Source organism: Equus asinus, chromosome X (assembly GCF_041296235.1).
Source record: "Equus asinus isolate D_3611 breed Donkey chromosome X, EquAss-T2T_v2, whole genome shotgun sequence".
NCBI lineage: Eukaryota > Metazoa > Chordata > Mammalia > Perissodactyla > Equidae > Equus > Equus asinus.
Window position 1 is genome coordinate 17,261,327 of NC_091820.1, and position 288,358 is coordinate 17,549,684.

At 40.2% G+C, this 288,358-nt stretch overlaps 2 protein-coding genes across 4 annotated transcripts; both read left to right on the forward strand.

Annotated features, from left to right (window-relative positions):
* Window positions 1-24,149: 24,149 nt before the first annotated feature.
* PHEX (phosphate regulating endopeptidase X-linked) lies at window positions 24,150-227,154 on the forward strand. 3 transcript variants are annotated; one of them, XM_044764063.2, is made up of 22 exons: window positions 24,150-24,852; window positions 30,657-30,725; window positions 37,059-37,220; window positions 62,467-62,553; window positions 63,604-63,830; window positions 78,039-78,107; window positions 80,677-80,793; window positions 88,156-88,239; window positions 89,391-89,536; window positions 98,522-98,615; window positions 100,746-100,874; window positions 120,633-120,734; window positions 157,130-157,207; window positions 174,591-174,694; window positions 183,650-183,708; window positions 202,461-202,515; window positions 206,481-206,548; window positions 208,750-208,880; window positions 215,087-215,152; window positions 216,207-216,311; window positions 220,417-220,493; window positions 223,779-227,153. In XM_044764063.2, exons 1-22 carry the CDS (start codon window positions 24,735-24,737, stop codon window positions 223,879-223,881), a joined length of 2,250 nt encoding a protein of 749 aa, XP_044619998.1. In that variant the 5' UTR covers window positions 24,150-24,734; the 3' UTR covers window positions 223,882-227,153. The 3 variants fall into 3 exon arrangements, with proteins under 3 accessions (XP_044619998.1, XP_070358743.1, XP_070358742.1); XM_070502642.1 differs by lacking the exon at window positions 80,677-80,793 and having other exon boundaries at window positions 223,779-227,154; XM_070502641.1 differs by lacking the exon at window positions 30,657-30,725 and having other exon boundaries at window positions 223,779-227,154.
* Window positions 227,155-243,026: 15,872 nt separating this feature from the next.
* On the forward strand, window positions 243,027-244,478 carry LOC106825200 (E3 ubiquitin-protein ligase Hakai). Its single transcript, XM_044763045.2, is given in 3 exon segments — window positions 243,027-243,312; window positions 243,315-243,433; window positions 243,435-244,478. Coding segments are annotated over 3 exon segments (1,449 nt in total).
* The last annotated feature ends 43,880 nt before the right edge of the window (window positions 244,479-288,358 follow it).

The following is a 288,358-nucleotide window of genomic DNA, read 5'->3' on the forward strand; positions in this document are numbered from 1 at the left end:
CTCGCCTAAGGAAGTGCGTGTAACTAACTGCTTTAGTGTGTGTGGGTCACAGTCCACGTTAAAGGTCAGGTTATGTTGACTTGTATCCTTAGACATCACCGAGTTATTCTGTTGTTTTTATAAAAGGTTTATGCTTTATCAATGGAGTGAGTTCATTTGTGGTGAATTTGTAGTAAGCAAAGCATTAAAGGTGAAATAGTGTCTATTTTGAGATAGTGTCAACCCAGAACCTTCTTCCTCCCAAGATAGGCTCATGGTACCTAACACATATTCTTTAAAAATGAGTATGTGCCTACTCCTTCTCTTCCTTTTTACTGGATTGGCATGGGAGGAGAAACAATAATATTAGAATTAAAGGAGTTAGAATCATGTTGGAACTAGATTGGCCATCAGTAAATATTTTTCCTGTGCATAGAGGTTAAGAACGGCATTGGTAGATGTTAAGAATCCTACCTGCCCTTCAAACTTCTATTATGCTTTGCAAAGACTGTGTAAGGTTAAAAATGGTACTATTACTGTTAGAACACCATTTGGAGTTAATAGAATTGGATTTTTTCCATTTTAGAAAAGAAACCAAGTATATCTGGTGTCTAGATATGGCGTTACTAAGATGTGGGCATACCTTGATAGTTGAAGACTAGCTTGAGGCCGAGGTTAAAATCCACTGATGAATCTGATGACACACAAGTCCTGCCAAGAGCTGAGAGTTAGAAATGAGGTGGATCAGGTTGTGCCAGACCATGGAAGATGCATTCAGGAGAGAGTAAGGGATGTGGTATGGGAGGAAGAAAGGAATGGAAGTATTTTTATTTTGGGTGATAATGGTAAATTCTGACCCTGCTCATTTCTTTGCGTTGGAGAAAGGATAATGTTTGATTGTTTTTGAACATCTTTGTAATTGTTGTAAATGCATGCCAGCTGAACTCTGATAACTAAAAACAACCTCTACTTTGGCTGCATTTTCAGGAAATGTTATAAGATCTAAGCACTGTTACTTTAATGGCTGTAGTCTTATAGTCTTTTATAGTCTGAAATAGAATATACTGTCGTATCATATAGCCACTTTAAAGACAAGACAAATACGGCTGCGGTTTAAATTCTATTCAATGCATCAGCAGATATCAAGAATTGGTTTATTAAAGGAAATGCTGCTTTCTCCTGAAAATGATTGAATATTTTAAAAACTTGATTAATGGTGCTCTGATTGGGCTGGAGGAAGGCTGGGTTGATAGTGTTTTTAGTGGGCTAGAGCAGGGCTGATGTCAAAATAAAAATGTGCTGCTCCTACTTCCTGTGCAGTTGAAATGGTTCCCTCCTTGCTTTTGTTCACTATTGCTGACTTGAGAGTCTGCATTTGTCTCAATAAAATGATAAATTTCATTCTGTTCCCATGACTCCTGGGAGGGGGGAAGGAAGTGTGTGATGTTATATATCATTGGCCTCTATTCGAGTCTCTAGAGCGGTGCTACTCCAAGTGGGGTCCTTCAACCAGCTCTTTCTTTTCTAAGCACTTTCTGTACTTCAGCTGACCTTTTTTTGTTCCTAGCAAGACACACAGGAAGCGCTGTGTCGATGGCCGCAGTAGCATGTGCTCCTTACCCAGTCTTGGAACAGATTTCCAGTAGTACTGTTCTGGGGGCCAGTTGGGCAGCATGATTTGATATGAGCTGCTATGTGGCATTGAAGAAACACTTAACCTCCTTCTATCACCCTGTTGAATGCCTTTTTATACCAAATAATCTTTGCATTGCTGTGCTTTGGGTTAATAAACCACCTTCATTTATACTGTCTTGCTCAATCTTAAAATAGCTTCGTGAATTCGATGTTAACATCACTGAGTAGACTAGCAGTCAGAGTTTGAGATGTGACTGGGGTTCCCGTGGCTAGCAACAATTGGAGTCTAGGTTCCAGCATTCTGAATTTGCTATCTGAAAGCCTACGTCAGGGGTCTTAACCTTTTTTGTACCTTGGACGACTCCGGCAGCCTGGTGAAACCTGTGAGCCCCTCCCTCCTCAAACGTGTCTTTTAGTACATAGAGTAGATAACGAACATAAGGAAACAGGTTACCTTGTTTTTCAAAAATTTATGAATTAATATTTGCGCTTTAATAACTTGTCATGTAACTGGATCTAGTGGTGGGTCAAATACCGTAATTTTGAAGTAATAATGAGTATATAAGATCTGCAACAACTGGTATGTGGTAAAGCTTCTGATTGGTTGACAGGTACTGCCAGTATTAACATGCTTTGTCACCTGTGGTTGCACTTAAAGGATATCCTAAATTTCTGTTGGAAGTTAATGAAAATAAACATAGAAATGTTTTCCCATTCCAGTTTAGGGACACAGAATTCTGTCCATAGACCCCAGGTTAAGAACTCCTGACCTACAGTTTTTGCTTCCATTGTTTCATTGTATTTAGGTAGTGGGGAAGGGTAGCTGGGTCCCTTCACCCTGTTGTCGGAACCCCAAATCAATCCTGGCAGGTCACTTCTCCTTGGCCAGAACTATTTAAAATCTCAATTACCTGGTGCCATCATTCCACTGATTTCTGCTTTACTCATTATTTCAAAAATGAAAAATAAACTGTGGGCAAGAAATAGCTCAGTGCTTTTGGAAAGCTAGTTGAATACACTTGGATGTGATTTCCCTGGGAAATCAGTGATAAATGTGACTGGACAGGTATGCTTATCTCCTGTCCCAGGGGTCCAGGAGACGCCCTGACCAGCTCATTAATGCAGATGGCGTCTCTGGGCGACAACCAGCCACGTGGTGGTCATTTCAGTGAGTAATTCCTTTATGATGAAGCATTAGGGAACAGGACCCTCCCTCTACAACTTTGCACAGGAATGTCACAGAATAAATGAGTCGGGCTCTCCTGGGTAAAGCCAGCTAAAGAAGCCAGGGGTATTTTGACAGAAGCCCTCCAATATCCTTAGGGAGGACTAGGGGGCTGCCCCACCCCAGGACAGTAGAAACAGGCAGGGGCAGGTCTCTTGAGATATGGCCTTGACCCTGGAATTAACTTAGAGATCATGCCTCGATCCACCTTTTAAGAAGCCCTTTTTTCTTAGTTCTAAAATAGTCTTACCTAAGGATTGTGTTGGTAACTTAGGTTCTCACTAAGTGATTCTGACAGCTCAGCTCATTGCAGAGGGACAGAAATGCCCCTTGGACTATATTCTGTGTCCTCTACTGTCTAGACAACTCTGCCTTTGCCTGCTTTTCAGTTGTCTCAGTTGAATTTGATTCCTGAAATACCCCTGTCCTTCCACTGCTAGGGGGGAGCTTCTGCCCACGTATCCTGTGCGTTCGTTGCGTGATCCTTTCATACTCGTGTTTCTGTTTTTTCTCCTCAGTCTTGTTAGTCTTCATCCCATATCTATTGTCCATATACATTTAAATGTTTAATGTCTGAAGAGACAGTGTGTCCTGGTGGGAAAGAATACACCTGAGTGGTTTCTGACTGCCGCAGAAGAGCTGGAGATTTTCAACTGAAGTGTGGTGGGGGCACCGGAAGCAGGACCTTCAGCCACAGTCCAGTTGACAGATGGCTAGAACGTGAGCTCTGAAGGCTGCTGCCAGGCCCCTTTTGGTCACGTTTGTCTAGTGCCTTGCGCATGTAGTAGGCACTTAGGAAGTTGAAGCGCACTGTAAAAGGATATAATACTTAGAATATAATGCCTAGAATTGTATCTTCCAAGTGGAACATGGAGGAAACAGGCTGGTGTGAAGACATTAAACAGGATTGGGCATGTTCGAGAAGAAAAGCAGTCTGATGATAAAGGGAGAAGTTGCTGCATCTTCACGCTTAGAAGGAACAAGAATGTCCACCCTGCCCTAGCAAGGATGTAGTCCCAATATGGGTGAAAGCGCTGTGTTGGTGAAGGGGGTCCTTTCACCAGGTTTTGCATCTTTTGGGTTTCTTTTTGGTGGCCCGAAGGGCAGAAGAGGAGCAGAAACTCGGGAAGATGTACAGCATTCAGACCAGAAAACCAGAATGATGTGTGGGATCTGCGGCCATTTTGGTGTCAGCCATTTCTGTGAGTGAGTCTTCTCTTCTTCTTTCCTGTTTGTTTGGCTCCACTGTCAGTGATACCACTCTTGAATGTCTCTGCCCTTGGTGACTCCCCATCCATTGGTGGAATTCTTGCACCAGGCCTCCACTTTGGTCCAGGCCAGCCTGCAGAGGACTATGGCTCTGTCTGGTGCAGCCTGTGGAGGCCAGGCAGCAAGGCCACAAGACCGCTCCTGGCCACTTGTGCTTAGTTTGAGCCTGGCCTTGGCTCCCACTGGATAAATCCAGAAGGGTTCCCGCACTAAAATAATTAAGCCTAGTAATGAATTATAAACCATTGAAAAACTTGGAAGTCATGAAGGTGTATGGAAAACAAATATACAAATAAATGGGGGACACAAGAATACAGATAGATAAGGCACATATCATAGACTGCTGAGTGCCCGCTGGCTAAGGGGAAGGGAGGGCAGGAGTTGAAAAATTAGCGTTTTGTAGTCACCACAGTGAAAACTGAACCAGGCAAGAAAGCATTCACTGATGCAAAATCTTGGGGGAAATTTTGACAAGGAACATATTTCTATGGCTTTAAAGTCTCTCTCCCAGACTGCTTATGAGTTGTGTATCACTTTCCTATTGCTGCTTGAACAAATTACTGCAAATTTAGTTCCTTTAAATGAATTTATCATCTTACAGTTCTGGAGATCAGAAGTCTGAAATGACTCTTGTTACAGGGCTGGCTCCTTCTGGAGGCTCTGGGGAGAGAATCACTTTCCAGCCTTTTCTAGCTTCTAGAGGCCATCTGCATTCTTTGGCTTCTGGCCCCTTCCTCCAGTCTCAAAGCCAGCCTCAAATCTCTCTGCTTCTGTTGTCACATTGCCTTCTCTTCTGACTCCTTCTCTGTCCCTGTTGTAAGACCCCCTTGGGATTACAGTGGGCCCACCTGGATGATCCACGATAATCTCCCCAATTCAAGATCCTTAACCACAGCTGCAAAGTCCCTTTTGCAATATAGAGTAACATTCATATAAGGTAACATGTTAAGTTCTGGGCTTAGGATGTGAACATCCATAGGGGCCATTATTCAGCCTACCACACACTGCTAGAGATAAGAACTCGACAGTGGAGAAATTGAACACCTTGACTAGGTGATCAAAATCAACAAGGAGCAGGTGGACATGACGTGCCTCCAGTACTCCATCACCACTTATGCTGTATTTGGCTAAGAATGCATTGCCTGAATCTAATCATGGTGAAATATGAGACCCAACATGAGAAATCTTCCATTAAAAAGGTCTGTATTCCTTAAAAGTATTAATGTCAGGAAAAAAAGGCTGTGAAAAGGTTTCCAGATTATAGGAGGCTAAAGAGACATGGCAACGAAATGCGATACGTGACCCACCACTGGATCCCGTATTGCAGGAAAGATGCTGGAAAGGGCATTATTGTGCCAAAGGACAAATTGGAATACGAACGGTAGTTTCCATACAAGTATTGTATCAATATTAAATTTACTGAAGTTCTTACTACAACTTGTCTCTAAGTTTGAAATTATTTCCAAGTAAAACGTTAAACATTAAGGGAAAAAATAAAGGGAGGGATGCACTTGGCACAACTTGTCTCCCGCCTGCCTGAGGGACGACAGATTTTTGGACACAGAATCAAAAACCTAAGAGGAATAAGGCTCGAGCGACCTGTGTAGCACCCAAATAAGCATGTGCTGCTTTTAAGATCCAGCACAGGAGACAGTAAAATGTGATGTTCGTGAGGCAACAGAAGTTGTAGTGGCTGAATTACGTCTTTGAGCCTTTCTGACTCTGCTACATAAAGGAGAAACCGTACGTGTGAGGGCTCCTGCAGGAGATTGTGAAGGCCAGGGAGTGGGGCTCTGCCCGTGATGTCTGCTGCGGTAGAAATAAAGGGAGATGCCAGCAAGGGTAAGAGGATGCTGCGGCACTTGGCTCTCTGTCGGCACTGGGGTTCCTGTGCATCCTGCTGGCTTAGAGACAAAAGGCCTCAGGGAAAGATCTTGCTTCAAAGACCCCAGCGTTTCTTTGCTGTTAGATGTTTGTTCCCCAGCGTCTGCTAAGACACTGCAGGGCAGGAAGGATTTGATTTTTTTTTCTTTCCCTGATGTATGTGGTAGAAGAGAGGAATGGAGAGCAAGAGTGGGTCTGAAGCCTTCCTTTTGCTTAAGGCAAAGAGCCTCGTATTGTAATATTTTAAATTTGAAAATAGGACCATATTAAAAAACTATTCAATTAGTTTGACAAGAAAACTGGCTGAGGACTTTAAAAGGTTCAGCTGGAACATTAGTCCTGCTATTTGGAAACAGGAATAGAAAAACTAGGGCAGTGCTTCTCAAAGTTGAGTGCGCAGAAGGATCGCCTGAGGATCTCCTTAAGACAGTCCACTGCAGTAGGTTTGGGGAAGGGCCCAGGAGTCCGCATTTCTCACAGTCTAATCAGCTGATGGTGATGCTGCCCGTCTGTGGACCACGCTTTGAGTAGTACTGAGCTAGCATGCTGCTAAGTGGAAAATCAGATGGGTGGCATTGCAGAAAAATGCAGAAAGAAGCTGTTGCATGTACCACTGCCAAATTGAAATGATTTAAATATCAACTTATTGTTACAAGCAGCCTCGAAAGCAATAGATGTTGCCATAGTAATTGCTAAAATGAGTTCCTGTTTGATTTCCAAGGGTTAGAAATGTTCTCATGGATTTTGTTAAAAAGGCAATTAGATAAACCATTAATCTGGGGTTCGATTTTAAGCTCCCAGTACTCCCCAAAAGGCGTTTATACCCCCAGCATTTGAAAAATTACAAAACTGGCAGTAGATGGAGGCCAATTAGCGGAGACTTTAAAGGAGTGAACAGTGCAGAAATTTTCAGGTCCTCCCCGCAATTCTGGAAGGATATGGAGACCCCCGTTCAGGGCACAGACACTGCCCTGACAGTCAGAAGGTTCTAAACGCAAGGATAAGGGATTATACTTTTTATTCAACTAAACATGCAATTTACTGAAGCCTGGATTGTGCTTTGATTTCATGGGTTTAGGTGAGTTTGTTTGTTTCTGTGGAGAGTAAAACCAGAACAAATTTCAATTCGTGATTGGGTCTTTCACAGGTTTATTCAAAATACAAAGAATAATAAAAGGAAGGATTAGAGATGACATGATTCAGCTCTGAATTGTACTAGAATGGCTTTCAGCACTTATTGGCCACTTTTGCAGCAGCCTCTGTGTAGGGGGTCATAAAAGACAATGTTTGGGATACATTCAGGGCAATATGTAGAGGAAAGAACACATGGGCAGCCTCTTAAGCAGCAAAGAAAAATAGGCATAAAACACCAGCCCAAAGCAACAAGGCGCTATGAGGCCTGCTGGAAATAGAAGCTCAAAGGAGTAAGTGTGGACTTATTAAGGTGAAGGCTATAAAGAAAGCACACGTGTTTTAGTTAAGGGATGGGTACGGATGGAGGTGATTTACTACAAGTGCTTTATAAAACACCAAACATTTAGAAGAAGACAGCAAAACTTAACACTATTTATCCCTGCTACAGCGATATAAACAGAAACTCTCAGATTTTTCATTAACCCAAAAGCCATCAGGTCCTTCTGGTCTTATTTCCCCCTTCAGAAAGACATCTGAGATGGTGTTATGGTTGAATTGTGTCCACCTAAAAGATTGAAGTCCTAACCCTCAGTACCTGCGAATGTGACAATATTTGGAAATAAGGTCTTTGCAGGTGATCAAGCTAAGATGAGGGCATTAGGTAGGCCCTTATCTGATATGACTGCTATCCTTAGAAAAGGGGAAATTTGGATCCAGGAATACTTACGATGTGAAGGTGGAGAGAACGCCATTCTACAAGTCAAGGAATGCCTGAGGAGAAAGGCATGGAATCAATTCTCCCTCACTGCCTTTGAAAGGAACCAACCCTGCTGACAACATGATTTCAGACTTCTAGCCTCCAAAACTGTGAGACAATAAATTTCTGTTGTTTAAACCACCCAGTTTGTGGTTCTTTGTTACATTAGCCCCAGGAAACTAATATAGATCATCTTCAAAATAATTAGATGACAGATGGAAGAGAGTTTATGTATTAGTCAGCTATTACTGCAATACTACTGCATAACAAGCAAACCTGAAATTTCAACAGCTTATAGCAACAAGTGTCACTTTCTCTCTCAAACTTCTGTGGGTTGGCTGGGTTCTGCTGGGCTTTGCTCTAAAGCTGTGTGTTGGATCTAGGTCTGCTCCACATATCTCTCATCCTCCTTGGACCAGTGGCTGGCTGAGACAAGTTTTCATGTTGAAAGACAGGAGTGTGGGAGGGCAAGAACAATGATGCAGGCACATTTCCAGCCTCTGTGCCATGTCTGTCACGATCCCATTGGCCAAAGCACAATGCACAGCCAAGCCCAAGGCTGAGAGGCAAGGAAGCACACTCTGTCAACCACAAAGCCATGGCCAGAATATGGTTGACAGGGGAGTGAAGAACTGAGAACGATAATTCAATCTACAACATTTGACTTAAGAATTTAATGTAAAATCCAAAGAGTGCTTAATACCCCCTGCTCAGAATTCATGGTGTTTGAGGAACTAGGAAAATATCTTACTCAGAGATATCAGCACAGATTGTCCACCTTGACTCTGACAAATGTGTGAAGACTGAATCTAATAGCCTTATATTGACTGAGTGAAGCAGTCAACAGCTGACCTTTTATTAGCAAAGAGATGGTACATCTTTGAAGGAAATAACCAAAAGCAGTAATAGGTACCTCATACGTAAAATAGTGCTGTGACTTGCACAAACATCCTTCTTTGGTATGAGATGCCAAAGTTTGTGGCTTCCTCGAAGGAACATTGTTCTGGAAACAGGAAAGGTGCCATTTGGTGAACATAATTCTCTTGGTAATTAGGGAGCCTGAAACACAAGACTGAATTGTATTCAATCCTTGGTCAAGACTTCTCCAGTCCCTGCTTTTAGTAGTAGGCTCAAGACTGGCTTGAGAAACCATCCTAAATTTTCAGATATAAAAGTCAGTAGTGCTTCATGCATACTCAGTGATGTTACCATTTACTCATCACATTTGGGACAAGCAATATCAACTCCTGCAAATGCTAATTACTCATGGGATGCAGGATGTAAAAGTGGTTTTGAGCTTAGGCTCTGGACCCAGACCACTGGCTTCAAATCCTGGTTCTGCCACTTCATGGCTCTGAGACATTGGCCCTCTCTGCATCTGTAAAATAGGGATAATACCGGCACCTGTGTCTCAGTCCGTTCAGACTGCTGTAACAGAATACCATAGACCAGGTGGCTTACAAACAACAGAAATTTATTTCTCATAGTTCTGGAGGCTGGAAAGTCCAAGATCAAGGCACTGGCAGATTCTGTGTCTGGTAAGAGCCAGCTTCCTGGTTCATAGCAGCCATCCTCTCGCTGAGTCCACTTGGTGGAAGGGTCAAGAGAACTCTCTGTGGTCTCTTTTATAAGGACACTAATCCTGGTCATGAGGGCTTTACCCTCATGGCCTAGTCACCTCTCAAGGGCCCCAACTTATAATACCATCACATTAGGGGTTAGGATTTCAACATATAAACTTGCGGTGGGGGCACACAAACATTCAATCTATAGAAAGCTGCCTCGGGATTGTGGTGAGGATCAAATGAAAGAATCCATCCTTAGATTGGTGCCGGGCACAGAGTAAGTGCTCAGATGTTAGCTTTTATTATTTACCAGCAAGTATCAGGCTTCAAAAATGAGTTATACAAAATCAGAATTTATACCAGTGCAGCCAAACTGCCTACTGTGCTGAGCCACTGATGCCTTTCAAAGAAATCAGGTGGTGGAATCTTAAAGAATATTAAGTGGCGTGCCCTCTTCAGTCTTTTCATTCACCAAGAGCAATTATACAGAATTGGTTTTATTTAGTTTTTAAAAACCTGCTACTTTAATTCTCCCAAATGCTCAATTTTTTTTCCTCCAATTTCTCCACACATCTTCAAGATAACTGGCTATGTTAAATGAGAGTTAAATGGGGGCAGTAAAGAGGTTAGCTATTTTTTACGTATCCCGGAAGGACTCATGTAAGGTGGGATTGGGGCATCTTCCATTTGGGTGTTAAAATTGGTTAAGGTTAGATATCCATGTTCTGTAAGCTCTGGGAGAGCAGGGACTGGGCCCTATTGGGCTTTGCATCCCCGGAGTTCAGCAGGCGCACAGTTAGTACCCAATAAAAAGAGAATGAAAATAGAAATGATGAAAGAGATACTATGAAATGTAAATCATCAAAAAGGTAACATATCTGGTAGTTTGGGTATGGAAGACCCAGTAACATACAAAGGACTTAGCAGATGATTCAACATAACGATAAGAATAGTGACTAATTTATGTTTCAACTCGGCACTGACATATGGAGAAAGAAATGAATAACCCAAAAGAGATGATCAGCTTCTCTTTCATGAAACAAATGCATTTAACCAGGCCCAAACCCACAGGCCTTCAGACGTTGGAAGACTAATGTCAGCATCTTCATGGAAGAATCAGAATGCTACAACAATGTTACTAGGAAAAAAGCATTGGAGAAGTGGGCAAATATGCACCTTGCTGTGGGTTTTTGTTATGCACCAAAGAGCTCCTTTAAAAATATCACTCCTTTAACACATTACTGCACGTGAAGGGCTAATAAACAAAGCCATCAGAAGTTAGAAAGGTACTTGGCACAATTTATCAGAGGTGACCCACAACTGTATCCTTTTCCTGTCTGCTACCCACCACTGCTTGGCTCCTGGACTTTAAATTAGCAATTCCTTTAGAAATGGTATCTCCTTGTAGACTCGTTTAAAAAAAAAAAAACAGCTTTCTAGTACCTTCCCACATCTTTGCTTCTCCAGGCTTCAACTTTATTAGATGTTGCCAATTTGCTTTCCAAAGTGGGGTACCAATTTACACACTTATGATCAGGGCATGAGAGTTGAAGTTGTTCGATTGCTCACACTTGGCATTGTCAGACTTCTAAATTTTGCCCGTCTGGAGTGTGAAATGGTAATTTCTTGTGGTTTAAATTTTCGTTTACCTGATTACTAATGAGGTTGGGCACATTTTATAAGTTAATTGTCCAGCCAATGTTCCTTCTAGGAGAAATGACTGTCTTCTGTCCATTTGGCTGTTGAGCTTTTATTTTCTTATTTAGCTGTTGTGTTCATATCTTCAGCACAATAATCCTGTGTTGCTTATATTGTTACAAGTATCTACTCTCAGTCTGCCCTTGTAAAATCTTTTTAAGATGCACTTTGTTTTAATTATATTTTATAATCATCAGAAGACTAGCTTTGGCTGTGCTTTGTTTTTCATTTATTAACAGTATTTTTGATGCACATGAGGTTTTTATTTTAATGTAGTCAGATTTGTCAGTCTGTTTCCTTTATGGTTTGTGTTTTCTGTCTTGTTTTAGAAAACTTTTCTTTGACTTTCTCTTATAGATATACTTTTTTCAGTGTTTTAAACTTTCACTTTTCATAATTAGGTCTTCCATTTATCTGGCATTCCCTTTTTTGGTAGGTTGTGAGGAAAGGTTCTTTTTGTTTGGTTTTTGTTTTTGTTTTTGGTATGCTATGAGTTGTGAGGGCATTTTTTTCCATTATGATCACCACTTGTCCCAATATCCTTGATTAAATTGTCCATTCATTCCCCAATGATTTGAAATGCACTTATTGCCCTACATTAAGTTATTCATTTATTCATGGGCCTGTTTCTGGGTCCAACAGCTTTTTTGGACTTTGAGAAAGTGATAGTTGATGGGACCATGCCAAAAATATATTTTAAAAAAGATATACAGATGGCTACAGAATGCCAATGGATTATATTTTATTCTAGAATATTACAAAAAGGAAAAAGATTTTGATCACAGTCTGGATGAAATTATATTTTCTGATGGACCACTATATAATTTATTTTTAAACATTTAAACATTTAAATTAACAGCTAAGTTAGGTGGGATCAGTTATCATGGGCTAACAGCTGCTTTGTAACAAATCGTTGAAGATGCTGTGAATCAAATATTTTATCAAATGTGGTAGTTATAGTGAAGATTAAGTTTGTGGACAGAGCACTTCAGCATGTGAAATCCACCCCAAAGAAAGCTGTTTCTTGGGAACGATTCAAATACTATTTAAGCCAGGTCCCACGTACCACCTTAAAAAAGAAACATTACTTGTTTTAATGACCACAAAATTGTGCTCAGCTAAGCAATGAAATCCACATAGTTATGTCTTTATTCATAGTTTATAACCTGTCTATTCCCCAAAGTGATCAGAGGCAGCTGACAGTGGTAAAACACATTTACAAGAGGAGCACTGAAAGTAGAAGAGAAGAAAGGCATTAGCTGCCATGTCGTGTTGATCACTTCTTCCAACCCCATTCAGAATGATTCCCCTCTACGTATTTCCAGGATCTGATGTCTTTTCAATTTCACCTCTAAAAAATAACCTTGGATTAAGTGCGATATTGTATAGTTTCTCAAAGCACAGCCAAAGCTAGTCTCCTGACGATTGTAAAATGTGATTAAAACAAAGTACATCTTCAAAAAGATTTCACAAGGGCATGCCTTGTCAGTCTTGTCTTTGCCACTAAGGTCTGGGTATTCTCTGTATATCATTCCCTGCCCGGTGGGATTTCAATGGAATCATCCAGGATCTTACATCTAGACTTTCTAATTCTTAGATTCTAAACTTTATAGTGGTAATGCACTGGGGTAATTCACTTCCCTGGGAAACTGATTCTGATATTCTTTATGCCAGAATAACTCTCAATACTATGTAGTTCATGAGGGCAACAAGGTGGTAATTTATTTATTCAATGACATTATGGGTAGTTCCATGTGTCAGGCCCTGGTGGGGGTACCAAGCAAACCAAGATGACTGAAGGCCCTCAAAAACGTCCCCCAGTCTACCTGGGGAGACTAACTCACAGACATAAAATAGTGGGCTGGTGTCTCATGATCCTGCATAGACATTTGAAACAAGGCAAGTAACAATCTAAAATGGCCAAAAAGGGACAGAGGAAGGCGGGAGGGAGTGTTTTTCAGCACTTGAACGGAAACTCTGATGGTTAGGTAGAAGATACAGTGAAGGGATAGCTGTATATTTTCCAGGTTTCTTTTCTTTTCTTTTTTTATTCATCATCGTTTCAGATAGAAATGTTTAAGGGAAACAGCAGGGAAGGGCTGCCAGGAACATAGCAATTTGGTTTACCAAGATCATTATATTTAGTACTTTAATGTCTGGCTTTTGAGGTGGGGGTGAGGGGTGTTGAATTTAAGAAAAAGTAAACAGTTGTTCTTAATTATACCATACCATGGGACTTGGTGTGCTAGCTTCAAACAAAAATAATCCAGCCTTTTCACCATTACAGGAACATCAGTGATTAAACAGAATCGATCGTCTGAGTGGTTATGATTGGGAGTTATTATAGTTAAATAACGCTAAGCCTTTGAGATGAGCAGTAAACTCCAAGTGGAATTTACAGCTAATAATATCAGTGAGGCAGTCTACTGTGTAATGTAGTATGTATCACCTCCTTAGGAAGACAAATGATCTTTCCTGTTTGTAGAATGTATTATATTTTTGAAATTCACATATCACCTGATGCATTTTATATAATACTAACGCAATAAAACATTTCTGGAATTCGACACGTTGAAAAACGTTGTCTCCTTAAGCAAATAAACTTACATTAATTACTTTATTTAAGAATGCCTAACTGAGGTCTTTTCCTTTTGCTTTAGCTCTCAAGGCCCTCAGTTGCAGTAGGTAGCTCATCCCCAACACCAGAGATCTATATTTCTCTTCTTTCAAAAAAATTCTTGTAATTTAAATCTATTTGGGTAGATTGGATGCGAAGGGATTTAAATGGTAAGCTGTGTGATGAAGGCTACAGTTTTGCCCTTAGAACCGGGCCCGAGGGGCCCTGCGCTGGGTCCTGGTTTCAAGTGGGCTTCACTCTGGCTCTCCTCCAGCTGTGCCCCTCACCCCTGGGTGAGGGCTCTGCAGTGCCAACAAGATGTGCTTGCATCCTTTTCTGGAACACAGTTTGTATCCCCAAGACCTGAAATTTCCTGTCCAAACTTCTCAGAGCCCACTTCCAGTGCCCATAGGTCACGTTCTCAGTTTATTATCCCATCATCCTGATGGAAGACTCTGCCCGGGCTCTGGGGGTGGTCAAGGTACTGCTGGTGGTGAGGGCGTGAACAAAGAAAAGGGGGTGGGCTGAGGGCCCTGTGCCAAGATGCATGGAACTTCACAGTCTGAGAATTCTGAATTGGAGCCTGATCTTCCAGGTGGATAAGAGGTATATTTACAAGTTAGGAGGACAGGATGTACTTAACAGTTTGTAGCCTGATTTACAGCTTTAAATGGTGAGTGGATGGACTTGTGTTTGCCCTCAGATCCTCCAGTGTAGGAATGAGCTTGAGAAACTGTATTGTAATTTTTAAAAAATGTAGTCAGTGAGTACTCATTAAGCTATGTTTGGAAGAATAATGACAAATATTATCTTGTGTCAAACAAGCTCTTTTTAGAGCCAAAAACTTTCAGATGCATTACAGAGCTGAAAATAACCAGTTGAAATTTGAAAAGCTTATCTTAGTTCCCTTCCTCCATTTGCAGGAGATGCCCTATTTAATGTGCATCCATCCTTTTTTGCTTTTCCACTGAGTATTCTATTGGCAGAAAGTTCTAGAGAACAGGAATATGTCTTCATTTGATAAAAACCAGGCTCAGTGCGCCCAGAAAGCACTTGACATTAAGGAATCCAGTGGTGAGTTATTACGGCAGAGGAGGCATGAACAAGACTCCTCACCCACTATCCTGAAAGAAATTATTTCCCTCTTATCCTCGGTGATTTCTAGTAACTTCAGAGAAAGGGTCCATTATTCCTCCTGTCTATTTCTTTCCCTTCATCGTGGCTGCAGAATCACATTCTGGACCTAGCCTTTTCAGGCCGACTTCTGTCATCTCATTGGGATTCCAGTTGCATTCATCCTGCAATGTTAAGTGCCTTCTGTGTCAGGTCCCAGGGGTATAAAGATGTCCAGATCATGATCCTAGCCCTCAGGTGACTTGAAGACAGGAGGAAGCAGACAGGTGTGTGTTCACATCTGACTGTTTTTACTACCAATAGGAATATGACTCACTAGGATTTAAGGGGGGCCAGGGTCTGCAGTGACCAGCAAGAGAAGGGACCAGAGAAGAGGGGACATTGTTATGGGTTTAAGTTGCATTTCCTTAATGACTGATGGAGTTGAGCCCCTTTTTGTATGTTATTGGTCCCTTGGATAACCTCATTTTGAAGTGTCTCTTCAAGTCTTTGGTCCACTTTTTCCATTGGGTGATCTGTCTTTTCTTATTGCTTTGTACCTGTTCTGTCTACATTCTAGATATGAAGGACAGGCACAATTTTGACATACCTTCCAGGCGGAGGAAAAAACATCGGCAATGCCTTGGGCAGAGTTAATTTGTGCATCTTGGGTTGGGGAAGAGGGGGAGTTGGTGTGACTTTAAGATCATGAATGAGGAAAAGAGCTTGAAGTAAGCAATCCCAAAAGTCCTATGCACCCCAATGTTTATTGCAGCACTGTTTACAATAGCCAAGACGTGGAAGCAACCTAAGTGTCCAGCAACAGACGAATGGATAAAGAAGATGTGGTACATATATACAATGGAATACTACTCAGCTGAAAAACAGAACAAAATCATTCCATTTGCAATAACATGGATGGACCTTGAGGGAATTATGTTCAGTGAAATAAGCCAGCGAGAGAAGAATAATCTGTGTATGACTCCACTCATATGAGGAATTTAAATTTATGGACTAAGAACAGTTTAGTGGATACCAGGGGAAAGGTGGGGTGGGGGGTGGGCACAAAGGGTGAAGTGGTGCACCTACAACATGACTGACAAACATTACTGTACAACTGAAATTTCACAAGATTGTAACCTATCATTAACTCAATAAAAAAAAAAGATACCATTTCACTGCAAAAAAGAAAAAGATCATGGATGAGGAAAGGAGTCAGGCTGATGTTCTGCAGGTAAGCAAATGTATGGCTACGTTGATTCTTAAAATATTGAAATAATTCCATACTTCTTGGAAAGTAGCTGCTACCCTGAACCCTCAATGCCTCCCACCACATTGGCCCTTTCTGTTTTCTTCCCCTTCCCTCCTCTCTCCTTCCTTTCTCTTTCCCTTCCTTTCTTTTCCATTCCATTCTTTCTTCCTCCCTTCTCCCTTCCCTCCTCCAACAAACCAGCACTGAATACCTCCTATAGGCATAGACAGCCCTGAATGAGAATTAAAAACAAAAAACAGGAAGCATCTATGGGTATATCTATGGGTGACAAAACATGAAATACTAAGAAGCACAGCAATAATAATGCCTAACATTTTTTCAGGCACCATTTTAAGTACTTCATCTTATAATAACTATAAAACAGAGACTATTATTATCTCCATTTGTCAGATGGCAAAACTGAGACCCTGAGAGATTAGGCAATTTTCCCAAGGTCATCCAGAAGTAAGTAGCAGTGAGTGCTAGGAATCCAACCCAGGGAGTTTGTTCGTGGATGCCACGCACTTCACCACTGTCATCACTACACTGTACTGCCTGGCAGCATGGAAACGTGCAGCAACTGGAATGGTGCCACTATGAGTTACAGGAGAAGGAGAGAGAAGGGAACTGTAGCTGTCAGTGTTCGGTCAGGAAAGCAGAAACCACTCTAGGTATTTCAAAGAGAGTGTATTTGACGCAGGGGATTGATTCCAAAGGTATTGGAACCAGTTGGCAGAAAGAGCAAAGAGGGGACGATGCTACCCGGAGTTCAGTAACTACAGAAAGCTGATACTGCTACCGCTACAAGAGGAGGAAAGGTTTTGACTCCAGTCCGCAGCACACTCTCCCCTGCGGTGGCTGCTGCTAAGTGAGACTCCAGGAGCCACAGTCTGACTGATGCTCCTGGAGTCTGCAGTCACCAGCAGCCATATGCCTCTGCTGCTGTCACTTCACCCCTGCTTTTGCAGGAGCCCACAGTTGCCTCCTGGAGCTACAGATAAAACCAGGAGCAGTAAACAAAGACTAAAGCAGGCTAATGCCTCCATTGACAGAATCTAAGAGGAACTCAGCTTCAAGGGAGCCTGGAAAATGTGGCTTTCAGGCTTCACATTGAACATGCTAGAAGGTCAGAGTGGGGCTGACAGCCAAAGCATATCCTACAGGTTCAGTATTGCACAAGGAGTTGTGGATACAGGGAAGAAAAAAAAGCTTATTTCATTGAATCTAAGATACTATTCATTGTACCACAAAACTATGTACCATTAAGAAAGAAAAATGGTGTCAAATTGTGCCACACCACCAGTTGTGAGGTACATCCTACTTCTAGAGACAATAAAGCTTGAAAGAAAAGTCCCTCTTAAAATTGATACCATATGGTAAATGCCTGCCCTCAACTTAGCTGTCGTCTAATGGGGTGAATTTCTATGGAGATTGTTGTCATAGAATCTAAGTGATATGACAGGTCACCCTGTGCCCTTGAGAAGAAGAGGGCTCTAGGAGGACTTTGCTGAGGAGGCCAAATCTGAGCTGAGTCTTAAAAGATGAATCTCAGTTTCCTGAGGAAATGGCTTTCCAGGCAAAGGAGAAATCTTTTCTAAGGGCACGAAGGCTGGGTAAAGTTTGGTGTGTTTGGGGACTTCAAGAGATTTAGAATGACTGGTGTGTAGGGTGTAAACTGAGGAGACGTCCAAAACAAGCCTCGGGTTCAGTCATGCAGGACCTCTGTGTGAAGCGTTTTGACGTTTTCCTAAAAGCTGACAGCAGCCACTGAAGGGTTTTAAGCACCATCAAGAATCCATGTGAAATTTGACTCAGGACTGCAATCAGTTGGTTCACACCAGTGTGGCTGCAGTTGTTCAGTGTTGAAACGCCTCCTTACTTAGCTGTGGATAGCCGCAGCTCCAGGCCGCCCTGCAGCCTCATCCACCCCAGTCCCTCTCCTGGACCCTCCAGATGCAGCATCTAAGAGCTAGTGCCTGTGTTGAGCAGTTAGCTAAGCTGCTCTGTGGTACTGCTGCCTCAGCATCCATTTGGTTTGGCCAAGCAGCCATGGGGGGCCTTAAACTGACACTCACCCCTCATACAGGTGCATGCCCTAGATAACAGCCCGCAGGGATGCAAGCAAATGTGAGTTTCTGATATGACTCCCCCAACAGCCTTGTGACCAACAGTCTCCCGGCCTCCCAAGGGCCTTCCCCTGTTCGTCCCTTTGATAAGACCCCTGGGGAGCTTACCAAAGCTCCACTCTCGTTGGTTTGAATTGACCAATCTGGCTTTAGCCCAGGAACCCAAAGTACTCCACCCGCAGACCCTAATAAAGGCCTGTGCCCCACATCCTGCCTCTCTCTCTGCCCTCTGCCTTGACCTCCCCATGCGGCCCCTCGAGGGGTGCTGTGTATTTCCTCCAGCACCTGTGAGTAAGAACCTTCTCTATTTTAATTTCTCTCGTGGTCTTTTGTTGAACCATGGCTCACCATTTGGCACCATGTGCTCCACTTAACAAATGTTAATTTAACAAAGTCATAACAGCATGGCACAGCAGTGGCCACTGAAACTGGCTCCAGCCCCCTGGTCAGTGCCACGCCATACTGGTTATCCAATATTTTGAATGTCATCCCTGGTTTCACTGCATAAGTTTAATGTTTAGTTTTGTTAGTTCTTCAGTTCACCTTACTACATCATAAAGAGATCCAATGGTTTGTCTACCAGTGGTTCTCAAAATGCGGTCCTCAGACCAGCAGGATTAGCATCACGTGGGAGCTTGTTAGAAATGCAAATTTCAGACCGTCTTGGACCTACTGAATCAGACACCTGAGGAATAGAGCCCGGCAATCTGTGTTTCAACCAGCCCTCCAGGAGATTCTGGTGCCCGACCACTGAAATTTGAGAATCACTTCTCTACACCTCTTGCCTTCATAAACATCTGAGTAAGCCATCCTTGAGCAGTTGGCTGGAATTAACAAAGGCATACAACTTCTGTAGGTTAGTAGTCTAACTGAGGGTCAGGGGGGTCTGCTCAGTCTGAGGATGTAGCATGTAAGCACTGGTTGGATGAATAGTTATTACATTTTAAAAAGTGTTATGCAGTGGAATGCTTTGGAAAAAGTCTTATGGGTCTTGGAGCTGTGTTAATCATGTTATTTTCTATATTTCGTGATTCTTTGACATCTTTGTGGCCTTGTGGATCCAGGGAGGGACTGCCCTTCCGAGGGTTAGCTAATTCCTGGAGATAGCAGATGACTTCCCTTCCAGCATGCCTTTGAAATACAAACCAACTAATCGCACGAGTCCATACCCCAACCCTCTCCTCTTATCACGCTCCTCAGTCCAGAAACTACTCCCTGCCCTAAATCACCCCAGGCCTGGTACGGGACAACTAGAGACCACTCCCATAGACCAGAACCTGCCGAAATTATTCTAACTATAACCACCAATCCTAAGCCTGCTCAGCTGCCTACTCTGCCTTGCCCATTTATTCATACCTCAAAACCCACAATTAAGGCTTTGGCCCATGCTTTCCCCTCACACCTTCTGCCACCTGATTGACCCTGGTGTTTCTGCACGTGGCCCTGTGCAGCATGCCCCTTCCTCTTGAAAACTGTGAGTAATAAACTCTTCTTTCAAAGGCTGTCTCTGTGTCTGTCATCTTACCATCCCTCATTAAAACAAATCCCGGTTACATTTCAAAACGGGAACCAGATAGATTTGAGTTCCAACTGGGCTCTGTCATTTACCCATCATGTGACCTTGGGACTATTACTTCTCCTCTGCCAGCTTCAGTGTCCTTATCAATAAAACACAGCAAAAGATTCCTTATCATAGGACTGCTTTAGGGACTGATAATAATGCATATAAAGTGAGTGCAGCTGAAGAAATAGTAGCTGTATGGCCAAGGAGGTTCGAATATCAAGGAATAAAACCCCACTTTAGTCTCAGAAACAAACAAGTAGAATACAAGGATAGATAGCCTTTCAAATGTATGCGTCCTTCCTAATGTCCAATTACCAGCAGCCACAAATCAGGAGATAGTTTGTGTGTTGCTATTTTTGTTCCCCAATGGAAAAACTTTTCCCCCACATTAACCGATGGCTGCTGTTCCTGTTAAGGAAATAAAACCTGACAATTAGTCTTTTCAACAAGAGAATTAGAGGAAGCACAGTTTATCGCTTTTCCTCCTGCTCGGTTATTTTGACACGCTATACCTACCTTCACTAATTACCTGAGGTAGATAAGCAAATTTATCAAGTAACATGGCAGAGAGAAAAGAGGTTGGAATTTGAAACCCCTCAGACCTTAAGACAAATACCTGCTGTGGGACCTTGGGCAAATCACTTAATAGCTCCAGACTTCAGTTTCCTCATCCGTGAAAGGAGATAGAACACCTAACTAAGGAAGATGTTTGAAAAGATCAGATATAATGTAAGTAATGAGTCTCATTAGCGGAAGGCCTGGGACTTGAACCCTCCCTAGTCCGAAGGACTTGCCAACAAATAACAAAGGCCCGCCACAGCCCCCAGCTCTGAGTTTTCAGCGTGTAGCTCTCCTCTCCCTCTCCTCCGCTCCCTCCCTCCTCCTTCCAGTGGATGGATGAACGCATTTTTCAGGATTTGAATCATTTCCTTCTTTCTGACTGAAATTGTGGCCCACATGGGATTTTACTGCCTGAAACAGAGGACCCCACGCATCCAAATAATGACCAGATGCACTCACGTCTAGCAGAAAGACTTGGCTTCAGTCGTTATCCCTGCCACTGAAGTTGGGCTGAGGTTGCAGGATTCAGTTCTCTCTGGATAAATGTTCTTACCTGTGACTCCCACAGGGAGAGCCCTAAATGCCCAGGCAAGTCCTATCTCAGGGTCGGCTTTGGCCCACCCCAAAGCCTTCCTTTTTTCCCTCAAGCTGTCCTTTCTTGCAGGTCCTCCTGCTGGAAGTCTTCCCAACAAATCTAGGCTCAGGGATTTCTATTTCTCTGGATGCTTACCGCCCTCAGGGCCAGGCCTGCGTGCTTTAGTGTTCCCTAAATTGCCAAGGGTTTTGCATATTCACCTGCCCAAGGCCAGTTTACCAGTCCGGAATCTCTGGCATGGCTTCTTCATCTTCCCTCACAGGGCCTTGCACAGGGCCAGGCATCTGAGAAATGCTCAAGAAACTTCTGTTGATTCACTGATTTTGGTTAAGGCTCAAGATAGCCCTGGAGGGTCTTAACTGAAACAATTGGGTGGGTGCAGACCAGACTATTAACAGACCTACCTGCATAGTGACTTTTCAGTTCACCAATTTTCACAGCACTTGAGAAATGATACAATTTTTTTAGACAACTCCCCCAACCTTTTTTATCCCAGAATAATGAATTTTCACCACAAAACACACGAAATAATATGCTGTAGTTTCAATATTACAGTTTCAGGCAAAGACACATTGACCGGTTTCCCTGACACAATAGTTTGTATTCAGGGAACATCGAATGGAATGGAATGATTTCGAGAAGCAGGTGAAGTGTGGATGAACGTTTTCCTTTGTTTATGTCTGCCATGGAGATGGGGTGAAGAGGCAGCATCTTCGACTACTCTTTAGTTCAGGGGTCAGTAAACTTTCTCTCTAAAGGGCCACAAAGTAAGTATTCCAAGCTTCAGAGGCCATAACGTCAGTGTTGAAAAACTACTCAACTCTGACGTTGTAGCATGAAAGCAACCATATACAATACGTAAACAAATGGCCGTGACTTTGTCCCAGTAAAACTTTATTTACAAAAACAGATGGTGGGCCAGATTTGGTCCACGTGCCCTAGTTTGCAGACCCTTGCTTTTATCTTTTGTGAGCACTCATTATTTCTCTGGGCTTTGAACATCTTTATTTTGCCCTAAAGGGTTTTTTTCTGTGCTACAACTTTAAGTGCAGTTTGAGTGCAAGATAATCATCATCTCCCAAAAGGTTGAAAAATTAAGGCAGAAAATAGCACAGAATGAAGAATGCACCTTATAATGAATGATTCACTTGCACCCTTTCCTTTGCCAATTTCCACCATTCTTAAGTCTTCTTTTATTCCTTTGATGAGTAAAATAAACCTTCATTACATTACACAAAGTATTTATTTTCCACATCTTGAAAGCAGCTTATTACTTTTATAGACTTGTTTTCATTGTTCAATTAATATATTTTTCTATCTGCATTTGCATATCTTAAGTGGGGTGGAATGCATCATAATTACCTATTACAATTAATGGAAATTTTCTTTTTGGTTAATGGCTTTTCACTTAGCAGTTGAGTGTTCAGAAATGAATTCATGTCACTAAGTGATGGATAGTTGCACTTCAGAGAAAGCCCCAATTGCCCTCACCTCTGGGGAAATTGCCAGGCCAAGGAGAGTGAAGGCTACTCTGGGTGGCAACCCATGGCCACCACTGCATGTCAATCTGGACCCGGAAGGGTGTGAGGAGATTTGGAGAAGGAAGGAAAGAGGGAAGATGTGGGTCCTGGTGTTGTGCTGGAGTGGATGTGCTCTCCCCCGTGCACAGGGAGCTTTGTCAAGCTGCAGACGCAGCGGGATACGGCAGTGACCTCCCTCGCTATCTTTCCAGTTCCTGATTTTCCTGTGCCACTTGAGGCCAGTCCTTAGTTCTCAGTGTTCTCATTTGCAAAACAGAGATGAAAATACTTTTGCTATCAAGTATATAGGTTTACCACGAGGTTAAAATGGGCTATGAAAGTGCTATGCGCATGTAAAGTATCATTATCACTTGAGGATTGGGAAGGAATTAAGAGGCTGAAAAACCCCCAGACACCAGTGTCTGAGGTTCCTGAAGCTTCTTTTTAAGAGCAAATGGCTAGTGCTAACTTGGATGATTTTTGTTGCTCTTATTTCTCCCTTCACTGTTATGTGCAAGAAACTGTAGATGCTGGGGCTGCTGCATCGAACTTGATGGACGTGATTCCTGGATTCATGGTGCTCACAGTCTAAGAGATATTATGGAGTCAAGTCCAAAACCCCTTGGGAGAATCCCATCCTAGGAGCCAAAGTCCTGTTAGGATGTGTTATGGAATAGCAACAACAACAAAATAGCATCAACAGCCATTGAGCACATAATATCTACCATGATGTCATAATTGGACAAACGCTTATGCTTTTGTGACTCTGGGGCAACATGAAATGAACAGAAAGTAAGGTAGGATATGTTACGGAATAAATCTAAAACCTTAGGAGAATCCCATGCTAAGGGTCTAAGTCCTGACCAAGACCAGCCAGATAGGACCGTGAACATGTGGCCATGTTATCCTGGGCTCATCAGCATCTGCTGAGCTCTGCGTGACTCCCAGGGCCATGGGCACAAGTTTTGCACGAGAAAAGTGCTCCACTGATTTCTAGATGTAGCTGAATCCTCCACCCTCACTTCCACTGTGCTATGACCTCCAGTCATACAAAAACAGGTAGGTAGTACTTGTGCTGCCAATTAATGACATCTATATTATTGGATAATAAAATTTTAATCATTTCAATAGATTGGAATATCAGTTGCCCTTCCCTATGAAGAAAGCAGATTTTCATAATTTAAATCGTTAGCATAATCAAAGAAATCAAAGACCCAGTCATTACTCTGTCTTTCCAGTGAAGCCAGTTGCCTTTGAATTCATCCTGGGGAATCTGCTGGAATGGGTGCTAAACCATACTAACCAACAGCTGCCTTGGTGGGACTCGGAGGACACAATACACAGGTGCATGTACTTTTGATGTGTATTTTCATCAAAACATGCAGGGAAAAATATCATATGTTTTGTGGGTGCTAATAAGCTTAATTTGAACACTTACCCATCTTTTGTACAATTCTTAGCACCACAGAGGGGAAGTGCTTTTTGTTCTTCCTTAAAAAAAGTTCCAGTCCAAACCATCAGCCTCTGTAGGTTGTCTTAATTGCTACTTTGCACTGCACTGGACTATGACTCTGATTTTTGGCACATGCTGTCATACACAAAGTTCCTAAAATAAAATGCTCCAGGATATCCCAGGAACTCTTAGAAGGCTTTAAAAAGGAACCTGCACACTGAAAGAATATCTTCGATGAGGACAATTCAAGCAAGCAGAATAATGATTGCAAAAGAATTACATGATTCATTGAGATCTTAAAGTGGGTCTGGAGAATCCTTGCCACCTAACTTATCATGGTTTGGGGGAGCTTGACGAGAATCCAGTTTTGATAAAGACAATTATTTTTTCCTCCCCAAGTGACTATACATTTAAATAGCTAAAACATCTGTTCAGCAACATAGTAAAACATGTACACTCGGAACGCCTGAGAGAAGAGCCTGCCAAACAATCGGTTGAGAGGGACTTTGCTGGGGGGAGAGCACCAAGATAAAGCAACCACTGTTTGTTTTGTCTGGTCAGGGGGAAAGCCAAGGCAACCAATATTTTGGGTTTCTTTTATTTCATTTGTGAAGAACTATTTGAGAAAGGGTGGCGAGGGCAGATTTCCTGACGGGAATTTTTTTAAGCTGTCCATGAGTAGAAGAGCAAGAGAAACCTTGGATGTCAACGCCTAACAGACTCTTGAGACCAACCACCAAACCACGAAAAGCGACTTTCTTCTTGCGTGGCCTCTTCGTCCTTCCTGATGGAGGCAGAAGCAGGGAGCAGCATGGAGACTGGGAAGACGGCCAACAGAGGCACTCGAATAGCCCTGATCGTGTCCATCGGTGGCACCCTGGCGCTGGGCACGATCCTCTTTCTGGGTAAGTGGGGCCCTGGAGGCCAGGGGCTGGGTGACTGCAGTGAAGTTTCCTTCTGCTTTATTCTGGCAACCTCGTCAGGATGCAGGTGGAAGGCTGTTCGCTTGTGTTAGTAGATGGTGTATCCTTAGTTTCTATTAAATATGCAAATAGAAAGAAGCCTTTTCTTTAGGAGGCTAAATAAATAAATACACCCAAGTACCAAACGCATTAGTCTAGAATACGAAATGGGTGTAAAGTGGCTTCGAGTGGCTGGAGGATTCGGTTGCACTGGGCACACATTATTTTATGCATTATATTTAGCAAAATGAGTGTTTATGAATTCATAGTCAGATACTTTCATTTATTTTGTGAGGAAAGACTTTACATTGTGATCAAAACCACGCTGGAATTTCTTTCCATTTGATTTTTGTCAATGTTTGCCTGAATGAATCATGAAATTTAACTCACAAAATACAAATGAGTCTTTAAAACTGCACCTTTAATGGTATTCTTCAACTCCTTTCTAATCCAGTGACTCTGGTGGGATAAAATTTTAATTCTGCCTTTCTATTAGATTTAAAAATTAATATGAAGGAAAACAGAGGTTTTCCTCCCAAGATTTGAAAGGTATTGTGATCTAATTATTTTAATGACTCTTGGTAAGAATGATGTACCCAGAGAATACATATGCTAATAAAAGCTTATTCCTATAAAAACGAATAAAATTTCTTGGAGAGGGGAGAGGGATGTTCTAAGGTTTTAGGCGTTCTGAGCCCTTCACTATTACCCTTTGTATTTTTCTCTTAGAGTCCACACTATTTCATTAGCTTGAAAGCGATGTCGGACCAAGCCCTGTACTTAGGAGATTCTAGGTGCAGTTTGAAATGGAGCAAGCTTGGAAACATTCCTGGGCATATACAGGATGCGGGAGGCCATGTTTATCTTGGCAGGGGAAAACCAGTAATTAAACTTGAAAAGGGTTAGGGTTGTGTGGTTGAAAACTCTGCTAAAACGAGCAAACCATCTTTCCATGTTTTCTGTGGCTGACGATTTAGGAAATAAGATAGGTTTGTTGCTTTCTGCGACAGCTAAACCTCCTACTCCTGCAGCTGAATTTGTGGCTCTTGAAAACTGTTGTGAGATTTCTTGGTACTTGGGGTTTAGGCAAGTGTCCTATCCTGAAATTCAAAACTAGAGAAAAGACAATGTGGGCATGCCGAGGGACCACATACTATGTGAGAAGTGACTACAAAATTAGACTATTTGTGTCTTGCAAACACTCCCAAACTTAAAAATCCAAATGATTATTGTTTAGGCAAAAATATGGACTCCTTTAAATGATGTTACTGCTGCTGGAAACTTTTTTGACATTCCACTGTTCTTATTACATTCTGAGACTGTAACACATTCGTTGGAATATTCTTGATGGTAGCAAATCTTTGTTCTTTGAGAGAACATGATTCTTTGGGATCAGCTCTAAAGTTTTTAGAGCACAGTAAAATTCATCAAGCCAGGCAATGCTGTTATGAGTAAGGAGGCCTTACCCATATAAAATAGAAAAATAGAAAAAATAAATTTCTAGTGTGCCTAATAACCTCGCCGTGAATCTTTAAGAGGAGCTCTAAGGATATTAGAGAATAAGGATGTGGTCGCTCTACACCTTTGCTACTCAAAGTGTGGTTCGTGAACCAGCAGCATCAGCATCATTTGGGAGCCCGAGCTCCATCCCAGACCTACTGATTGAGAATCTACATTTTCTCAAGATCCTCAGGTGATTCATTTGCAAATTAAAGTTTGAGAAGCATTGCTTCACCTTCTTCCTTTTGCATGTATACATTCAGAGATATTTGCTTTAAAATAAACGCACACTCTCAAATTGAAAAATAAATTGTAGGGGCTGGCCTTGTGGTGAAGCAGTTAAGGCTGGTGTGCTCCCCTTCAGAGGCCTGAGGTTTGCCGGTTTGGATCCCTGGCATGGACCTACCCACCCCTTATCAGGCCATGCTGTGGCAGGTGTCCCACATATAGAAAATAGAGTAAGGTGGGCACAGATGTTGGCTTAGGGCCAATCTTCCTCAGCAAAAAAAAAAAAAAAAAAAAAAAAAATTGTCAAATGTCTCTGCACTATTTCAGACTCCCTCCCTTCCCCCTACCCTTTTTCACTGCCTTAGTCCCCCAGGCTCTGCCACCCATCTCCACCCTGCACCTAGCAAAGTCCTTGTCTGAAAATCTGGGACTTGCCAGGCAGTGCTCTTTATGACAATATTCTGGTTAATGTCCTCTTCTCCTCAAGGTGTTTCTGGGTTGACTTTGTGGTATATTTTTCTGCCTGTCCACGTTCAGTCACATGTCTGCAATTTCTAGCATTCTTCTTTACCTCTTCTTTGTATTTTAGGCTCTGGGGTAATCTCTTTTCTAAACCTTAGTCCCGCTACAGTAAGAGTGATTGCCATTGGCCTTGGGGTGGTCTCAGAGGACCTAGAGCGCTAGGGTTTAAGACATCAGGTAGAACTGTATGCCTAAGCTAGTTTATTTTAAAGTGTCCTTTCTTTTCTTCCTCCTTCCCCCCACCCTTCTTCTCCACAATGTGTTTCTCAAAAGCAGTGGTTGGCAAACATTTTCTGTAAAGGGCCAGACAGTAAATATTTTCAGCTTTCTGGGCCATTCTGTCTATGTTATAGCTACTCGACTCTGTTGTAGCACAAAAGCAACCATGAACAATACATTCACAAATGGGCATGGCTGTATTCTGATACAATTTGATTTCTGGACATTGAAATTTGAATTTCGGATCATTTTCATGAAATGTTATTCCTTTTTTTTTTTTTTGAGGAAGATTAGCCCTGAGCTAACTGCTGCCAATCCTGCTCTTTTTGGTGAGGAAAACTGGCCCTGAGCTAACATCTGTGCCCATCTTCCTCTACTTTATATGTAGGATGCCTACCACAGCATGGCTTGCCAAGCGGTGTCATGTCTGCACCCGGGATCCAAACTGGCGAACCCCAGGCCGCAGAAGCGGAACGTGCACACTTAACTGCTGCGCCACCGGGCCGGCCCCAAATGTTATTCTTACTATGGTTTTTTTTCCCAACCATTAAAAGATGTAAAAACCATTCTTAGGGGCTGGCCCCGTGGCCGAGTGGTTAAGTTCGCGCGCTCCGCTGCAGGCGGCCCAGGGTTTCGTTGGTTCGAATCCTGGGCGCGGACATGGCACTGCTCATCAAACCACGCTGAGGCAGCGTCCGACATGCCACAACTAGAAGGACCCACAATGAAGAATATACAACTATGTACTGGGGAGCTTTGGGGAGAAAAAGAAAAAAAATAAAATCTTAAAAAAAAACCCATTCTTAGCTTGTTGGCTGTACAGAAACAGGTGGTGGACTGGACTTAGCCTGTGGGCTGTAGTATGCTGACCCTCAATTTATGGTCATTCTCATGTTCTCCATCTGTGGATGACTACTGCAATCTGAGGTCATTTCTGCTGGTTATATAGAAATCTAAAATGAGAAACCAAACTGCTTTAAGTTTTTTTAAAAGCTCCTAACCAGTAATAAGTAACATTTTCACTTTTTATATTAAAATTATTTTCATTGTTGTCTCTGTTTCATTTACTTACACCTTCACATTACCTGGGCTTGCTGACCCTTAATCATTTGCAGGATCTTAAGGTAACCTCCATGGATATACTGCTTTTCCTTGAGGGGTTGGGTCTGTCTGTGTCCCAATTAATTTAATTTAAACCTTCACTTTACCTATCATCAGGTAAAGATATTTGATTTTCGTTCTGCTTCCTTAGATGTTTTGAGTCAAGAACTATTTTCCATGAAAGGAATGTCTTAAATTTTTTTTATTGAGATATAATTGACATATAACTTTCAGGTGTACAATGTAATGATTCAATATTTTATATATTGTGAAATGATCACCACAACAAGTCTAGTCAACATCCATCACCACACATAGTTACATTCTGTTTTCGTGCACTGGGAACTTTTAAGATCTACCCTCTTATCAACTTTCAAATATGTAATACAGTATTATTAATTATAGTCACCATGCTGTATATTACACCCTCATGACCTATTTATTTTATAACTGGAAGTTTGTACCATGAAAGGAGTAAGTCTTTAACTATTTCATTATCTTTTTTCTAAAATAAAATAAGGCTAGTATCACAAAGGTATTGTCCAGAATCATAAAATATTATTATTTACAACAAATTTTATTTTTCCATTACAAAAAATAACACTTGCTCATTAAAGGACATTTGGTAAACATACAGAAGTAGACTGAAGGGAAAATTCCCCCATGGTTCCACCACTCAGGCATATTGAAATATTCCATACTAATCTTTATGTGGCTCATGTATATTTTTACCTTTCTTTTTGCTTTTTAAAGAAATCAAAACACACCTTTTGCTAAGATACTTTTCTTAAAAATAGGACTGAGATGTTTCATAGGCAGTTTTCTTGAATCTATAATATAACACAAGTAAAAAGGCTGTTTGGAGGATGGCAGTAGAGAAAAGAACAAAGAAAAAGCAGGCTCCTCTTAGAATGCGGGCTAATAAATAATACAAATTGCCACACTGGCAAGTGATGTACAGGGTTTCCATCTCGAGCAGAAATAAAGGTACCGCCATGCTTTCTGATCCTGCAGCTCGGTTGAGGATGCACAAAGGCCTTGGCCCCTTCGCCCCGGCCCATCTCCCCACCACCACATCTCCAAATGATTCCTTATTTCCGCTCACAGAGTACAGCAATCATGAATTCCCCACAACTTCCTCGGCTACCACAAATATCTCTGAAATCTAAACTCACATCTGCTAATGCCCAGGTGCTACCTGGAGTTTACAAATAGGGCACCTGTCTGTATTCCTGCAGAAATCCATTTAGATAATGTTGCAGCCAGATGGGGGAAATTAAGCCATTGGTAAAAAGCTGCTTCCACCTTGCAAGGTTTTTGTTTTGTTTTGTTTTGTTTTGGTGGAAGTAGTTGGAAGCTTGGTCCACAAAGCTGCATCTGTCAGGTAGCTAAGCCGGGCCTGGTGGGAGGAGGGGGTGTGGGGTGTGGGGTGTGGGGTGTGGGGCACAGGGCAGGCAGATCATGACTCCCTTGCTAGATAACTGAGTTATATACAGTATATTTTTACCCCCTCCCCACCTTTTTGGGCCATATCTGTATAGATGGTTTAGATAAGAGACAGAATTTTAAATGCCCCACATGCTAGCTTTCTCCTTCCACTCTGGATTTGCTCAAAATGACATAGTTTATAAGTTTCAATTTTCCCATCTCTAAAACAAGACTGTAGTTGTAAACAAAAAGAGTGAAATTACGAGACTTAAACCACAGATAATCAGAGATGGGGAAGAGACTTGAGCGATCATCTAGCCCAGCGGTTCTCAAACTTGAGGGCGCATCAGAATCCCCTGGAGGGCTTGTTCAAACGCAGATGGCTTGGCCCCACCCTAGGTTTTCTGATTCAGTGGGTCTGTGGTGGGGCTCAGCAATTTGCATTTCTAATAAGCTCTCAGGTGATGCTGCTGCCTCAGGACCCCACTCTGAGAAGTACTGGTCTAGTTGTGCCCACTCATCTTATGTTCAAGAGAACCGAGTTTCAGAGCAAGTAAGAGTCTCACCAAGGACACTTAGTGACCAGAGTTCGGTTCTGTGATTTGGAGCCAACCAGAGTTTTGAATTCTGCGTCAATCCTGAAAAGAATGAACTGCTATCAAATGTCTTGCATATGCCCCTGACGGTGGGTTACCTGACGGCAGTCTGCTACCAGCCAGTCATTTTTTCATTTTGGTCTGTTTTTTCAGTGAGTCAAGGTTTCTTAAGTCTCCAAGCTAAACAGGAGTACTGCCTCAAGCCAGAATGCATCGAAGCTGGTAAGTCAGTTTTCCATCCTGTGTCAAGTCATAACTATGGTACCTTGGGGAGTGGAAGAGAAAACAGGTAGTATTTTTAGTATTCTGTTTGCTTGAGGTTTACCAAGTACCAAATGTAATTTTGATGAAATTTTAAGTTTACTTTCAAGTCTTGGTGTGAAGTCGTGGAGCATAGGTTTCCTGTCTTCTTGTTCCTTGCAAAAAACAGCTGTGTGGTATTCCAAATCATTATAAGGAAATCTGAAAGGGGCTTGGAAGGCTGAGTGGCCTCTCTTAAGACTGAAGAGTGACACCATTGGCCTTCCCATGGCCTCAGCGGGATATAGATTCCTATTTATCTTAACAGTTTTTCTGTATCTTCTGGTCAGTTGGTCTGACCTGTCTGCGTCTAAGGAGGGACCCTCTGTAAATCCATGCTTCCATTGTCACCTGAAATCCCTTTGGGTTCTTCTATGCCACGTTACAAGTCATTTTTCTTGAGGTGACCAGGTCGTGTATCAGTGGGTACCCCAAAGTGAAGATGAGTGCTTAAGGTTGCCTCAGTTTTGCCACAGCTCTTAGATTCCCTCCATAAACCAGGGTCAGGGCCTAGATTTGCAGGACCTAGATTCCAGCCTCCACCCCCATTCTTTAAGTGGACAGGGACCCTAGTGTGTTTTCCAAAGGGGAAGTCATAGGAAAAGTTAAGCACACGGCCCTTTCGCTTTCCTCTTGGCCTTAAGAGATTAACGAATTAATTCACCAAATATTTACTGCACAACAGGCACCGAGTTAGGTTTTGGGAATACAGCAGTGAAGCAGAATGATCAGCTAAGGGAAAGACAACTAATAAGCACACAGGCAATCAATGCACACACAAAATATCAGCTGGTGGTACACGTTATACAGAAAATTAAAATATTAAAATGGAATAATGTGATAGCAAGTGATACGATGGCTAGATCGATTGAGGAAATGATGTTGAAGTAACCCTGAATGATGGGAAGGGATGTGCTGTGTGAACATGGAGGAAAGGGCTTTCCAGGTGTGGGGAACAGCTGAGGCAAAGTTCCCGTAGAGGAAAGGGCTTGGCCGACTTGAGGAATGGGAAGAGTTTGCTGGGTGAGGGGTGGAGTGCAGGTGATGAGCATCAGTGAGGAACCAAGGTGCCAGGGAGTTGGGGTTTTCCTAAGTGTGCTCAAAAGCCTCTGGAGGGTTTTAAGAAAGAGAGGGACACGATCTTATTAGCATTTAAAAAGACCTCTGTGGAGAGCTAGACTCAGGGGAGCCTTTCTGGGTGGAGAAGAGACCATAGAGAGCAGGAATGGGAAGGTCACTCAGGCAGGAGGTTATTTTGGTCCAGGTGAGAGGTGATGGATGGTGTCTTGAATTCAAGAGACGGAAAGGGAGACTAGACGGTTTGGGAGCTAGAGGGCTTGCCAAAGGCTTGGCTGTGGGCTGGGACAAATGCAGAGAACCAAGGTGGATGCTTAGATTTTTGGTGGTGGTTGGGTGGTGGCATTTATTGAGATGGGAAAGACTTGGGTGAAAAGAGCTTTTAAACTTGGAGGCCTTATACAGAAGTAATGGGTTAGATAATCATGTTATTAGAGGTCTTTTTTTGTCCCATTCTTAAGTGGTCTTTATGTTTTTTTAACCAGGCAATGTTTTAAGTGACTTACGCGTGCTATCTCATAAAATCTACCTAAGAACCCCATGAAGTCAGTGCTATCACCAGGCCCAATTACAGAAGGGGAAATGTAGGCTTCTGGAAGTGAAATAACTTGCCTGGGGTCACATCCTGAGTTAGCAGCAGGGCTGGGCTTCAAGTTCATGTGTGGCTCCTCTCCAACTGGGCCACGAGACCATGCCAGGTAACTCTGACCCTGGTCCCGTCTTGCCCTTTTTCCCTAACGCTAGACCTGCTAGAGTCTAGCGACTAGACAACCATTTCAGCTTCTTGATCTCATTCTGGTGAGGGTGAGAAAGATTTGGAAGTTCCCAGGCCCTTTGTTGTTCCCAGCTTGAGCGGGTGACCTAGGGGTTTCTCCGGTGGGGAGAGGATGACCTGGAGTTGGGTGGGGCACCAGGTGGGACGATCAGAGGACAGGTTGCAGACTTTGTCACCTTGTGCTTTTGCTGTGGTAGGGTTCTTCCAGGTGCATGAAATTGAAATTTTTGAACTCAAATTTTCAATTTGGGTTTAGTCAACTTTTTGTATAGAGGGTCACTTTGTGAGTTTTGTCTCTATTACGAATCATAATAACGCAAGAGTAAAACTTACAGAATGACATTTGATAATGTCGCCTCCTGCCAGCTAATGTGCTTTGCCTTGCTGTCCCGTTTTTAATTTTCACGTTGGTGAATTGCTAATATTGAAAAAATAATTTTGCTGTTTCTGTAGTGAAAGGCTCAGCAAGAATACAGTCCTCTTTAGTGTAACATGACCCTCACTACGATCAGGGAGCTACACAGCAGCCGTTAAGTACAAAAGACACAATTACAGCCAAGGGACCGTCTTGAACAGGAAGACGAAGGCGCGTGCGTGGGGCGGCGCGTGCGTGGGGCAGCCTTTGCTTTCTGGACGTTTTTTGAACAAGTGCCAGCCCTTTCTAAGGTGCGTCTGGTGCATGACTCTCCTTTCTTCCTCTTCTCTATTTCCTTTTATCCTTATCCCTCTTTCGAAATGAGAGGTAGGAAAAGAATACAAAGAAAACAAGGAAAAGGCATGCTATTGGTAGTGGATAAGGGCAGAAAGGCTGACTTGAGTTTGAAGCATGATCTGGCCGCTTAAAAGGCCCGTGATCCTGGGCTAAATACATAACCATCTGAAGCCTGAGTTTCACCATCTGTAAAATGGGAATAACAGTTTTTACTTATTATGCTTGTTGTGAGAATAGAAGAAAATAACGATGGCAGTAGTAGCACTAATCCAGATCCACAGTACCCGCTCCTTAGCCCCAAACGCAGAGAGCATCTTAACTCTGTTGGCAAGCCTGGACCCGGCCTACATTCCTGTGGTAGCAAAACTGGTGCATAACTCATGTGAGGCTGTTTTAGATTTTGTTTATCCCACTTATGAGAACATGCACATATTCTCTATAGTATTAGTAATGTGCTTGCTTCAGGAGTGCCACTCTAGATGTTGCTGGAGGTATTATATAATCCGTGGTATATGCACTGTTACTTTTCTAAAATCTGAAAAATCCGTGAGCTCTGAAATATATCTGGCCTCAAGAGTTTCAGATAAGTGTTTGTGGAACTGTAACAGCCAAAATTTATATGTATGGTTGCCATATTTAGCTATATATCTACTTTGAGGATGCTCAGTTAAATTGCAGCAACTGCTGTTTTTTTGGTGTATGTTGCATGCAGTATTTGGTGTATACTTAGAGCAGTAGTCGTTTATCTGAAATTCAAATTTCACTAGGTATCGTGTATTTTATCTGGCAACCATATCTATTTGGCAATGTCTGACGCTGTTCTAAGCATTTTACGTGTATTTACTCATTTAATTCTCATGAAGATCCTATGAGGTGATATTATTATCCCCATTTTACATGTGAGGAAACTAAGACACAGAGAGGTCAAGTAACCTGCCTGAGGTTGCATAGCTGTTCCATGGTGTTGCTGGCATTCAAACTCAGGTGGTCTGGCTCCAGAGTCTGTGATGATGCTATACTGCCTGAAAAGGGCTTAGCATAGTTCCTGTCACAGAGCAAATGCTCAATATTAATGATCTTATTATTACCACCACCGCCCTCTCCTTTGAGCCCTGATTAAACTGAAAAACTCAGGCTGGTAATGTGGGGTGGTGCCTCCACCTCTACTACATAAACTCTGGCTGGAGATGGCATGACCATTTTACGTTATATGCAGTGACTTGAGAGAACACACAGCCTGGCCTTTCACAGGTTTCCTTCATCATCATATTTCTTTTATTAAAACAAGATTCTTTGGGTTTTCACCGTGGAGCTGAGTAGGGGGAAAGGAGTTTTGGTGTCTTGACAACCATGGTCCCTTGTAATTTGAAGTCACAGTTCCCCTGCAGAAAGCGCGCCCATGTGCCCAGCTGTGAATCGTGAATGATGGATTGGGAGCCTGAAGCTAGAATTTTCCCACTCAGCAGGCTCAGCTCCAAATTCAGTGTGAGTGAAGTATTCCCCCATTTTACATCAGGGCTGAGGTCAGAGCTGATCTTGCAGTTTTCTAGGTACCTGTAAGAATACGGAGGAGATGGATACATTTGAGGGTTGGGGGCAGGGAGAGGTTTGGGAAGGCGGCCAGGAAACAATGTGCTTATGTGAATAAAAACGTGTGTGAGGGCTCCGCTGTGTGACTGTAAATATTGTGTGGGACTGAAACTTGTCTGATCCATGTCCCTGAGGTGTCACATGGCAGATTCATTCTGTGGTTGCACAGCCAGAATAACTATAAATACAAACTGAGATGAAGGTTTCGTGTTTCCTAGCATATTTGCATATTAAATATTAATGATAAAATAGCAGTAAGTAAAAATGTAATTGGAGACAACTGAATTTATTCTGAAAGATGAAAATAGTAAGCTAATTTTAAATTTATCAAACTTTTAAGCCAATTTTTTGCTTTGATTTTTTTTTAATGGGGGAAGAGGTTTGAAAATGGTGGGGATTTTGAAGTCTTATAGAAACTAGGATGTTTGTATATTATTCATTGAGGACAGAAAGCTGTTTGAAATTTTCATGGAAAGTCTAGGCTAGAGGAATATCTAGCCTTATTTTAAACCTGAAGAACCACACATATAACCAAACAGTAATATGCATATCTAAATTTATGCAGATTATACTTTTTTTGGCAATTCGTTCATATTTAGCTGAAAACTCATTTGAGTTTTCATTACTTCAAACAGAAATGTATTCTGGCATTCATTAAAGTGTGAAACTTACCCAAAATATCATCTTTCCAACGTCATTAAAAATATTGACTGCCTTTTTTTTTAGTCAATTGGTGCGTATCTTTGCTAGAGTGGTAGCCAGCAATTGTATGACAGTTGGAAGAGAGTTGGAGTTCAATATTAGGAATTTTGGAACCTTCTCATTTTGTAATGAAAGATTTTTTTTAAAGCTCATGGATATGTATTTAAGTATGCACAAATTTCCTACCTATTGATTATCTTCCATATGTAATTGTGTGTGGGCTTGTGAAAGAGGAAAAAACAGTAGATAAGTCCATTGTGTCTTTCTGTTAACTTATACAAATACTCCGTTCTGCTCCTAGACCTGGGCAAGAGGGGCTCCTGCCCTGGGCCCTGCATTTGGAATGCCTCACTGTGCCCTCCTCTGGCTATGCCTCTCTTCTAGTTAAGGAGTCTTTGGCGCCATGTCGTCAGTCCTCTCCTACAACCTAGAATTCCCTGCTAGATGGCCCAAGCCTCCTTTTAGGGCCCTTGTGGGTGCCTTTCAGGGATTTCTACCTCTGAGAGTTTTACTGAATACCAAGGGGCTCAAGAATTCATACCTGGCCTTCCAGGTCTTTATGAAGGTATATTGTAAATATGTCTTTTAAATATTTAGATTATGGCACGTGGGCCTCTGTTTCAGTTAGCCTTTGCTGTGTGGAACAAACTGCGCCAAACCTTAGAGGCCTGAAACGGGAGTGATTAATGGTTCTCGTGCTTCCGTGGGTTAGGTGGGGATTCTTCTGCTGATACTGCCTAGGCTCATTCATATAGCTGCATTCAGCTGGAGGGTCGCCTGGCCTGGAAGGTCCATGATGGCCTCAGTCACATGTCTGGGAGTTGCTACTGGCTTGGTTCTTCTCCGTGTGGCCTTACTTCCTCTAGGAGGCTTCTTCAAAGGGCAGACTCAGGGCTCCTTTCAAAGGGAGTTACCATGGAAGGTGCAAGGCCTCCTAAGGCCTAGCTTTGCAACTCACAAGAAATCACTCTGCCATGTTCTGTTGATCAAAGCGAGTCACAAGGCCAGCCCAGACTCAAGGCAGGAAAAATAGATCCTACCGCTTGATGGGAAGAGTGGCAGAGTCACCTTGCAGAAGTGCGAGAGGGATAGAAGGAAATGTCACACATATCTTTGCAAACAATTTACCAGACACTCCGTTTGTATTCCTGTCCCATGCCCCACAGATGTTAGGGGCAGTCCTGCAAAAAACAATAACAACAATACTACCAAACTTTTATCCACTCCCTCTGAATGCAATAATTTAGTAAAGTGAAGTTGATTCAGGGAGTCATTTGAGGGGAAATGTAAAAGCCAAGGCTTGGGAAGTGATTGATATGAAATCGTTGTTTAATTTGGAAGAGAACAGTACACAATGTTCAGTGCTTGTCATTAATCCTATGACTTTCTTTTTAAATAGCTGCTGCCATCTTGAGTAAAGTAAATCTGTCTGTGGATCCTTGTGATAATTTCTTCCGGTTCGCCTGTGATGGCTGGATAGACAGCAATCCAATTCCTGAAGATATGCCAAGCTATGGGGTTTATCCTTGGCTGAGACATAATGTTGACCTCAAGTTGAAGGGTAAGTTTCTGCTGGGGTTTGGTGATGCCCTTTACAGAGAGCAATATTTGACAAGAAAAACATAGTTTTGGATTTGAAGCATGACTGCTCCCTTTTTAACTGTACTAAATTCATTTTCAAGATTTTTTTTTAAATGGAAGATTGAAAGGAAAGTTGTGGAATTCGTCTCCCAGATCTCATTGCATGCCTAGCATAGGTTGTTATCTTCACATTTGATAATAGTAAGTTCTGCTGAAGCGTAAATAGCATTTGATTGAGGTTGGGAGCAAAGGAATAGTTAATGGAAATTATGTTAATATACTTATTTGTCTCTTGTGTTTGGAGCAAACTTTGTCACTTGCTCATTGTGTCCTGGATTTTCATGATTTACAAAATGTACTTAACACCTCATTGTCTTTTGACATCGCTTTTGAGAACTCTGGATGACCTTGTGTTTGTCATATTGTTCCTGTTAACTTCGAAGTTGGCTCCGGGGAGACTGTCTTTTTCTCCCACGTCCTCTCTAGCAACGACAAGCTCACACACACGTACTCGCATGTGCCTGCACAAACACTTCAGAAGTTGAGAATGTCTTTGACTAGGGGATCTTCTGTTTGCATTGGATCTAATTTTTATGCTGAGCTATTGGAGAAAGCCACTTCAGGAGGGAAGTGGGGAAGTTTCAAGGACAGATAAGGTGGTCATTGTTGAGAGGAGGCAAAAATAGTATGCGTTTTTTTCCTCTTTTTGATAACTTATGCCATATAACTCGTGTTCAGTAACACCTACAAAGAATTTCTGAGAAGTTAAAAGAATCATTTTTCTTTCTTCCCCATCTCCCCAAGATTTTAAGTACATGGAAATTAAACATATATCAATTCACATACACATTATAACAACTGAAACTATTGGCAAAATAATTAGATACCTATTGTCAATTGTAAGGAAAAATGTGCTTGAATTTCACAGTTGGATATGAATCATATGGACTTATATTTTCTACCAGGAGGCCCAAACTTAGTCTTCATAAATTATAAATGAGAATTTTTGAAAATGTCAGAGTTTTCCCCCTAACTCAACAGGTGAGATTCCCATACTAGAGAACCATAAATAAGAACTTCAGGAATGAATTTACTAATACTTATTTCCCTGTACCATATTAACCCATGCTGGTCCGTCACCTACCGCTCTTGCCTATTTCCTGTTTCCTTTCTCTGGCTTCTTTTCTTCCTAGACATAGAGATGTGTGCACACGCACACACACAGAATCATGCATGCAGAAATATCACTGAAGGATAAGAAAAAGACAAGATTTCCAGATAAATGCTCCTTTTATATTAGTTATAGCCAAAAGATTTCTATCTTCAGGGTATGAAGCAGTTACAATAATTTAAAGAACCTTCTGGGGGTGTCTTAATGTAAAAATCAGTATTGATGTACTTTGAGAAGGATGCTGTATATTGGCTCCTCCAAAATTCATAGAAATAAGAGTAAATTGTTCAGAGCAGCATGAGGGTTTTTGTTTGCTTGCTTTTAAAAAATGAAAAATTTTATTTCCAAGCTCAATGGGGAAAATAAAAAAAGAGCAGAAACAACATGCAAAAAGTAAGAAGAAAGTCACCCATAAATCCACCCTTAGGAATAACTACTAATAAAGCAATTGGGTATATCTTTCCAGGTGTTTCCCCAAGCGTGGGCACACACGTATAGCCTCATACACACACCTATATATTTAAAAAATTAGCTGATATCATGCATGCTACTCTGTCCCCTGCTTTAAAAACTGATGTATTGCTCATAGACTTGGATTATGTCAGTAGTTATCTTTTCCTATTATAAATAACACTATAATAAATATCCATGTGTATACATCTTTATGTTTTTCTCTAAATGTATCCGTAGGATAAATTCCCAAAAATGGAATTGTTATGTTGAAAGAGTATTCACAGTTTAATTTTTGATGCGTATGGCAGAATCACCCTTTAGAAAATTATTTCTAGGTCTTTATATATTTTCTTGCTGTTTTAAATGGTTACTTTTCTCCATCAACTGTTTTTTGTGGTATAAAGTAGGTCAGTAAACTATGGCCTGTGGGTCAATTCCAGCCCACTGCCTGTTTTTGCAATAAAGTTTTATTGCAAGACAGCCACATTCATCCATTTATGCATTATCAATGGTTACTTTTGTGCTACAATGACAGAGTTGAATAGTTGCTACAGAGACCATTTAGCCTGCAAAGCCTAAAGTATTTACTTTCTGACCGTTATGGAAAAAGTTTGCCAATCGTGATGCCTGGTGTAAAGCTTTGATATAGCTATATTGGATCTGATTAGAACTATCTTATTAATAACCTTTTGGTGGCTTCTTTGGGGTTTTTTTAGGTAGGTAATCATAAAATTAAGAAGGAATTACAATTTTTTGTCTCTCCTCTCCTTTTGCTATATTTGCTAGAGCCTCCAGAACAAGTGTTGAATAATAGCAATGATAACGGGTGTAATTTTTCTCTTCCTAGCTTGGGTGGTAAAGCCTCAAGTATTCCCCGCCTACCCAGTATATTTTTTTCCTTTGTTTCTAATAGGTATTCTTTATTGTTTTCTGTTATTCTTAGTTTGCAAAAAGGCATTGTTCAGGGAAAATGTCTCTTCACTTTTTATTGAGACTCACATGGAGTATCTCAACTTCTGTAGATTTTCTCATGCTGAACTAACCTCATAATCCTGAAATAAATTCTACCTATGAATGGTTTATTATTTTCTTTAAGGAAATCTATAGAATTGAATAAACTAGTATTTTGTTTTGTACATTTGTGTCTATATTCATGATTCATATTGGTCCATGGACTTTTGTGTGCTAAGTTTGTCAGTTCTGTTATCAAGATTGTGCTGGCCTTGTGAAACAAAATTGGAGGCTTCCCACATATTTCTGTGCTCTGGGAAAGACACGACCAGTGAAATCCCAAGTTATTCTGTGATAAGCACTGTAAAGGATGAACCCAAAAATTGATCCTGGGGCTCTTGCTTCGAGTACCAAGAAGGAGAGCACAAGAAGGAGAGAGATGGTGGAGTAGGGTCTCTTTTAAATTATTAGCATCTTGTACCATATGTTTGTGTTTGAAATATAAAAATATGTATTCTTTAGAGTTTTTAATTTTGAGGTAATTCAGACTTACAGAAAAGTTAAAACAATAGCACGAGGAGCTCCCGTATACCCTTTACCCACATTCCCTGATTGTTACCATTTTGCTACATTTGCTTTATCATAGTATTCTTTCATTCTGTCTATAGATGTATAGATATTCTCATTCTCTGTCTATATCTGTACATTTACACATATAAATAATGAGAAGATATATCTATACATGTATAGATGGATAGATATTGATATACAGATAGCTTTGTGGATATTTTTCTGAACTCTAAGTATGTTGCAGACCATTAGATATTCTTGAAATGTGTAAGTAGAGCTTTTCAAATATCAGATGTGCTGACAATCTTATTTTTTTAATCACTGGATCTTTAAATTCTGTCTGTATCTTTTTATATATTCTATATCTATCTATACATCTATGTATCTCTCGGTCTATCTACCCATCCCTCCAGCCATCCAGGTAATACCAGGTCATTGTAGACCAACTATAAATGAATAACGAGAAGAAACACTTCAAGAAGAAGAACTTCAGATCCCACCACCCAGTGATAACTTTTAAATGCTAATATATATAAAATTATATGTATATCTCAAAAGGGATCATATATTCCATTTTTATAATCTTCCCTGTTTACTTGACATGTTAACATCTTTTCATGTCAGTAAAAATAGATCTATGCCGTCATTTGCCATGACTGCTTTGTATGGATATACTACAATTGATGTAATCAATTCCTGTGTTGCCATTTAGATTGTTTCCAGATTTTTTACTCATTGTAAGCTACTCAGAGCATGAGTTTTGAAGCCACAGCTGGATTCGAATCCTGGTTCCTTTTCATTTCTCCTCTGTGTCACTTTTGGCCAATTACTCATCTCACCTAGCTCAGTTTTCTTAGCTTTCAAATGGAGATAAGAATACCCATTTCATCGAGTTTGTGAGGACTAAAGGAGATGACCTGTATAAATTACCCAGTCTGGTTCCTGGCATTCAGCAGGCCTTCAATAAATATTTGTCCTTTGCTCCTCTATTTCGTCTCAAAGAAAGTTCTAAGGCTCATGAAGTAATGTCTATCAAATGCTTTAAGTTTTATTCTGGTCTGGTCTTTTGTAAATATCATGTGCTTCCAAAAATATTGAATACTGTCTAGATATTTTTCCTCGCCCTTGATAAGAAGAGAGAACATCCAAAAATAAAACCCAATACTACCAATCAAAAGAATACCATTTTCTTATGGCTGATAGAGAACACACAGATACGGCTGTCCAATTTGTGAAGTAAAATGGATTTGACAGACCTGGCTGATGAAAAATTACCCTCTATTGAAGTCAGCAACCTGGCCTCGTAAATTTTTTCTTTAAATGGCATATAAGACTCAGATTTCTACTTGGAAAAGAAAATTATTTCTTGTTCTCTCTAAGAAGCAGGATTTTTTTTCAAAAGGCTGAATGTAGTCATGTGTTTGAATGTCTTAAAATTTCCTTCCTACAAAACCTCCCAAATTTGTCTTCATGTGACCGTGAAGATGACACAGCATGCGTTGCTTATGAACGACCAGATGAAAATTTTGCAAATGAGCACTTATGAAACATGAGGCAATGAGTGAGATAGAACACTTGTGTCAAACAGAAGACAGATGACTCAAGCTAGGGCCAGCTCATCTCTAGTATGGAATAGCAGTCTTTGCCAGTATTTTCTAAAGAAATGCAGTATATTATTATGTTCAAGCACAGACATCCCCAGAAGAACAATAAGATGAAGTAGGATCCATGCATTAATGAGCAGAGGAAGATGATCGTGATTCATAGATCGGTTATTTATTTGTAAATACCTGCTGGCTGAGAATCAAATGGTTGTCATAATTAAATAATCCCCTCCATAATCTTGTTTTTCCTACAGATGATCCTAGCCAAATCATCTTTTGCAGATAATAGAAAGCTGAAAACTTCAGTTCAGCTCCTGTGAAGTCATTTGATAATTGGGAAGTTCAGATTATTGAAGACATAGTGAATTGTGTCATTTTCCTCATGCCATGCACATAGTATAAAGATGTACCAAAGTGAGCCTTGACATCAAGTTCTTTGAAACAAATGATGTCAGACTGGAAAAAAACAAAACGAGAATGTGGTGGTTAAATGCTAAGGAGCAACCAGCTTTTGTGGTGGGCTTTTTATTCCTGGTGAAAACTCAGCCCCTGGAAGTCTCAGTGAGTCTGCTGTATAAACTGGGTGCACCCACTCCGAGCAGATTCCTATTTTTCTGATCATGCTGGCTCTTTTTCAAGTGACCACACAGGAAGCAACAAATGGCTCAATTTTACATATGTCATCATCAGTCCTGCCTGTACAGAGGGTGCTGTGTGAAGATTTGGGCCTGTATGGAATACTTTTAGAATGTGAAGTGAAATGATTTTACCCTAAAGGTTTTTTTGTTGTTCACATTTTTCCTAATCTCAGTACACCATTTGAGCAGGGATAGGGGTGTGGGTGCGTGGAGTGTGAGGAAGGGGAAAGAAGTCGTCCAACTTAAAAAGTTTAGCAATTTGTTGTTAGGAGACACTCACTTCAGATATAGAAATGAATTTCTTCCTGAAGGCATTGTGAAAAACGTGCACGTAGCTCTCAGAGATGTTCTCTTTCTAAACAGCTGAAGGAAGTAGAGGCCATGAGAATGGCTACCATGTGTAAAAGCTTGTGTTCTGGTAGTTCTGACAGTCAGCATGCTAGGTTTTCTTCTTGTGTGTTCCTTTCCACCCCCACTGCATGTCCTTGTCTTCCTTTTTGACTCTTACCTACTCCAAGCCTTCGATTTTTTCCCCCATGGCTTTATTGTAGCTCTTCTGTCAAAGTGATTAATATTAAAATAAGTTGAGTATGCTTGATAAAAACCACATCTATTCATTACATTCGTTCTGAGTTGTATGCTCCTTAATTTGGGGGAAATACACTTGCTTCAAATAGATTGACATGCATAGCATTTTGACTATTATTAATCTGTGAACTCAAGACTATTTACTGAGCATTTACTTTTTTCCTGGCACCAATTGCTTTCAGTCACAAGTAGCAGAAACCCCAACTCAAATTGGCTTAAACAATAAAGAAAATTTGCTGGGTTCACATAACCAAAATGTCTAGTAGTAATGTGAACTTCAGGTAAGGGTTGATCCAGCAGCTGAACCATGTTATTAAGGATCACATTTCTTTCTTTCTCTCTACTCTGACATCTACTGTCTCGTTCTTCTAAGTTTGTTTGGTCATAAGATTGTTGCCAACAGCAACCAGAATTGACACTTCCTCATTCACACCCAGCAAGAGGCATTGTGTTAGACACAGGAAAATACAGAAGTGGAGAGGCTAATAAGGCTGCCCTGTGGCCGAGTGGTTAAGTTCATGTGCTCTGCTTCGGCAGACCAGGGTTTCACCAGTTCAGATCCTGGGCGCGGACCTAGCTCAGCTCATCAAGCCATACTGTGACGGCATCCCACATAGCAGAACCAGAAGGACCTACAACTAGAAGATACAACTGTGTACTGGGGGTCTTTGGGTAGAAGAAGAAAGAAAACAAAAAGAAAAGAAGGTTGGAAATAGATGTTAGCTCAGCTGCCAATCTTTAAAAAAAAAAAAAGGCCCCCCCAAGACTACTCATGTGGAAATTAAAAATCTGCACATCTCAAAATGTTTCAATAGATGTTGTAATCCAGGCTCTGGAGCTGCACTGTTCAATCTGGTAGCCACTAGCCGCGTGTGGCTCTTGAGCACTTGAAATATGGCTAGCTGGAATTGAGATGTGCTGTAAGTGTAAGATACACACCAAATTTCAGACTTCATTCAAAAAATATGTAAAATATCTAATAGATGATTTATTTCATCAATTACATATTGAAATGATAATATTTTCAGACATTGGGTTAAATAAAATATATTATTAAACATAATTTCACCTGTTTTGTTTTACTTTATTAAATGTATCTACAAGAAAACTAACAATTGCTTATGTGGCTCAGATAATATTTCTACAGACAGTGCTGCTCTGGAGCCCTGAAGAGGCCATTAGAAAGGTGAGCTATCTGGGAATACATTTAAGTTTATTTCAGTGATAGATTTCAGTGATAGAGAAGGGTCAAAGAACACTGGTATTAAAAATAGTTTTCTATTCCCATCTCCAGTCCCTCTCTATCCTGTTACCCTATTAGTGTCCTTTGTGGCACTTATAGCCATCTAAAATTATCTTGTTTGTGTACTTGCTTACTTGCCTCCCTGTCCCCAGCAGATGGTAAATTCCCTGAGAGCCAGAATCTTGTTCATTTTGGGCTTCACTGTGACTCAGCACCCGGCATAGTGCCTGGCACATAGCTGATGCTCAGTAAATAGTTGTTGAAGAAAGGAGAGAAAGATTGTGCCCACTGTGAGTGGCTGGATGCAGTGGTGGGGTGACTGGCTGGCTGAATGGGGAGGGGTGGCTTTCTCTTCTCTTTTCTCCCCCTCTTCCTATGCCTGGGCCTTTGCATGTTGTCCCAGAAGAGCCCTGAGATGCAACTAGAGCTTGCCCCTTAGGGGAGGGGAAGAGTAATTGTCAGTTCTCCATTTGTGTTGCAGGCCTCAGGAAGGCAGGACCAGGGGAGTGGGCAGTGAGACAGGTTAGAGCCCTTCCCAGGGCTCCAAGACTCCCTGGCAGTATGATCTGTGTAAATTACGACAAGGAAGATAAGAACTCACAGGATGGTGTTCAAGTTTGGGCTCTGAAAAGAGATTGGGACTCTGCCACCTCCTGGCTATGTGACCGCAGGCAAACCACTTGACTCTGAGCTTCAGTTTCTCATCTGGGGATACTGTTGGATGAATTTAATGAGATGTGTCGAAAGTCTTCCGCACAGGGTTCAATAAATGGCATCTGGTATTACTGTTAATTTCATGAGAATTAAACTAACATTTTAAAAACACTTGGCACGTAGTAGATGCTTAACAAATGTTAGTTTCCTACCCAAATAAAAATTACAACTTTAACTGATAAGAAAATTTAACAGCATTATTAAAGTAAAATACTGTGATCTAGTTTTCCCCCAAAGTCCCAACATGCCTGTAAATAAGGTAGCTAATCCTGAAAGAGGTAAGCGTTGGGGTGAAAATGATAGATGAGGATATTCGTGTGTATTTCCAACATTTATTGCCATATTTTGGTCATGACCCCAGACCCGGGAAGGTCTTGATAACCTAATTGGTTAGACAGCACATTCATTGGGGAACATGAGTTTTTTTTTTTTTTTTTATTAATGTTATGATAGATTACAACCTTGTGAGATTTCAGTTGTACATTTTTGTTAGTCATGTTGTGGGTACACCACTTCCCCCTCCGTACCCTCCCCCCACCCCCCCTTTTCTCTGGTAACCACCGATCAGATCTCCTTATCAATATACTAATTTCCACCTATGAGTGGAGTCATATAGAGTTCGTCTTTCTCTGACTGACTTATTTCGCTTAACATAATGCCCTCGAGGTCCATCCACGTTGTTGTGAATGGGCCAATTTCGTCTTTTTTTATGGCTGAGTAGTATTCCATTGTGTATATATACCACATCTTCTTTATCCAATCATCAGTTTCTGGGCATGTAGGCTGGTTCCACGTCTTGGCTATTGTAAATAATGCTGCGATGAACATAGGGGTGCAACGGACTCTTGAGATATCTGATATCAGGTTCTTAGGATAGATACCCAGTAATGGGATGGCTGGGTCATAGGGTATTTCTATTTTTAACTTTTTGAGAAATCTCCATACTGTTTTCCATAGTGGCTGTACCAGTTTGCATTCCCACCAACAGTGTATGAGGGTTCCTCTTTCTCCACAACCTCTCCAACATTTGTCGTTCTTGGTTTTGGATGTTTTTGCCAATCTAACGGGTGTAAGGTGATATCTTAGTGTAGTTTTGATTTGCATTTCCCTGATGATTAGCGATGATGCACATCTTTTCATGTGTCTATTGGCCATATTCATATCTTCTTTTGAGAAATGTCTGTTCATGTCCTCTGCCCATTTTTTGATCGGGTTGTTTGTTTTTTTGTTGTTAAGCAGTGTGAGTTCTTTGTATATTATGGAGATTAACCCTTTGTCGGATAAGTGGCTTGTAAATATTTTTTCCCAATTAGTGAGCTGTTTTTTTGTTTCAATTCTGTTTTCCCTTGCCTTGAAGAAGCTCTTTAGTCTGATGAAGTCCCATTTGTTTATTCTTTCTATTGTTTCCCTCAACTGAGGAGTTACAGTGTCCGAAAAGATTCTTTTGAAACTGATGTCAAAGAGTGTACTGCCTATATTCTCTTCCAAAAGACTTATTGTCTCAGGCCTAATCTTTAGGTCTTTGATCCATTTTGAGTTTATTTTGGTGTGTGGTGAAAAAGAATGGTCAATTTTCAATCTTTTGCATGTGGCTGTCCAGTTTTCCCAGCACCATTTGTTGAAGAGACTTTCTTTTCTCCATTGTAGGCCCTCTGCTCCTTTGTCGAAGATTAGCTGTCCATAGATGTGTGGTTTTATCTCTGGGCTTTCAATTCTGTTCCATTGATCTGTGGACCTGTTTTTGTACCAGTACCATGCTGTTTTGATCACTGTAGCTTTGTAGTATGTTTTGAAATCGGGGATTGTGATTCCACCGGCTTTGTTTTTCTTGCTCAGGATTGCTTTAGCAATTCGCGGTCTTTTGTTCCCCCATATGAATTTTAGGATTGTTTGTTCAATTTCTGTGAAGAATGTTCTTGGGATTCTGATTGGGATAGCATTGAATCTGTATATTGCTTTAGGTAGTATGGACATTTTAACTATGTTTATTCTTCCAATCCATGTGCAAGGAATGTTTTTCCATCTCTTTATGTCATCGCCTATTTCTTTCAAGAAAGTCTTGTAGTTTTCATTGTATAGATCCTTCACTTCCTTGGTTAAGTTTATCCCAAGGTATTTTATTCTTTTCGTTGCGATTGTGAATGGGATAGAGTTCTTGAGTTCTTTTTCTGTTAGTTTATTGTTAGTGTATAGAAATGCTACTGATTTATGCACGTTAATTTTATACCCGGCTACTTTGCTGTAGTTGTTGATTATTTCTAATAGTTTTTCTGTGGATTCTTTGGGGTTTTCTATGTATAAGATCATGTCGCCTGCAAACAACGAGAGTTTTACTTCTTCGTTACCTATTTGGATTCCTTTTATTTCTTTTTCCTGCCGAATTGCTCTGGCCAGCACCTCCAGTACTATGTTGAATAGGAGTGGTGAAAGTGGGCACCCTTGTCTTGTTCCTGTCCTCAGAGGGATGGCTTTCAGCTTTTGTCCATTGAGTATGATGTTGGCTGTGGGTCTATCATATATGGCCTTTATTATGTTGAGGTACTTTCTTTCTATACCCATTTTACTGAGGGTTTTTATCATAAATGGGTGTTGGATCTTGTTGAATGCTTTCTCTGCATCTATTGAGATGATCATGTGGTTTTTGTTTTTCATTTTGTTGATGTAGTGTATCACGTTGATTGACTTGCGGATGTTGAACCATCCCTGTGTCCCTGGTATAAATCCCACTTGATCATGGTGTATAATCTTTTTGATGTATTGCTGTAATCGGTTTGCCAAAATTTTGTTGAGGATTTTTGCATCTATGTTCATCAGTGATATCGGCCTATAGTTCTCCTTCTTTGTGTTGTCCTTGTCAGGTTTGGGGATCAGAGTGATGTTGGCTTCATAGAATGTGTTAGGGAGTTCTCCATCTTTCTCAATTTTCTGGAACAGTTTGAGGAGAATAGGTATTTGGGGAACATGAGTTTTAAATCACTCTTGCAGGGAGAGAGAGAGGAGGAAAGGGGAATTGGTGAAAATAAGGGAAAAATGTCATCTTCGGCCGCTCTTGATCCTGTAGATGTCATTGCTTTGTTTGTTTATACGAATTTCCCTTCTCTCTTTTCTTTCCCTCGTCCCTAGGGGATCCTTAACTCGGGGCCACAGCCCCTCAAAAGGGCTGTGGATAGAATTCAGGGACTTGAATGGGAAAATAAGCACTTTTACTTTCACTAACCTCTGACAGAACTCTAGCATTTTCTTTAGTTATGAACCTAGGCAACAAACTCTGATGTTATTAGCCATGACTTTATTACCAGTGGGAATCATCGTTATTTTTCTATCTTGATACAGATGTTGCAGGCATCTTGAAATATTATCTACGTACATCACCACATCAAAATCATGGTAGTGGCTAGACCCCACGCTAGATCTTATTATTTAATGAGTTAATGAAGTAACACACATGATGTCAAACAATAAAACAACTGTTTTGTTAACTGTGTTTCAGAATCACTGATTTCTGTTGTAAACGTATGTTTCTTAAGCACGCATAAACGTTATTTTGAGAATGATCTGTAGGTTTAAGAGCCTGCCCATGGGATGAATGGCACAGAAACGATTAAGAACCCCTGTCTCTGTAAAGATTGCTGGGACAGGCCTCAAGAAGGTGTAGTTTTATTTAACTCCAGCCTTTCGGAGCATCCTAATTCAGGTGTTTTGAGTAGAGTTGGCTATTACATGGCCGCATGGGACCTCGCATACCCAAATCTTTGAATGTCCGCTGTCTAGAATCCCTGGGTAATGAGCACGTTACTGACAGTGAATATGTGTTTATAAGGATGTTAGATGAAACCCGAGATTTGTGTTTGGAGATTTGTGCCAATGCCAAGCCTTGAACTGATTAAGTGCAGGCTTTGTGGGATTACCTATGGCACGGAATAAATATATTTATAGATGAAATTACTGAGTGTTACTACCTGCCTATTATGAAAGCAGAGAGTTAAAGGTCAATGCCCAACTAGAGATGATACAGCTTTTGTTGTGGTGTAGTTAGAAATATTTACAAACAGTGCAAATGATTGAAAATAGTAATATACAAAGTAGAGTCTTTATTCATAAATACATATTATGCGATGTATGAAGGAGCTCGCTTGCCATCTGATCTTGAAGACAGGGACTCTTGGTTGGACTTGGAAGGGTCAGGGTAGAGAGGGACTGTAAATATGGAGGTGCTGTGAATGAAGTTCTAAGGAGAAGACCAAATTAGTATAACCTGGCTTTGTTGGAAGGAAGGCATGAACGGGGCTGTTGGTGAGAGATGACAGGAGCGAGATGGGCGGATGAAGGATGTCGGAATCCATTTGTGAGATTTTTGACTCACAGGAGGGAATGCTGAGGTTTCTGAGAAGTGGAGCAACAGCCTGGAAATGCTGTGCATGGGAATATTGACTGAAAAAAGGAGTGGAAAAGCAGATGAGGGGGCATTTTTGTAGTGTAAATATTGCAACACGTTATGAAAAGTTGCCTGCAAGTTAGCTTGAATGTTGTAGGAAGAAAGAAACATTTTACTTTAGAAAATTGTCAACTAAATTTAGTTTCTTTTGACTAAATATAAGTTCTTTGGCATGACTAATGACGCAGGATATGTGCATCCTGAGAAAGACATATATACACCCACAGTGACACTCCTCAACCTGCCCACACCCAGGCCCTGTTTTGCAAGGTTGGTGTGTATAAGTGTAGTTTGCTTTGCAGTTGTTTGGAAGGGTCGCATATTTTTGAAAAGCCACTTCCTGAAAGACATGACTGTTTGGGCAGGGAAGAAAAATCCTAGCTGGCTTGCGTGGTAACGGTTTGGAGGCGTACCCGCGTGAGCTTCAGTGGTAACGATTCCTGAAATTCCTCCAAGTCCCCACGTGTTCCTGCTGTTGCTTGCCAGAAGCCGGAATAATAACGGAGCTGAGAATATGGGATTTTTGCAGGAACTTCTAAGGGTCATCCAGATTTCACAGCAGAAGCAGATGACTCAGATTTCCTGGGCCTTGAAACCTTCGTCTTAGAGAAATGGGTCAGTCACTTACCTTTACTGTACTCCTAATTGGTCAATGGCAAAACTCAGGCACTAGAAAAATTAAAAAGCTGGTTGTACACAAAAGTGCTTGGGTAAACTGAGTTGTTAATTTCACCCTTGCGTTTCCAAACTCCCTGATGAGATGGCTTCAGCTGCTCAGTCACCTTCAATTTTGAGAACCTTTCGATTAGGACTTGAAGGTATGGATGGGTCCAGCATCTTTACAATGTTGCAACATCCCCATTTCTATCCCAACTTACTCCGAATGGGAGTTATTTCTACTCATTACTGTGAAGTGAGCCTTTAACAGATTTCAGAAAAAATTCGTGTGAGTACATCACACAGAGAAGGGCCTAACAGGCCAGGCATTATAGAGGTGACCTTATTTAATAATACCCTTAGTTACCATTTGTTGAACTCTCTAAAACTGAACTCCCAACAAGCCTATAAGATTTATCCTCATTTTACAAATGGGGGAACAAAGGCACCGAGCAGTACAATAGCCAGTCCAAGATCACACAGTGAATAGGTGATGGAACTAGGATTAGGATTTAGATGGTTTGATCCTTAGTGCTTGGTAAAAGCCCTGAAAACTAGGAAGGTGGTGTTATCCCATTTTACAGTTGTGAAAGCTGAGGTTTAGAGAGGTTAAGTAACTCACCCATATTCACACAGCTAGTAATCTATAAATGTCTCCATTTATAGATTTATAAATTTATTTATAAATTACTCAAGGGTCATGTCCAAACTAAGCAAGTAGAGAACTGTAGCCAGTGTCCATTGGAGAGGGTTCTGTGAGTTTTCTGAAATGAGAACCATTCAAAATAACCACTCTGGCAGTATGCTTTGCTAGTTGACATTAAAGAATGCCAGGCAATGCCCTAAGTAATTTATTAATTTCTCTCAATTTATATTTCCCAACATTTTGGCCAAGTTCTGGAAGAAAGTGAGAAAAAAAGTGAGATTTCTTTTTTCCCCCTTGATCTACACGCTGTTCTGGATACATACCAGTGCAGGTAAATTAAGATGTAAAATTCTGTTATTTTAGTTGAGGTCAAAGGTGTTGGTGTCAGTCTGGAACTTAGGAGCTGTGGAGAAGAGGAAGTTGGGGTTTGAAAGCTGTAGGTCGTTGCCAGAATGAAACATGTCTAGTGGGGATGCATGGGAAGTGCTGGGTGAGGAAAGGAGGCAATTGTGGCTCTGGCTGAGGTCTAAAGGCTGCACAGCCCATGGTGTGGCAGGATGCCCGTGAAGCTGCTCTCACCAGAGGCCTCACGCCTGCCTTCCCACTTGGCCAAACTTGTATTTTTGCCCCTGAGACCTGGATGTGAAACCTAATATTCAGGAGTTAAAATGTCTCAACTCACTGGAGGTTCACTTGTCCTTAAAGTACTTTTGAAGTCATTTGGAATAATTTTCATATTTCTTTTATTTAAATCCAAACACAGCTTTAATATTCCAGACACATTTGTTATTTCCCAGAATGAAAAATACTGGGTCTTCTGTAGTGGTAACACTATAGTTATATGCAACTTTTTGGGTTATATTTATTTGACTTAAAATTAAGCAAGAGAACACAGAAACACCGCTGAGTCTTCCATAGCCTTAACTAAATTAGTGCCATATTTCATCAAATCAAAAATACTGTCAACTGTAAGATGCACTGTTGTTTCATGTATGCTAAGACTAAGCTGTTACACAATGCTTTCTTATCACTTGATATTTTTATGTTTGTTGAAAGAGTTCTTTTAGACTTAGACATTAATTTTTATCATATGTTACTCCTTGGCATTAATTAAAAAAGGAAATCGCAAGCAGAAGGAGTGGTTGTTCCTAAAACTTCTTTGCAGTCTTTTTGATTTCAAATCATCAGTGCTTTTGTTTTCTCACAAAACATTGTCCTCTTTCCATCAACAACAGCAGTGATTCAGCATTTCTCTAAAAAAGTGCTCCCATTGTCTCAGGGATTTTCCTCCAAGATTGCCTTTTTGGATATGCAGGAAGTTTTCATTTCGTTGCCAAATCGTAGTGAAATCTCTCTGAAGACATTGTAAGTGACAGTTTACTAGCCATGCAACCAACTCATTTGAAGGGCCGACTGTAAGAACTGCTAGATCAAGTTCACGCATGGGCAGGCAAAGGCAACTACATCGTGACTGTGCCTGGCTGACAGTTTTAAGATGGATTCCAATTTCAGAGATGTTAACATGTGAAAAAAATGGGCTTCTTAGAATTGATGAAATATGATATATAAATTGTATTTCCAATAATGCAGGCTCCCCCACTGCTTGTCACAATCTGCCTTGTTTCTGTGCTTTCAACAATTTCAGCGGCATTTGCGGGCTGTTCCCTCCTCAGCAGACCTAGGCTTGCAACACTTCCCCGATTCCTTCTTTCACTCCAATTTGCAGCTACAAAACTTTAATGCCATTCTTCCCAACCTTTAAGCATCTGGGAATGTTGTTAAAATGCAGATTCTGATTCAGTAGATCTGAGAAGGGACCTGAGAGTCTATGTTTCTGGCAAGTTTTCAGGTGGTGCCCACACTGCTCTTCTGGGGACCACACAATGAGTAGCCCGGCTTTACTGCATCTAAGGACACGGTATGTCACTGAAGAAATTCAGCACCTGACCAGGATGCATGGGCAGCTTAGTTTTTCCTCCATTCATGTTGTCGCTTTGATGAAAACCTATATATTGCAAGTGTCATTGTACTAGGTAAATACAAAGATTTCTTAGAATAAAAAGAAAACAAGAAGGGAGAATTATTTCTTCCCCTTAATTTGTTTTCTGAAAGATGTGTTCATTTTGTTTTCCCTTGCCTTCCTCCTCAAAAAAACTTGGGCAGCTTGAATTTATTAGGAAATCTGCATGTAATTGCAGATTAATAACCTACCCATTAATACCACATTAGTTCATTGTGATTAATAGCATCTATGTGAATGCTTAATGAATTAGTAATGACGGACTATTTGCTTGAAAGTGTCAAGAGAACATTCCATGTAAAAAGGCACTACCCATAACAGGAAAATTAATTATTTGCTGGTTGGATAATAGCTTGTCACAAACAAGATATGTTTGTTTGGAAAGCCTCATTGGTGTTGATATTTGCGCAGTGAGAGATACTTTTTAAAACATGCATAAACCTTTTAATTTAAAAAATGAGAATAGAATTTTATTTTCATCAACAGTTAAGATAGGTGTTGGAACTGATACTTATGAGAGAGGAAAACACTCGCAAATATGTGTTAGTATACTTACAAGTTTGCCTGTGTCACTAGCCAGAGATGTCCTATAGTGGCTGTTTAGATTAAGCTCTAAATTCGACTGCTTCTGCTACCTGCTGTCTATTCTGAATTCATACCTTCACTTGCCCAAGCATTTCTTGTTACTAATTTTATTCCTTTAGTAAATCATTTGTTATTTCTATGGTTCCTCACTCTTAATTCTGTGATGTCGGCCATCATTGTTTATTTCTGTCTTTGCCCTACATCTGAGGAAGCGAAGGTCAAGGAAATTATGTGACTTGCCCAAACCAATCCAGCCGTATAATTTGTCCCCCACAGATTATGGGTCTAACGTTTCAGATGTCTCCAATTTTAACCCAGGCAGAAAGAGCTGCATGAGAGAGGCCCTTTCTAGCTGGTGCCTTTGAGGAAACCCAAGAGCCCAGTGCGATTGGAGCTCAGAGTTGGAATGGAAAAGGGAAAAAAGACAAAACAGAAGAGAAAGGAGGGGCCAGAGCGTGCAGACCTTGTAGGCCATATAAAGATTTTAGCCTCTGTCCTTGGGCAATGGGAAGCCATTTGTAACTGTCATGTCAAGGGGCATGATGAGTGATGCATTTTGCCAGAGCACACTGGCTGTGTGTGGAGAATGGCTCAGAGGAGGGTGTTGATGTATGGAGACCAGTTCAGAAGGCCACATCATGCTGATCTGTCTTCTAGCTTGGGATGCAGAGGAAGATAGAGTTTGTCTTGCTTGTTACAGAAAACCTCAAGCATTATTGGGTATCCTTTTCTCTCTTTTTCTCCTCAGGTTCGATGAAGGGTCATTGTCTCTTCTCTGTAGCTCCTGGTTTCTTTGAACTTGGGAAGGTACTTTACCAAGGACCCCTAATCACCCTGCAGTATCCAGTAGGGAAGCTGCAGCAGCAGCCAATGGGTACGGGAGTTGGCTCTCGTCCCACCGTCCTTTTGCCCCTTTGTGTCTCTGCTTGTGCCAAAGGTGCTACTGCTTCCCCTGTTTGGGAGGAGAGGGTTCGGGTTAGAGAAGGAAAGTGAGCCCAGCTCCTAACCCCTCACTGTCAGAAACCCAATTTTAGAGGGACAGCCTCCATGGGACCACACACTGTGTTTTGAACAGCCAGGAATAGAACCTCTGCTGCTCTCACCTCCTCATGGAAGGTGGGAGTGAAAACAGGGGTTAGTTGGGAAGTGGCTTTTTAAACCTATGTTTACAGTGTTTTGATGTCGCTGTCGTAGATGAGGGGAGGAATCGTGAAGTCTGGAGCTCAGATTTTTTAGGATTTCGGGGATGCAGTATTTATCCCACTCTTCCTCCCTGTAGGCTGTGGTATAAACTGGAGTTGAAAATAGCTGCCTTGTGTTGTTTTTCACTTTGGAAGTCTTCCGGCATAGCGCTGGTTTGTTTTTCTCTTGAACCAGTGAATGGACCCTCACCTCAAACCCTTATTGCATTTCACCTTGAAGAAAGAAACTTCTTAAAGCTGGATTTTGCAGAACTGAGGAATTAACTTAGATGGAAATGGGCAAATGCAAGGAGAGTGTTTCCAGAACAAAACAGAGTAGTGCTCTCCTTGAAGAATGTTGACATTGAATTAAAATGGAGCTGCAGAGTGAGGAAATCAGCAAAGAAAGGACAGAAGCTCCTTATTTGACTTTGGGTAGGGTGGGGAAGGTGGGGGGGGGTGGAATGTGGGCTGATGATGTGTCCTGGGATCACAGACATCAAGAAGGACTGGTGATAATTGTCGGCTATACCTCAGTAAAGTTGGGGGAAAAGAAGGAGGGCAGGTGAATGCTGTTGGTTTAAAGTAGTGGTTCTCCAAGTGTGTTCCTTCAACCCACAGCATTAGCATTACCTGGGAATTTGTTAGAAATGCAAATTCCTGGGCCCCACCCAAGTCCTTCTGAATCAGACACTCTGGCGGAAGGACATAACACTTTTTAACAAGCCCTTCCTATGATACTGATACACGCTCAAGTTTGTTTAGACATGCCCTACTTTGGACTAGGGCATGATGTGAAGTCAAAACTTAGGGACCAGTTAACTTTGTTCTGCTCTAACCTCACCAGGCCTCCCACCTCTGGCTAGGTGTCTCAGGAGTGTGTGTCCCTGGTCACACATAGGGTGACAAGGCAAAGGGGGTAGATGGCTCAGCACAGAGTCATTCCACCACTGCAAAAACAAGTCTCAGTGTAACCAGGGAAGGCCTTTCTTCCAGTTATGATTGAGAGATCTGTCAAGAAAGTCCACGAGGGCATTGCTGCCTCTAGCTTAGCCTCTTGGGGGCCTTGTTCTCACACAGGAAAGCAGCTTGCGGAATTTTACCTGGGGGTCAAATGAGCAAGAGTCAGAGACCTGGGTCCAAATCCAAGCTCAATTCTTATAGCTGAGTTTCCTTGGACAAATTCTTAGAGTTTTCTCCCCTGTAGAATGAGGTTAATGATACATGCCTCTTAGTGTTGGTGGGGGATTAATTGAGGTCGTGTATAATACACCTGACACAGGGCAGGTGCTTAATACATGAATGCTGTCACCATTGTGTCCTTGGATGTCTCAGGACTGCTCAGGAAAGACCACTGCAGGGGGTATGTAACTGTACATGGCCTTTTCCTTGTAATGTCAAGATAGTAGAAATGGGAGGCAGGAGAAAAATGTAATTAGAGTTTTTACTGTAGGAAAAAACCCTGAAGATGGATTTTAATGACTTTAAGTTCAGCATAGGCCTTATATTGAATTATCTGCTAAGATACAAATTATCTAAATAGGAAAGCTACTTTTTATGAGTTAAAATATCATATTGGCAGATTCATTGTAATGCTATGCTATCAAAGAGTAATGTTAAAATTTAATTCAAATTATTTTGAAGTGTAACCCTGATAAGTGTAATCCTTATAAATTCACTTATAAGTGAACATAACGTAAGAGTTACCTTCTATTAGACTTTTGTAGTGTCTGGCAGTTTTACAAAATGGATTTCATTGTGGACAAAGAGGTCTTTTGTGTTAAAAGGGGGTATTTTTATGTTATTTGGTAACCCATGATTTAGGTTGATGAGTTAGAGGTTTTTAATGCCCCTAAAATAATCTCTGCCCTTTTTTCTTAAGCTGATGCCAACCAACAATTATCATTTATAAGATGGTCATAAAATATGAACAGAGAAAAGAATTCTGACAGTTTCTCTCCCTGTATTTAGGTGGGAGTTTTCCAGAAGAATGAGAAATGTTGGCTCTTATTGTCTTTTCAGTATGTCAAACAGCCTCAGTTAATCCCATGCTTGACCGGCTGTGCGGCTGAGGCACTGCAGAGTTGAATGTCGCACAATTTGTGTGAAAACGTGAGGGTTATGGGATCCACAGACCATGACTTAGTTCACTTGAATTTTATTTTTTAATGAGAATAACAACGGGCTTTGCAAGCTGATTTAGAGTCTTCAGTTCTAACTGCATAAGAGTTTAATACCCATGGAGTGGGAGTTAGAAAAATGAAATTTCTCAGTATGGTAAATAAACTGAGGAGCCTGGAAACCAAATTGAAGTCTGTAGCCTGGAAAATCAACAAGGACTAAAAATAGTAAGATTAGAGACGACGTTCAGCCATGGACCATCGAAGGTGATTTTTAAGTACCATCGAAGGAGAAACCAGGCCATGATATGATAGGTTTGAAAAATATACAACTAGAGAACATTTTGTTCATTACATAGGTGTGGAAGGGCATACCTTTCCTTAAAATGTAGATTTGGTTTTCCAAAGTTTTGATATTTTGTGCTTTTTCTCTCATTAGAATTAAGAGGACACGCCCCTTAATTTCTAAGGGAGAAATGTTGGCATAATGTACGTGAAACTGAGATTCACCTTGATGGCATTTGATGTGGCGCCTTTAGAATGCGGTTGCCGTTTCCATGAAGCACATCAGGCAGACAGCTCCGGCATTCCTCCTTGCTCTCTTAGCAAGTAGCTAGAGGAGTCCCTTTAGAACAGGCACATAGAAGGATTGCAGGGTGTAGGGAGAAAGAACACAAAGGACTATTTTTTAAAAAATGAATTTAAAAAAAATTTGTAGTTGTGAAAAACACATAACAAAATTTCCATCTTAACTATTTCTAAGTATACAGTCAGTAGTGTTAAGTATATTCACATTGTTGTGCAACCAATCTCTATGACTTTTTCATCTTGCAAAACTGAAACTCTATACCCATTAAAGGAATGTGTTTTGAAAGAATTCCTATGCTCTCGAGTGAGCCATCTCCTTCAAATGACGTCAGCTTAACACCAAGGTTCTTGGTAGGTATTTGCTCACAGGCCTAAAATTTTGTGCATTTGCAGTTTTGAAAACAGTATTAGTTGGGAAGATCCTAAATATTGCAGGAACTTCAGTTGGCTGGCCTGAACTGCATGTGACTGTTGTGAGCTCTTGACTTATCAGCGGACTGCCGAGTCCTCAGGAGTCTTGTCCTTCTTCCTTCGGAATTCCCTCTTCCTGTTCCAGAGCTCTCAGTAAAGGCCCTGTCTGAGCAGAAGTGAATTGAGTGAGTAGAATCGAGAGTTCTGTCTAGCTTCTGAGCTTAAAGGAAGTCGAATGTCAACTTAGTATTTCTCCCCCAGTATAGAAGAGCAGAGAAGTGGAAGTGGATGATTAAGCTGAGACCATTGGTAAAATAAAACTTAGGTATCTTAAAAACCAGTGTTCATGAAAACAAATGAAGTCTTGGATTTAATTATATAGGAACTGGAATGTGAGAAATGGAGGTTATGAATGTTAGCATAATCAGGGCATTGCTGATTATAAAAAGATATTATAAAAGAAGTCAGTCCAACTGCTTACAGTTCCTTTTTAGTTAGATGAAAAAAACTCTCGCAGACTTTCTTTGTCAGAAATTCTACTCAACAAATGTGCACTGTGCACCAGCCACGCCAGGCGCTAGGCCCTGGGTGTTCAGAGATGAATGTGGTCAGCCCCTGCCCCAAAGAGTACTCGATCTAATGGAGAGTAGCCATCGTTAATGCCAATTTTATGCACTAAAAGTATTTTTTGGTCATAACATTTGAGGCCCAATGACCAAAAATACCTTCCTTATTAAAATTCTCATGTGATTCATCCCTATGAGGCCAGGCTTGTGTTACAAAGGCATAGCTGTCCACACCACAGGCAAAAATAAATTCTACATGGACTGTAGATCTAAATGTGAAACAATAAAGATTCCAGAGGAAAACGTAAGAGTCTGTCTTCATGACTTCAGGGCAGGCAAAGGTGTGCTGAATAGGATACGAAATATGCTAGCCATAGACTGAAAAATGTGGGCAAATTGGGCTACATTAGAATAAAGAATTTTGGTTTATTGCATATCATTAAGAAAATGGAGTCTATGGAATGGGAGAAGATTTTGCAATACAAATATTCAACAAAAGACTTGTGTGTAGAATATATAGAGAACTTCTGCAAATCAGTGAGAAAAAGGTAGATTACCCCATAGAAATATTGGAAACACACTTGAGTAAGTGCTTCACAGAAGAGGATGTTGGTTGTCTTGATTGGAGGTAGTCACTGGAAAGGAGCACTAGGGGCTTCTGGGGTTCTGGTCATAATGTTGGTTTTGTGGGTGTGTTTACATTGTGAAAATCCTTCAAATTATGAATGGTGTACTTTTCTGCATGTGTGTAATAATTTCATTGAAAAAGTTTACATAAAAAAGGAAAATGCCTTCTTGTCCAGGATAAGGAATATGAGCAAAATATTTTCAGAAGTTAACACTGACTGCAAAATATCTCTCATCATGGAGCATTGCCTCTGCTATGGAAGCAGAGGAAATGTTGAGAGCATGGGGCTTTGCAGGGTGACTAGGGCAGGTCCAATTTATGAAATAGACCTACACGCAGAGTGGCAATGTCTTGGGTTAGCATAAGGCGTTTGGCTACCAATATCCTGAGAAAGGATGAGGAAAAAAACATTTATGGAGGAAGCACTAGAAACAAGCTTGAGGGGGGCCGGCCCGGTGGCACAGTGGTTAAGTTTGCACGTTCCACTTCGGCGGCCCGGGGTTCACCAGTTCGGATCTCGGCTATGGACATGGCACCACTTGGCAAGCCATACTATGGTAGGTGTCCCACATATAAAATAGAGGAAGATGGGCACGGATGTTAGCTCAGGGCCAGTCTTCCTCAGCAAAAAGAGGAGGATTGGCGGCAGATGTTAGCTCAGGGCTAATCTTCCTCAAAAAAAAAAAAAAACAAGCTTGATTACCTTACAATTTTGTGTATGGCTGACTCAGCCTGTAATCCTGTTTAAGAACCATTGGTGGATCATTTATCATGTCTCCGGGCATTGAGGTAGGGACTTTCTGTGCATTAAAACGTTTGACCCTCACCACAACCCTGTGAGGTAGGCGCTATTATTATCCAGATTTACAGATGAAGAAACTAAGGCATAGAGAGAACTTCAAGTTACAGCTAGAAAGTAGCAGCAAGCTGCAATTGGAACCCACATCTTTGTGAATGAAAGCCCACCCCCTTGATGTGTCTATTGTGTTGCCTTTTTGTTTTGGTAAAACCAATTTTATTTGAGCATAATAAGAAGAAAAAATACTTGTATAATGTATATGATGTTCAAATTTGATGATTAGAAGCAGTTAGAAACCAATTTTAAAGTCTGAGGTTTGTTGCACTACAGGTTTTTATGAACTGGAGTTTTCCCTTTCTCTTGTAAGATGGTTGGGAATACCTGGATTGGGGTGGGGGGATTGAGCAATCTTCCAAGAGACAACACAAATTCTGATGGGAATGCCCTTGTATGGGTGACCCATGAGCCCTTCTCAGTGCTTGAGGGACATTTTAATAACCTGAGTAATTGCCTTTGATAGGCAGGCTTTGTTTTCTGCTCATTAATGACTCTCCAGTCTAGATTTTATTCCTGTAACCACTAATTCAAATACAGAGGTACATAAAATGGATGCTGCCAACTGATTGCCACATCGCTGTCTGCATATCAATGCTCTCCTGCCTGCTTGAGTATGGAGAGGAGGAGAGGAGAAGGGAAAGGGAATGACAAGGAACTGGTCATAGCTGAATTTGTTTTAAAAGCCAAATTCTGGTACAGAAACCGGGATTTTAACATACACAAATTATTGATATTTGTGCATGGTTAGGGTTTTGGGATTGCCTTTCTTAGCATGTCCTCTTTTTCCCTTCTCATGGTATACAGAGTGCCTTGGGTGTACACTCAGGTACATATTTAGTACTTCAGTTGTTTGGCTTGTTTTTCATCTACCGGACCTTCATGTTTGCAGCCTGTGGAGTGTTTATAGCATTGGAATAACATCACATTGCTAAATGAAATTTGGATTATTTATTTCCAAATGTGTCTCCCAGACAGTCTAATGACTGTGGAAGCAATATGGTGGGAAGGCACATGATCTGATTTGAATAGAAATATATGTGGGTATGGTTTTAGAGTGTTCTGTTTATTAAACAAAAACAATCTCTCTTCATTATCCTTGGGGCTAGGTATCCTGCTTTTATTGTGATGATAATACACGAGAAAGAAACACCAAACAAGTTAAAATAATTGAAAATGCCCACATCCAACTCAGCTTAATTTATTTTACTTGAATCTCTCCAGTTATATGGACTTGTTTGATGTACAGGTGCTTATAAAAAACTAGACAGGAGCTCTGGGTTGCATTTTTTTAAAATGTAGAACTTCTAGTTTAGAAGTAGATTCCTCTTCAGGGACTATGTAATTATTTATTATTTTAAAGATTTTATTTTTTTTCCTTTTTCTCCCCAAAGCCCCCTAGTACATAGTTGTATATTCTTCGTTGTGGGTCCTTCTAGTTGTGGCATGTGGGACGCTGCCTCAGCATGGTTTGATGAGCAGTGCCATGTCCGCGCCCAGGATTCGAACCAACGAAACACTGGGCCGCCTGCAGCGGAGCGCGCGAACTTAACCACTCGGCCACGGGGCCAGCCCCTAATTATTTATTATTTTGATTGGCACTCTACATCGTGTCTTGAAGCTATTGAGAGTACTGTAGGAGCATCTGTTGTACTGTCACTTGGAGGCTGCTAGGTTGTTTCAGAAATAAATGTGAAATGCCTCAACGGCAGCAGTTTGACATAACCTGTTGTAGGCAGTGCCATGGTGCTACATAGGGCTTCTTCATCTTGGCTTCTTGTTGGTAAATTGAAACTCTCAAGTACATCCAGGATGTTCTCTTTTGGGGAGAACTTGAGTCTTGGCCTGTCTCATTTACTGAAATAGTGACAACTGTTGTTTTCCACCTTCAGACAACAGCATCAGTGATTTTATAAATCAAAAATCATTTTCCAGGTGGGCTTATGTCTATGCTGGCAGCCATTTTATACATGTGGCCTCATTTAAATGGCCAGGACTTCGCATGTGTAAATGGGCAAGTTTTCAGGCAATTTGGATAGGCTTTCCAATCTTGCCTCCCCATTTCCTGTCTAAACAACTTCTTCCATGTCCACAGCATGTTTATGCAACATTGAATAAAACTTCTAATGGGAAATTTCTTCCAGGTGACCTCCCTGAGAGGCTGGGCTGTGAAGAAATCTTAAGAAACCCGACCCTGATGAAATTGCCTCTGTTGAGAATATTACTTGGTGCAGAAACAAGGAACAGAATCCAGTTATTTTTGGTTCTTGAATAAATGAATTCTGTTTCTTTTTGTGTAGGTGTCAGAAAACATTAACCCCTGCAGAAGGTCCGGTCTCAGTTGGAAATTGAACTTTTGATTTCTGTGAATTAGGAGAACCTTGGAGAAGAGAATGTTAATTTTTTTTTTATTTGAACCTCAAGAAACTTGGTTCTTGCTGTCTGCGGTTCTGCTGTCTGCATATCTTTTATAGATGTGTCTTTTCCAGGGTTGTCTGTCTTTACACTTTATTTTCTGGAGGCCAGAGCTGTGATTATCAAATGACCTCCAACTCAGCACCATGAGTGGGTGGATACTAATGACTCCTTTCTTAATGTTCCTAGCACTTTTGGAGAAATCAATCAGCAGAAGGCGAGATACTGAAGCCATACAGAAAGCCAAAATCCTTTATTCATCTTGCATGAATGAGAGTGAGTAATAAAATATTTACCTCTGTTATTCTTTAGAGTTCTCATAATGTTTAAAGATATTGTTTAAGGGAAAAAGAGAACTACTAAGAATTAATGTTTAAAGGTGTTGTTCAAGGAAAGGAACAATTTTCCAAGACTGGATTTTGATTAGCCCTGTCTTAATGTTCTGTTGCTGGCTTGATGGAGAAAATTAGAAAATAATCTTATTTCTATGACTTGGATTCTTTGGGTATCAGTTACTCCATGAGAAACTTCGGTAGGGTCAGAAGGGCAAACCCCACTGTATGTGGTGCAGAAACCAAAATCCAGAGGCCAGGTCTGGTCTGAGAAGGAACCTGGGAGGGAGGGCACTTGGGAATGTTGCTGTGTCCCATAGAACCTACTGGGACCTAGAGAATTCCAGATTTCTGGGTGGGCTAAGCTCCTTCTGCTTCTCTGTCAGCCTAACAGATATCTTTGTTGGGTGCCTTTGGCCTGTCTCAGCGTCTTGGGTCTGATTGGAATTAAAGAGACACTTGCCATTTTACCTGATCTGTTTTCTCAGGGCAATTGCAGGAAGAAGCCAGTGCCTTTGGGAAGCGTGTTAACTTGTGTAGGGTTTGGGGCATTGTTTGGTGAGCTAGAAGAGGGCAGTAAAGGACGGTGAAAGAGTCTGAAGCATTAATTCACTTTTATTGTGGAGTGATTGGTTTTATTGAGCAGTTTCCTTTAGTTAGGATTGTTCCTTAGTCTCCCAGAATATTACCAGTCTAATGTCGCTCATTGGCTGGAGTTGATGTTGGTGAGCCCATCTTTTATTGTGGGGAATATCTATCAGATTCCCTAGTCAGCTCTCCTGGCAAGAACTTCAGGTTTAGACAGTCACATTGAAGTGTGAGTCATAGGTCATTCTGTCTCTGTGGTTATGCTCAATCCACTCCACCTTTCCCTAACAGCTGAATGTTAAGTTGGGGCCTTGTGGGAATTTTCTTTTGAGAACATACACTTGCATTCTAGTTTGGTGATCCGGTTTACAATTCTAACTCTCCCTTCATATTTGCTCCCTTTCAGAAGCAATTGAAAAAGCAGATGCTAAGCCGTTGCTACACATCCTGCGGCATTCACCTTTTCGCTGGCCTGTGCTCGAATCTAATATTGGTCCTGAAGGGGTTTGGTCAGAGAGAAAGTTCAGCCTTCTGCAGACACTTGCAACCTTTCGTGGTCAATACAGCAATTCTGTGTTCATCCGTTTGTATGTGTCCCCTGATGACAAGGCATCCAATGAACACATCTTGAAGGTATAGTGAGGAATTGTTCATCCTGTTTGTTCAGTCCAAGGTTAGCCTGTTGGCTGAAGTGAAAGAGACGCATACTACCTAAATAAAATAATAAGGTAAAATTCTCTTAAATATTAGAATCTGGAATACTACCCCCTCCTAGATTTGCAGAATGTAAATCCATTAACAAACCAGTTTTGTCAGCCTTTCAGGAAGCTGGCGAGTGAATTTCAAGTGATCTGTGATCTGGCCCTCACGTATCTAGTCAGAGCATGTGTGGCACCCCTAAATTCCAGTGGGAGAGAGTTGCAAAGACTTTCTGAGCTCTGCTCTTCTCACCTCATTTCCCTGACAAAGGAGACAAAACATGTCATTATTTCTTGTTCCCCTTTCACTAATATCTTGCATACATGCCTAAAATTTCATTGTCAGGTTCAGTCTGAATCTCTCTTCCTTCCTTTCAAAAGATAAAGCAAAACCTGTTCTGTTCTAAGTGCTTGGTTGCATTTTCTGTTGGGAGAATAAGCATCTCTTCATAAAGGAATAGGCCTTGCAGACATACCCTGAGGTAGATTATTACATTGGTAAAATCAAGAGACTGTCAGAGAACTACCAATAGTGAAAGATTCATCAATGAAACAGCTTGGCAAGAATTCAAATAACATTTCTCAAATTGTTTTGTGTTTTGATCCTGCTGGGTTTTTTTTGCTTCCACAGTTACTCTAATAATGAAAGTTTTATTGAACCACTGATTTTTTACCCCAATTCTGTCCTTTGTTGGACCAGAAAATATTAATTATATATTGATATTCAAATCGTAGAAGTATAGAATCTTTAGAGTGTATTACCCTCTCCTGATATTAGTCAACTTTTTCAAATCTACACCCTGGAGTTTATTTTTTGATTACACCAAAGGACTAGCACATTTTTTTCTGTAAAGGACCAGATAGTAAATATTTTAAGCTGTGTGGGCCATATGGTCTCTGTCTCAATTACTCAACTCTGCTGTTGTACCTGGGAAAGTAGCTGTAGCTAGTCTGTATACAACTGGGTGTGACTGTGTGGCAGGCTGGCCCACAGGCTGTAGTTTGCCCATTTCTAGTTTAGGCAATTGGAATTCTCAATAAAAAAATCTTCAGTCCCTGAAAGAATTCCCATCTACTAAAGAGGAAATTCTTAGTTCCAGAGACAGCTGTATTTCCATGTTTTTGAGTGATGGAATAACAACATGGCACTGAGGTGTATTCTGATGCTGTCAGGATAAGACATGCTATGCAAGGCACAATGATGGTGATGGTCAGATTGACCTTTGTCTCGTGTTAGTAGATTACTCACTTTAAAAAACTAACAAGGTAGAGTGATGTCAGCATCATGGTGGAGTGAGCTCTTCCCTTAGTCTCTCCCTCATAAGATACAATGAAAAGGACATTCATAAACCAATAGAAGACATTCACACAACACAGTAGGTGTCTGAGAGATCCATGCAACCATACGTCTGAAGGTAGAGGTGCTCGACCCCTCAGGAGGCAGTGGGAGGCTGTAAGGGGATATCCTCTCCCTCCCCTAGTGGCAGCACCCTAGGGCATGAAACTGTGTGCATTGGCCAGCGTGCAACTCTGAGAGGAGAGGAAGGAAGGGGAAGCCCTCCGTGGGAATGCCTTCACCCTTGGAGGTGCCTCCCAGCCAATGGAAATGCTCCACACTGAGGAAGCTAAGGAATCACAGGGGTGTCTTCACTGAGCCGAGCATCCTAGGAGGGCAGACAATGAAAGCAGAGCAGGAGCACCCAGGATTGTGCACCCCTTACCCCCAGCCTGGCACACCAGCTCAGCCAGTTGGCCAGAGCAGGGGACCCCTGGCAGAATGCCTGTGCACCTATCTATGTGTGTAAAGCAGTAGTGTGGCCAGTGGGCAAGCACAGATGGGCCCTGTCAGCACAGCTTCCAAAGTATAGGCACAGCTGCCAGGTATTGTGGCAGGTTCAGAATACACAGCTCCTGCCTCCCCCCCCCCAAGTGGCAGCAGGTGGAATCTGTGACCAGACACTACCAGTATGTGACAGCACAAATCTGCCCCCATCAAATAGAATGAAGAGGTATATTAACACTCCAGACCAGAGAGAAAATGACAAGTAACCAGAAATAAATCCTAAAGGCGCAGAAATTTACCATCCAAATGACAGAGAATTCAAAATAGCTATCATAAAAAGACTCAGTCAGTTACAAGAAAACTCAGAAAGACAGTTCAATGAAATCAGGAGTAAAATTAATGAACAGAGGGAATTCTTCACAAAAGAGATTAAAACTATAAAGAAAGGGGCTGGACTGGTGGCACAGCTGTTAAGTTTGCATGTTCCGCTTCTTGGCAGCCTGGGGTTCACCAGTTCAGAGACTGGGTGCGGACATGGCACTGCTTGGCAAAAGCCATGCTGTGGTAGGTGTCCCACGTATAGAGTAGAGGAAGATGGGCATGGATGTTAGCTCAGGGCCAGTCTTCCTCAGCAAAAAAGAGGAGGATTGGCAGTAGTTAGCTCAGGGCTAATCTTCTTCTTCTTCTTCTTCAAAAAAAAAAACTATAAAGAAAAACCAACCAGAAGTGTTGGAGATGAAAAACACAATGAATGAGATAAAGAAAAATCTGGATTCCTTAAATAACAGAGCTGATGTTATGGAGGACCGAATTAGCAATTTAGAGGACAGAAATATAGAACTGTTTCAGATGCAGGAGGAGAGAGAACTAAGACTAAAAAGAAATGATGAAATTCTCCGAGAAATATCTGACTCAATTAGGAGATGCAACATAAGGATTATAGGTATTCTAGAGGGGGAAAGGAGCAGAGAGCTTGTTCAACGAAATAATAGCTGAGAACTTCCTGAACTTGGGGAAAGAGCTGGGATTACAAGTAAATGAAGCTAATTGAACTCCTAATTACATCATTGTAAAAAGACCTTTTCCAAGGCATATATTAGTAAAGCTGGCAAAAGTCAATGACAAAAGATATTAAGGGCAGCAAGGCAGAAAAAAATAACCTACAGAGGAATCCCTATTCAGGCTTTCAGTGGATTTCTCAGCAGAAACTTTACATGCTAGGAGAGAGTGGAATGATATATTCAAATTCTGAAAGACAAAAACTTTCAGCCAAGAATACTCTATCCAGCACAAATATCCTTCAAATATGATAGAGAAATAAAAACTTTCCCAGATAAACAAAAGCTGAGGGATTTCATTGCCACTAGACCTCCCCTATAAGAAATGATAAAGGGGGCCCTCAAACCTGAAAAAAAAAGTGAAAGGGGTTTACAAAGCCTTGAGCAAGGAGATAGCTGCAATTTTCTGATTTTTTCTATCTATCAGAACAGATTAGCAAACACTTACTTATAACATTAAAGATAAAGGGAAGGAAAACATCAAAAATAACTATAATCACTTCATTTTAACCACAGACTCACAACATGAAACAGAATAAGTTGTGACAAGAATAACTTAGACAGGGAAGAGGCAAAGGATGGAAGCTGCTTAGACTAAGGAAAGAAGAGGCTTTCAGAAAATGGACTGTCTCATCTATGAGATCTTTTGTACAAACCTCATGGTAGCCACTAAACAAAAAATCAGAACAGAGACACAAATGATGAATAAAGAGAAAACTGAGAAAACCATCATAGAGGACCACCAAACTGAATTTGCAGCTGGAAATACACAGGACAAGAAACAAGGGAAATACAGAACAAGTGGAAAACAAATGATAAAATGGCAATGTTAAGCTTTCGTATATCAACAATCACTCTAAATTTAAGTAGATTGAATTCTCCAATCAAAATACACAGAGTGGCTGGCTGGATTAAAAAACAAGACCCAACAATATGCTGCCTCCAGGAAACACATCTCAGCTCTAAAGACAAACACAGGCTCAGAGTGAAGGGATGGAAGACGATACTGCAAGCTAATGGCAAACAAAAGAAAGCAGTTGTTGCCATACTCATATCAGACGAAGTAGACTTCAAGATAAAAAAGCCAATGAGAGACAAAGAGAGGTGGTATATAATAATAAAAGTCACACTCCATTGAGAGGACATAACACTTATATATGCACCTAACACAAATACAAAGGAGCACCAAAGTACATAAAGCAACTATTAACAGACCTAAAAGGAGACATTAACAGCAACACAATAATAGTAGGGGACTTCAACACCCCACTTACATCAAGCTAGATCATCCAGACAGAAAATCAGCAAGGAAATAGGGGAATTAAATGAAAAACTAGACCAAATGGACTTAATAGATATATAACACTTCATCCAAAAACAGCAGAATACACATTCTTCTCAAGTGCACATGGAACATTCTTAAAGATAGACCATGTGTTTGGAAAGAAGGCAAGCCTAAATAAATTTAAGAAGATTAAAATCATGTCATATCTTTTCCTACCACAATGCCATGAAACTAAAAATCACCTACAAGAAAAAAGCTGGGAAAGTGACAAATATGTGGAGACTAAACAGCATGCTACTGAACAACCAATGGATCACTGAAAAAAAGGAGAAATCAAAAAACATCTGGAGACAAATGAAAATGAAAATACACCATACCAACTCATACAGGATGCAGCAAAAGCGGTCCTAAGTGGGAAATTCATAGCAATACAGGCCCACCTTAACAAACAAGAAAAGTCTCAAATAAGCAATCAGAACTAGAAAAAGAAGAACAAAGCCAGAAGTCAGCAGAAGGAGGGAAATAATAGAGCAGAAATAAATGAAATTGAAAACAAAAAATCAGTAGAAAGGATCAGTGAAACTAAGAGCTGTTTCTGTGGGAAGAGAAAATTGACAAACCCTTAGTCAGACTCACTAAGAAAAAAAGAAGGCTCAAATAAAATTAAAAATTAAAGAGGAGAAATTACAACAGATACCACAGAAATACAAAAGATTATAAGGGAATACTATGAAAAACTATATGCCAACAAATTGGACAATCTAGAAGAAATGGATAAATTCTTAGACTCATACAACCTCCCCAAAGTGAATCAAAAAGAAATAGAGAATCTGGATAGACCAATCACAAGTAAAGAGATTAAAATAGTAATCAAAAACCTCCCCAAAAATAAAAGTCCAGAACCAGATGGCTTCTCTGGACAATTCTACCAAATATTCAAAGAAGATTTAATACCTGTCCTTCTCAAACTATTCCAAAAGATTGAAGAAGATAGAACACTTCCTAACACATTCTATGAGGCCAACATTGCCCTTATCCCAAAGCCAGGCAAGGACAACACAAAGAAGGAAAATTACAGGCCAGTATCACTGATGAACATAGATGCAAAAATCCTCCAACGAAATACTGGCAAACCAAATACAGCAATACCTTGAAAGGATCATACACCAGGATCAAGTGGGATTTATACCAGGGATGCAGGGATGGTTCAACATCCACAAATCAATCAATGCGATATATCACATTAACAAAATAAGGAATAAAAACCATATGATCATCTCAATAGATGCAGAGAAAGCATTTGACAAGATCCAGCATCCATTTATGATAAAAAGTCAGTAAAATGAGTATATGAGGAAAGTACCTCAATGTAATAAAGGCCATATATGACAAACCCACAGCCAACATCATATTCAACAGGGAAAAACTGAAAGCCATCCCTCTGAGAGCAGGAACAAGATAAGGGTACCCACTCTCACCACTCTCATTCAACATAGTACTGGAGGTTTTGGCCAGAGCAATTAGGCAAGAAAAAGAACTAGTAGGTATCCAAATTGGCAAGGAAGAAGTGAAATTCTCGCTGTTTGCAGACAACATGATCTTACATAGAGAAAACCCTGAAGAATTTGTCAGAAAACTATTAGAAATAATCAACAACTACAGCAAAGTTGCAGGGTACAAAATCAACTTACAAAAATCAGTTGCATTTCTGTACTCTAATAATGAACTAATGGAGAACTCAAGAATACAATCCCATTTACAATTGCAACAAAAAGAATAAAATATCTAGGAATAAATTTAACCAAAGAGGTGAAAGACCTATATAATGAAAACTGTAAGGCATTATTGAGAGAAATCGATGATGACATAAAGAAGTGGAATGATATTCCATGCACGTGGAAGAATAAACATGGTTAAAATGTCGATACTACCTAAAGTAATCTACATATGCAGCGCAATCCCAATCAGAATCCCAATGACATTCTTCATGGAAATAGAAGAAAAAAATCCTAAAATTCATATGGGGCAACCAAAGACCCTGCATAGCTGAAGCAACCCTGAGAAAAAAGAACAAAGCTGGAGACATCACAATCCCTGATTTCAAAATATACTGCAAAGCTATAGTAATCAAAACAGCATGGTACTGCTACAAAAACACACACACAGATCAATGGAACAGAATTGAAAGCCCAGAAATAAAACCACACATCTACAGACAGTTAATCTTCAACACAGGAGCTAAGAACATGCAATGGAGAAAGGAAAATCTCTTCAATAAATGGTGTTGGGAAAACTGGACAGCCACATTCAAAAGAATGAAGGTAGATTATTATCTTTCACCATACACAAAAATTAACTCAAGGTGGATTAAAGACTTGAAGATAAGATGTGAAACCATAAAACTCCTAGAATAAAATATAGGCAGTACACTCTTTGGCATTGGTCGTAGATGCATCTTTTCCAATACCATGTCTACTCGTGCAAGGGAAACAAAAGAAAAAATAAACAAGTGGGACTTCATCAGACTAAAGAGCTTCTGCAAGGTAAAGGAAACCAGGAAGACAACAAAAAGATAACCCACCAACTGGGAGAAAATATTTGCAAATCATATATCTGACAAGGGGTTACTCTCCAAAATATATAAAGAACTCATACAACTCAACAATAAGAAACCAAACAAAAAAGCCAATCAAGAAATGGGCAGAGGATATGAACAGATATTTTTCCAAAGTAGATACGCAGACGGCCAACAGGCACATGAAGAGATGTTCAACATCACTAATCATTAGGGAAATGCAAATCAAAACTACAATGAGATATCACTTTACACCCATTAGAATGGCTATAATCACCAAGAAAAAAAACAGCAAATGTTGGAGAGGATGTGGAGAAAAGCTAACCTTCCTACACTGCTGGTGGGAATGCAAACTGGTGCAGCCACCATGGAAAACAGTATGGGGAGTTCTCAAAAAATTAAAAATCAAAATACCATACAACCCAGCTATTCCACTACTGGGTATTTATCCAGAGAACTTGAAATCAAAAACAGACTTATGCACCCTATGTTCACTGCAACATTATTCACAGTAGCCAAGGCATGGAAGCAACCCAAGTGCCCAACCACTGATGAATGGATAAAGAAGATATATGATACGTGTACACACACACACACCCACCCACCCACCCACCCACCCACCCACCCACCCACACACACACACCCGAAATACTACTCATCCATAAAGAAAGACAAAATCATTCCATTTGCAACAACATGGATGCACCTTGAGGGTATTATGTTAAGCGAAATAAGCCAGACAGAGAAAGACAAACACTGTATGATTTCACTCGTGTGGAAGATAAAACATGGACAAAGAGAACAGATTAGTGGTTGCCAGAGAGAAGGGGTTTGGGGGATGGGCATAAAGGGTAAAGGGGCACATATATATGGTGACTGACAAGTAATAATGTACAACTGAAATTGCACAACGTTATAAACTTATGACCTCAATAAAGTAAAAATAAAAGAAAAAGCCTAACAAAGCAGGTTTTAAGACTATATTCTTAATTCCAGAACTATTGTGACATCGTTCCAAACGCCTTAAGTGCTGTTTTGAAGTAGGCTGGAGACTGTCTTTCAAACTTAAGTTTATGCACTCTATTGGGTGGTAGATCTTGATTCACATGCAGATAAGTAATTGCAAATGTTAACTATTTAATTTTTCACCAATTCTGGACCTAGTCCAAGAATTGAATTTGTTTCTTTAAACATTTTATTATGGAAAATAATACACACAAAAGTAAAAAAGAATGGTAAAACAAACTCCCATGTACTCATCACCCCCACTTGAACAACCAGAAGCTTTTGGCTGTTCTTGTTTCATCTAAACCCCTCCTTTTTTGGGGGAGGCTGGAACATTTTATAGCAAATACAAAATATAATATCGTCGTGCTGGTAAATACTTTAGTGTTTATCTAATGGAAAGGACTACTATCACAACCAAAAAAGTAATCATAATTCCATAATTAACATCTGATATCCAGTTAGTTTTCAGTTTTCCTGATTGTCTCAAACATGTCCTTTTAAAAAATTAAACAGTTGGTCTTTGATTTGGGTTCCAAATAGGAATCACACGCGTATTTGATTGATGTCTATTTTAATCTAGAACATTCTGGATTTGATTGATTTCAGGGGAACCTAATAGCTGGTGGGGGAAAATTCTTGTTTATAGGACAATCACATCTTCAAAATGCAGGAGAAATAATGGAATTAAAAAGTTACCATGTTTAAAATCCCTAATGAAATAAAGGATGAAGGCAACTATCATCAATAGCTACTAAAACCGTTAGGTGAATGGTTGTTGGGGAAATTAATGATAGAGAGATCCAACTGACATCAAAGGAACCCAGATATCAACAGTAGCATTGCTAAAAGTGGGACAACCAGATTTTGTGTGCCTCCTGATATCATGCAGGGGGAAGCATACACCATCACCAGTGATGTCTTGCCAAAAGAAAAGAAAAGAAATGAAGTTGGATCTAATCAAGCCTCTAGTTTTTTTTTTTTGACTATTTTTTTTTTAGGAAGATGAGCCCTGAGCTAACTACTGCCAATCCTCATCTTTTTGCTGAGGAAGGCTGGCCCTGAGCTAACATCCATGCCCATCTTCCTCTACTTTATATGTGGGACGCCTGCCACAGCATGGCTTTTGCTAAGCGGTGCCATGTTCACACCCGGGATCCGACCCGGCGAACCCCTGGCTGCTGAGAAGCGGAACGTGCGAACTTAACCGCTGCGCCACCAGGCTGGCCTCCTCTAGTATTTTTTTTTTAATTTAATTTTTATTGAGTTAATGATAGGCTACAATCTTGTGACATTTCAGTTGTACGTTATTGTTTGCCAGTCGTGTTGTAGGTGCACCCCTTCACCCTTTGTGCCCGCCCCCCACCCCACCTTTCCCATGGTAGCCACTAATCTGTTCTCTTTGTCTACATTTTTAAATTCCTCATATGAGTGGAGTCTTTCTCTATCTTGCTTATTTCACTTAACATAATTCCCTCAAGGTCCATCCATATTGTTGCAAATGGGACCATTTTGTTCTTTTTTACAAGCCTCTAGTTTTAATACCACCTTACAGGAAACATGAGGAAGAGGAACATGGTAAATATTTTTTAACAGCTTGCCTTGTACACTTAATTTTCGGTTAAACTGATTCTAGAAACACTGAACTATCAATAATAGAATACTCTTTAAATATAAGGAGGCACTCATGTACTTACTACTGCTCTCCTTTGCCAGGATGGCAGCTTGTTCCAAACTGATGTGTTTGAGCATGGCTTGGCATTTGAGTGCAGCACATGTTTGCTTTAGTTATGTCCCTGTTTGTACCATTTTATATGGGTGAATATTCACACACTTGAATTAACAAAATAGGGCTACAGTCTTTCTAATCATGACACAGTTACGAGAAGTTCAAGCGTGTGTCTAGATGTGGTAGGAGAAGTGTTCTTCTGAGATCTGCATAAAACCCAATGAACCTGACAACAAAAATTAATGTATTGGTGGCTGCCAATGTTGTAGGATTTGTGAGTGTTGTTTTTATTAAAAATAGTTAAAACTATAAAAAATCTAGTTGACTATTTGGAGCCCCTAAAGCACCTTTTAGGTTTCTGGAACGTAATTTGAAAACCAGCGGCAGAGTTGAAAGAAGAGTAGGCTTTAGTGTTAAAGAGATTGAGGTTCGTGGTTTGGCTTTGTGATTTACTCACTGAATATCTGTGTGCAAATTGCTTCACCTCTCTGAGTCTCCTTTTCCCCATGTGTAATGAAAGGTGAATTAGAATTTACTTTTCACTGTCGCTGTGAGGTTTAAATGAGATGAATTTGGTGATGGATTACAGGAAAGGTACTGGTACGCAGTAGTGTATGACAAAAGGTGCCCTTCTTTTAAAGCATGGCCAGGCAACTGGTCAGAACCATTTGGAGACTGTTTCTCTTCAATTTTTGTACCCAACATACCTCTCAGATCTCAAATTCAGATGTGTGAGAAATAGGCATTTTCTTTAGTCAATCTCATCTCTGACTGAGCTCCTACCCCACCTTTTAGGGGGAAACTGAACCAGTCTAGGCACTTCCCCACCTCCTGGTTGCCCCATTCCTCAGCTTTCTCCTAGCATCTGGGAGACCTTCCGATCATCAGTTATCTGTTTCTGAAAAGAAACCCGCTATTCCAGTCCATGTGGCCCCTTCAAGTGTGCTTCTCTGGGCTCCCCACTCCTCAGATCTTGCCACTTTCTAGGGGCATTGACTGGTCCCTCTGCTCATCAGAAACTTTGACTTCTTTGGCTGCCTAGGAGATCCTCTTTTTTCTCTGGGAGAAGTCTCTCTTACCCTAAACTCTCTTTCCTCAGTGTACATAGACGTCCTTTTCCATCACATTCTGTTTTCCTCAATGTTCTTACCTTGTCTAGTCCCTAGGACTCTTTCTGGGAAGGCACAGCACGGTGGGCATACCCTTGAGTGGGCAGGTGGCGCCTCTGGGTAAAGAAAAAGGTGCCTTTCCAATGGACAGATGTATCCCCATGCCAAGAACATGCTGTTCAGCAAGCAGGGGTTGCTCAGACCCACACAATGGTCCTCTGTAAAGCTCCCCTGTGGGGAGATGGCACAAGATCTGCCATAGGCTTAAATGGGAGAAAGGAAATAAAAATAAAAGAAACCACAGAAGCTAATCCCCAAAAACGTTATCATGATACATGCGTTTGGGTTTATTTTATATAACAAGATAAGAATGAGGGTTTAAGAGGCAATAAAAGACTTGAGTATATATGATCCTGAAAGAGTGTTTGGAAGGCTGGAGTTGTCTCAGTATGTATTACTGAAACTGACTTAAAGTCATCATCACTCCGTGACCTGCATTTGTCTGACTCTTAGCAAAATCCATAAGGATGACAAGGACAGACTCTCTTGGAAATGAAGTTTTTCTGATTTCTTTGTTTTTTACTTTTCCTACATCATAATGTGTCAGATGTTTTTTTTTTGTATTACTGCTTTGTTTCCTAACCTGAGGTTTATTGCAGTTGGAGAAAAAAAATTCTTATTTCAGTTCAGTGTATAGGATTTCCTAAACACATATTTTATTTTCTACTTGCAATATTCAGATCAGTTATAAATGCAAGGATTAAAAAACCTCAAATAACACAGTGTCCTGATGTTGGCCTCTTGAGAAATTCTTTTGCCTCAAGAGTTTGTATGTTTCTAATGAGATTTAATTGACTGACCTTATTCCATCTGTTTGGTGTATTTAAAATGTTCCCTAGAAACCATAACAATCTGAAGGTTTAAAAAAGGTCTGGTAACTTCACTGGAATCATCTAAACTTTTACAATAAGTGGATTTAACTTCATTTCATCAGAGAGAAGCTTTGGCTTTCTTGATATTGTCTACACAGTTTCCTTTCCTATGAGACTGAAGCTCAAAAGATGCTCCAAGTGGTCCAAATCTAATTGAAAGCCAAAGCATCTTAATCATAATATTGTGTTTCATGATCCAGGCTTACTTAATTTTTGGAAGGAACGGTGGTAGATTGGGAATTGCAGTACGATGAAGCCAGGCTGCTTGTGACTTAGTTGTTTTGGGCTGATTAGAGAAGATGATTGAACATAGTAATTTGAGGATTTTAGCAATACACATAGACAGGATGAATGTTATGAAAACATCTTTTTCCCCTTTGAAACAAGAGCCATATTTTTCCTTAAATTTTTCATAACATCACTAACTCTTAACTTGGCCTTTGTAGAATTTGTTCTGTATGAAGGGGATTTTCATGGAAAACTATGATCCTATACAGGTTTTATGTATTAAAAAAATAAAATATTTGGAATTATAGTAATGAAGAAGAAACTAGAGGAGATAGATTAAAACAATCTAAAGTCATATAGACTAATGATACGGGCACGTAGGATCCAGTTTTTATTCAGTTGCTACTAATTTTTGATTTATTTAGATCTTGTATCTTGTTAATTTGACTTAACATTTTTATGTGTGAATCAGATTTAAATGAGAAAATCTGTTGGGATTAGTTTTATTCAGTCTTTAGGAAGTTGCTGTTATTCAAGAAAGAACAGCTATAGATTTAGAGAAGGTTCTGGAACTTTAAAAAAATTCATTTATTTTAAATTTATATACAGTTCGCTTTTTGTGATGCATGTGTCTAGAAGTTTTGAAAAATGCATGGAGTCATTTAATCACCGCCATAATCAAGAAACAGAATAGTTCCATCGCCCCCCAAAAATTACCTCGTGTTGCCCCTTCGTAGTCAACCACTTTCTCCATCCCCAAACCGTGTTCTCTTTTTGTTTTGCCCTTTTCGAAATGGGATTAAAATTTTCCTGTGTTGTTGCATGTATCAGTAGTTCATTCCTTTTTATGGCTGAGTAGTATTCCATTGTGTATCACAGTTTGTTTATCCATTTACCAGTGGAAGAACATTTGGATTGTTTCTAGTTTTGGGCAAATATGAATAAAAGTTGCATGCAGGTTTTTGTGTGAGCAGAAGTCTTCATTTCTCTTGGGTAAATAGCTAGGAGCAGGATTGCTGGGTCATATGTAAGTGGGTAAGAAACTGTCAGACTCGTTTCCAGAGTGGTTCTGCTGTTTTTCATTCCCATCAGCAATGTATGAGTGATCTAGCTTTTCCACATTCTTGTCAGCACTTGGTGTTATCAGGGTTTTTTTTTTGCCACTCCAGTAGATGTGTAGTGGTGTTTTATTGTGGGTTTAATTTACATTTTCCTAATGGCTAGTGATGTTGAGCATCTTTTCATGCACTTATTTTCCATCTTCAGATCTTCTCCGGTGAAGTGTCTGTTCAGATTTTTTGTCCACTTTTAAATTGGGTTGTTTTCTTATTGAATTTTGAGGGCTCTTTATATGTTCTGCATACAAGTCCTTTGTCATATATGAGATTTTCAAATATTTTCTTGCTCTCTGTAGTTTGTTTTTTCATTCTTCTAACAGTTTCTTTCAGAGAGCAAAAGTTTTATTGATGGAATCCAATTTATTTTTTCTTTTATGAATTGTGATTTTGGTGTTATGTCTAAGAACCAAACTTTCGTCTAGCCCCAAGTCACAAAGATTTTCCTCTATGTTTTCTTCTAGAAGTTTTATAATTTTAGGTTTTACATTTAGGTCTATGATCCATTTTGAATTAATTTTTACATAAGGTGTGAGGTATGGGTGGAGGTTAATTTTTTTGTATATGGGTGTCCAGTTGTTCTAGCATGTTCTTTGAAAAGACTGTTTTCTTCCCTTTGATTGCCTTTAAGGTGTTGAAAGTTTTAATTCAAGAAATTATGCTATACTTTTCCATAATAATAATTCTAGTTATTTAGTTGTCTGATTATTATTTGTATTTTTATCACCTATCCTAAACTTTCCAGAGTTCTAAAATTTTCAAAGATTTCTCAAAACAAAATTATCATTTAATTCCTTTCAAATAAAAAAATCAGTGCAACACAGTATTTTAGGGGTAGGGAGGTGGAAAACCTGATTTATCAACTCCATCCAGATTGGCATTTTGCACAATACTGCAATGAGAAGAATACTGGATCTGGTGACAGGAGACAATGATTCTCCTCGGAGCTCTGCCCAACCGTGTTACCTTGCGAAAGTCACAACCCTTCTCTGGCTTTTGTTTCTCCACCCATCAAATAAAGGGGAAAACCAGATCTTCTCTAAGACCTTTTCCAACTCACATAGCTTTGACGCTATTCAGTATTGATAGAACTTCAAAAGGGTTAGAAACCATAAATCAGGGAAGCAGTTGAGGGTCTGATACTTTATAATATCTATCATTGATGAAGGGCCTATTTACATGTAGCTCTGAATGCACTGAATTGTTTTTGTAATGGTGACACAAGCTCAAAATATGGCTGGGATGCAGATCTCATGACTCTTGTTAATATGGTACATAAGAATTTGCAGTGCAAGCAGAATGCTTTCTGTTTTTGTTTCAACAGCTGGACCAAGCAACGCTCTCCTTAGCCGTGAGGGAAGACTACCTTGATAATAGCACAGAAGCCAAATCAGTAAGTTTTACTCATATTCAAGTCTGTGCCTTGCTGGGCTGTTGTTGGGTTCATAAGTTGTTCTAAAATCCCGACTCTTTACTGGAAATGAGCAGTGTGGCTATTTGATGATCATATTCCCAATGCAGGAAGCAAAGGCCTTTTATTCAGGCAGCTAGATGGCACTCGCTCTCTTCTGGAAGTCTGGGCATCAAGGCTGTATAAGTCCCTGTGCTCAGTGCCCTCATGATTGAGCTGGGGAGACAGCACACCCAAATGAGGTAACTGAGAAATGAGCTTGCAGCCATTCCTCAAAAGTGCAGAGAGCTGACTACGCATTGTGGAAGTAAAGTTTGGGGAGGAATACCCAGTCCACCAATGGTTCTCAAATCGTACTGCTTAAGAATCACCTGGGACGCTTCTATTAAATGTTGATTCTGGGGTAGCAGCCCTGGAGAGTCTGATTTGGTAGACTTGAAGTGGGGCCCAGGAATTTGATTTCTTAAACAGGTGTCCCAAGTTAATGTAAGGTTAAAGAGAACCAGAGGGGATCAATCAGGTTAGATTTCTTGGGTTGGCTTGGAAACCTAGTAGGTTCCTGGAGATTGGATTAGAGCTGGTTCATTTTTGACACTTTCAATTCATTTTGGAAACTTTATTGAACTTCCAAAGGAGTCTCAGACCCAGTGGACCCTCGACCAGGGAGCTCTCTGGTTCCTAGCCCAGCCTGAGAACGCAGGAACTTAGACTAGGAGGTGCTGGCTCACAATGGAAGCCCTTGTTCCTTTGCTGATACTAAACCCTGTATTTAGAAGGCTCTGGAGGGCAGGACGCTAGCCAAGGTCCGAGGCAACTTTCTGGCTCAGGACTCTCATCAAAGAAGCTTGGCAAGTTTTCCTTTTTGAAGGTAGACAGAATGAACTTTGGCCAATCTGGGAGGACCTCTGTTTCTGCTGGGGTCACTACCCTATTAGCAGTCAGGCTTGAAATCTCCTCCCTATAACCAATCAGTCAAATCCTGTGGAGTCTGCCTTCAGAATATCTTTCACCTGGTCCTTCCTTTCTATCCTTATTGCCCTAGGTCAGATCCTTGTTAACTCTCAACTTGACTACAGCAAGCAGCCTTTTAACTGTTACCTCTCCTCTTCATTCCGTTACCTCCTTAGCACCTTTTGACAAGTTCTCTTCTCAAAGCACAGCTCCCAGCATGCTTTTGCTTACAAGTTAGGGTCTAAATTCCTTAGAGGGAGTTCAAGGCCTCATGACCTGATCCCAAACCACCTTTGCTGTCTCATCTACTTTTATTCTACCTCCCAACAAAGGCAGCTTGTGCACCTCCCAGAAGGACTCCTCACTGCTCTTGAACGTATCTCCTTCAAATGTAATGTCCCCAATTTCTCCAGGCTGGAATTCTTCTCCAGCTCTTGAGTTTCCAAGCACTTAGCAGTTTTATTAAGGAACTTATTTTGGTCTTTCTAATGTTACAGTTAGTAATTACATGTTTATCTCCCTTACTGGATCACACACTGAGAACCAGACTCAAGCATTATTTTAATTTTTCATCTGTACCCCTCCATATGCACAGAATGCCTAGCAAGACATCTTGCATATGTATTGGTAGAATAAATATTTTTAAAATTGAACTTGGAATTGCAAAGCATTATTTCTAATTAAGACTATTTACAAACCTTGCTTACTGATTCAACAGATATTTATTTAAGGGCCCACTATATGCCAAGCATTGTATAGGTCTTGAGGTCATAATCATAGTAAGAACAGCTTACAGAACCAAGGTGTACATTAGGAGATCTTATTCCCATAGCATAACTATGAGATAATTTAATACCTGGTGTAGTGAGTTCTCACAAATGTATCTGAAAGGAGAGGTGACCCCCAATGAGATTCCTCAATTCAAACAAAGTAAGGTCCCCCCTCTAGTGACATATGAATGGCCTGAAAATATGTTTATGAACATGCAAGGAGGAAATTTTATGTTTACTGTTTGCTCGGTGTCTCTTCATCATTCCTCTCTTCTCTCCCTTCTTTTTTTTCCTGAGCCTAGTGAGGAGAACTTTGTAAAAACCATACAACACTGAAAAGACATAGGGCTGCAATTGCTGATCTTTTATTTCTTAGTGTGAAAGTGGGTAAATTGAGCTGGAAGAGAGTAAATCACGGTTCCCAGCAGTCTTCATGGATCATAGTTCCTGATTTTAGCAACAGTTCTTTCCTGTTATTTTATTAAAGTCTCACTTGCCTGGAAAGAGGAGTCTGACCTTTAACTTTCTATCCTGAACTTATTTGGAGACGTTTCCTGTATCCATAATGTCCAGAAAACAACTTCTCTTGATCCTTGGTGGCTAGACATCTCTGTCTCTCATGGGAGAACAGTACTCAAGTAGCCATCACTCTTCTTTCTCCCAAAGTAGTTGATGGGAGGTTGGTATTGCATAATGCCTGTATCATACTTTGAGTACAGAGTGGAAATTAAGGGCATTTATTTCTACCTGCTGTTTCTGCTCTTCCATGTTACTGAAACATACTTCCTTATAGCTGTTGTCATGGTCACTTGCTTCTTTATCTCTTACAGTATCGAGATGCCCTTTACAAGTTCATGGTGGATACTGCTGTGCTTTTGGGAGCTAATAGCTCCCGAGCAGAGCATGACATGAAGTCAGTGCTTAGATTGGAAATTAAGATAGCTGAGGTAAGTCTTAATCTAAAATCTCTTTCTTTTCTTTTCCTTATTTTAAAGGCAGTATATGCTGAATGAAAATATATATAAAAATAGCATTCTGTGGGACTGTCCTTTTGTCCAGGTAGAACTAATAGCATCCCCTCTGAGCAGTAACAGGAAGAAGAACCATGACAGAAAGAAGAGCTCTTCACTCCTTCTACTTCCCTAGTTGGAGCCCATTCAGCGTTCATATGCTGCTCAGCTGTGGCCAAAGAACAGTGGCAGAGAGACTTTCTGATTATGTTTTCCTGGAGAAACTTCTGTGTGACTCTAATAGAAGAGTAGATATTTAATAAATCCTTATCAATTTGGCTTGAATGGAGGGTTTTTAAAATTTTTTTTATTGAGTTCATAATAGTTTACATAATTGTGAAATTTCAGTTGTACGTTATTTCTTGACTGTCACCACATAAGTGCTCCCCTTCACCCCTTGTGCCCCAGCCCAACCCCTCTTCCACTGGTAACCACTGAACTGTTTTCCTTGTCCTAGTACTTGGTTATATTCCACATATGAGTGAAATCATCTGGTGTTTGTCTTTCTCAGTCTGGCTTATTTTGTTTAGCATAATTCCCTCCAGGCTCTTCCATGTTACTGCAAATGAGATGAATTTGTCTTTTTTTCTGGCTGAGTAGTATTCCATTGTATATATAGATAGCACATCTTCTTTATCCAATCATCGGTCGATGGGCACTTGGATTGTTTCCATGTCTTGGCTATTGTGAATGATGCTGCAATGAACATAGGGGAGCATATGTTACTTTGGATTGTTGATTTCAAATTGTTTGGGTAGATACCCAGTAGCGGGATAGCTGGGTCATATGGTGGTTCTATTTTTATTTTTTTGAGGAATCTCCATACTGTTTTCCATAGTGGTTGCACCAGTTTGCATTCCCACCAGCAGTGTGTGAGGGTTCCCTTCTCTCCACACCCTCTCCAACATTTGTTATTTTTAGTCTTAGTGATTATAGCTATTTTAACAGGCATAAGGTGCTATCTTAGTGTAGTTTTGATTTGCATTTCCCTGATGATGAGTGATACTGAACATCTTTTCATGTGTTTATTGGCCATCGGTACATCTTCTCTGGAAAAATGTCTGTTCATCTCCTCTGCCCACTTTTTGTTCTGGTTGTTTGCTTTCTTATTGTTCAGTTTTGTGAATTCCTTATATATTATGGAGATTAAGCCCTTGTCAGATACATGACTTACAAATATTTTCTCCCAGTTGGTGGGTTGTCTCTTTGTTTTGATCCTAGTTTCTTTTGCATTGCAGAAGCTCTTTAGTCTGATGAATTCCCACTCATTTTTCTTTTGTTTCCCTTGTCTGAGAGGACATGGTATTTGAAAAGATCCTTTTTAGTTCGATGTCAAAGAGTGTACTACCAATACTATCTTCCAGGAGTTTTATAGTTTCAGGACGTATCTTCAAGTCTTTGATCCATTTTGAGTTTATTTTTGTGTATGGTGTGAGATAGTGGTCTACCTTCATTCTTTTGAATGTGGCTGTCCAGTTTTCCCAAAACCATTTATTGAAGAGACTATCTTTTCTCCATTGTATGTTCTTAGCTCCTTTGTCGAAGATTAGCTGTCCGTAGATGTGTGGTTTTATTTCTTGGCTTTCAGTTCTGTTCCATTGATCTGTGTGTCTGTTTTTGTACCAGTACCATGCTGTTTTGGTCACTATGGCTTTGTAGTACATTTTGAAGTCAGGGATTGTGATGCCTCCAGCTTTGTTCTTCTCAGGATTGCCTTAGCAATTCAGGTCTTTGATTGCCCCATATGAATTTTAGTTTTCTTTGCTCTATTTCCGTGAAGAATGTCATTGGGATTCTGATTGTGATTGTGTTGAATCTGTAGATTGCTTTGGGTAGTATGGACATTTTAACTGTGTTTATTCTTCCAATCCATGAGCAAGGAATCTCTTTCCATCTCTTTAAGTCATTATCAATTTCTCTCAGTAATGTCTTATAGTTTTCATTGTATAAGTCCTTCACCTCCTTGGTTAAATTTATTCCTAGGTACTTTATTCTTTTTTTTTTTATTGAGTTAATGATAGGTTACAATCTTGTGAAATTTCAGTTGTACATTAATGTTTGTCCCTCGTGTTGTAGATGCACCACTTCACCCTTTGTGCCCACCCCCCACCCCACCTTTCCCCTGGTATCCACTAAACTGTTCTTAGTCCATAATTTTAAATTCCTCATATGAGTGGAGTCATACACAGATTATCCTTCTCTCGCTGGCTTATTTCACTGAACATAATTCCCTCAAGGTCCATCCATGTTATTGCAAATGGAATGATTTTGTTCTGTTTTACAGCTGAGTAGTATTCCATTGTATATATGTACCACATCTTCTTTATCCATTCGTCTGTTGATGGGCACTTAGGTTGCTTCCATGTCTTGGCTATTGTAAATAATGCTGCAATGAACATTGGGGTGCATAGGACTTTTGGGATTGCTGACTTCAAGCTCTTTGGATAAATACCCAGTAGTGGGATGGCTGGATCATATGGTAGTTCTATTTTTAATTTTTTGAGGAATCTCCATACTGTTTTCCATAGTGGCTGCACCAGTTTGCATTCCCACCAGCAGTGTATGAGGGTTCCTTTTTCTCCACAACCTCTCCAACATTTGTTACTATTAGTTTTAGATATTTTTATCATTCTAATGGGTGTAAGGTGGTGTCTTAGTGTAGTTTTGATTTGCATTTCCCTGATGATCAGCGATGATGAGCATCTTTTCATGTGGCTATTGGCCATCCGTATATCTTCTTTGGAGAAATGTCTGTTCATGTCTCCAGCCCATTTTTTGATTGGGTTGTTGGATGTTTTGTTGTTGAGTTGTGAGAGTTCTTTATATATTATGGATATTCAGCCTTTGTCAGATATATGACTTGCAAATATTTTTTCCCAGTTAGTGGGTTGTTTTTTTTTGTTTCAATCCTGTTTTCATTTGCCTTAAAGAAGCTCTTTAGTCTGATGAAGTCCCATTTGTTTATTCTTTCTATTGTTTCCCTTCTCTGAGAAGGCATGGTGTCCGAAAAGATCCTTTTAATACTGATGTCAAAGAGTGTACTGCCTACGTTTTCTTCCAGAAGCCTTATGGTTTCAGGTCTCACCTTTAGGTCTTTAATCCAATTTGAGTTTATTTTGGTGAATGGTGAAAAAGAATGGTCAATTTTCATTCTTCTACATGTGGCTTTCCAGTTTTCCCAGCACCATTTGTTGAAAAGACTTTCTTTTCTCCATTGTATGCCCTCAGCTCCTTTGTCAAAGATAAGCTGTCCATAGATGTGTGGTTTTATTTCTGGGCTTTCAATTCTGTTCCATTGATCTGTGCACCTGTTTTTGTACCAGGGTACTTTATTCTTTTAGTTGCGATTGCAAATGGAATTATATTTTTGAGTTCTCTTTTTGTAAGTTCATTGTTGGAGTATAGAAAAGCAATTGATTTTTGTAAATTGACTCTGTACCCTGAAATTTTACTGTAGTTGTTAATTATTTCTATTAGTTTTCCAATGGATTCTTTGGTCTTTTCTATATATAAGATCATGTCGTCTGCAAACAGTGAGAGTTTCACTTCTTCACTCCCTGTTTGGATTCCTTTTATTCCTTTCTCTTGCCTAATTGCTCTGGCCAAAACCTCCAGTACTATGTTGAATAAGAGTGGTGATAGTGGGCATCCTTGTCTTGTTTCTGTTCTCAGGGCGGTGGCATTCAGTTTTTGCCCATTGAGTATGATGTTAGCCGTGGGTTTGTCATATAAGGCCTTTATTACGTTGAGGTAATTTGCTTCTATCCCCATTTTGTTAAGAGTTTTTGTCATAAATGGCTGTTGGATCTTGTCAAATGCTTTCTTTGCATCTATTGAGATGATCATGTGGTTTTTATTCCTCAGTTTGTTGATGTGGTGTATCACGTTGATTGATTTGCGGATGTTGAACCATCCCTGTGTCCCTGGTATGAATCCCACTTGATCGTGATGTATAATCCTTTTGATTTATTGCTGAATTTGAGTTGCCAAAATTTTGTTGAGGATTTTTGCATCTGTGTTCATCAGTGATATTGGCCTGTAGTTCCCCTTTTTTGTGCTGTCCTTGTCAGGCTTTGGTATCAGAGTGATGTTGGCTTCGGAGAATGGGTTAGGAAGTGTTCCATCCTCCCTAATTTTTTGGAATAGCTTGAAAAGGATAGGTATTAAATTCTCCCTGAAAGTTTGGTAGAATTCCCCAGGGAAGCCATCTGGTCCTGGGGTTTTATTCTTTGGGATACTTTTGATTGCTGTTTCAATCTCTTTCCTTGTGATTGGTCTATTCAGATTGTTTCTTCTTGACTCAGCTTTGGGAATATGTAAGAGTCTAAGAATTTATCCATTTCCTCTAGGTTATCCATCTTGTTGGCATATAGTTTTTCATAGTATTCTCTTATAATCCATTGTATTCCTGCGGAGTCTGTTGTTATTTCTCCTCTTTCATTTCTGATTTTGTTTATTTGAGCTTTTTCTCTTTTTTTCTTTGTAGGTCTGGCTAGGGGTTTGTCAATTTTATTTATCTTCTCAAAGAACCAGCTCTTTGTTTCATTGATCCTTTCTACTGCCTTTTTTGTTGCAATAGCATTTATTTCTCTGATTTTTATTATATCTCTCCTTCTGCTGACTTTGGGCTTTGTTCTTCTTTTTCTAATTCAGTTAGGTGTAATTTGGGATTTTTTATTTATTTGGGATTTTTCTTGTTTGTTAAGGTGTGCCTGTATTGCAATGAGTTTCCCTCTTAATACAGCTTTTGCTGCATCCCATATGAGTTGGTATGGCATGTTATCACTTTCATTTGTCTTCAGATTTTTTTTTATTTCAAGTGGAAGGTTATTTTTAATCTAGTCTGCTCTTTACACCATTCCCACTCAGGGTCACCCTGACCTAAGATTGGGGCTTAGAGAAGTCTGGCCAGCCATACTGGATATACAGTTTGATGTAGAAAGTGTATAGGGCATGCTGCTAAGCATTTTTAGCTGCCTTTTTGGTGCTGCTTTGTATCTAACCCTGTTTTTCATTATTTTCTTGCCCCACTTTAACAAATGTCATTGTGTCATATACTATCTTCTATGTAAGCCACCTTAAATTCTTTCAGGTTCATGGTGGAGACAAAAAGATATAAGAACAAACTTGAAGGAGAATAATGAGAAATCCTAAATGGTTAGCTTTGTCCATAGAATAACTTTTTTTCCAGAAGAACCAAAGTGTAAAATCCCTACACATTCCCAGGGCCAGAGGGTACAAATGTAGTGAGATCTTCTTGTTGGGGATACCTTGTGGTGAAAAAAAAGATACTTTTGTCAAGAAATTCTTGCATATGGGTTGGTAGTCTTTTGTAACATGTTGGTAAAAATCCTGGACTGCTTGCAAATCCAAGTGTTGTTTGGTTTGTGTTTGGTAAGGTTGTGGTGGAGTGTTGAGGTATGGAGTTGGGGCAGTGGCTAAGTGTCAGGAGGAATTAGTCTCTCTCAGCTGCAGTGATATACATGTGTACCTCTCTCCAAACTCCTTCTTGCGGCATGGAAAGGTCATTCCTGTCTGTGACCTTTGAAGACTGATTGAAGACTGCCGTAGATGTTCTGGAGTCAAAGACTGTGGCTCTCAGTCATGTCTAGAGGCTGTCTTGATTCCCTTCCCAGGCAAATAGGAGACCCAGAGCTCTAATTTGGACTGAAGCTCTGATACTCTGGGGAAGGTCTTGCCCTGAGCCAGGAATTTGGACCAAAAAGGGAACTAAAAACAGCTGGGCTGAGGCAAGACTGGGAATTGTCAAGAGGCTAAATGAAATGACAAATACATGGAACAGAGGGGAGTAGCTGGCAGAGTGCTGAAAACAGCTCAGAAGCCAAAGGGCTCCAACTTGGGGCTGTGAGCCTGAGTAGAGGGAGGAGGAGTGTGGACATTCTCTGAGGCAAGGATTCAAATAGAGCCAGGAAGCTGTTTGTAAGATACGTGAAGTCTCTCCTGTGGCAGGTGAGGAGGGAGAAGCTAAGGACACCAGAGCATTTAGAAAAGAAGGCGCAGATGTCTGCCACTCAGCCCTCTGTGACTTTGCCTTGAAAAATTCATAGTGCGTGGATTTTTGGCCAGCTGGTGATGCTTATCTCCATCTCTTACACCCCAGGTCACTGGGGACATTCAAAATTAGCAGGACACATAGTCCTAGGGAAACTTCTAAAGCTTCCCTGGGGAGGCAGGATAGCCTAGTTGAACACAAATAAGTTGTAAATACAGCCATGCAAGTTGCATTTAACTGATCCCAGCTGGAGAGATTTGTACACAAGGGGAGGTCTTGTTGATGGAGTGGCCCTTGTGATTGGAGCCAAGTGGAGTTTAATTGGAAAGGCTTGACAGAGAAAATGAATCTAAGCAAAGTCTTGAATCATAGTTTGAACCATGGGAGTGATGGTGGATGGGGGTGCAAGGGTAGGAGAGTCCTGTGGGAGGTGGAAGGTGACAAGTTTAATGCGAGGGAATCAGATGATGGAGGGTCTTAAGGCAAAATCATGGTGAGGTTCAGGGGTGGGTATGGGGAGCTACTGCTTGTCCATGGAAGTGATTAAGATAGTCCGTTAGGAAGATGATCATTGCTGCTCTTCTTAGATTAGATTAAACATGGCAGATGCTAGAAGCTTCGATTTGGTGTTGGAAAAATGGCCAAGAGCATGTGTATTGGTAATAGAAAGAGTGTGAATAGTCAGGGCTGGAGATGCAGGCTTGGAAATGTGTGTCTAGGTGCTAACTGAACCCACACTCCCCAGCAGTGGGGCCAGAGAGAATCTCAAGGCCAGAGAAACCAGAGGGAAGAGGGGAAGTAAGGGAATAAGCTGTTGACAGAATGATCATGGGTGATAGTGCTTTCCAGGTAGTTTAGTGCTTTTCACTGAAAATGTGCTCATGGGGATGAAGGAGTGGTTTGTGGTTCATGAAACACTGAGGTCATGATCTGGACACCACAGGTAAGGTGGGATGTTTGTCTCAATTGTTCAGCCTCAATTTGGCTGTCAAAACTGGGTCTGTAATAGATTTTGTCCATCCACATCATAGGTGAGGAAGGGACTCTGGGTAATTATTTTTGTGCTGAGGACAATGTTTCATACTGAACAAGATAGAAAAGTTTCTTTTTATTTTCTTAATGTTAATCTTGCCTAAAGTGATGTCTTTTTTTCTCTCTCCTGAGTTTGGCACCACACCAAAATCTTGAAAAACTGATACAATGCAGATGTTTTGGCATAATTAGAAAGTAGTTATGCAGTAAGAAATGGTTCATTTGAAAAAATAACCAAGATATCTTTCCAACAGATAATGATTCCACATGAAAACCGAACCAGTGAGGCCATGTACAACAAAATGAACATTTCCCAACTGAGTGCTATGATTCCCCAGGTCAGTGAAAACAATCCAGGAAATTTTATTTGAGCTGGTTATTTTACAAACAGTCGCATTTCATCTGTGTGTAAATTTTTGCCTTCTAAAACCTACTATCAATCTTTTTGGTTATCATAATCTTTGTCAGTCATCACATAGAACATCTCTTGTCTGTGCACCAGGTGCTTTTTGTTATATGGAACAAAAAAACCTTTCTAAGAGTGGCTTAAAAACTTGAAGCCCATCTCCTTGCGCAGCAAAAGTCTAGACATAGGTGGCTGTTAGCTGTTGGCTTAGTTGTTTAACAATGTTGTCAAAGACTCAAGTTCTTTTTTTTCTACTCCATTCTCTTTAGTGTGTTGGCTTTTTGACCTCATGTTTGATAACTCAGGGTTGCAGGGTGGCTACCACAGCTCCACGTATCACATTTGTCATCAGGGCAGGAAGAAGGGGGAAAAGTCAGTGATGGCCATGTCTAACTCTTTTACTGGGAAAAACCAAAGCCTTTCCAGAATATCCCTAGATGTCTTCCCTTTATTTCTTATTGACTAGATTAGGGCATGTGTCCATGCCTACCTACAGGGGAGGCTGGGCAAGTGAGTAACTGGTTTTCCATAGTGGAGGCAGGCAAGGGAGGAAAGAAAAGAAAAATATTAGAAATGACTTTTGGGATAGCCAATTAAAAATGCCAAGATAGTGATGTCCTGAAGAGGAGACACATGTTACTTTTTGTTGCTTCTTGTTTCCCTCTGTGTAAGAAAGCCTGTGCCAGAAGGAAGACCTATAATGCACTGGGGCATCTGTGTCTGTGTGGACATGAGAGTGAATGAGTATGGGAGTGAGGGAGAGTCCAGGGAGGAAAGGGGGAGGTGAGAGGAGTGTAGGAGGGAGGGAGAGTGCTGGAGGGGCCAGGGGAGCGAGTGGGCATGTTACCGTGTGAGTGTATATGTTGTCCATATGCAGACAGTACGGAACACCTGTTCCATTTATGATTCAGGCAGTAAGTCTGGGTAGCAGGAATCAGCTGTTTATTTTCTAGATTTGAACAGTTGTATCTTTACTTATTTTGTCTCAAATCCTAGGCAATGGATTATGTTGAACAAACTCTATTTGCCTTTCTCCTTGCTTGCTGCCTAACAGAGGTCCTCTCCCTGTTTTTCTCTCCTCAGTTTGACTGGCTGGGCTACATCAAGAAGGTCATTGATGCCAGACTCTACCCTGAACTGAAAGATATTGACCCCTCAGAGAATGTGGTGGTTCGCGTTCCGCAGTACTTTAAGGATTTATTTAGGATATTAGGCTCTGAGAGGAAGAAGTAAGAGCTTTCTTGTGCATTTTACCATGACTTTTATTTTTCTTTTTAAATTATAAGGCCTTCCCTCTCACATTCTTTGAAAACTGTTTTTTTGTTAAGATTTTATTTTTCCTTTTTCTCCCCAAAGCCCCCCGGTACATAGTTATATATTCTTCGTTGTGGGTCCTTCTAGTTGTGGCATGAGGGACACTGCCTCAGCATGGTTTGATGAGCAGTGCCATGTCCGCGCCCAGGATTTGAACCAACGAAACACTGGGCCGCCTGCAGCAGAGTGCGCGAACGTAACCGTTACACTCGGCCACGGGGCCAGCCCCTGAAAACTGTTTTTAAAGAAAGTAACATCAAGTGAGCTAGTCCCATGGCATAGTGGTTAAGTTTGGCATGTTCCACTTTGGTGGCCTGGGTTTTCGGGTTTGGATGGACCTACATGACTCATCAGCTGTGCAGTGGCAGCGACCTACATATAAAGTGGAGGAAGGTTGGCACAGATGTTAGGTCAGGGCTAATCTTCCTCAGCCAAAAAAAAAAAAAGTAAAAGAAAGTTGTATCAAGAGTCTTAGGGAAAATTATGCTGCCTTTTGTGCCAAATTGGCCAAAACCATCCTCTGGTATAATTTACTTGCTGTGATGACAACAGATACACAATGTTTTTGCCCCTTCTTTCTGGTCTTTCTCCATACTTTTCTCTCTGGAAGCCTAACTTTATTAGTTTTTGGAACTAGTTATATAATGATGTTATTTTCTAAGATTTCTCTATGAACATCTTTTTTTCCCCCAGTTCATTCTTGGTCTTTTGCTGCTTTTTTCCCCTCAATTCTTTTTAGCCATTAAGTCACTTTGTGGCAATAAAATGAAGTATCTATATTGAAAAGATGTAAGACCACTGTGAAAGCTGTAGAAAAAAAGCACTGATGAAACAACTTCAGGAACTGTCAGGGTTTCCTATTTTAAAGAAAGTTTTAGAGTTTGTTGCTTTGCTACTTTAGCACTGTAAATCAGGAAATCCTAAAAATGCCCGGGAAAGAGAATTTTACATCTTCATAAAGCCATTCAGATTTGACTACAGAAGATGAAGCACAGAAAGGTCAATTAGTTTACAAAGACAATTTACTAGGCTAATTGCCAGGCTATGATTAAAAATCCTATTTTTTTATTTGCACTTAGACAAAGCTTTGTTGCCAGGAGTTATGGAAAAAAGGCACTGCAAAAGTCCTAGGAATAAAATTTAGCATCCGTCCTCACCTACAGAAACACTTAGACCCCTTTGAAGAGCTGCTGTTCTTTTAAAGAGGATATCATCTTATAGTAAAAGCGATACGTGTTCATTGAGGAAAGCATACAGAAAAGGAAGAGAAGAGACAATACTAAATTCACTTAAAATTCTACTGTTTAGAGATAAGCAGTGATTCTTGGAAGATTTTCTAAGTGAAAGTGGGATCTAGAGGTAGGTAAGTGTATACGTGGGGTAGAACCTTGCTATTCAAAGTGTGCTCTGTGGACCAGTAATGCCAGCAGCATCACCTTGGGCCCTTGGTAAAAATACAGATTCCAAGGCCCCTCCTCCAAAGAGCCCAATACAGTAGATCTGGGGTGGGACCCAGGAATCTGTGTTTTAACAAGCACCCCAGGAATGTCTTATAATTAGCTTTTATGGGGACTCCCTGCATTCGAAGACTTATTCATATGTACTTCCTAGCTCTGAAATACTGTAAAAATATGACCCAAATGATTTTCTTCTCCTGTGCCATTGAGTTACTCAGCACATTTTAATCTTTGGTGGTAATTTCTGTTGAAAGGTGGAGTTTGCCATGCTATCTATGCATTCTTCAGTGCCTGAATTGGTTTCTTCTGGTGTCTGTGTAACCTTCAGTTGTAAATTGGTGGGTACTTTTGGAAATGGTGTTGATTTTATTTCCCAAAAAGCATAATTTACAACCAGGGGATAGATTGGGCCTTGGTTTACTATATTAGAAAAATCATCTCTGTGGTGATTATACTATAGAGCTGCAGGACCTGTCATAACCAGAAGGGAACAAGAAAGACTGGGATCGGAGGGAGAGTTTAATCTGGTTCTTGTCAAAATGAGAACTTGGACAAATGTAAACATAGTGAACAATAGTGGGAGGAAATATAGATAGAAAAATTACCCACAGACATTATGTACATATGCAACTTCATTTTTAAATAAAGACAAAAACCAAATCTCTTTCATGTAGTTTACTCCTCAACAACCCATTCATCAAAAACAACTTGTATTTTGTGTGTTCTTATGAGATTTCAAGGCACTGTGTACATCTTGAGAAGATTGATAACATTTGATTTGCATAGCACAGTAAGTTTTTTATACTGCTAATCATGTTTGATCCTCACTTGTATAGCATTACAGTGGCAGTCAAGGAAATGTCCCCTTGGGTCCCCATAGTTACCATATTAGTCAGGACATGCCAATTGCTGTAACAAGCACCTCTAAACTCTCATTGGCTTGCACAATAAAAATTGTACTCTCTGCTTATAGAGCAGTTGAACATGGGTGTCCCTGTAAGGTGGCTTTCCTCAAATCAGTGACTCAGGAACCCAGGCTCCTTCTGTCTTGTGGCTCTGCTCTCCTCCGCATTTTTGGAATCCCCTCCCTTCAGCTGGTAGATGGGGAAAGAGAGAGTGGTGGATTTTACAGAATGGTTTTGTAGGAAGGCCTAGAAGTGGTGCAAGTCACTTCTACTCATATTCCCTTGGCCAGAACTCAGTCGCATGGCTCATTCAGCTACAAGAGAGGCTGGGAAATATAGTCTAGCTGTGTGCCCAGGAAGAAAATATCAAAGAACTTACCCAATTTTCTGGAAATGACCTTCTCTTATTTGCACCCCCTCCCCCATGACACAGTGAGCACATGATGGCAGGAACTTTTGTAATTGCTTTTGTAACTTCAGGGCCTAGCACAGTACTTCTCACATAGTAGATACTTCCTAAAAATTTCTGGAAGTTAACTAGATGTCCTATAACCACTATGACACATAAGCAGAACCCCAAAGGATTAAGGAGGAGTTTTCCCAGTAGGGGGGAGTAGAAAAAAGGGGATGTTGAGCCTGTTGGGTGATGGGACTAGCATGAACCTGGATGTTGCCTTTGAGGCAGGAGTCGAGAGAGCTGGGGAGGCTTTGAGGGGCCTCTGTGGGCTCAGGTTTCCTAGAGGAAAAGCTTCAGCTTATCATTTCCAGCACTCTCCCACCTCTCCCGTGGAGGCACCGTTGAAGAAACAGCCAGTCTTTCTCAAGTTTGGTGTCTCGGCTGTGCCTCTGTTTGGAGAATCTGCCTATGAAAATTGCACATGGGTCCTGATGATGTTAACCACCATTATGGTTAACGGTTATTTTTGATTCTTACAATAGCAGTATGTTGTTCCCATTTTACAGATAAAGAAGGTTAAGTGACTTGCCCAAGGACACACCTCTAAGAGGAGGCAGAGCTGAGATTCTAAACTGGGCCACCCTCATTCTATGTCTTGTCTCTTGTCCATACATGTCCCTGTATGGAAAAGAGACACTTTTCAGGCACTTTACTGCTGGTTTTCGAGATAGACAATCCTCCTACCGTTTTCAGGGTTCCAAAGCCATCCTGGGTGGTATCAGCTGCTCATTTCTTGACTGCTACTTCCCCATTTATATCATGAGCCCCCCGCCAGGCTGGTGGGATTAGGCCTCTCTTGCTGACCGAGTGGCTGAGGGGACAGTGACGCTGACTCTCTGGCAGGTGGTGAATGGCACAAAACTAGAGCAGTGAGATCCCCTAGAGGTGGTGCTGGAGACTGCGTTGGCCTTGGCTCTTCAAGGGAGGAGGAGGCCAGGGCAGGGTCATTTGGGAGCACAAACTGGAGGCTGCCTGTGGGGAAAAGGAGTTGGTGTTCAAGGAGGAAAGGGAGTGAGGGTGCAGTGATGTGCTGGGTCACTCAAGTTATGTGCACTTCTTCGCAATTCCACATTGAGTGATCTTATGTGGAGAGTTTGAAATCAACTCTGGTGGGAGCATTTACACCATGGAAATCGGCAAATCCTACAAATCAAGTTTTTTTTTTTCTTGGCAAACCAGTTGTGAAACATTTACTAGCACATTGCTGAGTGAGGGACGCTGCAGACTTCCCTCCCTTTCTGCCCCCCTCAGCTCTCCTCCCGACTCCTGACTTGAGGCTGCCTCAGACACTCACCATTTAATTTGGTCTGAGGAGCAAGAATGGGAGGGGGAGAGGCTGAGGAAGGATAGCATTAGAGGAATTTGACTTGGGATCTTCTTCTTGCCCAGATCTGGCCTCATGGAGATCATCTGCGTCAGAACCTTTTTTTTTTTTTTTAAAAGCAGGCTGGCCTAAGGCGAACCCTGGAGATTTTGCCAAGCCTCTGTGATCTTTCCTGTCTTCAGTTTTATTTTCGTATAATGCAAGCACAATACACGGTCAAGTGAGATGATTTTTGTTGGACAGATGCTGCTAAAGGCTTACGTGGACAATGTGCTGTTATGTGTACTTGCTATGGGGCTCAGTGCTGCTGAGGGTGATCTAAGGCCTTGCTGTTCAAAGTATGGCCCCGGGAGCAGCAGTATAGGCCTTGCCTGAGAGCTTGTTAGAAATGCAGAATCTCAGGCTCTGCCCCAGACCTGCTAAATCAGAATCTGCACCTTAATAAGATCCCCAGGGTATTCGTGTACACATTAAAGTTTACTAAGCACTACTCGAGGATTAGGAAGTCCTAGTTTAGCTGTATGTGCAGAAAGACGAGGAGACGGAGTTTTCCTAGACCAGTACCAGAAGCCCCTGGAGGGCTTGTTAAAACAGACTGCTGGGCCCCACCCCACAGTTTCTGATTCAGTAGGTCTGAGGCAAGGCCCAGGAGTTTTCTAAGAAGTTCTAAGGTGATGCTGAAGCTGCTGCTCCAGGAACATACTTGGGGAACCACTGCCTTAGGCATACCTCTGAGCAGCCTCTAGGATTTAGGAAGATCTCTTTGGCATTGAGAACCTTTAAGAAGAACTTGTTTGGCTCACCTCAGGTAGTATGACAGAGAGGAGCAAGTGCAAGCTCTGGAATCTGAAGACCCAAATGTTAGTCCTGGATTGGACACAACCTTGGAAGTCCCTTGACCTCTGACCTTCATTTTCTTCACCTAAAAATGGGGATGATAATAATAATCACCCCATAGCATCACCACGAGGATCAGAGAAGGTACTTTATGATGTCTTAAATGCAGTACAAATGTAAGCTGTCACTAATTGAGAAAAAGGGGCAGCAAAACTTCTTAAAAAATAATCTTCCGAGTCAGAGGCTTTGGGAAATGATTTCATGTTGTTCTCTTAGTGGTGAGTTCTCTCCTGAGATGCTTTGCTTTCTTCTTTCTTTATTGCCATTTGGAGAAATTACCATACTGCTGAAAATACTTTCTGAAAAAAAAAAAAGGTATTGTGTGTTATTTTCAAGGGTTATTGCTGAGTCTGATTTTCGTTTTGTTTTTTGATGTATCTGAGCATTAGGTGGCAGTGATTCAGTCATTATGGTCAGATCTGTTCCTGGCATGGTAATATTAGCACTCCAAAGCTGTGCTCCCCAGCATTCTCTCAGTATATTTGTAACACACTGGAGCAGCTCATCAGCGCCTTTGTCTTGCTGGGTGAGCTTCCCCACATTCCATCTTCCAGCTCTCAGAGGTCTTGTTATGCTATCGTCTTAGTAATGCCTTGCCCATGCAGGCCTTGCACACTGTTTTTTCTCCATACCCACAGATTTCTGTGAAGCGCCTTTTTCGGAGTGTTTTGGGGTTTCCATAACTGGCCAGGAAATCTGCTGAATTTGAGGCATTAGTTCATCACTGTGTAGCATGGGGAAAAGCTCACAGGCTTTAGAGTTAGACACACCTGCGTTTGGTCTAGCCTCTATTGCTTATTACGCTGGTTCTCCAACTTGGTTGCACGTTGGACTGACTTAGGGGGAATTTAAAAACAATATTTATGCTGGGTCGCACCCTAGAGATTCTGATTTAATTGGCCTGGAGTGGCTTGGGCATCTGGACTTTTAAAACTCCCTAGGTGTTTCTCCTAAGTTGGAGATTCACTGACTATGTGATCATGAGTTACTTAATGGTTCTAGGCCTCAAGTTTCCTTATATGTAAAATGGATATAATAACATCTCTCCTTTAGTGGTGCTGTGGGGGTTATAGATAATGTGAGATGCCTACATGCTATGATTTCAAGGGAGCTGGAAAGGCCCACACTTCTAAAACCCCAGCGTACTTCTGCCACAATGCCTCTTCTTCCACCACCATCAGGCCCCATCCTAACTATCTCCCCCGTTAATCTGGTTCATCACTGCCTCCATGAGGGAATATCTTCTGAATTCATGTAAGGATATCTGCTGGCTGTGGACCTCCTCCTAATCTGCAGCTGTGGCTCCAGCATAGGTCTCACACCCAGCAAGGAGGATTTTAAAGTTGAGGAACACACAGACCTTGTGTTAGGGTGAGGCTCTGCCCCATTGTCATTCTCTAAACTGGACTCTGATTGCTGCCTGCATCTCCTCACTCTAGCTGGCCTTTCTGCTTACCTCAGAGAGTGATGACCCTGCTCACCATTCCCTCCAACACATAAGCTATGCCTACATTATTTAGCCTGTCCACAGCTCATGTTCCTGCCTCACACCCCTAAGCCCTCCATCCCTGAGGCGTAGCCCCTGTCCCTCTCATAAAGCCTACTCCCATCCGTCAGTTTGAGGTGTGTGCTCCTTCCAGTGAAATGTCTGGTGCGCACTTTTGGGCACTGGGGTCTGCCAAATCATTATTTATGCACTTGTTTCATTTCCCTTGCTCAGCTACAAGCTTCAGGAGATCAGGGACTATACCTTCCTCACCTTTCCATTTCCCCAGTACCTAGAGCTATCAGTACATATGTGGGTGCTCAGGATGTGCTGATTGAGTGAAAGGAGCATCCCTTATGTACTTACTGTGTGTGCCTTCAATTAAAAACCTGATTAGATGAACAAGCTGAAATCTGAAGTCCTGTGTCTTCCAACTAGACTCTAAATTCTCTGAATGTAGGTGCTGGGTTCCTTTTTTTTTTTTACATTACACATGACGTCTGGAACGATGCTTGGTCAATTGTAAGTGCTCAGCGAACACTTCTTGTCTTGCTCAGGAGTAGGGATGTGAACTCAAAAGATCTAAAAGAATGACCTAAAACTAAATGTTTATTATAGTAGCCTCAACAGAGCATGGGTGAAGGTTAGACTTTGCTGATGAGAGCAGTGGTCTTCAAGGGGTAGTATGCGTACCCTAACAACATCCACTGGGTTCAAGTAGAAAATTTCAGAACTTCTATGTATCTTTATTTTTTTATTTAAAGGATAATTAGGCTATCAAGTTCTGTATAGGTGGCCATGGACCCTTCATTTGATCTGTATGGCCCACATTGGGGAGACAGTGTCACCCTCACTGGTTTGTTTTCATTCAATATATTGAAAATAATCTTGAGTCATCTACATATACCTATAAATTTATTAATTTTATTATCTGGTTTAAGCCTCAAAAAATGGACAAATGGCTTTAAAAATTCTTGCAGAGAAACAGGAATCAAAGCTGTTACTAGTAATCTAAGCACAAGCGAATGGCAAGAAAATGGCCGAAGTGGCCATTCTCCCACTTGAGTATGCTATCTTGGTTAGCCAGATGACAAGGTAAAAACAATGGTAATTTAACCAGATCTGACAAGGATGTGGTCCAAAATGTTTTGAAATATTCAAGAAGACTATATGAAATGTGGATTTACATCCACTGTCATTGTGTATTACCCTAATTATCTGTGGATAATGTGTCTTGGAAAATTAACTGATGGTATTTGAAGAATTAAATAATGACTTTTTAAAAATCTTTATTTCATTTTATCTTGCAGAATTTCTATTTCTATATTTGTTAAAGAATTCCTAATGTTAGTCTCTTAGTATATCTCTATATAAATTCAAATAACTCTACATATATTGAGTGTATATGCTGAAAACTATTTTATTCCTAGGAGTGCACGTCCACTGGGTTAGAGTGTCATGCAAATGAGGATGTGGGTTGTTCTGGATGGGCCAGTTACCATCATCATGTCACACTGCTGTCACATACTGGCTGACCTGAGAGCCATCTCAGGAATGTGTTATTAGTCACCATGGTAATGGCACAGCTGGGAGAGGATGGATCATTAAAAATTCATCATCACTATTGAGTTAGAAATTAACTCAGATCGCACATCCTTCTGAGGTCGGGGCATCTTTTGCTCATAGAAAAAGGCAACACTTAACAAAATGTAATGGATTTTTAAAAATACGTATTATGGGCGTTACGTGAATGTATGGGGTTGTATACATGTTTGGAAGTGAACAAAACAACAAAAAAATCTGGAATTTACTCTTTGTCAAGCGTTTTACTATTTATTTTAACCTCACAATAACACTATAAGGTAGAGATCATCCTCACTGTATGACAAGGAAAGATAAAATCAGTAAGGTTAAGTGACTTGCCCAAGCTCACATACCCAGTAAGCGTAGAACCAGGGTGCAAATTTAGATAATTGGTATTAGCTATTTTATTGCTGTTTGTTTCCAAAGGTAAGAATTCATCTGCATTTTATCAAGTCACTTAATAATTCGAAGGTATTGACAATTTCTAGACATGAAAGGCTGGGCAGCAGTGGGCTCTATGCCCTGAGAGGGAAAGCAAAATGTTCACACACAGGCCTGGAGCTGAAATCTTCATTCCATCTATCTGTATTAGGTGGTGAAAAGCAAGCCAATTTTGGTCGACCTTTTTGACATTGTATCATCTTATGTCATTTCTCAAGTGAAAGTTCTGCAGTTTTGTAGAGCAAGAGGTCCCTCCGTGGAGCTTTGCCAACAGTTTTTCCCAAGGTGTTCTGCAGAGCATCAGGTATCAACCTAAATACAATAAATGTGCACCTCTCTCTATTAACAGGACCATTGCCAACTATTTGGTGTGGAGGATGGTTTATTCCAGAATTCCAAACCTGAGCAGGCGCTTTCAGTATAGGTGGCTGGAATTCTCAAGGGTAAGTTTTAAGAAGATTGCGATGTTACATCACTGGATAACTTGACGTGCTGGAACAGTCCGTATGTTAACTAATCCAATAAAAATCATCTTTAGGGATTGGACAGGGGGAGTTTTGCAGCCCAGATGATACTATTTTTTTTTTTGCTTTATTTCTTTTTATTGAGGTAAACCTTACAGGCCGTGCAGTAATGCTCAAGCTCTACTTTATTGAGGCTATATAAAGATATTTAGGGCAATACTTGGGACCATCACGTTGTTTTCACTCTCCCCCTCTTACGAACTTCTCCCCATTTTTCCCCCAGTGTTTTTAACTGGGTCACTGTATTTATAGTTTAACATTTCTTAGTGACATATTTGTCACTATCTTTCAGTTTCAGTATTCTGAATATTCAAAATATGCATGATATATGTATTAGATGGTAAAGTTTCATGTTTAATTTAGGGATAGAGTTTCTCTTTAACTTTACCTTGATCTTGTCTTTGAATCTATCCTGATTTGGCTAGGCCGAAGAGGCCTAAATCTAGTTTCCTCTGAGACCTCACTCAACTGCCTGAAACACTTTTTTTCTCCCGCCTCACCTGGCTCTTTGATTTGTGCTTCTCTCCCACTCTTGTTCTCCTCTTATATAGGTGTTATTCTTGTCTTTGTTTCAGAGGCTTTTGTCTGAGTAATTTTCCCACCACTAGAGGACTTAAGGATTTTGTGGCTTTTTAAAATATATATTTTAAACATTTTGTGATTTTAAAAAATTTTTATTTTTTCTTAATTTGAAGTTGTGAATAATGAATTTTATGAGCTGTGATTTCATTTAACAGATGTTTTGGTTATTAGAGAAACTGGTAAGTACAGGAATTCTTAGTGGGTCATTACTCTTGAGGAATAACACAATGATTTTGGATACGTTTTGGCCCTTTAAAGTCACTAGAATATTGAGCTTTATGGAGAACAACATAAAACAACTGTATATATTGAGGTTATATCAAAGGGTTAAGCTACAAAACAAGTAGATTATATATGTGTGTGTGTGTATTTTTAATTCCTGTGGATCACATAAAAGATAGTTCCCAGCTGCTTTCCATCCCCACTGTGAAGAGAATAAGAGAGAGAGGGGTGAGAAGTAACATGTGAAGATTTGAGGTTAGGTATGAGGGGATGTTTCTTGAGCATAAAGTGCTAAATATAATAGTGAATTGTCAAGGAAGGTTGTAGGATCTCTTTCTCTAGAGGTTTTAAAAATAGATTCATTCCTTGCCTCTAAGAGGAATTCTGTTACTAGAAAGTAGAGGAAGAAGAGATGAATTTAGATGTTAATCCTGTTCACCCTGTACCAACAGCCTGGGTCTAACGTTGTTCAAGTGACACCTCCAGCCATCATTCTCAGGCCTGCCTCCCTCACTGCCTGCCTTTACTTTGCATTTTGAGTGCTCCCAACCTCCAAGGGCCACTTAAATAGTATTTCTTTGCTTTCAACCCCGAGTAAACCTATAAGCCTTTGAAGTCCTGCTTTGAAGCCTCCTTACTTACTTGTAAATGTTTTCTTGTAATGGTTTAATTGGGATGGATGGGAAAAACATTTACGTCTATTTTTTTACTTGGTTACCAGTGTGTTCTTTGCTATGACACAATGTAAATGTGCTTCCTGGGTGGTTCATGGCGGGCCATGTTCTCCTGGTCTGCCTTGTGAGTCTGCTACCCCAGAGCAAGAAAGTCCTAGCTGGGCAGGAACTTGGATCACCTATTGATTTTAGATCTTTCTTGGTGGAACTTTAGTTCTCAGTGAATATTAAATGCTATCTGGATACTTGGACAGCATCCCCTCACATCCCTGCTAACTGCAGAAAAGCTATGCTATTGTCCAATTCCTTTGTTTAATGAGGAAAATTGGAAGGAAAAGAGAAACACATTATTCTCCACTGTCAAAATATTTTCATTAGTTTTAAATATAACTGGGGACAAGCAGAATTGTTTTCTTCCTCTGATTTCACCTTTGGCTCTACTATCTGACACATGTATAATGGGTTGGAGTGAGCAGTGTTTTGTAGACTGTTTTCTTCAGGTTGTTTGAATTTTTTTTGGTTGTAGGTTTTATCCAAGTGAAGCTCAATCTGGATCGATTATCTCCCACAGGTAATCCAGGGGACCACAACTTTGTTGCCTCAGTGGGACAAATGTGTAAACTTTATTGAAAGTGCCCTCCCTTATGTTGTTGGAAAAATGTTTGTGAATGTGCACTTCCGGGAAGATAAGAAGGAGATGGTAAGTGCTGCTCCTCAGCTGGTAAAAACAATGGCAAACTAAGCAGATCTGACATGGATATGGTCAGCAGGCCAATATCAGCCTCCTAGCTCTTCCAGCAATGATTCGAGATGACAGTTATGCTTCAAAGAGGAATTCCTGCAGTACTATATTAACTAAAACCTCAAACTCAAATGTAGAATGTAGTCATGAAAATTAAGAAGATTTAGAAGGGAGAAAACAAGCATGAAGTCATGCCACATAGAGTTAGAATTTCTCCTGTAGAAGTTAAATATGTGAAGTCAGTGCTTAGGGAAAAAAAAGGGATGCAGATAATTTTATGATTGGATATTTGAACTGTTATAATTACAAAAAGTAGAGGTTTTCCAGTCAGCCCTCTTTGTTTTAGAAATGAGGAAGCTGGAGATGCAGAGATGAAGTGATTTGTAATATATTTAACAACTATTAAGTGGCTTAGAAATAGAAATAGGGCTGGCCCCGTGGCTGAATGGTTAAGTTTGTGCGCTCCGCTTTGGCGGCCCAGGGTTTTGCTGGTTCGGATCCTGGGTGCGGACATGGCATGGCTCATCAGGCCATGCTGAGGTGGCGTCCCATATGCTACAACTAGAAGGACCCACAATTAAAATATACAACTATGTAGTGGGGGGATTTGGGGAGAAAAAGCAGAAGAAAAAAGAATATTGGCAGCAGTTGTTAGCTCAGGTGCCAGTCTTTGAAAAAAAAAAAAAAAGAAATAGAAATAAAATATAGGGTTTTTTCCTTTTCTTCTTATGCTGTTTTCTAAAAACTAAAGAGATGTGACATTTATCTCACAGAAAACACTCTATTTTTTTCTAAACCTAAAAAGAAATCCTTTTAGAAAATTTTAAATATATACAAAAGTGGAAAGAGCAGTATAATAAACTTCCATGTACCTATGATCCCTGGCTATTTCTAATTGCTGTACTGACATTAATGGCCCAGCCAGATACATCTAACAAAAACTGAGGTTTTGTTTCATTCATTTACTCAACAAATATTTGTTGAACACCTATTATATGCCAGGCACTGTTCTAGGCACTTGGGATACAGTAGAGAACAAAACAAAGATCCCTGACCTCATTGATTGATACTCTAATGGGGGAACAGACAATAAAAAATCAACACAATGCATAAATTAACAATTGTGTTAGAAGATGGTAAGGACTCTGGAAAAAAGAAAAAGGAGATAGGGTAGAGAGGAATCAGGAGTGCTGGAAGGTGCGGGTGTGTGGGTTGGGTTGTAGGATGAAATAGGATGGTCAAGAAAAGCCTTACTGTGAAGATGACATTTGGCAAAGATTTGAAGGAGATTAGAGAATTAGATATGGCTGCTATCTGGGCAAAGAATGTTCTAGGCAGAAGGAACAGTTAGTGCAAAAGCCCTAAGGCAGGGATGTGCCTGGAGTGCTCAAGGTCCTCGTGGCTGAAGCAGGGTGAGCTAGGGTGAGGGAAGTAGGCACTGAGAGCAGAGCAGTCACTGGGATGGTGGCTTTTTTTTTTCTAAGGCCCATGGGCCATTGTAAGAATGTTGACTTTTACCCTGAGTGAAGTGGGGAGCTAATGCAGGCTTCTGAGCAGAGGCCTGATGTGACCCGACTTATGTTGAGAGGATCACCCTGGCTGCTGTGCTGAGAAGAGACTGTAGGGGGTCAAGGATAGAAGCAGGGAGGCCAGTTAGGAGACTATTGGAGGGACCAGGGCAGAGATGGTGGCTTGGACCAGGTGGTAGCAATGAGATTTGCAAGAAGGGCTTGGATTCTGAATACATTCTGAAGGGTAGAACCAGCATAATTTGCTGACAGATTGGATGAAGGATCTGAGAGTAAGAGCTTTGAGTCTGGTTAAATGGAAGTCTGGAGTTGCTGTTAACTGAGATGGGGAATACTGTGGGAGGACCAGGTTTGGAAGAGAAGATCAGGAGTTTAGTTTTGGTCATGTTGAACTTGACATGTTATCAGACTTCCAAGTGGAGATGTCAAGGAGGCAGTAGGTTATATGAGTCTTGAGTTCAGGGTTGGAGGAGAGAGGGGAAGGTGTGAAATAGTTGACAAGGGGAGTGGGAGAATGAGTAAACTGAGGAAATGTAGTATGGCTGCCTGGAGGCGGTAATAATCTAGGTGAGGGTGGAGGTGGCTGTAAGACTCCTCACCTTGGCAGTGTGTTGTTCTCCATCTCTTTCAGCTGAATTGGCAGAGAGGGTATATTTTGATTTAGAAATTTGGATTTAGCCAGGTTTTTTTTTTTTGTGTGTGTGCATTTTCTTTGTCAAGAATTAAATTTTACAAATGGCGTGAAACAAAATATCTACACATGATTAACTAATGTAGGGGAGGAAAAATAATTTTCCCTCTACCCTTCTAGGTTCTTGGCTGAGACCCCCTGTAATGAAAGACAATAAAAGACAGATTAACAAGAGAAAAACAAACAGAAGTTTAATAACATGCATACCTCCCATATACATGGGAGAGCCTTAGGAAAACTGAGTAACTCCCAGAAATGGCCCAAGCCACCATCTTCAATACTATCTTCAGCTGAAGACAAAAGAAGATGTTGAGGGTGGGGGCAGTTATGACAGGTGACCAGGAAAAGTACAATAAACAAGGGTAAGGTTGTTATGCAGAGTTAAGTCCTGTCTTCTCCACTGGTAAGAGTTTCTAGAGATTTAGTCATCTCTCTCTTCCTGGTAGAGAGAGGGAGACACCCTTACAATGAAGAACTCCCTTATAAATGTTTATTTCTCTCACAAAGGGGTAACTTCTACCCTATTTTCAGAGATTCTCCTGTGTCTGCAGCCTCTCAAAAATAATCAGCCCAAAATAATCAATATGCCAAAGAGGCATATTTTGGGGTGGCAAATTCTGCTCCCCTTCACTAATAATAATCCATTGTAGTCAGTCAGATATGAATATAGGAGTAGCTTGGGTACAGGTCATCAGTAAACACTGAATTTAAAGACAAAGATATAAAAAAGCTTAAGTCATGATAATCAAACGATTGGTATTATGTATTGCTTATGTAATACACAACTATGTATTATATGCTGAAGTTTTCTTAGGAATAGCATAAATCTAAGTACATTTACTGCGATTTTTGCTGTCTGGAGACAGCAAAATTGGAGAATTTAGAGAATTTTCTGCCAAGTTTGAGACTTCATATTTGAACCTGAAAGTCCTCTTCTTGCAAATAATTCCACTGAAGAATTAATGTCTTATTTCAAAATACTCAATATTCCCATTGTGTGTTTTCTTTCACTCCTTAGTTGGAGTAAATGGATTGAGAATTTGTCAGATAATCACAGTGGTAACACTATAAGCTCTGGGAAGGATATAAAAACAATTAAGGGATAATGGAGGTGTTTTTTTTTATATAGCAGGAATTTTCTTGGCAATAGAAGAATTTTATGTAATATGAAAGGTATGTGGATTACTTTGTTTTTCTTAGTTTGCGTGTGAAAGTCCCTTTTTCATGTGTCACAGTGTGATACTCTAAAATAAAGTTGATTTTGGCAATTTCCCTCCTTATTTTGATGTACACGGGACATGGAGATAATGTGATAGTTACACAGATCCTCATCTATTTTTAAATAAAATTATTTGCCACCCTTAAACTGAAGCTATTTGCCTCAGGGAATACTTAAGTTGGAAACTTCTAAGAGGACTATCTGCCTTTTATAGCCTTGTTACAGGGCTCCCATCCAAGAACCACCTGGAACCACTGATTTATTTGAAAATCATTCTATATTATTAGCTATAGGCCAAAGAAAAAGAAAAACAGAAAGATCCCCAATGAAACGAATTCCAGAGACTCTAACTCAGATGGAAGGCTGCCATTGTTTTGTTTACCAAAAAACGGTTGTTAAGCAAATAAATGCATTCAGAAGGTTAAACTTCAGGTACTTCTCAAACTTTAATGTGTACAAGAATCACATGGGGATCTTCTTGTTGAAATGCAAAATTTCCTTGCGTTTTAACAAGGATCTTTTTAACCTGGGTCTAGGGTAGGACCCAAGAATTCGCATAACAAGCTCCCAGGTGATGCTGGTGATGCTGGTGCTGCTGGTCCGGGGACCACAATTGGAATAGTAAGGTCTTTGCATCATTCATTCGTTTGCAAAGAGTTACCACCAAAAACCTCAGCCCTGGTGATTGGTGTGAGCAGGCCTGGCTGCTAACTTGGGCAGCAATACTTCCTTTACTAAAGCCTGTTGCGTTAGTGCAAGTAGCTGCTTCAGTTGATCAATCAGATCATTGAAAATTTCCCTGATTCAGAGTGGCTTAAATAGACTGTGCCAAACTCGGTGTGAGGGCCTCCAGGCTGCTGCTGCTTGTTTCTTTTCCCTCCTGAACTATTTAGTTTTCTTTTGAAAAGTGGTACTTAGATTCCTCCAAGGGACTTCCTGCGTCTCCTCAGTATCTGTTTCCACAGCCTCTTAATGGTGGGGTTGGCACCCTTTGTTATAGAGGGTCGGAGAGAGGAGTTCACTTTGTTTTCTTTGTAGGGGAGGAAGCAACCTCGTCCCCACCGCAAACCTACCAGAGTTCTCTTCCTTTTCACCTTGGAAAACACACAATTCCATGTTACTGGTTCTTTATAACTTCCATATACAAGTGTGCATGTGCACCAGACACACATATGTATACTCATATTCATTCACACCTAACTATGGGGGTTTTACAGATTTAATTAAAAATGGAAAGAATAGCATGTAGAAAAAGGAGACTCTTTCAACAGAAAGCCACCTAAAGAGGCCATATGGAACAGTCTCCTGCCTTTCAAATAGTGACAGGGCCTTAACCCATTTGGGACTGGCTGCAAGCCTTACCTGTACCTGAGGAACAGGCCAGTGGGGTGAGAGTAGGGAGTTACAGAACTCTTTGGAGAGTGTTTGTCTTTGTCACCTAAAGTAGCACTGTCCATTAGAACTTGAATATGAGCCACATATGTAATTTTACATTTTCTAGTAGACTCATTAAAAAGTAAAAGGACACAAGTGAAATTAATTTTAATAATTTGTTTAACCCAAATATATCTATTATCATTTCAAGTAATTAATATAAATGTGATAGTATATGCTTTATTTCATACTAAGTCCTTGAAACCCCATGTATCTTTTATACTTACAGCACACCTTGATTCGGACTGGCCACATTTCAGGTGTTTAATTGCCATGTATGGCTACCATATTGGACATGTGGTTACTATGTTGAACAGTACCCATCTAAAAAATCTAAACCCCTTGAGTTTAGCGTGGCAGGGCTCAGTCCCTGGGTGACTGGGTGCTAGTAGCCAGGACAGGAATGTGGGGTTGTCAGTCCCTGACCAACGGAGTTTCACAGAGGGCTCTAATATCAGAAGGGAAGGACTCAGGCAACACTGGGATTCATGGCCTGGAAACAGGGGTGTGAGTTGGAGTCCAGCTACTACTTGGTGAGGATGTTCAGGTTCTCTGGGATACCAGCTTACAGGAGGAGGCACATTCCAGACCCTGCTCTGAGGTAAGCACCTTGGAGGCTTGGTTCTCTTTGGCTCGGAGACTGGGTGGGGTGGAGTCTGCAAGTTAAAGATGTTCAGTGCCTGGAATGTGCAAAGGACTCAGTCAAGGTGGGAGCCAGGGGTTCCAAGCTCCACTACCCTCACAGTCAGTGAGGAACATTAAATAATACCCAGGAGTAAAGCTGGCTGGGTGTCAGCAAAAACCAGGGCAAGTGCAATGATGAGTGGTAATTGCCCCTGGGCCTCGGTGGCCAGAACAAAAGGTAGTGAACAGGAATGAATATGCTATCCAGGATTCAGCTCTGGCTATATTCATGCAGGATGCCTGCAGAGGGTTGCTAGGTTTCTGGGTTTTTTTTTGTTTTTGTTTTTGAAAGAAGTCAGAAATATGGATTTTTATGTGAAATCTCCCACAGTTTAAATCTTGGTCAATAATTTGGAGGCCAAACTAAATATGTCCTAGGAATACCATTTTGTGCCTTTTACACTAACATTCTCTCTCCAGTCTTCAGAGCGAAAAATCAAGACCTTGTCTGTCAGAGAACTTCTTTGATTTTTTATCTTATTTAGAAGAAGACCATGCATAATTTTAAAATATAGTATATTAGCTCAACATTTTACAAGTTGCTTTTGTGGAAAGTTATACACAGCATATGAAAGTGGGACTCCCTCAGAGAGTGCATGATGTATGGTCACTATAAATAGAGATGTTGCTCTCATTCTACTGTGACAAACCCTGATCTGTATGCTTATGTCCTGAATGATAGGAAAGAGGATTAGGGGTATGTGTTTGTGAAGGGAGGGATGTCTAAAGTTATTACTCATTATTTTTCTCATCCAATTCCTTTTTATAATAATAATTTATGAATATCTGTATTGTACGATTAAATGGCCCAGATAGATATCCACATGCATGGAGGGCAGGTGAAGATCCCAATGATGGCTGGGAAGGGAAGAGATGGTCACCATGGACCTAGTGTGACTGTGATGGTCAGGATATGATGTTTTAAAAATCTGGTGATGATGATAAAGTAGCTAACTTTTACTGAGGTTTAACTGGATGTCTGGCACTCTTCTAAGTGCTTTCAATGTCTTAACTCATTTAATCCTCACAGTGGCTCTATGACTGCTATTATTGTCCCCATCTTCCAGATGAGGAAACTGAGGCTCAGAGAGTTTAAGTAAATTCCCCAAGGTCGTACAGCTTGAAAATGGTTTAGATGGGGTTCAAGCCCAGAAAATCTAGCTTTAAGCCAGTGCTCTATCCCCTTGCTTCTCTCTGAAAAACACTTGAATCTTTACCATTTTTATGACTGAAATTAGGAGACTAGTCATAATGAGGAGTCTTCTTGGTGGCTTGTCCTATAAAGAATTCACCCTTACCAGGAAATTATTTATTCATATGTTAAGATCTTATAAAAATAAATGGCATGCCTTTCCTATTTCTTAACATTTTAGAGGTAGGAAACAGTTGGAATAGATTTTGCTTCTAATATTTCAATATTTTAAAGACAAATACAGTGAAAGCTTAATCAATTCAAATCCAACGAGTTGACATTGCATTTTTTTGTTCACATAATTTTCAGAAGAAAGAGGGAAACAATAAGAAACAAGCTGATTATCAGAGATTTCAGCTAAGGGCAACTTCCGAGGTATATCTTTGACTCAGTCCACACACTGAGCTCAATTTCCAGTATTTTCTACATAAATCATTCTTAGGAGTGATCCCCGATCTTTAGAATGGTGACCAAAGGCTCTGTAAGATTTCTTATCAAAAGAGTCTTTTAAAAATGTTTACCATTCTTTAGTTACTAAGGTGGAGATGTGAACATATATATCAAAAAATGATTTTCTGTTAAGTGTCCATGCAAAAAAAAAAGGAACTTTCTGCTTTAACTGTAGTTTCTAGAAAATTCAGTGAAATTGGAGTTCCCATTTAAACATTTCAGCTGAGCTAAATTATTAAACCATATTAATTTTTCATTAATATGAAAAATTTTTATTTCATTATAGACACTGTGTCCCCAAACTACTTAGCTTTAGTCATATATCTCAGTTCTGCCAATAGGCATTTTTTTGCTGTTCCCTCAAGTTTTCTGTGTTTTTGTTATAGGCTGAACCCTGTTAAAGAAAAAATTATTCTGATACTTGTTAAAATGGTAAGGAAGACTTTATTCAGGACTATTGCAAAAGGTGTCAAGACTATTGTTACCAAACCAGGTTTGTTTTTGCCCCCCACCCAGAAAGCCAAACACTGAGATGTCGAGATTCCAGCAGAGAGTTTAATCATAAGGCAGCCACGTGAGGAAGCAAGAGCATGAGCCTCCAATTCACTTCCCCAAAAATAGGGACTCAGGGATGTTTATGGGATAGGGGGGCAAGGTGGTCTGAAATGTGGAGGGAGGTGAGGAGAGGTAAGATAATTGATGATCTTCGCAAGCAGAGTCAGATTTCATGTCTCTTCATAGGACCCATGTTCACAAAATGGTGGCCTTAGCATGATCTGAGAGTGGAGTTTTTAGCCACTTGACATGAAAAGGTTGCCTAGTGGGCATCTATGCTGGCCCGGTTGATGAGTTGGTGGTCTCAATTTGCCTGAAGTGGACAAGTTGTAATTCCTGAAAAACAGCTCACACACCCATTACCATGGTGATCCAGGCTCCAGGGAGATGTTATCTGTAGGAACCTAGTGGGAGTCAGACAGCATATTGCCTAAGCAGCACAGTTAACAATGGGTGGGTTAAACAGCTAAAAGCAATAATCAGTAATTGCAAAAAGGAAAAAACTTTAGTACCCAGATACTTAATCATCAATGGCTGTTTGCCGGTTTCACTATCACAGTAGGGAAGTGAGATCGGGCTAAACTCTGAATATGGCAAAGACAGCTGGGGATTTATGGTCAACAAGCAGAGTGAGAGGGTCAGAGGATGGAAAATTACTAAGAGGAAACATCAAGGGTTGGGGGACTTCTGCTGAAGGCAGGCCAGGGTGCTCAAGTATCAAGAGCGGGGGATGAGGGATTTGACCAGATGTGGATGGTGCTCAGCTAGCAAGGATGGAAGTTTTTCTCTAAACTGAGTTTTCAGGATTCTTGCTAAAACAAAGCTACGTAGGCCCGTAGGCCCGGCAAGGACAGGATGAGGGCCAGAGTTGAGGCCTAATTAAGAAGAGGGCTTAGAGAACCTGACTAAAGTTTGTTCCAGGAGACAGTCTTTGTCCACCCTCAATTCAAAGCTAAAGTCACTAGTCTCTTATTGTACATTAAAACATTCTGTATGCAGAAGGTTAATCTAGTGAAAGAGGAACAAATCTTTTATTGCACTTCACGTTTAGACTTTATCAAGTGAAAAATTAAAACTTACTGTGTAAAACAATTCACGAATTTCTCCTACATTTTAGTAGCTTATTCTTTTTTCCCTTTATGGTAAAGACATTGTTCACGTCCCCAAGTAATGCCATAGATGACCTACAGTATCTTCCAATTTTCTGAGCTGTTCTGCGTGAGCAATTCTGGTAGTAATTCTTATCCCAAGAACAGGCTTCTCCTCCCACCCCATACTGCTGCAGCTGGTGCCAAAGACTTAAGTACCCACATGGGTCCAATTGCAGTGGTCGAGTTTGAACTTGCAACCTCCATACACTAGGAGTTCACCTCATTAGTAAGCCAAGATAATTGAATTGATGTACTGCCATTAATATTCAAGTTCTCCAATTCCCCCGCTCACCGTTTCTCTCAGTGGTTGAGTAAATGAGATGTAACTCTAACGTTGGTGGCAGAAGTCACTTGAAAGGCAGCATCATGCATTACAGCAGTGCCCTTACACTGAGGGATTCTTTGTTCCTTACAGATGCTGCTACTCACGGTGGTTGCTCTCACTACAGCCATTGTACAGATAAAGATAAAACTTCCTTCAACACGAGTCATGCAAAGAAAGGCTATTCTTTCTGGCTACCAAGTATCTCTGTCTAGTAAATGGTATCAGCTATAATATCAAGATCAGTTTCTCTGAGTTTTTGCTAAAGACCTATCTGGATTAAGACAAACCAAAATGATTTGAGTTTTCAAGGGATTTTTAATAGTTAGAAAATATTGACCTTATACAGAAATTATGTCTGATTTTCTGCAAAGTTGCATTAGCAGCTCATAACCCAGCTCTGCTCTTATCAATTTGGGCAAGTTAGGTAACCTCTTTGTGCCTCAGTCTTCCGTTTATAAATGGTGCATGAGTTTCTGTTGCTATGGTAATGCTGCATAACAATCAATCACAAAACCTCAGTGGCCTTCACCAATAAGCAATTATTGCTGACACTTGTGGAGTCAGTTGGTCCCCCTGGGCAGCTCTGCTTATTTTGGCTGAGCTTCTTGAAGACTGGGGGTTGGCTGGTCTAGGCTGGCTTTGGCAGAGGTGATGGGGATGACTCGGCTGGCTCTGCCCCAGGTCCTTTACTTCTTCAGCCGGCTAGCTCAGGCACGTTCTCATAGAGATGGCAGAGGTGCAAGTGAGCGAGCAGGAACACATGAGGCCTCCTGAGGCCTCAGCTCAAAACTGGCATAGTGTCGTGTTTGCATTCTGTTGGCCAAAGCAAGCCACGAGGCTAATCCAGATCTACAGAGTGGGGAGATAGGTTCTGCTTTTTTAGTGAGAGGAACTGCAAAGTCACACAGCAAAGGGTGTGAATAAAGGGAGGGATGTAGAATTAAAGCCATCATTGCAGTGAATCACAGATAGGGATACAAACAGTACCTACCTCATCGGTTTGTGGTGAGAACTGAGTTAGATAATCCGAATAGAAGACTTAGCACAATGCCTGGTGTGTAGTAAGTGCCCAGTGAATGTTAGCTGGTCTTGTTACTGTGTACTCTACCTAAGATTAACCATAAAGAGAATTCATACCATCAAAGTCCTGGCCTGGACTGTAGCAACCTTCCTGCATTGAGATCTCCTCTTTCTAATTTCTCTAAGAAATAGCGAGAGTGAAGGAGATGCCTGGGAGTTGTTCTGTTCCTAGTCCTCCATACATGCCCAGTGTAGTACTCTCAATTGGGCTAAAGATTCTTTTGATGCTGGTTCCCTGGCCACATTCCAGTCTGCCCTTTCATTTAATGCTAAGTCTGGCTCATAGGAGAGTCTCATGAAACTACTTGAGGAGCCAAATATAATTTCTATAACAGTTCCGGGTATCACAACTCTCTACGGGCTAATTCTTGTTACAACAAATGTCATCAGACCCCAATCCTGACAGCTCTTTTTAAGCAACCTTTGGTAAAATGACATCCAGCAAAACAGGTGATTTAGATAGCTCATTGGGAATTCTTTTGAAATAAATGTGGACACTACTCTTACCCTTGTCCTTGAGTGTACTGCCACAATGACGACACATTTGGCCCCTTTCCTGTTTGTTGTCTACATCTCTGGATAACATTGGCCACTGTTGCCTTTGCCACATATTAATGGTCACAGTCTTGTCAGGCAGATCTGATCAGACCTGTGGACTGCAAAGACCCCGTACTGGATTCATTCACTGAAAGAAAGCATTTATACCCTCCAACAGAGCTGAATTCTGGAAGTGATCAGGCAATTACTTGCTGGGAGGAGTTTACCCATAGCCCAAGTCTGGAGATTATGAGGCTGGTTGACATGTAAATATTATTCTGGTCTCTTATCCATTCTCTCTCTGGGTGGGAAAGTGTGAAACAGGAAAAGACGAGGTATAAAATTAGAACACAGTCTATATGTTCATATCCAGTAAATATTTTATTCTGTATTACTTCCACCCCAGAGTTATCCTTTTTGCTAAAAGAACATGCTAAATTCCTGCACCACCAGACTAACAGGCTTTATAGCGTCTAGAGCACAAATAATTTGGTATTCTTCTTTTCTTTTGCCAGCATGTTTAATAGCTATGCAAGTTTGTTAATCCTGACAAACTGGTATGATTTGTTTTATTAGCTCGCTTGGCTGCCAGAAACCTCAGTATTTTCTAACTATCCTTAGTTTATCTGGCTTGACCACTTCTCCCATCTCAATTTGGTTCTCTTCTTTACTTGTTATTTTAAGCCGTTATTATTTTCCTTTATTGGGAGCCAATTCAAACTCATCTTAATAAATAGTTACAGTGTAAATAGTGAATCAATGAACATTTAATATTTATTAGTGCATTGATTTACTTAATATCTGTATTTCTAGTAAAATGACAGTTGTCAGAAAAAAGTTTTAAAAACTTCCCTCAGATTGCATCCTATTTCTTCAGCGTTAACTACATAAATTACTGATAATTTCCATTTTTCGCATTCACTAACCAAGTGGTTACAATTTGAGGAAACTTGCTCTGCTCTAGACCAGTGGGAAGACTGGAGACTTTTTACTCTTATCTTTTATAAGCTATTACTTATAATTTCTAAATATATTAAAGAGGAAAACCTCCACATTATGCCTTTCATTTATGAATTTTATTAAAATTACAGTATTTTAAGATTAATGCATACAATCAGCCTTGCAGATTTTTTCTTTTTTTTTTGCTACTGCTGCTTTTTTTTTAAGAATTCTATCAGCCTATAATTATTTCTACCAGCTATATAATAGATATATATTTTAAACCATTTTTAGCCGTCTGTCCTGTATCATGTTGGCATTGACAATCTCAGAATAGAATGGGCTAACTTAGTCATTCGATTTCCACTAAAGTTTGTATTTGGAATAACTGTTATACATTAGCATATATAAAGATACTGGATTCTATTTCACTTCTCTGCGAGATACCCACTGGGGGTTTTGAAAAGCATAAATCAACTTGCATTTATTGAGCAGCTGCTATAGGTATTATATGAGGTATGAAATCATATTGTGTGAAGAATCATATCAAGTGAGATATGAAATCATAAAACTAACAAGATGAGATATGAAGTCATAAAATGAACAGTTTTAAATTTGCAGAATACTTTTTAGTTTGCTTACATATCCATGATCTCATTTGATCTAAATCATGATTCTTGTTCTCAGATCTTACAGATCTTGTTGGAGAGACCAAATAAATATAAATGGTAATAAAACACACACCTGCATTCTGATTATAAGCCTAAGGGGAACTCAGACGGGACTGAAAGTGTGCGTTTAAGTGTTTGGGATTCATGAGTGTGAGGTAGGATCTGTGTTTGCTTTGTAGGATTTCTCTATTGCCAGAGACAAAACTTTGAAGGAAACTAGTGTTGACAATGGGGTGACTTGACCCCCTCTTTTCAAAGTAGTGTTGGCATATGTCCCTTCAGATGCATTAATAGAACTATCTTGTCCTATTTAGACAAAACACAAAATTTCTGTGTCCATGTGATAGGAGAAAGGGTAAGGAAAGGTCAAAAGAGGAGCAAGTGAGACAATTTATAATTTACTAAGATAGGAAAATCTCATAAAAAAAGCCTTTGATGGAACAGTAACAGGTGCGTGCGTATGCATGTGTGGACTCATCAGTATGTGACGTCTGATGTAGAACACTACGGGCGAAGTCCTGGGGGACAAAGAATGAAGAAGGGGAGCCCACTTTTAAATAACACTGGTTGAGGAAAAGAACTAATAACTGCTCATAGACCAACCAAATTAATTATATTTTCACAGTGTGGATCCAAAAATCTGAAATAAATAGATGCTTAACAAAATACTGCTTTGCCTAGAGGGCCCTTATCCTGAATGTGGCAGATTTTACCATAATAACACTTGAATTAATTTTTGTATGTTGTATTTTGATTTTTGACTCTAAATAAATATTTTCTATGGATGACTCCACTTTAAGTGATTTCTATTAGTGTTAAATGCTGGCTGTTGGGGCATTAGGTCAAGGTTTGGTGAAGAAATACTATTTCTCTCTTTTTTCTTATTTTAAAATTATAGCAGGCTTTTCCTGCCTCAGGGAACATGACTTGACTGAAGGTGATGTTATTGTGTGATGCTGTAGAGTAGTCTAAAGATAAAAATCAGAAGTGTTCAGTGATTTATCTTCCTAGTTCCAGCATGCTAAAATCATTATTTCTCTTATTTGCATTGACTTGTCAACCAATAACATTAATCACCTTCCAAGATTTCCCTTGTTCTTGAGTTAGACTGGGGTAATTCAGCACCATTTCACAGAAAATGTTGTACAATAAATCTGTGAAGTCTGCAAGAAAGAAAAAATTGAGAACTGGAGATGGGGCCTGGGGTGGGGAGTGGTGGCACCTGAGAGGATGAGGGCAAAGACCACCTGAGGCTAATGGGAAGGCAAAGAGGGCAATGCTTACTTGGGTTTTGACAGCTGTGAGAGGGCCACAAAGAGACTGAGTTATCAAAGCATGGATTTATGGAAGACAGGTTGTGGGGGCAGGGGAGAGGGGAGAGAAGGAAAGGAAGAGGAGGAAGGAAGCTGCATGTGAGTCAGCTGTTTGTCATTCCTCATCCCTGCAAAGGGCTGAAGTCTTTTCACCTCTGTTTATTTTCATTTGGAATGCCAATCAGCAGGTTACAGACAGAGCGCTTTGAAAATCTATGCAAAATGCTTAAAACTTTAATGAACTTGATAGCCCTTATAATGCCCAGGAATGGCCAGGGGAGGATCCTATGAAACCACGCTGCTTAGAGATAAGTATCTGGAAGCACTATACCCCATTTTAATAATAAGTACATACTTCATAAAACTGCCCCAAAAAGAATAGGGACAAAATGACCTTAAGATTCACCGTGGAAGTCCAAAAATTCCTAAGTATATATTTGCCAAGGTCTCTTTGGCTTGGAGAGTGCTTATTTTGTTTAGTTGATTATTTTAAACCATAATGAAAGCAGATTAGTTTTCTTACTCTTTACTCCAAATAAATATTTTCCTTGGATATAGTCAGCTTTTTCCATATTCTTTAGGTGCTTTCTCTTATCGCTGCATGTTGGCTAGAGTATTGAGATGAAGCCTTTCATTGCCCTCTTTGTCCTCACCTGTAACTACCCCTTTTCCTACCAATATGTTCATGCCAGCAGGATGGATATAGCTGTGTGTGAAGACATCGAATATTTGAGAGAAACCTCCCTTTTAGCACATCTTGTTCCTATTTCAATGGAGAAAAGACACACCATTATACTAGGACTTTCAACCTTCCACCATTTAATCTGTAGGTTCTTCTGCATTTGTGTCCATCATTTATCCTTCTCTTTTCTCATAATTGTGTCTCATGTCTAAGGTGAATCCTTTCATATATTCTCTGGATCCTGTCCCCCTTTGCCCTCTCAGAGACTGTTCTTTTCTTTTTTTCTCGTCTATATTTTCAGCCTCTTCCTCTTCACTGAATCCTTTCCTTTTTTTTTTCTTTTTGTATTTTTTAAGACGACACTTTTTTTAGTGCAACTTTAGATTTGTAATTTAGAGGAGGAAAAATAATTTTCCCACACGTCTAGGTTCTTGACTGAGACCTCTCTGTAATAAAAAACAGATTAGTAGGAGAAAAACAGAAGTTTAGTAACATGTATACCTCCTGTAAACATGGGAGATGCCCAGGAAAACTGAGTAACTATCCAAAATGACCCAAGCCACCACCTTAAATATGATCTCCAGCTAAAGACACAAGAGAGTGGTGGGCAATGGAGGCCAGTTGTGGGAGGTTTTCAGGAAATCACAAAGGTATGGAGATTATGCAGATTTAGGTCCTTGCCTTCTCCACTGATGTGAGTTTCTAAAGATTTAGTCCTCTGTCTCTTCCTGGTATGGAGAATGGCACCCTTACAAATGAAGAGTTCCCTTATAAACGTAAATGTCTCTTACAAGAGGATAACTTAACTGATTTTCAGAGCTTTTCCTCTCTGCTCCTTCTTAAAAATAATCAGCTAAAGGTAATCCTTATGCCGAAGAGGCATATTTTGGGGTGGCATATTCTCCCCTTCAACAACAGAATTGAGAGGAGGGTACAGAGATTTCTCATAAACCTCTGCCCCCACACATAACATGGTCTCTCCCATTAACATCGCTCACCAGAATGATACATTTTTTTTTCTAAAAATGAACCTATTTTGACACATCATAATTGCCCAAAGTACATAGTTTACCTTAGGGCTCACTCTTGGTGATATACATTCTATGGGTTTGGACAAAAGTATGACATATATACATCATTGTAATATCTTACAGCATATTTTCCCTGCCCTAGAAGTCCTCTGGGCTCTGCCTGTTTCTCTCTCCCTGGCCCCAAGCCTGGCAACTACTGATCTTTTTATTGTCTCCATAGTTTTGCCTTTTCCAGAATATTATATAGTTGGAATCATACAGAATGTATCCTTTTCAGATTGGTTTCTTTCACTTAGTAACGTGTGGGAGATCAGAATTGGCCACCCCAAAATGTGTCTCTTTGCCTTGATTATTTTTAAGAACGAAAGACTCTGAAAGAAACTTTGACCTCCCTCCTAACTGCTTAAATGAATTTAAGGTAGAAGGCCTGTTACAGGAAGGAGTTAATACCATAAGATAATTCTAGTGTGATATAGAATGTGTTTCTGAGTTGGCCCAGCAAACACTTGTTTAACAAACGTTTGCATTTCCATCTCTGTGTAAATTGCATTCCTCCCCTTTGGAAGTCCCTAATCACTACCCCCAACATCCTCTTCTGTCTTTAGCTGAAGATGATATTTAAAGTCGTGGCTTTGGCCATTCTGGTGAGCTGCTCAGTTTTCCTGGGTTTCTCCCATGTGTACATGTTATTAAACTTTGATTTTCTCTTGTTATTCTGTTTCATGTCAATTTAATTCTTGGACCAGTCAGAAGGACTTAGAGGGTAGAGGAATTGTCTTCCTCCCCTACATATGCACGTAAGGTTCTTCCATGTCTTCTCATGGTTTCGATTACTCATTTTGTTCTAGCACTGAATACTATTCCATTGCCTGGATGTACCACAGTTTGTTTATCTAATCACCTACTGAAGGACATCTTGGTTGCTTCCAAGATTTGGGAATTATAAATAAAGTTGCTATAAACATCCATGCATTCATGTGTAGGTTTTTGTGTGGATATAAGTTTCCACCTCCTTTGTGTAAATACTAAGGCGTGTGATTGCTGGATCATATGGTAAGAGTATGTTTAGTTTTGTAAAAAACTGCCAAACTGTCTTCCAAAATGGCTGTACCATTTTGCATTCCCACCAGCAATGAAGGAGAATTCTTGTTTCTCCACATTCTTGTCAGCACTTGATGTTGTCAATGTTGTGGATTTTGGCCGTTTTAATGGGTATATAGTGGTATCTCATTCTTGTTTTAGTTTGCATTTCCTTGATGACATGATGTGGAGCATCTTTTCATATGCTTACTTACCATCTGTATATCTTCTTCAGTGAAATGTCTGTTAAGGTCTTTGGCCCATTTTAAAATCAGTTTGTTTGCTTTCTTATTGTTGAGTTTCTATCGCTATTTAAACACAGTTGAATCTCACATGGTCAACAACCACCACCACAGCAGCAATAGCAGCATCAACAAGCAAATGCATACAACCCAAACCCAAAACCCACAGACCCCTCTCTGAACCCTACATCCACTTGTACCCTATATTTGCTTTCTCTCTTTCGTAGACTAACTCCTTGCCTCGGTTGTCCAGACTGGCCTCTATCCCAAGCCCTCTTTCTCTTCTAACAGTCCCAGTATTAGAAAATGGTGGCAGTATCCATCTAGTTGCTTGTACCTGAAGCCTTGGAATTAATCTGACTCTTCCCCCTTTCCTCCTCTCCTCACGTAAAATTAATCACCTGGTTCCATTAATTTGGTCACTGAATCTCTCACAAATCAATCCACCTGCTTCTTTCTATCCCTATTGCCCCTCCTTCGTTTGGGAAGATATTATTTCTCTCTGTCTCTCTCTTTTTTTTCTTTTGAGGAAGATTAGCCCTGAGCTAATATCTGCTGCCAATTCTCCTCTTTTTGTTGAGGAAGACTGGCCCTGAGCTAACATCCATGCCCATCTTCCTCTATATATGTGGGACACCTGCCACAGCGTGGCTCAACAAGCAGTACCTAGGTCAACACCCAGGATCCTAACTGGCGAACCCCAGGCCTCTGAAGCAGAACATGCCAAGTTAACTGCTGCGCCACCGGGCTGGCCCCTCTTTTTTTTTTTTTTAGATTGGCACCTGTGCTAACATCTGTTGTCAATCTTCTTTCTTTCTTTTTTTCCTTCTTTTCCCAAAGCCCCCCAGTACATGGTTGTATATTTTAGTTGTAGGTCCTTCTGGTTGTGCTATGTGCCATCAAGCATGGCTTGATAAGCGGTGCTGTGTCTGTGCCCAGGATCTGAACTGGTGAAACCCTTGGCCACCGAAGCGGAGTGTGGGAATTTAACCACTCGGCCATGGGGCCGGCCCCTATTTATCTTTTTATGTGAAGGTGATGGGCTGACTGATGTATGCTGCTGCATGATGAGGTCATACAGACTTAGGGGGGCTGGTGCCTGCACAGGCAAAGACCTAGTCCCTGGAGATTTCCTTGTCATTTTAACACCTTCCTTGTGTGGGTTTTCTATTTGAAGTGGTCACTTCTGCAGCTCTCTGTTGGTTCCCTTCTACTTTCCTGGCATTTTCCTCTGATTTTTGAGGGACACCTCTGTTGCTCCTGGAAGTTCTGAGCTCACGACTGTCATTTAGCTTTGTGGTCAGGTCCTGCCTCTGACCCTTCCTAGCTGTAAGAGCTGGAACAGATCATGGATTCTCTTGACTCTTCATTTCCTTATCTGTAAAATAAGTAGCTTCCCTTAGACACTGGGTCTCTACCCTGGCTGCACATTAGAATCACCCGGGGCGCTTTTAAAACTCCCAATGCCCAGGCCACACCCTGGGACAATGACGTCAGCACCCTGATGCTCAGGCCTCAAGATTCTTTAAAGCTCCCCCCAAAGATCCCAATGTGCAGACAAGGTTGAAAACCACTGATTTAATGATTTTAAAGGAACTTTGCTCTTCTGTCATTTCATGTTTTTTATCATGCCCCAATCCCAAATTGAGATGTCTATTCTTTTAATGTTTTTACTAAGTTGGGAAGAAATAGCTGTGAAGTACCCCCCCCCCCCACCATCTGCTGTTTGTTCTTATTTACATACGATGGAACCCAGCCCACTGATTTACAGCTCTGGTTCCCTTACAACTGTTATTGAACTGAAAACATAGCTTAAAACTTATTAAACAGAAAAAAATTATTTTGAGCTTCATGCAGACAATCCATTATAGAACCAAGGAAGCATCTAAACTTCTTTCCTTGTAGAATTAATGCTAAAAATGGATTTACAACCCCATAATCTCAAATGAAAACTTTAATTCTGCTGCCGAACCTAGTATTTATTTTTTCTTGAGTATCCCATTAGGAAAACGGAAGCACCTCTGCAGGAGGATGGAATTTCAAGGGGTTTCCACCCATAAACAGGCAGGCCCTCCCCAGACTTCTTTGTGTGGGCCTCTGAAATTAAGTGTTAGGATCTCTCTTTCCCAGGTCCTCTCTACTGACTCACAAATACTGGGAGAAAAGCCAGGGCAAACACATAATCAGTGTGGGTGTGGTCTCACTGTTGAAACACGTTGGAATAGGTCTTTCAGAAGACAGCCTTTCTGTAGCAGCCCCCTTTAGACCTACCATTTTAGATTTGAAATAACAAGACTTTTCTGAGCTGTGAGGGAGTAGGGAGGAGAGTAGGAAGATGACAGAGAACAGCCAAGCATTTGGTTTAACCACTGGCACTAAATTTGGAAGGAACTGGGGTCCTGACATAAGTCTGATTTATGTTGGGGAAATGTCCTTTGGGGTGCTGGCTTTTTCTGTTTCTGCCTGTTTCTCTGTTAACAGTATCTCTTTCAACTGTTCACTCACTTTATTCTGCAATATCTGTCTGAAACACACAGCCCATGCCTTTGCTTGTCTCTCTCAAACCCTTATTAAACTATTGAAATTAGTTGCTACCTTGATAAGGATGGGCTAATTTAGTAACTACGTGTAAATTATTAGTTAGTTATAACCTATGGCAAATTCCTTTCTCCATATAATCCTTTTACAACTGGGCCATCAAATTGTTCTTATGGAAAGAAATGGTTAGTTATCTTCTAACAGTATGGGAAAAAGGCGTTTTCCTGGGTGAAGAAGTGTTGCCAAAGCGTGGAGTGAAGCTGAAAGGAAACTCTTTCTCACCATGTTTAGCAATGAACTATTTCTTGAGGCCCAGAAAGCCTTGTCTGAAGCTCCTTGTTTCTGACCTGCCTCTTTGGGTATTTCCTTGTAGATGGAGGAATTAATTGAGGGTGTTCGCTGGGCCTTTATTGACATGCTGGAGAAAGAAAATGAGTGGATGGATACAGGGACAAAAATGAAAGCCAAAGAAAAGGTAAGGATTCCTTTTGATGAAAAAATACGACTTTTGGTTTAACAGATTTTCATGCTCAACGTTGACTGTGCAGTTGATTTTTATATTGACTGAGCTGTTGACTCCGATTGACCCTGGAGTTAGGTGTCTGTTTTGGAAAGTACATAGATTTCATCAGCAGGAGGTAAGAGAAAATAAGATCTGACTTTTTCTTTTTTCGAACTTCATTTTCAAACACCTTGTAATTCTGCCTTTCCTTCGCTCCTAATTGCCGTCTGTAAGAGCCACATGGCTTGCTGCCCAGCGAATTTTGCCATAAACCATCATTGGCTATGGCAGAATGCAGAGCAGTGGGAAGCCATGGGGAGCAGCTGGCAGAAGAGCCCTCAAGGTGCAAAGAAGAAAAACCCATATTGGCCATGTGTCCTTCTGCTCCACGCATGGTGTGTGCAAATGTCCTCGGGCAATTCTTTTCCTGTAACCAAGCAGATCTACTTCCTAACCCATCATTTTGCACAAATGATCCTAATAGCATCCTTATAAACTGCAGACCTGTGGTAAACCATTGTGTAGGAATACAAAAATATTTCCTAATAGAAGTGGACACTGGCTAAGCCTTGTAAAATTTTCTGGGAATAGGTGAAAAAAGTATTAGTAGCCATGCTGTTTGAAAGAAAAGAATGGGACCCATCTTGAATTCCAGGTATTCTGTTGGAGCTGGAGCTCGAGGGAGGAGGGAACACCTGCTACATTCTTACTGGAAGCTGCTCTGCAGCTGGGAGACTCTGAAATTAGGGGCGTTTCATCTTTAGAGAGGTATTTTTGAAACTTTCCTGACGATAGCAATCACCTGGGGGCCTGGACGCGCTATAGCTTTTTGGACTCCTCCCTAGCAAAGGCTGACTTAGTGGATTGAGGGTGCAGTCTGAACATTTGTGATTTTAACCCGTCTCCCTGGTGATTCTTATTGCTAGGCAGGCCCCAGGAACACTGCTTAGAGTCATACTGAGTCATGCTGAGCACAAACATTTTTGCCTTATGGTCAAGAAACAAAGAGGGAGAGGATTTTTAGGGCAGTGAAACTACTCTCCATGATACTATAATGGTGGATACATGTTACTATACATTTGTCCAAACCCATATAATGTACAGCACCAAGAGTCAGCCCTACTGTCAGCTATGGACTCGGGGTTACTATGATTTGCCAATGTAGGTTTATTGGTTGCAACAAATGCCCCACTCTGGTGGGGGATATTGATAATGGGGGAGGCTGTGCATGTGTGGGGGCAGGGGGCATATGGGAATGCTGTTCTTTATGCCCAATTTTGCTGTGAACCTACAATTGCTTTAAATAATAAAGTCTGTTAAAAAAGTAAAACATTCTGGGAATGCTTAACCTTGTTGAAATGAGTATGTGCAGAGGTTTAGCACAGATATTTTCTAGAGCTTTAATACTCCTGAGATAGATAAACATTGCCATAGATATTTTTGTCAATAGACATGAAAAGGCTGTTCAGTGTTTATAGTGGAAAAAGAACTTTGGTGGCCGAGGGTGGAGGGTAGCAGAGGAAGACAAAAGCTGAGTTTGACTTTTTTCCCCTTCGAGACTGTCTTAAGTCATGTAAAGAGCAAGCTGATGAAAGCCGGGAGTGCAGGGGCTGTGATGAGAAGCTCTCCAGATGGTAGATGAAACTTTTGGAACCAACACGTTGTTTTTTGAAGGCTTCACTTATTTGTTGAGCTAGCTTGTGATATCTGGAACAGAATGTGTCTTGTGCTGGGCAGGTGAGAGCTCAGTGTGTTGGGGGCTCTTGATCCTAGTCTGATTCCTCATGGACTGAGGGCAACCAGTGTGGAGAGTGGAGTGGAGTGGTGAGGAGTGTGTGCATGTTATGAATGGACAGATAGCAGGGCACTGTCCTGGAGACCGCAGTCAGTTCTTTAGGAAGTATGGCTGGTGATTGCCTCAGAGAGATCTTCTGAGTTGCGTAAGAGAGTGGGTATCTTATAGTTGGGCCTTCTAGGCAGGTGGCCCATGGGTCCTTCTTGAAGGAGGATTGTTCTTAGTCTTTCTAATATTAGGCACATTCCTGTTTGCCCCTTGAGTTGCTCTCCAGTCATGTTTTATTTCACTGAGAGCCATCACTTTTTCTTCTGAAAGTACTCTTTGAACACTCTGCTTTCTTTGAGCTGAGTTCTACTTGCCAGGAACTCAACTAGTTCCTTGACAGGTGCAAATATCAAAGGCAGTTGTCCTACTGGATCTCATCAGGTTCCCTGAGTATATCCTGTATTTAAGAGTTGAGAGCAGTTCCTTTGATAAAAGGCAAGGAAGAGGGAATGTTGTCCAAGAATTTTCAGCGGTTCTCCAAGGCAGTTGTGGCCTAGGATCCCGGAAGATGCAGATTTTCTTTTTCCAAATTAAATAAACATGCAGTTCTGGAAATGACCTCTCGGGGGAGCTCGTAGTACTCACAAAGACAACATTTAGGCTACCAAAGGCTTTTATGCAGCTTTCTGCTCTGGGGTTGTTTTTGAAAAATTATTTTTTTCTTGCCCTTTTTCTCTGCTGTCCTCGATTTGATTGCCTTTTAATAGTCAACAAGAAAGGAGAGGCTCTGCCTAATAATTCCTTGAATCTTAGATGGAAATCTCTGACAATCTTAGGGCTTTGTCTTTCTGATACTGAGTAGCCCCTGCATTAAGACAGGATTTGCCTGTGTTAGAAGTGGAGGTGAATAATTCGCCTGCTCTTCCTGGTATGACTTGGCACTGTTCTTTGGGCATGTGTTGTATGCAGTATATCACCCAGGCGGAAGATTTCTCATCAATAATAGTGCCCACACTGGGCCAATGCTGAGTCACTTGGCAACCCATTGGGAAAGCTGGAAAAATGTTCCAATTTGTGAGGGGGAGAAGCTTTTCTTTCCTTCACTGTGAAGCTCTGGACTGCAGCTAATTACAGCGCCTCCTAAGGGGTGTTGACCTCAGCATTCCCTAGTGACCTGCCTCCTGAGTGGGGAGGGTCTAGATACCTGCAATGGCCCGAGACCTAACATCTGGGCTTTTGTGGCAGTGACCTCGGTTTCAAAATGGAATCGTGGGGATGTGGCTTCGTCATGCTCTTCACTAGAGGTGATCACTTGTAAAAGATAAACAAGGATGCCTCTGCTCCCATCAAGGGTAAATTTGTTATCTCTGTCTCCCTGCCTTTCCCCTTTCATCTCTTAAGAGGTCATGAGTGTTTTTGTGTTGTGAAACCAACAGTGTCGGTTTCAACTGGAAATTTAGTATGCTGAAATAAGCACCAATTTTTGTTTAGGATTCTGTGTTCCCTGCAAGCATATGCTTTTATTGTAAACAAGCAGCAAAGAACAGGCGGCCTGTTATTTTTCTGGTTATCATAGCTGTTAAATGAATGTAAGGCTATACAAATTATTTTGGGGGGTGTCTTCTGGAAGATTTGCCTCTTCCAGAACAGAGTAGGAGGATCTCAAGGTCACTATGTAATGATTCTAAGGCCCAGCAGGAAGGGATGCAGCACTGCCTATGGCTGCCCTGCTGGCGGGAGCAGGGCTTGTGCTGGTGAGCTCTGTGTCGGATTAGGAGGAACAGTTTCCTCAGCTGGATTTGACTCTGTAGCCAAAAGCTGGATCTTTTCTGAAATGTTTCTTTGTTTGCGCTCTTTGCCCCTGGGACCTATGCTTGCCAGGCCACCCCCAGAGAAAAAGATCCCGAATTCCTAGGGAAGCAGCATCCTAAGGATGCTATGAGCAGCCTTAACCTTGGCCACAGCAGGTACAGAGGATTCCCAGGAAGTCTGCTGGTCCCAATCTCCACAGGCACGTGACCCGTAGGCACGGGCTCTGGGCAAGGTGGGAAGACTTTTCCTACAGAGGGCCAAATAAAAGTGTAGCTTACCTCTTTGGCTTTGTCTCTGTTGGGGAGGAAAAATAATCTTTTCTTCTACCCTTCTATCTTGACTGGGGCATGTGTAACAAAAGATAGAGTAACAAGAGAAAAACAAACAGAAGTTCATTAACATGTACATCTCATACATATGTGAGAGAAATTCAGAGAAATGAATAACTCAAAGAGGTGGCTTAGAACTCTAGCTTATATGGCATCTTTAACCAAGAAAAATAAATTTGTAGAGAAATGATAAGACAAAGGAAACCAGTTTTAGACTTCTAAGGGCAGCAGATTATGGGAAGGTAAACATACAGGAAACTAATGGTAGATACAGGCTCGTTAGTAGAGTTTGGATGTGGATTCCTCTGGCACTGTCTCCAGACTGATAGGACCTAAAGTTGTCTCTAGTGATTCGCTTTTGTACTTCCAGATAGCGGAGGAAGGACAATTTGAGAATTTATGCCCTGCTTTTTAGGCAAACCGGAGGAGGGCAGGAACTTTTCTTGTATCTGCTGCGTCTCATTTGCCTTCAGCTCAAGATAATTTTTATGTCAGAGAAGCATATTTTAGGGTGACATTCTGGTTTCCTTTATCTTTAAGCTCTGCCCAACCCTAAGTATTGGATTTTCCCCAGGTATCCAGTCTGTACCATGTTGTGCCCTGCCCACATCCCCAGCCCAGTGGTTCTCAAGGTGCGCTTCCAGACCAGCAGCAGTAGCCTCTCCTGGGGACTCGTTAGAGATGCAAATTCTTGGGATCACCCCAGAGCTGCTGAGCTCAGGGAGTGGACCACTGCCCTTGCAATTACCATTTCACTGCACACCTATTTGACTTCCAGCTGCCAGCACCTGCATTTTGTCTAAGAGCTTTCGCTTCCCCCTGGAGCCCACTATGCCACTCACACAGAGGGCCCAAAGGCCTGGGGAATGAGCACACCAATGATTGGTGAGAGTTGCCATGTATGTGCCCCAGCTTCCTCCTCCCTTGGGTGCGTGTTCTGCAGAGCTCCTGGAGTTTCCCCAGTGGGGTAAGCTCCAGTTGCTCACACTGACAGCTGGCTCAGTAAGATCCCCTTGTTGACTGCCTGTCTTTCTCTGCTCCCTTTCCCAGTCCCCCACTTGTGTTTGGTGTTTCTTTCACCTCCCCAATGAACTGCTTGCACTCAAATCCTTGTCTTGTGGTCTGCTCCTGGGGACTCTCTAACTAGGACACAGCTCCTGGGGTATGCATTCTTCTCATCGTTCCTCGCCTTAAGGTGACAACACATGTCACTGCATCTGGATGCTAGCACCACTTCAGCAAATTCAATTCCACAAACATTTCCAGAACTGATAATGTGCCAGGTGCTGGAGCAGGAGCTGTGGATTCAGAGAAGATCAGCTGCAGTCCTTTTTCTGCAATGGCTTGCACACTCTTAGGAGAGCACAACAGTGACACGGGTGCCAGGCAGATGGGGAGGAGTTAATGTAATGGAGACACAAAGTGGTCCTGGGAGTCTAGCGGAGGGACCCTCAAAGGAGTCCAAACACACTGTGTGGGGACACCTGACCTGGGGAATGCCCACTCTGCCCCTTCTCTCTTCCTGCTCACTGCCCGTGTCCCTGGAGCCTGTGGGCAGGGCTTCCTCTGGCTCTTCCTTACTTACTGATCCCAACAACTCTGCATCCAGCTGTCACTTTTCCTTGGTAGCTTCCCTCCTGCTTCATCTCCTATTCCTTTTAAATTGTTTTGTAGAAGAAAAGAAAGGGAAGGGCTTTTGTCAAACTGTCTCCTGCCCTTCCCTGTTACAGATTCAAGCCTGTTTGCATAACTTCTGAAGAATGCAGTCACCCCAGCTCCTGCCTCCACTCCAGTACTCACCCAGGGACACACGGGGACTGACAAAACAGCATATAAACCATCTTTTGGGATCCTTGCTCCACTCCCTCTAGATCCCTGGCTCATAGATGCTGCCATCTTGAGTTTGCTGGCACTTTCTGGCTCCATGTCTCTCCATCTCTCTCACACGCACATACAGGCCAAGGTAGTGGCCTTACTACTTGTATTTCCTCTCCCTCACTGTGGCCTCAATGGAAATTACAGAGGTTAAGACTCTGGAGAAAGACTGCCTAGGCTCAGAGCCAACGTCTACCCCTTATTAGCTGTGTGACTCTTTGGAAATGACTTAACCTCTCTGACCCTCAGTTTTCATGTCTGTAAAATGGGGAGATTGGTACCTACCTCAGAGATTTGTTATGAGGAGTTAATATACCTAAGGTACTTAGAAGAGCGCCTGGAGCATGAGAAAGGCTAAGTGTGTTCAGCTGTTTCTTCCAAACTGCTGTCCTGTGCAAGAGGGGAAACTTTGGCCTCACTGGCTGGCCAGAGGAGAGAGATGGGAAGTGAGGATCTATGTGTGTATCCGGGTCATTGTGTTTTCGTCTGGGTTAGGAAGGTGGGTGACATAAAACCATGGTCTCTGAGGTCCCTCTCACCCCTCAGGTGCTCTGATGCTCCATGTCAGAACACTGGGCTTTTCTTTACTGCCTCACCCCCAACCCCTGCAGGGCAGTTAATAGTGAGCAGCCCCTGCTGAGAGGGTGATGAGGGGGAGTGGTACATTGCTTTTCTCTCTGTGGATTTTGGATTTTCTGGTTTTGACCAAATTCAGCATTATCTTTGTGATACATATTTTAAAACCAGCCCTGGTGGTCAGTGGTGAAGATTCAGCGCTCTCATTGCCCCAGCCTGGGTTCGTTTTCTGGTCAGGAAACCAACCACCCATACTGTGGTGGCTCCATGTTGCTGTGACGCTATGCCACGGGTATTTCAAATACCAGCAGGGTCACCCATGGGGGACAGGTTTCATTGGAGCTTCCAGACTAAGACAGACTAGGAAGAAGGACCTGGCCACCCACTTCTGAAAAAATTGGCCACAAAAACCCTATGAATAGCAGTGGAGCATTGTCTGGTAGAGCGCTGGAAGGTGAGAGGATGGCGCAAAAAGGCCTGATAGGGTTCTGCTCTGCTGTGCACAGGGTCGCTAGGAATCCGAATCAACTCAATGGCACTAACAACAAATGTATTTTAAACACAAAGGCAAATATTTGGTGGAAGTAGGAGTTTGCTGCATATACTTATCAAAGGCATGTTATACCTGATACCTTATTGGAGTGAGTTTACTGTAATTGAGTTTTGGTATTCTAGAGCCTCATGGAAATATTGTTTTGGGTGATGCTATAGGTCACTGGTTCTCACATTTGAGGTGCATCAGCACCATCTGGAGGGCTTGTTAAAACACGAATTTCCAGGCTCTGCACCCAAGGTTTCTGAGTCAGTAGCTCTGAGGTGGGGCCCAGGGATTTGCATTTCTGACAAGTTCTTGGTGATGGTATTGATCTGAGGCCAACGCTTTGAGAACTCTAGGTGATTACAAGTGAAAATCCCCTTGCACCGAGGCTGTGTTACTAGAACTAGCTAATGTTTATTAAGTGAGTTTTTTGATGTAGAGCCGAAGGCTCCTTCTTGGTCACTTCAACCCCTTGACGCTATGTCTGTTCTCAGGAACTATGCAGAATATGTCTTCCACATAAGAGCCCTTCCAGTATTTGAAGATGTTTAAATATTTTTCTCTTTCAGATGAAACATAGCCAGGGTTCCTCATTAAATTAACAAACATTATATGCCAGGCTAGATGTTCTAAATGCTTTACAAATATTAACTACCTCAATGTCATGATATCCATATGAGGTAGGTCAAATTATTTCATTTTACAGATGAGGAGACTGAAGCACAGAGAGGGCAAGCAAGCTTGCCTAAGGTCACACAGCCACTGGGTGGAAGAGCTGACACTCCGTGCCTAACAGTCTGGCTTCACAGTCTATGCTTTTATTCACAATGCCAGTGGGTCTCTAAGTGTGGTCCTCAGACTAGCAGCATCAGCATCACCTAGGAGCTAGCTAGAAATGCAGATTCTGATCTATAGGATCAGAAACTCTGGGAGAAGACCCAGGCATCTGCATTTTAATAAGCTCTCCGGGTGATTCTGATGCAGCCAAAGTGTGGGAATCACTGCTCTCTGCTGTGGTTCTGATGCCTCATCCTGCTGGCTGCTCTCCAGGTTTCAACATCTTTTTTTAAAGCTCAAGTTCAAAGCTGAACACAATATTCTAGATATAGTCCAACTCACACAGCACAATGGGAATATTATTACTGCCTTTGTTTTGCATACAAATTATATTAAGAAATCCGAGGTTTATACTATGGCTATCTTTTCCCCTCAGCCATGTCACTGTTGGCTCATAATGAATTTACAGTCAGTTAATTTCTAAGTCTTTTTTTTTTTTTAATTCCACAGGAACTGTTGTTAAGCCCTATTACTCCAGTCCTAAACTTGGCTTTTTTTTAAACCCTCATCCCAGAACTTCACATTTATTCTTACTAAATCTATTTAGATTTGGTTCATGGCTCTGACTTTTAAAAGATGTATTTCTGGATCTTCTGTATGTTTATTATTTTTGTTATAAAAAAATCTATGCTCATTAAAGAATATCTGGAAGGTAAAGTAAAAGAGTAGAAAGACAAAAATCATTGCTAGTCCCATCATCCAAACATACCCACTGCTAACATTTTGATGTATTACATTGGTTTTTTCCCTATACATAGGCTTGAATAATACTTTAGATATAAATTTGATTCCTTCTTTTTTCTCTTAACATTTATATAATAACCATTTCTCCTATGACTACATATTCTTTATAAAAGAATTTTCACTCTTAATGCATGTTCTTCCAATGGTTGTACAGGAGATTATGTAAACATTTCTCCATGGTTGGGTATTTAGGTTGTGTTATTGCTGATATGACTATGATAAACACCTTGTGCATAATGCTTTCCCCCCAAATTTCAGACTAATTCTGCAGAATGGCATCCCAAAAGACCTTTAAAAATCTCATCTGTCACTCAGTGTATCAACTACTGTCTCAACCTCTGTATCATTCATGATTTGATAAATCTGCTTTTTGGTTTGTGTTTCTGGGTTATTAATGACCATGCTCGCACAGTGAAACTGGAATCTGCCTATTTGCTCATCCTTTGGAGACTCCTTCCAGATTCATCTACTGAGCAGATTCATGGAGAACCTGCTCTGTGGCAGGTCTTTTGTTAGGTGCTAATCAATTCACTAACCAATAGGTTTTTAGTCCAGTTCTATTTTGCACAATTCCATGGAACTGTCTTCTGATTTCTCCATTTTGCCTGCAAAGAGATCATGGGATAGGAAGCAGTGCTTTGATATAATCTAGTTATACTGTGTTTAGAGCTTTCCCTGATTTACTAGTCTATTGTTCTATTAAAAAGTGGAAACTCAATGAAACTGAAGAAACATTCACTGGGCTCCCATTTTTCCTAAGGTCCAGTATATCCTCAGTGCAAGTTACATGGTTCCATGGGGTGTAGCCAGCTATTCAGATTCCCAAACCAGAGATCTCAATCTTCTCTCCCAGCCGACCATAAGGCTTCAAATCCTGTTGTCTTTTTTCCAAACAACTTTCAAATCTTTGCCATTTCTGTTTGCATAGTTCTTTCCTCCCTTATCTTCTCATCCTTTTTTTTCTTATTTTTTTTTTATTCAGGTGAAATTCACATAACATAAAGTTAACCATTCTGAAGTGTATAATTCAATGGCATTTAGTACATTCACAATATTGTGAAACCACTACCTCTATGTAGTTCTAAAACATCTTTATCACCCCAAGGACACTTCATACCCATTAAGCAGCCAGTCCTCGTTCTTTCCTTCCACCAGCCTCAGGCAACCACCAATCTGCTTTTTGTCTCTATGAATTTACCTATTCTGGATATTTCATATAAATGGAATCATATAATATGTAGCCTTTTGTGTCTGGCTTCTTTCACTTAGCGTAATGTTGTCTAGGTTCATCCATGTTGTAACATATATCCACTCATCCTTTTTAATCCATTTCCCTGTTTATAGTCTTGCAAAGAGAATAAGCATTTCTGATAGTGAGGTCTTTCCTATGTTCTCAGAACTTTTGAAATAGCATCATAGTGTTTATTCATAATTGAAAAACTCTGCCCCCAAAATAAAGATTATTGAATTGAAGTGACCCTTGTAAGGGGAAGAATTGTGGCTGGCTGGTTTTTTCTTGTGTGCTCAGAACCTAACGTGGCTTGGCACTCCCTTCTTTGGCCATTGAACAGTCCTTAGTAAAAAGCATGGCTCCACCAAACACGTAGCTAAGATGCACATTTTTGGGGGCCTCAGTTTCGTCACCCACAAAATGAGAAATATACTCCTGTTTTCACAGTGTTTGGGAGGATTAAACAAGTAGTATATATACAGTGACTAGCGAAGAGCAAATGCTTGGAATTAGTAAGATGACATGTTCATTTTTTCCTAAGTTTCCTCTTATTTCTCCCTCACCAAATAATGTAATGTTCCATTACAGTCTCCTAAAATTGGGAAAGAAAGGTTGATGTGAATTATATTGTTTTTCTTGGGTTCGAGGTACAAAGTCGACTTTTATTAACCTTGATTCTGTTCAATATTTTAAAATATTTTATTATGGAAATTTTTAAATGTGGACAAGTGTACATAAGAAACCCCCACGTCTTCATCGCCCAGCCTCACCAGTGAGCAATATTTGCCATTCTGATTTCATCTACTCCCCACCTCAACTGTTTTTATGCTTAAGAATTCTAAAGCTAATTCCAGACATTATTTTACTATAAACATGTCAGTATGTATCTCCAACAGATAAGGATTTTTTAAAATGCCCTTAACATACCCAACAATTTTAACAACAATACCTCATTAATTAGTAACCTGTGTGCAATTTGCTGTAATTATCTCAAAAAAATTTTAAACAGGTGGCTCAAATCAGTATCCAAACAAGGTATACATATTGCAGTTAATAGGTCCATCTTTTAAGGTGTTTAAAATTTTAAGAGCTCCGCTCCCCTTTATCCATGAAATTTGTTTTAGAAATTGTATTATTTGGTAGAATTTTCAACAATCTTGATTTGGCTGATTATATCCTGTTGTTGTCTTTTAACATATTCTTTTGTTCCTTGCATTTCCTATAAATTGGTAGTGAAATTTAGAGGTTTGGTTAGATTCAGGTTCAGTTTTCTTTAGGCGAGAAGACTTTGTGGGCAGTGCTTTGTGCTTCCTGTTGCAGTCCACCAAGAGGCACACGATGTCAGGTTGTCCCACTTCCACTGAAGAGTTCAGGTGTTGTCAGCCTGATCCTGCCATTTTAACTTCCCCATCAACCTTTCACCTCCGGTGGGCGGAGATCCTCTCTCTTGGCTATGCCTTAGAATCAGCCTAGGAGCTTAAAAAATCCTAATGCTCAGGCCACTCCCCAGACCAATGACATCAGACTCTCTAGGGGTGGGACCCAGGCATCAGCATATTTTAAAGTTCCCCAGGAGGTACAAATGTGCAGCCAGGGTTGAAAACTGTTTTAGTAGTTTTTGTGGCCATTCATATTATTGAATAGATACATGAATTCATTAGGGGCTGCAACTGGTGATTTTCAAAGTCTATCATTCTTTCTGTATTTGTTAGCTGGACTTTTTCTATACAAAAGAATTTTGTCTCATCAACCACTTGATTATGCTGACACATAGTTTATAAACTGATATAAACTGCTGAAAGGCAGCATAAGTTTCTGTTTTTCTCTTTATTTATTAATTTTCACGAGTTGGTGCCCTAGTACTTCCAAAGGTTCCAAAGCAGTTTTTTAGTGTCGTGATGAACTCAGGGAATTTTATGTGTTTGATTTGTTTAAATTCGTTACAATCGTTATTTTATTTTTGGCTCAAATTGTTATATATTGGCCAACTTGAGGCTCTTCCTTTAGGGAATTTTGACATGACTCCAGTTGTTTTTGACAGCATCTTTGCTTCCCGGCACAACAAGATATCCTCTTTAATGTTTGACTTCTCTTTAATCACTAACTGTTTTGAACAATTTATAAATCAGTGCCTTAATTAGTTCTTCCACCAATGAGCAATATATTGACTTTTTATTTGTCTTGAGGGAGGAGAGAGGCTCCTAACCAACTTGAAATACAGAGTTTCGGTGATAAGCAAATGTGCAGACATATGGGTGAGGGGTTGATGTGAATTATCGTTTGTAAGGGACATTAGCTCATGTTAGTGGACATTCATGTAATATGTACTCTATCGTTTTTGAAAATTTCTGTAGTGTTGCATTCTCAATGTTGATCATCAAGAATATGAATAAGCGTATAACCAGTGTATGACCTTTCCATACATTAAAAGAAAACAATGCTAGTGTCGAGGAACAGAACTAATTTGAACAATGTGGAACAATGGAACTATATTAAAAGGTGAAACTTGGAATAGTAAATATTTAAAAATTTTGACAATGTCAGCAAGCAGTAACAATTTAGATGTGGCGCTGTAGAAGTATTTAGTTTTTAAGTGTATATTAGGAGTTACTTTGGATTGAGGGATTTGTTGGTGGTAGGACTTAGAAAGCAACTGGGAAATACCACAATAGCCTCAGAGTGAAATTCCAGAGGCCCAAAGCAGAGAGCTGCTTTTTAAAAATTATGGAGAATATTTATTACTTTTATTAATGGGATCACTAGGGGCGGTTTAATGCCTGTCTTTATTATATTTTGGTCCAAATTCATATCGAGTATATTAGAAATTCACTTAAAAATACATATTTGGTTTAATAAAAAGAATTAGTTTTGATATATTGATTTTTTATTTCACGAGAAAAGAGTCCATGAGGAATGTTTGAGTTCTCTGTGTATATTTTGTGATGCTCCTCCTCTTTGGCCCAAGATGAAGCTAATAGCTACGATGTGTCTGCTTATCTGCTATCTCTGGGGTGGTGTCTGCTGCTGTCAGCAGCTCCCTTCTTATCTGGCTGCTGGTCCTGCTCAGTCAGTTGTACAGGAATGTCAGTTCCATTAATAACCCGAGGGCCGGACAGGCAGATAGTGGGAAATGGGTGAAGAGAGAGAAATTGTATTTAACCCGGTCTTCTGAGTTGTCATTTTCTAGACCTTAGCATACTGGGTAAAGACAGGCTGAGGGTGTGACAGCAAATTCACTTCTGACAGAATCTTATTTGTGAACTGGAGAAACAGCCTGATACCAAGAGAAGAAAAAGTGAAAGAAACTGGGGGGAAAAAAGATAAACATTTGGGGTTAGGAAAGTTGGAGGAAGCAGTGCTCGGAAGAAATGGCATGACCAAAGTATTCTGATAGAAGCACTGACAACTTTGCAAAATAAACTTCATTTTGATTTTAGATATTATCATTCTTGACGTTTCAAATTAGCAAAATTTCTTTTCTTTTAAAATGGAATTTATGGAAGGATTGATTCCTCATAGAGGGTTTTGGAGTTTCGTGCTGTTTGTTTCGGTTCTGGATCAGTCAGAGATTGCCAGAGGGAAGAGAGCATATTTTAATTTTCTTCATGCAGGTAGAATGACTCACCTGCTGCAGTGGTCTGTGTTTGGGTTATCTGTTGCTGCGTAACAAACCACCCAAAACCTGGTGGCTTAAAACAGCAAGTATTTCATTATGTCTAATGATTCTGTGGGTTGGCTGGGGCTCGGGTGGGTGGCTCGTCTGCTGGTCTCACCTTGAGTCTCTGGGCAGTTGCAGTCAGATGGTGGCTATGCCTGGACGTCTGAGGTGGCTTCTTCACTTGTGTCTGCCACCTCAGTGTTCTTCACGTGGCCTCTTTCTCCGCAGGGTACTGTGGTACTCTTACAGGGGGGCTAAGGGTTCCAAGAGGAAGGAAGCAGAAGCTGCTGGTCGTCTTAAGGTCTGGGCTCAGAAGTCTCAGAATGTTTCTTGTGGTACATTCTCTTGACCAAAGCCAGGGACAAGGCCAGTCCGTATTCAGGGGCAGGAGAAAGACTCCATCTCTTGACGTGAGGTGTGTGCAGTGCGAGCACAGGGGGAGGGGAGGTGTTGTTGGCAGCCATCTTTGGAAACTACCTACCTATAATCTGTACCCTTTGCCTCTCTCATCTGTTTTCAGTTTTTCATTGTTTACATTTGAGGATTTTGAACTATCTTTACCCGCTCTCTTTAACACCTGACCACTGAGTGTCATTAAATTTTTTTCCTACTTTTCTGTTTAGTTGGTGAGATTGTTTCCTATTATTGACTGATTTTTTTTTCTGCTTAGTTCAAGACCAGTATATACATTTACTCATAGAACTATTTGAGTGGACCTAATTATTGCTGAACTGTGTTGGGGAAAAGACTCAGCCTCAGGCTGGGGGACCTTCCTGCATAGGTGTAAGAAATTCCTACTAGGTTTTAGGGCCCAGAACTAGACTAGGTTGTAAGGGACCCAACCCCATCCTAGTGGACAAATCATTTTTTTCCAGTTTTACATTTGAATTCCCTAGTAAATAAACTTAAGTTTCAGTATAGGCACCCCTGACACTGACTTTCTGTACTTTATAGCCAAAGACTCTCAGCGTTGGGAAGGGCCCTGCTTCACTCTGTGTCCTTGCTGACCTAAGGGAAAGGGGACAGATCTGCCACCTTTGTATATTCCAGTGTTCCCAGCACTGAAGTCACTGTGCAGGCTGACGAGAACCTTCTCCAGGGGTCTGTAAGGATTAAACTAATGAGCCAAATGGACCTGTCCCAGAGCAGAGCAGAGTCAAGGACGGCACTGAAGTTGTGTTCTTTAGGGTCGCAGAACATAGCCTTTGCTTAATTCTGATGTTAAGTTGTAAAACAAATTTACAAGTTTATGTAATAATTTGGCTTATTCTTCCAGCCTTTTGAAAATGAAAGTTAGGGTTTGGCAGAATAGCTTATATAGATCTGTAGTAAGTCATGTTCTAGTGAGGTCCTGTGAGTTGTCCAAAGTAATTTCTGATTTCTATTGAAAATTACTCACAGAAAAGGAGCTCATTGGAGAGAGCATTTTTGAAATGAGAAAACTTGACAGGGTAGAAAAGGAGAAAGTCTCTTCTCCCTCCTTTTCTCTACCCTCTTCCCAAACCCTCCCTAAGCATTGGTTGCTTATTTGAGTGTCCTCTATCAGCATCTAATGAGAGCAAGAGCTATGTGGCATGCCACATGGCCTTGTGAGGAGGAGTTGGCACCTCCTGCAAACTTTCAAGCCTGGAGTTACCTCAGACCCAGGTCATTAGTATTTAAAAAAAACCCAAAAGCAAAACCAAAAAACTCCTCAGATGTTTCCAATAAGCAGCCAAGTTTGAGAAGCAGAGCCCTATTAGAATAGTGCTGTTCAAACTTGAATGTGCATGCCAGTCTCCCAGAGACCTTGTTACAATGCAGATTCTTAGTAAGTTTGGATTGGAGCCTGAGATTCTGCGTTTCAACCAAGCTCCCAGGTGAGGCTGATGCCCCTGGACCACACTTTGAATAGTGAGAGTGTAGAGCAGGAATTGGCAAACTTTTCATGTAAACAACCAGATAGTAAATATTTTGGGCTTTGCAGGCCATGTAGTCTCTGCTGTAGTGACTCAAATCTACTGTTGTAGCATGGATGCAGCCATAGACAATATGTGAACTAATGGGCATGACTGTGTGTCAATAAAAGTTTATTTACAAAAACAGTCAGCAGCTGGAATTTTACCTGCAGGCCATGGCTTGCTGACCTGGTCTAGAGCATTCCTAATCTCAAGTTTTTGACCAACACCTTTTTGCTCTTCTCTCTTGTTGGGCTGAATCTTGAGTAAGAATTAAGTGGTTTTGTAAGAGGTTACTCGATGGCTTTGTTGAATGATGAATAATTGATGATGACATTTAGCCTGCTGTTTACAAACAGCCCACGTTGTCCCTTGGCTGTGGCTCATTGCTTTGCCTTGAGTATGGATGGCATTTCTGATTTCCTTCCCTAGACTACCTTTTCAGAGGTAGAGCAAAACAGAGCTGGGATTTGTTCAAAAATGTGGCCCATGGGCATCCCAGAATAAATAACCAGGTCTGAACTGTGGAGGCAGCAGGTGGCTTTGGGTTGCATTTCCTTTATCTGTCTTCCAGGACTCACCTCTGGAGTTTAGTCTGAAGGGATGGAGGCCGGTATTCTGGCTATCTGAGAGACAGAGAGCATCAGAGCACTTGGATCCATGCAATTCACATTGACATGTGTGATACCCATAGGTATGGATATTATGGCAGCAGAAAGTTATATGTTGCTGATAATATATTCTGACAGCAGATATTGCAGGATCAAGCTGTCGGTTTTGGGGGATCCAAATTCAGAACCAAGGACTCATTTCTCAGAAGGCTCGTGTTTTACCTCATGGGCTTCTGGGGTAAGGTACAAGGTTCTTGGTCTGCTGCGTATGGTATGTTCCTGCATTTCTAAACCCAAAGCCAGTCAAAGTTGAGTTTCAGGAAAGTTTTGAGTTTAACTGATTCAAAACCGAAACTGGCTCTCATTTGTCTTTGTGATGGTGCAAAGGTCCCTAAGGGAAAGATGTTATTCCTCTTTGGAAATGGGAGGATGAGGGCCAGAAATCCTTGGGCCAGGGATGCTCACGATAGTGTCCATTTCTCGGGGTAGTTTTTGGCAGTGAATCTCGATGAGATCAACAACCTTCTCTCCCTGGGGTCCCATTCCCTGGAACCTCTCTTCTGGTGAAATCTCATTTACCTCCTTACCTTGACTAGTCTGAACAATAGATGTTCCGATATTTCCAGACTGGAAATACTTTCTTGTCTTTTGTTTTCAGTTTTGACCTCCCCTCTTAGCTAAGTCTTGGTCTGCCAGGGGCTCTCCGTCAAAGTTTAGTCCCACTTGTGTCCAGAACCAAAAGCTCAATGGTATGGTTTTTAGGGAGGGACAGAGAACTTCTTAGAAAGTTGGATGTGTCTTGCTATTCTTACAGCTGAAAATGTTTTTTGTCTTGGCATGTTGAATATGGTTACTGATGCAGAGGTGGTCTATACATTACACATTATTCAGTTCATTTGGATGTATAAAAATGAATAATGTTTATATAATAGAATATTATTTTTCATCCCTCAAAAGACAGTGTATGTTTGGAAAACATGTGGGCTTTTTGAAGTCAGGTTAAGGCTAAATTAATCCAGGTTAAGAAGCTGGTTTTGGCCCTTATTGCCTGTAGGACTTGGGGAGAGTTATTTTCCCTTTCTGAGTCTCAGCTCCTTCAGCTGTGAATTGGGGATGGTCTGTACCCACCTGGTGGAGTTAAGGTAAAATTTAGATCTGATGAGGAAGTGAAGCACTTAGCCCAGTACCTGGCCCATAGGAGGGGTTCAGTGAAGAGCATTACTTTTGTTATTATTAAAAATGTTATTTCTATTGTTACTAATTCTGTTTATCTCTGAGATGTCCTCTTTGAAGATGACCTTTTCATAAGGTCCTTCTGTTCACGTCCCATCCCATGCTCTCCATTCTTCTAGTGGGCTTTTTTTTCTTGGCATCCCATTATCCATATGTGACCAACTGTGGACTCCTTGAGGACAGGAGTGCAATTTATTAAACTGTGTATCTCAACTCCTGCTACACACAACAACATGGATTGAATTTCACAGATGTACTGTTGAGTGAAAGAAGCCAGACACCAACAAGTACACACTTTTTTTGAAGTTCAAGAACAGGCAAAGCTAATCTCTGGAGCCTAGAGGTCAGAATAGTGGTTATCTTGGGGGTGGAGGGGTTATTGACTGGTAAGGCACCCAGGGGAGCCTTCTGGGTGCTATAAATGTTTTTAAATCTTATCTCAGAGTTACTAACACAGGCATGTGTGTGTGCATTTAAAAGTATCTTTGATTTGTACACTTAATATTTGTTTACTTTGTGTATGTTATAACTCAATAAAAATTTGAAAAGATGCTTTCCAGTCTGCAGCGCTTATTTGGCAATTAGAAGTCATTCAGGGCTGGCCCGGTGGTGCAGTGGTTAAGTGCGCACATTCTGCTTCTCGGCGCCCTGGGGTTCACCGGTTTGGATCCCAGGTGCGGACATGGCACCGCTTGGCATGCCATGCTGTGGTAGGCGTCCCACATATAAAGTAGAGGAAGATGGGCATGGATGTTAGCTCAGGCCCAGGCTTCCTCAGCAAAAAAGAGGAGGACTGGCAGTAGTTAGCTCAGGGCTAATCTTCCTCAAAAAAAACCCAGTCATTCAATATAAGGCAGACTATTGAATGGATGTTATGATGAAAAAAGTGGAGAGTCTTTTTTTAAAAGATTTTTTCATTTTATTTTTTTATTACAGTGACATTGGTTTATAATATATAAATTTCAAGTGTACATCATTATATTTTATTTCTGTGTAGATTACACCGTAGTCACCACCCAAAGACTAATTACAGTCATCACCACACACATGTGCCTATCTCCCCTTTCACCCTCCTCCCTACCCCCTTCCTCTCCTGTAACCACCAATCCAATCTCTGTCTCTGTGTGTGTGTTTGTTGTTGTTTTTATCTTCTACTTATGAGTGAGATCATACGGTATTTGACTTTCTCCTTCTGACTTATTTCGCTTAGCATAATAGTGTCAAGACCCATCTGTGTTGTCACAAATGGTCAGATTTCATCATTTTTTATGGCTGAGTGGTATTTCATTGAGTATGTATACCACATGTTCTTTATCCGTTTGTCCCTTGTTGGGCACCTAGGTTGCTTCTAAGTCTTGGCTATTGTGAATAATGCTGCAGTGAACTAGGGGTGCATGTATCTGTACGCATTCGTGTTTTCATGTTCTTTGTGTAAATACACAGCAGTGGAATAGCTGGATCTTAAGGTAGTTCTATTCTTAATTTTTTGAGGAATCTCCATACTATTTTCCATAGTGGTTGCACCAGTTTGCACTCCTACCAGCAGTGTATGAGGGTTCCCTTCTCTCCACATCCTCTCCATCACTCGTTATTTCCTGTCTTGTTAATTATAGCCATTCTGACAGGCATGAGATGATATCTCATTGTAGTTTTGATGTACGTTTCCCTAATAATTAGTAGTATTGAACACCTTTTCATGTGCCTGTTGGCCATCTGTATATCTTCTTTGGAGAAATGTCTATTCAGGTCTTTTGCCCATTTTGTAATTGGGTTGTTAGCTTTTTTTTTGGTGAGATGTGTGAGTTCTTTATATTTTTTAGATATTCTCCCCTTATCAGATATATCGTTTGCAAATATCTTCTCCCAACTGTTAGGCTTTTTGTTTTGTCGATGGTTTCCTTTGCTGTGCAGAAGCTTTTTGGTTTGATGTAGTCCCATTTGTTTATTTTTTCTATTTCTCTTGCCCTGGTCAGACATGGTACTTGAAAATATGTTGCTAAGACCCATGTCAAAGAGCGTACTGTTTTCTTCTAGAAGTTTCATGGTTTCAGGTCTTACATGCAAGTTTTTAATCCATTTTGAGCTAATTTTTGTGTATGGTGTAAGATAGTGGTTGACTTTCATTCTTTTGCATGTGGCTGTCCAATTTTCCCACCACCATTTATTGAAGAGACTTTCCTTTCTCCATTGTATGTTCTTGGCTACCTTGTCCAAAATTAGCTGTCCATAAATGTGTGGGTTTATTTCTGGGCTCTTGATTCTGTTCTGTTGATCAGTGTGTCTGTTTCTTTGCCAGTACCATGCTATTTTGGTGACTATAGCTTTGTAGTATATTTTGAAACGAGGGAGTGTGATACCTCCAGCTTTGTTCTTTTTTCTCAGGATCTCTTTGGTTATTTAGGGTCTTTTGTTATTCCATATACATTTTAGGATTCTTTGTTTTATTTCTGTGAAAAATGTTCTTGAAACTTTGACAGGGATTGCATTGAATCTGTAGATTGCTTTAGAAAGTATGGACATTTTAACTACGTTAATTCTTCCAATCTAAGAGCACAGAATATCTTTACATTTCTTTGTGTCTTCTGTTTCTTTGAAGAATGTTTTATAGTTTTCAGTGTACAGGTCTTTCAACCCTTGGTTGAGTTTATTCCTAGGTATTTTATTTTATTTTTTTGCAATTGTAAATGTGATTGTGTTCTTAATTTCTCTTTCTGCTACTTTGTTTTTAGTGTATAAAAACGCAAATCATTTTTGTATGTTGATTTTGTATCCTGCAACTTTACTGTATTCATTTATTATTTCCAAAAGTTTTTTGGTGGATTCTTTAGGGTTTTTTACATATAAAATCATGTCATCTGCAAATAGTGACAGTTTCACTTCTTACTTTCCAGTTTGAATCCCTCTTCTTTTTCTTGCCTGATTGCTCTGGGTGGGACTTTTCAATACTATATTAGATAAGAGTGGTGAAAGTGGGCATCCTTGTCTGGTTCCTGTTCTTAGAGGGATAGCTTTAGTTTTTCTCCATTGAGGATGATATTAACTGTGGGTTTGTCATATATGGTCTTTATTATGTTGAGGTACTTTCCTTCTATACCCATTTTATTTAGAGTTTTTATCCTAAATGCATACTGTATCTTGTCAAATGCTTTCTCTGCCTCTATTGAGATGATCATGTGATTTTCATTCTTCATTTTATTAATGCGGTGTATCATATTGATTGATTTGCAGATATTGAACCATCCCTGGAGTAAATTCCACTTGATCATGGTGTATGATCTTTTTAATATATTATCGTATTCGATTTGCTGGTATTTTGTTGAGGATTTTTGCATCAATGTTCATCATTAATATTGGCCTGCAATTTTCTTTTTTTTCTGTTATCCTTGTCTGGTTTTGGTGTCATGGTAATGTTGGCTTTGTAGAATGAGTTAGGAAGCCTCCACTCCTCTTCAATTTTTTGGAAAAGTTTGAGGATGGGTAAGTCATCTTTGAATGTTTGGTAGAACATTCAAAGGGAAACCGTCTGGTCCTGGACTCTTATTTATTGGGAGGTTTTGGATTACTGTTTTGATCTCCTTACTGGCGATTGGTCTATTCAAATTCTTTATTTCTTCTTGATTCAGTTTTGGAAGGTTGTATGATTTTAAGAATTTATCTGTTTCTTCTAGATTATGCAATTTGTTGGCATACAGCTTTTTGTAGTATTCTTTTATAATCTTTTGTATTTCTGAGATGTCCATTGTAATTTCTCCTCTTTGTTTGCTAATTTTATTTATTTGAGCCTTGCCTCTTTTTTCCTTGATGAGTGTAGCTAAAAGTTTGCCACTTTTGTTTATCTTTTCAAAGAACGAGCTCTTAGTTTCATTGATTTTTTCCTATTGTTTTTTAGTCTCTATTTCATTTTTTTCTGCTCTGATTTTTATTTCCTTCCTTCTACTGATTTTGGCCTTTGTTTGTTCTTCTTTTCCAAGCTCCTTTAGGTGCACTGTTAGATTGTTTGAGATTTTTCTTCTTTATTGAAGTAGGCCTGAATTTCTGTTAACTTCTCTCTTAGAACCGCTTTTGCTGCATCCTGTAAATTTTGACATGTTGTATTTTCATTTTCATTTGTCTCCAGGTACTTTTTGATTTCTCCTTTGATTTCTTCATTAACCCAGTCGTTGCTCAGTAGCATTTTGTTTAATCTCCACATATTTATGGCTTTTCCAGTTTTCTTCCTGTAGTTGATTTCTAGTTCATACTGTTGTGGTCAGAAAAGATGCTTGCTATTATTTCGATCTTCTTAAATTTATCGTGACTTGCTTTGTGGCCTAATATGTGACCTATCCTGGAAAATGTGCCTTGTATATTTGAAAAGAATGTGTAGTTTCCTTGTTGATCTTCTGTTTGGATGATCTGTCTGTTGGTGTAAGTGGAGTATTAAAGTTCCCTACTATTAGTGTATTGCTGTCTGTTTCTCCTTTTGTGTGTTAATAATTGCTTTATATCTTTAGTTGCTCCTGTGTTGAGTGCATAGATATTTACAAGTGTTATATCCTCTTGTTGGATTATTCCCTTTATTATTATGTAGTGCCCTTCTTTGTCTCTTCCTACAGTTTTTGTTTTAAAGTCTATTTTGCCTGTTATAAGTATTGCTACCCCAGCTTTCTTTTCATTGCCATTTGCATGGAATATCTTTTTCCGTTCTTTCACTTTCAGTTTGTGAGTGTCTTTAGGTCAGAAGTGTATCTCTTGTATGCAGCATACATATGGCTCTTGTTTTTTTTTTTTAAGATTTTATTTTTTCCTTTTTCTCCCCAAAGCCCCCCGGTACATAGTTGTATATTCTTCATTGTGGGTCCTTCTAGTTGTGGCATGTGGGACGCTGCCTCAGCGTGGTTTGATGAGCAGTGCCATGTCTGCGCCCAGGATTCGAACCAACGAAACACTGGGCCGCCTGCAGTGGACCGCGCGAACTTAACCACTCGGCCACGGGGCCGGCCCCATGGCTCTTGTTTTTTTTTTATCTAGTCAGCCACCCTGTGCCTTTTTATTGGAACATTTAGTCCATTGACATTTAAAGTAGCTATTAAGAAGAATGTACTTATTGCTATTTTGTTACTTTTTCCTGGATATTTTAGTAGTTCTCTGTTCCTTTCTTCTTTTGTTCTCTTCCCTTGTGGTTTGATGCCTTCCTTAAGTATTATATTTGGGATCCTTTCTCTCAATTTTTTGTGTATTTTTTTATAGGTTTCTGGTTTGTGATTACCACGAAGTTCATATATAATAACCTTTGTATATAGCAATCTATATTCAGTTGATGGTTTCTTTAGTTTGACTTCTCTCTAAAAGCTCTACTCTTTTACTCCCTTCCTCTGACATTTTATATTTTTGATGTCATATCTAACCTGTTTCTTTGTGCATGTGTATCCATTACTCTCTTACCATGGAAATAGATAATTTTAGTACATTTGTCATTTCACCTTCACATTAGCTTCATAGGTGGTTGATCTGCTACCTTCACAGTATTTTTGCCTTTATCAGTGATTTCATTGATTTTTTCTTGATAATTTTCTTATTCCTATTTGTTGTCGTCTCTTTTCCACTTAAATGAGTCCCTATAGCATTTCTTGTAAGGCTGGTTTCTTGGTAATAAACTCCTTTAGTTTTTCCTTGTCTGGGAAACTCTTTATCTCTCCTTCAATTCTGAATGATAACCTTGCTGGGTAGAGTATTCTTGGCTGTAGCTTTTTTCCTTTCAGCACTTTAAACATATCGTGCCACTCCCTTCTAACCTGTAAGGTTTCTGCTGAGAAGTTAGCTGATAGCCTTATGTGATTTCCTTTGTATGTAACTTGTTGCCTTTCTCTTGCAGCTTGTAGGATTTTCTCTTTATCTTTAATTCTTGAAATTTTAGTTATTATGTGTCTTGGTGTGGGCCTGTTTGGGTTTATCTTGTTTGGTTCTCTTCTGTGCTTCCTGTACCTGAATGTCTGTTTCCTTCCTTAGCTTAGGAAAGTTTTCAGCTATTATTTCTTCAAATAGATTCTCTGCCCCTTTGTGTCTCTCTTCTCCTTCTGGGACTCCTATAATACAGATGTTAGTGCACTTGATGTTGTCCCAGAGTTCCCTTAGAATGTCCTTGTTCTTTTTTCTTTTATATGTTCAGCTTGGGTGATTCCTTCTAGTCTTTGGTCCAGCTTGCTGATCCATTCTTCTGTATCATCTACTCTGTTTTGGAGTCCCACTAGTGAAGTTTTCATTTCTTGTACTGTATTTTTCATTTCTGATTGGTTCTCTTTTATATTTTCCAGTTCTTTGTTGAAGTTCTCACTGAGTTCATCCATTCTTCTCCCAAGATCAGTGAGCATCCTTATGACTCTTAGTTTGTAGTCTTTTGTCTCATAGATTGTTTATCTCTGTTTCATTTAGTTCTTTTTCTAGGGTTTTGTCCTGTTCTCCTACTTGGAACATATTCCTTTGTCTCCTCATTTTGCCTATTTCTCTGTGCTTATATCTATGTATTAGGTAGGTCAGCTACTACTCCTGATCTTGTAGAGGTGGGCTTATGTAAGAGATGCCTTTTGAAGCCCAGAAGTGTGCTTCCCTCTTGTCACCAGTTCCAAATGTTACAGGAATGTCCCTGTGTCGGCTATGTGTGTCCTTCTGCACGTTGTTCTTGCTGCAGGTTCCTGGGGAGGCTAGGCTGTCCCCCTGGCCAGCTGGTTGTAATGCACAGCTGCCTGTGGCTGCTGTGGACCCTTCGGTGCACAGTTGGCTGCAAGGTCTAATAGCACATTCCTGTTGCAGTTTTTCTGTTAAGTGAGTAGGTCCCCTAGCATGGCTGGTTGCTAGGCTCAGGGGCTTACAATTGCTGTAAGCCTCTAGCTTGAAAGGCTGTTGTCAGCTGTCTCAGGATTGCAGCTGAGTGGGGCTGGCCTCAGGCATGGGAGCACCCAATGGTTTCAAGCTTTGGAAGGTGGGGCCGATCCCCTATGTGGCTGTTTGAGAAGCATAAGTCTGCTGCAGCTGACAAGCCCCACTGCCTACAGGGCCAAACACCCCATCCGCACAGTCCTGCCCTGTGCCTGCGCCCCAACCCACTGAAGCAGACTCAGTCACTCCACTACAATAGCCCCACACACTCCACCAATGCAGGCCCCCTCCTCGCATATGCCCTGCCCCGCAGAGGTGGACCTATTCACTCAGATGCAGAGGTTACAGGCACCCCACCTATGCAGGCGCACAAGATGCCTGAGGGCTTGCTGTTGGGTGAGGCCAGTCCCTGGGGTGGGCTGCCGGCCCTGGCTGAGCTGGATTAAATTTGTGCTCTAGTGAGTGGAGCAGACCCTGGGCTAACAGGCCAGGGGAACAACTCTAATGGCATCTGCCAGGGTCTGTGTCAGCATGCCTGCACTAGGTTACAATAATGGCTGCTGCCAATGTCTTAGTCCCTCGAGAGGTCTCACCTCTCACCAAGATGCACCCAGAGCCTATCAGGTGAGTCTCTTTTCGCCAAAGGACTGTACACCTTTCTTTTTGGTGATTTTAGGTTGCTTTCTGAAACAGCTGAATTTGTGCATGGGCCCTTTAAAAGCAGGCTTTTTCCCCTTATGTCTGATAGCTTTTCTGGGTATATTCCACACTGTTGTTAATAGCCAGCAAAGCCAGATATTAAGACCCTCATCTCAGTTGTGCTGAGTCCAAAAGCTGCTTATTATGGTAACGCTCCCCTGCTTGGGTTCCCTACTCCTCCAGGGAAGGCTTTGTATGTTAGGATTGCTCCCAGCTGGCCGTGAAGCACCATGGCTCGAAAGTGACTTTTTTCTCTCCAGAAAGGAATTTTTGCCTCCTCCACCTCAGCACCATCCCTTGTTGCGGGGGTTCTTTTGATCCAATTTTCAGTTCCCTCTCAGGGGTAATTGTTCCAAGAGTAGTTGTAAATTTGTTGTGTCCATAGGAGGAGGTGAGTTCAGAGCCCACCTATGCCGCCGTCTTGACACTATCTCCCAAAGTAGAGAGTCTTAATCACCATGTGACTTAATCACCAAGGCCATATTTTAAAGAGGTTGTAATATACATTTTGAAAAATACAGTAGATGTAATTCATAATTAGAGTTCACACTGTTGTTCATATCATCACTTGAATCTTCACCTGGCTGTTTCAGAAAATATAGTAAATGGGGATGGCCGGACTTGTTATTTGGGACCGTTTGTGCAGGTGACATGTCAGGGAACGAAGGAGAGCGGGTGATGCAGTCCCATCAGCTTGGTGGCAAACATTTTTAAACTGAGTCTCTATTACCTCTACCTCCCTTCTTTCCCTCCCTCCCCTTGTCCTTTTATCAATTCTACTTTGAAATGAAATCTGCAACTCTCATAGATGCTACTGACACTTGTGTGGCAATTCTACCAGATGGTATTTGAATCTCGAGTGTTCTGTGAAAAATGAAAAGTCCAAACACATGCATAAATAAATGAAGGTTGAATTAATCTTTATAATTAAATGGAATATTACCCTACTATGACTGATTTTAGCTTTCAAACCGGATTGCATGCTAATTTTTCAGTGAACTGTAATTGTATTAACATGGCTTTTTAGATGCCTCAAAGTACTTAAAAATTGATTTTGCCAAGTTACTGAGAGAAAAGTTATTAGAACTTTTAATCTCAACATCTCTGAGATCTTGGGGGTATATTTGTATCATGACTTATAGTTGCAAAACATTTTCTAATTGTTGATTAATTCTTTGCTCCTATCATCCTAGGATTTAGGTGGCATTGGCCAGAAATTAGGTTGAACTGTCAGTGCCTGAGGCACATTCAAAAATTGGTGAGAGAGAAGATCATGGTGTTTTTCTCCATAGAGTGCTCCTAATGACATAATAGTGGTGACTATTAGTGAAATGCCTAAGGGATGTTGAAGGAGTAGATGAGTCCTTTTCTTATGAATGGATAATAAAGTGTCAGGGGTTCTCTGAAGTGGGTCCAGAAGCCTTCGCAAGAACCACAATCTAGAGCAGAGAGTGTCTCAAACTTTAACATGTGTGAAAATCCCCTACAGCAATGGTTTTTAACCCAGGGTGATATTGTATCCCCAGGGGACATTTGGCAAGGTCTGGAGACATTTTTGGTCAGAACTGGGAAGGTGAGGGGACGAGTTACTGGCATCTAGTGGGTAGAGGCCAGAGATACTCCTAAACATTCCACTATGCAGAGGACAGACCCCTACAAATAAGAATAGTTTGGCCCAAATGTCAGTAGTGCTGAGGTTGAGAAACCCTGCTTTATGGTAAGGTTTTTTTTATAATGCAGATCCCTAGGTTGCAACTCAGAGACGTTATGACTTAGTAGGTCTGAGGTGAGTCCACCAATGTGCATTTTTAGCAATCTCCCAAGTGATGCCGATGCTGCTGGTCCAAGAACAAAGGTTTGAGAAGCCCTGAACTAGAGGACTCCAATGTCAAAGGAACAAGCAACATGTATGGACATTGACCCTATATAGCATCCTCCTCTTTTAGAAAAACGATATGACAATTCATATTTGCCTAATTTAATAATTCAGCAGTTATTTCATTTGGTCTCTCCCCCACATTGTGAGGGAGGTAGTTCAGAAGATTTTTGGGCTAGTAAAGAATTGTTCATGTCAGAGGTAAACCTTAATGGAAAGAATGACAAAATTCCCACTCAGTTGAGCTGTTGATGAGAGAATGGGATATGTTTATTTAAGTTAATCTCCAACTTGCCTCCTGTTTAATTAAGTAATTTAACAATTGAAGGAGAATTAAGTAGCTGATTAAATTTATCTGAGAAATGTTAGGTGTTAGGGACTAGATGTTACACGTGCATTTCTAAGCCCTTTGAATCTTGACATTCGAAAATGACTTTTAATAATTTAGATGCATTTTTTTCCTTTTCCCCAAAAAGTGCATTGATTTTTTCATGATATTAATTCCCATTTCCAGTTGATATCTGTATGCTGGCTGTGTTTTAAAATTCAAGTTTTAGCCTCAACAAAACATGAAGCATTATTACAAATTTAATCACATGTTTATATCTTGATGAGACTGTCCAGAAAGGTTAACTTTTGTCCCTTATTTTTCCCTTGGCATCTTTACTGCTAGTTTTGAGAAACTTGAGAACCTCTTATGTAGAAGAGGTGTTGGCAAACTTTTTCTCCAAAGAGCCAAATAGTAAATATTTTAGGCTTTGTGTGCCCTATGGTCTCTGTTGCAGCTCCTCAACCCTGTGGCTGTAGCATGAAAGTGGCCATAGACAATACATAAACAAATGAGCATGGCTGTTGTTGGAGAGGAAAAGTTTTTCCTCTATCCTTTTAGGTTCAGTGTTTGGAGGCCTGTGAATTAAACTGACAAAAGGCAGATTAACAAGAGAAAAGACAAAGTTTATTCCCTTAAGTAGGTGAGAGCTCACAGAAAATGTAGCTCAAGGAAGCATTGAGAATTTGGGTCTTACATATCATCTTAGCAAGCTGAAGGAATTAGGATTTCAAGGGACAATAAATGGTGAGAAATGATTGAGAAATATTTGGGGGAAACTAATGAAAGGTAAGGTTTGTTTTAATAAGGTCTGTTCATGCAATTTTTCATCCTGGCGCTGACTTCTCATCCCTGGTGATAGGAGTCATTCTTTCCCCCTGGTGTGGGAAGCCTCTCTGGAGGGGAATTTGTGACAGTGGAATTTTTTTGGAAGGCTCTGCTTTTAGGCAGATAATGGGAGTGCAGAGGAAGTCTCTTCCTGCACCTGCTGGTTCTCAAATGCCTTCAGCTCAAAGTAATTCTTATGCCACAGTGGAATATTCTGGATTCCTTCACTGTGTTCCACTAAAGATTTATTTACAAAGACAGGTGGTGGGCTGGTTTTGGCTTATGGGCTGTAGTTTGCTGACCCCCGTTGTAGAGACCTGTGTGTGGTACAGAGAAAAATATTTACTTTGGACTATATAAAAGCCTAACTATAATATAGGATTGTTCCAGCTCTTGGGCTTTTAGCATCTTGGCTATGTCTGGATAAATGGATTTAGCTAATTGAGGCTTAGGATATTCATTTGAGCAGGTCTAGCAGCTGTTGTTCTATTTGCAAAAACTTTGTGAGCAGTTTACTACAGGTAATTGAAAGTAATAAAAAGACATTGATTTTTAAAAACATTATATGATCTGCCCACTCTCCTATTCAGTTTTAAAGGGAATACGTGAGAGTTGCCTCTATTTTTAAGGTAATGTTGCCCCTACCCTTGGGGATGTGTTGTTTTATGGATTAATCATAGGATGGTTTTGGGTTCTTAACTCTATTGCTACTCCTTGCTCCGTCTAATTACTAAGAAAATCCAAAGGTTGGTTCCTTTCTTTAACTCTGTTGGGTGCAGTGCTCACCCCAGTCAGAGGACCATCACAAAGACGCCAGGAGATGTTTAGTGCCGTTATGGCTAAAGTATAATTTACCTATGCCTGAGTAGTTTCCTTTTTCAAACTGGGAAAACTGCCCACCTCCAAGATACAAGGAGTTTGTATTTTCAGCAGAGAGGATGGATGGATGGAGCTCGTTTATAATTTGGAATATTTGGAACATTCCTAGAATGTTGTCCATGTAGGAGAGAAATGCGGATTGTCTGCTATCCTGGAACATTACTCAGGGTGAAGGATAGAAGACTTGAAATCTGAGCATTCCTGTCTTCCAGCTCTTTAAAATCAGAACTGTGACTTGCAATTACAAAACCTGCTGATTCATGAGGGTGCTTATCTATCCTCAGCACCAGTAAGATGCCTAAGCCTTGAACCACACCCAAAAGCAATTTCCAGAATTAAAGTTTTTGAAGGCTCCTAATAAATCAGTGCCATTCTTATCGAGAAGATAAAATTTGATTTGTCAGATAACTGCCTTGTTACTATTTGTGGGATGGAGATAGCCCCAAAGGATATTAAAGCCTGTTCCCCAGGCTAATTTTCATCAATACCATTAGCTCTGCTTAGGATAGTATCTTCAGCGAAGACATCTACACTGGTCAATCATTTGTTTGGCATTATGGAAACTGCCATTGTTTTTGAAGGATAGTGTAATTCATGTACAGTCTCCTGAACTTCCGGATGCTTAATGCTCAGAATTTTGATTGATGTTTAGTAGTTATTAGAGAACTCATCAGAGAAAATGAGGCCTTGGCGTGGTTAAACCTGACTGAAGCTTTCAAAGCCATCGAAAGCTTAAGAAAGTTGCACTATAAATTGTAAAAGAGCAGTTGATCATCAGTTGTTTCCTTTTTTTCTTATGTTGGTTAAATGAATAAAAGAGAAAAAAATATGCTGAGAGACTTAACTACATAGAGGAAACACAACACTGTTTAATTAAGTGATTAAAGCAATTCCTTTGATGTAATACATGCAAGACATTTGAGAATTTACCTTATTCTCTTAAATAGCCAAGTCAGTGGGGATTAAAACAAATGAGCTTTCCATCTTGCTTTCTACTGATCAGCTTAAGACTAAGTGGCTTTGAAAATTCAGGAGTAAAGCAGTCAACTAATCTTTAAATCAGTTTGGTCATCTATGTAAAAATTATATGCTGCTTTAGAGCTCACAACTGAATAAAGCAGAATTGTGTTTGGTTCTGTTCTTCCCCAAAGCACTATCAAGTTGTAGGGTACCTTGTGCAAAATTCTTGGAAGGGAGGGGTGACTTGAGAGTTTAAATCATGTTGTGTCTTAAGTTTTCAGTGTTCCTTGTTTTTCTGAGTTCATTTGTAATAGCTATTCTCTGTCTCTCTCAAAGTAATAATCTTTACTTTATGAACTCTATGTTATCTCCACAGAAATTAATTGTGATTTTTAAAGTTCTAGCCCTAGGACTTTAGGGCAAGCAATAAACTCCCAAGCAATTAAGATTTTTTGCATGTGCATGTTAGTAATAGCAAAGAGCAAAACAAAAACAAATAAAAGTAGCTAAGCCATGCATGCACATGTACCCCCCCGCCCCCCCCCACACTGTTCAGCATGGATCAATTTGACAAGCATTGTTAAGCACTTACTGCATACTAGGTGGTGACATTAATTGAGGCAACTCAATGAACAATCTACCCTCATTGAATTGTCTGTGTCAGCCCAGCAAACTTTGGCTCTCGGGCCATATTTGGCATGCTGTCTTTTTTTGTATGGCCCACAAGTTCAGAATGGGTTTTACATTTTTAAATGGTTTAAAGAAATCAAAAGAAGAAGAATATCATGATATATAAAACTTATATGAGATTCAGATTTTAGTGTCTAAATAAAGTTTTATTGGAACATAGCCAAGGCCATTTATTTATGTATCATCTACAGCTGCTTTCCCAGGTATAACAGTAGAGGTGAGCAGTTGCGGTAGACCACATGGCCTGCAAAACCAAAAATATTTGCTATATGGTCCTTTGCAGAAAAAGTTTGCTCGCCCCTGATGTAGGTAATCTAACTTTTTCTTTCCCGATTCCTTTATTATCCAAATACTTCTTTAAACTCTCTATTTCGCTGTATTGGTGTTAGAAGTAAATTTATCCACATTTTTCAGATGAAGAAACTGGGGAAGAGAGAGGCTTAGAAGATTAAGGTACTGCTGATACTTTGTAGTCACAATAATGGCAAGTTGTCATAGAAAATTTTTCCTCAGTTTCTTTGTAAAAATACAGTAAGGCCATGGATCATTTATATATTTTTATGCTTCTTTAGCCCCGAGGAGAGTCCTGAGCCTAGAATGTATTCTCAATAAGTATTTGTTGATTGAGTGGAATAGCTTATATTAAAAAAAGTTCTGGTTGTCAAGAATCACTTCCAATGGATTTTAAACATTGCTCTATTTTCTAGAAAATTCCCTAGTTTCTCACAAAGTCTCTCTTTTTTCTTCTTCTTTTTTTTCCTGTGGTAAGATGGAAATGTGCCTGATGTGAACAGCACTGAATGATGTTCTTGGTCATATGTTAGACTATAACCTTTCACATTTTCTGATACTATTGTTGACATTGATCACAGTGGGTTTACCAACTAAAATACTCATTATATGATTCAGTATTTATTGAGCATTGATCACTTGCTGTGTGCCTGCTACTGTGTTCTTTGTGGGGAACACAATGGTGATTATGTGGAATAGGCCGTTGACTTAATTTGAGTAGTATCAGAAAGAAGGTTCTCTCAACTACAAAAACCTTCCTTAAAATTGTATTTATCCCTTTGGTTAATGAACTACTCTTTTAAATACTGATATTTCTCCAGAGCTAATACGTTAGATTGCTGTTAGTCACTCATATTTTGTTAGAAATTAGTTTAAGGCCCCAGTGGATTAGCTGCCTTGAGAGAATAACGGTTTTGATAGATGGAGGAAGGAAGGGGGAGATGACTTTGGAGCGCAGTGTATTGCTTAGGAAAGGCCACTTTGGGTATGATTGGAGAACAAGTGGTATAAACACCCAGGGACTGGTGGGTTTTGGTAGGAATGGATACAGGAAAGAGAAAAGAGGGGAAGGTGAAAACCAAAATGGCGACCTTTTTCTTTGATCTTTCCTAGAATTAGCTTTCATAATTTTTCTCATGTCTGTTTTCTGAGGTGTGCAAATAGTGGCCTTCAAAAGAATCCTCAGACTTTTTGGGGGGATGTGAATAGCCTGGGTTCTCCTGGCTCTTTCTTAGAGTCTGGCTTTGTTCAGGAAATCTTCCATCATGCTCCAAGGATATCGTGGGTACATCTGTCTCCCCATTGATCACAGAGTTGCTTTGACAGCTTTTCTCTCTCGCCACTTTGTGTGGCCTCATGAAATTGGACCTATGACTAAAGAAAGTGAGATTATTTCACAGGGGAGTTCAAGTATTTGGTTAAGGATATAATCTTGCCTGGGCACCCCTGAAAGACCCTCCAAACAGGCACACAACAGTTATTCCAAATTCTTGGAAGAAGTAATTTTTCTCCTTTCTCTATGTAGTCTATAATCAACATTTATTTGTCATGTACTCTGTACCAAGGCATAAAAAAGTGCTTTACGTGCAATGTCATCCTGATCCTTGCAGACAACCCTATGAAGTAGGTACTATTTTTTCTCTAACTACATCTGATGAAAAGGAGAGTGTGTTTGGATTACATTCGGCTACAGCTAATGGAAAAGATGACATGCCTCAGACAGATAAGGGGTTTATTTTCCTCATGCCGTGGATGGGAAAGGGAGGCAGTTCAGGCCTGGTATTGTGGGCTCCAGATGCCATCAACTCTTCATTCCAGCATCTTTAGCATGTACATTTCTTCCTCATGTTTGTTGCCGTGTGGTTACAAGATGGCTGCTCTACCTCTGGTGTTGCATCAGCATTACAGGAAAGAAGAACAGGAGAGGCTAAAGCAGTGGTTCTCACTCGGGAGCAATTCTGTTCCTGGAGGACATTTGGCAATATCTGGAGACATTTTTGGTTGTCACAACTTGGGGAGGGGGTGTTGCTACTGGCATCTAGTATGTAGAAGCCAAAGATGCTGCTAAACATCCTGCAGTCTACAGGACAGCTCCCACGATAAGAATTATCTGACCCCAAACGTCAGCAGTGTTAAGGTTAAGAAACCCTGCACTAAAGGCAGAAAGAACATGCCAGCTGAGTCTGCCCTCTTTTAAAATGAATTGCTAGAAATGAAAAAAGGACTTTATCATATGTAGTTGGCCAGGATCTCTTCCCATAGCCGACTCTAGCTGCAAAGGAAGCTGGGTGATGCAGCTCTTTTTTTTGGGATCATTGTCACCCTGAGCAGAATTGGGGTCTGATAGTAAGGGAAGGAAAGGAGAATGGATATTAGGTAGACAATAGGCAGTATTTGCTTCGGAAAAGTGAAGTACTTTGCCCAAGGTCACAGAGGTATCAAGCCAGTGGCTTGAGCTTCCTTCATTGAAGGAGGAGGTCCAGCTGTCATGTGCAGCCCCTTTCCAGAGGTTTGTGGATAAGAGATGGGGATGCATGCACTGGTTACAGAAAACTCTGGAATTTTTGGTCAGCCACAAGCAACCTAGGAAATATTTCTTGCAGGACGTAATATGCAACATGTTATCTGTTTATACCACTGTTCTCTCAGTGTTTGCAGTAGGACTTACCTTTCCTTCTTGTCCAGGTAACCCGTGGGGTAACTGATTTCAGGCCTCCCTCACTAGTACTTTGCCCTTCTTCAAGCCATCAGACTGTTGGTGCTTCATTTCTCCCATTCTGGAAAAGTTAAAAAGTGATGTGATCACTATTTGCCTTACAGGGTTTATCAGTTAGAGTTCATTCAAGAAAACAAATGCCCTTCTAAGTGTATCAAGCAGGAGGATGTTTAATATGGGGAATTGGAAGTGTATGCAACCATTGGGAGAGCTGGGGAGTGAAGGGCAGAGTATGCCAGTGATCTCTGCTGCCCACATGTGGAAGGGGTCTTCTCAGGAGAATTCCTGGAAGCTGCTGGTAAAGCCCTATATCTGCTGTCTGCAGATGCCCCTGTGCCTGCCCATAGTTACCAATGGCGAATGAATAAATGATGTCTCCTTCTCTTCTAACTTTTGAATCTCCTATGAGTGCTCCTCATCATCAGAGTCTAACCTGGAGCCATGCCCTATGGGATTTTGGGAGATGTAATTCTGAAGCTTCTCAGGGAAGAATGTAGAATGGAGTGGGGTGGAATGATGTGGAATTGACAACAGACTGTCTGGCAGAAGGAGCATTTGAGTTTAAATAGAAGCATACACACACAGCATGTTTTGGGAAGAAGAGCACTTTATTCAGATGTTGGCAATGTTGCTACTAGTATTATTACCTTATTCTATGTGTCCTTGGGAGGTGAATAGGGATTCTTTGTGTATCTGTTCTGGCTCTCTTCAAGTCATGGTGTTGCTAAATAAATAATAAGAAAGGATTCAGTGACCTGTATATATAGTACAGAAGATAATATATTCTGTGAAGCTCCACAAGTGCAGTGGGGGTCCCAGAGCGTGAGGTTTGAAAAACAATGCATAATTCACCAGCATACTCCAGGAAAACTCAGTGTTCAGAAAACAGTTGTGGATGACTCAGCTTGTATATTTCTTTATTTTTTGGAAACTATCTGGAGCTCTTTATTTGCTATAGTTATGCATATGACTTGTGGTGAGCTGATAAAACACAGTGAGGAATTAAATACAATGAGGGGATTAATAGAACAATCTTGGAACAAGGTGACCTATAGACATATGACCTATTGTTTGGTGTTGAGGGGAGAGTTGTAACCTCTGGTTATCTGCTATCTGGGTCACATCAGGCTTTCAGTGTAATTCATGGGATTTTGAAGGCAGAATTTGATCTGTGCTATATTTGAGTCTCTGGAACAGCAAAACCCATTATGACTGTGTCCTATGGCACTTGTAAAATCCTCTCTGAGTCTGGGGTTTCAGGTTTCTGCTGATATTCAATATTTGAATTATCTCAAGGAAGATAAGGAAAATGTACTATCTTACTCTATTTCTTGAGTGAGGAAAATTGAAAGGGACTAAAGGAAAAAACTCGTTACCAAGAGCAGTGTGCAAAGGTCACGGGTTTTGCTTTGCTGGAATAAAACCAATGTGTTTGGGGTTGCCTGGTGTCTTACTTTGGGTCTTCTAGAGGCAAAGCTGAAGATAAGGATTTGTGAGCAAGCGATTTATGATTTATTCAGCAAGTGCTCTCGAGAGAAACCAGCAAGGGAATGGAGGATGCTGCACAGGGAAGGGTGAGAGATAGGTACTGGTGCAGTGTCAGGGAAGTCTGGGCCAGCCTGATCCTGTGGGAACTCTGGAGTACAAATCATACCTCACAGTGTGTCCTGAATTGAGGCAAAAGAGCTGTGCTTTCCTGCTCCTGCTACAGTCAGTCACTGGCTGAGGGCTGCTGGAGGTCGGGAGTGGGGTGGGGATGGGGGCCCAAGGCAGATAACCCGCACAGGAAGTTTTGAGTTCAGGCAAGGTGCTCTAGTGCCCTAGGAGGCCTTCAGAGAGTCTCAGGTGTTGGGTATTAGAAAATAGAAAGAACCTTGATGCTGGGGAGGGTTGTACAGAAGTGATCAGAGGGGTTCCAGGGGATCTGGGCAGGGCCCCAACAATGCACTTACTCTTTGAATAAACTACTCTTTTGTTTTTGTGAAACTCAGAATCTGGGGAGAGGGGAGAGACAGATTTTCACGTGGAATTGTAAAGTTTCTCTAGAGCAAGGGTTGGCAAACTTTTTCTATAAAGGGCCAGGTAGTACATATTTGAGGCTTTGTGGACCACAGGGTTTCTATAACAACTATTCAACTCCACCGTTGTAGCGCAAAAGCAGCCATAGATTACATGTAAATGGTGAGCACGACTGTGTTCCAATAAAACTTTATAAAAACTAATGAGGGGGGAGACGCTAGATTTGGCTCAAGGGCCATAGTTTGCCAGTCCCTGCTGTGGAGGCTCCTTCTGTGTACCTAAGGTGATTTTTTCCTTTATCCATTCCCTATATGCTGCAAAATGCAGGGAATAATTAGTATTTCTATCAAAAGGATGGTTATGATGCATCTTAAATTAGTCTGGACCCCCTACCTCCAATTCTTCTGGCATCCTGGCCATCGCTCACAATGTTGCACGGATAATCTTGGTGAAGGGTGACTCATCTCATGTTACTCCTGCTAAAAATATTTAGTTCTCTCTTATCTATAAAATAAAATAATAGACTCTTTAGCATGGCATTTAGGAATCCCTGTGATCTGGCCTAAGCTGATTTTCCTGCATTGTTTTCTGCTCTTGTGCTTTCTAGTCCAGCTACGGCAAGCTACTCACCCTCTCTCCAAAACGCCCTTTGTTTCCATCTTCCTGTCTTTGCCCTTGCTGTTTACTTGCCTGAAATGTCCTTCCTCTCAGCTCTGCATTTTGAAATCCCAACCATTCTTTAAGACTCAGTTTGGTCACCTTCTCCATTAAGCATTTTCCCCGTGAGGAAATAGTCACTGCTCGGAACTTTGATAACAATATGGTCTGTTTCTATTAAAACCTTTATCTTGTACTATATGGTTATTTGCTACATTCACTATATTTTTAGTATACTGAGGGCAGGGACTAACTTATTTATTTTTTTTGCCCTTCACAGTGGGTGGCATATAGCAGATAGTCACTAAATGGAGTTTTCAGATGAAGGTTGCATTCCTACATCCTGTGATTAATAATGATTTAAGTGCTGAAATTCTGACATCATTTTTCTTTTTCCTTTTCATAGGCAAGAGCTGTTTTGGCAAAAGTTGGCTATCCTGAGTTTATAATGAATGATACTCATGTTAATGAAGACCTCAAGGCAGTAAGTGCTAAATTTACTGTATTTTTTTACTGGCAAGTTTTACTGGCCTTGTGCCTGTCAACTAACCCAAGTCCAAGCAATTAAACCTGGTGGTGCCAGAAAGCACCAACTTGTGATTCATTCCTTGGCTAGACGTGAGCCTCAGTATGCCAGCCGTATCACAAGAGTTAGAAGATTCAAACTACAGGAAGAGTCAGAAAGAATGCATAGCTGAGTTGGTTTCCATAAAGCAAATGGACTTGGACTTGGTCTAGTTTGATCATAAAGGAAAGAATTAAGCAAATTGAGTCTTTTATAATTAGTGGGCATGTTCTAATGATGAATGCATGATGTTTGTTGTTAAACAGTCTTTATGTGCTTCATTCATATTAAATGAGTAGTAATAAATCTGCCTGCTGGGAGTTAACTTCATTAAACTTTATGAGTGTTTTGGCAAATTAAGTGCATATACATTTGACTCTATAATTTATTGTGAGTTGGACTGTATATTTGCAGTAAGTTACTGATGGAGGAACAGTTATATTTCTTTTTTATTCCAATATTTTGGGACATGTATTTTCCAGTAGATATATTCATTATAGGCCTTTCTAATCACAACTGCTGTTATTTCCTTTCCTACAAATAGTTCTGATAAGGAACTTTTCTTCCTCACAAAAACCCCTGTTTTTACCATTCACTAGATTTTCTTGAAAAAGTAGTTTTTTGGAGTTCTTTAAATAACTATGGTTCTGAGGTGTAGCTCTTTCTTGAAATTGTGGCTTCAGAAGTTGCATATCTGAAAGCAATCCTAGCTTTGTAGATGAATATCAAATTTTTACAAGATTATTCAAAAGTGAGAGAAAGCTTTAATTAGAAAGTTTCTCCATTAGACTCCAAGATAAGGCCTTCCAAAGTATTGATCCAGTTGCTATGGAGGAAAATAATTATGCTTCGCTGTATCCTAAAGCTCAGACAGCCTATCTTACTATACATTGTTTTGCTACTGAAAAATCTCACTATTATTATGATAATTAAAAATACTGATACACTTGACGCATTCATGTATATTATCTTTTAAGCCCCACAGTGATCCTGTGAAATAGATACTGTTTATCTCCATTTTGCAGAAAAGGACATAGAGACTCAAAGAAGTTAAGTGATTTCCTCAGTGCCACGCAGAGTGTCAGAGCCAGGACTGAAATCTGGACCCAAGAACCTCTGCCTATAGTCGGAGAAAGGGTTCTGCAGGGTCCTTGTCAGACAGCTGCACTGGACAAACAGGGAAGTGGGTTTGAAGAATTGGGGGGAGCTGCTTTCCCAGAGCTGGTTGGGAAAGGAGAAGAGAAGAGGGGAGGTCATATTCTTAAGTGGTTAAGAGCACAGGCTTTGGAGTGATTCTGCCTCTTCCATTTACTAGTTTGATCCTGTGCAGTTTACTTAATTCCATTTAGCTTCCCTTTGGTTATCCAGGTATGGAGATAATAATAACCAAGGCTTAGTATTGTTGAGGAGATTAAATGAGATTATATAAATGTAAAAGTACCTAGCATAATATGTGGTGCATAAGTAGGTTCCCTATAAATGGTAGCTATTACTTTATGGATCAGTATGAGAACTGTTGCTGCTAAGAAGAGCATCACCAAGGCAGACAGTACCTTAGAGGGAGAGCCTGGATAATTACATGTGATTGACAAATATTCCATGTCAAGGATACAGATGAGAAGGTTGGAGTGGCAGTTCGGTGTAGTAGTTATGAAAATGGACCCTGGAATCAAAGTGCCTGGAGTTAAATCCCCAATCTGCCGTCTACTAGCCATGTGACTTAGGGTGGGTTATGTAACCTCTCTGTGCCTCAGTTTCCTCATATCAAAATGGAGATACTAATAATCCCTCCCTTGTAGGGCTGCTGTGAGGATCAGATAAGTTAACATATTTAAAGTTTTTAGAACTGACCCTGGCACACAGTAAGCATAGTGTAAGTGTTGGTTACAACATCTTCAGTTTGCACTTATGATAGTAGATTATTTTGGTTTGGAAAAGTCATTATGAATGAACTCATGCAGTATCCAGGTGTCTTAAATTGATTTAAAAGACGATACAGAGGGAACAGTCTGAAGCGTTAATCACATAAGATAGCATTCAAGACTCACAATATTTATTTGATCAAGTTTTGTTAACAGTCTGCTGCTGTCTAAAGCGAGTGCCCAAAATTTGAGGATTCACTGAATGCAGTATCTTTTGTGAAAAGAAATCAGATGCCAAACAGGATGCAGTGTTGGGTATGTTTTCTCGTTTCTCCAGGGTCTGAACTGAAGCTGTTAGACACCAAGATCTTTAAGCATTTTTGTGAAGAAATGGCTTTCATCTGACTCATTGCCAAAGTAGACACAATTACACTTAAGAATTTCTAACAGTTTAAAAAACAGATGGTGCAAAACATCCAAACACATGAAATAAAAATACATTTGTGTTCAGAAACTGACAGAGAAAATGAATAAAACTCAACCTGAAAATAGGTAAAAGATGCTTGATATGATATTAATAGTGTCACCAAGGTTAGCAGCAAAATAGCTAAAATATTGCTGGTACACAATGAAACTATGTTTTCAGTTTTGAGAAATATGTGGATAAAGACTCCTATAGGGCCTACGAGAACTTTCTGGTAATACAAACTGTGAGCATGAGAGGCTGTTACAAATGAAAAACAGCTTACTTTATTTGACGCAAGTGAAGATATGATTCATCAGGCACAAACGCAAAGGGAAAGAGGATAGAGATTAGGTAATGGATCAGATGAAGGTCAAGGAGAAAGGTTGAAAACTGAAGTCGAGCTCATGTGGAGATAAGAGCAAATGGAAAAGAACTTAGGGGCAAATGTGAAGAATTAGACACAAATTTTTTTTTTCCCTCTGAGGATGACAAGGTAAACTGAGATATCCAACAAAGTATTTTTGAACAACAGTATTTCTGTAGCCTTTGAAAAGAGCAAGAAGAAAAGAAATGCCCTTTATGTGAAATCCCAGTACCATGCAGGAAAGCATTCTAGTTAGCTTAAAAAGGTAGGCATCAGTCCATTTTCAAATTAGCCTTCTAAAGTGTTCCTTCATTGATCCTTGATGGCGGTAGACTCAAGAGTGAGTTGAATAAATACCCAGGAGTGGAATAGCTGGATCATATGGCAGTTCTATTTTTAATTTTTTTGAGGAAGCTAAGCAAACACATAGATACAGAGAACAGATTGGTGGTCACTAGCAGGGGAGAGGGGGAGGGCGAAAGGGGCACATGTGTACGATGATGGATGTCAACTAGACTTCTTGTGATGAACATGATGTCTATACAGAAGTTGAAATATAATGATGTACACCTGGAATTTATATAGTGTTATAAACCAATGTTACCTCAATAATAAAAAAGAGTGAGTTGCTGCCACTTTTGCAAAGATTTGCTTTATTAGCTGGGAAAACCAAAACTACACTAGATATTTCAAAGAGAGCAGATTTAATACAGGAAATAGGTTGGAAGGCAAAAATTGGGAAGGTAGGAGTAAACCAGAGATAATAACTTCAGAAAGCAGCTACCACCCCTGTGTCTAGGGGAGGAGGTGGTGATATCATCACTTAGGAGAGCAGAGGAGGAACCACCACTCCAGAGCTGGGACTGTGGAGGAGGGACTGAAGATTCTTCCAGAGTCATTGTCAGAAGAAGAAAGAGGAGAGAGAGAGAATGAAAGAGAACAAACACAGCATCCTTTCTCCTCCTGCCACCTGCTTATTTCCCCCAGTGCCTCCTGTTGGCAGGAAACCAACTGGCAGCAGAGCCTGGGAAACATAGTTTTCAGATTCTAAAACCCAGCCTTATAGAACAGTGTTAAAGGGTAGGCATGAAACTGAGAGACAATAGGTAAATAATTGACACCATTAGGCACTTGACTCATTCTTGTGTAAGCCAATGGAGAATTGCAGTAGAGGCTAAAGTCAGAACCACAGCTGGCCTCCATTTACTTAGGAGAATTTCAGAAGAACAGTGTTTCTGTGAGTGATATACACATACATATGTAAACATATAAATATGCACATAGAGATACATAGATATGTGAACCCATATAATATTCTCTGGGGTAGGTCTTGGTCAGCTCTGGCCAGTGGAACACTTGTGTATATATGTGTGTGTGTTTTGTGTGTGTATAAATGACAGAGTCCTACTGCCACTATGCAAGAGTGAGGTGGTATTTAGGTGGGATGCTCTGGAAAAACAGGTTGTTAAAATATTGGAACAGTTCTGTACTATTTATTAAAAAAACAAAACATTGCCCTCAGCTCTGCCAAGTGATCTCTGGCCACCATGGCTCTGGTGAGCCAAGAGTGGCCTGCTAGCCCTCCATAACTCCTACGCACTGACCTCCATCTTGAGTGTTCCACTGGTCAGAGCAGACCAAGACCTCCCCTTGCCCCTAGTAGTAGTGACAGGGCGTCTGGTTCCTGGCTGATGTGCTGGCTGGCATTCCCTCAGAGTCACCCTTATGTGGCTGCTTGTGGGAACTGCATCTTCCACAGTGTACCATACATGCAGGTTGTTAAACATTTTAATCATCACCCCTGTATTTAGGTATGTATATATGTGTACACACATAGTACTTGTGGGCAAAGCCATCTAAACACAGCAATCTTGCATATTAGTTATTTAAATAAGGGAAAGCATAAATATAAAATCTGGATTCCGTTAAGTATTTAGAAAATTCTTTGGGTGCCTAACAAAATCTTTCTTATAGGTATTTGGATATATCTCTGAATATCTTAAATTAGATTTAACTTGAACAAAAAGTGTTCTAGAATCTGTACTTCCTATTGGCTTATGAAGTGTCTTGTCAACATATGCTTACTGATCCTACAGAGAAGTTGATCACATTTCCTTGTTCTGCCCTTATTACGTGTCCCTCACCTTCGGGGAGGAGGGTAATAGCTTTATCCTTCCATTTAGTCTGTGGCATTTGGTGCTTGGCATCCGAGATAGGATTTCCAAGAAGAGAAATTCTAATTCCCCTAAATTTTATGATCTGGACAGCTATTCCTAGGAAATGACAGGAGAGGCTCAATTATTTCCCCAAAGGTCACTCAATTGAAAAGTCAGGAGATGGAATTGATTGAAAGTCATTACCAACTTGACCTAGATTTTCACCACTAATTGAAAGGACAAGAGGCTTTTGATCCAATTATTGTCCCTTGCAGAGTTTAAACTTTTTTTTTGAAGATTACAAGTGGTTTTAAAATATTCCTGGGCATTCATTCTTGTTGCTCTCTCTACAACAAGTGGAACTTTCCCAATGGTTGCTGGGTTTCATAGCTTTTTCTCACTCAAGGGCCTATTGAAATATTTGAAATTATCAAAGTCGTAGCACATGATGGAAAAATTGAGAAATAGAGTAAAGGAACGAGAAAGCACCCATAATATTGGTACTCGAGCATAATAATACATACTTCAGTTTAAGTGTGTTATTTTGTCTTTCTCTCTATTTTTGTATAGCTGTAATTGATGCTTGCATATAATTTTGTATACTGACCTTTATGGTTAACATATTGTTTTATCCTTGTCTTCCATAGCCTTCATTACCATTATTTTAACAGCTGTATGACGTTAAGTAAACTGTACCATGATTTACTTAATCACTGCTTCTCCTTCCACCCATAATTCTTACCTTCTCCTCCTCCTTCTCTGTACTCTTTCTTTTGAGTCACCAGTTTTCTTATTAGGGCCAATGAAGATAACATTGAAGTAGTAGGAGCCTAGTGATTTGGACTGTATGGCTTTGCCAAGTTCCATGATCTCTCTAGCTCTGTTTCCCATCTATCATATGGGAATGACAGTGGCTGGCTCCTCCCTACCCCTAAACACTTAACCTGTCTCACAGGAAAAAGTAAAATTTGTTTCCTATTACCTGTGATTTCCATTAAATAAATGGAATAGTAGATCAATTAAACCTGGCTAAGAAATAGCAAATAGTCTCAGTTTAATAATTAAAACAATTTAAAAATTGTCCTTCTAAGCATAGGTAAGTTGTTGGCAAATTGTAATTACGTGCCTCTGAGTTTTGCTCCCCATGATGATTTTCATGGCTGTGGTAGGAACTTATTTAAAGTATTTTTGGAGTTGGGACTCTTCATTAGGAAATTTTTGCATGGTTTTCCATTTACTGTCTATAGAACAATGTGAATGTCAAGCTTTTTTTTTTTCAAATGGAACAGGAAAGTATCATGATTAGCAAACTCTTCTGAAAGTAACAACTGACATTACACCCCCCCCGCCCAAAAAAAAAACCCTAATACTTTTGAAGGAAATTCCTTTGGAAGAATTTCCCAGAAAGTAATTTGAACTCAAGAACATATCTGAATTTTCTGTCAGTTACAATCATATTCTGAAAGTACTGGCAGAGCTGTCTTCAGAACAAAAGCTGAAAAAGGCTAAAGATTGAACAGTGGATACATCTTTTAACTATATGATTCAGGAATGCATTAGGATGGCTAGTTAAACTTGCTTCCTAGAACAAGGAGCTTGTTCTGGTTCTTCTGAGGCTGAGTATAAATGTCTGTCTTAAAATGCAATCAATTGTAAGATTTCATTTTGTTATGAAGTGTCTCAAACATTGGAAAAGTATATAAAATCACATTTTGAACATCTCTAGCTTTAACAAATATTAAACATATTACCATATTAGCTTTATGCACGCACACACACACTTTTTTGCTTTCTTTTTTTTATTGAGTTCATAATAGTTTACATCATTGTGAAATTTCAGTTGTACATTATTTCTTGACTGTCACCACGTAAGTGCTCCCCTTCACCCCCTATGCTCACTTGCCACCCCCCTTCCCCTGGCAATCACTGAACTGTTTTCTTTGTCCATGTGTTTGTTTATATTCCACATATGAGTGAAATCATACGGTGTTTGTCTTTCTCAGTCTGGCTTATTTTGCTTAGCATAATACCCGCCAGGTCCATCCATGTTGTTGCAAATGGGATGACTTTGTCTTTTTTTAATGGCTGAGTCGTATTCCATTGTATATATATATACCACATCTTCTTTATCCAATCATCAGTCGATGGACACTTGGATTGTTTCCATGTCTTGGCTATTGTGAATAGTGCTGCAATGAACATAGGGATGCATATGTTACTTTGGATTGTTGACTTCAAGTTGTTTGGGTAGATACCCAGTAGTGGGATAGCCGGGTCTTATGGTATTTCTATTTTTAGTTTTTTGAGGAGTCTCCATACTGTTTTCCATAGTGGCTGCATCAGTTTGCATTCCTACCAGCAGTGTATGAGGGTTCCCTTTTCTCCACACTCTCTCCAACATTTGTTATTTTTAGTCTTAGTGATTATAGCCCTTTTAACAGGCATAAGGTGGTATCTTAGTGTAGTTTTGATTTGAATTTCCCTGATGATGGTGACATTGAACATCTTTTCATGTGTTTATTGGCCATCTGTATATCTTCTTTGGAAAAATGTCTGTTCATTTCCTCTGCCCATTTTTTGATCAGGTTGTTTTTTTGTTCAGTTGTGTGAGTTCCTTATATATTATGGAGATTAACCCCTTGTCTGATATATGATTTGCAAATATTTTTTCCCAATTGGTTGGTTGTCTTTTGGTTTTGATCCTAGTTTCTTTTGCCTTGAAGAAGCTCTTTAGTCAGATGAAGTCCCACTTGTTTATTTTTTATTTTGTTTCCCTTGTCTGAGAGGATGTAGTATTTGTAAAGATCCTTTTAAGTTCGATATCAAAGAGTGTATTATCTATATTATCTTCCAGAAGTCTTATGGTTTCAGGACTTATCTTTAAGTTTTTGATCCATTTTGAATCTATTTTTGTGTATGGCATGAGATAATGGTCTACTTTTATTCTTTTGCAAGTGTTTGTCCCGATTTTCCAACACCATTTATTGAAGAGACTGTCTTTTTTCCACTGTATTTTCTTGGCACCTTTGTCGAAGATTAGCTGTCCATAGATGTGCGGTTTTATTTCTGGGCTTTCAGTTCTGTTCCATTGATCTGTGTGCCTGTTTTTGTACCAGTACCACGCTGTTTTGATTACTATGGCTTTGTAGTACATTTTGAAGTCAGAGATTGTGATGCATCTAGCTTTGTTCTTTTTTCTCAGGATTGCTTTAGCTATTTGGGGTCTTTGGTTGCCCCATATGAATTTTAGGATTCTTTGTTCTAGTTCTGTGAAGAATGTCACTGAGATTCTGATAGGTATTGCATTGAATCTGTAGATTGCTTTGGGTAGTATGGACATTTTAACTATGTTTATTCTTCCAATCCGTGTGCATGGACTCTCTTTCCATCTCTTTATTTCTTTCAATAATGTCTTATAGTTTTCATTGTATAAGTCCTTCACCTCCTTACTTAAATTTATTCCTAGGTATTTTATTCCTTTTGTTGTGATTGTAAACGGAATTGTATTCTTGAGTTCTCTTTCTGTAAGTTCGTTATTAGAGTATGGAAATGCAACTGAATTTTTGTAAGTTTATTTTGTACCTTGCAACTTTACTGTAGTTGTTAATTATTTCTAATAGTTTTCCAACAGATTCTTTAGGGTTTTCTATATATAAGATCATGTCGTCAGCAAACAGCGAGAGTTTCACTTCTTCGCTCCCTATTTGGATTCCCTTTATTTCTTTCTCTTGCCTAATTGCTCTGGCCAAAACCTCCAGTACTATGTTGGGTAAGAGTGGTGATACTGGGCATCCTTGTCTTGTTCCTGTTCCACATACACATTTTAAGTGAATAAAACAGATACGTTGGAAATTCTTTGTGGAGTCCCTTGTGTAAACCTAATCCTTCCTAACCCTTGTCCTTCCTCCTTGCTACCTCCTTCCCTAGATATAAACACTATCTTGAATTCAGTATTTATCATTTCGATGCATTTCTTTATGCTTTTGCTACATAGGTATGTCTCCATAAACAACATATAGTAGTTTTACATGTTTTAAAACTTTAAATTCTCTCATACATACAACTTGCCTTATTCATTCAGCATTGCTCTTGAGATTATTTCGTGTTCAAACATACAGATCATTTGTTTAAACTGCTGTATTGTTTTCTCTTATGTGACTATATCACCATTTATTTTTCAGCCACATCCCTAAGAGGATTGAGGGAGGGACAACTTAAAGTCATATCTTTTATAACTTGTTGGCCAAGTAAGAACACCAAGGATGCTAGGAATTGGTACTTTCATTCCTGACTTTAGTTATTTTGTTCCTTTCTTTATATTTTGGGTTGGCCCCCTGGAAAGATTAAGATTAATCATTAGCGAAAGTTACTGTACAGACATAATGAGTACCCACTATATGTTTTGGAAGAGATAAACCTGAGTCAGACATTGGCTGACAAATAGGCCTCTGTCAAGTCTATAACCATCAAGTTGTGTATATATATTCATATCTGTAATATAATGCCTGTGGGTTTCATATACATTCATTTGCTGTATTTTATTTTTTCTTTTAAATGAGTATCATGGTTTAAATTTATAAAAATATTACAGCTAATAAGAATTTGATTACTCTTGCTTATTTGTTTATTCAAATATGTATTTTTCTTGTCTTATTTGCTACAGCAATATGTTAAAACCAAAGCTTTAGAGATCATTAAAAACCATTGCTTTTACCATTACACAGATATTATTTACAACTTCAGGTTAAGTACTGCTAGTTTTCTAAATAGAGTGCCTATAGAATTGAAACTGTTGGCCGTTCTCCTTCCAAAAAAAGAAAAGGAACTCAAGAATCAATTATGTCTGTTTCCCTATTTTAATAGACAACATTGTTCTGAGCCATCAACTTCCTGTTTTCTCCATGCAAACTGTAATCCATGATTTGCCTCTATAATTCCATTAATTTTCAGTGATCAGAGCATTTTTTGAGTATTAATAGATAAATTCTATTAATAATTATTCTAGTAACTATTGTGCTCAGGTTGGAAAATAAGTCTCTGAATTGCTTTCATTTTTTTCCTTCATGAGCAAATGCTGGTTATAGTAAGTTGGATTTTAACATTTGACTAAATCATCATCTATAAGCTAAGTGAGGTTTCCCCTGACTAAACTGAATGTTATTAGAAGAACCTATGTTACAAATAAGTAAAGTCACATTTTAGAAAAGATCACGGACTGGGGAGAAGAGCCAAGATGGCGCTGTGAGTAGTCCTCTTTGTCTCTCGCCCTTCGAGTCTACAATTGTTTGGACACTTATCGCTTGACAAAGGATATCCAGACAGCATCTCAGGACGTCTGAGACACCCACGCGACTATACATCGGAAGGCGGATGGACTTTCCTCCGGGAGGATGTGGAAATAGGTGAAAACTCTCCGACCCCGACGGGCAGCCTAGTACCCACAAGCGGCTTTCTTCCAACGGACGCCCCCAGAGGATCCACACACATCTAGGGCAGGAGCGAGAACACAACAGAGGAGCGACGGTGGAAACAGGTGACCAGAACCCTACCTAAACCCCCTGCAATTACTCCTAAACGCAGAGGGAAACCTTGGAGTTGCACACCTGAGCCCGCGGGGAGAGTCTCTCCCCGCCATTGGCGGGGAGACCCAGCCTGGTGCTCGGGGCGCCCGGAGGGTCCCAGAGAGAGACACGGAGGACACGGAGATCTCCCAGCTGCCGTTGCCCGCCCCGTGGGACTAGGGATTGCCGGAGATCTCGGAGAGGACCGGGGCTGGGGGAATTTTCAAAGGCCGGTTCTGCGACCCAGAGGGGAAGCGCCGGACCTCCGCCAGGCAGCAGACAAAACTCTCTGTCTGCCATTAGCAGAGGGGCCACGCCCAGCATTCAGGGCTCCCGGCAGAGGCCCGGAGAGAAGCCCTGAGGGCGGGGCGACCCCCAGCTGCCGTTGCCCGCCCCGTGGGGCTAGGGATTGCTGGAGATCTCGGAGAGGACCTGGGCGGGGGGAACTTTCAAAGGCCGGTCCGGCGACCCGGAGGGGAAGCGCCGGACCTCCGCCAGGCAGCAGACAAAACTCTCTGTCTGCCATTAGCAGAGGGGCCACGCCCAGCATTCAGGGCTCCCGGCAGAGGCCCGGAGAGAAGCCCTGAGGGCGGGGCGACCCCCAGCTGCCATTGCCCGCCCCGTGGGGCTAGGGATTGCCGGAGATCTCGGAGAGGACCTGGGCGGGGGGAACTTTCAAAGGCCGGTCTGGCGACCCGGAGGGGAAGCGCCGGACCTCTGCCAGGCAGCAGACAAAACTCTCTGTCTGCCATTAGCAGAGGGGCCACGCCCAGCATTCAGGGCTCCCGGCAGAGGCCCGGAGAGAAGCCCTGAGGGCGGGGCGACCCCCAGCTGCCGTTGCCCACCCCGTGAGGCTAGGGATTGCCGGAGATCTCAGAGAGGACTGGGGCTGGAGAGAGTTCCAGAGACCCAGCTTAGTAGCCTAGGGGGAAACCCTACAGGCTCACAGCAGCCTTAGGGAAAGCCTCTGCACAGCACCAGTAGAAGGCACCCAGCCGCCAGCCACAAGGCTGGAAGACCCCAGGGCAAAAGCAGCATAGCTAGGTGTACCAACCACAGACTGTAGAAGATGCCAATAGCTCTCCTGCGACCCATAGAGGACAAGTGAGATTTGGTGGGTGCCGACAGCAACGGAGCGACAAATATAAGTGATCCCACCCCTGGCCGCTGGAAAAGCCCATAACACCGTTGCAGACCCCAAGGAGAGAGCACATCTAGGTGGGCTGCAACAGTAGGCACCTGCAGCCTGAAGCCCCCCTGTGACGGCCCCCACGGCAGAGGAGGGAATCCAAAGGGCCACTGTGGCTACGAAGAGGGGCCCAGGCCCAGGTAGCAACTACGGACAGGGTTCCTGGTTGGTGAAATATAAACAGCTGCTCCTCCCACCGCAGCAGCTGAAACAAGTGAAAGGAGCAACTAAACTCTATCTCCATGCGGAGGCACAAATCAACAACATCAAGCAATATGAAAAAATACATTAAATCTCCAGAACAGAAAGAAAGCAACAAATACACAGAAAACAATCCCAAAGAAAATGAGATATATAACCTAAATGACGATGACTTCAAAACAGCCATCATTAAGATTCTCAATGAGTTAAGAGAGAATTCTGACCGACAACTCAATGAGTTCAGGAGCTATGTCACAAAAGAGTTTGATACGATAAAGAAGAACCAAACAGAAATATTGGAAATGAAGAACACAATAGAGGAGATTAAGAAAAATCTAGATGCTCTGAACAGTAGGGCCGATAATATGGAGGAAAGAATTAGCAATTTGGAAGATGGCAATATAGAATTGTTGCAGGCAGAGGAGGAGAGAGAAGCAAGACTTAAAAGAAATGAAGAAACTCTCCGAGAATTATCAGACACAATTAGGAGATGCAACGTAAGGATTATAGGTATACCAGAGGGAGAAGAGAAGGAGAAAGGGGCAGAAAACCTATTCAAAGAAATAATGGCTGAGAACTTCCCAAATCTGGTGAGGGAGATGGATCTTCAGGTGACAGAAGCCAATAGATCTCCAAACTTTATCAACGCAAGAAGACCAACTCCACGGCATATAGTAGTGAAGCTAGCAAAAGTCAACGACAAGGAGAAAATACTAAGGACAGCCAGGCAAAAGAAACTAACCTACAAAGGAACCCCCATCAGGCTATCAGCAGATTTCTCAGCAGAAACTTTACAGGCTAGAAGAGAGTGGAATGATATATTCAAAAATTTGAAGGACAAAAATCTACAGCCGAGAATTCTCTACCCAGCGAAAATATCCTTCAAATACGATGGAGAAATAAAAACCTTCCCAGATAAACAAAAATTAAGGGAGTTCATTGCCACAAAACCTCCTCTTCAGGAAATCCTCAGGAAAACCCTCATTCCTGAAAAATCCAAAAAAGGAAAGGGGCTACAAAACCAAGAGCAGAGGAGATAAGTAGAAGGACAACAACAGAGAGTAGCAGCTCTACATCAGAACAGATTAAACCATGGGACAAGAAACAAAGGAAACTGAAGAAAACCGGAAAACAAGACACAAAATGGGAGTGGTAGGCCCCCACGTCTCAATAATCACTCTAAATGTAAATGGATTGAACTCCCCAATCAAAAGACACAGAGTGGCAGGATGGATCAAAGAACAAGATCCAACAATATGCTGCCTCCAGGAAACACACCTCAGCCCCAAAGACAAACACAGACTCAGAGTGAAGGGATGGAGAACAATACTCCAAGCTAATAATGAACAAAAGAAAGCAGGTGTCGCTATACTAATATCAGACAAGGTAGATTTCAAAGCAAAACAGATAAAGAAAGATAAAGAGGGACAGTATATAATGATAAAAGTGACTCTCCACCAAGAAGACATAACACTTATAAATATATACGCACCCAACACAGGAGCACCAAAATTTGTAAAGCAACTCTTAATAGAACTAAAAGAAGACATCAACAACAATACAATAATAGTAGGGGACCTCAACACACCATTAACACCAATGGACAGAACATCCAGACAGAAAATCAACAAGGAAATAATAGAATTAAATGAAAAATTAGACCAGATGGACTTAATAGATATATATAGAACACTTCATCCAAAAACAGCAGGTTACACATTCTTCTCAAGTGCACATGGAACATTCTCAAGGATTGACCATATTTTGGGAACCAAAGCAAACATCAATAAATACAAGAGAGTTGAAATAATATCAAGCATCTTTTCTGATCATAACGCTATTAAACTAGAAATCAACTACAAGAAAAAAGCAGAGAAAGGTGCAAAAATGTGGAGACTAAACAACACGCTTCTCAACAAACAATGGATCATTGAAGAAATTAAAGAAGAAATCAAATATTATCTGGAGACAAATGAAAATGAGAACACGACATACCAAATCATTTGGGATGCAGCAAAAGCAGTCCTAAGAGGGAAATTCATCGCAATACAGGCTCACCTCACTAAACAAGAAAAAGCTCACGTAAGCAACCTCAAACGACACCTAACGGAACTAGAAAAAGAAGAACAAACAAAGCCCAGAGTCAGTAGAAGGAGGGAAATAATAAAAATAAGAGCAGAAATAAACGATATTGAAACAAAAAAGACAATAGAAAGGATCAATGAAACAAAGAGTTGGTTCTTCGAAAGAATTAACAAAATTGACAAACCCCTAGCCAGACTCACCAAGAAAAGAAGAGAGAAAGCGCAAATTAATAAAATCAGGAATGACAGAGGAGAAATCACAACAGATACCAATGAAATACAAGAGATCATAAGAGAATACTATGAAAAACTATATGCCAACAAATTGAACAACTTGGAAGAAATGGACAAATTCCTAGACTCCTACAATCTCCCCAAACTGAATCAGGAAGAAATGGAGAATCTGAATAGACCAATCACAAGTAAGGAAATAGAAACGGTAATCAAAAACCTCCCCAAAAACAAGAGTCCAGGACCAGACGGCTTCTCTGGAGAATTCTACCAAACATTTAACGAAGACTTAATACCTATTCTCCTCAAACTGTTCCAGAAAATTGAGAAAGATGGAGAAGTCCCTAACACATTCTATGAAGCCAACATCACTCTGATCCCCAAACCTGACAAGGACAACACAAAGAAGGAGAACTACAGGCCGATATCACTGATGAACATAGATGCAAAAATCCTCAACAAAATTTTGGCAAACCGATTACAGCAATACATCAAAAAGATTATACACCATGATCAAGTGGGATTTATACCAGGGACACAGGGATGGTTCAACATCCGCAAGTCAATCAACGTGATACACTACATCAACAAAATGAAAAACAAAAACCACATGATCATCTCAATAGACGCAGAGAAAGCATTCGACAAGATCCAACACCCATTTATGATAAAAAGCCTCAGTAAAATGGGTATAGAAGGAAAGTACCTCAACATAATAAAGGCCATATATGATAGACCCACAGCCAACATCATACTCAATGGACAAAAGCTGAAAGCCATCCCTCTGAGGACAGGAACAAGACAAGGGTGCCCACTTTCACCACTCCTATTCAACATAGTACTGGAGGTGCTGGCCAGAGCAATTCGGCAGGAAAAAAAAATAAAAGGAATCCAAATAGGTAACGAAGAAGTAAAACTCGCGTTGTTTGCAGACGACATGATCTTATACATAGAAAACCCCAAAGAATCCACAGAAAAACTATTAGAAATAATCAACAACTACAGCAAAGTAGCAGGGTATAAAATTAACGTGCATAAATCAGTAGCATTTCTATACACTAACAATAAACTAACAGAAAAAGAACTCAAGAACTCTATCCCATTCACAATCGCAAAGAAAAGAATAAAATACCTTGGGATAAACTTAACCAAGGAAGTGAAGGATCTATACAATGAAAACGACAAGACTTTCTTGAAAGAAATAGGCGATGACATAAAGAGATGGAAAAACATTCCTTGCACATGGATTGGAAGAATAAACATAGTTAAAATGTCCATACTACCTAAAGCAATATACAGATTCAATGCTATCCCAATCAGAATCCCAAGAACATTCTTCACAGAAATTGAACAAACAATCCTAAAATTCATATGGGGGAACAAAAGACCGCGAATTGCTAAAGCAATCCTGAGCAAGAAAAACAAAGCCGGCGGAATCACAATCCCTGATTTCAAAACATACTACAAAGCTACAGTGATCAAAACAGCATGGTACTGGTACAAAAACAGGTCCACAGATCAATGGAACAGAATTGAAAGCCCAGAGATAAAACCACACATCTATGGACAGCTAATCTTCGACAAAGGAGCAGAGGGCCTACAATGGAGAAAAGAAAGTCTCTTCAACAAATGGTGCTGGGAAAACTGGACAGCCACATGCAAAAGACTGAAAATCGACCATTCTTTTTCACCACACACCAAAATAAACTCAAAATGGATCAAAGACCTAAAGATTAGGCCTGAGACAATAAGTCTTTTGGAAGAGAATATAGGCAGTACACTCTTTGACATCAGTTTCAAAAGAATCTTTTCGGACACTGTAACTCCTCAGTTGAGGGAAACAATAGAAAGAATAAACAAATGGGACTTCATCAGACTAAAGAGCTTCTTCAAGGCAAGGGAAAACAGAATTGAAACAAAAAAACAGCTCACTAATTGGGAAAAAATATTTACAAGCCACTTATCCGACAAAGGGTTAATCTCCATAATATACAAAGAACTCACACTGCTTAACAACAAAAAAACAAACAACCCGATCAAAAAATGGGCAGTGGACATGAACAGACATTTCTCAAAAGAAGATATGAATATAGCCAATAGACACATGAAAAGATGTTCATCATCGCTAATCATCAGGGAAATGCAAATCAAAACTACACTAAGATATCACCTTACCCCCGTTAGATTGGCAAAAACATCCAAAACCAAGAACGACAAATGTTGGAGAGGTTGTGGAGAAAGAGGAACCCTCATACACTGTTGGTGGGAATGCAAACTGGTACAGCCACTATGGAAAACAGTATGGAGATTTCTCAAAAAGTTAAAAATAGAAATACCCTATGACCCAGCCATCCCATTACTGGGTATCTATCCTAAGAACCTGATATCAGATATCTCAAGAGTCCGTTGCACCCCTATGTTCATCGCAGCATTATTTACAATAGCCAAGACGTGGAACCAGCCTACATGCCCAGAAACTGATGATTGGATAAAGAAGATGTGGTATATATACACAATGGAATACTACTCAGCCATAAAAAAAGACAAAATTGGCCCATTCACAACAATGTGGATGGACCTCGAGGGCATTATGTTAAGCGAAATAAGTCAGTCAGAGAAAGACGAAGTCTATATGACTCCACTCATAGGTGGAAATTAGTATATTGAGAAGGAGATCTGATCGGTGGTTACCAGGGAAAAGGGGGGGTGGGGGGAGGGCACGGAGGGGGAAGTGGTGTACCCACAACATGACTAACAAAAATGTACAACTGAAATTTCACAAGCTTGTAATCCATCATAACATTATTAAAAAAGAAAAAAAAAAGAAAAGATCACGGACTCATGTGGGCCAAGAAATTTCAAACCTAGCGTAATATGTTCTATAAAGGTTAAAGTAGATTTTTCAATTATAAAGCAAATGAAATGCATTGTAAATTACTGCAGCTTCTCTTGTTTTCTACTGTGATCCAGAAATGACCATATTGATTTTTGAGCTTTTTATTGTTAAAGAAAATCACTGAGATTAAATTTCATGGCTTTGTGACTACTGGGTTAACCGGTGATGGCTGAGAGATTCTATAAGGAGTGCAGCTTCTCCCTTGGTCTCTCATTTGTGCACTGAAGTCTTTTTTCAGAGCCATCTCTTATCTGCACTTAGAACAATGATGATTGTGGTTTGTTTTATTCAGATCAAGTTTTCAGAATCTGACTACTTTGGCAACGTCCTGCAAACCCGCAAGTATTTAGCACAATCTGATTTCTTCTGGCTGAGAAAAGCTGTTCCAAAAACAGAGTGAGTAAAAAAAAAAAAACATGAAATACATAAATATGTTGGTGGAAAGTGGAGTCTCTTTAGATCAAACTTTGTAATTTCCCTCAAGTCAGAGTAGCTGGCTTGCCAGTTATCTTGGTTTGGCAAAATCTGTGTTATGTTTTGGCAACTCTTATTTCTGATTTTATATGAGTCAGTTCTTCAATCTAATTATGGCCCCCCCCCACTCCTAGCATCAAAACATATCGAAAGAAGGCTTATTAGGATGAAGACATTGAATTCATTTTTAGGTCTAGTTAGGAATATATATATCTATATATATGTAAAACAAATTTCTCTAGAATTTCACACTCAGGTAGAAACTTTTGAAGATCTTAAAAAAGAAAAAACATTTTAAAAATAAAGTATGATTACAAATGTAGAAGTAATTGTATAATTATGAAGCAACTAGGAAATATTTGTTGAGAACTGATAGCTCTATTATTTGCCTCCAATAGCAGTTATGATTTATCCCCCTTCTTCCTAGCTGCCTGTAGGAACTTTCCCTACAGGTAGGAATTTTTCCCTAGGAACTTTTGGGCCAGGGCCAGCCATGATTTCTTTCCCTAGGAAAATGTATATGATGATGATAATGATAGCAGCTAACAATTATTATGTGTTTACAATGTGCCAGGAAGTGCATTACATGTTTTAATTCATTTTATCCTCTCATCAATTCTGTAAGATCTAGGTACTATTTATTAGCCCCATTTTACAAATGAATAAGAGGCTTACAATTGAGAACAACTTCTGCTCAGGTTTAGATTACGTTTTGTTCTGCCTGCTGGTGCTTTTGACTCTGTTCTGCTATAGCCCACTTCTCCAATGTTTTTTCTCTCTGTTCTCCAGATTGGATAATTTCTATTGATCTAACTTCAAATTCACTGATTGTTTTTTCTGCATTCTCAAATTTGCTGTTGACCTGTCTAACAAATTTTTCATTTTGATTATTGTACTTTTCAACTCTAGAATTTCCATCTGGTTGTATTTTATAGTTTCTGTTTCTCTGTTGTGATTCTTTGGTGAGTCATTGTCATCATATTTTTCATTAACTTTTTGACTATAGTTCATTTTAATTTTCTAGTCTACAGTCGTGCACCACATAATGATGTTTTGGTTAACAATGGACCACATGTACACAGTGGTCCCATAAGATTAGTACTGTATAGCCTAGGTGTGTAGTAGACTATACCATGTAGGTTTGTGTAAGTACAATCTATGATGTTCACACAACAACAAAATCGCCTAATGACACATTTCTTGGTATATATCCTCATCCTTAAGTGACAAGTGACTATACTTTATAATGGCTGCTTTTAAGTCTTTGCTAAGTCCAACATCTGGGCTCACCCAGAGTCAGTTTTTATTGATTGCTTTTTTTATTATACTTTTTCTGTGCATAGCATAATTTTTTGTTGTTGTTGAAAATGACATTTTAGATAATATTTTGTAGCAACTGTGGATTCTGGTTTATTTTTTTGAGGCTTTTTTAGAAGTAACTTTCCTAGATTTACACTACAGAATCTGTCTCCCCTATAGTATGTGATCATGGATGTCTCTGAGCATTCTTTTTAATTCTTATTTTTAGTTTTTAGCCTCCCTTCCTAGTGGATATCCCTGTGTCTACATAGCTTAGTACTCAGCTGGGGATCAGGGCAGAGTTTGTGCTTAAACACCTCAAGCCTATAGGGCTTCTGCCCTCTGCCAATTGATCTGTGGGGAGTTGGGGGTGCAACCAGTTCCCAGTCGGCCTTGGGGTTTACTTTCTACTGGGCTCTCTGAGGTCTCCCCTGCACATGTGCCTAATTTCCCAGTTAGCCTGGGATATATGGAGAGCTTATCTCGCCCATCTATGACTCTTTCAGTTCCAGGATCTCCCTTCTAAACTTCTGGCTGGTCCATCACTCTCCCCAGTGGGAACTATAGCTTCAGGCTAGCATAGCTGTGGGTTTTCCTCATTTGTTTTCAACCAAGTTCACCACTTTTAGCTGACAGAGCTGCAGGTTTTCACCCCCACCCCCAACTGAGTCCACCCCCTTTGGCAGCAAAGCTCCTGATTTTGCGGCCAACCTTATCCTGATAAAACTAAGTTCTCACTGACAGAGCTGGGAGGGATGGGAGCAGTCCCAGGCAAGAAGGCCACACACACCTGTTGTACTTACTCCCAAGCTCTAGAAGTTTTTCAAAGTTAAATGTTTTTCAATTTGTTGTTGGTGTTTGATCAGTTCCTAGAGCTCTATAAATGGTTGTTCGTTGGCAGTTTTGTCCAGTTTTTTGCTTGATTTTTATGGAAAGGATTTGTTGACCTTTTCATGTCATTGTGGCTGGAAACCTGGCTTCCAAGGCCCACTTTTTTTTTCCATAGCCCACTTTTTAACCTTGGCTGATATTCTGGTGTCCAGATCTTTGGCTGGCTCTTTTTATGCTCTCTGGGTCTTTTGTTACTCTCCCTTCCAACTCCCTGCTCTGTTCTGGCCTCTAGGAACTCTAGTCCCCATACCCTCCCTTGGTTCGTGATTGCCACCTCTCCGTGGAGCTCTTAGTCATGGGTCCCATTTAGCCATCCCTGCTCTCTGCCCTTCAAACCTTTCTACAACACACACCCACAAAGTTAGTTAAAAGTATTTGACTGTAAGAAGTAGGTCTAAAGCTGAACCACTCCTCTACCCATTCCTGATTCCAATCAAAAGCACCAAGGAAGAAAGCAGAAGGCTTTAGAACATCTTTGGAAATGACAGACAACTGGTTTAAAGCCATCTGCTCCACTGTCTTTGAATCTCTCCTCTCATCACAGTATCTCTCAGTCCATCTCTCCTCTTTCATTCTCAACCTAAATTATTCAATAGAAATTTTAGACTTAGGATTCTAAAACTAGCTTCTCAAATTCAATGACTTCAGCAAATGGTTTCCAATAACCCAGTGAGCATCTGCATATGGTATGGTAGTCACAGATCTATCGAAGTCATCCTGCCCTTTCAGATCTACTTCAGATCAGTTCAAACTCTTCTTTTTGCAGCTTGTGGAAAGTTCAAGGATCTCACCAGTATTTTTGTGAATTTTCAGGGTCTTCTCAGGGACTCCGCCATATTGAAGATGCTGCCAAGTTAATTCTTCAGTTTCAAAATACTGTTATTCATTTGGGTGTGCAGCAAGTCCTGAGTTGCTAATTGAAAACCTCCTAAATGTGTCATCTTTAATCTTATCTTAAAATACTGATGGGCTGTCAGATTCTAATGACCTGGACTATTTCTAATATTTTATTCATGCCTTAGAAAAATGCTGGCTGACTTTGTGGGCTTAGGCAAACTGTGATTTGTGTAGTTTGCTTCTCTGTCAATGAAAACAAATACCTCTCTCACAAGGGCATTAAATTGGTTAATGTTTCTGGAAATGATCTCCAGAAATGAAAATCAGTGCAATGCTAGAAATTCTTGTTTCCTCAGACTGTATGTCTATTTCAGGGAAAGCAATGTTAAGAAATTTAAGGTCCTCATTGCACAGTAAGTGATATGATAGTCCATTTTTTAAAAGAAATTTCGGGCTTGTCCTTTTCAGACATTATAGACAGTTTTAGCCTCATAATGCCCATTGGCTTTAATCGACATCTTTTAGGTTTGAAAATTCATAAGTTAATCGAGTGGGGATGATTCTGGAGTAGCTCCATGACACTAGTTTCCTTTGAACAGCACATCATGATTATAGTTCCACGAAGCCCTGAAATAACATTTTGCTTCTTTGTGAGTATAGGAGATAAATACCCTGTATCTTTCATTCTCATGGAATCCATTTTAGCTGCACTAATGTGCATTAAGAAGTTTCTAACACGATGGGGAATGTCAGCAAGAATGAAATTAATTGGGTGGTCATCCCTGAAGGTACATATTTAGGGGTTGGTTCTCAGAATTGTCATTTCATCAGCTTGCTTAAAAATAGAGGATTTACTTCACTGCTCTGCTTGAATCAAAAGTAATTTCTTTCCCTCGGGATCCCCTTTCTTTGACAGAAATGATTTTAAGCCAGCTTCCCTATTAAGTCACTCTCATTCTACTGTAACCAAACATGTCTGGATTTTCTTTCTCTAGCTTTTGAAAAAATATGTGAAAATACATCGTGTCCATACAAATTATGGTTCTGCCCAGAATTTTTGTTTGCAAAAGCATTATCTATAGTACAGAATGAGAAGGCTTTAATCTACAGATATTAGAAATAAAGCAGTTAATACTCTATGGTTTTTCCATTCCATATTCCCTAAATTATCTTTATGAGTTGATAGGTAAAATGTAAAACTTTAGCCTGATGTATCTCTATTTTACATGGTCCACAGAAATCAGAGTACCAATGTCTTTTCCTTTAGATTATTGTATTTCAGTATTACACTCCTTTTATGTATCCCATTGTCCAGTATAATTTCATCTCCATACTTTTTTGGATTTAAAATTTATATGAGATCTCTTCCTACCTTTTCCACTAAATCCTTCCACAGACACAGACTGCAGGAACACCCTAAGGACATAGTAAGAAGAATTTAAAGCACTTGACTGACATTCTTTGTTTATTCAGGTAGATGTATACATAGCAGTAAATTCATTTAAATAGATTTAGTTATCTTCTGCTCGGCATATACCACTTGGACAATAAGGAACTTAAAATATTTTGGGGAGGTGAGTTGTGCAGGCTCATATGCCTTCAGGGCCCAATCAGTTAACAAATGGTGACCGTTTGTTAATCATACAAGTGTAAATCGTGGGGAGTGGTGAGGACTGTGCAGAACTGGTGATTGGACACCTCATTTAAAGAATTCCAATTCAGTACTTTTTAAAACCATTGTGTTGGGCAAAATGAAACATTTTTTTTTAAAGATTTTATTTTTTTCCTTTTTCTCCCCAAAGCCCCCCGGTACATAGTTGTATATTCTTCGTTGTGGGTCCTTCTAGTTGTGGCATGTGGGACGCCGCCTCAGCTTGGTTTGACGAGCAGTGCCATGTCCGCTCCCAGGACTCGAACCAACGAAACACTGGGCCACCTGCAGCGGAGCGTGTGAACTCAACCACTTGGCCACCGGGCCAGCCCCCAAAATGAAACATTTTTATGGGAAAATTCAACCTATTGGGTAGGACTCAGTATGTGGTCAGCCAACTTTTCAGTGTTTCAGTTATCTACTGTATAACAAGCCACCCTCAAATTTGGAGGATTAAAACAACCATTATTTTTCATTCTCGTCTCTCGTGGCTCTGGTGGTCACTAGGGTAAGCTGGGTGGTTCTCGCTCATGGTCTGTCATGTAGCTGCAGTCAGATTAGTGGTTGGGGCTGGAGTCATGTGCGAGGCTTCCTCTCTGACCTCTAGTGGTTGGTGCTGGCTGTTGGCTGGATTGCCTGCTATGACCTCTCCGTGTGTACTGGGCTGATTAAGCAAGAAACATCCAAGAGCAAGTTTCCTGAGAAAGAGAAAGGGAGGGAGGGTACACGTGTGCACACCAGGGGGAGGTAGTATCAGCTTTAACTGCCTAGCATTGGAAGTCATGCCGTATCATTTCCATGGCATTTTATACTTTAGCAGCGAGTCATGAAGGCTAGCCCATGAGCAAGAGGAGAGGAATTTAGATTCCACCTCTTAATGGGAGGAGTGGGAAAAAAATTGCAAACACATATTAAAACCAGCACAGGTAGTCTTACATTAGAGAATAATGAAACTAAGTATATAATAAACTTGGATATAATCAGGGTGCTATGCAGAATATTTAACAGCTGATTTGGTGTGGGCACTGACCAATAAGAAGAAATCATAGCATCCGCAGTGGTAGGATCTACTGGTGCAGACAGTTAATCTCAGTTCTGGGTCTAATCAAGGCTCCTAACGTGGCCTAGAGTCAGCAAGAGCTCTGGGAGGTCAGGAAAGGTGAGACTGTGTGTCTGAAATAAGATGTTTTAGGTATTCTTGCCGAAGCTTCAGAGGCCCCATCAGATGGGGCCCCATCTGGTTGTTTGATTTCTTTGTTTTGTCCACCTTTGTCCATCAGCATTTAGAAACATTTTCCTTGCATGGCTCTTACCCTAATGTTTTGGAAGTTTCTTCTGTGCTAAAGGGAGGGGAGTTGGGAGAGATGGGAAGACAAAGGATGAGCTCTAGGAATCCATATAATCTTTTGTACGTATTATGTTTCAGTCCAATGTGATGTAGAAGCCAAGTTGAGAGGCGCTTGGATCCTCCTCTTGGCCCAAACAGCAGACACACAAATGCTTGCTTCTTTGGGTGTATTTGTTTTCTGTTGTTGCTGTAACAAATTACCACAACTGTAGCAACTCAAAACAACATAAATGTATTATCTCACAGTTCTTTGGGTCAGAAGTGTGGGTTGGCTTGGCTAATTTTTCAGCTCCAGGTTTCGTAAGGCTGAAATCAGGGTGTCAGTGTCAGCTGGCTGGGCTCTTAGCAGGAGGCTCTGGGAAGAATCCTCTTCCAAGCTCATTCAAATGCTGGCAGAATCCAGTTCCTTGTTGTTGTAGAACTGAGGTCCTTCCTCACTTGCTGGCCATCAGCTGGGAGGCACTCTTTGCTCCTAGAGGTCTCTCTCTGGTCCTTGGACGTGGCCCCTACGTCTCAGAGCCAGCAACAGCATGTCAAATCCTTCTCACTCTTGAAATCTCTCTGACTTCCTGTTCTGCCAGCATCTCTTCTGCCTTCCTCCTCCTTTGCATCTCTTGGATTCCAGCCAGAGAAGGTTTGCTGCTCTTAAGAGCTCATGTGATTAGATTGGGCCCACTTGGATAATCCAGGATAATCTTCCTATTTCAAGGTCCTTAAACTTAATTACACCTGCAAAGTCCTTTTTTGCCACGTAATGTAACATAGTCACAGGATCCAGGGATTAGGACAAGGACATCGTTTTTGGGGCCGTAATTCTACCTACTAAAGGTAGTGACGTTTGGTCAATAAAGGTGCTTTCCCATCAACTTATTTCCTTAGGAAAGTAGGCCAGCCAGTACGTTTGTGTTAAACATTAGAGCTTATTGAAATACTAATTCTAAATTTGAAGGAAAAGGATATACATTTATGGAAACGGGTATAGGTTTCTGTTTTGACAAGAGAAGGGACACTCTCTTGATTTCCAGTAATGTCTCAAGTATAATATCATATTTAAGAGAATTGGTTTGAGATCAGACCAAACCTTGTGCAAATTTATAATGCTTGTAAGTCTCATTGTCCTCGTCTGGGAAATGGGCTAATAATTCCTATAGTTACTATGGGCAAGAACCTATGAATAGAAAGTGCTTAGGACATAGTAAGTACTCAGTGAATGTTAGCTAATAATAATAATAGTAATAATAATAATAATAATGATAATAGAATGACCTATTCATGGACTTCTTTATAGGTGGGGAGAAGGTATGGGCAGACCAACTAGAATCGACACTTGGGTTTCCTCCCAGTTTCATATTAGTCTGACATAAGTTATTAGTCTGACATACTTATTCTATTAAACATAAATTAGCAAAATTATTGTTCTAGAAAGGGATTTATACAAGTTTATTTAAAGGAATTTAGCTTAAGACAAATTGTTTGGTTTTAATCATAAAAGCATAGTGGCTGAAACTCACAGCCATCTAGGTCTGGGGTTGGCAAACGAGGGCTTTTGGGCTAAACCTTGCCTGCCGCCTGTGTTTGTATGGCTCATGAGCTAAGAATGATTTTTAGAGATACATTTTTTTTTCTTTTGGTGAGGAAGACTGGCCCTGAGCTAACATCTGTTGCCAATCCTCTTTTGGCATGAGGGAGATTGTTGCTGAGTTAACATCTGTGCCAATCTTCTTCCACTTTGTAATGTGGGATGCTGCTACAGCATGGCTTGACAAGCAGTGTGTAGGTCTGCAGCTGGGTTCTGAACCCTGGGCCACTGAAGCTGAGCGCATGAACTTAACCACTATGCCACCAGGCCGGCTCCTTTAGAGATAATTTGATGATGGGAAGCACTGACTTTGAACCCCAATTAAACAAAATGTTATCCTGCCCCCAAAGAATTCCATTCTTCTCATTAATAGGCCTGTATTATAAAAGGTATTCATTATTATTATATTTTGAATTTTGTCAGTAAAAATTTGTGGAACATTTTCTCTCACTATACAAGTATGTATATAACATCCTTGATTTTGCCTCTTTGCCTGAAAAATGCCTAAGTGTTTATGATATGACTCTTCACAGAAAAAATTTTGCTGAATCTGGATCTAAGTAACCTACCATGCATTTAAAATGGAGTGTAGACTCTTCGTAGCTGGAAGGTCCTCTCAAGATCTCCTAATGCAATACCTTAATTTTATAGCTAAAGCTAAACCCCAGGAAGATAGGCAGCTGTTCCAACATCACCCAGCTAGTTTGTGGTAGTGGCAGAATGAGTCATTTTATTTTTCAGTGCTTAAATCAGCAAACTTCCACCAGAGTCGGCAGATCCTCTGGGTAGCATGGTTGTACTTTATTCATTTCTCTTTACAAGGGCCTCTGTGTTGTCACCAATCCAGAACGTTTTAATGGACAGGTCAGAGGTGATGCAGCATAGAAACTCAGCTGTCCCATGAACCCATTGAACAGGGCCTGGCAAACATAAGCTTGTTGCTGTGTTTCCATCTGCAGGGAGAGCCTTTAGATTCTAGAATTTCTCATTAAAGCTGTTTCAGAAGCACTGGTGCTGCCTTTTTCCGCTAAGTTAGTAACAGTGAATAACCAGGCATGTTAATATATTCTCATTGAACTATGTTCAATTGAGGATGAGATTGTTTATTGAGCAGAGCAATAGTCCTAAACTGAGGTGATAATTTGCCCACGTGCCCCACATCCCCACTGTTCCCTGGTTGTTTGCTAATAAATCCCACCATGTTGTGTTTGTTGCTGCCCTCCTGCCTGGATAATGAGGATCACTTGGTGGTATTTGTTTCTCTTTCTACAGGTGGTTTACAAATCCAACGACGGTCAATGCCTTCTACAGTGCATCCACCAACCAGATCCGTGAGTACTCCGCTTCTGGTTTCCTTGTTAATCTGGTACAAAATGGAAGGAACTTTTCCATGACAGTGGTTAAGGGTAGGGAGCTATTTATTTTCCCCCAACAGTGACCAGGTATGTTGTTCACCAACATCTATCCATATGCCCAATTTTCCTCATTCCCTTCACCTTTTGTTTTTTTTTTAAAGCTTTATATCACCATTGAGTAAAAAAAAAAAATCAACTACAATAGATAACACTACAATGAAGTTGGCCGTGAAAAGGAGCAAACTTCCACTTTCCTCTCATAATGATCTTACAGATTTTACCCATATCATTTTGTTTATTTCTAGGATTGATGGGGAAAACAGGCAAGTAACTGGGCAGATTGTAGAACTTGAGGGGGGACTATTCATATATAAGAAAAGTTGGGAAATGTTCTTATTAACTGTAGGATATAAAGTCTTGATTTTCTTTTATTTACATGTTTTGGGTACACGTAATTATAAATGCCATGGTAAGTTTAAAAAATTATTAAAAATCAGATTGACACAAATTAAAAATCAGACAGTATCAAGTGTTGGCACCACGGACACATACTCACTGCTGGTGGAAGTGTAAATCAGTTCACTCATTTTGCAGAGCAATTTGGCAACACCTAGAAAAGCCAAAGATGTGCATGCATATCTGTGACCGTCATTTGTGCTCTGGGCGTGTACCTGGAGCTGTGATTCTCAAAGTGTGGTCCTGGGAGCAGCAGCATCATGGCAGAACTTGTTAGAAATGCAGATTTTTGGGCCCCACTTTAGACTTGTTCACAAACCCTGGACGTGGGGCTCAGAAATGTGTTTTATTCAGCCCTCCAGGTAACTCTAACATAGTTTGAGAACCATTGCCCTAGAGAAGTCTCGTGTGAGGAGGCCATGTGACAATGCTCATAGCAGAAACACAAGAATTACCTACATGTCCTTCTGCCAGAAAATGAATCAAATGTGGGCATGTTCGCACAAAGAAATGCCATACAGCAGTGAACAATGAATGACCTAGAGTGACATGTAATAACATGGATGAAGTTCACAAATATTAGGTTGTGTGGGGAAAAACCAACTTGACAGAATATATTAAGTATGATACCAAATAAAGTTGAAAAGCATGCAGAAGAATTTTATATATTGTCTAGAGATACACTTATATGTAGTAAAACTATGACGACATTCATGAGAATGACAAACACCAAGTCAGGTTGGTGGTGACCTGTTGTGGGGAGGGCGGGCTGCTCCTGCTCAAGTCCTTGCTGGTTTCTCAGCCCCTCTGCACCTCTTCTGTTCTTCATCTTCCTTGGTGATAATATCTAATCTCATGGTTTTAAGCACATCTCTATGCTGTTTGTTAAATGCGAGGGATGACGTTTATAAAGATTTGCCACCGTTGACCATGCCCCCACCATCTCCCCACTGGATACCTGTAATAGCTCCTCCCTGGCCTCCCTGCTGCTGTCCTTGTCCCCCTTCAGTCTATTCTGAATATAATATGGCAGCCATTTAAAGATGTTTAACAATCATCTCATGTCCCTCCTTTGCTCAGAACCCATTATCAGCTTCCCATCTCACCCAGAATAAAAGCCAAATTATTTGCGATGGCCCAGAAGCCTCTTATCACACTACCTTTACCTCCCCTATGTTCCAGCCACACTGGCCTCCTTCCTGTTCCTAAAGTATGAGACACTCTTCCCTCCTGACATTTATACCCTAGGCTCTGTTTGCCATGGAAAACTTCCCCAAGTAATCTGCATGGTTTGTGTTCCCACTTCCTTCAAATCTTTGCTTGAATGCCACCTTCTCACTGAGGTGTCCTGCCTGCCTGCTGTAGGTCCTTCATGCTTGCCCTCATCCTGACAGGACACCCTGGTCAGAGAGGACAGCTGGAAGGCTGTAGCTGCCACATCTCCTTAGAGTCGCCCTCATGTGGCCACTTTTGGGAATGGCAGTCTCTGCTGGACTTTGGTCTGAGTAATGAACAGAAGGAAAACCAGCAGATGGTAGTAATTTTTGATTTCTGCATTAATTTATCTAACCAAATCAGTTGTTACATATTTTGATTATTTCTAATGTCACTCCTTACTATAAAATATTCATTATTATCATGAAACTACCATTGCTTTCTTTTTTTCCCCCGGCTTTGTTGAGGTATAATTGACAAATAAAAATTGTTTATATTTAAAACGTACACCATAATGTTTTGATATAGCTCCAAGCTGAGAATTAAGATTCACATGTTACATAGGAACTTATGCTATTTGAGACATTAATTATAACTACTATTTATAATAATATGAATTATAGCAATATTATTTGGAACAACCTATTGGGCAATAGAAAATTCTTTGGATTATCCATTTTAAAAGAAAATGTTTTATTATGTAATATTTGGTACATGCAAAAGAATATATATATAACATTCTAGAACATATAAAGTTATAAAGTACATAAGAAAACATATGATAAAATAAATATATGCCTATGAACCCACCACCCAACCAGCAAGCGGGACCTTCCTGATATCATTGCATCTGTCTGTGCTCCTCACCATCCCCTTCCTCTTCCTCACCATAGAGGTGACCGCTGTTCTGACTTTTGTGTTTACCATTTTCATGTTTTTAAAAATTTTAAACCGCTTATGTATCCCTAAACAATATATTGTTTATTTTTGCTTATTTTTAGCATAATAAAAATGGTATCATACTGCATGCAATCTTAAGCAACTGTGTTTTTTCAATCAAAATGTTTTTAAGATTCATCCACGTAACATGTAGTAGTAGGTCTTTTCCTTTTCACTGATGTGAAATATTCCATTGCATGACTGTACCCCAGATTACTTATCTGTTCTATAGACCTTATCTGTTGACAGACTTATGTGTTTCCCCTCCAGATTTTTGTTGTTATGAACAGTGTTACTCTGAGTATTCTTGTATATGTCCCCTGAAAAAGTGTTTGTGATATATACTAGGAGTGGAATTACTGGCTTGTAGGGTATGCAAATACTCAACTTTACCAGATAACACCAAATATTTTCCAAAGTACAGGAGTGTTTTCATCACCTCTTAGCATTAGTAGACTTAATTTTCACCAATGTAGTGAATGTATTAGATCAGCTCTTATGCAAGAAAAGGCGTTGAGATAGACTCTTCACTAATGTTTCCACACTCACTTTCCAGTGTCAGTGAATGCTTAGTGCTCCTTTGGGGATTTAAGTATGTCTAATAATAATTCTGCCTCCAGGATTCACCCCTGCTTGCCCTTTTCCTTATCTGGGAAGAGCTGATCCTATCAGAGGTTTACTGAAGAAATAGCCATTTCAGGGTAACCTAGTGGTTTCTTGAAAGCTGATGAGCAGAGGGGGTTTGGAATGAACAATTTGAAGCAGTATTTTAATTAAGAGATTCAAGCTGTTTCTATTTTCCTAATGACCAGTGCTTGCTCTCATTGTAAATTACATTCCCAGGCAAGATGACAGGGAATCCTTTGGGTGACTTTCTTTTCTCTTTCTCCTTTCTGATTTTCTGGACTACAAATTAAGACAGGTGGAGTTTCTTCTTATACATTTCCCCACTGGGTTTCCTGGGACTTCCCCTAGCCCCCAGCTGCCTTCTTTTTGCTTCACTGAAGAAGTGAAAAATTGAGGTGATTTTCTAAAATGAACATCTTTATTGATTAGGGGCTGATTCTGACAGCATGTGGCCATCTGTTTAATTGGGTTTCACATCTAAGATGTAACTATACTTAGTAACATGATTTATGAGAATTTCATTCAGTTCCCATTATCATTTTCTGATTTATGCCACTTAAGTCTGCTTCTGCACGCAGTAGAGACTTGTGTAGAAAATAGACAACCTGTAGGTTTCTTGCAAATCCATGCCTTTGTGTGAAACCCTATGATTTGTGGCCATCTTTCAATGTTAGATTTTTGCAGAGTGGTTATAGCTTCTTATTTTTCTACCCTTGTCAAGCTGGGTAGCAATGTCTTCAGACACAGAGTGTAATGTGAAATAATAATAATTGAAGTCTTCTGTATGAGGAGTTATACTCAGGAGCTGTTGCGGAATTTAATTATATTTGAACTGATAAGCTGGTTAAAGAGGAAAACAAGAGCTGAGGTGATTGGTGCCTAAGCTTGTGCTTCCCTAACTTCGTGATCGCTGCAAAACTGGTCTTCCTGCTTTTAGTAGGGAAACAGTGAGAGCCTCCATGGGAGACCTTGAGTGCTACTCATTTGGTTGTATGACCTTGGTCAAAGTATTTCTCCTTTCTGACCCTTATTGTCCTTGTCTGCCACATGTTGAGATTACCCAGTTGTGGGTCCTTCTAGTTGTGGCATGTGGGATGCTTCCTCAGCATGGCCTGACGAGTGGTGCCATGTCCGCGCCCAGGATCCGAACCGGCGAAACCCTGGGCCGCCGAACCAAAGCACGTGAACCTAACCACTCGGCCACGGGGCCGGCCCCCAGCAAACTTTTTCTGTAAAAGGCCAGATAGTAAATATTTTTGGCTTTGCAAGCCATATGGTCTCTGTTGCAAATTCTCAACTTTGCCATTGCAGCCATAGACAATTCATAAACAAATGAGCATGGCTGTGTTCCAGTAAAACTGTTTACATGGGCTACAGTTTGCCAACCCCTGCTGTAGAGCACTGTGAGAGGATGAGATCCAGCTTCCAAAGTACTTTGGATCTAATCAGGTGGTGGTACCAGGGGTCTGAGAGTGGTAGAGTGAACAGCTCACATTTGGTTTTCCTTTTTACTAACATGGACTATCTTTAGAATAAAATTAATTTCATATATTTAGTATCAATGTGTATCAGCAAAATGTCTCATTTCAATATTAGTTTTTATCTTCATACATTTCAAATCATGTTAAGACATTATTTTAAGAAAGTAGAACCTTGGCTTGAAAACAAGCAAGGCCTAAGGGCTAAAAACCAATGATTTTATTATTTTTGCTGTTCTGCACAAGGGATTTGGCTGCCCCAGTTTAATCGTAGATATTCTGCTAAAGATAAGCCTTTGTCCAGAGGCTGTGCTTATGCTGGCATCAAACTATAGAATTAATCTTGAAATCAAACATAGATTTGTTTTGCTGTTAAGGAAATAATTGTTTCAAACTGGGAGAATTTCTCATACTTCATTGACTCTGCCTAAAACCATAAAGTGGAAGCCAGGTTAGTGAATACTCACTTACTTGCAGCCTCTACTGGAACTTAATGAAATTAAGTCCCTGAATTCACTTGATGCTCTGTTTGGGGACAATTTGGAAATAGTCTTCCATAGTTTTGGAGCTAGAGGGAGGAAACTTGAGTGGCCACTAATCTAAACTTCTAATTATCTAGAAGAGATCCTGACACTCAGAGTGATTCTTAGTAACTTTTTCCATTTATTCACTTAATATTTAGAGAGCCCTCCATGATTCTCACTTCCTGTATAGTCTCCTCTCACACTGAATAAGGCTGATCTCTGTAACCAATAGGATACTGTGGAAATGAACGGGGTGTGACTTTTGAGGCTAGATCATAAGAGGCATTGTGGCTTCTGCCTTGCTCTCTTGGATTGATCACTCTGGGGGAAGCCAGCAGCCATGTCATGAGGGCACTCAAGAAGCTGGTGGAGAGGTCTACATGTGAAGAACCTGAGGTTTCCTGCCCATAACCAGCACCATGTGAGTGTGCCATCTTGGAAGCAGATCCTCCCGTCCAGCCAAGCCTGAAGATGACTGCAGCCCAGGCTGACGTCTTGACAGCAACCTCATGAGTGACCCTAAAACGGACCACCCAAATAAGCTATTTCTGAATTCTTGGACAGGAGAAACTGAGATAGTAAATGTTTATTGTTTTGAACCACTGTGTTTTGGGGTACTTTGTTACATACACAGCAAGAGCTAACTAATATAGACATTACAGTCTGCCAGGTACTGAGTTCAGTGCTGGGGTATATGATATGGTATGGTATAGTGGTTAAGAGTGTGGGCTTTGATTTTGAATCCTGGCTTGGCCACTAATAACTTGTAACCTTAACATCTTATTTGACGTCTTAAAGTTACTTAACATCTTTAAGCCTCAGTTTAATTATCTGTAAAATAGAGATAATAGTAGTGACTATCCTATAGGATTGTCATGAAGATTAAAGGTGATAATGTATATAAAATGCTTGAAAGAGAGACTGGTTTGTAGTAGGTACTTAATAAATCTTAGCTATTAAGAGTCTTTTTGGGGCTGGCCCTGTGGCTGAGTAGTTAAGTTCTCGCGTTCTGCTTCTGGGGCCCAGGGTTTTGCTGGTTCAGATCCTGGGTGAGGACATGGCACCACTCATCAGGCCATGATGAGGCGGCGTCGGACATGCCACAACTAGAAGGACCCACAACTAAAATACACAACTATGTACTGGGGGGATTTGGGGAGAGGAAGGGAAAATTTTTTTAAAAAAAGTCTTTTCTTTTGAAGAGTTGAGAGAGACAGACTTGTTACCAGTCATTTGTAAGACATCATGATTAGTGTGTGGCAGAACGGTGTGCAGTGCATCCTGGGAGCCACAGAGGAGGGGTAATTAATCTGGGGGAGTCAAGATTGGCTTCACAGTGAAAGTGATGTTTGAGTGGGCTTTGAAAGGAAAAAGAAATTCTCCAGGCAAAGAAGGTAGGTTGAGACATGAAGGAAGAAGGATTGGCTGGTACAAAGGCAACAGACAAAGCAGAGCATGGTGCAGGAATGGCTGATGAGATGGTCACAAATGCTGGGGCAGAGGCTGCATATGGTGGAGGGGGAGAAGGAGTGATGGGAGATGACATGTGGAAGAAGGAGATGAGGGCCTTGTAAGCCATACTGAGGAACAGGCCATAAGGAGCTAGTATAGTTTTCTTTGGGAGGCAAGAAACTTAAATTTTGCTTCCTTGGTCTTAGTCTTAAAGATCATGGCTTGGAGAGGAGGAATATTGAGGTCACTTAGAACAGTTAGGAGTTGGCAGATGGTTCAAGAGAAGGATAGGGAGGGTCTAAACCTAGGCAGTGACACTGGTGAGGGAGAGTAGGGGATGGTTCTTAAATAACTGTGTAGTGATAATACAGGTAGCAGTTTCCCAACTTTTCCATTGATGCTTTGAAAGACTCCCGTAAAATGGAGATTACAATTGTTCTGTGCAGCTACTCTTCACCAAGAACCATTAATGTGCCAAGCATCGTGCTGGGTGCTTTAACATATGTTATCTCTAATCTTCACAGTAGTTCTATAAGCTTGGCATTGTAGGCCCATTTTATAGACAAGGAAACTGAAGCTCAGAGAGGCTAAGTCACTTGCCAAAGACCACATGACTAGTAAACTGCAGAGCTGGGAGTATAACTCAGCTTCTCTGATGGCATGCTCTTAATCTTCACCCTATACTGTTCGATACTGAATAAGAAATGTGAGAATTACATGAAATGATACATGTGAACACACTCTGAAAAGGTTAAGAGCATGATATAAATGTATGTTAGAGTAACCATTACTATGTCATGCCCTCACCTATGTGGTGGGGGATTGTTTCTGTTTGGTATGGAAACAAGCTATAGAATGTGGGGACAGCCAGGAGGTGAGGGTCACAAGGTCAGATGATCCCCAGGTTGTGCTGATTCCACATCCCAAAAGGCTGTTGTGTTGAGCAGCAGTTCATTATTGCCGCCTCGAAGAGCTCTGTTCTCTGCGAGCCCTTTGGCTGTGCCGGTGATCCCCTTGCATCCTTGGATTAGGGTAGAGTGGAGGGGGGTTATTTGAGAGATGCCATATTTAGATGTACTCTCTAAAAAGATTTTACTTCACAAAATTTACTATGAGATTTAAAAAGTTTTAAGTGAGCTGAAGTTATGAACAAACTACTAATAGTTTGCAAAATTGCCAGATGATGCACTTAGCAAGGTTGTGGGACACCTGCTACAACTATTTTAAGATGTTCTTGTCCTGGTCTAGTCCAGGACTCTGGAGGTCCTAATACAGCACCCCCCCCCCCCAATCTCTGTTGCCTGACCAGAAAGGCAGCTAAGAATGACATTCTGATTAGTGCCACTGGAAGACAAAGGTGCCCTCAACTGGAATGCCCTGCAGTGGCATTCCTGTTACTGTGGTGAGTCCCAGGACCAATGCCTGGAGGGACACATTTGCCACCTGCAGGGCACTTCTGAAAACACACTTGTAGGACAGGATAAATGCTGTTTCCAGACATAGAAGACTGGGCACGTTTGCTGCAGGGCTGGTAGCATGAAAGCACAGAATGATTATTAGGGTCAATCTGATCAAAGAGCTGGGGTGTGAGTGGGACAGTCACGAGGAGTGACCTGGATGTGAGCCAGAGTGAGGAAAGCGCCAGGAAGCTGGGAAAGAGCCATGGTGATGGGAGACAGGAAGTCAGGGAGCAATCTCACTAATTTATCTTGATGGTCACAATCTCACTGGTTCTCCCTTGAAAAAATCAATTGTCTTTGACCCTTATACAAAGTAGTTCATATTTATTGTAGGAACTCTGGAAAATTTTTAGATAAGCTAAAAAACTTAAGTTAATATCATCATTTAAAAATAGACATGATTAATAATTTTGTTGACTACTCTTCAAACTTATGTTTGTCTACACATATTTTAATATAGAAATTAAATATGACTCATCCAATAATTCTTTTTTCCCCACTGAACATTGTAACGTTAATATTTTTTCCATTATTACATATTCTAAGTCATCATGCATAATATTCCACCAAATAAAAGCACCTTAATTTCTTTAATTTCCTACCAATAGACATTCAGGCTGTTTCACTATTGTAGGAAAAAAACCCTCTGTGATAAGTTTTCTGGCCAAGTTTTTGTATAAATCTGAGACTATTTCTTTAGGGTAAATTCCTAGATGTGGAGGAATTGCTGAGTCAAATGGTATGCCCAATTTAAGGGTGTAAAAATACATCTTACTTGACTTGAGAAAAGTGGTACCAATTTATATTTCCACTAACAATAGATGAGATGGTTTTCTTTTTACCAAGTTACGCATTGTAAAGATGCTGTTGGAGGAGAAGAATAAAGAGACTCAGGGTTTTTTGGTCTAATTGATATGGGGGAAAATGTTAGTCACATTTTCATTCTTGAGACCATGTCTCATGTCCAGATATGGATCAGTGAACCTACACAAGCATTTATTGAGCATCTACTGTATTCCCAGGCCTGGGCTGAACATCACTGCCTCTGGTGTCAGTTTTGAATACCTAGGACAGCAGCTGTGTGTATGAAAGGACCTGTTGGAATATGAGTAGAATATGAGATACTGAGCTTCAGAATGGGAGGAAATTTGTGTTTTCCCTGCCAGATGTTGAACTATAGCAGTGGTTCTCTCAAAGTGTGGTCCCTGGATCATCAGCGTGACTTGTGATAAATGGGCATTACTTGGTCCCATCCCTGACCTACTGAATTGGAAACTCTGGAGGTGGGCCAAGCAGTTTATGTTGTAACAAGATTTTAACCATCAAACCTCTGCTAGATACTGAAGTTTGAGGACCACTGAGCTATAAAAATAAGCAAATGCAAAAGAGGTCAAACTTGGTTCGGTAAAGGTAGGGGGGCCAATTCATCCTGGTTTGCCTGGGACTGTCCCAATTTTAGCACTGGAAGTTCTGAATCCCAGGAGCTCCTTCAGTCCTGGGCAAACAGGGATGGTTGGTCACCCTGGTAAAGAAGAGAAGGTTCTCTTTGTTATAGTCTAAAGGTAATTATGGCAGAAAAATTACAGAAGGGCCAGAAGAGAAGGTTTCAAGATGGAGGGCAGATTTTAGAAGCTGCTTTCTGCTTGTCAGTTCTAGGCTGATAGGTACAGTGGCAGGAGGTTACCTGCAGGAAGCCAACAGATGGCTAAGGCATCTTGCTGAATCCCTTGACATGAGTCACAGCTGTTAGAACTTGATACTTTCTGGAAAGGAGAAGGTTGGCATTCACCAAACTACTGCAAGATGCCAAATTGAAAAAAAAAGCCACTATTAATCTTAGTAGTGATGACAATGAAATCTCTTTACAGCAAAAAACATAACCAGAAGTGCTTTGTAATTGCAGCAATTTCCATATCCCAACTGATGGCCCCCTAGATTCTAGAAGAGTGGTATCTGGCTTATCTAATCCTGAATAAGATGTAACACTCGTTCTCTCTTAGAGTGAGCATTCATCCTGGATTTTCCAAGGCAGTTACACTTAAAACTCTTTTTGTCCTTTCGCACAATCATAATTTATAAGCTATGTAAAGTTTTCAGTTATAAAAGTATAGTCTGAAAAATTATAATAAAAACATCTAATCCTATGTTATAAGCATAGTGTTGAGGAGTGGTGAAGAGAGGAGAATGAGACGAGAGGGCTGACTTATAGACATCAGTTAAATTGAATATAAGCAGTTCCTTATTTTTGCTAAACCAAAGAGTTCTGAACATGTTTGTACATTAGAATCACCTGGGGAGCTTTTAAAACATACTGATGTTCAGGGCTCCATCCCAGAGACTGTGGCCTCATAGTGCTGGGGCAGGGGCTTGGACATGGGTATATTTTGAAAAAGCTCCCCAGGGATTCTAATGTGCAGTTGGAGTTGAGAATCCTTATCCTAACCTAAACCAATGGGTCTCAACTAGAGACCACCAGAATAACCTGGAGGGCCTGTTGAAAACTCTGGATGCCATCCCTAGAGTTCCTGATTCAGTAGGTCTGGAGTGGGGGCCCGATAATTGACATCTCTAACAAGTGCCCAGGTGATGCTGATGCTGCTGGAATGGGGACCACAGTTTGGGAACCACTGTCCTAAACCATTCCTACCTCAAACCCCAAGTGATCTTACAAACCATATCTTTTACCCATTAGTGTAGACGTGTGTATAGATAACCGCTCTCCCAAAACACCTCTATGCTTCTACTCCCTCCCATGTATCCATGTATCCTCCCATGTATTTCTTTTCCCTACTGAGTTTAAAACGTATTTCAATTAAAAAATATACTTCAGAGAGCTTTGATATGAGTTCACCTTCCTCTTTAGATCTCGCAAAATAGGAATTTTTTTCCTGGTTAAATCCTTTCTGTCACTGGATTGTGGGTTCTTGAGGATGTTTGTATGTTAAAAGCTTACCCATGTTGCTTGGAACATCATAGGTCCTCAGTAAATGTTAATGGTCAATGATTATGTATAGAAATTGCATCATCATAACCAAACCCAACTATTCCCAGTAGTTTTTGTAGTTGGATTTAAATATACTAACATCTCCAAAATTAGGGTTATAAAATGCGTTCACTTAGTGAACTATAGAGCTAGGAGCTATTGCGCAAGTCAAGTAAAATAATGAAATAGGTCAGAAGTAACTGCAAGTGAATCTCACCAAGAAGTATAATAATGTTGCTGATATAATGTATGTTGATACATCAGCAATAAACTCTGAAATGTGGATTGATACATGGATTAGTTCAGTTATATAAACATACACTTAGGCTTTTGAAAATGACTGTCATAACATGTACTAGAATAAAGTCACATTCATACATCAATAAATAAATGCAAAAGACCAAACATCCTGTTATTTGGTAGAGCTAATAATATAATACAATGTATTAATATAATCAGCTCCTTAGCAAAACTTCGCAAACGCCCATAGTGAAAGAAAACAGACAGATACATGCTTAATGGAAAACTCAAGTATATGTCTGGAGAAAGCAGCCACAGCAAATATGGAAATGGATTTAATCAAACAATTGAGTGTGTACTTTGGTCCACACATTCTAAAACCTATTGGATTCTTTAGAATTTTCCCCTCTGTCATTTTTTGCACTGAACTTATGTTTTCATTTGCCCCTGGCTGTGCCACTTCTGCCCCAGAGGCTGCTGGAGCGATCCTAGCTGAACAAATTCAGTAATGCTAATTCTTTCAAAAGAGTCAAATGAAAGATTCAATTTAAGAATGAACTCCACCCAAATTCAGATGAGTTTGAGTCACCTTGCATCATATTAGTAAATTTACAAAAGTTTTCTATAGAGAAAGTGAAGAAGCAGGTGCTCTGGGTTTTGAAGTCCAGCAGTGAAAGCTGGAGGCCTCCCATTTTGTTAAATCTGACCAAATGTGGAAACAACAGGAAAAGATGGTGAGTCTGACTACATTTGTCTTAAAATAATCACCATTTCTAAGTGTCAATATAAAAACACACACACATAAACTTCCAAATAACATAAAACTTTGGAAGGTAATGCTTTCAAAATATTTGCTGTGTGATGACGTTAAAGAATCAAACACTTGTGGATATGGAACTTAAAATTAATGTGGCAGTTACATGAAGCATACAAAAATGTAGGGAGAAGAGATTATATTTGTTCAGTATCGTTAGGGCCAAAGGACTCTGATCCAAATCAGTGTTTTGTCTGATTTTCTCTTTTCAGCATGTACCACCAACATAAAAAGGGAGATTGTCCTATTTTTATTCCTTGGAGGTAGGGTGGACTAAGAGGACACAGGGGTGATGGAACTTGCATGGAGCTGGGCAGGCCTGTTCATCTTGTTAATATCTGCATTCTCATTGAAAGTTTATTGGGAAAAAATGTGCTGACCTCAAAACTACACTAGTTCTTCCATGAATGCAAGAGAATGGAACTAACAGAGTCTCTAATCTAGAAGGAAAATGCAAACCAGAATTGGAATAATGAAACGTATCCTCGTTCTGGTATTGAATATGGAAACTTCAGGATGTAGCACATTGGTAGTACTGACAGTATCATGTAATGTTTCAGACTTTGGCCAACAAGATGTACTCATAATTACAGGTAATGCTTAGCCCCAGTCACCCCTTTGAGTTTCACAAGGTGCAGATTCCATTCACTCAACAAAGATTTATTGAGTGCTTGCCATGTGCCAGGTATTGTTCTAGCTCTGGAGCTATCACGGTGAAAGAATACCAAAAATAAATAAAAATCTATTTTGTTATGGAGCTTGCATTCTAGGTGAGGAAAGACAGACAGTAATTTATACAGAATAAGTAGAATGTAGAGTATCATAGATGGTGGTTTTATGGAGAGATGTAAAGCAAGAAAGGGGGGTAGGATAACACCTCTCTCCTTTAAAAATCACAGGGAATGCCTTAACGAGAAGGTTACATTTGAGCAAATATCTGAAGCAAGCAATGTAGACAGTAGTAGAAAGAAGAGAGAGGGGTGGGAAGAAAGGGGAATTATTAATTTTTTTCATGTTTCTCCATGAAACATGTGTCTTCATACAATGTGAATTTGCTATTTATGAATATATATGTTTGTGTTCTTAGGTCTGAGCTGTGGGGTAATGGGCTAATTTTGTTTTATTCTCCAGATTTGTCTATACTAAAAAACCTAATTAATGTGATATTACAGTAATAAAATGGACACTGAAACCCAGACACATCAAGGCATTTAACTTTTCCTGGAAAGCTGTAGCTGTAGTCAGGATATAACTTTATGACTATAAAGGTCAAATAGTTGACCCTGCCTGGGTTAATTGCCCACCGAATGTGATCAGTACTTTGACAACTGTCTCCTAAACAAAAGCACTCTATGTGTTTTATGGTCAGCATTTTGCTAAGGCTCCAACTAGGTTAGTCAGTATTCACTGATAGGGGAGTTGTGAGAAACTCTAGTAAAAACAAAAGGTTGACCCAAGTAGAAAACCAAAAGCAGGCCCTAGTGGTTTTCCCAGGTGAAGATTTGAAGAGGAGAAATTTTTACTAGGAAATAATGAGGTTATTACAACATAAAGATACCAGTATTTTCTTTTGTCAGATTTTTAGTCTTTGGAATTATATAACCACAATCTGTATTTTTGCTTGAAATAGGAATGAAATTTGCTAGTGTTGACAAGTGCAAGAGCAAAATACTACCATGTGAGCTTAGTTAACTGTAAACTGTTTTTGGATAACCTTTAGAAGAATTTTCTATAATATGCACACATTTATTTCTTTAAGAGTTAATTTTAATTACACAAGTTGATTGCCTTTGACTAATCAAAATTTAAAACATTACATTTATGCCCAAAGCCCCTTTAACAACCCACCCCCATCCCAATTATCTGCAACAGATAACCACTGTGATCAGTTTGATAGGTATTTTGCAGACCTTTTTTGTGTATTTACATACATATACTCACACTGATAGGATAGTTATTTAAAAAATAGAAATGATATTTATATGTCTGTATCTGTGCCTTGCTTTGTTCCAACAACATGTCTTGGAGATTTTTCCATGCTAGAATATTAAGACCTACCTCTTTTCATTTGCTGTATAGCAGTCCATGATATGGTTATACCATAATTAAGTCATTCCCATCCTGTTGGACGTTTAGTTTGTTGCACACTTTTCTCAATTACAGCAATGCAGCAATGAACATATTTAGTCATGACTCTACAGAGCACACAAGCCAGTGAGTGGGCAGTGGTTCTTCGACCAGCAGCATCAGTGTCACAGGGAACTTGTTAGAGATACACATTCTTAGCCCCCTCTCCAGACTCACTGACTCAGAAACTCTGAAGGTGGAGCCCAACAATCTGTACTTCAGTAAGCCCTCCAGGTGATTCCGATGCCTGATAAAATTTGAGAACCACTGGCAGGAATATATGTATGTACATATATACGTGGATGCATTTGTGTACATATACGGTCAGTTCTGCTATAGCGCGGTATCTGTGTTCCTAGACATCACTGCACTATGCAAAATTGTGCTGTAAAAGCCATAGGGCTTATGGGCAAAATGAAATTAGGGACATAACAATCAAAAACTTTATTGGTGACACATGACAACAAAAGCTAGGAGCCTCATAAAAATGATAGTACAGTTTTGTTGTTGTTGTTGTTAGTGCCTTCCAGTAGATTCTAACTCCTGGAGACCCTGTGTACAGCAGAGCAGAGCCCTGCCCGGTCTTTTTGCGCCACCCTCTCCCTTTCTGGCACTGTATCAGACAATGCTCTGCTGCTATTTATAGGGTTTTCACGGCCAGTTCTTTCGCGAGTGAGTGACCAGGTCCTTCTTCCTAGTCTGTCTTAGTCTGGAAGCTCCGCTAAAATCTGTCCACCATGGTGACCCTGCTGGTATTTGAAATACCGGTGGCGTAGCTTTCAGTGTCACAGCAACATGTAGTCACCACAGTATGACAACCAACAGACAGGTGGTGTGGTTCCTCGACTGGAAAACGAACCTGGGCCTCGATGTTGAGAGCACCGAATCTTAACCACTAGACCACCAGGGCTGGCAGCGCAGTTTTACACATGTTAAATAGATAAATACATAAATGACGCAGTAAATATGGTGCTTTCCCTTGACAAGACCTGAATTTGGCTTGTGGAAGTGGGTGTTGGAGAGCTTGCAGCTTGTGAGTTATAGTGTAGCGGTAGACGGTGGGTTATCTGAAATTGGGAGGAAGATTTTAACACCAGATGTGGGTGGATGTGGCTTCTGACACATGCGGTGAACTGAGGTAGCTGGTTCATGTTGGGATGTGTGCATTTTGTGTATTCCTATACGGCCTCAGTACATTTGGGTGAGTTTTTCTGCTTTCATTTAACATTTCTCATGGACAAAATTGGACATAAGCAAACGTGAAATTGGAGTTATGCCCCCGTTTTTCCCGTAATATGTTCAATCACGTTGGAACAAATTTGCCTTTGCAATGGTAAGTGTTATAGCAGAACTGACAGTATATACCGATACATACATTTACACATATGTCACCCATAAAAGGACCCCATACAGGACTGAATGCTGTTTTTTCACTTAGTTTCTTTTTTTCACTTAATATCTCTTGGAGCTTTTTCCATATCAGCATGTAGTTACTCATTTTTAAAATGGCATTTAAACCATTAAGAGATGACTAAATTGCTCTTCAAACTGCTTGCAACAATTTACATTCCTACCAGTGTGCTTCCTGGCCAGTATTACCTATTATCAAATTTATTAATTTTTGTCAATCTAATAGTTTCTCTTTCCTCCCTCTCCCTCCTTTCCTATCGCTCATATGTGTGTGTGTATGTAAATGTGTACATATATACACACACACATTTACTCTGTGAGGAATGCCTCCCGTAAATATACTGATAAAAAAGGAGCTTTAAAGATGTGAAACAAGTGGTGAGGCAGTGCTGAAATGGGGGAAAAAAGAAAGAAAATGGATACGCAAGAAAATGTAAGAAAAGCCTGTTGAAAAGGGAAAGAGAAAGAATTCCATTTCCATTTATTTTTTACTTCTACCTTTGCTAAATACAACTTATCCACTTTATGAGATAAGATATTGAGTTCGCCCTGTTGGGATTCCATCTATCACTCTTGCCAGTTGACGTCTCCAAAAATGCAGCTTAAACTGTTAATCTATTCACTTTAGCAGAATAGTCCTGAGGGCATCAGATTCTGCTGTTGATCAGTGTTGGGTTCCATGGCCCCGACAAGTTGAGCAGATACAGCTGATCAGAGGAGTGTGCTGTCTGAGGCCTCTCATTGCAACAGCAGCAGAAATGAGGCTCATGCAGGTGTCAGATGTTTTCTGTAAAGAGGTTGGCAGTGGACACAAATGCTTCCAGCTGGGCACATTACCAAGCAGGAAAGCCATAATGATTTAATAATTAAATCACATTGGTTTATGATCATTGTTCTTAGTAGGGAATATCATTGCTTTTTGATGATATATTGTGTGAGATGGAATTTTCATGTAAACACTGTTATTTGCGTATATATATAATATATTTACATATATTTATCTCCAAGTCAGAATGACTTACTAAAAGTAATCATCAAAAAAGAGGATGGAATAGTGATGTAAAGATGCCAAAGATATCAGAAAATGTAGAAATCATGAAGTTAATATGGCGTTACCCTTGAAAGTCAGATGCATTGTCCTTTATGTGAAAGCAGCAGGAAGAAAGAGAACTACTAGCTGGATCCATTGCTGTTTTGCAATTAGGATTTTGCACCTCGAATTCTCAAGCTATGACATTATTAAGAAAATAGAAGGAATATGTATACTAGTTATATAGAATTAACATTTCACTTCTAAATTAAGAACTTGCTTCCCTACCCTCACTTCGCCTCATAGTGCCTTGTCATGGAGGGGAGGTAGAATGTTGGGAGGGCGAGAGGGAAGAGAAAACATTTTAACTCATAAAAGAGCTTGCAGTCTCAAGGGGCCCTGAGCAGTGGCTCTGGAGCAGGCAAGGACACTGCAGAAGGCGTCTCTCTCTCTCTGTCTCTCTTTTGTTACTGTGCTTTGCCTTCCCAGCTTGATAACTTGTTAAGTGCAGCTCTTAGGATCAACCCAGGGTACAAAATTTAGTGGTGAGTTGCAGCGGCAAAGCAAAACATTTCTCCCACTCACCTGCATCCAGAGCCAGCTACATAATTTGCAGGGCCCAGTGCAAAGTGAAAATGTAGTGGCTCCCTCTTCAGCAATCAGGAGAAAGTGCTGTTAAAGGTGCTAAAATATAAAGCTTTGTCCTGTCTTCCACGGTCCCTCTTTCTCTAGACTTGGCATGGTAGTTTTATTTACCATTTAATACCGTTATAAGTTGTAAGAAAAACTAAAATTTAAAATCATTAGCATAATTTTACCAAATTCATCTTTATATTGTGCAATGCCCATTTTAAATGTAAATATAAGAGCATTTAACTTGTATGTGGAATCACCAAAATCACAGTTTGTATTTTGTAGCTTGTACATGAATATATATTTTGTTCTTACCAGAATAGTAGAAATGTTGCACAAAACTAACTCAGCTCTTTTTATTTCACTTCTTAATACATGCACCTTCTACCAATACTCTCTACTTTTGGCTTACTGATATGTAAGGAAAGACTGAAAGGAAAAGAAACCATGAGTCACCCTGTCTCTCCCTGTCCTTCTATGTCATCTATTGCAGTGTAAATGGTTGGCTACTGCAGGGAAGTAAGAGGAGTAAGAAAGGATGTGATAGAGTTCCTTGGTCATTTGTGTTTCTTAGAATGCCATTGCCTTCTTTTGGTGATCAGAGCAAATTCTGGTTCCAGTAGAAGGAATTGCCCCTTGGGGCTGTCAGAACCCCCACCTATTCAGTCTAGATATAGCATGCTTCCCTTGTACTCACTTTGAGTTTCACTGAACTCCCACGCGTTGTGGGTCTACTGGAGTTCTGTGCTCCTGGAGGGAAGCATCATGAATGCTGTATGCAAATGGGTCATCTAGGACCTGTGAGCATACATATCATACTCCGATCCTTTGCTCACATGCATGCTTCCTTATCTCCTCAGGCTCTAATTATGAAAGCAAGTTCAAAAGTAAAACTATCAAGGATTTCAAGATAGCAATAGCAGAGCATTAAACCAAGTGCAAGATCCTTCAGTGTGGGGCGTCCCGTGTGATTACACAGGTTGTGTGCCCATGAAGCTGGCCCTTTCTGTATCAGGGGAAGCTACTGGGCAGCTGGAGGCCTCCTGCACATGCTATGTATGAAGGAACTCAGTTCACAGCAGGTTGGACACTGCCAATAGTGTGTCCATGCAAAATGGGTTCTTTCTTTAAAACTGATACAATGCACTTATTTCAAACTCAGTTACATTAATATCCTCTTAGAGACTGTTGCATGTCTTTGAGGGCTCCCAGCTCCACGAGGAGTACTTTTCAGGTGGGCCTTTGAAACCCCAAGGCTACAGCTGGAAGCAGGTAGTCATCATTGACTCAATCTCTCGATATCCCGTATAATTTTGTTTGTTTCTTTGTCTTTCACCCAGGATTTCCAGCAGGAGAGCTCCAGAAGCCTTTCTTTTGGGGAACAGAATATCCTCGGTAAGTAAATTAGTAAAGAAACCAGTTATGGACAAGTAAGGAAGAACATGCTGCTTTGTCAGAGCACAGAATATAAAGTCAAAAACCAAAGCTGATGATTGTTCAGCAAAAAGAGGGCATGGAACCTGGTGTGGGTTGGCCTGACTCTCACCATTTTAGGTATTTGTTTTCTCATTCTTGTTCTAAGGTGTGTGACTGAACAGGAAAGCCAACTTATACGTAGACAGCTTTCATTTTTATTGTTTATTCACTTATATATTGACTCATACTACAAATATTTGGACATTGAAGGATTGTTAGAATTTGAGTTGATGGTGATGGGTCTAAAACCATTCAAAATGTAAGAAACAATGTGAGAAAAGGAAGGGAAAGTGCTTGTAGAATATCAGAGAGTCTAGTGTGGCTGGTCCAAGTGGTATATGAAGGGAAGTAACGGGAAAGAAGGTGGAGGTTTGATATTGGAGGGCTCTGAATGCCAGGTAAGGAGCTTGGGTATTAATAGGCTACAGCTTATTTGCTCAAAAACTTGCAATAGAACATGGGTAGCTATAGGAGTAAGAGTTCTATGTCCTCAGTGAAGCCATCCATCCTCTATTAAGATATCTGCTCAAAGAATAATTATTAAGCATCTTTTAGAAATATGCAGATACTGGAGACATGGTCATCACAGTCTAGTGAGATGGCTTCCCATACGTCCTTCTGTTCTGGATGGATAGCCTCCAGAACCAGTGAATTGATATCCTTTCTGCTCACATCACCTTTGCCCTCCCCTGAGTGTTGGGTCTAATTATGGGACATCAACAAGCAGAATTGTTTCCAGGGGAGAGAATCAGGATTGTAAATGGCCTAAGACAACATTTCCTAAAGTGTGTATTCTTTGAAGTAGTAATAGAGGCAAGTCGTCCTCCCATTCCTTTTACTTGAGAGAATCACAATACTTAGCAGCATAAAAATTCCCAAGAAGTTCTGCAAGAGAGAACCCTATTTAAATGTTTTTAACCCAGAGTTTCCTAAACTCCTCTTTTCCCTATATTTTGGGAAATGCTCGTCTAGAATTCATGACTGAAGAAAAAAAGTTGGAAGACCTTGCAAAAAGAACACTTGAGGGAGAACCTCATAACTGTCTTCACATTTTTGAAGGAAAGTTAAGGTGACAGAATGATTTACTATATTCAGGGAGGTCAGTGGTGTTCAGCTAGAGACTACACTAGACCAACAGAAGACATAGGAAAGAGATTCCGGACTAATATTAGGAAGAGATGTTGTATTTAGAACCGCCCAAACAGGGAATGGGCTACTTCAGAAAGGAGTGAGCTCCTGGTTATTGGCAATGCCCAAGGAGAAGTCTTAAAACAATTTGAACAGGTTTTTGTAGTGGGGTTTCATGCCTCTGAGAAGGGGTTGAACCAGCTGGGCTTAAAGCTGCTTCCAACTCTAGGATTTTTGTAAATTTCCAATTCAGACGTAGAGTAGTCTTTACTTGATGATCGTGTGAGATCGTGGTTGCTCCAGACAGCAGTACGGTTGTTTTGTTGTTGACAGAAAATCCTGTGCATATATTAAACCCATTGGGTAGTAAGAACAAAAAAGAAACCGAGTAGGTGGAAAAATAGTTGTCTTCTCCATTTTATTTTTGGAAGGGTGGATTTTCTCTGTAGGAGTCTTCTTATTTCTGGCCAGCCAGACACATATTAAAAGGCATACAAGTTTACTTATTTTTATAACATGCTAATTTAAATAATGTCCATTGATAAAATGGGAGATGTGAATTTAGTATTATGAAACCTTATCGTTGTCAGTCTTAGCTGTATAAAATTACTTTTTCTTTGTCTCTTGTCCAAAGGATTGTGATTATGTAACTGAGAATTGGAACTTACAATGATTCAATCATTTTCAGAATTCTCTATTATCTTTTGCAAATAGGAAGCTCATTGGAGCGGTCCCTCTTAAGGGACATTTATTGCAGAGCAGTTCCTCTAAGCTTCCATTGTTCATCCCTTAAATTCATCCAGTCAATAGCATCAACTGTGGGTTGTAGAGGACTGAGTACTATTCTCAGGGCTGAGAGGCCTGGAAAAATGGAATGTTACAGGCTGCACAGTGATAGCTACTGCTGCAAAAATTAGCACTATGTAAAATTACGAGTTGATCCCACACTGCTATGATAGTTCTATGATTGAAATGCATAATTTTACTCTTACTTCTTTAATGAAGGTTTGCAATGATGGAAAAACAGTAGGAAGCATTTTTTCAAATGCAAATTACCTTGCAGGAAAGAAATAACAAAGGAAAGAATTGCCACCAAGGGGAAAAATTAAATCTTACAGCACTTCCTTGGGTATAGTTGAGACAAACAATTAGCATGTTAAGGATCATTATGTCCTGTAATAATATGTTGCTTCAAAAATTCTCCTTCCTTCCGCTTATGGGTCCTGTCTATTTGCTGGGTGACTTTGATGTTGCATGTCAGGAACCAACTGCGAAATATTTTTAGCATAATTGCAAATCTCAGGAAGAATCCTCATAACGAGGATTTTAAGTTGTCTGTAATCCTTGTCCACATGTTAAATGACTAAAAGAAGTTACATATAGATCTGTCACTTGCATGAAGTGGTAAAGTTAATTAATGAATTGGTTAAATCTTTGTTGCTTTCTTACTGTGTACTAGGTACAGAGCATTTAGCAGTGATCAAGTAGATAAGGGTTTGGCCTCCTTGGAACTTGTAGTTGAGAGAGAAGATCCCAGACACACACGTGTGGAAGCCACTGTATCAATTTCTTCAGATATCATTAATAGGTTCTGTTTCAGTTATCTATTGCTACATAACAAAGTGCTGCCACACAGCCACATATTGGCTCATGATTCTACAGTTTGGGCAGGATTCAGCTGAGACGGTTTGTCTGTTCTGTGTAGTGTTGGCTGGGGCAGCTCAACTGGGGCCGGAGGATGTAAGATGACTTTGCTCACATGTCTGGTGCCCTAGTTGGGCTGGCTTTCTGGCTGGGGTCTGGCAGGCCTCTCTCTTTAGAAGTCTCTCAACTTTTGACATCTCTTACTTGCTTCACTTGGCCTCTCTCTCTGGGGCTGGTTAGTCCAGTTTCTTTACATTACAGCTGACTTCCAAGGTGGCAAAAAATGGAAGCTACAAGGCCTCTCAAGGCCTAAGCCCAGGAGTCACACCCGGCCCCTTCCGCTGCATTCTGTTGGTCACAGCAAGTCCCGAGGCCCATCCAGGTTCAAGGGGAAGGAAATAGATTGCCTCTTGATGGGAGGAGGGGCATATGCATTCAGACAGGTGGAATTGTCAGTGGTCACCTTTGTATGTAAGCTACCTCATGTTCCTTCAGAGGTGAAGAGAAATAATATAACACCTTTTCCGAACCTGGTTAAGGCTTCACAGGCTTTGCCATTCAGTTGTGAGCTTGTCAGTCACAGCAGCAGACAAACGTGACTACCTTTGAAAGCAGGGTGATCCCTTTTAATCTCTGCTTTATTCCTTTTTTATGACTACATTTGGAAAACAATTTAACTTCTAAGTCTATAGTGATTTTTCAACAGATTCTCAGATAAAAAATAAATGGTGTGTTTACTGACAGGATCTTTTCAAACCCTGCTGCTGCTTTGGGTGTTTATAAATATAAACTACAGCTGGAGCAGATTTAGAATCATAGAAACCTTAGGGCTGGAAGGGACTTGAGAACCCATCTCTTTCACATCCCTGATTTCACAAGGTAGGATGCTAAGGCCCATACATGAACATAATGAAAATGTTAGAATTTATATTTTTCTTTGTCCATTTCAATGAGAAGGGTGTGTTTAGAGTTTTGTGAGTGTGGTTATTAGATTGTTATTACCATGGTTACTAGAAAACAGATTATCATGGCTTTTCATTGAAAAAAATTAAAGGATTATGCTCTGAGATTCATGATTGTAATTTTCTCCAAATTATATATTTATGCCATAGATCTCTGAGTTATGGTGCTATAGGAGTAATTGTTGGACATGAATTTACACATGGATTTGATAATAATGGTAAGTACTGGTTCATTGTATAAGCTGCTGCTTTTATGATAATGTTGACTATATGGATGTTAATTGTTGCTATTATCATTGCATAGTGGCATCCTCATAGATTGAAGATTATCCAAGGCAGTATGATTGCTGATTGAAAACTTTTCGCCATGTCTTGCTGTGATGCTTGCAATAAATAAATAATTGTTCCCATTGGTGATGGGGTAGAATGAAAAAAAGACCTTGTAATTTCAATTAAATTAGCTTTGCATTTAGATCAGGATTGCTGTGCTGCCACATGGTTATAGGAATTGCTTTATAGCTTCTCCCCTTTGTCTTGATTTCTTTATTCACCATCTTGAGATGCTTTCCCTGGAGGTGTGAGCTCTGCTCCTAAGATGATTATACATGCTGCCAAGTTAGGACTCAGCGAGTTAGGACTCTGCAGCTTGGCTGACTGGTTCCTTTATACTATTTCAAGGATTATGCAATGCTTAATCTCTATTTTTCTCTATGCTGGCATATATTCAGAATTTTTTTAAAAGGCTGTGCTTTCCTAATAATGCATAATATAGAATATACTGTGTATCCTGATGACATTTAAGCAAAAGGAAAGAGCAGAATATGGCATAAACTAAAGAAATGATTGCCCTTTGAGAATCATCATCATTTTTAATCAGCATTCCTTCCTCCTCTAACTTTGGAGTATTATTGGAAATCCACATGAAATCCCTGAAACTTATGAATTAGCAGCAAATTATGATCACACCCACATCCATGCAATGAGTTACAGGCAGACTCAGGAACCCGGCTGGCCCAAGGCAAGGCAACATTGTATATGTTCTTTCATGTCTGTAGTCTCCAACATTCTTTCCTGGATGCCTACCCCAGGGCCAGAGAGCCTTTTCGTTCTTCTCTTTCTGGACAATTCTTCCTGTACTCACACCAGCCATTCCTTAATCGCTTAGGTTTTTTGTTCCCCTGATCTCCACTCCCTGTTAAAATGTAGCTGCCTTGTAGTCCTCTGAATCCCCAGAGCCTCACTTTCTGTCTTTGCATGTTTGGTTTATCTGAGAGGAGAGTCTTAGCTAAGAAACAAAAGCCAGTAGTGATCTCTTGGTTCTGGCCTTTCTTCCTTAGGAAATATAAGTACAGTTCTCCCCCAGAATCTTCTGGAGGCCTTCTGGATTCTCTCTCAAGGGACAGAATTTAATGATGGCAATTTCACTCTGTAACCAATACTTAGAACAGTGCGATGCAGATATAAGTATATGCCCAGTAACTATTTAATGATTGGTTGGTTAGTGGGTGGAGGACAGTGACTCCATACTCTCCTAGGGGGTGGTGGTAGTGGCATCTGACCTTGCTGAAGAGCTTTGGATTGTTCCAGTTAACAGCTTTGCTTAGAGGACTTTCTTGTAAGTCCAATGAAGAGTTCTCTGCATAATTAAATTTAAACCAATAGTAATCTTGAGTATAGAAGATAGTTCAGATACACAGATACACTCAAACTTCTTTTTTTGAAGGGTGTAGAGAAAACGAAGAGTGAGCCTGTAGCAAAAAAGCATGTATAACTAATCTTTTTTTCCCATTATGTTTTGGAGATTTCCATTCTTGTTCCAAGTTCTCTTTTTAGAGCAACTTTCCTTGTCAAAGCGGGACAGATGGGCCTTCCATCCACACTGGTGGCTGTGGAATGATTCATAACAGAGGTTTTATGTGTCTCTCGGCTCCTGGCAACTTGGAAGAAACACGTTGCTATAAGGCTGAGTCAGGGGCTGTGGTCGCAGGGTGTGAATGACTCACCCAGGCTGTTCCTATGGATCATTTGGAATTTCACTGGTAGTGGTGCTCTGACTCCCTCCATGGGCTTTCTGAAAGAAGCCATTTCATTTCATAATTCAGAGAACATTTGAGGTCAGATCAGGTGAAAACAAAGAATCCAAGATTGGTTAAGAATGGTTCATGCCATAAGTTAATGAATCTTATTTTTAAAATACTCTTTGTTAACTTAGAAGGAAAGAACTTCTCGAACCTCTTTCTCCTTTCCTCCCTTTTTACAATGAACCTGTGACACTGGAGAGAAGGCAGGAGCTGCTCCCAAGAGTGGTCCCTGCTGCTGGGGCTGCTTTTTCAAGGCTTATGGAAGTGAGGGAAAGGGAAGATGAAGAAATTAGTTTCCATAAATAATACAAATATCTTTTCACTTTACTTTTTGCTAGGTAGAAAATATGATAAAAATGGAAACCTGGATCCTTGGTGGTCTGTTGACTCAGAAGAAAAGTTTAAAGAAAAAACAAAGTGCATGGTTAACCAGTATAGCAACTATTATTGGAAGAAAGCTGGCTTAAATGTGAGTACAATTGTGGTGAAGGGGGCATCTTTTGGGTCATTTTTCCTCGTTTGGACATTAGCTTGCCTCTGAACATTGGTTCTCAAAGTGTGGTTCCCAGGCCACCAACACCAGCCCTGCAGGGAACTTGTGGAAATGCAAATTCTTGAGTCTTACTCCAGACCTACTGACCCAGAATCTCAGAGGGGTGGGGGAGGTTGGGCTAGTAGTCTGGCAGTCTGTCTTTTCACAAGCCTTCCAGTGATTCTGATACAAGCTAAAGTTTGAGAATCACAGCCTAAACATTAGTTTGTTTTCCTAGATTCAGATTAATGTAGAAAATCCTGTAGCAAAGATAAACAATAAAATTCTTGTAAATCTACATCCATATGATTAAAAAAATTTTCCTTCAAACTACTGCTTAAGTTTAGTTAATAGAAGTAAAACTTCACTAATTTGAACTAATGACTCTGAATTGGCTAAGAGTTCTTAGCTATAGAAATTTGAACAAAAGAAATATGCTTGTAAAATGTTTATTTTCTATTATATATACATATATAAATTTACATAAAGGCACAAATGAGATCTCATGCATGCTGTTTGTGTGTGTGAAGTTTTGTTCCTTTTCTTTTTATGTCTTTACCTCCCCCTTTCCTTCTCATCAGTCTTATCTTCCCTACCTGGAATCTATCTTAATCACCCTGATACTTTTTCCAATGCTCATGTAGAGATACACACACACACATACACACACGCGTCCTTTTAGTTCATAGTTTTCAGTGGCTGCCTAAAAGTCCACAGTGTGACTATAATGTCCTCAACTAACCTCTTGTTGAGGGGTTATATTTTCTCTCCAATTATTTTTCCACAATAAATGCTGCTGCAATAAACACTCTTATTATGTGCATATTCTTTTTTTCCCTATAGGATAGATTCCTACTGTCACCAACAAATTATAATATTTCATATTCCCACCAGTGATGTATGAAAGATCATTTATCTCTTGAGTTATTTTCTTGTCAATTTATGAGAACTTTTTTTAATATTATGGATGTTCAGATTTTATCGATCATTCACATTATAGTATTTCCCCCTGATATATTACTCATCCGTTAGTCTTTGTATATGGTGTCTTTTGACATATAAAAATTAAACATTTCTGTATAGTCAAAGATACCTATCTCTCAAAAAGTAGTTTCTGCATTTCCGTTCTACATCACATATGTAGTCTCCCAGCCTTTCCGGGGAGGTTTTTATTGTTTTGTTATTTTACATTTATGGAATGTACGTGAAACTTATTTTTCTGTGGAGTTTAATATGAGAGTTCACACTTATTTTCTTCCAAAGGATAGCCAGTTGACCCAGCATCATTGATTAAAAGACATTTTTTTCTCACTGAATTGAATGTTTGTCAAATATTAGAATCTCATATATGCTGAGATAAATTTCTAGATTATATATTTTATTCTGCTGATTTCTTTGTTGATTTCTATACCCCTGCCGTATTACTGTGGCTGTATGGGTTGTTCTGGTATCTGTTAATATAAGCTCTTCCTCACCGTTCTTTTATATACTTGGCCATTCTCAGACAAATATACTTCTATATATGCTCAAAGATCATTTTACCCATTCTGCCCCCCTGGCCTCCACCCGTGCAAAGAAAATGCCTTTGGGATTCTGAGTTAAATCACATTAAATGTATGGAATTTACGTTTTTTTAATATAATCTTCTTGTTCAAGAACATGGTATGCCTTTCCATCTGTTTGGTTTGTTTTAGGTTTCCAAATACAATTTTATAATTTTCTCTATATAGTTTATCTCCTGTACATTTTTTTAACTTCTTTTTCCTTTTCCTTATTTTGCTGGTTTGGTCAGGTTAGTTTTTATGCCTTTCACCCACTATTAATTTTTTCTGGTAGTTTTCCATTGCGTTTCCTATCCCTGCTTTCATAATTATAAGACACAGATTTCTCTCATTATATTTGACAATAAGAAACCAATAATGAAGAATTGTTGCTAGGTTATGGATCTGCAGGAAGACCTTCCTTTAAAACACACATGGACACACTGTAGGCTCCTAATTCATCTGGTCAAGGGCACAACACCTAAGAGAAGCGAGGACCACACAGAACTGGAGTGGACCCCTGTATCTTCAGGTGGTTTCCCCAGGGTCTCTTGGTCCCTTAACTAAGCATGTACTCCATCCTGATATCTTACTGGGGCTGGGAAAGCACCCAAATCCTTGCTATGCCTTAAGTCTATTGTACTTGGGGTTTATTTCACCATCGCAGAAGAAGTTAGGTAAAAATCCATGCACTTTAAAAGGGAATGTTTATAAACACTGACTTGGTCCTCCTGGTTCTTTTTTTTCCCTAAAGATTGGCACCTGAGCTAACAACTGTTGCCAATCTTCTTTTTTTTTTTTCCTCTGCTTTTTCTCCCTCAATTCCCCCAGTACATAGTTGTATATTTTTAGTTGTGGGTCCTCCTAGTTGTGGCATGTGGGACGCCGCCTCAACATGGCCTAAGGAGTGGTGCCATGTCCGCGCCCAGGATCCAAACCAATGAAACCCTGGGCCGCCGAAGGTGGAGCGTGTGAACTTAACCACTCGGTCATGGGACCAGCCCCGCTCCTGGTTCTTAAACCATATTCAGCACAAGGGAGACCGCACCTTATCCAGGTGGGGAAACCAGAGTCTGTATCCTTGAATAGCGTCTCTAGCTCTTTCATCAATGTCCTGGAAAGCCATTTTGCTGCCCATATTTTGCTTTTTATGTCTACAACTGTGTCACGAGAAGAACTAAAATGGGTGCCTCTGTGTATTTGTATTTAATTCAGGGGTTATCACATTGTAAAAACCCATCTAGAATACATGTTGCTTCAAGAAAAGCATAGGGGAAGGGTTCTAGAGTCAGACAAAGGTCCAAATATTGGTTCAACCAATTACAAGTTTTTTGAACTTGGGCAAGTTACTTAACATTCCTAAGTCTCAGAGTCTTCATCTGTGAAATGGGTAACTATTTCTGAACTCATTAATTTATTGTAAGAATTAAGTGACTGAAATAATATAAAGCACCAGCACAATGCCTGACATACATAAGTGCTCAGCAAGTTGTAGTTAATATTCCTAATACTTTGTGACATACTCATAGGTATGCCATCCCACGGGAAAACAAAGCCAAAGACTTTGGGACTGAAAAAAACCCAAGAAACAATAGAAGAGCAGTTTTCTTGAAGGAAGGGAATGCATATTTCCTAGTGATTATTATATGCAGGCATCAGAGTTAGACTTTTCACTTACTTGAAACAAATTTCATTGTCATACTGGTCCTGAAAGGTGTACATATTACTAGCCTATTTTACATATGAGGAAACTGAGGCTCAAAGAGATTTAAACTCATGGTAGAGTCTAGATTAGGGCTTAGATTGGTATGACTCCAAAATCCATACTCTTCCCCCCATATCATGCTCTGGTTCTCCTACTTTAAGTTCATTTTATACCTAGGCGATGTGTTTTGGGGGCTATTCTACAACGTTCATTTTGGCCAAAGTGTCAGATATTGAAACTGAATTCTGGCAAATGTGTACCTTTGTCACAAGGACGATAGAAAAGGCATGCCTGTCTCAGCATAAATCCACTCAACCATCAGAAAACAGCTTCATTCTCATTCCCAGAGGAGAGGGGATGGCTTCCTTTGTGGATATAAAGGGCCACGCTTTATTTTTCTGGCTCCTTTTGTGGAGGCCAGTCATCTGTGCCTGAATCCTTCTTTGCAGTGAATTGGGGGGAGCTCTGATGGAGCGCCACAGAAGCAGACTGTTAGCAGCTGTTGAGTCCTGAGGGAAACCTAGGGCCGTATGGTCTACTGAGGCGGTCCAGAGTGGGAAGAGCCAGAGGGGTGAGGCTACTCCCCAAACTTCTAATTTAGATAAAGCTTAGAGGAACAAGGAAGGAGATTAAATTCGAGCATGAGTGGATATACATAGAAGCACCAGAGTCAGGAGGAGTTGAGACTCAAGAAGGTAGCATATTATGGAGCAGAGGGTCTGGAGACAGACTGCTTGGGTTTGAATCCCTATGAAGTGTGGGCAGTTCACTTAATAACTGTGTCTTAGGTCAGGTTCACTAGAAGAAGAGCCCAAGAAGGGGTTTTTTAGGTGAGTGATTTATTACAGAAGTAGTTTCAGGAGAGACCTGTAAGGCGATGAGGAAAACCTGTTGGTTTGAGAAGTTTAGCCTCAGCCTTTTCCCATAGAGGGTTCTGGAGCCTGAATTGCTCTATGGAAATTGTTCAGCCCAGAGTAAGGGGCTGGGCTGTGCTAACCACACGTCAGTTACTGAGAGGTGGGGGGATCACCTCCCAGGAATCTCCAGGTAAGGCAGCTCCCATAAGCTAAGACTAATCTTCTTGAGCTGGTAGCAGTTGCAGGAATGCGTGCACAGTCCTGGTAGAAAAGGGGATCTGGTGCGGCACCAACGACATCTGCTGCACACTCTGAGCTTTAGATCCATTGTTTGTTAAGCAAGGATGGTGATAATAGCACTTAACCCTGTAGGACTGTAATGAAAGAAAGAATGTATATGAAGCAGGAGTGGTAACTTTTTTGGGACTGAAGCTAGTTGGGTCCTGGGTGATTACAGAGATTAATGTTTTCTGAAGATTTGTTTTTACTTGTTGGTATTGCTTGATACCTGGGTGATTGGGCTAGCTTGAAAGGAAAGAGTTGGTAGGATCCATGGCTTGAAAGTTTAGAGCAGGGTGTATTCATTTCCTGTTGCTGCTATAACAAATCATCACGAATTTAGTGACTCAAAAGAACAGAAATTTATTATTTTACAGTCCTGTATGTCTGACTTAGGTCTCAGTGGGCTAAAATCAAGGTGTCAGCAGGGCTGCTTTCCTTTCTAACTGTTCTGGGGGAGAGTCTGTTTCCTCACCTTTTCTAGCTTTCAGAGACTGCCCACATCCTTGGCTCCTGGCGCCTTCCATCTTCAAAGCCAGTAATGACTGGTCCAGTCTTCTCACTTTGCATCACCCTGACACACTCACTCTCCTGACTTCCTTTTCCTCTATTTATATGGACCCTTGTCATTACATTGGACCCAGCTGGATAATGCAGGTTCCCTCTCAAGATCCTTAACTTAATCATAATTTAAAAGTCCCTTTTGCCACATAAGGTAACATTTTCATAGTTTCCAGGGATTAGGACATAGACATTTTTGGAGGGGAGCATTATTCTGCCTTCTTTCTGTGTGGGGATTGGCAAACTTTTTCTGTTAAGGGCCAGATAGTAAATAATTTAGGCTTTGTGGGCTGTAAGGTCTCTTGCATTTATTCAACTCTGCCACTGTAGTAAGAGAACAGCCATAGACAAAATGTACATGAAAGGGTGTGGTTGTGTGCCAATAAAACTTGATTTATGGACACTGAAATTTGAACTTCATATAATTTTCACATGCCACAAAATATTATCCTTCTTTCTATTTTTCCCCCAACCATTGAAAAATGTAAAATCCAGTCTTACCTTGCAGCCTGTACAAAAATAAGTGGCAAGTTAGGTTTTGCCTTGTAGACTGTATTGGTTTAGAATATTTTTCATCCTAGCCTATTTAAGGGTTTAAGTTAAAAACAATCTTCAGATGCTTGGAAGAATTTCTTCACCATGCTTGGCTGGTTGTCATACATGTTGCAGACCTTGACCTTGTGGTCTGTGCTACTTCTATTTGATTTTTGTTCCCCGTGAGAACTACCCTCTTTTTAATTTTTCATGGAAATTACTGAAGATCAAATGGTGCTGGTTGGTCTTGAAATATTGTTCCTATGTGGATGGTAGATTTTTGGAAACACAAGTACACTGGAAAGAATTCTCAAATTGTGTGAATTAATCAGAGAAAGTAATCTGTATATTGACATTTCTATTTTTACCCCATTAAACCAGAGTCACTCAGAATATTCTTAACATTTTATTGGAACTGGCTAAATTGGTGAGAATAAAGAGGTGGGTAAGAAAGAAATGTGTAGCATAATAAAATAGAAATTATTATATTCAGGAGCACCTTGCTGGGGTTAGTTTGCCATCTCACAATATATTATGATTACCTCTGTTTTATTGGATGTAATTTTCTCTTTAAAATATGGCATTTTTTCTTGCTATCATATTTATGCCTCTTGCTGAATGATAGTTGGCTGTGAAACACTCTGTTTTTCTTTTTCTCTTTGTTAGGTGAAGGGGAAGAGGACCCTGGGAGAAAATATTGCTGATAATGGAGGACTGCGGGAAGCTTTTAGGGTACGCACTGCAACATTTGCTGTGATTTTAAAAATTAAACTATAAAACACCATATTGGGTGTACCTCAATTTAGAGACAGACATGTTCTTGAGGAGTTAGATTTCTGTAAATTCTGTGAATTTCTGTAAATAGAATTATATTTCCCCATTGACTCTATTATACTCTATTATATGACTAGAGCGGCAGTTCTTTCTTTTTTGGGGGGGGGGTGTAAAGTCACCCTGAAGAATAATATTTGTTATTAAGAATCATGTATTTAAAGGATAGTTTGCAAAAGATACATTCACAATAATATCAAAGCATGCTACAGAAATCTCCTTGGGGCTAGGTTCATATGAGTTTTCCTTGAGTACACTCTCTCTATAGCCCTTCTCATAAGTTTCTCTTAAAATACCAAACTTCTAAATTATGGCCTGAGGCTAGTGGTTCTCATATAGTGGGCCAGGTAAGAGTCCATAATAATGTTTTCATCATCCACTGGTCTGTGGTTAAACGAGAAACATAAGGATTATGTGGAAAGATTTTCATAAAGCTAAATGCATTCAATGTAAAGACCAGGCTGTTATTCTGAGGTTGTATTCTTCCTATATTCTAGTTAAAATATACTTTATTTTATAAAATCATGGTGATTGAAGATGATAGTTTTCCCACTTACTTGGCAAAGTGAAAAATTGGCAATATGTTGACCCCTAAATTTATTTCCATAGGCCTTGCTATTGTGTTAGATTTGTTTGTTCCCTGGTAGGAATAGAAAGAACAGCTTTTGTGTGTGTGTGGGGTCGGGGGAGGGCGGGGAGCAGTTATTTAACATGTGAATGCTTTGACCCAGATGCTTTGGTATCTATTGAGTGTAAGGTCTTTCTGCAGGTAAGCCAGCCTCACTGTTGAGCAATATGACATTGATTTGCATTTCCAGGTGTTTGTTTTCTTAAAAGAAAACTTGACAGGATGCATTTTGCACATGGTGGAGGACATATTTAATATTTCTGCTCTGGATGAGAGAAGAGAAAAGCCATCACGGCAGAGGATCATCTATTCTGCTTCTCTCACCAGGCTTACAGGAAATGGATAAATGACAAGAGGCAGGGAGTTGAGGAGCCTCTCCTACCAGGCATCGCATTCACCAACAACCAGCTCTTCTTCCTGAGTTATGCTCACGTAAGTAGACCAAGGAAGGGCCATCAAAGATAAAATGTGGGACTTGGGCTTGCTCCCTTGATAAAAGGTTTGGGACAAAAGCTTAATGGCATAACTTTGATTTTCACTGAAATTTTATCTTGCTGCTTACCTTCAGGACAAGTTTCACCTTCTTAATGTTCTATGGGACATAGTTAATTACTAATTGGTCAAGTTTTATTGATATTTTTAATCAAGTGGGTTACCAGCCCTGTGGTAAATCACTTGATATTTCTTTAATATATCCTGACTTAATGTATTTGATGCTATTTGTAACCATTTCTAGTGACTCGTTATTTGGCTTCCATGGTCCTGCCCTTTCCTGCATTCCTCTTTCTCCTGTGCCTCATTTGTTGACTTTGTCCTATCACTCTCAATCTGCGGGGGACCCTCAAAGCTATGTTCCCAACTGTCAAATGAATATGTGAAGACTACTAGAGCTGAAAAAAGCAACAACAAAGGCAAGGGGAGTCATGTCACTCTTTTGTGAGTTTAGTGGGCTCTCAGCAGAAATTGAAAGAAGACATGCACTAAATAAGGCACAGTTCTGAGTTTGAGTCTCTGGCCAATGAAGCAAGTGCCAATTCTTCTTTGTTATTTGTTATTGCACTGGTTTATGTTGTAGATTTGTAGGCCTCATTTTCAAAGAGGTCAGGGATAGGTTGATGAAGGTTCTAATACATGGCCTCACAGTGGGCAAATGTGTCTGTATGCTCAAAACTAGACAAAAGTTTTCATTAGTACAACCCTTTGTTCCTCAGTCTTTGCATTCACTCCTCAGTAAGCTCATCCATTCCCATGTCTTCTTTGGCTGACTCTGGTTAAAGGATTCTCACCTGTCTGGGGTCTTTTATTTCCTCAGCTGACATGACAACACTAAATAAATGATCACTTATTAATATGACATCAACAAAACTGGAGTCATCAACAAAATGACTTTTCTTTTTAGTTTTTCCATTTCTGTCAATACACCCCCAGTCTTTGGGTCTTCCTGGTTAGAAAACCTGGATTCTTAGGTCTTATCTATCTTCATTTTTATGACACCTGTCCCAAAAGCTAGATGATTTCATCATTTTAACTGCTCTTCAGATTCCACCTCTTTTTCTCCCTCTTACCCTTCTCGCATCTATAGGCTAAGCCTTGATCTCTTCTCTTCTGGATCATCCCAACAGCCTTATGGCATGTTTTCCTGACTTTGGCATCTTTCCACCACTGTCTGTCTTACATGCTACTGAACTACCACTTTTATTTTGTTATTCACCTGCTGAAGGAACTGCAGGGGCTCCCAAGTGCCTACCACATTGAGACCAAACACCTCCAGCTGGCTTTCAAAGTTCTTCTCAGTCTTACCCAACTCTACCCAACCAGCTCTGAATTCCCACAGCTCCACCAGACTCACCCTTAACCAGGCGGGTGTCCTCACTTCTCCCCCACAATGTCATGCTCATTACTGTCTCTGTGGCTTTGCTTTTGATCTTCCTTCTATAATGTGACCCCCTTCCTACTCCTCACCCTCAGCTTATTCAGTCTCGTCTTCATCTTTCAGTATCCATGTTGAGTTCCACTTCCTTCACATCTTCCACAAACTTCCCCAAGGACTCCATTTCTCTCTTTCTTTTTCTTTTTTTAACTTGCCAACTCCTTTACACTTACCTTCATCACCAGGCAGTTGAGTACTTAATTGTTCTCAAAATGTTGAAGACTTTTAGTTGTATTTCCATAGCTAATCTTCTGGATCCTTACACTTCATGTGTATCTCCATAGCATCCAGCAAAGATGCTGGGTATATTGAAGATGCTTGACATTTTTAGGTGAATTGCTTGAAAAGGATAAGACTAATAGTTCAATTAAGGAGACTTTCTTTTGGGTCAGTACTGGGTCAGATATCTAAAGTAAGCACACACAATATAGTTAGAACTTTCTAGAGCAGGAGTTGGCAAACTAGGACTCATGGGCCACATATGGCCTACTGTCTGTTTTTGTAAATACTGTTTTATTGGAAAACGACCACACTCTTTCCTTTGCGTATTGTCTGTGGCTGGTTTTGTGCTACAACAGCAGAGTTGAGTAGTTGCGATAGAGACCTTATGATCTGAAAGGCCTAAAATGTTTACTGTCTGTCCCCTTACAGAAAAGGTTTTCTGACCCCTACTCTAGAGGACAAAGTACAAGGTCCATCACTTCTTACCTAGGCTTTACTTACTTACAGTCCGTCCATCCTGGTACATCCTAGTCCGCAATATCGCTTTGTAGATGAAGTAACCTAACTGGTAGCAACATATTACAGTCATAATTTTGAAATGTCTCCAAATAAAATTCCAAACCATATCTAATTTATTTTAAACTAAAGAGATTTAGGGAAAAATGGCAAGCTATTTTATATCACTAATGAGAAATTTATCTTGGAGCTTTTCCTACTGCCGGGTTGAGGAGATTTTCAACCCTTTGCACATTGGAATGAGTCTGGTTATAGGGAGTAAAATTATTTTCTCTCCTGAGGAGGTACTAGGAAAATAGTAACAACTGTAATGCGTTTTCAGAAATCTCTTAAATGATATATGCAGCAAAGATAGTACTATATAGTGATGTAAGAATATAAGAAGAAATAACATAAGAAAAAATGAGGTAAAATCGAATGCCAGAAATGTCACATTAGCTAGCTTCTGAGGAAATTAAGGAATCACATTATAAAAACATCTTCAAAGTCAAATTGGGAACCACAGTGACAGACAGTTTATAACTATCTTCATCAAAAGCAATAGCATCATCTCACCTTTCCTGCTTCCTGTATCCCTGTAGTTTCTGTGACCTGTCAATTCTTCCCTCAGATATTCTTCATGTCCTTCCACTTCTCTCCATTCCCATTTCTACGTATTTAGTGGACATTCATTAAGAATCTTCATGCTGCCCATAAATAATCTTCTAACTAGTCTCTTATTTCCTCCTCCTACTATACACCCCTGCCAGATAAGTCTTTTAAAAATAGGGATTTTATAATTTTCCTGCTCAAAAACAATGTTTAAATATAGTTTAAACACTTTAGCCTGTTGCTCAGGACTTCAGAAATCTGGCAGCATCCTCTCTCACCCCTGGTCTCTCATTCCTGCCCATTATACACCACACAGTCAGCCAAGCTGAGTGTCTTGCTTTTTTTCTCAAATATGTCTTTGCTTCTGTTTTCTTTTCCACTTGGAATTCCCCACATCATATTCATGTGCCCTGGTTCTGTTCATACTTCAAGACTATATCATTTTTCAAGACATGCTTCAGGTCAGGATTAAGTAAGTTATGGTACAGAAACAAACAATGCAAGGAAAGTTTCTTTCATGTTCCTGCTCTATGTCCAACATGGGTCAGCAGTGGGGCTGTGCTCATAGTTATTACTGAAGGACCTGGGTTTTAGAGTCTCTATCTTGGTATACGCTCCCATGGTCACCACAGGGATAGGAAAGAAATGTGGACTGGTCCTTAATGTAGCATCTTAAATTGTTCTTAAGGCTCTTAAAGCTTCTGCCAGGAGGTGATTTTTAAAGCATCCTCCAGGAGGCGATATATATTACTTCTGCTTGCTTTTCATTCGTTAGAGCAAGTCATATAGCCATGCCTAACTTCAGAGGAGATGGAGAAATGTCCTCCTATCCAAGGCCTGGACTAAGGTGAGGCAAGCAAGGCCCCCAGGGTGCAAAATACTAACTTCTCATGACCATACTCAATAATGATGGTTGGTTCATTTTATTGATTCAAATGAGTATGGTTAAATTTGATAAGGGCTATTCCAAGCATTTTAGTAACTGAATGAATATATTGGTTGATTCCTGGGCACATACACTCTTCTCTTGATTTAAAGCATTTGTCTGGAAACCATAATTTACTCACATTGTGGAGTTGTCCACAATGATAAAACCTTCTACTCTGGGGATTAGAACAATAGATGTTACTACTGGCCAAGGTTTTATCTGATCTACTAAAACTGTTTGTCATCCATGGATTCTAAAATTACTCTACAGTATAATTTGGAGCAGTTAAGGCAGTAGCAAATGTGTAATTGGAAGGGAAACGTATTTATTGAGATGCTTTTCTCTTCTAGGTGAGGTGCAATTCCTATAGACCAGAAGCTGCCCGGGAACAAGTCCAAATTGGTGCTCACAGCCCCCCTCAGTTCAGGTAAATGGGCAACATTAGTTTTTAACTGTGCGTCTCTCCACCTCCTCCGCTTTCCAGCCATCCCAGTGCTCTAACAAATAGGTGATCTGAACAAAAGCCTGAATTGTGAACAGTGTGATATCTACATTTTACAGACACAAAAAGAAAAGTCTGGCCAAACAGAAACTAAGCATCTTTTCTTTCATTAGTAGGAAGCTGGTTTAATCAGCATCCTCTCAACTATATTTCTCTGGTGAGCACTTGTACCCACCTCTAGTCTAGTGCTGTGTCAAGAGATCCATGAGATTGTGCAAGACTCCAAAGGGAATTTAGAATCCAAATCATAGCTTTAATATTGATTCCCATTTATTATCTTCCAATTTTTGAAAGGCAGAAATCCACGGGTGCCAAGATTAGCCCTGAGCTAACCTCTGCCACCAATCCTCCTCTTTTTGCTGAGGAAGCCTGGCACTGAGCTAACATCCGTGCCCATCTTCCTCTGCTTTTTGTGGGACACCTGCCACAGCATGGCTTGACAAGTGGTGCATAGGTCCACACCTGGGATCTGAACCGGTGAACCCTGGGCCACTGAAGCGGAACATGCAAACTTACCTGCTGCGCCACTGGGCTGGCCCCTTAATTTATTTTTAGGTATGCTTTTTGGTGAGGAAGATTGGCCCTGAGCTAACATCTGTCGCCAATCTTCCTCTTTTTTTTTCCTCCCCAAAGCCCCAGTTAATAGTTGTATGTCCTAGTTGTAAGTCCTCCTAGTTCTTCTATGTGGGATGCGGCCATAGCATGGCTTGATGAGCAGTGTGTAGGTCTGTGCCCAGGATCCGAACTGGCAAACCCTGGACTGCTGAAGTGTAGCTTGTGAACTTAATCAGTATGCCACCGGGCTGGGCCCAACCACTTAATTTTTTGTCTGGGCCAAAAACGTCTCTATTTTCTTAGACAAGAAAAAGATCTTATGTACTGTGCCTTAAAATACCTAGAGCTCTGGTTTATTTTATGTTGTAGAATATCCTATTTAATGCCTCTTGTTCTTTCATGCAGCCAACCAACAGACATGAAGGAGTGCCTACTTTCTGAATAGCTCTGAACACATAGAAGGATATATGGTGATATTTAGCTGTTATAATTCATATGTAGAGTCAAAAGCTCTACATTTTGGCTTTTAGTTTGTATCATATTTTGAAACAATTGCTTATATATGAAGGGAAAAGGATTATGAATTACAATCTTATTTAATTATCAGAATATATAAAATATTAAGTAAAAATAAAATTAAGGTTAATATTACTTACCATGTGCTAAGTTTCTAGCAGAGTTTGAGGGAAATTTTCTGTAGTAGGGTTCAGAGAATTATAGTGGCAAAACCAAGAAATCACAGTAATTTATATTTATTCATTCTTTTCTTAGAACATATTATATCTGGATATCTTTATATTTAATGTTTAAATGAATCTATTAGCGTATTGCAAGAAATTCATATAAAATTTCTCCTATATTTTAAAATCTTATTCCTAAAACCTTGCCTTAGAAATGCTTCAGAAATTGACTGTAAATTACCCAATAGCATAAAATCTAATCACTGTGTTAGAAATTCTCCCCCACTGGGCTAAACCGTCAAGAATGGTGACAGCCTCTAATGGACTAAAATGTGCTCCCACTGACAAATGGTGCAGTTGAAACCACACAGTAGATTAATTACTCAACAGATAAGTTTTTAGAAACTAATTTTCTTTTACTAACTAGTTGCCTGTAATTTTGGATTTTAGCTGATAATTTGCAGGGAATACTTACTAATTATCAGCTCAATTCTATCTTTAACACTTGCCCATGGTGAATCACACTGTAAAATATGCATCCCTGTCCATATATCCCAGCTAAAACACAGGAGGTTGTGGGGACTTTTGGGATACAGGCCATTACATTCATTCAAATGCCCATAGGTAACAAAGTCATTAGGGAAGAAATAGTGACTGAGAATGCTGAGTCTCTGGTCAACCCTTTGAACATGCAATTGAGTAAGAAATAGATGAGGAGGGGAGTTTTTTTGCTGGCGTGTTAGTGATGTCTGCAGTAACTGTAGATTTTGAGTGCAGCAGAAATCACACAATGGAAATACCACTTCCTAACGGCAGTTACAATCAAAGTGCTGAGTAGGAATCTGAGGTCTTTACTGAATACTTCTAAGAACACCAGATTTTGGAGCTAACTCCAGTAGACCATTACTCATCAATAACAACTAGACACCGTTCATTAGTTTATTGTTGCATGAACCAAATTCTGGGTAAATGTGAGCCTTCAAACATAATAGGAATTTAGAGACTCCAATTCAATCAATGTAGATTGAATGAGTTCTTTAAAGATAGCAACAACATAGATGAAATTTACAGACATATATTGAATGAAGGAAATCAGAGACAAAAGTGCACACTGTGTGATTCCATTCATATGAAGTTCAAAAACAGGCAAAACTAATCTATGGTGATAGAGGTCAGACTAGTAGTTATCCTTGGAGGTACTACTGGTAGGGCACACAAGGGAACCTTCTAGGTGCTGGAAATATCCCATGTCTTGATCTGGGTGGTAGTAACCTGGTTGTATACACATGAAAAAATTGATAAGCTTTACATTTAAAATGTGTGCACTTTATATCAGCTATACCTTCCATAAAAATTTTAATTAAAAGAATAGAAAAGCTGGCCGCTGGCCCCGTGGCCTTGTGGTTAAGTTTGGCATGCTCCACTTTGGTGGCCTGGGTTTGGTTCCTGGGCACAGACTTACACTCAGTGGCGGCCATGCAGAGGCAGTGACCCACATAGAAAATAGAGGAGATTGGCACAGATGTTAGCTCAGGGTGAATCTTCCTTGAGCAAAAAGAGGAATATTGGTGACAGATGTTAGCTCAGGGCGAATCTTCCTCAGCAAAAAGAAAAAAAAAATAGAAAAGCTAAGTATTGGTAACTCCTACAGTTTATAGGAATTTGTAAATTTATAGGAATATACAATCCTGTATATAATTTATAAGAATTGTAAATCCTACAGTTTATAGGAATTTGAAGATATTTGGAAGATTAATAGGAGCATTTGTCTGGCATTCAGGAGGTGCTGGTTTTTAGTCTCAGCTCTGTTAATTTCTTTGGAAATTTACTTAACCATTTTGGCCTTCTGTTATCTTCCCTGTAAACAGATTAAATGAATGCAACATCCCTTCGAGCAATATGCTGCTACAGTTTTATCTAGAACCTGTTGATATGTAAGAATGAAATGACATGGGCTTTGACATATCTTTTTCAGGGTCAATGGTGCAGTTAGCAACTTTGAAGAATTCCAGAAAGCTTTTAACTGTCCATCCAATTCCACGATGAACAGAGGCATGGACTCCTGCCGACTCTGGTAGCTGGACTGCTGGTTTATGCCATCCTGAGAGAGCAGTGCAGTGCCAGCAGAGGCTGCACTGAGCACTCATCGCCTGCTGCTTTAGGCCTATATTCCCCTGAGGACTTTTATTTTTACCGCATCTTCATTATTTGGGTATTGCTTGGATCTAAACAGTATCTATTCAAAGTTGTAGGGCTTAAAAAGTGGAATACAAAAAGTGAACCAAGTATGTTGCTTTAGAAAACCAAACCAACAAAAATAAATCCCTAGGCTACTTTTGTTAAAACGCTATCTGCTGAATTGTTGCTATTGTCCATTTTACTGTGTAAGCCACAGCTAAGTGGTACATACCGTTTTAATCTACAGCTTTGCAGAGGCCCTAAGTAGAATGTATCCAGAAAAAAATTCAGTCTATTAAACTTGTAACCCTCAACGATGAGGACATGTGTGTGGCTACCTGGGAGGTCTTACTGCTCTGTGGGATGCAGTGCTAGATTTTATATATCATCCTTGCACAGCATTTATTAACTATAGGGTAGTTAAATTAGAAATATGTTGGATCTTTATTTTACAATTTTTGCTGAAGTTCTTGCCTTCAGTTTTGAAGTCTATTGGAATGAAAATGTGCCTCACAGCGTGTATCTGATGAAGCCAATCGCCCTGTTCAAATCAGCATGAATGAAGGTGGCAGAAAGGGTACTTGGTAAAGGATTTGAGTTTATCAAATAGAAAAAAAACAATATATCTATAAGTCCCGAAGAAGTCAAAACCCCTAGTCACGCAACAGCAGGGATACCAGGAGATGAAATCTCCAAAGTTTGATCTAGTCTGCCCAAACCTCGGTGATTACCTCTGTCTGCCAGACACTGTTCTTTAGTCCAATTCCTTTTTGTCTTGCTACCCTCATATATGTGCATTTCCCTGTTTCTGAAATGAGCAGGGGTCTAATTCTCCATTAGGAATGTGTAACTTTCATTCCCCTTTGGTGCAACGGGCTGAACACCACATTGAGGAGGGTACAAAGTGCCCTGCTGTTTTGGGTTGGTTAATGTTACTTTAAAAAAATCTTTTTGAAAAAATTCTTGCTTGAAGACATTTTAGAATATATTGGTTGAATTCAAAGTTCCCTGCATAGTCCAAAGAAACATAATCTTTACTTTTCAAGTCTTTTCTGAAGAGCCTGTAGGAAAGAGCAATACTACATTTTTGATCATCAGAACTTTGTCCTTTCAAGTGAACTCCTCCACCTCTTATTACTCTGTGTGTGTGTGTGTGGGGGGGGGGCGGGGGGGATAAAATAGTAATGGCCTTAAAGTGGTTACCTGGCATTTCGGGTTTCTTAAAATAGCCATCCCCCTTCACATTATTCATTTTACATGCAGTTCTGGGTTAAGTGGGCAAATAGGAAAATCTCAAAAGCAAAATGACAGATTCAGACTAACCATAGGAGGCCATTTTACATCCCTGTGATTTGTCCTCTTTTTTTAAAAAATATAAGTGTGTGCCGTGTCCTTTTGTAACCATGGTAACTTCTGAAGCAAGAAAAATGCAGGGGCACCATCATGAGGAAAACAATTACACTGCGTCAGTCAGAGGAGAGTGATTTTCCCCTTCACTTCCTCCCCTCCGAATGGATAAACTTCTGAAGGGCAGCTGCCTTTTCCTCCTCTTAACCATGGCTTAATGTGACCTTAGTTTGTGTTTTTAAAAACAAGTGGTTTTAGGTTAGGGGTGTTGGAAAAATCTGTGCCTTTTCTCTGGAGGAATCATTTTGATTTGGTTTAGACATACAAGATACTCCTTGTTTTATTCCTGTACTTGGACATTTAAAACCAGCTGAGATTTGTTATGCTTATATTGATAGCATTTTCCTTCTGGATCTCTCTTTTTAAACTCCAAGTAAACACATTCCTGCGGGTCAGAGAAAGTGTTTGATAAAAGCATAGAGTTATGACTTTGGAAATGGGAATTATTCAGTCACTTGTTGGTTTAGAAAAGCTGCTTGGTGATCCGTTGGGGCCATTACAGTTTCTAAATGATGTGGCTGCCTTGTCCTGATTCACTTTATTTGATGTAACTTCGTTATACTGAAAGTTGTAGATAGGATGGCCATTATTAAGACAAAGGGAACCCAAAGCAGCAATACCAAATCATCACTACTAGCTGGAAGAATTTTCTGGTAGGATTGTATTTCCAAATATATGCTCATGTTTAAATTTTCAGATTACACTCTTGTTGTCCCTTCTCCTCAATACAGATTGCTAAAAGAAGCAGACAGTGATTAATTGGCAGAGGGAAAAAGGTAAAATGCAACTGGAAGGGAAGGGAAAAAAGTAGTGAGAAGCTGGCTTAAGAATGTGATTCTGAAGAGAAGACAGGATTTTGGCAGTCCTTGCTAAGCACATCCACTGGAGTAGAGCCATGAAGTTTTAAAAAAATAATTATGGTAAATTAAAAAGAAATTAGATATTGGATGTCAGACTAAGACTGCCATAACACACTTCTCTGATTCATATACCAGATGTTCTGCCAGTGAACTATTGTCTAAGCATTGGAAGGAGTTAAGGTTTTTTGTGAAATTCTCAAGGATTTTATGCATATAAAGTGGTATTGTTTGGGCTTATCACCATTGCCCAAAGTTTGTTGAGCTTTTCACCAACCACACAGCATTGGCCGCCTGTTTCCATTTTCTCCTTTTATGAGATGGACTTGGACATGACTAATGCAAGCTCAGGATTCATAAATTATCCTGAAGTTTATTCAGTGCCTTTCCTCAATGGAGCTTAAAGCATAGCACATAAATTTTATCTTATTTATCCCTGGAGCATCGCTAAGGAGCAACTAGGAGCTATGGCTTGCCACACAGATTATGCTGGTGCCAGAGAAGTGGGGAGTTTGAAGCCACTTATCAAGTACCCCAGAGTCAGGGAAGGCAGAGTCTTTTGTTCTTTGGGCTGCTGACCTTTGCATTAACCCTCATCTCTTAGATTATCCCATTTCTAAATACGTTCATTCCTTCAGTATTTTTATAATCACTCAGCATTTGATAAGCTGCTTCCTTGATATTTTTAACGTCTCAGTTGCATATTAAATTATGGAAGAATATGTGATTATTTCATGCAGCAACATTCTCATCACCAGTGGCAGTGCCCCTCTGGTTTGAAGAAAGGTGTTCTTGGATTATGCATTTTATATCTAAATGGTCATTGTATTTTCTTCCCCTACTTGTGAAACAGTGTGAACAATCATTTTAAGGACAATAAAAAGTTGAAGATTTTCTGTTTCCTCTCTTTGTAAAAAATTATTAAAATTGATTACATCTATGAACATATTCAGTTCTGTTTTAGACAATAATATTTGCCCAAAAAGTACACAAAGCACTGTAGTAGCCTAGATTTCTTGGTTTAGCAAATTAAGATTTCAATACAGTAACTTTCTCCATAGACAATGAGAAATTTGTGAGGTGGTTATTGTATTTTCTTCCAGGATATAAATCTGCGGATGTGGTTTATTTCTTATGCAATAATATTCGTATTGAGGAAAAAGGAGGCTTCTGAGGAGGTTATCAACCACAATGGGGCTGGTCTTGCAAAAGTGACAGTGAACATTACAGTTACTATCAAACTAAAGAATCTCTTTGTGCTATCACCTTTCTTTAAAAATCTAGTCAGTTTATATTCACGCACTCGGCACACAATAACTCAGCATCCATTATATTTAAATCACTGAACTGGCTGTACTTAGGCAGATCATATGAAATCTCTGGGCCTTAATGAACAGTCTGGTCTAACATGGGAGTCAGATATGTAAACTGTTACAGTCACCCTACTTCATGACAAGTGTGATGATCCAAGGACATCAGGTTGTGGTTTGGTGCACAGAGAAGGAATTACTCAACTCACTTCTGGTGGATGCTGTCAGTGCTCCCTCTGGCCAGATCCCAGCAAATCCCTTTTACTGGGCACCCTAACCTCACCTTCTGTGTGCTTTTCTAATTGGCTGTGGCTCTCTAGGATGGCTGTCCTCATGCTACTCAAGCCTCTTTGCCCCATGCACTTTCAGAGAACTGAAAGTGCCTGGGTATTTATATCCCCTGGTGACCTTTGGACAGTGAGTGGTGCAGGACAACGAAAGCCTGACTGCCTTGCCTGACTCCAGACAAATCCAGAGGCAGAGCATAGAATTCATTCTAACTTCTCTATGTGGCATTTTGGGGTTAGGCTGGCAGTGCAAGTAGACCCCCTGTTGACTGTTTTCAACATCTTTCTGGCACTGATGTGTTCTAAGATCTGGAACAGTACTGGTTTGTAGTAGGTGAGCCACAGCATCATGTACAGGAGATAGACATCAGATGGATACAGAGTTGGTGGGTAGTAAGTGGCTGAGTATGGCCTGTTAGTGCCCCTCTTGGAGAGTTTACTCTAGTTTCTGAGCTGATCCTTGAAATAAGAATTTTTGTGTGTTGGGTAGTAGCAGAAGAAATATGCATAGAAATGACAGAGTTTATGAGTGATCTCTGGGGCATAGACAGGAAGGAGGGGCTTTGGGGGAATGGAGGCAAGAAGTCTAGAATCTCTCTTGCTATGGTCTATATGATAGATTTGATGAGACCCAAGAGGTATTGAATCTGCTTCAATTTTTAGATATATATCTAAGTGGACCTGATCAAAATTTGAAAGAGGCTAATGTTTCCAATTAGGTTTAAACTATTTGCATGTCCCTCAAGTTCAGTTGCTTTCTTTATTAATTACGATCACACTAGCTGTTGAAATGGATCATCTCAATGGCTTAACCCAATTTAAGTTTATTTCTTGTTTTCGTTACATACAAAGTGGGTATTAATGATCAGTGAGCTTCTCTCTAAGTGGTAATTTAGGGACCCAGGTTCCTTCCATATTGTGATTCTGCCGTTTTCAACACAACTGAATACATGCTCATCTACAAGAAGCTGGTGGATGGGAAAAGGCCATGGAAGATTTTGAGCAGAAGATTTGGTCTAGTCGTAGAAGTTATCTATGTCACTTCTGCTCATATTCCATTGGCTAGAGCTCAGTCATGTGGCCAAACGTAACTGCAGGGGAGGCTAGGATATATGGTCTAGGTATGTGCCCAGAAAGAAGAGGAGATGGGTTTGGCTATCAGCTAGCAATCCCAGCCACACCTTCTAAAGTGAAATATAGGGCAGTAACTTTGAGCTCTTCTGAATTTAGGAAATTGCTTTTGAGCACAGCACAATGAAAATTTAAAATGCCATTGGTAGCCTGCAGTTTATTCTGTAGGAGTCTTTTTAATTAACAGCTTAATTGGATAATTTAATCCCCTTTAGAATTGGAGATATGAAAATGAAAATGAGATATCCCTGTGATCTGACAATATTGTGCTTTAATAAACACACCAAAGAGAGCCCGGAAATGAGCACCACAAAAGCATTACTATAATTTGTGATCAGTGAAAGAAAACCTGATCTATAATTTTAATTATTTCTAAATGGTTTAGATACATGTTTCGTTTGAATGTATATTTTGTTTTGTTAATTGTCTCAAGAAGATAGATAACTGAATATAAGATTCAGTGGCTATGCCGTGGATTTACAATATTTTCTAAGCTTTTAAAATATATCCCATTGAGACAGTAAATAAAACATCCTGTGAAATAACATGTTGTGCTATATCTTCTAGTATTTTTAGAGTTTATATGAAAATTATTTTTACTTTTCTATTGATTATGAGATGAGAAATGCTACTCATCGTATTCTTGTTTGCTTTTATTATGCTTTCTCCATTTAACAAGAAATTCAGGCTCAGAGTCCAAGAAACCAAGATGAATGTCTGTGTACAAGCCGCAAGAGTACTGTTCGAATCAATTCTGCCTTGAGACTCCATTTTACAGAGAAACTAAGTGATTAAGTTAAAATCCCCAATGTAAAAGCTCCCTAAAATATTGAGTATCATTTATGCTGCCGGTTGGGCTAAATTTCTGGGCCAGGATATCCCCCAAGTTCAGTTGGTAGACTCCCCCTAAGTCTGCCTGCCTTCAGCCCTGTGATTACCTGTGCCCTCTCTGGCTGGTCTTCTGAAACCAGAATGTCTCCAGGACACTTTCTCCAGAGAACAAAAGGTTTGCCACCCTGCCTGTGGGTCGTTGGGGGCCTGTAACTTTAGTTACAGACTTTTACGCAATCCCTCTGTTTTAAACCCTATTGTGCATCCTGATGTGCACTGTTACCTAGAGCTTCCAAGGCCTGAGGCCTTCTTGTATTCTAGGGGGTACTTCAGCTTGCTTTGAGTAGGGCGTCTAGTATTTTTGCCCATGTGGGCTTATCCCCTCTTTTACATTTTTAGTATCCTTTTTGTGAGAGGGAGAGTAGGTCGATATCTGAGTGACTGGAAGTTTACATTTTGTTTCCTAATGGGAAAATAGGATAAAAATTCATTTTGAAAGAAATGCTGCCAGAAGTATATTTCTATACTGAATTATTGCCTTTACTCAGCAATATCTGTAACTAAAGAGTCTAAAGCTTCCTTTAAACTGCTGAATATTGGGGGTTTTATTTTACACAGAAGCCAATCCAGTTTTTTCTTAGTTATTTTAATAAAGCAAGCATGCATGAACATTTGGTATTTTCCATTTCTCCTGAAGATGTACAACTTAGTCTTTGGAGAAGTCATTGGAGATGAGAGGAATGTACCTCTGTCCACCTTCCAAAGTTGCTTAGGAATACATCTAGGAGAATGCCAGAGTGGATTTGTAACAAATGCTCCAGAGGAAATTTTCACTCATCAACAAGGGCCAACCAAGCTCGGTCCTTGGAGACTGACACTTCAACTCTCATTTGCACACACACACAGGCTCCTGTCCAGATTGAGTTTGAGTTAATGCACATAGCTTGTTGGGAAGAAATCAATCAAAAGCCTTTTTAAGCATAAATGGTTCTTTAGTAACTGAAAGCTCAGTGCCTCAATTTTATTGTAAGCACCGAATAAAAGCCATTTTAAAGCATTCAGCGTGTTACAACTACTCTACAAACGCTAGTAGTAATGAAGCCACTCCCTCACCCAGGTTCATTGGTGATATGTATAAAGTAATATTTACTGTAGAATAAGAAAAAAATTGACTGTCATTTACATGCTAGCTGTCATATTCCATTTTGATTAATCTGTGACTTTGGTGATTTTAATCCAAAACTTCACAAGCAATGTTATAATAGCATTGTCATTCCTCTGTTGAAAACCCTTCAGTGATCTTTCCATTGCATCTACAATAAAATCCAAACGACTTACCCTAACCTCAAGGCCCGCATGACCTGGCTCTCTACTTCTCCATTGCCACGTTGCCATTGCTTTTCTCCTAGTTACACTGGTCTTTTTGTTCTCAAATTCACTAAACTTTTTCCTATCTTCTCGGTCTCAGGGACTTTACTGCTTTGCCTGAAATGGTCTTTGCATGTCTTTCCTGTAACCCTATGGAAATTATGGCCCTTCACTTTACAGGCCATCACCTCGCCTAGCTTACACCTCCCTATGTCTAACCGCAGTTGCCAGTTCTCTCCTCTCCTCGCCGTCTCTTTGTCTTTGTCTCTCTTGCTCTCTCTTTCTCTCTTTCTCGGCCCTTGTTGATAAGTGAAAATTTCCTCTGGAGCATTCATGATGGATCCACTCTTGCATTCTCCCACATGTATTCCTAGGCAACTTTGGAAGGTGGACAGAGATACATTCCTCTCATCTCAGATGAATTCTCCAAAGACTAAGTTATATGTCTTCAAGAGAAATGGAAAACACCAAATGTTCACGCACGCTTGTTTTATTAAAATAACTAAGAAAAATACGGTTGACTTCTGTGTAAAATAAAACTTTCCAATATTCAGGTAGGAACGTCCCTAGAACGTTGAGGAAGAGCCAGGAGGCTAGTGTGGCTGGAGCAGAGTGAGGCAAGGAAGAGTGCAGAACAAGATGCTGTGAGAATGACAACTGTCGTTCACATCACTTCTGGTCATGGAGACCATTGTAAGAACTCTTGTTTTCACTCAGTGTGACATGGGAAGCCACTGGAGACTTTTGAGCAGAAAAGTGACAAGATCTGACTCATGATTTCCAGGATGATTCTGGCTGTGTTGAGAATAGACTGTGAGTGAACAAGAGAAGAGGCAGGAAGACCAGTTAGGAGGCTGCTGCAATCATCCAAGTGAGAGATCAAAGAGGCTGTGTCTAGGAGGGTAGCAGGGGAGGTAATGAACGAACAATAACAAAATTTAAGAAACTCCTTCATGATCCTGCTACCTTAAGCCTTAAGCTTTCCTATTATTTCTTTTGTATTTGTCTTTTTCCATGCTGCTTATATGGTATAATTCTAGTCAGAGCCTAATATGATTTTGTATGACTTTTTTCATTTAGTAGTTTTGGTATGCATCCATGGTGCTTCATAATCTTCCATTTTAATGGCAGCATAATATTCTCTAGAGTTTCTCTGACATATTTTATTCAATCATTTTTTATTCTTAGAAATTTATTATTGATTTCATTTTTAATTATTATAAACAATACAGAGATAAATATCTTAATATGTAGAGTTTTTTCCTTTCCTCTTGGTTGTTCCTTAGAATAAATATTTGAGTGAATTTACCTGATCAAAGGGAGCAATGTAAGCTTTTCAAAATATACTGACAAATTTCTCTTTAACAAAGTCGTATGTATGAGGGTACATACATCATTTTACAACAGAACTGGAACAGAAAAGGGTCATGCCCATGAGACAGCTATGGTATATTGGGGGAAGTAGATGTGCAAGCCAACAACTATAATATCAAGCATAATGAAGAAGAATGTAAGAAGGTGTCACATTTAGTAAAACCTGATCAGCTCTAGGTGTTGTTAACTTCAATTTAATTAATTTCCTTTGCCCATTAAGCTGTTAAGATCTTGACTTTTTTCTAATTATGTGAGATTTTTATTGCTCATTATTTGTAGTAATTGATTTAAATAGAAAAAAATTCTCCTGCTATGCTCTGATCCTTGTCTTTGTATTTTTGCAAGATAGTGGAAATGGGCAGAATGCTCTACTTCACACAATTTGGTTTCCTGGAATAAACTTTATACACAGGAGTATAAAAAAGTTAACACAAATTTAGGAAGAATACAATGTTAAGTGCCAATCAGTTAACTGAACAAATATTTATTGAACCACTCACTAGATATTATTCTAGGGCTGGGAATCCAACGATGAATAAGCTTCTAGCTCCCAATTATTTAATGATTTAAAAATTAATTCATAAGAAAAAGTAGATATGTAAATAACAATTTGAACAGTGTAATATATGATAGAATAGAGGTGAACACAGGGTTCTCTGGGAACAGGACTGTGTAAAAATATTTATAGAGCTAAGCAATGAAAGAATTACAATGCCCTCAGCTGTGAAATCAAAATAATAATAAAAAATGAATAAGGTAGACAACTCAATAGGAAATTGGGCAGATGACTTGAACTTGTTCATAAAAAAGGATATCCAAATTGCCAATAAATATATGAAAAGGTACTTTATTCATTAAGGAAATGCAAATTAAAACCCCAGTGTGGTTCATTTATATACCTCTCGCTACAGAATGGCTAAAATAAAAAAGGATTTAGACAAGCAGAACTCTCATATACTGGAGGTGCCATTATAAATTGGTATGGCCACTTTGGAAAACTATTAGGCAATGTCTTCTAAAGGTAAATTTATGTTTGTCCTATGACCTAGCAATTCCACTTCTAGGTATTAAGTTGCCATCTTAGTAGGTCACAAATGGTTGAATATTGCCAATTTCATATTGTTCAACCTAATATATACCCAAGAGAAATGCACACGTATGTTCGTGAAAAGACATGTAGAAGAATGTTCACAGAAGCACTGTTTGTAATAGTCCAAAACTGGAAACTATCCAGATGCCCATCAATGGTAGGGTAAGTAAATAATTGAATATTAGCCTACAATAACAAAAACAAACTACAAGTACATATATATGAGTGTTTATCACAGACATAATATTGAATGAAAGAAGCCAAACATAAAAGAGAACATATTTTATGATTCTATTTATATGAAACATAAAAATATATAAAACTAATCTATGCTATTAGAAGTCAGGGGAATGGTTGCCCTTTAAGGGTTAGTGAACAGAAGGTCCCACAAGGGGGCTTTTGAGGTACTGGTAATATTAGGTTTCTTGTCTGGATGCTATCTATATTTATGATTTGAACGCTTTATGTGTATTTCACTGTAAAGTTTTAAAAAAATAACAGTAAATACAAGAAAGCCCACATAAGTTCTGATATTTCCCCCATGATAACTACTTTGATGCTTTTTGAGGGAAATAATATCAAATTCTTTCAAAAATCTTTTTTCTGCCCATTTTTTGAACTCTTGCTTTGCTGGTACTCTTGCATTTGTAATAGCAACTTAAGTAAGAGACTAGACCAGGTGTGGGGTCTGTCTGGGAAGCCTTCTTGAAAGAGATGAAGCTGGACCTGAATTTTGTAGCATCCATTTGAGGCAGCCAGGGGAGCAAGTGGAGAGCAGAGAGTTCCAGGCAGAAAGGCGAGGCTGCTGGCAAGCATGAAGTTGTGGTGAGGGAAAAAAGAACCCATTGGGAGGGGCCAGAAATGGCTTGCTACAGCTGGAACTTAAAGAGTGGCCGAGGAGGGGTTAGTAGTGGTAAGAAAGATAGTTTGGCAGAGGCCAGATTGAGAAGGGCCTGGAAGGGTTATGCTACTGTTTGGACTTGATCCTGTGGGCATCTGGGAGCCAGTGAACAATTTAAACCAGTGACACAATTAGGTTTCTCTTTAATTAAGAGTAAGCTGGTGATGGTGTGAAGGCCACTTGGAGAGGGATAAGACTGAAGCCTGGGGGACCAGTTAAGAGGCCATGCCAATAATTCATGGGAGATATGATGTGCTGGTGGCATGGGATGGAGAGGTGGGGAGAGAAATGAGAGCTATTGAAGAGACAACTGTCCAGACGGGACTTGATAATTGACGGGTTTGGAATTGATATGTAGGCATGGTGCTTTTTTTCTCGAGAAAAAAATTGGAACTTCTAATTTGATAAATGATGAAACACATCTGTCTTTCCCCCTTTAATACTGTTCTACAGTGACAGAGGTCAAAGGATATTGCTGTGACGAACAAGAGAAAGCTTATCAATTACTTCCCATTGCTTCTTAGAATGAAAACTCAATGACACGTTTCATATTTTTTCAGTGGAGGATTCTGTAGGTCGTGTTATGCACTAGCACGCAAACTTCTTGATTTTGCCAAATGAGTCAGTTGAGAGGGAAAAGGTAATTTATCCAAGAAGCCCTGTGTTTAATGCCATTCTGGAAATAGAAAAAATGTTGAACCTGTATTCAGTGTCGTATACTGTTGTAAACAAAAAACAATTGTGCATGTGTTTATATGATTATTTAGGTACAAAAATTTGTATACACACATATGAATAAACATACACATATGTATATATACACTTGCACATATATATATATGCACACTGGAAACCTATACTACTATGCAATACCCTTGAGATTTTAGATACAGAGATTATCTAGTATATAAAGAATAACAAATTTTTATTTAATTTCCCTCTCTTTTTAAGGGTTACATTTGGGTGGGAGAGGATCTGGAGGATATTTTCCTTACTTTAATTACCTCATTGAGTTTCCTTCCTTTCAATTTTGGTTTTTATAAATGGGAACACTGCATTAATCTATTCTAATTAAAAACCAGCCATGCAACCCTTCAGTTAAAGAAACAATTTTCAGTCTGCCTAGGATACCATTTTGTCAGAAATTGCCTCTATTGCTTTTGGAATTAACACCACTGCAGTGCTGTGGTGACCACTGGGCAACAGCTTTACTAGTTGATTTTATGCTAAAAATATCAGGAATTGGCCAAGAGTCTTTGCTCTGGAGAAGGGTTCAGAGCTCTTCCATGGGGGCCTAACAGAGTGTGGACATTTCTATTCCTACAGTAAAAGAAGAGGGGGAGTTATGGAAGGGGCGACAAGGAAAGACCTAAGTTCATCTCCTGCTTGTCCACAGAATAGCTCTTCACCTTCCGGCTGCCAGAGGAGCTATGCTATTCTTAGCCATCTCCTGCAAAGGTAATTACACAAAACCCCTCTGAAACCCATTTCCGCATTTGTCCAAGAAATTCTTTCATCTTTCGTAAATCCCCCGTGCTGTAACTAAGCCCTGGTCTGCCCTTGCCAGATGGGAGGACAGCCAGGCTTCCTCTCTCCAACAGAGCCCTTTCTGTACCTGAAGATGATTATCTCATCGTCACGCCACCCTCCTTCCCCTTCTCCAGACTGAAAATATTCATCTTTAGCTTTTTCCTTGTCCTTCTCCTTCTTGTCATTTCTATGAGTCCCTTCCTTTTAGGTATTGCTAAACACTTTTCAGAACTGGACCTAATACTGTGCAAAGAGCAGTGATCTTGCTCTCCAACTGATGAGGAAAAGGTAGAATTAAACAGGGTCTGGGAAGGCAACAGAGAGAGTTGGGGCAGGTGCCTCTTGCCCACAGCTGTGGAGGAAAGCCAAGTACAATTGAGTTATGGGTCGGAAAGCGTAGATGTCAGTAGAAAATCAAGGCCCCCAATCCAAGGTAGCATCTTCCAAAAATAATGCCAAGTCCAAAGGCCTTGCTAGTCCAAAAGCCCAGAGAGAATCCAGCAGAATTACTCAGTGAGGGGAGCAGCCTGAACGTGGGTTGGGGTAGTGAGTGAGCAGCTGCAGCCTTAAAATTCAAGACTTACTGTCATGAAGTTGGGAGGGGCAGGCATCTTCCAAACAGCTGAAGAATTGATCAGTAGTGAGTTCAGGATACTGTTCTGATTACCTTTCCAGAGTGAGACAAAATTCCTCCATGTCAGTAAAAGTAGGCCTCAGACTTGCTGGTGGACCAGAACCAAACTTATGCAGATGTTGAGTAAGCAGATGTGCCTCAGGCCAAATGGTTCCTCCCTAATTGGACCATGTGATAGTCTTTGGGGCTTGAAAACTTGGAATCTTCTCTCTCCCTCCTCTCTGTTGCCTGCTCCCATTGAGTGAGTCACCCAACTGTGGCCTTTCAATGTCTCCTTCATGCTCATTCCTTTTGGCTTCTATTTCCCCACTCAGACCTGAATAATCTCAGTCCTGAACTGTAAATTGCTTCCTCATAGGACTTTCTGATTCCTGTCTCAGTTTGCCAATCTACATTATGCTCTGCTTCCTTTCTTTTATGTCTTTACTTGATGATTTTGAATTGCCTATAGGGATAAGTTTAAACCCTTCATTAGTCCTTCCAGACCTTCCAACATTTGGCCCTAAACTACCTTTCCCAGCTGTATCTCCCACTGCTTCCTTATATGAGCCCTCTGTTGAGTCAAGCCTATTGCCCTTGAACACACCTGCTTTCCACATCTGTTTTTGTCCATGTTGTTCCCCTGACTTGGAAGGCCAGTCACTCTCTTCTCTGCCCATTTAAATTCTATCTTTAAAGATGCAGATCCAGTCTTAGTTCATCCAAGATCATCTTGGCCAGAAGTTCTCTACATCCCCAGAACTCTTATAGCACTTTCTGTCCATTTCCCTCAACCAACCCTGCACTGTCCTGGCTTGTTAGTTGGCTTTCATATGTGCTTATTGGCTTCCTTGTCTAGAGTTTTAAATACTTTGATGGCAAAAGTGGGCTTTTAGCGATAAGGATATCACTCTAAACAGCTTAGCATTGTCCTGAAGGTACAGAATTTGCTGTGGATTCAGTGTAGTTACAAGGCTACAGCGCAGTGATTCTCAATATTTTTCAAAAATGAGAATCCCTTTGTTCCCTTTTCATTGTCAAAAAATTTTTATCTCCCATGTGTGTCGTGATTCACTAATTGAAATTAAAAAGACAAAATGACCAGAAGCTTTTGTGAATTTGATAATGCTTTACAGTGAAGTTTTATTTAAGTATAGCAACACCCACATGTATTTGAAAATTAGTAGTGTGGTATTCTAAGATGTTTTTATCTGTTTGGTTTACAAATAATTCTTAGCATGTGGTTTTGCTGATCCTTGCAATAATGTTGGCTTCCCATGTGTCCTGCTGCCCCATGTTCTTCTTATTCGCATCTCATCAGGCTGTTGTGAGGATTAAATGAGATACCATATGTTAGGTGTGTGGCACAATGCTTGGTATTTAAGTGATAGTGACTTTTCTTTCCCTTCCCCATTCCACCATCAGGCAGTTTTGAAGATGAAGTTCTGGGACCTTTTGGGCAATTCGATTTGGATGGGACAGAATTTGGGGCAGTGAATGTGGGGAGGGCAGGCAGTGTCTCAGAGAGGGAAGGTGAAAAGATATTAAAGAGCAGCAGTTCTCAGGACTCCTCTATCCTCTCAAATATTATTGAGGACCCCAAAGAGCTTTTGTTTATGTGGAGTACATATATAGACAAACTTTAAAAATATTTATTATTTCATTTAAAAATAACTAATAAACCATTACATATGAACATAACACATTTTTATGAAAAATATATTTTCCAAAAGAAAAAAAGTTAGTGAGAAGAGTGGCATTGTTTTACATTTTTGCAAATCTCTTTAATGCCTGGTTTAATAGAAGGTAGCTGAATTCTCATATCTGCTTCTGCATTCAATCTTTCATGATATTTAGTTTTGGTGAAACATAGGAAGAAAATCCAGTTTCATACAGATATATTGTTGGCAAAGGGAGGAATATTAGAAAAGCCTTTCAGGTAATTGTGAATATTCTTCTTTGAGACTAAACCAAAACTCAACAAGTGGTAGTCTCTTAAAGTTTAATTGCAATATAGAATCTGAAACATATCAATGAAGTTTTCATACTCTGTTATACCAAAATCCATTGCTGTCTTGATTTGAAATGGATTTTCTAATCATGCATGATTTTGTAACATCAACCATTGGTCATTTGGAAAATATTGGTTCACTGAGTTATGCAGAGCTTCCAAATGTTGACATATTTCATTATACAATTTCAAAAAATTACGTTCATTGTTAATCACCACTGATCTCATCAGATAAGTCTTTAGCACCAGAAAACTGTCAGGATCATGGTGGCAGATACAAGATTTTCAAACTTCTAATTTTCATTCAAAAGCTTCAATTTTATAATTGGCAACAAATACTGTCAGTTGTTTTCCTTGCAGTGATGGGCTAACTTTGCTCATTTTTGAGAAAATGTCTGCCGAATACCCAAGTTTGAAGAGCCATAGTTTGTCAGTTGCTCCTTCAAGTAAAAATAGTATTCCACAATAAAAAGCAGATGGTTCAATTCAACTTCTTCCAACTCAAATGATGGCATAAATGCTTTCTTTGGGACAGCCATCGTACTTTGGCATGCAGCAAAAGTGCTTTATGTATACTTTCCATTTTGTCGCACAAAATATGAAAAAGATGTGTACTCAATGGTTGAGATTTAATATAATTAATAACTTTTAGAATGCCGTCAAGGACATTCTTAAGTGAAACTAGCATTTTCTTTTTAGTGTGTGGCAATAAAAAATACAGTGACTACGAGTAGTTCGGTACCATTGCCTTGCTTTGTGCTAAGATGCCAGCAGTTTTATCCACCATTGCTTTTGCACTATCATTGCAAATGTCAAACAGTGAAAAAAGCAAATAACATCTTAGTATTATTATGAAAATAGTTTTGACCTGAAGGACCCTCAGAAAGGGCCTTGGGAATCCCTAGGGGTCTGTGGACCACATTTTGAGAACCACTGCTCTAAACTTTTGCAAAGGGCCAGCCCTCTTAGGATGGAAAATAGAGCTCCCAGCACATTTGGGAGGAGAGCTGAGGTCTTTTTCACACAGGGCAATTTGCCTTACTTTTTGGAACCTGAGATGGACTTTTTTTTCTCTTTGTAGAAGTGAAGACATCTGGCTTGGGAGCATGATGATTCTCCACTCACCTTTAAACTGCCTCAGCTATTACTGAGTCTCTGGCAGTGATATGTTGATTATGTGAATTTAAAGCCCACAGGAGCCAGAGGAATGACAGATCAGATTCCCTTAAACGAGAAATAAAATCCAGGAGCCTGGCAGCAGGACATACGGCTCTCACTCCCGCTGACCTTTGGTGTCACTCTGGTAGAATGACTGCTTCTGGGCCAGATGGCCTGTGGCTTAAACGGAGATGTCTCAACCTGCTTCCTAGCATTAATTGTGCACATTGATGCTCCTTCATTGTGCAGTTCATAATTCTTCATAGTCAACCTCATTTAGATTTTTTTTGAGCCAGCCAAATTCTAACAGGCCTTCATGAATCCAAGCAATTTCAAAAGGTCCAATTTCTTTTAAATTTCTAAACCCAAACCTTTTTATATCCGATCACTGTTACAGGCTGACAGACACTGACTCTCTCTTTTGTCAATGGAATGTAAGTCTAGCAACTTTTAAGAGCAAGGAGATTGAAGGACAGAGTCTCTTTGCCCTAAAGGAGGTGGCTGGATGGAAGCCCATTTAACTTTTTGTTTAAAGGCACTAAATAAGGATCAATTTGTAAAGGCAGCTTTTCAAGTGTAGCAAGATAGCTTCTTAAATCTGATGGGGATAAATGGAAGGTCAATACCCTTTATCTTATCAACAATTTCACCAAATAATATTTATTAAGGGCTTTCAGGTCAGGCTTCTCTGCTATAAACAAGCAAATACTTCAAGCAGAGCTACTGGAAGTGCTGAGCCAGAGCAGCTCCTAGGTGTGGGGTGTCTAGACTAGAAGTGAACATCGCTTGTCTGTGGTGAAGCAAGCTCAAAAACCTAACTTAGAATGTATTTATTTGTTTGTAAAATAATTTGAAGTAGACTCAATGGGCAACAAAAGCAAATTTAGCTAACTGGGAACGAGAGCTGGCTTTTTTCACTCAGGGTCATGTGTAAGGACAACATTCTGTCATGTGAGGAATGTCTCAGTTAGACAGAAAATCACTGGTTCCAGGAAAGGAGAAAATAAGTTATGGACATTATATTTGACAGACTTTTCTCCCTTTGTGTTTAAAGTGTTTGGGTTTTATGCGCATCACTAAAAAAAATACTGAGCTGTCATAAAGAGCCTGGCAAACAAGTAATTGTAATTATAAAATGGGAACATTTGCATATGTTTTAGTGCTGTAAGTTTTAGTTTTTGCTCAGATTCTGGTTCACTGTTTATATAGGGGCAGAATATCCATGCTTTTTGTAAGAACCACTTTGGCTTATTAAATAGTACAGCGTTTTTTTAAGCCAACAAAATTTCAAATTATCTAAAATTCAAATCAACATGTAATGGGAGGCCTGGCTTGAGAGAATAAAACGTGTGTGCCGTAGTGTTTGGGCAGGTTAGGTGTGTTTGGAGAGACTATGAGATGGGCCCATAAAGAATTTATTTGCATAAGGGATGAAGTTGCCTCCTGGGAGTCAATGAATCCCAAGAGAGGATAGCATTGCTGGAATACCGAAAAGGTTCAAGAACTAGGGCAGGGTGTCAGAAGTGAGCGGTATCGTATATTCAAACTTAAACCAGCTACTGTGAGCTTGCCCTGCCTGAGTCCTTGTGGGGATGAGGGGGGCAATAATTAAGAGCAAGTAAAAACTAAAAGAGTGATTTCAGAAAAACCTCTTTAACACATTGGAGAGTGTTAAGTCTGAAGTGCTTTGTAGCCCATGTAATAGAGTGAAAGAAAAGAGGGCAAAAAAGTGCATTTATCTTCTTGGACTTAGCAGCATCTTCAGCGAGTATTGTTTCTTTGCTGGGGCAGCAATGACTTTGAGCATTGGTGGGCACTGGTGACTTTGGTGATTATCTGGGCATTGTTGTGTTTTCACCATTGGTGTAGCGAAGAACCAACACTCCAACAAACCAGACCAGAGAAAACAACATTATGAGAATTCAACATAATTCGCAGTCACCATGTAAAACAATAATGGGACTGGGAATAGTTTTCTGTTCCTATATTAATTCTGAGAATAAGCAAACTTAGCTGCGTGTTCCAGGAAATACTTTTTCCTGAAAGATAAAATTGTGAGCCAACTAAAAGAATTTACTTAACAAGAATAACATATTCCCCATCAATACTCACTTCAATATTCTCACCTCTCTCTGCCTACCAGTCCCTAGCTGCCATGTTATAAATCTGCCCAATTCACCTTGCAGGACCTGCCCTAGAATCAGCCCGCCCAGTCCCTAGTATCCTACCCTGCCATCTCCCTTCTGAGACGCTATTTGGACTCTGTTAAGGTAGTGTTCTCCATACTACAGTAAGTCTAAAAAACTTCACTGTGATTGATAAATGTTTTCTCTGGTGTTTTTTGGGAGACTTGACAGTTGGCAAAGCCAAAAGGGTGAATGTCTGCACATTCAGAAGAGACCCCGTGAGGTGTACAGGAGCTACAATCATGGGTAGGGGTGGAGCCAAGTAAAAATGGTTTGTTGCTATTTTTGTGGTCCAGTTTCTACTTGCAGGAAGGTAAGACCTGGGGAAACTTGGCCTAAATAGCCATAATCATTCTTTAAGCAAGAGCAAATGTCTAGCCCTGTGAAATTACCATGTTCACTACTTTTTACATGATTCTTCCTTGATAAGATAAATACAGTGCTCCCTTCCTTCAGACAAAGGTGATTATAAATTCATTGTATCATGATAAAATTTTAAAGGGGTGTGTGTGTTTGTGTGTGTGTGTGTGTGTGTGAATATGCCTGTATACACACATACACACACACCATTGAGGGATTTAGGGCAGTTTATAAAAATACAATAGGATAAAAATAAATAAGGCAGTCCCAGAAGGCAACACTCTGTGGGGCCTGCTTGGCGCTTATTCTTTTGGCTACTGCTGCCCTCCCCTTCCCCATCCCCATCAGTCTCTTTTCCCACAGTTCAAGGCCACTTTCTCTTATGGCACATGAAGAGCGGCCTTAACAACCTCAACACTGAAGCTCTTTCTCCCCTTGTCCAAACTCTGCCTGACTTCCTCCCCAGAGTGGTGGGATAGGGCAGGGGAGAGGGCAAGGAAGCACCTGGAGGTCAAAGCTACACCGGGCATGGGAGCGATCTGATCTCACGTCCACCTCCTGGGCTCAGGAAGGTTGTGCTGTGCATGCGGAGTCATTGACTTCGGCTCCCAGGTGCCTTGAGAGCTAAAACATGGATCACGCTGACACTCTTAATGGGTTACCAGGCACTGAGAGTTCTGGATCATCAGGTGGCCTTGATGTTTGAAGACAAATTCCTTGAAAGCTCATCTCCAAGCAAGTTAGCAAAGGCAAATCTGTGTCTCAAACTCAAAGGACTGTGAGCGGGCTGCCTGCCGGTGAAGAAGAATTTGAATGTGACAAATAAGGGCAGTATGACTGTAAAGGAGGGGAACCATTGGGAAAAAAGAAAAAATTTCCCAAATGCCTTTGGGAAGACTTTTAGATAAACGTGATAGGTGAAAGGATGATTCACCACTTAATTTCTGTGACAAATATGATTTGCTTATTAAAATCTATGGGCGAATGATTCTGTACAAGCCTGCTTTTTGCTATGACTGTACTAATTTATACAACAAAAACAAAACAAAAACTAAACAGCAGTAAGATGTGTCCCGGCTGTGGTATTCCTGTGCTGCAAATTGAGGAGTGTACATGAGGTTCTGTCTTCTTGTGTGGCACTGTCCAAGGATGCAAGAGGACGTATTTGTCTCAAAGAGACTTACAAGCTCTTATCAACCTCTGCCATAAGAGGGCTGGAAAACTTACCTGTGCTCCACTTGAATAAGTTCATCCTTGTATTGCCTCACCAACAACTGGAATCCCTGAAATGCTGCTAGACAAGAACCATATGAGCCGTATTTCGCCAGAGCAGCACACCATGATCTCACCACCTCTTGTGGAATATGTGCCACACACGCATGATAATCAGCCACATGGGGATCTTTGTGCCCGTCTAGCAGAATTGTCTCCACCCCCACCTTCTTTGGTCCATCAGGAAACCATTAGTATTTCAACAAGAGAACGCAGCAGTTTAATAATCATCCCTATTCAGGATGATTCAAATTTTGGTGCTAAAGAACCATCATCTCCTGCCCCAGCACCTGCTCACCATCATCTTGCATATCAAAGTCAACCAGTGATATCATGCCCTTCTCATATGATGCCTCCGGAGCAACACCTACCACCTCCATCTCCTCCACCACCACCAAGCCATCCAATGTCATATTCTCTCCAGAATTCAGGTACTCCTCACCTGGTTTGCAGTTAAGTGCCGCCTCCACCCATGACTTCTGATCCATCACCAATGACTTCTTCCTCTGGATGTATTATTGCCCAGGTGCCACCTTATATTACTCCTCCTCCTCCAAGGTCTCCTCTGTCTCAAAATGGTGGTCCACCTGTAAGGGAATTCCCTTTGAACCGTTGTAATCCTAACTCTTTATCCAAGTTCATTGAAGAACAAGAAACTCTGAGCCCTCCATTTACACAACCAGATGGAACAAATCCTGGTATATGGCGTGTATCAAAAGAACATTTACCTCCTCCACCAATGCAAGCTCCACCTTCCCCATTTCCACTGCCTGGCTCACATTCAGATCAGACAAGATATAGACCATATTAACAATGATAATAGTATTTTGAACTGAAGAGCTGATAAGGAAAAAACCTTAAATATAGTCAATCTTTTAATTAAACTTTGACCATTTTGGGAAGGAAAAGCTGTAAAACACTGAGGATCTTGTCTCTTAAAATGGTTTAAGCCTTGACTTTACCATTTATTTCAAGTTCTATAACGTAGTGTGGATAAATGGCTCAGCTGAGCATAGCTGTATTTTAACAACTTTGTTCCCTTAGTGTGGGAAATTGACCCAGAGGTGACCTTTTGTAATATGAATTCCTGAAATAAGTGTGCATTGTTCCACTTTCAAAAGTATTGTTTTTGTTTATTTTTTTTGTGATTATTTTGTTAACCTGTGTCAAAGGTTTAAATTTCAATATGGTTGTAAAAATGCCATTTTTATGTGAATTTAAGCACAGTCACATACTGTTTTTTTAAAAAACCATGTTTTACTACTAATTTCACAAAGTACAATAAAAATCCTACAAGTGAAAATCTAGAATATACTGTAAGGCAGACAGCTAAATGATAGAGAATTATTTTACATTTTAGGCACTGAAATTTTGAGGTATAATAAGTATATAATGCCTTTCATTTGGATGCCTTTCATTTCTAGGCAGCCCCAGAAGCACCAAAATACATCGGAATTCCAGTACTATGATAGATTTATGTTTGTAATGTTAAAAGGCATTACTAAATCATTTGGAAAGATATGGCTAAAGTAATTGACTCTGTAGGCTCCAAGCTAGTGGGGATGCTGTTACTTGTTAATACTTTTTTTCGGAATGGTTGGAATCACATAATGCACCACACTTCTTAGTCTTAAGTAACGTTATATTATAGCACTGTTTAAATGGTGTCATTTGGATGAAGTGTGTGCTACTCTGCTCATTGTCTTAAACTAAATATTTAGGGCTGAATAGACTTTAGTATAATTCCTCATTTCATGGTAGAGTTTGGTCCCCTTCTTATGGTTTCTTGTTTATTGGGTTTTAAACTACAACTTAAGTGCCATGGAGGAATTTGAATAATGTATTTATGATAGGCATTCTTATAGTTACAACTTGCATTTGCTTGGGTTTCATTATTGTGTGATAAATGTTTTCCCTCTAAATTGAAATAAAACACTATTCTTTCCTATTTCTTTTACTGGTAAAGGATTCTAAACTTGGAACATTTTATCATGAAGTTAACAGTGAAGACTCCCAGATGACTTTGTATTGGAGAAGAGAAAAGTAATGGCTAAACTATATGAATTTCACTGCTTTATAAGGTGCCTTTAGAATCACTTTTGCGTCACAGGGACTTGTTATATTCCTGCTAAGGTGACCACTTACACTTTATACAGAATTCATATGGATGAATTAAGATTCTTAGGGTATTATTATATATCATTTGAATAAACCATCATGAAGTTTTCCTCCCCAAATGGTACCTAATATAAACATGAAATGTCTAGTGTATGGATACAATCTGTTAGATAGTTTATAGCATATAAATTTAGAACATATTTCTTTTTGGCAAAGGATGAACTGATGGCTAATTTATCATTTTATTCTGTTGGATAAAGGCAAAACCAAATTCTTATTTTGGCTGATCAGATGCAAACATATCTATGAGCTTAGAGCTGAAGTTAGAAATAACATAAATGGCCATTTTAACCTTGACCAGCCTAAAATAACTAATATACTTTTTTGAAAAAGTAAGTGATTTTTCACACCTAGCAATTTGAGAATCCAGTGTTAATGCAATATTTCTAGTGAGAAAGCCTTGTTATTAGAAGTACTGAGTGTAATAGTGTGAAATATTAGTGGTAAATGCTTCTATCATATTATTGTATGTCCTTGGACTGGTACAAACTTGATTCCTTTTTTTGCCTGAGTTCAGAAGCTGTTATAATATTACCGTTAAAATACAGCACCGTTCTTTGTTTCCTGTAATAAAAAAAATAGCCAAATTCACTGTAAGTCTTCTCAGCTATCTGTGAAGAGCTCTCCTGCTTTTATTGAAATTCACTAGGGTTGAATGCGGCATGAAACCACTTAGATGATGTATTGGATCAAAAAATCAGTATTGTGATAAAATTTCACATGTTAAAAGAGGTAGACTTTTAAAAAATGGTGTATTTTGAGTTAGGTTTAGGAAATATATGTTATTCAGCAAAGCAGATCAGATGGATGTGTTGTAGCGGACAGAATTTTTAAACAGCCTTAGATATGAATTCATCGAGTTGTTGTTTGAATGACTGTGGTGAGTAGAAAGATAACAAAATTACTGTTAATGTTTGTTTCTTTAAGGAAAAAAAAATGTGAATCCTACCTTATGTCAGAGGAGGCTTTGAAGCTATAATGGACACAGATCTAAATTAAAGGTATGTACAATGCATTGTATTACTCTGAAGATTGCTGAGGTGGCAGTTTAATTGTTAAACACAATAAAATGGATGCATAAATACTAAAAAATAATACTTATAAAAAAGAAAAATAAATATCAGGGAAAGGGAAAATGAAGGTAGAATAAGTAGTAAAATCAAGCCCAAGTTAGACTTGGGATGAAAAAAATTCGAACCAGAAAATCTTGCACTGTTGCTAATGGTGGATGAAATGTGGTTAAAGCAAAGAGGCAAAATAAAAAACACATACATTTCACGGAGAGCATAAATCTGATGCTGAGAGGAAGTTTTGTGGGTGCCCGTGAGATGGTCACTGTGTAATATAGGGTGGTGGTTCCTGATTCTGACAGCAGGAGAGAATCTCCTGGAGAGTCAGCTAAAAATAGCAGCCTTTGCCTTATTTCCACAAGCTTCTGATTCAGTAGGTTTGCAGGATGGATGGGGCTTAGTAATCTGTGCTTTCAGCAAGTAGGTTGGGTGATTTGGAAGCAGCTGCCTGACAAATTTAGTCACTGGTCACCCAGTCTCCATTCTCAGCAGCCTACCCTCCTTTCTGTACACAGCAACCAAGGTAATCATTTGAGAATGGAAACTGGCCCTCAGGTGGGTTTGCATTGCACTTCAGGTTCCAATTCCTTATTCATGACTGTATCCGATTAGACTCCTAGTGAATTTTCCAAACTCATGACCTACCATTCTTTCCTCATTCCCTCTATTCTAGCCATACAACCTTTTCTTTGATCCTCAGACCGCCAAGCTCACTTCTGCCTCAGCATTTTGTACTTCCTGTTTTTTTCTGCCAGGACCATCTTCCCACGGGTCTTCATATGGCTGGTTTTCTTACTTCATGTCTTTGTTCAGATGCCTTCCTTGCCACTCTGTGGAAAATAGCACCACCCCCCACCATCCCTCTGTATCTCCTAACCCTGCTTTATTTTTTTCTATGGCATTATTACTTCTTGTTATTATATAACAAACTGCTTTCTTATTTTTGTTTCCTCGATGAGCGTGTCATCTCCCAGAGAGGAAGGTCTTTGTACTGGTTCATCAAAGAAAGACAAAGAGTGTTATGTAATTATAAAACAATTTCATTTTTGTTTCCTACTGTTTGCTGCTGCTTCTTTTTACATTTTATTTTTCCCCAGGTGAAAACTGGGGCCATCTCATGACTTTTCTCTACACTCTTAGATGATAGAAAGCCCTGTGGTCCATAACTGAAATGTCTAGTCAGATGAAATGCTCCAACTTCGGAATTGACTTAAGGGTGAGGCCTTTTCTCCCTTCCCCAGCTGAGGCTGGTGGAAAACTAGCAATTGGGGGAGAATGTTGTGGTCAACTTCGTGCCTTACCCACATTTGCTTTTATTTCTTCTCCCCTATTTCACTAGATGGAGGTCTTGGTCCTCCAGAGTCACAGTGCAAGGGATTGGGGGAGGAGAGGTGGGGGAAGTAGAAAAGGTCTTACTTGATTGGTAGTGTCTGAAACTGGGTTAGTGCTTTCTGGGTCTGACTACAGATTTTAAGAATTGATCCTTTCTTTCATGGGCACTTTTGTAGTTGATAAGAATTGCTCTCATTGTTTTGGATCTCTCCCAGTAGTTCCCTTGATGAAGATGAATGCATCTTTTTTCCAGTTAGTTCCTTATTTCTTCTTCAGACCCCGAGAATCTGGCACTACCTACAGCTTCTCTCCACTGAGTTTGTTCATCCCTCCAGGGGTTCTCTGGGACGGGGCCTAAGATGACCTCCATACTGGCTTCCTCTAGTGAGGGGCAATATGTGGCCCATGAGAAACACTTCCTTTTCTGGTTGTGCTGGCCATCCCAGTGTTGCCAGCTCCCTCTTCCTCAGCTGTCACAGAAATTAGTCAGCTTGTCTCCTGCAACTTAGATTTTCCAGACAACAGTCTAGAGTGTCCCTAATACTCCAGAGAACACATATTTAGCCCTTTCAATGGTCTCATTAAAGTGCTCCTCTCCTGGGAGGTGAAGTGGGACGCATTCTTTCATCCTTTCTTCCGAGTATGGAGGTGGTGGTGGGACTCATAGCTCAGCAAAATCCAGTGCCAGACTGTGTTCTGATTGGTCAGTGCCCATGCCATACTGTGTGTTAAATATTTTTATTATTTCTATAGATCCATCTATTCTTGATTTTCAAATGGCTCAGGAACCACAGATGGAAAAATGCAATCTGTTTGAATTGTGTCTACAAAAACTAAAGAAGGGGAAAAGTGGGTAATTAAATGGATAATTCAGAAAAAATGCCTCAGGTATTGGAATTTTCTTGGCAAAGTTTTATCTGAATCATTCTGAAAACTGTCGGAATTTGGCACATCTTGCCACAGTTCCAACAACATTATGTTAAATAAAATGATATGTTTTTTTTCTTTGACAGAATAGTCAATAGATACATTTTATTTCCAAAGGAAGAACTCAGTTTTATTTTCAGCATCTTTCAAGGTTAGACCTAGGTAAAAATGTGATATAGATGGAGTTCATATTTGGCTGGGATGAAGTGGGGGTGCAGAATCCTTTTTCATCTGCTGAATGAAACTAGTTTTTTCATCACATGTCATCACACAATGGGAAAGAGATCGACTACTTATTCATTGACCATCACTTGCTGTGTTTTACCTTTTTTCCTAATATTTGACTTGATTTTCTGTTTGGTTTATGCATGTGGTAGACTGGTTGTGAAATTGGCCTCAATTCTTCACCCCTTCCTATAGCTATATTCTTTCAATGTGTCTTCACAGTTCCTCTTACCAAGAGGTGGAATCTATTTTCTTGCCCCTTTGAATATGGGCTGGCCTTGTGGTTTGCTTTGGCCAATAGAAGATGATAGCAGTGTCAGTGTGCCAGTTCTGAGCCTAGAGGCCTCGGGTTCTTTCACTCTCAGAGCTCTGCCACCAGAGAACAAACTTGGCCTACTTTGCTGGAAGATAAGAGAACACACTGAGGAGAGCTCATTTTCTCATTCAAAGCCATTCTAGACCAGCCTAAAGTCAGCCAACCTCAAAAGATGTGTGAGTGCCCAGCCAAGGTTAGCAGAGCTATCAACCCAACCCACACCTGACCACAGACCTAAGCAGGAGCTCATCTGAGACCAGAAGAACCACTCTGATTACCTGTAGTTTTGTGAGCAATAATATAAATGCTTATTGTTTCAAGTCATTGAGTTTTCGGATGCTTTGTTACACAGCGATAGCTAACTCATACAAACCATTTTTGCCCTCACTTTCATCCTGTAGTCAGAGAATTACACACCGTCCAGTTTCACAATTAAAATTTGCTTTAATGTAAGGTATTTTTAAAACATAAATTGCAAATATCTGATGTTAAGACATGAGAAGAGTTCACCTTTGAAAGGGTTTAATATACTAAATATTTTCTTTAAGTTTTGTCATCTTCACATACTCATTTCCCAGTTTTCTCATTAATATCCAAGTTATAAGGATGATTAACTTTCAATAAACTGCATAGTAACCTTGAACAAATTGTGGAAGATTTAGCTTAAGCAGATATTACATATGCAGCTGGTGTTTCCTAGAGTCTTGGTGATGAAATTACTGAAGACTATATGCAAAGTCTTGTGCTTATCAGCATAAATCCTTATTCCAGATTTTCTCTTCTGAATTGGTATCTAGGGATCTCCTAAGTTTGTGGAAGCCATTTGTGCAATAGCTGTGATATAGTGGCCTGCTCTTACCTTGAAGATTTAGCTCTATGCTTTATGACTGATAGATCTGTATTCAGGGAGTATATAGAGCCATAGTCACTATGGTGCATATTCTTTATCTTTGCATCTGAGGAGGCTCAAGTGATTATGGGCTACAGTGTAGGCAAACCCTCCTTTTAACCCCATCCTTTCATGAGTCCCAACAATCTGAAATGGCTTTCTGAATCAATGTCCTAAAACTTTCTTTTCCTTGTTTAGTCCAACCTTCCCATCTCTCTCTATTTCAACCACATATGAGCAAGCTATTAGCCCCCCAGCCCTGCATAAGCCCAGATGTCTGTCACCAGGACTGACAGCACCTTGGATACCACTTGGCTGCATTTTCGACAGTGAGGAGGCAGTTGGGCAAACATCTATTTTAGGGACAGATGTATGCATAATCTTAGGTTTTCAGTTTAGAATATACTTAAAAATGTAATTAAAAATACTTTTATTTTTTATCAGGGAAAATAGCTTTAAAATAATTTTTGTGTTTTAGTTTGAAAAAGCAAGACATGCTCATTATTGAATATGTATACAATATAGGAAAGGATAAATAAAAATTAAAATTATCTGTAATTCTATAGGCGATTTTTTGTATATATTTTAATATACGTTTAGATGGTACTCTGTAAAAATTGTTTCCAAGTTTCTACCTTTTATACAACTCCTGTCTTTTATTAATAATTAATTCTTTAAACTAAATTTGTTAGAGGGTGAACTTTTAATTTTTATCTTTTAAAACCACATGACTTATTTGCATTTTAACATACAATAGCATTTGCTATGTTTTAGTCAGGGCTCAATGTATATAAATTATTTAGATTCTTAATGCAGTATCTGTATGGTTGCTTAAAATTGAAAACATTAACTCTGATTTACTTCACACTTTGCCTCTGTTTCGTTGCAATCAACATACCTGGTTCTTTCTCTAGGGTAAAGAAAGAACATACCCACAAGTCCATATATATTAATAGGAGAGAAAGAGCGAAGAAGTAGCCAACTCCAGAACAGGTACTTTGAGAAAGAGGACCTCAGTCCGTATAATTACCATTAGGTGTATTTTATCACAAATAAATCATTAGTAAATCCTTTCCTATTCTCTTTTTTCTTTTCTAACGCTATTGACTCTGAAAGGGGCTGGCCACACATTAGGCCAGGGAGGAGTGGGAGGACGCTGCACGCTGTTCTGTGAAAAGTATCTGATGAAAATAAAACTACTTTTGTTACTTTTTAAAAGTCTGTAAGTACAGATTTTTATTTGATTTGAACATTAAATTTCATTTTTGTTTTGATATACTAGCAACTCATAGCTGTTTACAACTATCATCTGGCTAACTTCCCTTGGATGTAATCCAGGCCCTTCAACCCCCATGAATCCATCACTGCATCATCGTCTCCCAGCCAGCAGACTCCTCTAGGGTTTCCTTTCTTGGTGAATGGTTCCTTTAGCCAATGAAATGTACAATCTAGAACCCTAATGGTCATCCTTTAGCCCTCCACACTCCTCCCTCACTCCCTATATTTAATTGGTAACCAAGGTCTGTAGATTCTGTCTTTGTGCTTCTCTCACAGCTATGGCAACCAAGCCATTGCCTTTACCACAGTGCAGGCATTCATCACTTCTCTGGGGACTGCTGGAAGTACCTTCTTATCGCTTTCCCTGCTTCTGATCTCATCACCAGCCTCCCTCATCCCACACAGCTGCCAAGTAAGCCCTCTCCCATGTAAGTCTGTTTATAGACACCAATATACAGCTCTAGCATTTGGGATAATGTTAAATTCCTTTGCTTAGCACAGAAGGGCCCTCATATCTGGCCTGTCGCCCTCTCTAGCCTCATTTCCCACCACTTGCCCATGGGCATCCTTTTCTCTAGTTGTGTATTTTCAGTGTCCTTCTAAAAAGACCAAAGCAGTTTCCCCCTTTGTGTCTTCCCATACAGGTTTCCCTCTGCCAGATATTCCTTTGTTTTTTCTCCCCGCTTTTATCTTTTCTGCTTTTTTAAAAATAAATTCTTCAAGTCTCAGCAGAAACATCACTTCTTTCTGAAACCTTTCTCCAATCAAGTGCATGATTTTGATGCTTCTGCACTGGATTACTGTGCCATTTGTATGTTTACATCATGCCAGTTTTCGAATTACATTTTAATTGATTATTTACATGCCTTTCTATTCCACTAGGCTAGTGGGTCTCAAAGTATGGTCCCCTGACCAGCAGCATCCGCTTCACCTGGGAATTTGTTAGGAAAGCAAATTCAGAGGCTTCACTCAAGATCAGAAAGTCTGGGGTGGAGCCCAGCAATTTGTGTTGGGGGCAAATCATTTAATATCTTTTGATAAGGGAAGACTGGCTGGCCATAGTGGCATGCTAAGAAACATGGGAAATATTTGGAAGATGCATGAATACTGCACAAATGCTTTCCTCCATGCCAACTTCAAGTGACTGGCAACAGAAGTCCAAAATGCCCCAAAGCATTTCAACACTTGTATTAATTTGCTGCTGTCACAAATTACCATGAATTTAGTGGCTTAAAACAACAAAAATTTATTATCCTGCAGTTTTGGAGGTCAGGATTCTGAAATAGGTCTCACTGGGTAAAATCAAGGCGCTGGCAGGGCCGAGTTCCTTCTGGAGGTTCTAGGGGACAATCCAGTTCCTCAATTTTTCCAGCTTCTAGAGGCCACCTGCATTCCTTGCTTGTGACCTCTTCCCCCATCTTCAAAGCTAGCCTTGGCTGGTTGAATCTTTCTCACGATGCATCTCTTTGGTTCTGACCTTCTACCCCCACCCCCCCTTCATATTTAAGGACTTGTGTGATTACATTGGGCCCACCTGGATGAGCCAAGCTAATCTTATTTTAAGGTCAGCTGATTAGCAACCTTAATTCCATCTTGCTATGTACCATAACATATTCAGAGATTCCAGGGATTAGGATGCGGACGTTTTGGGGGTGGAGGCATTATCCTGCCTACCATGACATTTATTCTTGACTTTTGGAGATTTAAATAAAATTGGTATTGCCTTTGCGTTAATGCAAGGCTCTTTGGAAAGATCTAGGATTCCCTTTTTTCATTGTTATTTCTTGTGAAGAAAGTGGTTTGAAAATTTGGTGATGATTTAGAGCATTTTATTGAAAAGAGATCCCTACTCCCAGGATTTATAGTTGTGAATGTAAAAATCTGAACTTCACTCAAGGTTACCCAGGAAAACATGCCTGAGTTGGCAGCTAGAGACCATGAGATCTATGAAAATAAGTGTATCAATATGTTAAAAATAAATCAGATTCAAATATTTAAAAAAGAGAAATAATGTGTTATCAAGTAACATATTTTTGGAGAAGGGGCGGGCAAACGCTTTTCAAAACGCTTTCTCAAGAATCTGGTTTTAGATCAAATTTGCCAAGTCTTTCATTCTTAGTATCCCTTTTCACCCACAGTTAAGGCCAGAGGTGTCCTGTAAAAAATTCCTTATATGTAAGAACCCCAGGTGATTGCTGAGATCAGCCTCTCACCTACCTCTGAGCCCCATCATCCAAAGCACTGTGGTCAGTGGCTGCCTTGTCACTCTGTTGGTTTTCCTCTCTCCATCTGGCTTGAGTTTGGTGCCTCTGTTCAATTGTCGGTGTGTCAGTCTGTCTTCATCCATGAGTATGTTCTGTCAGACAGCTCCAGTTCCGTGCTTCCCAGTTGAGAGTGATCCCCATCCCATTTTTGTGCCCAGCCCTGGCTTCCAGAACCTCATCCGTATCAGCAGCTTGGGTCACTAGTTTCCAAAGAGAGGTGTTCACCTCTTCAATTATGTAAATAAAATAAGTGTAAGAGACACAGAACATTTAAACAGCTATATCTTAACAGCTCTTAACTTCAGCTGCTGCCTCCAGGGGGCTATTTGAGAGTGGGGAACAGGAAGTAATCTTACAGGTAAGAGTGGCCTGAGTAATGGGGAGACTCTTGCAGGCAACCTTCAGACTCTAACTTTTTCTCTTCCCGCCTGAAGATAGAGAGGTCTACAGAACCTCTGCAGACACATTGTAGGAGGCTTTGCCTTGCAGGGATTTGGCAGAAGGTATTATAGAACCCATTTATACTGCAGAATACTTCATGTGTTTCATTTGTACAGATCTGTGCGCTAACAAATAGCAATGGAAATGGAACAGTAGAAGTGCACTTGATGAAGGCTGTGAATTTTAAATATTGAGCATTGATAAGGTAGCATTTGGAAACTGAGAATACTTTTCAAATGCAATATGTGTTACCTCTGATATGAGGGCAGGACCAGTCCAACATGGACCAGTTTGGACCAACATTGGGCAGTACAGAAATGTATTTGTGGACAATGCACCAGTAACATGGTGAGAAAGGAAGTGAATTGCTGCCAGAAAAGTCTTGCTAGGCTTAATTATCCTTAATCAGTGTTTTTACCCATTTCCTAGTGAGAAAGGATTGGTAGTTAAACAAGAATCCCTCTGAACCTCTCTGTGACTATGCATGCCCAATATCTGTAGTTGCCATGTTTATAGAATATGATTAACTATTAATCAAGCTGAGTTTATCCTCTACTGTGAATTCAATACTTAACTTTTAAAATCTTTACAAATCCTGAATTGAAAGTCCCCCTCAGATATTGTTAAGGAGAATAATGTGAACTAGGTAGGACCCACCCGACATTTCTAGTCACCACCTTACATCAAAATGGAAAGACCTGGCAAACAGCACCTTTAGCCATTGAAGTTGGCCAGAGTGAAATTTCCTTCAGTTTAAATGTCTTGGAGGTAGCAAAGATTGATTCTTTACCTGAAGAGGAAGAAGTTGTGAGAAAATTACCTGGCCAATCTAAGCACAAAACCCCCAATACTTTGCCTCATATGTCTTTTGTTTTAGGACAATATGTTGTTTTGTTCTGATCTTGGATAACTTTCTGGCTTTACTTTGTGTGACCACACGTGATCACCCAGATCATTATAATTGCATAAATTTAAGAGCTATGGGTTATGGATTCACTCTGAAAGTGGAATGGAAGTGGAATGCATCCGCAATAACCCACACAACAACTACATAACTACCTGAGAAGTGTTGCCTTGAGTTAGACCCTTGGGCCACCTGGTTATACAGGAGCGTAGATTAGGAGAGTGTTATAAGAGGACATTGATTTTCCACATTCCTATAGTCCTTCATAATGGGGATTTGTAGGACGTGTTTTCTTTTAACAGACCAGCTTTCAACCCCTTTGTTCATGAATCTGCCTTAGAGAAGAAGTTCATGTTTCTAAGAAATGACTTTGTTCCCTCTCAGGCTCCAAATGGAAACTTTTCAAGGCCATATTTGCTATGAGGGATATTTATCATGGAAGTTAAGTAACTTACACTTTAATTCAAGTGTCCTCTCAGCATTGAGAATAGGCTATTTTCTTCAGGAGGCCCCAGCAGGTTCCTGTTTTAAAGAAATTGAAAAGAAATATATTGCTTTCAGCGGCCCCCAAATCAATACAGTTTCAAATATAGATGGGACCAAGTTTCTTGTGCTTCTTATGTGGGCTGAAGAATGGTGCTGACCTGAAATCCTGTGTGGTCATAATACTTAGACGGAAGCCATTGTGCTGTGGGGTATGAATGATTGTGACTCCAGATTAAGGTGGCCAATCCTTGCACACGCCACACAGTAATGATGGCCTCCCATCCATCTATCTTTAGCACCTTCCCTACAGAATAGATTAGGACCAAGCCATTTAAACATCAAAACATATTCCTTTTTCTTCACCTTTTAAAAAACAACATAGAACCGTAGGGCGTTGCCAGTCCGTGCTTTTTTGAATAGAATAATATGTGTGATAAATATGGCTATAAGCTATAAAGTCATTGATAGCAGGGTACCAATGTTTTATTTATCTTCCTATCTCACTCAGTGTCTAACTGTGGCTTATACAGAACACTAGCTCAATAAATGAATCAATAATTTCACATACCAATGCTACAAGGAATGTCTGCTTGTTTTGGACTTGACATGTAGACTTTTCGTGCTGGGAGAAGGATCTTGATTCTTTTGTATAGTTTCCATTTCTCTGTTGCAATTCTCAAAATTGCTTTTTATCTCTTTGAATTTGTGAGCATATTTATTTTAAAGTGTTTGTCTGGTAACTCCAACATCCTTCCTTGTTATTCTATTTCTATTTTTTTCCCTGCTGGTCTTAATTCATGTTGTCTTGTCTCCAGACTGTCTGCTTTTGTTTGCATGTCAGACATTGTATTTGAAAAATTGTTTGTAGTAATAATTTGAGGCTCAAGATGATGCTATTTTCCTCCAGAGAGGATTCCTATTTGCTTCTGCCAGATGCCCAGAGACACTAGCAGTCTTGAGCACCTCTGTCCACTTTCAGGGATTGAGAGGATTAGAAGATGATCTGCAGTTCCTGCAGTAGTCCATGTACTTTCAGTTCACACGAATTTAAAGGTATAGACTTTTGGAGATCCAACCCAAAGTGAGGAAGGTTGACTTGTGCCCAGCCCCTGCCCCCGCCGCCCCTGCTTTCTTGGTGGTTCCCAGACACCAATGTCTGTTCCTTTGGCTCCACCAGGTTGACTAAACTATTGCTTAGCCTCTCAGCCTCTCAGCTGTCCCCTCCAGGACCACTAAACACTCCCAGGAGTAGAGACTTTAAACACAGGGTTCATTGCTCAGGGCATCCATTCTCCCCTGAATCTTGTCCAGGTAATACTTCTCTATCTTGTTAGCATTGTGAGGCCTTTAGGCAGATTTAAAAAAATATTTTGACATACTTTTCTAGTGATTCTTAGTGGGAGAGGGTGACCAAATTACCTAGTCTGTCATGAACAGAAGCAGAAGTCCACTCATTTTATTTTTGGTTACAGTTGCTTGTTTTTATGTCTTTAACAACATCCTTTATTGTTTGGTCAGTTTTATTTCTTGTTTTTTTCTGAGTCTATTCTGATAGTTAGAAATGTTGATATATTTGTTTTGGTGGCTAGCTTTATACTTATGACTTCATATAATGCTTTTAATTCTCTATTTTTTTTCAGAAAGTATCTATTAATCATTTATTTTGAGAAATGATAAAACCAGTACACTTCTTTCTCACCCTACTCTACCACTTGATTTGAGTTGATTGCATTATATTTCTTAGTGTTTCTCATGAGACTGTTAAACGTATTTCTATTATTTAATTTTTCAGTTTAAAACAGTAGCATTTGACATACGGCTATTAAAAAGGACAGAATAGAAGTAATACATATATGGAGTAAAAGAAAAAAATAGACTAGGAAAATGCTTTAAACTAAAATATTACTTTTGAAGGTCTAATTTTTATAGTGCATAAATGGCTAATTAAATTCAATCCTCTTAATATGATTATGGATCTATCTACTACTTTTAGTTCTGTCAATTTTTACTTTATGTATTTCGAAGCTATGTTATTGGGTTCATATAGCTATAGACTTTTAAGATCTTTCTGGTATATTAACCCCGTTATTGTTACAAAATATCTTTCTTAATCTCAAACATTGTTTTTTGCCTTAAAATCTCCTTTTACTGATATTAGTATAGCAATACTAACTTTCTTTTGGTTATTGTTTGCATGGTATATCTTTTTTACCTAATTTTAATTTCAACCTTTTTGTATCCTTATAGTCAAGATATTTCCTTTATAGGCATCATCTATTTGGGATTTGATTTTTTTACACTAAGGCAAATTACATTTAATGCAATTACTGATATATTTGAGTTTATATTCTTCCATATTACTATATGTTTTCTGATTGATCTACCTATTTTGTGATCCTTTTTCTCTATGTTCTTACCTTCCTTTAGATGATCAATATTTTTTTTTATTACTCAATTCCCCCCTTGATTAGCTTTTTAGTTACATGTCCTTTTATTATTCATTTAATGGTTACCCTACAGACTATGGCATGCTTCCTTAATTTAGTAGATTAATATAAGTTTTTACCTTTTCCACTTCCCTGACAATGCCAGATTTTAGAAGAGTCGAACTTTATTTCTTCCCTTTCTATATTTTGTGATATTGTTGTCATGCAATTTAATTATACATGTATTTGAAACTCCACAAGAAAATATTTTTATTATTTTATATGTTCAGTACTCATTTAGATTTACCTTCATATTTACCTTTTTGTCATTTTTCATTCCTTCCTGTATTTCCATGTTTCTCTCTGGGGTTATTTTCCTCTTTCCAGAAAAACTATTTTTAGTATTTCTTGCACTGCAGGTCTGCTGGTGATGAATTCTCTTCGTTTTTGCTAGAAGACATCTTTATTTCACGTACCTTTTTGAGGAATATTTTACTGCATATAGAATTCTCGGTTGGCAGTTATTTTCTTTCAGCACTTTCAAGGTGTCATTTCCATTGCCTTCTGGGTTCTATCACTTCTTTAGAGAAGCCAGCTATAGATCTTCACGGTTTACCTTCATGTATCTTTTTACCTCTGGTTTTAAGGTTTTCTCTTTATCTTTGACTTTTACAAGTTTTACTATGATGTGCCTACCTTTGGTTTTCTTTGTGTTTATCTTGCCTGAAGTATATATTCTAAGCTTCTTGCTTCTGTGGGTTGGTGCTTTTCATCTATTGAGAAAATTCTCAGACATTATCTTTTCAAAATCTTGTTTCTGCCCCATTCTATCTTTCCTTTTCTCTGCAACCGTGTGTTAGATATTTTACTTTCCCCATATGTGTCTTTTAGTATTTCCCATTCTTTTCTTCTCTCTGTACTTCAGTCTGTATATTTTCTATTGACCTGTCCTCTGATTTATGAATCCTCTTTTTTGCTATGTCTTATCTCTTGCTAAGCACAACTGTTTAGTTCTTAATTTCGAATATTATATTTTTCAGTTCTAGAATTTCCAATTCCTTTTTTCTAGATGTCATTTCTCGGTTGATATTTTCCATCTTTTTATCTATTCTCTCTCTTTTCTGCTATTTTTCTTGAAGATGTTAATCTTAGGCATGTTAAAGTTCTTGCTTGCTAATTCTAAAATCTAGATCATCGGGGGGGGTCTATGAATATTATCCATTTTCTTCTTGGTTTTGGGCCTCTTTGCTTCTGGTAGTTGATTTAATGTCAGCTATTGTGTATGAAAAGTTTTAGAGGGGCTGGATGATGTCATTTTTCTCCAGAGAGGTTTCACCTTTTCCTCTTCTAGACAGATGGGGAGAGCTGATCAATTACCTTAATTTAACCAGGGAAATGGACTCAAGGTTGGGTTGGGCCTTCTCAGGTGTCTGTCTACCAATCGTTTGCTTCATGCTCCTAGGGTTTAGTTCTCCAAGGGTTCAAACTGAGAACTTGAGGTATTCTGTGAGGCTCCTCTACTGTGGCTGATCCCAAGCTCTTAGACTTCACAGCATGGAAAAACTGCTAAGTACGACTCTCTGCTCTTTAGAGCCTTTCTGCTTAGCTTCCTGCCTCCTGTGTCATGCAGTTTCAGAATTCAGCAAACGTTTTGAGGGGAAAATTGGTCAAGTACAAGACTCAGATCTCTGTTCCTCCCTTCTCATTGGGATCCTAGACCATCAAAGCTCTGATTGTTTCTCTGCCTCTTAATGAAGTCCTCTCCCTGGGAAAAGCCTATATTCTCAGCCTGTAGCCCGTGGCTGGAATTGCCAGTTGCCCTTAGGAAAAAGTAGATGCAGAATACCAGCTCACCTCTCTGCAGCTTCCCCTTTTGTAGCATTTTGTTTGCCTTAGCAGCTCTCTGATGCTTTCAAACAGACGTTCCTCCCTTCCTCCCTCCCTCCTTTCCTCTCTCCCTCCTTTTCCTCACTTCTTTTGTTTTTTTCAAATGTAGTATTTCTTGACAAAAATTTGATCTGCTGTCAGTCTTTCCTTCATACTTGGAAGCCCATTCAAATTTAAAAAAGAAAGCAAGATCATAGAAGATAAATGTTAAAGAATATAAACATTCCTTCCATTTACTTATTTGATGAGACGCTGGTGTAATACACAACAGATGCAAAGTGAAAGAGAGAAAACCCCTGCTCTTAGTAGCTCATCTGTGATTACAATTATTAAAATATGAATATCTTGTATTTTATGCCCTGCATTATTTTTAATTTCATTTGTTTTATCTTTAAAAAATAGATTTGCTAGGACCAGCCCCGGTGGCGTAGTGGTTAGGTTCAGTGTGCTCCGCATCGGCAGCCTGGGTTTGGTTCCTGGGTGTGGACCTACAACACTCTGTTAGCGGCCATGCTGTGCTGGCAGCCCACATACTGAAAAATAGAGGAAGATAGGCATGGATGTTAGCTCAGGACAAATCTTCCTCAGCAAAAAGAAAAAAAAATTTGCTAATTTTCCAAAGAACTGTCTTTTTTCCCCCAGCTTTGAGATATAATCAACCTGTCATTGTGTAAGTTTAAAGTGTACAACATGATGATTTGATGCATATATATATTGTGAAATGATTACTACAGTAAGATTAGTAAACACTTCCATCACCTCACATAATTACCTTTTTTTTGTGGTGAGAACATTTAAGATCTACTCTCAGCAACTTTCGAGTATACAATACAGTATTATTAACTATAATCACCCTGATGTACATTAGATCCCAGAACCTATTCATCTTATAACTGGAAGTTTGTGCCCTTTGACCAACATCTCCCCATTTCTCCCACCCACCCCCCCCCCAGCCCCTGGCAACCACCATTCTATTCTCTGTTTCTGTAAGTTCCGCTTTTTTAGATTCCACATGTAAGTGAGATCATGTAGTATTTGTCTCTCTCTGTCTGACTTATTTCACTTAGCATAATGCCCTCAAGGTTCATCCATGTTTTTACAAAAGGTAGATTTCCTTCTTTGTATTTGTGTGTGTGTATATATATACATACACCACATTTTTTTTTGTCCATTCACCTGTTGATGGGCACTTAGGTTGTTTCTGTGTCTTGGCTATTGTGAATAATGCTGCAATGAACATTGGGTGCAGATATCTCTTCAAGACAGTGATTTTATTTCCTTTGTATATACACCAAAAGTAGGATTGCTGGATCATGTCTGAGGAGCCTCCATACTGTTTTCCAGAGTGGCTGCACCAATCTACATTCCCATCAACAGTGCACAAGGGTTTCCTTTTCTCCACATCCTCACCAACACTTGTTATCCAAAGACTAAGTCTGGAATTGATGAGTTCTGTTATCATATTTTCAAGTTTGTTTTCTATATGTCTGCTTTTTCCTTCCTTTTTTTATTAAAGCTTAATAAAGCTTTTCTTTTCTTTTTCCTTTTTCTTTTTTGCTGAGGAAGATTTTTCCCAAGCTAACATCCATGCCAGTCTTCCTCTATCTTATATGTGGGTCGCTGCCATAGCGTGGCTGCAGCTGAGTGGTGTAGGTCTGTGCCCAAGAACTGAACCTGGGCCACTGAAGCAGGGCACACTGAACTTAACCACTAGGCCATGGGGCCAGCCCCCTATAATAAGTCTGTTTTATTTCTACTTTTTCTTTCCTATGATTTTCCTTGGAGTTATTTTTTCCTTTTTCTTGAGATGAAACCAATCTGGCACATCTGATTTATTTGTTTCACTGTGGAACCCTTATATTACAATCACTTTCATTTCTACTAAATGGTAAAAACCCACACCCATGGTTATAAAGCTAACACTTACAACCTACCTATTATGCACTATTCTAAGTACTTTACATGCATTAACTCAGTTAGTCACCACAACATTATTATGAGGTGCGTACAGTTATTATCCCTATTTTACAATGGGAGAACTGAGACACAGAAATAGGAAATAACTTGCCCAAAGTTCCACAGCTAATAAGTGGCAGAGTTGAGATCAAACTCCAACAGTCTAGCTTCAGAGGCTGAGCGATTAATCTCTCTGATACCACTTTACCTCTTCCAACGATTCATACTCTCAAATTCTTCTCTCTGACTACAATATCCTAACTTTACATCCTGTGCACCAAGATTTGGTTTTCAGCCTCTTCCTCAGGTACAAGTCTAGTAACTTCCCCCAAGATCCTCTTACCTCATAACCCAGGCTGAATTTAGGTTATCTGATGTGATGAATCAGTTTTCTGTTCCTTGATCATGTGGCCCTCTCAAAGCTTGGCTCTTTACCCAAACTGCTTTCTCCTAATCCTAGGCCTCTGAGCCCCGCCCTATTGGAGATAATTGTGAGCGTACCTAGATGAGCCTCACTACAAATTATGCTTGTCAACCTCAGGTAGGTCCTTCTTACTCTAACAATTCTTTTTTTTTTTTAAAGATTGGCATCTGAGCTAACATCTGTTGCCAATCTTCTTTTTTTTTCTTTCTTTTTCTTCTTCTGCTCCCCAAAGGCCCCCAGTACATAGTTGTATATTCTGGTTGTAGGTCCCTCTGGTTGTGCTATGTGGGACACCGCCTCAGCATGGCTTGAGGATCGATGCCATGTCCGTGCCCAGGATCTGAACCTGCGAAACCCTGGACTGCTGAAGCGAAGCACACAAACTTAACTGCTCGGCCATGGGGCCGGCCCCACTCTAACGTTATGTTTTCCACTACGTCCTCACTTTCCCATTTCCCCACTGTGACTTTCTAAACATTTGTCTCTCTCATTGAATTTTCTGCCCAACTCTGCCTCCCACACTTTTAGCGGGTAACCTCAATTCCTGTGCCCTGAGGAGCAAAAGTCAGAATTGAGCTTTCTAAACTTCTTTTCCTCCTCTAGAAAACTTATCTGTAGTGTCATATACTCTTTTCTTCTTTTCTCCTATATTTGTTCATCTTCTCCCTCACTCCCATGTTTGCTCCTTCCTTCCTTTCTCCCTCCCTCTCTCCTTCCTTCTTTTCTTCCTTCTGTGGCTATCTGCTGAGTATCTGCTATATTCCAGGCACTGTTCTAGGCACTGCGGGTACCGCAGTGAACATCCTGGGATTCCTGCTCTCCTGCAGCTCACACTCTAGTGGGGGAGACAACTGAGAAACAAATCAATGTGTATCATGTCAGATAATGATCAGAGCTTTGGAAATAAATGAAGTGGGATAGAGGAGCTAGAGAATCCTGGGGGAAGAGTGCTTTGTATTCTTATTTGATAGTCAGGGAAAGCTTTCTCTAAGTCTTGAAGGTGGGGTTGCCAGAGTTAGCAAATAGAAAAACAGGACGTCCAGTTAAATTTGAATATCAGATAAACAACTAATAAATTTTTAGTATAAGTCTGTTGCATGCAATACTGCAAATTATTCATTGTTTATCCACTGGACATCCTGAATTTTATCTAGCTAACCCCTATGAAGAAACTATGGTGATAAACCACGCACATCTCTGGAGGAGGAGGTTTCAGGCAGAGGGAATGTCTTTGAGATATTAATTTTATGTCTGCAGTTGTCCTAGGCACTGGGGATACAGAAAATCAATAAGACAGTGTTTTGCCTGCTAACTGCTCTAGCTGTGTCACTCCTCTCTCCCCTCTAGTCTGTTCTGCATACAGCAGCCAGAGTGAGCCGTTCCAAATACAAATCATGTCCCTTCTCTGCTCAAAATCCTCCAATGGCTTCCCTTCGCAGAGTAAAAGCCAGAGTTCTTAAAATGGCCTTCAAAGACCTAGGTCAGTGGTTCTCATATTTTGCTCCACATGGATCAAAATAATGCCTGGATCCCACCCCGGATTCTGATTAAAATTATTTGTGCTGCAGCCCAGTATTTGGGATTTTTCAAAGCATGCCATGTGACTGTATTGTACATTGCAAGGTTTGAGAAACCACCCCCCCCCCCCCCGCCATATGTGACCTCACCCTCCTGCTACCTCTTGAACCTTCACTCAGACAGCTGCCCCCTTGCTCTCTCCACTCCAGCCCCATTGACCACCCCACTGGTCTCCATGCTCTTCCTCACACTCTTCAGTGATGCTCCTGCTGCCTCAAGGCTTTTATTTTTGCTATCCTATCTGTTTGGGATGCTCCTTTCAGGATATCCACATGACCCCTTCCCCCACTTTCATGAGTTCTCTGTGCAAATGCCAATTTATCAGCAAAGCCTTCCCTGATCATCCTCATCCTCTACCCTGGTGCCAACATCCTCTTTTTTTCTGCTCTCATGACTGCTTTTCCTGTTACATATTTGTTTATGTCTTTATTTATGCCTATCTCCCCAACCCCACTGTAAGCCCTGTGAGGGCAGCACTTTGTTTAGTTCACTACGTTAGTGCCCAGAATAGTGCCTGACACAGAGGTTGAGCTCAACAAGTATAGGTTCATGGAGCAGTTGAGTCTAGTGGGGAATTTAGACCTTTAAACAATTAATTATAATACAACAGAATAAATCGTTGTTAGAATGTTTTAAAGAGAATTCCCTAGGGAATATAATGCTTTTGATTCCTGATTCCATCACCTTCCTCTTCCTCTAGGATGTTGTTTTCCAACTTTATCATTAAACATCTCGCTTCCCACAGCCTCTATTCTCTCAGTCTACAAACCCGCTCAAGCCCTCCTCTTCCTCAAACCCCCATTAAAGGAGTGCTCAGGGTGTGCTAGGCATTATATTAAGCACCTTATAAAGATCATCACATTTAACTCTCACAGCAATCCCAGTGTAGGTATTAGTATTAGCCACATTTTACAGATGAGGAAACTGAAGCACAGAGAAGTTAGGAAAGTTGCTGAAAGTGTCTAGGAGTTCATGCGTGGGAGCGACCCTCAACCAAGAAGGCGTGGGACTAGCTGGATAAATGCCTCAGCTTCCTTGCCGTCAGTCAGAGAATTCTGAGCTGTGTTCCATACTCTCTCTAGAGGGTCTCCAGTGGGATTGTGCCCCCATTGCCCTCAGCAGTAACCAGCTCATTAATACATTGTTGACTTCTTTCCCTTTTCCACCTACCTGGGATCCCCTCCCAAATAAACTCCTCATACTCAAATCCTTGACTCAGGACCTACTTCTGGGTGAACCCAAACTGTTACAACATCATACATTTTCCTCTAAGGAACAGAAAAAAAAATCCCTCAAACAACCACCAGCACCTTCTCAGTTGTTACTTGAATTGGGGACACTAAGCTGGCCTGTAGAGACCTTCTCCTTATGCCTTGACAACCATCTAAACATCTGCCTGCACACATCAATCAACCTTCCTTTTGACTCCTGAGATTCTAGCTATTTTACAATTTTCTTTTATAACTGTTTGAAAGTCAATTTTGGTATATTTGATCATATTAGCCACCCATTTGATTCACAAAGATGAATGGAAATTTTGGCTTGACCAATCTGTGATCTGAGGATGTTGTTGCCTGGGTAACAGCCTGTGTGGGCGTGGAATTAAGGATAATAGGCCTAATGCTACATATGAAAAAAGAACAGCTTGCTGGTAGAAGGAGGTGCATTAGATTTCTCAAGCAACTTGAGATGCCATTTAGTTCACTGGAAGAGGCCATTTTCTAGGCAGTTAGAGGAGTAAATGACTCAGTAAGAGATGCTGTTTGACAGTAGGGATTTCTGTAAGGGGATTTTCCATCACCTTATTCCAACTTCTTTCGGTTCAGTGTAATCATGGGGGAAGCTATGGTGTATATACACACATATATAGGGAAAATACAAATATCTGAGAAAGAAAGATAAATATACCAGTCCCTGCTTGAGTAGGTCATTCCTCCATGCCCCATTGGATGGAAAGGATTTCTGTACAAAGGCAAATAGATGAAATCTTAATTCTGTCTCTCTGCCCAGGGATAGCAGTCGAAATCAATATTCTGTGCCTCTAGGAGGAAATAAAGAGCATTTATACTGTGGACTCAGCTAAATGTGTATATCTATTAGGATTTGTTGAGCTTCTTGGCCCTGGTGGCACAAAACAAGCAGCATATTGCTTAGTGCTTCACGGCCAGCTTGAAGTGTGGAGAAAGAAGATTCGTTCAGCCAGCTTCCACACCCCTAACCTCTCTGGCTGTTTCATTTGCTCACGTACCTTTAAAGGTCCTGGTACAACAGCAGCACCCCGTGTGGGATTCCTTCACACTGAAACAGCATGGAACTAGATTTTATGGAAGATTGCTGTCTTCTGGAGACTTGTAAGCATCCCTTGGAAACCTAGGTGTTGGTGCTGCCATCTCAAGAAATCATAAGCAAAGAGGTCCAGGGATTTACATTTCGGACATAGCGTCTCTTCACATATGATAAGGATTTTGATTAGGATTTCAAAGCTTTGATAATGTTATCGTTACTTCAGGGGTTTTATATCTAAAATGATAATGTCTTTCCAACTGTAAATGCTCTTTCCTCTCCCGTCTCATCATTTCTGACCTTCTTCATCACATTCAGCCTCTCCATTAACCTTGCCTAGAGAACAAATCCTAAGCCCCATTTCTGTATTTTCTCCAACTGTTGTAATTTGCATGCTGTTGCTTTAAGTTCTTAGTATGGTGCATTGCAAAAATTCTTCAGGATAATCACCAATACATGTGCTGACATTATAAAGAAATGATTTGGTCCAGTTAAAGAAATTTTTCATTTAGAGAAAAATTGTATGCGTGTCAACATTTTGTTTACTTTAATTATTTGATGGAAATTTTTAATAACGTATTTCCATCCTCTTTGATTCCTTCACTCGAGAATTCTGAACCTGTTCTAAATGTTTTGGGTGATTTAGGATCACCATGAATTGCAATGGTTGTGCCAAGTCTTCAGGCCCTATTGATGTAATCAAAGGGCTTTGATTCCTTAAATGGTTTCCCTTTTTAAGTTGCTGAGTCTTTTCTCTCTATCTGTTACCCCAGTTGCTGTGTCTGTTTCTACCAATCTCCCCTTCAAACTCACAGCTATTCTTTTTCTTCCCTTTTTTTTTTTAATGTGACAACCGGGTAACAAAGTTTATTGGAACAGCATGTAAAGTTAGAACACATAAATTCTGAATGAAGACCTGAGGCTCTTTTCTATGAGTAAAGTGTATGAGCTTTGCTTATGAGCTTGGCACCATCTATTTTGGTTGCTCAGAGGTTTTTTTCCTTGTAATTTCCTATTTTCTCTGTAGTTGAATTAGCTAGTTAGGTAATTACAGAAAGAGAATTGTGACCATATTTTGTGTGTGTGTGTGTGTGTGTGTGTGTGTGTGTGTGTGCGTGTGTGTGTGTTTGTACTTCCCTCATAAATTATTTACTCTAAAGTTAGGGACCATGGCACCAGTTCTTTCGAGTGCTTCAGTACTTGGCTCTCATTGCATTTCCTTCCCTCAAACACTAATGCTCACCAAGCCCTGTAAGTCTGGCTCACTAAATGGGTGGCTTCTGTGGTTCTGGCTGGAATTTTAGACGGTGTAGCTGACAGAGTATTGTATGCTAAGGGCAGGCTAACACTTTGCAAATGTTTTTTGTTGAGTTGGAGAACCCACCTGAAAGTAGGAGAGTTTCTCTTGGGCAAGAAACCCCCTAAAAGGCTTGGGCCCTGGAGGTGAACAGGGCTCTAAAACCCAATCAGAAAGTCCATTACAATCACCCACACTTGTTCTTATGTGTGTATTTCTACTTTTAAGTTTCTTTGTTTGCCTATGTCAAGTGTGTGTCTTTAGAGCAGCGGAATTTTATATAAAGGTTTCAGAGTTCTTCTCCAATAAGCACAGTTTACAGATGGTGACACAGGAGCTCTGAGATAATGATCCAATCAAATTCTAACCCCTCGTTAGTTAGTGATGGAGGTGAGGTAGAACTGGGTCCCCAGATTACTTTTGTTATCTAGTGTTTTTAGTACTTTAGTCACATGGGCTCTTCCTTGTGAATTTTAGATGTTGTAGAGGCAGAAACACACTAGCAAAGTTCAGGCTGGCTTTATTGTGATGTGTTCCTCATCAGCTCTGGAATGGTGGGGAGCACTCACCACACTGCAGATTCCTGATTTATTTAGTCAAGGATGGGATGCTTCACAGAAGAGAGGCTGCAGGTGTGGGAAAGACCTCAGCAGAACGTCCTTTGATACTTTGGATTCTAAGACAAGGTTTGGTCTTGCTGGTCTGAGAGCTCCATTTTGTGCTATGACTTCATATTTTATAGTTGGCTAATGTGAGCGTTCAGGAAGAAGTTCCACAGGCGATGTGTGTATACCATTAACAGGAAATACTGACAAGTATCTGAGACCCTCCTGGATCTTGAATCAAACTCAGGGTCAGCAGGCTGCATCCTCACCGTGCAGAAAGGAAGATTCTGGGTCCAGGCAGTGTAGCGTAGTGGTTAAATACCCAGTCTCCAGGGCTAAACTCTGAGTTTGGGTCTCTCAGCTGTCACTCAGATGCTGAGAGACCTCAGGAAAGTTATTTTTGACCTCTCAGCACCTCAGATTCCCCATCTATAAAATGAAGACAATAATAGTACCTACTCAGAGGATTGTTAGGAGGATTAAATGCACTGACATTTGTAAAGTACTTAGAACAGGCACTTGGCATAACATAAGGGCAATATAAGTGTTAGCTGTTACTATGATGTTTCCTTCTTTTTCAGCATCTTATTTCCCTACAGGCTGTACTCAGGGAAGATGCTCATATTTAAATGAATTATTAGCTTTGGGAATGGATGTATAAATAAAAGTACAAGTTATGAATTTAATAAATGTTTTCTTCCATTGTGGATATTTCTCCAATTTTGTTACAGTACAAATGCATAAATTAAATATAACAATTTATATTTCTCTAGGACAGTTATTGAAAGGGTTATGCTTATAAATTTTATATTCTACCTAGCCTTTAGAGCATAAAAAACGAAACTGAACAATTTTATGAAGTTTATAATTTCCAAAGTACTCTTGCATATATTATTTCATTTGATGCTTTTGGCACATTGCTAAGATACTTTTATTAACCCCATTTTACAGGTGAGGATTTTTGAAGCTCAGAAAGTTTAAATGAATTATCCTGAACTGAATTGCCAGTGGGTCTGGACTTGAACCCAGGTTTTCAGTCCCGAAGCCCATGGAAAATTCCTCTCATGTATCTACAGATAAACAGTTTTCAAAGAATTTTAATATATTTCCTTCAAACCAGAAAACTGTCTTTCTATCATAATTCAAAGGATACTTCAGGATATTGTAACGCTTCAACCACCATGGTGAGCATTTGTTGTTGTGGAACATTACTGCAAAACAGTTTGGCCTATTAGAATTTTCTGGTGGTGTGCATGCTAGATAAATGGAAGCTTTACCAGGGTAAATGACAATTTGTGATTAGAGACTATAAACAAAGCTGATTTTATTAACTTAACCATCCTTAGTATATTATGAGGCAGGAATGCTTTTGTAACATGTGTGTGTGTATTCTGTTCGTAAATGATGTTAGAACTGATATAGGAGACGAACAGCCAAGAGGGTCAGAGAAGGAAAGCCTATGTCTGTTTAATGGAAAACTTCAAAGTCAGTAAATCTTGTTTTTGCTTCAGAAATTGTCATGGTGACCCCAGTTGCTGACCCACACATATAAACAGTCCGCAAGCAGCAGCTTCAGCTTGATTCTTTCAGAATTCCTAAGATGACCAGATAAACATAATATGATTTTTGTTTCTATTACAAGATACTTTGAGTTGTCGTCTCTCTCCCCGATTGCAGTAACGAAGCTTGCTTTATCTTATTTGGGGCTCTTAAAAATGCTTCCCATACCTGTATCCCTTCATATGTTATTCCAGAGAGAGAGAAATTTAATTTTTATTAGCTGAGCTCTATGAGTCATTCTGCTTACTGGCACCACCAACCACCTCCCCACCAGACTGGCCTTTGCTGAGGGCTCTAAATTTAGAAAGTGAATGAGATTGCCTCTGGGTTACATAAGGAGGCGAGGCGGTTATTTTTAGAATACCATTATACCTAGAGAGTCCTGTGCTGCTATCTGATTTGTTAACCACAGGCTGAAGGAAAATGTGATCACCATTCTCTCCACGTGCTGTTCAGGTGCTGTGCCCCTCAGGACCAAATGACATTTGCAGTTCTGTTTACTTGCAGTTCCTTATGTTTATTTCGTCTATGCTAGAAACACGCAGGAAATCAATTGTCATCAAACACAATGGGAATATTTTTTCCTATCTCCTTTATTTGAGGAAACCTCTCCAATATGTATTATACTTTTATCTTTCTTTCTCTTTTTTTTTAAGAATGGAAGGGAAGCATTTGGGCTGCTCCTTTTCTAAGGCTGCTGTCAGAGCTGATGAGGGCACATGTCTATCCAGACCAACGAAGCTTTGTTTATGTTTTCCTCACCAGACACTTGTTTCTCTTTCTTTTGCAAGGGGATTGCTGCAGCTGATTGGGAAAAATAAAAGTGGCAAGGCAAACATTAGGAGGCATGTTGTCATCCAGGCGGAAAATGAATGGATGCAGTAGTGGCTGGAGACAGAATCTGGACAGAGGCAATGTTTTGCTTGTCAGTGTATCCCCATCGTCTCCCAGCCCCATATTGAAAGTCAGCATTAGCTCTTTCTGATTCTTCTAGTTGTATTTTAGCAGTCAAGTAGGTCTGCTTCTTTGGAATGCAATGATGGTGAATCTCTCTTATTTATTTATTTTGATTTTTTGTTACTTTTGAAGGGATTGGCTGGTCATATGGCTAGTTGCCTAGGAAATCTGTCTACTTAGAGTCACGTTCCTTTCTGTAATCAGCCTAAGGAGCTGAGGTTTTTAGTTGGTGTATATGTGTAGAGCAAGGAAAATGTTGTAAGAAGGAGAAGTGAATGGTGCACACGAATGTGAGGGCGTTCCTAGCAGTAAAATTAGAACTGCTAGCTGAAATAGTTCACCGAGATGTTGCTGAGGCATTAGTATTTTGCAGTGGTTCTGGGATGCAAGGAGCTTGATTGTACAATAGTGACCCAGGTGGCTCACTCTGTGTGGCCTGGTCACTGAGCTGGCTGGACTGGCCCCTCTTTTTCCCAGCAGGGGTGTCTGGTACCCAATATTAACTTGCTAATCCTTTCTCTATCCTTGTTCATAAAATTATTTTCTAAAAGATAAATCTGATCATGTCATCTCATTTATTAAAAACAAATGGGCTATAACAGTTCCTAAATAATGAAGATAACTAAGTGGCAACCAAATAAAAAGTATTTATCTGTTTCTTAAATGTGATTTACATAAATATGGAAACAGGCTTATATGAAATAAGTCATTGCATTTCTCAGAAATAGGGAAAGAGAGAGAGGGAGAGAGAGAGGGAGACTTCTGACAGAATATTACATTACTAACTGTAATGCTTGATTCAGCCTAGTCAGTGCCATTTCTCCCAGTGAGAGTGGCTGTACCCAAGCTCAGCTTCCCATGCAACTAGTGGCTCCCATGCCTAGATAAAAGTGGCTGTAGCTTCCCATGGGCCCCCATAGGCCCCCCATACCTGCTAGTTCGTGATCTTAGGCAGCTCCTGCAAACAGCTGGGACTCCAATCCAGCCAGCTTGGTGCCCAGGAGTGTGTTTATGTCCTCTCTGAAAGGGCCACTTTCTCTCATATTTGCTCTGAGATTGAGAGTGAAAGGGTCAGAGTCTCTTTCCTGGAATGCAAACCCATGCCCTGGCCCTGGGATGCCTCTCCATGTAGCTGAAGGGAGCGGGGAATATTTATGCCCTCTCTTCTCTTGTGACCCTGGCCTTGTAAGTTTCCACTTTCTCTATATGGTGTGACATTGTGAAATTTGTTCTAAATCTTTTAACACAAGAGGCGATAACTGCAAATGGACCTACCTGGCACATCAGGTGAAGAGAATTTCTATTGTCCAGCAGGAAAGTGTCCAGTGGGCCACCCTGGAAGATATCCCTCCTGGAGGTACAGACAGGGTCATTTGGGATGAGGGAAAGCCACTGGATGACCATGGTGATCTTAGTCACCAGAGCCCCTGAGAGGGCAGGCCAGGCCACTCAGCCCAGGAGTGGCCAGTGGGCCAGTGGATTTATTGTCCATCTGAATATTACTAGGACTTGAAGCAGCTGGTCATTTGTAAATCCTGGAGTGCTGGGCTCACTGTGAGAGCAGAATCCTAGGTGCCGAAGGGCGGCATCAGGGGGCTGAAGCAGCCCACTCTCCTCCTTCAAGTGTTTGAAAGCCTGGAGCCCTAAGAACAGAGGATGGAGAGAAAGACCTCACCTCAGGATGTTATCTGGGCAGCTGGGGCATCCTAAGTATACAACCTAGGAGCTGTTTGGAAAAAACCCAGTACAGATAGAAATGGAACATTACCAGGAAAGAGAATCACGCTCCCTCCAGGCTAGCTCCTCACTCTTGGCTAGAAAAATTGCCAGAAGCTTGATTGCTTGTTTCTATCTGTAAAGCTGAATGGTGGGCTGTAGGAAAGGTTTAACACAGGGCCCCCTGCTATAAAATAAATTGCTAAACTAAGTGTATTGGACATATCTTGTGCCCAGCCTCATATCCTCTTGGCCCACACATATCCTGTGGTGGCCACCAGCTATATGCAGATAGAAACTAACAATGCCTTACCTTAACTACACTGATGAGCTGACCCAAGGCTTCCCTGCAGCCTCTGTGTTCTGAGGATATGTTCAAAGCTCAAGGGAGTTAACGCCCGTGGGAAAATCCTTGACCGCTGGGGAATGGCAGCCAGTAGACAAATATTAGTTCCTAGGGCAGACAATTCTGAGGTACATTCTACATGGCCCCTCAGGGGATCTCTAGAAGGACTGAGCTCCAATTGCTCACAGTGGTGACAGCTTAATAATGTACCCTTACATTGGCTTTCCATCCTCCCTGTTTCACTCCTCCCCATAGCCCCACTGCTGTTCCTTGGGATCTCATTCCAAAATAAACTGCCCGTATGCAAGCCATGTCATGAGAGCCTTGTCTCAGGCTCTGCTTTTTGGGAGAGCTAAACTCAGAAGGTGGCAATATGCCCATCCTATTCTAGGCTTCAAGGTTAGCAGAGCAGATCTTTTGAAATTCTGAACCTACTTGGAGAGAGATCACCATATTGGGAAAATCCCTCTAGTGCAGAGTTTCTCAACCTCAGCACTGTTGACATTATGGACCTGATAGTTCTTTCTTGTCGGGGGGCCTACCGGTGCATTGTTCAATGTTTGGCAGCATCTCTGGCATCTACCCACAAGATGCTAATATCACTCTTCTCCATGTTGTAACAATCAAACGTGTCTCTAGGCACTGCCAAGTGACCCTGAGGGGCAATTCATCCCCAGTTGAGAACCACTGCTTTGGGGGAACACAAACCCATGCTGCATGACATCAGATTGTCCAAGTCTCAGCATGTTTCTCTATGGGATAATGGGAGGATGGGGGACTTGTCTTCCCTGGCTAGAAATTTCCCTTTTCCCAGTAAAGCCTAATCCTTAGCTCATTACTTGTGACATTTTGGGATTCACGCTAAACTCTGCCACATGACTAACAGTGCTTCAGACAGTGGTTTCAACAGCTTGTATGAAAGTGGTGGTCGTGATGGGATGTGTATGTATATACATGCATATCTACACATACACACATTTGCAAACAACCTCAGGAGATGTACAGACCCTCTGAAGACCATCCATGGACCTCCTAGGATACACAAATCTGGGTTAATAATGCATGTGTGGCGAGAGGTGGGTTTTTTCCCTAAGAAGACTTAATAATAAATTTGGATAGCAGGAATAGTCTGTTCATTGCGCTTACTCAAATGAGTGTATACATCTGGATTTTGAATCCCTCAATAGCGTTCCACTCAAGCGAGAGGTGCTAATCTCCTCCAACAGTTTTAATTTTCAGTGTCAGTGGGAAAGTGTCTTTCTCCCAAAAGAAAACTCCTGGCCTGCCCTAAATCATCTGTTGTCAAAACCTGTCCTAGCCTCCAGTCAGCCTCCTCCCTTCCTCTCTAATACCACCGTATGCTCATATCTCTGGCTTGCCCATGGAAGACGACTGAGTCATTCAGAAGTGGCCTGGAAGAATTTACTTTCATTATTAAACATTTAACAAACTACTGAGGATTAAGTTCAATATTTGAAATTTGGGATTCAAAGATCACGGTTTGTGGGGTGTGGGGCATGGGAGAAAGGTGGGAGGAGGGCTCCCTGGCCAGAATCTGACATGCGAGTGGTAGGTCTCTTCATGAAATGCAGTTTTTCACCTCTCTCTCTTATTTTTTTTTCAGTTTCTGGCTCAAGGGAAAAAAATTAAGGGGAAAGAATGGTCTTTGCATTGTAAGAATAAGTTATAAAAGCTAACAGTTATTGAGCACCATGGTAAATATGTTAGTGGTGCACCAAATATTTGTGTTTTTCCTTCAGTAGTGCTGCTGGAAAGCAGCTGCCCAGCCAGAGACTACATTCCCCAGACCCCTGTGCATCTAGGCGGGGCCACGTGATTGAGTTCTGGCCGATCGGATGTAAGTGGAATTGATCTATACCATATCTGGACTTCATTCTTAGATGCTTTCAAGGGATCCTCCACTCTCTCTCCTCCCATCTAATAGCTGGGTGTCAATACCCAAGGTGATCTTAGAAGCCGCTTGTTGAACACCAGAGAAGAACTTCCTTTTCCTTTGAACTTTGAATGACTACCTGGAGCAGCGCATCATCCTTTCCCACCTTCAACCTTTGATTGGACTTCTTATGAATGAGAAATAAACTTCTGTGTAAAGCCATTGAGACTTTGAGGCTTGTCTGAAACTGCACGCAGCATATATATATACTTCCCCCTTGATTTATAGATAAGACACTAGACAGAGAGAGGTTTTGTAGCTTTCCTGATGTCACACAGTAAGTAAATGGCTGAACCTGGATTCGAAGTCAGGTGGTCCATCTTCAGAACCTGTGTTTCTAAGCACACTATCATACTATCCCAGTAGAAATACAACTGCCACTTAGGTTTCGTAACTTCTTAAGGCGAGCTCACATGTCATACTGTTTCTTATTCGAAACGGTTATAATTTTTCCCTACTCTTGGATGTTGGAACATTATGTGAGGATTTTATTTTATTTTATTTTTTCATTGAGATCACATTAGTTTATAACATTATATAAATTTCAGGTGTAGTTCATCATATTTTGACTTCTGTGTAAACTGCATCATGTTCATCACCAAAAGTCTGGTTGCTATCCGCCATGAGGATTTCATTTTGAGACACTGAAGGGGAGTACAGTGCGATGTGATGGGGCGTATCTGCCTTGTCCCCTACAAGACTATGCTGATTTGTGCTTTTTATAATACATACAGACACAAATTAACAAAACCATCTCATAATTCAAATGAGTGTGATAAAGACTTTTAATTTCTTTAAATTTATTTTTTATTTTTAATATATTTTATTTCTTTCTTATAACTCACAAATGAAAATTGTATCTATTTAAGGTGTATGATGTGATGATTTGGTATACCTATACCTTGTGGAATGATTGCTGCCATCAAGCTAATTAACACACCCATCACCTCACATAGTTACCTTTTGTGTATGAGTGTGTGTATGTGTATGTGGTGAGAAAACTTAAGATCTATTCTCTTAGCAAAATTCAAGTATCCAATATAGTATTATTAATTATAGTCATCATGCTGTACATCAGATCTCCAGAAGTTATTCATCTTATAACTGGAAGTTTGTACCCTTTGAGCAACAGCTCTCCGTTTCCTCCATCACCCAGCCCCTGGCAACCACCATTCAACTCTCTGCTTTTGTGAGTTAAACATTTTTAGATTTCCATGTATAAGTAGGATCACGCAGGATTTGGAAGAATTTTAATTTCTGAGTGAAACTTTAAAAGGTGACAAATTTTTAAAGAATGAAATGGATTATATCCCCATTGTGAAAGGTTAAATATGATTACGAATTGTTTAATATTTTTTCTATCAAAGGATGAGCTCTATGTCCCCTCTCCTTGAATATGGGCAAGCTCTGTGACTGATTTGACCAAAAAAATACTGTAGAAGTGACACTATGGTAGTTTCTGGGCTTAGGCCAGAAGAGACTGGCAAGTTCCACATCCTGTCCCTTGGAACCCCCTTACAGCCCTGAGCTGCCAAATAAGGTCTGGTCACCCTTAGACTTCTATGCTGTGAGACACACAGGCCACATAGGAACCCTTGGAGAGTGAAACCGGGGTGGGGGGGGGCACAAACACTGTGAAGCTCCAGACATGTGACTAAAGAAGTTTCCGGGAGGGGAGCCTCCAGTTCTCTTCCCTTGTTGATACCACGTGGATTGGAGGATGAACTGCCCTCCAAAGCCTGTCCTGAGTTTCTACATAATTTTGAGGAAAAGAAAATCTTTGTTTTGAGCCACTACAGTTTGGGGAAGTTTATTATGCAGCGCTTGATAACTAAAACGCCTGTAATGATGGCTATAATTTATTGAAAACCAAACTAAGCTTAGGATTTAATCAGCAAAAGAAAGAAGATCTTTATTTATATAGGATTAAAAAACCCCACAGTATTTCAAAAGCAAGGAATTTGATTTTGTAAAAGTGAGAGTTTGAACAGACATTAAATCCAAACCCAGATGGTGCCCTGGGAGAGGATAGAAACAAAAGAAAACATGGCCCCAAAGGCCTGTGGAAACAGTAGTCAAAACCCTAGAATTCTAATAGAAAACAAAAGGCAGAAGTTGGTTTCGCCCAATTTAGTTTGCTCCCCAGGAAAAGCTTTAAAACATGAACACCTAAGGGCAAGATCTCTTAGCTCGCATTTTGTAGGCGGTTCATTCGTCGTCCGGGTCCCCTCGTCTTTTGTTTTGTAATGATGGTTCCCCCAGAGGAGTTTCTCACTCCTGAATTCACATTTTCTGCCAAGACGTCTTTGGGATTCTTGAAAATTTTTTAATTAAGGTTCTCGACATCGCAGAGATTGTTTTCAGACACCATAAAATTCATTCTATAATTACCACATTTTCAGTCTGAATCATTATTATCCCATTTATAATAAATGTAGTGATAAACCGTTTATTTGTAAGAAATATAAAACTTGAAATCATTCAAGCAATAACACAGTCTTATTGGAAGTTTAAAAGGCCACAATAACAATCAAGGAATGGAATATTAGGTGGCTATTAAAAAAATGAGCAAGTTCTCTATGTTCTGAGGTGGAAACATCTCCAGGATATATTATAAAGTTAAAAAAAGTATAGAACAGTGGGTATACTATGCTACCTTTTGTGTTAAAAATGAGAAAATTATAATGCCATATTTCTATTTGCCTAAAGAAACTCTGGAAATATATTTGGGTTTTAAGGAAATGGGGAACCAGACTAATGTGGGATAGGGTGGGAGGGAGAGTCCTTTCTCTCTCATATATATATATATATATATATATATATATGTAGATACAGAAACATATATGTAAGTACATATATAAATGTTCAATCACATGAATGTATTACTTTTTGAAAGAGTAAATATATATGTGTATGTATATAACTTACATATATATATATATAATTTAAAGGTACTGTGGTATATTATTGAACAGAGATTTTAAGGTCCTGAATACTTTAGCTTTTTATCTTTTCCTTCTCTTTTTTAGCTGACTCTGACTTATAGAGCCGTGAGTCATGTAAGCTATAAAACCAGGTGTGTGAGACTCCAATAATGAATTTATCTGGGTTATTACTTTTCAACACATTCAATCCAATATTCCCCTTCAGACTATGTAAGGTGTATTAACCAGCTGCTGCCACAATAATGCTGCATAACAAACAACCCCCAAACACAGTGGCTTATAACAACAAGCATCTATTCTCCTGTTCACAGGTCTGTAAGTTGATTGTGGTTTGGCTGGTTAAGGCTGGGTGGGTGTTCTTCAAGCTGCTGGTTGGCTGGACTTGGCTCCAAGTTGTGGGTTGGGTTCAGGTGTGCTCCATGAATCTCTTTATAGGGCCCAGGCTGAAGGAGCAGTGGCTGTTGTGGCACAGTCTTCCCATGGATGAATTTTGGAATGAGAGAGCCAAGCCCAATTACACAAGCACATTTACGGCCTTGCTTGCATCGTATCTTCTAACATGCCATTGTTCAAAGCAAGTCACATGGCGAAGTTCAACATCAAGGGGGCAAGGAAGTATAGTATTTCCACGGTGGGGGTGGGGAGGAGAAGGAATATTTGCTGAACAATAACCCAAATTATTACAGAAAGTATATCAACTGTCCCTCTGGATTTCAAAGGGAAGGAAGCACTTCATCCACTCTCCTTGTAAATTTTCTATGTGAGCTGAGAACGAGGTTTGAAGGAGCCATCTTCCATTCCATGCTTATCTCCAGGAGGCCCACTTTTGCTCTCTGGAGTAGAGGTTTTGATTCTTTACATGTTCGTTTCCTCCTTATTAGATTAGTTCCTCCTCAATCTGTTCATATAATGTTTATCTACCCATTAATATTTTATTCCTAGCTTATCTATAATATTTTTTCCTTTGCTATCTCACACATTACCTCCCCTTTAAGAATAGACCCAAAATAAACCAAACCAGAGTTGTTTATCAAGAATCTGATATGTGCTCAGCTATATTCTAGTGTTGTATTTTATACAGAAAAATGTTCCTGCAATTCTCTACCCTTAGGAGTTCATAATTGAGTCTCTAAATTGGATTAAATATTGAACTGTATGATATTGACTTGGTGTGATAGTTCACAGACAAGAGAAATTTTTCACGGTAGAGCTAGTTAAGATAAAGGTGGACCTTGATAAATGGGTAGAATTTTGCATAGAGAGAAAGGAGGAGGAGAAGGCAGGGCACTGATGGAGGGCGGAGCAGCACAATCAAAGATGTGGGGGCAGAAATGGGCTTCGGTTGGAGTAAGGCTGCTGCATAACCAAATTTACATTGTTTAAGGTTTTAGAGTTCATACTTAAACATCCATAATTCAGAACGAAGAGAAACAGAAGTAGACAAAGCAATGGCCTGGATATTAAACCGACTGTCTGAGGCATAACTTTCTTGTCCATTTCGTGACTGCCACTGTGTTGACCACCAGGCAGGGAAGACTGCACCAGGACAGCCCTCGGTCACACATGCCCCTGGTGACAACATCCAAACCACTTGTGTTTCACTGGCCAGGATACAGAAATCATCTTTGAGTCCTAGACCCCTGAACTCCTAGTTTCCCTAGACCAAAGATGATGGTGCCCCTTGGGGGCTACCTACTGCCCAAGGACTGGGCATCTTTCTTTTTTTTCTAAAGCCTCCTTGAAAAATACATACTTTAGAAGATATTTCTTGTCAGGTAGAACTTTACTGAGGAGACGCTTTAGGCTTATAAGCAGGGGACAGGAATACCAATATTGGGGTTGAGGCTTAGACATATGGACAAAGATTCTTTGCTTGACCAAACTTTAGTCAGGCTCCTGAATCTTCTCCTACGCCCATCTGGGCACTTCACTGTAAAAATCTAGTTTTAGCAAGAACGCTGCTAAGACAGTTCAGCAAGAGTCCCCCATCCTCCATATCTGATCCCCTTCGATATCTGATCAGGTTCCTCTTGTTCCACAGTCTCCCAGGTGATGTCTGGTCACCCTGGCCTGTCTTCAGTGAGAACCCTGTTAGGTCGGTTTAGCCAGAATTCTCCTTACCCCTGATGTTTCCTCTTGGTAGTTTTCTATACACTGACTGCCTCCCTGCTCCTTGGCTACAAATCCTCACTTGTCCATGCTGTATTCAGAATTGAGCCTGGTTCTATACTGAGGTCTCTTTTTCCTGTATTGCAATAATCCTGAATAAAATCTGTTTTGATTACTTTAGCTACAGTCTAGCTCTGGTTTTTCTTTGACAATACCAAATAGCCATGTGGCCTTGAGGAGGTCAGTTCAGCTTTTCGGGGCTCAGTCTGGTCATCTGTAAAATGAGAGAAGTTGTGGTATATCAGTGCTTTTCAACTCTGGCTGCACATTGGGATCACTGGGAGAACCTAAGAAACAACCCAGTGCCCAGGGCCCACCCAGATCAATTTGATGACAATCTCTGGGAGTGGGACCCGGGGGATCAGTACTAAAGACAAAACAAAACAATAATAACAATGGATTTTAATGAGGAGCCATTATTTTAATTGCTCTTTACACCTCTACTACCTTTACGGTTCGACAATTTCATAGGATAGCTATAATTATAATAATAAATAGACCTTATTATTAATAGTGAACCTCCAGTAAGTGTGTATTATATGCCATTCTGCTAAACAGTTTATATGCATTATCTCATGTCTCATAACAACCTCATGAAAGAGGTAGTAGTCTTATCCCATTTTGCAGATGAAGAAATTGAGTCAGAGAGAGGTTCAAGTTATTTCTTCCAAGATTACGTTGCCAGAAAGTGAAGTGTTGGGTTCAAATCTGGAAGTCACCTGACTCAAGATCTTTGACTATTTGACCAAAACTAAATAAAAATTATAACACCAGAGGAGACCAAGATGAGACTGGATACTTTGTGGTGGTGGGGCACATGTGGTGAGGGAAGTGCTAAATCAGGATGGCAGGGTATGGTAGGGCCAGCCTTGCTTGTTCCCCAGACTCATATCCAATATTTTGAGTGCTTTTTAGATGGAGCCATTAATTTATTCTTGAAGATGTGTCTTTTGGGTGGTAAGTTCCTGCTGTGCCATATTTTGTCACTTTAAAGAACAGGTAAAAGACTCAACATGCAATATGAGACAGATGGCCTCTGCCAAGGGACATTTCTACTTATGAAGCGGGCTTGCCAATTTCCAAGGCTCTGATGTGCTTATAATTCACACTTTCTCCTCTTGGCTTGGTTCCCCAGCCCATCTCCCAGTGCCTGCATATTTAAAGCAGAGCCTATCAGGGGAAAATTGCAGGTAAAAGAACTCCACTGCCTGGTGATATGATGGTCATTAAAACATGGTCATTGACCAAATCTCTTAATGCACAGAGCTCTTCGGTTGGCTTATGAACACACTTTTGAGAGGATTAACTGCAAAGCATGTTTAATGTAGGGCAAATCACTCTGTCTCAAGCACCACAAATGGGATGCAAGTTTTACATCCTGGAAAGCTTTCCTGGGAGAAAATGCCTATCATAGTATGCCACAGAGGTTGCTCATTGTCATTCAGCATTGGAAATGCCACAGTGCATACATTTGGGCATTTAGTTCTTGTTTAGCAGATTTCTGAAGAAACAAAGTCGTGAGGAGAAAACACTGTAAATTAAGCTGTCAAGTCTATGTGTTTAGTTCAATGTAAATATATATATATATATATATATATATATATATATATACTATGTCATTAAAAGCTTAGTGATGCTCTCGGTTGCGGGAGGAGGCATTTTCTGTTAGTTTGTAACTTTGATTTTCTCTTTTCCAGAGTTTGCTTTTTCAATCTTAACACACACTTCCTGAAATTTTAAGGATTCTGTGGCGCATTTGCTTTCCTTCGTTCATTCACTTATTCATGCATCCACTCATTCTGTTAAAAGCAAGACAACAGGCTCAAAATGGAGTCGCTTACGCTAAGCCCCACATCACCAAACCAGACTTGACTTAATTACGGTTTTGGCTTTCCCAGAAATGGAATCTTAAACCAGTCAGTCAGGCATTGGCTGATCAGCACTGGTGAGGTCATCTGCCTGACAGAACCCCCCATCCCCTAAAGGAAGGTGACCTTGCCACAACCAACCATTTCGCCTGTATAACTTCCTTGTCCTGCTCCCTTCCGCCTATAAAAGTCTTTCATTTTGTACAGCTTCTCGGAGCTCCTTTCTATCTGCCAGAGTGAACGCTACTGATTTGAATCGATTTTTGCTCAAATAAACTCTTAAACTTTTTAATATGCCTCAGTTTACGTTTTGACAATTTGTTTACCGATCCTTTGAACAAATATTTATTGACTGCTAGCTGAGTGTCAATGCCCTCTTCATGTTTCAGCGTGGCTGGTATGACAGTTTTCCTGAAGCTTGGATAGTATTTTCTGCCTAAATTCCCTCCCAAAGATGAATAACTGTGCATTTTCTACACTATAATTATCAAACGTGCATCTCTTTATTAAGCTTGTATTATAAAAGACACAACATTTAAAAAGGCTACTTAATTGCAGCTTGTAAAGTTAGCCAGCCTAACTTTACACCAAAACACTTCCTTTGTTCACCACTTGATAACTATGGTAATGCCTGGTCTTCCTCTCTCTTAACTTTCACATCTTTAGAAAGGGAAAGCTTTGGCTCCTTTTTCTCATCTGCTTGCTGTGATTCTGAACTCCCTGAGCTCCTCCTGGCTTTACCGCTCTGTGCCTTTGCTTTGGTTTAAAGTCCTCATAGCTTCTTCATTCACAACAGGACTGCAGCTTCTCTCTCAGCCTCTGTCTCCATCAGCCGCCGAGGAGTCCTGGCGGGGGTGGGGCGGGAGAGGATGACGCAGCATCTCCTCTCCATTTCCTTTCCTTGCATCTATTTCCCCCCTCCTCCCTCTGTCTTTCTCCTCCTACCTTCCCTCCTCCCCTCTGTTTCTCCCTTTTCCCTTCACCCGCCTTCCCCTTCTCTCTTTCTTCTTTCTTATTTACTTTTCCACTAGGCAGAAAAATAAAAAGAAGAGGAAAAAAGTCTTACACAAGGTGTTTTAGATGGATAGAGTAATTTTCTCATTCCCTCCCACACCCTTTTCTTTTTCCTTCTCGAAAGGAATAAATGACTTGATTCCTTTTAACTCGCCCACCTCAATCCCTTTCCATCTTGATTTACTTGTTGGGTGGAAGCAGTGGCGCTGGATGCAACTTCACCTGCAGGCAATCCTTTTCTTGGTAGTTCTAACAAGAGGTTACTGCCACCGAAATTTACCAACAACCTCAATAATAGAGTTATTCAGAAACAGTTTTTTACAGACCCACTATCATTCACACAGAGCAAAACACTGTACTGACATTTAAACAGTATTTTAAAGTGAGATTTCAACTGTTTTCCTTACACTCATTATCAATGCTAAAATGTTTTCCCAGAAGTACTGCTGAATTTGTGTTGATCTATCCACACGGTGCAACTCATCTCCCCTTGAGACCAAGGATACATCCTGACAAGGTGGGAAAAAAGGAAGCTAAGAAGACGGCTTAAAAATCTCCAGTGGGAGTTTTAACTCAGTAAGTCAAACAACTATATTGATACCATTTGGTCATTTGCTCATCATGAGAATATCTCTGAACACTCCTGATTTAGAATGCCTGATTTAATAAGTTGGTACTTGAAATAAATAATCCAGCATTGTAAGCAGTGTTTTGACTGATGACTAAATTTTAATATACCTAATACTGAAATCTTATTCAGTGCTTTAAATCACAGATATATATTTAATTTGAAGTGGCACATTTTAAAATGTGAAATTTCCTTTATGGGCAAATTTTAAAGTCCTTGTAAAGTTTAAAACATTACAATTGAATTTGAATTATCATCTTAAACTTTTGTGCCTTTTGATTTGCCCTGAGAGAATTAAAAATGAGTTTTAATGAAATAGCTAGAAATGCTATAATTTAAAGTACTATATTCCTTAGGGTCACAATTTTTGGCACAGTGTGGGTCTTCATTAACATTATTTTTATTTAAAAAAATCTCTGAAATTATTTATCTGTTTTGGGAAAAATCATTTCTAAGAAATCTGTAGCTTTTTCTTCAACTTGATAACTCTATGAAAATAGAGGGGACCATCTTTTAACACCAAGAGCCACAAATTCCTCTGAATTTGCAGTGTTCTAGCACAAAGGAGGGAATAAAAACGGAGCATTTGAAGCTGTCAAAATGTAAATGACACATTTAAGGTACATTCATCTGGCACAGTAACACTACAATTTTTTTTTTTATCACACTGCACATATTCAGTTTCCATCATTTTCAAAATGTGACATTTTAATATAGGATTTTATGACTTTGAGCTTTTGCCCATTTATAGCCATCTATCTTGATACTGTGCGATAAAACTCTGTCTTCTTTTCATGGACTAGATTTGAAACTTAGGTTAAGCTCCTGTTAAGACTGCCCCTCCGCTGGCTGCCACAGACTGATAGCAGTACAGAAGAGCAGGCTTTGGGATTCTGTGCGTGGTGAGCACACCAGGGATGTTCCCCACCTCCCATCCTGCCCTCCTCACTTGCATCCACGACTTTCCAAAGAAGAAGGCTGAAAGTAGGACTGCTCTTCCATCTCCTCCTCAGGACCAAGCCCATGATATCTTACATCCCCCAGTCACCAACAAGTAGCCAGTCTTCCCACGTCCCTCTGACTGCCTGGACCTTTTCACCATAAGGCTTTATCTCCTACTTCTACTCAACTTCTCACAGCCTCTTCGCTCCTCAAGCCCTTCCACTCTGACCATTGGAAACCCCCCTTCTCCTATGAACTTTCCCTTTCCCTTCTTGATCTAACTCAGGGTTTCTCAACTTGAGCACTATTGACTCTTTGGGCCAGATCATCCTTTGTTCTGGGGCTGTCCTATGCACTGTGGGATGTTTAGCAGCTTCCCTGGCCTTGACTCACTAGAAACCAGTAGCCCCCCCCCCCCATTGTGACAACCAAAAATGTCTCCAGACATTGCCAAATGTCCTCTGGGGGGCAATATTGTCCCCCTTGACAACCACTGATCTAACTGATCTCCTTTCATGACACTCCTTTCCCTGCTGTTCCCCTCCGCCCCTCATCTTACTTCTGGATCTGCTGGGATTGTGTCCTCATTGCTTCTCTCTCCCCCTCAAAAACTAAAGCTCCCCTGAAGCACGTGCCACCATCTTACTAGCCTTTTATTCTACTACTGAACTTTCGTTGCGTCTGCTGACCTCCTAGTCAACCTTCCCTCTTTTGATGAAGGTTTTAGCCCTGACTCTCTCTCTCCTTCCCCCTCCACTACTACCCTGGTGATTACTCTCCTGCAACTTTGACATACAAGATCTTGACTCAGACCTCTGGCCTCTAAGTTATTTGATCCTCCTGACCCAGGTTAAACTCAAATCCCTGCCCATTTTACATGTGAGGAGCTGAATGTGATCGGAGAAAAAGACATAAGCCTGCTACTAGCCTCGCTTCAAATTGATGACTGTAAATTTCAGCTTACTTGATCGTCCTGTAATATTTCCCTGGTCAGTTTGCTCTCCTCTTCTCCGAGACAACTATGTGGTACTTTCTGCCCTTTCCTCAGAAACTCTAATACTGCCTTCTCTCAAACTTCATTCTTCTTAATGACTTTGTTTCTTAATTCATTGAGAAAAAAGAAGTACTCAGAAAAGGAATGCCTCATCCTACCACTAACTTACTTGTAGGCATCTATAACCTAATATTTTCCCTTGTCTTCTGTCACAACCAGTCTCTTACCACTCCTCTCTAGGGTCAACCTGTCCCCTTGTGTACCCCCCAATCCCTTTTCAACTACCTGCGGACTTTGTTCCTTCACTTATTTCCCTTCTTTTGTGCATCATACATTCTCCTCTCTCTACCATCAACATATAAACAGGCTGTAATATTTTCCATCCAAACAAACATCCACAACACCATCTTCACATATTGCCATGGCTCAGTCCTCTGCGTTTTCCTCTCCTCTCCTCTTGTCCCTTCCCCTCTCCTCCTCTCCTCTCCCTCCTGCTCTTTGCCTTCTCTATCAATATTTACTCTTTAAATAGCCTCAACCAGTCCCATGACTTTATATAACATCTATGTACTAATGATTCCACTTTATGCCTCTACCTTTCATTTGAATTCCAAATTCATATATCCAGCTATATATATATATATATTTATATCCAGCTATATAAATATATAAATAAAATAAATATAAAATATATATAAATATATATATATATTTATTTATTTGCTTGGATGTCTCACCAGTATCTCCAACTTAACATGTCAAATTTGAACTTCCAATTATCCCCTAAATCCCTTATTTTTCCAGTGTTAACCCTGCCTATAAATTTAAAAAGGTGCTTTGGCTGAAAATCCAGAAGTCATGTTAATTTCCTTCTTTTCTTCGCACCCTACATCCCTCATCAAGTCTTGTCAGCTCTACCTTCCAAAGAGATCACAAATCTGACCCCATCCATCGTTTCCCCCTAGGCTAAGGCTCCATCCTCTCCTGGACTATTACAATAAGCCTCCTAACTGGACTCTTGGCTTCCACTTCTACTCGCCTAGAGGAACTTCTTTACACATCAGACAGTGCACTTTTAAAAGTTGTATATCAGACTATGTCACTTCTCTGCTCAAAATTCTTCAATGGATTTCCATCACATTCTGAGTAAAAGTCCGTGACCTACTATGTCCTGGGCAGATCTGGACCATACTTAATCTATTTCTTATCACTTTCCTCCTCCCTCTTTTTGCTCTAGCCACACTGGACTTCTTGCTGTTTATCAGACACACGAGGTTCATTTCAGCCCCTGGGCCTTTGCACTTGCTGATTCTTTCTCATCTGAGATCCTTGCGTGTTTGGCTCCCTCGCCAGGTAGTGCAGACATGTCACAGATGGAAGCAAGCATGGCATTAATTGCCATGCCGGTCAAAGAAATGTGTATATTCATTGGACGTGCCTTACTGCATTCCTGTGTTATATTATTAGGGCAACTTGAAAAATACAACTTGGAAGTTGCTAGCCATTGCTTGGGATTTTATTATTCAGGTGGCTGCTCCATGACCCTGAACCTGACAGAACCTCAATGCAACAAACCTTGGACCACTTAGAGAACTTTGCCTGTGCTTTTGCGACATAAATCAGGCAATGATCAGTCCCTAAAGAGACTTTAGAATCCCCTCCTTAACCAATCAAATAATGCCTTTCACAATCTTGCCTTATTTGACAAAGATTCCACTTTTGACGCTATCCAGCCCTTCTGCTTAGGGGCACTTGGGGAGATTCACTGAATGCACTTTGGTATGACACGATTTCCCCTTGCCTGATGAGCAATAAATTCAGCTTTGATCTTTCAGCTCTGCTGGTCTGGCTATTTCAATATGACAGTGCCTTCATGATTTCATTTTCTTCCCCCTCATTGTTTTAGGCTTTTTTATTTAACATTTTTAGGAGCTCTGCTACTTAACATTGGTCTCCTTGTTTTCCAAAACGCTTTTGTGGGAGCAGGATGTGTTCGACCCCGAGACAGGAGGATTCTGCTGACCTGGATTAGGGACAGCCACCCAGCTGTTTTAGGTAGTTTGTTCTTCTGAAAAATCATCATACAAAAATCCATTCCTCAAACTCCATCAAATCTGAATCCTTTTCTGGCCCTTCTGAACTATCTCCCCTCAAACAAAACAAAACAAAAACCCTAAACTTTAATTACTGTAGCTATTTATTTTGGTTCCTCTCTGTGGGTGAGATTTACATTAATTAGCGTATAATGAAGCCTGCCCTTTCAAACAAATTTATTCCTTTGTTTGCGATCACTTGAGCAAACCGACTGCACTGTATGTGAGCACGCAAAAGGGAGGCACTGCAAACAGCTTCTTCAAACCCAGACCCCCAGACCTAACCTTCTCGATCCTTCCCAAGATGCGTGCAGCAGTGCTCACTTGAGATGTGTGAACGGAGACCTGTGGGTTTTTGTCTTGTTGTTTTCCTACCTGCAGAAGAGACACATTTTCTCGGAAAACATTTCCTTCTCTGCGGCTTTCTGGTTAGTATTCAGGCCACCACCTCTGTTATCAGACGGTGGCAACAAAGCTTTTCCGCCTGAATCTTCTGCGAGGTGGCGGGGGAATGGATTGCACAGTAATGAGCTGTTTTTGCAGGCTTCCTTCGGGAGCCTTGTCTTATATCCCTTGGCAAGAGGAACTAATTCAAAACAGCAACCCAACCCTTGGGCATCTCAAATTCACAGAAATTCAGCTGACTTGACAGTAAGAGGGTCTCCCTGAAAATCAGTGCTGTAAATCAGAGCTTCGTTCTTCAAAGGGAGGGGTGGCTAGAGGTTTTCTGGAACCTTAT

What these genes read in the sequence shown, in the direction of transcription:
- PHEX (XM_044764063.2), top strand. Translation starts at nt 24,735, where the DNA reads ATGGAGGCAGAAGCAGGGAGCAGCATGGAGACTGGGAAGACGGCCAAC. An exon ending in TTAGGCTCTGAGAGGAAGAA is followed by an intron (nt 89,537 to 98,521) that starts GTAAGAGCTTTC and finishes CTCTATTAACAG; the next exon opens with GACCATTGCCAACTATTTGG. An exon ending in TCTTCCTGAGTTATGCTCAC is followed by an intron (nt 216,312 to 220,416) that starts GTAAGTAGACCA and finishes TTTCTCTTCTAG; the next exon opens with GTGAGGTGCAATTCCTATAG.